This window comes from Adiantum capillus-veneris, chromosome 11, assembly GCF_014529385.1.
Source record: "Adiantum capillus-veneris isolate H3 chromosome 11, ASM1452938v2, whole genome shotgun sequence".
NCBI classification, from domain to species: domain Eukaryota; kingdom Viridiplantae; phylum Streptophyta; class Polypodiopsida; order Polypodiales; family Pteridaceae; genus Adiantum; species Adiantum capillus-veneris.
In genome coordinates, this window is record NC_140941.1 from 37,229,384 (window position 1) to 37,517,741 (window position 288,358).

At 41.3% G+C, this 288,358-nt stretch overlaps 1 long non-coding RNA gene across 1 annotated transcript; it reads right to left on the reverse strand.

Annotated features, from left to right (window-relative positions):
- Positions 1 to 111,469: 111,469 nt before the first annotated feature.
- LOC147447109 (uncharacterized) lies at positions 111,470 to 111,995 on the reverse strand. Its single transcript, XR_015189712.1, has 3 exons — positions 111,923 to 111,995; positions 111,728 to 111,829; positions 111,470 to 111,626 (listed from the first exon to the last, which is right to left on the reverse strand). It is a non-coding gene; the product is annotated as an uncharacterized LOC147447109 (long non-coding RNA).
- Positions 111,996 to 288,358: the final 176,363 nt, after the last annotated feature.

Genomic DNA, 288,358 nt, shown 5'->3' on the forward strand with positions numbered 1-288,358 from the left:
GCCTTGCTCTAATTCTTCTAGGATTGGGTTGAAGATTAGACTTCAGGGTATTGAAAGACAAAACTGGAACTAGAAATATGAAGACATCAAGAAAGAAAACTGGAATTGGAATTTTAGTATTGAGTATTGGAAAGTATACAAATGGAGTTATCACTGAAGAGCCTTCAACGTAATAATAGTAGGAAGTACAACAACCAGTGCTCAAGATATAAACATAAAGCTTAGGGTTGAGAATACAAGAGTAAGCTAGATTAGGATCATAACACCAATTAGATCAATAGCCCCGTTCAAAATGAATTAGTGGGTCCTATTTATAGCTTCCCTAAATGGGCTCTGACTGTCTATGAAATGTGTTAGTTATCGTGGTAATTGTCTCTGGTTTATTGCTTCTGGAAGCCGCTAGGCTAGCTTCTTGCAAAGGGCCGTTCCCACCTTCTACAAGTAGATAGCTCAACATCCATCACTTAAAATGGGCCTTTGAAGTCTTTCACTACTCTTGCTGCTTTGAAAGTACCACTGATAGTGCTCTCCCAAGCCTATTAAAAAAAATTCAGTCTTGCACTCATTCAAATGTGAAAGAGGCTGTTGAAATTCCAATGGTTGCACCTTATACACATAGAATCTTTTGAGACATCTCAATTCAAATTTAAGCATTCTCCATGCTAACTCTAAAAAAATCGAAGGGGAATTTTTTTTCTATTCATTCTTTTGTAGACCATGCGTTTTCAGCTTCCCATTTTTGAAGGTCAAGAAAACCTTCTGTTTTGATGGTAGCATCATCAATTTGTTTTGTCAATGGATAATTTTGTGAGGGTATATGATTTTCAAAGGGGAGGAAGGTGACCCCATCATGGGAGTCAACCCCCTTCATTTTTGAGTCTTACCTTGAGGGTCGACTGAAAATTTTCAAGCAAGGAAAAAATTGAGTGAGGACACACACGTGCACATGCTCGCACACACATCACAAAATCCAAAAATTCAGATCCAAAAACAAAGCTTCCTTCACTTTCTTGTTCTCTTTCTACTTGAAAGCATACATTTGGGATATATTGTTGTGCTTGATTTCCCTTTTAGACAATTCCTCAGCAAATTCTCATAGAAGTTGCTTTGTGGTCGATAAACCTTTACTATTCAGTTATTGGAACTATGTAAGAGTTGTTCCCTCCAATGTCATCCCAAATCCTTCAAATTGAATATGGAAAATCCACCACCTAGTCAACTCTCAAAACTTTATTCAAGAGTGAAACATGTGCATATGAATCTCCCAATGCATTGTATTCTTGGCCACACACTTCTCTACTGGTGATGGTGGAATTTGTCGTGTTTTGGAAACCATCCTCACAAATCCCAATTCTCTTACAAGGATATCTCTAGCCTTGTAACCCCACTAAAATCCCTCTCCTCATGTAACACATCTCTCACTTTTATCCAATTGTATGAAACTCTCATTGTATAGATCATGCTTGAAGATTCATTGCCCTTGTATGTCGTCATTGAAACCATTGAACCCAAGGATCTATTGGTCTAGGTATTGAAAATAAATTTAACTAAATGAGTCTTCAATTCTTGTTATATCAGTACTCGATCTTCCTATTTTTGGTCTTGTCTCTGATGCTATAGGTTTGATTGTGCTTGGAATGACCTTGGGGTGTTCACCTCCTAGACATGTAAGCTACCACATGATTTCAAATGAATGGGTTTTTTAATTGGCCAAAAAGTGGAAATATTTAATAGGATTATATTAACTAAAAGGGTTTTTAATTCATTACCTTAAGCATACAAGTAAAGGAGTTTTGTAAATACCCTTTGAACGCACGTTATATGAATAGTTTCTAAAAGGTGCACCCCGGGAGGGAATGACAAAATATTGATGGAGTGGGATTCCAAAGTATGTATATCTCTCAAGCTTTTTACTCTCTAGTATATAGTATTTTTGCCCATCCTTATCAAGCATGATTACATGGGTATTTCTGCCTTCTATGTACGTAAAAACATACAATCAATTTTTCTCTGACTACTCTTCAATGTAGGGCTCATCGCACTCATAATAGAGCATTTTCTCTCCATTATCACATTTGTACAATCCCACATGAGTATTGTCCATGTTGTTTTGTTTACTCGTATCAGTTTTGCATTTGAAATGTGCAACTTAGGTAGCTTATCCTCATGATCTACGTCAACTTTGTCATTTGCGCATGTCCCTCCCCATTTGTCCACAATATAGGGATTTTTCACAACTAGATACATTATTCCCTTGTCATCAAAGAATCGATCTCCACTGTAGTCTACAAAGACTAGGTCCTTGAACTCACTAGGTCGCTCTTCTAACTTAACATAGTAGTGATCCATACTATCTTTGTAAATTTATGCACTTTGGTCATTTTCAAATTGGTATTTTAATTGCAAAAATTTCATTGTTGGTGTGGGTTGGGATGGTCCTTCTCCCATGTTTGTTCCCTCTTTAAAACTCACATTTTTAAATCCCTTAGTCATGTAGATATAGGATATCTCAAATAAAGTATCCTATAAAATTTCCTTTGGGGTTAGCTCTAAGGGAGGCAATGGTTCTTGATTCACACTCTTTTCAATGGAAATATTGCTAGATTGGTCTCCTACAACAAGGTACTCTGGTATAGTCTACATGATCTCAAATACATAAATAAACAACACTCTTGTAGAACCTTGACATATTACTCTTTACTTGCTTCCAAATCCTTAAATTGGAATCCCTTCAGGCGGCAATGATCTAGGCATTGCAATATTTTCAACAAACATTTAGTGGCTATGAGTTTATAGCCTCTCTGTTAGTCAAAATTCTTTGAATTGACAAAAATAATCACGCTTTGGACACAAAACCTATTTCAACTTATAAAATCCTCAAATGAAGTTCAAATTCAATTTTGAAAAGACCACTATGCTTCTTATGACTAGATCTAGCTATGTTAGAATTCTGATCCCAGTCTGTAATAGGGAAACATGGATCGTGGTCCATGTATCTCAGTAACAAAATGTGATGAAACTTGACACACGACTTGTGTTAGTACCTTGATACTAGATATATGGTTTTTGTTTGGTTTGGACTTGATTAGGTATGTTAACACTAGAATGGTAACAAGAAACTTTTATGTCCTTGGACACTTTTGTGTCCTGTTAAGTGACCATTTTGCTTGAATTATTTGAAGAGTATGAAAATGAATTTCTAGGTGCTATATACCCACAAATTTGCCTTATGATCTGAAAAAAACTTGACATTTTTTTTGAGTATCAATCTCACCATTAACCTTACTCTTGCACAACATTTTTGAACCTAAACTGTGTGAAAAAACGGATCCTGTTTTTGGCTTTTTTTCTATTTTTGGCAACTATACCACTCTAAACTTCGTGTTTGTGAGGTTTAGATGGCTAGAGGTTAGGCCTTCATAGTTCTCAACATGTTTTGATGCTTGTAGGGAGAGCTAAGTGTTAAAATAGAAAGTTATGACCAACTTACAAGAATTGCATAATCCTGTTTTTTGACCAAAATTAGCACTTTTATGATTTGTTGTTGGCTTTCTTGATATCCAAATTCAATTTTGATTGTGTAAGTGTAATTTATAACATAAAGATAATATTCCTTGAGTTTTGGGGGACCTAATATTCTATATAGCATAGTATATGATGATGGTTGAGTTTTTTGATTGGTGAAGAATAAGATACATTTTAGAGTAGCAAGTACAACTTTCTCAATATTGCTAGTTTCTTAGGCCAATTGTGTGTATTTTGTAGGTAGTAACCATATCTAATCATAGACTACAAACTTGGCTAGATATTGAGTAGTTTCTATGGGTTCTAGAGGTCATAATGCTAAACCCAGTTTTTTCATGTTTGCTGTCTTTAGCACTTTATCATTGCCCCCAAGGTTCCACTTAGTAAGAGACCCATTATCCTTTTGACATGCTCCATGGCTCCTTTTGAATCCAAATGCCCAAAGGGAACTAAGAAAACATGTATATAGTATCTGTATTGAGTGTGACTATAGAAACTTTGATGATAGGTCCGTAGAATGGCAAAAATGCAACTTTTTGTACCTATTTTTTTTGCCCAAAAAAAATTTAGTGAGGTAAAAGCAACCATATGTTTTGATTACCAACCCATTGAAGTTAACGGGGCATTTTATCTCATGTCCTACAAAAATACCCACTCTTAATTATATGCAATCAACCATAAGAAATTGTTGTTTTGGGCAAAATGCACTGGTCCATCAACTTTGGAGGGTTCTTGAACTATAAGCTCATGCAAGGATTTTTCAAAATGAGTGGATCTACTATGGTTTTGGAATTTTTTTCCAAAACCCTGAAAGGACACTAAATTATGTCGTCTTAGGTTACCATTCTAGTGTTAAAAGCTAAACACTAGGTTTGACCTTGTGGTTTTCCACTTTGAAGTGTTTTTGGCCCTTTTAGTCTGATTTTTGGATACTTTTGACAACCTTGCTTTGGGAAGTATTGTTTCTAATGGTATCTGCTATCGGCTGGAAAAGTCTTTGCCCAAAATCTAAGATAGGAGACATGGATCACGATCCTTGTTTCATCACTTCTGGCCTTGAAATTTGGTGAGCTGATACCTTATGAAATTTGTAACCTATCCCCAAGTTTTATTTGGATTTGGATCAATTATTGTCAACCAAAGTTGAAATAACCCAAGCTTTGTTGACTAGGGTTAAGAGCTTTTGTTTCTAGTGTGTATGACGATCAAATGGATGCAAACATATGTCACACTAAAAATGTAATACATTTACAAACAAAATGCATGCAATGATATGAAGATACGTAAATAGATGGTAGCAAGGATAAATACAACAACAAGTTGAGCCTTATGGAGATTGCTCTCACCATCCGACTTGCATTTCAACTTGTAAACCCACTTTGTACCAATGGCCTTTTTGCTAGGGGGAAAATCACATAAATTCCATGTGTCATTTTCTATAAGTGCATCATATTCTGATTACATGGTAGCCATCCAATTTTTTCAACTCTGTGCTTCATCAAAAGATAGAGGTTCCTTAACATCATGTAAGATAGACATAGCCAAAGCATAACAATTTGATGCATAAGATGCATGGCGAGAACCTGAACGAGTACGACTAGACAAAGGTGCATCCAATTTACTGTCACACAAAGTATGCACTAGCCATTTAGGCATACCTCTAGGCTGCTCATTCTCAACCCTTTCCTCATTAAGTAAATCATGTACATTTACATCAATAATAGGCTGATCCGTAACATTTTCAGAAACCCCCATAGACTGTACATTTACCTCATTGGAATTTACATTCAAACTTCCGCCACTAAAAAGAGGCAACAAAGTGTCATAAATGTCTTGTGAGCTTACATTACTATCTCTAGTACATGAAAGCAAGGGCTGAACAAAATCTTCCACAAACACAACATCCCGTGAGACCAAGATACACTTTGTTTGCGGATAATACAACCTATAACCTTTGCTTTCAACACTATAACCAATAAAAATACATTTGATAGCCTTATCATCCAATTTCCCGCGCTGGGTTTGTGGCACCAAAGCATATGCCAAACAACCAAAAGCACGCATGTGCTCAATAGAAGGCTTTCTATCATTCCATGCTTCATATGGAGTCATAAATTGCAAAGCTTTTGTAGGACACCTATTTAGTACATAAGTGGCACACATGATGGCCTCAAGCCAAAACGAATGCGGCAAAGCTTGACTCTTGACTATACATCGTGCCATTTTTGTAAGTGACCTATTTTTGTGTCAACAACCCCATTTTACTGAGGCATTTAAGGCATTGTAAATTGGTGTTTTATCCCACAATTAGCCAGAAATGCACTAAATTCATGAGACATATACTCCCCCCCTCGATCAAAACGAAGGATGCACATAAAGACTTCGGCCTTTGCTTTAAGCGGATATACCCGTGCATGCCTGGAGTAATCATCAATGAAAGTCACAAAGTAAAGGTAATTGCCCAAGGATATTTTCAGCCATAGCCAAGAGTTATTTGAGGCACATAAAGACTTCGGCCTTTGCTTTAAGCGGATATACCCATGCATGCCTGGAGTAATCATCAATGAAAGTCACAAAGTAAAGGTAATTGCCCAAGGAAAGAGTTTGCATGGGTCCACAAACATCACTATGCACAAGCTGCAACTTGCATGTGGCCCTAGCCGAACAATCCTTTGAAAACTTTGGAAGATGCATCTTACCCAAAATACAACATTCACAAACATGTTTGATAGGTGCTTCAAGAGGCAACAAAGAAGCAACCATGTCATATTTCTACAAATGCAGCAAACTGGCAAAATTCAGATGTCCAAAACGTGCATGCCAAAATTTTGCATTTGAAATAGCCTTAGAGTCCACAATTGCATTTGCAAAATTTTTCCCACACTTGTCATATAAAGTGATCTTATACAGCCCATGGCTCAAAATGCTAGATGCAAAAATTTCATCATGGAAACTGAGATCATGTACGAAACATCTGTCATCCACAAATTGGACTACAAGACCAAGTCTAGAAAGTGTAGATATAGACAAAATATTCTTCTTTATCCTAAGTACTGAGGCGGTACGAGGCGGGCAACAAGAAGAGTGTCCTCTAAGCACCCTTCTAGGCTCCCGTGCTGCTCAATTGGGTCGGGGTTGGAAAAAACAACAAACACACACACAAACCCGCAACCTAACCCTACACAAATTTGGGGCACCACCTAGTTTTGGATGCGAACTAGGACGCGTAAAGAGAGAGAGAGAGAGAGAGAGAGAGAGAGAGAGAGAGAGAGAGAGAGAGAGAGAGAGAGAGAGAGAGAGAGAGAGAGAGAGAGAGAGAGAGAGAGAGAGAGAGAGATAGTGCTCGGGCTGCTTTGAAATGTATCGGCAGTGATTAAGAAAACACAATTATATACGTAAGAAAGAGAGAGAAGGGGGAGGGGGTGCTTGTTGCACTAATATCTTCTTACAAATCTATCATGACCAATCAAAGTGAGATTAGTATTTGTTCAACATAGCTTGAGTAAATTACACCACAACACATCACAAGAAAAGCCACCCCAGTCACTGTTTTAAGGCCAGGGGAGTCCTCTCCACCCTATTTCCCTCTTACACTATGTGGAATTTATGGCTGAATTGATTACAACACCCAGAGACAAGCTATCAAGAACTTAAAAAAACACCAAGACACTTACACATCATTGTTGTCGATTACTTTACGTTGGAAGAGAGACAAAGTATCCAAGCTTAGTCCAAATCCACCCTCCTTGATTCAGCAAATGTTGGGCTTACACTAGTAGGAGAAATTATAGATTTCCTACTCTCAATTGAATGATCACTCTCTCTTACAATGGCATAGAGTTCCCTTGCTAATCACCCCTAATACAACACATGCATATGCATAAGACAATGAGCTTCCACTCAAGAGCTCCTTCTAGGGAGGTTGAGCTTGGATTCTCAAGCTATACCATAGTGCTCTTGCTTATGGATACCCATGGTGCATGCATGCATACCACATACCCTTGACCTTATTTGGTAGGTCTATCATTGAAGATATTGTTGAGATCGTGATATAAGTGAATAGTACAACTAAGAAAATCAAATATTGAGGGGTCTAAATAAATATGTACATGTCAAATATAAATAATTTAGGTGGAAAAAATATAAAAGGGTCAAAATAAATCTCTCTCATTATAAGTCTACCATAAAAAGATGAATATTTTTGGTGGTCTAATTTATGAGAGTAATAGAGAATAGATGTAGGAAGGAAAAAATCACAATAGTGAAAAAATATACACATAAATAAAACTAGTTTTTTTGGATTTTTATTGGGATGGAGTTACACCAAAAATAAGAGAAGCTTGCATTAAATTATTTTAATATGGAATAAAGAGTATGCAAAATGGTAAGAAAAAATATGGTAATGGTGAGTCAATGTACATAGCATAAATAACACACCATGGGTAGAAATATTTAAATAAATACCAAAATAATTATGAAAAATCATTTTATTTAGGCCCTATATACAATGAAATATTTACACACAAATGGGCCATAATATACTTATTTTTTTAATTTTTTTTTTGGCTCAACTAGCCCAGTGAGTAGCTAATTAAGGGTTTTTAAGAAGATATGGGAAAAATCCCCTAACTCACACACACCTATATACAGTGAAATGGTAGGGATAGCCACAGTGTTTGGATGATTTTGGTAGGGTGGGTTAACTCACTATGGCAATTACGGAGAGTCGAAAAACGTCTATCATTAGCCCTTCCCCGGGATGATGGTATATTCATGTACCATCATAGATCATATTTTCAAAAGAGAGTGCTTCAGAGTCCTTGACGAGATCTTCATTGTTTGGCCCCTCAGAATTTTGGCTGGAGTAACACTCATGCTTCATGTAACAATACTTACATGAGACAGATGCCCTTTGACAGATCTTTGGTAGATCCTTTGGTATATTGCGACTCAAATAAGGCTTCAAGTGATACCCGTTTACCTTCTTGGAGTGCTCTTTCCCATTCAAGTCCATGAGTTGATAGTAACTTTAATTGAAAGCCTTCTTGACTATGTATGGCCCCTGCCATCTAGTTTCAAACTTGGCATCAAAACGATTATCGAGTCGATTGTCATACGTTAGCACAAGATCTCCTTCATTGATGCCTTTGTCCTTCAGTTTCTTGTCAAGCTTCTCCTTCGCCTGCGTAGCTTTCCTCTTGTAGCACTCGTATGCTGCTTCTCTTTTCCACTCAAGCTCAGCTAAGATAAGAAGTCAATCCATCCATGCTTCTTGATCATCTTGTGCTGCTTTGCCATGAAGTCGCATTGTTGGAATGTTGAGCTCAATTGGTTGTAAAGCCTCTTGACCATAGACCAAGTAAAATGGTGTAAACTCCGTGGCTTCCCTATATGTGGTTCGATACGCCCACAAGGCACCATCCAAGAAGTCATCTCACAACTTTTTCTTGTTTCTCACCATCTTTCTAATGATGCCTGCAATGAAACCATTAGCTTTTTCTACCAGACCATTGGATTGGGGATAGTAGGGTGTACTATAACGATGTAGAATGTGAAGTTCTTCACAAACTTCTATGAGCAAGCCCTTTCTAAACCCTGGACCATTATCAGAAACAATCTCTAAAGGTGTGCCAAATCTACAACAAATGTGAGTGTAGACAAATTTGCTCACTGTCTTCTCATTTACCTTTGCCACACTTTGTGCTTCCACCCACCTAGTCATATAGTCTACAGCCACTAGAATGTAGAGTTTACCATTTTTTTTCCTAGGGAGAGGACCCATAGCATCAATGTCCATTTGCAAGCACGATTTGCCTTGGACTATAAACCAATCTTCTATTCCCATTTACCTAACAATTGTGACAACTTTTACACCAATTTTGGACATCCACATGCAGACTTGGCCAAACATACTTTGCAAGAAAAATATTCTTCACAGTTAACTCTTGGGAAAAATGACCACCACATGCCTCTTCATGCAAACCTTTTAGAATGGTTGGAATTTCCTTGATAGTTGGTACTCTTTTGCACACTTGATCCTTCCCTCTTTGATAGAGGGATCCTTCTAGAAAGAGATACGCGCTTGCCTTTTTCATGAGTCTCCTCTTCTGAGCCTTCGTGAAGTCTTGTGGAAACTCGCCCTCCAAAGTGTAGCTAATAATGGGAGTCAATGACTCCAATCCCTGGTATCTCGGTTGCTTGACAGTTGCTGCCATCATGATGACCTGTACTTCTTTCTCAACACATGTAATTTCTTGTTGTGCAAGTAAATCGGCATCTTCATTTTGTTTCCTAGGAATATGATATAGTTGCACTTTTTCAAACTGATTAAACATCCTACGAATGGCATGAAATTTTGTCCTTAAGATTTCATTCTTGCATGCCCAAGTGCCTAAAATTTGCTTCACAATGAGAAGTGCATCCCCTTTTGTTGGGATTAAAGCCCAAGTGGCCTCTTATGCGGATATGGCCGGCCGCCCGCCTAACTCACTTACCTCTAACTCTTTGTATATACTAACTTATTCTTTGTGAATACTAAGGAATTGGGAGATAACCCTTCTAACAGATCTCTGCGTACTGTGTACTGTGTAAGCTCACTGTGTGTGTGTGTGTGAGAGAGAGAGTCGACCCACGCTCCGCTCCGCGACTTCAATTGGTATCAGAGCCTTGGTGCCTTGGTTCAGTGCGGATTTGCGCAATCGCGCGCGCGCGCACTTTTCCGGCAGATTCTGGATCCGGAGTTCGAAAATTCACACTCGGCGTTCCGGGAGCGTTTCCACCAGGCGACCTGGGGTTTTACCCCCCTTTCGAAGTGGCTAGAGAGGCAGAATCAGTTGTGGTGAGACGTTCTGAGCGTGTCTCCAAACCACCTGATCGTTATGTGCCATCTCTAAATTATGTCATGCTCACAGATTGCGGAGAACCATCTTGTTACAAGGAAGCATTACAAGTGGTTGACTCGAAAAAATGGCAGTTGGCCATGCAGTCAGAGATGACAGCTCTGCATAAAAACCAGACATGGAAGTTGGTTAAATTACCACAGGGCAAAAAGGCTCTACCTTGTAAATGGGTTTACAGGTATAAGATCACCGCTCATGATAGTCAGCCAAAGTACAAAGCAAGGCTTGTTGCCAAGGGCTTTAAGCAAGAACAAGGCATTGACTTTGATGAAGTCTTCTCTCCAGTGGTCAAGATGACTACATTGAGATGCTTTCTTGCATTGGTTGCTATATTGGATTTGGTGTTGCACCAAATGGATGTCAAGACAGCGTTCTTGCATGGTGATTTAGATGTGGAAATTTACATGCAGCAGCCAGAAGGGTTTGTTGAGAAAGGCATGGAACATTTGGTATGCCAGTTGTTAAAGAGTCTTTATGGCTTAAAACAATCACCGAGGGCATGGTACCATAAGTTTCACCAGTTTATGCTTTCTCAAGGCTACAAACGTAGTGAGTTCGATCACTGTCTATATACAAAGAAGGCTAAGGATGGCAGTTGGCTGATCCTTATTTTGTATGTGGATGACATGTTGATTGCTGGCAAACACTTGGAAGAAATTTCATCTTTGAAGTCAAAGATGGCAAAATCGTTTGACATGAAAGACATGGGTGAGGCAAGTCATATACTTGGTATGCGCATTGAGAGAGACAGATCAAAGAAGTTGATTTGGTTATCTCAAACAGAGTATATTGACAAGGTTTTGCAACGTTTCAATATGGAGAAGGGAAAGGCATTGAGTGTTCCATTGCCACCATATGTGAAACTTAGCAAACAAGATTGTCCTGTGTCTGAGGAAGAAAAGGCTGAAATGGATAAGATTCCATATGCGTCTGCAGTGGGTAGTTTGATGTATGCAATGATTGCTACACGTCCGGATATTGCATTTGCAGTGGGAGTGGTTAGCAGATATATGTCAAATCCCGGCAAGAAACATTGGGAGGCAGTGAAAGGTATCATGAGATACTTAAAACATACACAGAGTATGCGCATATGCTATGGTAGTCAGGATTTGAGTGTCAGAGGATACACTGACTCAGATTATGCAGGAGACTTGGATAAGAGGAGATCTACATCAGGCTATGTCTTTACATTGGCTGGAGGTGCCATATCATGGCGATCTCGATTACAAGATTGTGTTACGCAGTCTACTACAGAAGCTGAGTATGTTGCAGCAAATGAGGCATGCAAAGAAGCTATTTGGCTTGGTAGATTGGTTGCAGACTTGGGAATCAATGCAGATATGCCAGAGTTATATTGTGATAGTCAAAGTGCTATACAATTGGCAAAGAATCCAGTGTTCCATTCGAAGACTAAGCATATTGATGTGAAATATCACTTCATTAGGGAAGTACTTGAAGACAAGAAGATACAACTGCTGAAGATCCACACCAAGGACAATCCTGCTGATCTACTCACAAAGGGACTTCCAGGAGAGGGCTTTGTGCATTGTCGTGAGTTATTGGGCATTGGATAGATGGCAGCCATGTAAATCTTTGTACATTTATGTTCATAGATTTACAGTTACTTAAAGTGCCACATTGGACTTTAAGTGGGAGGTTGTTGGGATTAAAGCCCAAGTGGCCTCTTATGCGGATATGGCCGGCCGCCCGCCTAACTCACTTACCTCTAACTCTTTGTATATACTAACTTATTCTTTGTGAATACTAAGGAATTGGGAGATAACCCTTCTAACAGATCTCTGCGTACTGTGTACTGTGTAAGCTCACTGTGTGTGTGTGTGTGAGAGAGAGAGTCGACCCACGCTCCGCTCCGCGACTTCACCTTTTACCATGAGACATTGTATACCTTGGCCAATGCATATCTTTAAACCATGAAGTAGTGTGTTGTATTCTGCTTCATTGTTGCTAGTTGAACCTGGTAGATTGACCTTCTCTTTCATGACCACCTCTCCACTTGGGTTGAGCAATACTGGCCCTTCCCCTACTTTTCCTGTGACTCGTCAAAAAGCTCCATCAAAGAACAAGGTAAAAGCATTACGAATACTTTTAGGTGGTGAAAATGGTAGGGTCTTTACTTCAGGCACCTTAATCTCCTTCTCATGTACCCTATAAGTAAGGATCTCTGCCAATTGTGCACTCACACTATCTTCTACCTTGAAAGAGTATTGGAACTCTTGCAATTCCATAATCCACTTTGAGATCCTAGTGCTAAGATTCATTTGAGGTGACACCCAAGGAAACAAATTTTTTGCAATGAGAATTACAAAAGGTTTTGGTAGCAAGTAGGATCTAAACTTTCTCACCGCAAACATGAGAGACAACATCATGAGTTCTGCCTCCGTGTAGCCTCTCTCCAAAGCATTCATGACCCTACTAGCAAAGTAGATGGGTCGCATCCTGGTACTGTGGGGATCTTGTTGTAATAAAATTGCACCAATTGTTTCCTTCCCAACACTAGAGCTAACAAAGAATGTGTACTCCCAACAAGGAGGCATGAGAATTGGTAGCTCTGACAAAATGACTTTAATGTTACAAAAGTACTGTTCAAGCTCATAAGACCATGCAAATTCTACTTGTTGTGTCAACTTTTGCAAAGGATGAAGCAACTCCGAAGCTAAGTGAATAAAGCGTGATATATACTTCACCTTTTGAATGAATGAGATGACCTCTTTGAGATTCTTGGGTGATGGGAGCTCAATAAGAGCCTTTGCCTTTGAAGGATCCACCTCAATGCCTTTATAGGAAACCTTGTGACCAAGCAATATCACTTTATCCTGACCTATGTGACACTTGTCGGGGGTTGAGTTGACCTCCCATCTCGTAGAGCTTCTTTAAACCTTCTTCTACCCTTTGTAGATGCAATGATTTTGAGCTATAAATGCAAAAATCATCAATAAAAACCCTAATGGACTTTCCAAAGAATTCTTGAAACACCATGTTCATGAAGTGTTGGAAAGTTGTTGGAGCATTTGTCAGGTCAAATGGCATAACTCTAAAAGCATAACAACCCCAAGGAGTGATGAAGTTTGTTTTCAACTGATCTTCCAATGCGATACCTATTTGAAAGTAACCCGAGTAGCCATCACACACAGTGTACTTCTCATGACCAACTACCTCATTTAGTATCTCATCTTGAAATGGGAGGGGAAAGTGATCTCTTTTTGTTGCCTCATTGAGTGGACGGTAATCCACACACACCCTCCACTTGCCATTTTTCTCAGGAGTGACAACGGAAGAGACCCACTCTGAATTCTCCACTGGATAAATGAAACCTGCTGCTAGAAGATTTCTTACCTCCTTGAGTAAATCCTGCTCCTTGATGACTCCTAGCCTTTGTAGCTTCTGAGCCTTAGGTGTGGCCTCTTGCTTCAACTCAATTTTGTATTGAACAGCATCTACTCCACGCACATCGGTGTAGTCTTTAGCAAAAAGCCTAGGAAATTTCCTTAGCACACATTTGAACTCCTCTCTTTCTTCCTTTGTAAGTGTTGTAGACAACATTCCTTCATCTTGCACATTTTGGTTCTCTTGGGAACCTACCTCTTCCAAACCTGGACAACAGGTCTCTTGGTTGTTTGGATTAAACCTTACCCCCATGACTTCGATGGAAGAATCCTCTTCAATAATGCTGTCGCTACTTTCTCCTTCTAAAGTGCTATCGGTCCAGCCTTCCTCCGTCTCACTTTGAGATGATTCTTCATGGAGCTCCTCTTGGCGTTGCTCCTTCATGTCAAAGACAACCTTCTTATGATTGTCATTCCTGCAAATTAGCTTTCCACTCTCCCAATCCTGCAAATCTCGCATTTTCATTAGCCACGGTCTTCCTAGGATAAATGGGTAACCATTTCCTTTGGTAGACATAACATAAAAATCCACCGCCTTCTTAATGCCAAAGGCCTCTACAAAAACATTTTTACAAATGCCTACACACCTAGCTTTGCTATTGTTTGCCATCTTGACTTTAATTTCAGGTGTCTCATGGATGTGCATGTCTAGTTTTTGCATGAGTCCCTCTGTCATGATGCAAATTTGTGCACCCCCATCCACTAGACCTTTCCTAACCAATCTTCCTTTGATGTAACAATCTAGCACAGGTGTAATATCCTCATTCATTTCAGCATGTGCAATTTTTACAACAAGCACACTCTCGTTTACCTTTCTCCTAGTGCTAACTGCCTTTGTTAAATCCCTCCTAACTTGTGGGCATAATGCAAGAAACTGAGGCCATGAGATATCAGGACCCTTACCTCTCATGTCTTCCAATAGGTTGTATGGAGCCATACCATGTCCAAGAGGGAAGTCTTGGAGATTTATACGATGTCGAGTCCTCTTAGCTTCCTTGGTCTCCTTTGCCTTCTTGCCTCGTCCATGGTCACTCTGTGATGTGACACCTTCTTTCTCTTTACCTTTTCCTCGGCCACGCTTAATGCCATTTGCTTCCATGTCAACCTCATTTGAATTCATCACCTCTACCACATGCACATTTGGATCTGGCAAAGGTGGAACTCCTTCTACCCCTTGTGGAGGTGGTCTTGGCCCATTTGGACTTTGTAGAAGCCGTGGTTGCTGATTAGTTCCTTCACCTGCATTCATCATTGGGTAATTCAAGTTAGGTCTCCCTGGCTCCCCACGGGGCCAAGGACAATTATACATCCCATGTCCAGACTCTCCGCAATTCCAACATTGTAAGACTCTCCTAGGTCATGGATCTTGCTCTTCAGACTTCCTTGCTTGTCCTTTTGGACCTACAGCTTGTGCAAGGTGAATTGACAAACTGCTTAAAGATTCATTTAACTTCTCGATCACTTCTGCCGTTACCTCAGGAAGCTCCCTAGATGTTGATGTTTGTGACTTACCTTTGGGTCTAAGACCTTCTATTGGAACCTCCCCCCTTAAGCACTTGCGTTTCTTATATTTCTCAACAGCCCTAGTTTCAGCTGCATCAAAGGTAGCCGGACTCAACTTTTACCTTAAGGTTAGGAAAGAGTCCCGATATGAACCTCTCCTTTAGAAATTTTGCACCATCACCAGGGTTAGAAACATTTCGTATCCATAGAGCCCAAAGACGTAGAAACTCTTGCTTGTACAAGTAGTAGTCATCTAAGTCTTTTTGCCTATGAGAAACAATGTCTTGCCATAGTTTTTGAGTGTTTTGGGAATCAAAGTATTTCTTGAAATGATTCAAAACTTCTGTGTAATTCCCCTTAACTTCCTCAGGCAAAGAATCAAACCAAGTGCTAGCATCTTTCCTAAGGACCACCTCAAACATTTCTACACGTTCTTGATCAGTTACTATCCTCTTGATACGACAAGACATCTTGAAATTCGCTAAAAATAATTCTGCATCCTCTCCAGGCTCTCCAAAGAAAAGGGGATATCCAGACATTTGGAGTTGGCTCTCCATTGAATTGATTTCAAAGTGATGTGTTTTTGTTTTTTCTTTCTTTAAAAGATTTACACAATAATATTTTCTAACTTGCAATCTATTCTACAACAAAATAAAAATATTCACATCAAATGACCTATGATAATCAATAAGAGGTAGAATGACAGGGTTTGGTGACGCGAGAATTTCTCCTACTCTTTGGGCACCAAACATGAACACCATACGTTGTTGAAAATGGATTTTTCTACTAATTGCAATGTTTACTCTAATGTGTGGAGTGAAATGAAAGGGGAAAACCTGTATTCATGGGCCATTATCCATGGTCTATGCATGACCTAATTTTTAAAACAAAACAAAAATATAGACGTCCAAACTAAGGTTGTACCTAATGAGAGGCAAAATAAAAGGATTTACTGGTGCGTTTATCTCTGCCAACATAAGAGGACCTAAAATTCTACGAATTACACATTGAAATTGCAACTTAGTACTAACAATTATGTGTACCTTTTGCCTTGCAATGGGAATGAAGGGATCATACAAATTCTTGTGATTCATGCAAGCTACTTGATTATGCTAAAGGTTGAGCCTTCACAAAACATACACAAGCCGTCCTTCGTGGGGCCACCAATTTGAGGCGGTCCGAGGCAGGCAACAAGAAGAGTGGACTCTAAGCACCCTTCTAGGCTCGCGTGCTGATCAATTGGGTTGGGGTTGGAAAAAGCAGCAAACACACACACAAACCCGCAACCTAACCCTACACAAATTTGGGGCACCACCTAGTTTTGGATGCGAACTAGGATGCGTAAAGAGAGAGAGAGAGAGATAGTGCTTGGGCTGCTTTGAAATGTATCGGCAGTGATTAAGCAAACACAATTATATACGTAAGAAAGAGAGAGAAGGGGGAGGGGTGCTTGTTGCACTAATATCTTCTTACAAATCTGTCATGACCAATCAAAGTGAGATTAGTATTTGTTCAACATAGATTGAGTAAATTACACCACAACACATCACAAGAAAAGCCACCCCAATCACTGTTTTAAGGCCAGGGGAGTCCTCTCCACCCTGTTGCCCTCTTACAGTATGTGGAATTTATGGTTGAATTGATGAAAACACCCAGAGACAAGCTATCAAGAACTTAAAAAAACACCAAGACACTTACACATCATTGTTGTCCATTACTGTACGTTGGAAGAGAGACAAAGTATCCAAGCTTAGTCCAAATCCACCCTCCTTGATTTAGCAAATGTTTGGCTTACACTAGTAGGAGAAATGATAGATTTCCTACTCTCAATTGAATGATCACTCTCTCTTACAATGGCATAGAGTTCCCTTGCTAATCACCCCTAATACAACACATGCATATGCATAAGACAATGAGCTTCCACTCAAGAGCTCCTTCTAGAGAGGTTGAGCTTGGATTCTCAAGCTATAGCATAGTGCTCTTGCTTATGGCTCCCCATGGTGCATGCATGCATGCCACATACCCTTGACCTTATTTGGTAGGTCTATCATTGAAGATATTGTTGAGATCATGATATAAGTGAATAGTACAACTAAGAAAATCAAATATTGAGGGGTCTAAAAATATATGTACATGTCAAATATAAATAATATAGGTGGAAAAAATATAAAGGGGTCAAAATAAATCTCTCTCATTATAAGTCTACCATAAAATAGTTTTGGTGGTCTAATTTATGAGAGTAATAGAGAATAGATGTAGGAAGGAAAAAATCACAATAGTGAAAAAATATACACATAAATAAAACTAGTTTTTTTGGATTTTTATTGGGATGGAGTTACACCAAAAATAAGAGAAGCTTGCATGAGATTATTTTTATATGGAATAAAGAGTATGCAAAATGGTAAGAAAAAATATGGTAATGGTGAGTCAATGTACATAGCATAAATAACACACCATAGGTAGAAATATTTAAATAAATACAAAATAATTATGAAAAATCCTTTTATTTAGGCCCTATATACAATGAAATATTTACACACAAATGGGCCATAATATACTTATATATTTTTTTTATTTTTTTTATTTTTGGCTCAACTAGCCCAATGACTAGCTAATTAAGGGTGTTTAAGAAGATATGGGAAAAGTCCCCTAACACACAGACACCTATATATAGTGAAATGGTAGGGATAGCCGCAGTGTTTGGATGATTTTGGTAGGGTGGGTTAACTCACTATGGCAATTACGGAGAGCCGAAAAACGGCTATCAATACATACAATGCATCCACAAGTGCGAAAGAACTACCATTGGAAATAGTATTCACAATCTTTCCAACTCCCTTAATAGGATAATAGTCATTGTTTGCACAAGTAGCTCAATGCCCATGAGGGACAGACTCAAGAGAGGAAAACAAATCACGATATGAGGTAATGTGCTTTGTAGCACAACTGCCAAAATACCGCACATGTGAATCTATAGCAATTGACATGCATGCATCATGGACATTAGGATTATAGGGAGACTCTACACTAAAAGCCCATTGTGCATCAACATCAGCATCACAGTCTCCTTTCACAGAAGACTCAGGAATAGTTGCATTTGTAGTGGAGCCAACCTTTTTTTTCTTAGCCTCTTTGGCCTTCAAGTTAGGACACTGCTTGATCAAATGATCATTAGCTTTACAAATTGTGGCAACAAATCTTCTTTTTGCTCTTTTCACCAGAATTCCTAGAATATTTGTTTCTAGTAGAATATTTGAAAAAGCCACGACTCGTTATATGTATCTTTACATTGCCAAAATTTCATAAAAGTCAAATTCAATCTCTCTCTCCTCTGACTCGACGCGCAAGAGCTAAATGATATTCTGCCGCTTCTTGCAAATCTTCTATGACGATACCTTGAACTCGAAACGCCCTTCGATAACTTTGCACGATCTCTTTTACCAAATGTGCGAATGGTGCCTTGCGGATGAGAAGGTCTGAAGTTTTTTGATAGTGAGGAATCTCTTGCAACGCCTTTGGAATGCGTCGCTTCACAGTAGGAGCCCGTTGTTGAGGGATGGTAGGATCTAGGACATGGGCCTTGCGAGGGCGAACCTTGAAAAACTTTTTATTTCTACGAGAGGGCTTGCGAGGAGGAGCTTGCACATCTTCAAGGCCACCATGTGCTCCAACTGGTTCTTCAACTCCACCCTGCGCTCCAACTGGTTCGTCTTCTACATCCTCAAAATCCTCTTCATTTAGTAACCCATGATCACCTCTAGGTTGATCTGACGGCAAAGCACTGAAGCCACGTGGCAATGTCTTCCCAGCCGAAACTTGATGATTGCTTGGGATCTCCTGTCTGCTCCATGGTGGGCTTTGTGCTTCGTTGTCCGTTTCGGTTTCTGTGTTTGATGTCACTACCCGTTTCTTCTTGCGTGAAGGTTGTCCACCTTGTTGCTCTTCACCTGAACATTCCCTCTCCATCTCTTCTAAGAGCTCTTGTTCGTGTATCCAAGGTGGTTTTTGAGCACCTTGGACGGTTGAGTGAGGGTGAGCAAAAAAAGGTTGATCTTTTCTTGCTGTTTGCTTTGTACGTGCCATGGTGTAAGAAGGTGCAAGATTGAAAATGAGACTCCCTCTTCTCTAAAAGCCCTCTATTTTTTTAAAAAAATGTCTCTTCACACTTGACCAGGCCACTTAAAAAAACTCTTAATATCATCAAAATATAAAAAACAAAAAATGGATAAATGGAGAAGTATTATATGCAACTCAACAAAGACATCTACAAACATAAACATTACATTGCATAGCATCATTTGCTTTACATGTTGGGTAACCAACGTTTTCCCACTCTAGGGTGATTTTCACGCCACCTAGCATGATTAAGGGGTCCAGTGGAGTTTCTCCATTTCTCTTTAGCAGTAAGTGGAGATTGTCTCCTAACCTCCTTGGCAGGACTTGACTTTCGTGCTCGCTCTATGGCATGACATCTCCCCAAAGAACAACAAAAGAACCAATCAAACATCTCCTTCATGTAGTTGGATCTCGTAGTTCCACCACCGTGACGTGTATTTTTAAAGTAAACACCTTTGGCTCGATAATGTGATTTTTCCATTCCTTGAGTGCTCCACATGTCTAATGAACCATATTTTGACATAAAGAATGCTCCATGCGCATACTAAATATGCTGCATCCAGAAAAAATGCTTAGATCAAATAAACATTTATGTATAGCATCAAAATTTGAACTGAACAAAGTAACTTACCATGTAGTGTGTGATATTGCTCTCTCCCCACGCTTTAGTGAAATTCGAAATGTGATCTTTGAACAAATTTTGTTGCTCGCTCGTGGTTTGGGGTTTCCACATGATTTGAAGCACTAACTCCAAGTGGTGCCACACTTGCCTACGCAAATTTACAAGCACGGGATTTGAATCTTGATCGGTCGTACACTTGCAAAGCGCTTTCCATAGCTCCCATGGAGCATCCTCCTCACCCCTCTCCTTTCGCATCTCTGGTTTCTTGAAAAACCTACGTGCTTTCACACCATTCATAGATACTTTTTGTGGCACTTCATGCATATTTTCCACCTCACCGATGATAGAAACATTGCCACCATGACATCCAATCGAATTTATAATTGTTTCAACTATTCCAATGGCTTCCACGGATTTGGAAAGTGGTTTCATTGTGAAAGCGTACTCTATGTGAAGCTTTAACAAGCGATCAAATATACGCATAAAGGCATGCAAAGTGCAAAAGTGTACATTTGTAAGTGGAAAATTGATAATGAGATCATGCCATGTTTTATCTTTTGTCGACCGATTGGGGACCTCCATGATAGGAAACTTCAACACTGAGCACACCCAATACCTTGCATCATCATCCATTGAACCTGTTGCCTGACTTCCCTTGACATTTTTCTTTGAAGACGTGGAGCCACGAGTACTCTCCTTGTATCCTCGTACACAATATGGACAAGGAATAAGTGATGAAGCACCTTGTTTACACCCAAGTATACATTTGATTGTTTTTAGATCACCTCCTACTCCATCTACTTCTAGCTTTTCTCCCTCTAGTTGTGCCTTAATAACCTCTGTGATCCACGGGATCATAGAGAAGACCCATGCCAACACCTCATGAGTCTCTTTCAGAACTTCAAAATCTCCTAACCACCATATTTCTTTTTCCGATTGTACACTAAATGATGGTTTCTGAGAATGATCACTGATAGCATCGACTTTTGCAAAAAACATTGCCTCATTCATGAGTGCCACACTCATACGTTCCAATCTCCGTCCTTTGACAATTTGACATTCATCTAGCTTAAGAATAAATATGAGCTTCTCTCCAAGTACTGAAACAATAGAGGAATTGAATGTTATACTAAATGATATTCAATACAAATAAAAAATGACATTACAATTTGTATTACCTTGTGGAGACAAAGCATAAAATTTAACCATTGCTCGTTGTAGTCGTTTCAAGTCAACAAAAATATTGTTGAATTGATGATAACTAAAAGACTTTGCCCCATTAGGAATAGTATTTCCTTCCTTTATATTACCAGGTGACTTGGCACTCGTGGAAGAGTACACCATGGATCCTTCAATGTGTTTGTATTCGCCAAGGGATTCCCGAACGAGATCAATGTTTGCTTTTTTTGCAAGTCGGACCCTATGTGGAATAGGAAATAAATTCTCGGTGATGCCTTGCTCTCGTAATGAATCTTTCATCAATCCATGAAGTGCATGGTATGCATTTGTGCTGATCCCAACCTCATCACAAGCTCTCTGGACATCATCCTCAGACACAAGGTTAGAGATCTTTTTTAGGATCTCTTTTGTGATGGCATCTTTCATGTGTTTGGCCTTTTCACAACCTATGATGTAAAGTATATCTTCCTTTGAGATGCATCCTGGGAGAAGATTGCAATGGTCCTCTTATCTAAAACTTCCACACACATCTTGTATATATGTCCTATTTTAAAAGGTGAACCGAGTTACAAATTGATGGAAATTATTTGAGAGTTATGAACACTGTGAATTAAAAAAAAAAACCTTGTTGCTGTGATCCGCTTCTTACGTACCCCTCCATTAGAGGCTAAGTTTTCAATGGAAGAGAACTCCCTCTTACGCTCACGCATGCCAAATGGAGTGGCTTTTAGGTGCATCATTGCAATCTGTAGCTTAGTTACCTCTGTTTCCGTAGATTTCATCTCCTCTTTAAGATCTTTGAGTTGTTTCTCTGCGGAATGTAGTTGTTGTTGGAGATTTGTGGAATGAATGTGTAACACTTGATATTGTTGTCGGAAACATGCCGATGCACCTGCGTGATTGGAGTCCAATCTCTTACAATACCCAAGAAGACCACGTTCTCCTTCTCCCACATATTTGATTAAGCTTGGGAGTGTACGTAATGTATGATGATAGCCCACGAGCGGATCTTTTGGATACAACCCTCCATCAAGCCACAAGTCAACATTGGTTTCTCCTCGAAACCGTCGTACGGATGCCAGTTGAGATGCTTTCTTGTCATTTTTTTTTGTGAGAGCAAATTCGATCGGTAGACGCAGACTGACATTAGTTGACCTAGTAGATGATGGCGTAGGTGATTCATTGGTTATGTCGTGAAGAGACATGGTGAAAAGTTATGATGGGGAAAAAATTTGATAAGATATACTTTTTGGGATAAAAAGACTTAAAAATATATTTTTTCATATATAGGTTCAATTTTTGAGCTCAAAGAAGGGAAATTTTTAAATTTTTAAATTTTTTAATTTTTAATTTTTAGGCTTTATTAGATGGACGTTTTGATGATGTGGCATTATCTATTTATTCTTGGAGTTAATGTAGAGAGGGACCCAAGGAGTTTTAGATTTGGACTTATAAAAGCTAGATTCTTCTAAAAAAATACTGTTTTATATATACATACATACATATATATATATATATATATATATATATATATATATATATATATATAGGGACCTTTTGAAAGCTTAAAAGATCCATTTTGAAGATTTTATTAAAAATTCATTTTTTTGGGGTGAATTGATGCACGAACTAAAAAGTGGATTTTGTCATAACTACTTACTCTCTTTGTTTGGTGATAGGTAGAGAGATAATGGTTCTTCTCTCTACTTTTACTCCTCTCTTTCTTTTTACTCCCCTCTCTCTCCTACTTTATCCCCCCTCTTCCTCCTACTTTACCACCCTCATTCCCTACTTTCCCCCCCTCTCCTATCTAGAGAGAAGTTAGAGAGAGAGCTACAAAAGTAGCCCTATTTATTGTCTTTGTTCCCTCCATCCCCTACAAAATTATCTTTAATCCCTTAAAATTAGGAATCCTTACATGGCCCAAAGGGGGTCCAATTTTTTCCTAATGACATACAAAAGTCAATCTGAACTTGCATTTAACAATTAGAAGGTAGCCATTCATCTTGCATAAAATAAAGTTTATCCAATCTATACCAAGATTATATGTGCGATTTAGAATGAAAAGTGAACCCATTTGAGTTAAACCCATTTAACCAGGCATCTGACATTTGATGTAGGGATTCCAGGTCATCCCAACAAGCAGCTTCCTCTTTGACATAATAGTGGCCATGGATGTAGTATCCACCATTTTAGTAACCATATTGAAATCACCGCCAAGAATACCCTTGCCTACAATCATCAATTTCAACCAAGACCAAGTTTCCATTCTGTGATTCCATTTATTATTAGCATACACATTGACAATATGTAGACCTGGTCCCCATGTCGAATCTACTATAAAGATAGAACAACGACCCGAGGGATGATCCAGCACCCATTGAGGGTTAAGAGAATTCTTAATAAAAGTCAGCACCTCAGAATACTCCCCTTTTCTCCCCCCATAAAAGCACGAGTATCCTTTGAAGTGGTAATTTTCTCCTACTCTTTTATGCCATTTATTCTCTTGTATAAGCACAACATCAAGATCTTTTTGCAGAATCCATTTATTAAGCATGGCCAACCTATTGGGGTCATTAAGACCTTTCACATTAAAGGTTTCCAATTTCATGAGGGAGTGTTCATAACAACCTGGGTGTTACCGCCTTCATTTGAACTATCATCACTGTCCACCATGTTGACCTCAAGGTTAAGCGCAGGTTCCTCTCGAATAAGAGGTAGTGTTTCAGCGGTATTGCATGCTGCCTCAATAGCAGCCAAGGTGTCAGGTGAAAGCATGTCTTGTAGGATGTCAAATACATTGGGACTAATGTAACCTGAGGAAGGCTATCGGGGTTTGAAGGATTTCCTAGCGGAGACAGTTTGAAACCCATCCGCATCAATGGGTCTTTTCCCCTTATCAGTGGTTTTGTTAATACCATGAGGATTATTAGAGGAGGCTGGGCCTTGATGCCCATTACCCGATTTAGCCTGGTTCCCTCCATGACTAGGGTTGAATAGAGGTCTCGATACCCCTTTCACTTGAGAATGTATGGTTCCAGGTGCATGTGCATATGCAGGGGAGACATTTACCGAGGTCTTCTGCACCCCATGACTATTAACATTACCTGGATGAAATGTACTAGGAGATTTCCCAAAAATTTGTTCCTGTGGAACCAAATTTTTACTGCCTAGATATGAAGGGATGAGATCTCTTGAGGATTGAGTTACCGTGGGGCAGTTTCTAGAGAAATGCCCTAGCTTGTTATAGTGAAAACATGCTTTTGCTAAAGAACCCCATTTTAAGTACAGCACCATCCTTCCTACAGACGGGATGTTAATTTCTATAGTTTGTGGAAAGGGGTTTCTGGTATTCCACAAAAGACAAGCTTTGTTACGGTTAGGAGAGTTAATGGTGGGGGCATACAATCCTTGCCCTAATGTGGCTATAATATCTTCAATGCATGGCCACATGAAGGATGGCAGGTCTATGTACTCAACCCACACGGGGCACTGATATAGCTAGGCATCTTTAATCATTTTAATGGGCTTCCAATCAAACCCATGCACGACCGCTCCAAACAGTATAACAGTGGGTTTCAACAAAAATGCAGCCTGATCTTGAGGCTTGAGAAACAGGACTCGAAAATTCCTTGCCCCGCATATAAGATTTTATCTATTACCTGTGCTCCAAAACCTTTATCAATGGCCTATCCGATATCGTTAATTTGGGGCAATCGACCTGTGAAGAACAGAACAACCGCATGAGCTTTGACAACAGAGATTTGTTGCCGAATCATTTGAGAATCCAAAGAGACTTGGTGATCCCCTTTAATTTGGGGGTCATTGGTAATGGAGTCTTGTAAAATGTCAGACAGGGCCGACGCATCATAAAAGGGGTATTATCCAACTTCTCATGCATTAGGCTCTGAACTTCTTCCCTAGCGTCTACTCTAAATGCATAAGGTAATATAGAGGAGGCCATAGCAAGAGAAGCAAATGAAGGACCTGAATGTGCCAAGTGTTGAAGATGCATAGAAGCTGCAGTAGGAGTGAAGGATGCCCCGTGCAGAGTAAACGAAGACGAGCGCGAGCATGAGCAAGAGTGCCACCGAAGCCCTAGGGAGGGAGTGCTTGCTGCAGATCCATTCTTCTCTTCTTCTCTCTCTCTCTCTCTCTCTCTCTCTCTCTCTCTCTATATATATATATATATATATATATATATATATATATATATATATATATATATATATATATAATGCCATTAGTTGACGTCTCACATTTTTTCTCCCGTAGCTTCTTCCTTGGAAACGCCGGTCTCTGTGGAGGGCCTTCAATCAACAAACCAACATGCCCACTACAAACCCCAAGATGCCCATCCTAATGGGCGTGTAGCTATATATTATTGTAGCTTGCACTTCTTGATGTTAACCTTTTTCTTTCTTGTAGCCGCTTAAACAACCATACTCATTTCTTGAGTCTCTCCATCTTCTATTCTTACTTTTAAATGTGAATTTGCACATTACTTGTAAGCAACAATGGTGTCAATCCACTAGCTTTTCGAAACTGCAAAATACCCTATCCATACATGGATTATGTTTTCTACAAACAAAAATCTCTAAATATATTCTTTAATATGGGAATCTATCGCACCTTTGGGTGCACTCAACATTAGATACAAAGTATTCATGTGGTTTGCTGGTAAATATTGAATGCATTATCAAGTTTGCATTTACAACAATATGTGTATGCATAACTCTCTCTTGCGTATTCTATTTTATCGTTTACAAGGAAATAGCTACAAGTAATACAACACTTGAAAACTCTTGCACTTGACAATCCTATTGGTTTTATGTAGACCTGTGATATATATTGCTAGAAACAACATGGCTAGCAGGTGTAGAGAGCGAGAGAGAGAGAGAGAGAGAGAGAGAGAGAGAGAGAGAGAGAGGGAGAATCCACCCAAAGGAGAGAAACGTGGGCTTCCTTGAAGGGAAAGGAGAGAGGATGAGGACTAGAGGTCTGTATGGCTATTGAAAGGGGTAGAGAGGGAAAGAGAGAGAACTCTCTGCAATTGTGATAGAAAGAGAGAGAGTTTTACCCTCTAATAAAGAGAGGGAATCAAGGATAGAGAGAGAGAGCCCTTGCTACAGATCAAGAGAGAGGGAAGGGCCATCCTTGTTGTAGAACGACAACAAAATGAGGATAGTTTTTTTCTATTAAATGAACATGCTTGTTCTCTGATTGACAAACTAGAGGATGCTCCCATAGACGGGCGGAGTCGAATTGATAGGAGCGGAGAAAGAGAGAGATAGTCTCTGTAAGAGAATTGGAGAGAGAAGAGAGAGGGAGGGCTCAGTGGTTGCTGCCAAAAAGAGAAAAAGAGAGAGTCAATTGTGTCTCTCTAAAAATAGGAGATAGATATTTTGAGGCAATTGTGTGTGAGAGAGATTCTCTCTCGTCGTTTGGGTGTGCATAGCCAAGGAAGGCCAAAAGAGAGAGAATGTGGGCACTCACTTGGGATGTTGAATGAGAGAGAGAGAGAGAGAGTGCTTGAGCATATTGCCGGGAGAGAGATGTTTTGAGGCTATTGTGTGTGTGAGAGAGATTCTCTCTCCTCGTTTGGGTGTGCATAGCCAAGGAAGGCCGAAAGAGAGAGAATGTGGGTTTGCAAGAATGACCAAAGTAGGCCCAAAAAGAGGGATGGCGAGCACTGTGGAGATTGATCATGGGAGAGACCGCGGATTTGGCTGGCGAGTCTGAGCATAACATGGAGAGAGGGAGCCGGGGATCTCTCCCCTGTATGAGAATTAGAGAGAGAGAGAGAGAGAGAGTGCCTGAGCGGACTGCCAAGAGAGAGAGAGAGAGGATGATAGCATGGAGAGAGGGAGAATCCACCCAAAGGAGAGGAGGGTGGGCTCCATGAAGGAAAATGAGAGAGAAGGAGGACCGACGACGGGCTGTATGGCTATCGAAAGGGGTAGAGAGGGAAAGAGAGATAACTCTATGTAGTTGTGATAGAAAGAGAGGGAATCAAGGATCAAGAGAGAGAGAGCCCTTGTTGTAGATCGAGAGAGGGAAGAGCCATATATCCTCGTTGTAGAACAATAGAGAAAGGAGGAGAGTTTTTTCCTTTTAAATGAGGGTGCTTGTTCTCTAATTGACACACTAGAGGATGCTCCCATATGACAGGCGTCTGTGCCTTGCCCGATCTGCCAGGCTATGGGCGCCCACCCACTGACACCATATTCTTGTGTACATATACAAAGAATAAGGGGAAGCTCATAGTAGAGTCTTGCTCCACCCACACACTGTGTACTCTCTCCTTCTCTCCTTTCCACACACACATCGCATCGTGCCCGCCCGCATCCGTACACATCCTTACACACACACACACACACACACACACACACCGTGCATGGATGCATCCATACACACACACTCTTGAACTGGTATCAGAGCTTTGGCGACGGAATGCACGATGACTTTCCAGTGAGATGAAAGCGACGAAGCTCGGCTATGGTGGGTTGAGCTTGGCGGCGATGGAGAGATCAAGAAAGCTTGAAAGCTTTGTGAGAATGCAATGGGAGCTTGTGGGCTCAATTGAGAGTGATATATGCTCTTGTGGAAGCTAAGAAGACAGTGTGAAAAATTGTGTGTAAGTGTAGGTGCTACCCTAAAAATTGTGTGCACAGTAGCACTGTTTTTCGATCCGTTTTTACGTGGTCTATAACTTTGCACGAAAAAAGTTTTTGCAAATTCCTCACAGTTTTGCTGATATTCAGCTCAAACTGATTGTATACGAAAATTGAAAGTATTTTGTTTTTGGAAGCACGGTAGATACTCCAAGTGGGTGAATAAATTCTGAGCTGAAGATGCAATTCAAGCTCGTACAAAGCTTGTGGTTAAAGAGTTTTTGGTAGAGTAGGGCAAAGAGTCACGGAGGCATTTGCAGACCATCGAAGCGGTCTCTTGAGAGGCACAATTTTTGGAGCACATAGGTGGGGCTTCTTTCACAGGTTTTCACAGGATACTTTGGCAGTGATTTTTGTGTTTGGATTCATGGTCTTTGCGGATGGTTTTCATATGGTGATGTCACATGGTTGATGCCCATTGTACATACATTTTGGCCAGCACTTTCAAGTGCCGATGAGCTCTCTTGAGAGCATTGTTTTCACATTGATCAATTTTCCAAATTGGAGATCCTTTGGTGCTTGCTTATGCGCGATCACTCCGTTGATGTACGTTGAGTGCGGATTGCCATTGAATGTGAAAAGTGGAGCCATTTTGGCATCTCTACTGATTGGCATTGAGTAGTGTTATGGTTTATGGTTTAGAGTTCTCTTTCGGAGACTTTAATGATCAAGTTAGACTCCCACTTTGACAGGTTTTGTCATCTTGGACACAGTTTAGTGTTCTTGTACCCACTCTCGCAGGAGTGAGGATTACGTATGCTTGTCTGGCTACAGAATTTTCTAGTCATAGGTTTTTGGAAATTTTTGCAAGCAGTTTGTGGGATACATTTTGAAATAGTTTTCTCTCTACTTATGTATATGGTTATGCGCTTTACGCTCGGTTGAGTAGTTTGTCCCAGTTTATGCTTGCAGAGTTTTGAGATTGTGGAGTTGCTCTTAGACGTATGTGAGCGTCAGTTCTGATGTGTTTGATCATGCTTTTGATGATTGTGTATTGGTCGAGTCACTTCCCACTTTGTTGCCAGCCTTTGGCATGGTATATGGTTGAGATTTTACTTCAGGTTTTGCTCATTTTACAGGGGAGATTCTGCCAAATTTTTCCCTGGGTTCTCACCTTACTTTGGTTCTTATCCATTCACTTATGGTTGCACATATATGTGTGACAGTGCGAGACGATAGTCTCGTTCTTTCCGATACTTGCGTTGTTGGCATTGTGGTCACACACGGCACATTAGGCGTCGTTGTTTTAGACATATGACACAACAACGGAGATGTATGCATGATGAAGATATGGTTTTGACACACGTTACAGAGGCAATTATAGTCGCAGTGGATTCCAATGATGGTGATTTCATGCTTGCCTCGAGTGTACCTCTTGCAAATATGCCTATGGGTAGCACACTTTCTCCATAGTGGCTAGTAGTTAGCAATGCTGATTTCCATGTCACACCATGTCGTGAGTGGTTTAGCACTTTTTATAGTAGGAGAATTGATTGTGTGCAACTTGCCAATGGTTCAGCATGTGACATAGAGGGTGCAGGACATGTTTGTTTGTCTTTGCCAAGTGGTACATCTTACACGCTATGGCATGTGTGCTATGTTCCTCAGCTAGGACAAAGCTTGATCTCAGTGAGATGGTTAGTAGATTTTGGTTGTTAGACACTTCTTCAAGAGGAGTCTTTCCAGATGCATTATGGTTCACTAGTGATTTCCAGAGAGGAGCCCGCTATCAAAGAGTTGGTGCTCTTGCCAGGAAGGCATCGGGCCTCTAGCTGTGAGGGTTTGTGGGGAGATTGTGCAGCTTTTCACTTAAGCAAGCTTAGTGTTTGTACCAAATTCATTGTGTGTAGCCATTGGAATCTTACACGCAGACACACACATACGCACACGCGAAACCCTCAAAACAAAACAAAGATGAAAACATCAAGGCTTTGATCGTATCTAATCAAAGATAATATGAAAGGGTTCACTGATGCATTTATAACAGCAAGCGTTGTGCTCCAAATAGATTGCAAATGGTTCTTTGAAACTGTACATAGTGCTTACAAAGATATATGTAGATATTTTGCCTAGCGATAGTAGTGAACCGTGTGTAGAAGTCTTCTTGGTTCATAGTAATATTAAGAAAGCAAGACTCAACCCCTAGAAGAGAATAATTATGTGCATATCGAAAGAATTATAGTAGACTAGTAGTGGCAAAATAAGAGGACGTGAAGAAAGAAGAATTTCTTGCAGTCTTTCAGGCTCAAAGAGTAACATAATTCTCTGTTGAAAGTGGATTTTACGGCTAATACAAACGTTAATTCTAATATGTTGCATGAAGTGAAAGGGTTGAAAAGTTACACCATCGGGGTTATTCATCTAAGAAAGCTAAGAAAGCAGTCAAACAATGGAGGAAAGAGATAAGAGAGACAATCAACACACAAAGACCCACACAAGCTTAATCCAAAGAAGTGAAGCACACCTCAAGACTTGTGGTATTGTAGCCAACTTAATGAAGAAGATGATGCGTACTAGTCCCCAACACCGTTTGCAAGCCACCAACAGTGCGTCTTTATTGATGAAACAAGGTTACATAGAGTGTATGAGTATTATAGGTGAGGAGATAGAAGGCTTGAGCCATGAAGTAGCAAGCTCAAGATGTGTTGGGCTGAAATTGAGAGAAAGTTTTCCTCAAGGAGATGGCTAGGAGGTTGGGTGATGGCTTGATAGAGTGGCTTGATTATGGGGTTTGCTTGAGCGCTTGATTGCTTGATGGTTTGCTTGGGTGCTTGATTGCTTGATGGCTTGCTTGATGCCCGGGTGAGGAGCAAGAGGCTCTATTTATAGGTGAGGTTTCCTCTGGAAGAAGATATTTGCTTAGAAATATCCAAGGGATTTGTGTGACAAGTGTCTCCGTTTTCAAAAATATCTTGAAATTATCTTCAAAGTTTCTAGATGTTTCTCTTCAAGAAATATCAAGAGTTTCTTCTAGATCTTTCTCTTCAAGAAATATCTAGAGGTTCTTCTACATTTTTCTCCAAATATCTTCTCCTTTCTGCCATAAGCCCTCAAGAGTAGCTTTATAAAAAATTGAGGGACACTTTTATGTCCAGGGACACTTTTATGTCCTGTTAAGTGACCATTTTCCTTGAATTATGTCAAGAGTTTCAAAATGGATTTTGAGGTGCTATCTATCTAGAAAGTTGTCTCATGAGCTGAAAAAAACTCGACCTTTTTTTGGAAAAAACGGGTGAAAAAATGGGTCCTGTTTTTGCCTTTTTTCAAAATTTTTCAACTATACCACTCTAGAATTCATGTTTGTGAGGTCTATAATGCTAGAGAACTATCTTTAGTAGTCCTCAACATGTCCTGATGCTTCTAGGGAGAAATAAATATTAAAGTTGTAAGTTATGACCAAATTACAAAAATTGTCAAATCTTGTTTTTTAGCCAATTTTAGCTCTTCTATGATTTTTTTGGTGGATTTCATGATATCCAAATGCATTTTTTATTTTCTATGTCGTATATTGTAACATAAAGCTAATATTCCTTGAGTTTTGGGGCACCTAATACCCTATTTTGCATAGTACACAATGATGGTTGATTTTTTCAAATATAGAAGAAAACGAAACATTCTAGTATATCAAGTATAGCTTTTTCAATATTGTTAGTTTCTTGTGACAACTACATGCATTTTGTAGGTAGGAACCATATCTAGTCATAAGGATCAAATTTGGCTAGATATTGAATAGTTTCTATGGGATTCTACAACTCATAATGTTGAACCCAGTTTTTTCATGTTTGCTGTATTTAGCACTTCATCTTTGTCCCCAAGATTCCCCTTGGTAAGAGATGTATTATTCTTTTGACATGCTCCATGGCTCCTTATGAATATAAAGGACAATAGGGAACTAAGAAAAAAATGCATATATTATTTTTATTTAGCGTGGCTATAGAAACTTTCATGATAGGTTTGCAGAATGGTAAAAATTCAACATTTTTGTACCTATTTATTTTTGCAAAACAAAAAATACTGAGTGAGAAGCAATCATACATTCTGATCACCAACCCATTTAAGTTAACTAGGGAATTTATATCAAGTCCTACAAAAATCCCTAATCTTATTTTTATGCAACAAAACGTAAGAAATGACTGTTTTGATGAAAATGCACTGGTCCATCAACTTTGGAGGCTTGGTGTGACCAAAAGATGAGAAATTTTACAAGTTTCTCATTTGTTCCATGTGTAGTAGGCCTTGAACTATAACCTCATCAAAGGATTTTACAAAATGAGTGGATCTACTATGGTTTTGTAGGTTTTTTTCAAAACCCTGAAAGGACACTTTTATGTCCTGTTAGGTTACCAACCTAGTGTTAAAGCTCGCCCTTGAACCTGATTAGTCAAGTCTTCTCTTGCAAGAACCAAGTACCTCATCTGCTAGAGTCCTAAAGGCATGGTGACTAGATCCACAACCCATTTGTAATGCATGGCTAATGGATAAGTAGGATGTAACCCATCACGATGTCGCACATTTGAATATATTTGACATGTTACACACGATTCCTTAAAGTGGGATACATCCTTGTACATACCTTTCCACCAATACCTTTCCTTTAGCTTTGAAAAGGTTGCCCACTCACCATGGTGTCCAGCCCATAGGTTCTCATGAAACTCCTGCATGAGCTTTGCTTGACTCTGTTTGTTACATACTACCCTTTGTGGTATAGCACCCCTCTCTTTTGGATGTTTCCATAAGTAACCATCCTGCAGAAAGTACCCATATGCTTTTCTGCGTATCCTCTTAAACTCATGCTTAGACCAATCACCCTGTTTTGTTAAAGTACTCAAATAACGACCAATAAGCAACCAATCTCCTTCATACCCATCTTCTAAAAACAACCCAAGTGTACTAGGTGTGCCTACATCATTATGCTCAACATGATTAATGGAGTAGAACTTTGTGTCTACATCTGCAGTATCATCTACCATGTCTTGCTCATCCTCATACCTTTCCCTTGACAGCATATCCGCTACCGGATTGTCTTTTCCTACTGATAGCCGTTTTTCGGCTCTCCATAATTGCCATAGTGAGTTATACCACCCTACCAAAATCACCTAAACACTATGTCTATTCTTACTTTTCATTGTACATAGGCGTGTGTGAGTTAGGGGGCTTTTCCCATATCTTCTTAAAACCCTGAGCTAGCTAGTCACTGGGCTAGTTGAGCCAAAAGTAAATAAAAAAAATAAAATATATTATGGCCCATTTGTGTGTAAATATTGCATCGTATATATGGCCTAAATTTAAGGGTTTTGATAATTATTTTTGTATTTTATTTAAATATTTATACTTAGGTGTGTGTTTTATTAAACTTGTGTATGCCTTCTTTCATCCTCTTACACCATAAGCATATTTTTTGCCAATGTGTACATACTCTAACCTCATATTTTTCTTTTATAAAAATCACCCCCACATTTTCACCCTCACTCTCGTGGAAACAAAAATTGATTTCTACTCTCTTAGTCACGTTTATTATATTATTTACTTGCATACCTTTTTCTCTTTCACCCAAAATAATACAAAGAGAGATCTTATCATATGATTCCAATATCTTTCCATATCCATAATTTCTCCACATTTATTTTATTTTATTTTATTCTCATTATTCTAAAACCATGTGCTCATTGAGCTAAAATCCATGAATAGTCCATACACTAGTCCTACCATGTATATATTGCTTTATTCACCAATAATCCTCCTCCATGCATGTCTAAAGGGAAACTTGGATGCTTTGTATTATGATATGACAAAGGAGGGGCTCACTCTTGGATGCATTGTACAAATTCAACAAAGGAGGGGGCCACTAAAAGACTTTTGCAGGGATAAAAAACAGGCTTTTTGGTGAGATTTTTGGCACCCATCTCCACTCCGAATTTGGAGCGGTGGTCAAAAAAGAAAATGTGGAAAAAAATCTGAATAATCACCTCAAAAATTTTGGTGATTTTTGAAGCAACCACCGGTGATCTATGATTTTTTGAGTGGACCCCAGTCTGCCCACTTTTTCTCACAAAGTAACCCATAGTCTTCTCTCACCTCCTTTCCCACTTCCACACACATACACTCATTCCTCTCCATCCCTCACTCAAACCTGAAACTTTCATGGCTTACTTCATCTTCTTCACCATTTTCATCTCTCCTTACTCCATAGCTCAAAAGATTATCATCTCTACACACATATAGCTCAATTTCTCTCTCTAGAATCAAATTCATATTACCATAACCTCTTCATCCTTTCATAAAAGAGAAAAAAATCAGCAAATAACCAATCTCAAGCCCTGCAAAAGGAGGATTTTGATCATGGAGAATTCAACTTCCCCATGGTCACAAGAACTGCACCGACAAAGTTCTACAACCGCTTCATTCACTGGAGGAGAAGGTGGAAAATTTCATTTACATCTTGTGGTTTCTACCAAATTGTGTATATTCTCATTCTTCTCTTACTTTTTATCATTTTATAAATCATATAATGCACCTTGAGTGCATATGCCATGTAATTTTACCCCATCCTACTAACTTCAAACTACTAACACTAACTGCTAACCCTTTTTTTGTAAATTGCACCCACTCTACTCCACTGTGGAGTAGGCAACCTTACACAAAAAATCACTCACCTCTCTAGAATCTTCTCTCTTTCACCTCAATAATTCTCTCGTCTTGAGTCCACATCCATGTGACTCAAGAGACAAGAGAGCCCCACTCTCATAAGAACATATAAAAAATTTCATAAACATGATTTTCTATGAAATTGTTGATTAGGTATAATCCTAATTAGGGCTCTCCTCACCTATAAATAGAGCCCTTCTCCCTTTGTAAATAGCAGGATCCCTACACTATTGCTCATTACTTTGAGCGTGCCATTCACCATCTTAGTTTTAGGGAGTGAGAGTGAGCTCTCTATGCACCATTACATGTGGTGTATAGGAAAGCTTCTTTGAGCTAGTTGTAACATTGCAAGGGAGTGAGTGATTCATAACTTCCAATCAAAGTTGTACCTACTCTTGCACATCAATTTAATCAATAAGTTGGGTGCAAATCGCGGGTCAAAACTCTCTTGAGTCTCTCCAATTCACGCTTGGCAACCTCATCTCGTTTGGTTTAAGGTGACGCGTTTTCATTTTGAGATTCTTTTGTAGTATCTGCTTGTATGTGACTCAAGAGCTCTTGTGTTTGTTTTCGTTGCTTGGGAAAACATTATAAGAGGGTTGTATGGTGAGAGGTCTCCCATAACCCTAAGATAATGTGTAGATTGCAACATCATCAAACTTAATCGTGTCTCTTGACTCTCCTCCAAGCTGTTCATACACCCACGTCAATCATTAAAATTGAAGCTAAATTCTTGCACAAAGATCTCTCTCTTTCTTTTGTGTGTGCGTATGTGTATGTGTGTATGTTTGGTGTGTGTATTTGTAGCATTTAAATTAGTGATAGTGTACCCTTCCTTCTCGCTTGTATTGCTAAGGGATTCTCCTCGTTTGCGTCCTAGTTCGCTCTCTAACTAGGTGGTGCCCCTATCTTGTTTGGGTTTGGCTGTGGGTTGGTTGTTGTGTTGTGCTTGTGGTTGCCCCCAACCCCAATTGAGCAGCACGGGAGCCTTGAGGGGTGTTTAGAGGTCGCCTCTCTTGTTGCCCGCCCTGGACCGCCTCACTGCAATATGCTTGAATTCAAGATTAAAGGACTTAATGTAGGAAATCCATCTTAGCATGGCAATGTCTCGTGTTGAGAAGCTTGTAATCATTCCAAGGAGTGGCCGACAATCTGTTTCCACAACCACATATGCTCCAATCAAGTACTCCTTTTCATACCTTAGTGCTATAACCATGCCCCACAACTCACGTTTTACCTGTGGGTAGTTCCTTTGTCGAGTACTTAGAACCTTGGCTGCAAACCATACCACATACCTATGTCCCTCTTCGTCATCCTGCCCTGTTGCCCATCGAATTATTGTCGGACACTGTCACTATTACTGGCTTTCCACACTCATAGTTTACCTTTCTTAAAGTTGGTGTTCGTTGTCACAAATCCTTTAGCTTTCTTATAGCCCTTTCTTGTGCGTCTCCCCAATGAAACTTTTGGTTTTTCCTTAACAACTGATACAAAGGATCTGCTACATGTGCATAATGTGGAATCCATATAACATAAAACACACATGCACCAAGAAATCTGCGAACTTCACTCACACATGCACCAAGAAATCTGTGAACTTCACTCACAGATATGCATACCTCCTTCATCTTTTGAATTGCATCAATTTTTGCTGGACAAGTTCGTCTCCCATTGGGGCCACACATGTGCCCAACAATCAACACCTCCTTCACTCCAAACACAGACTTTTGTCCTGAGAGGGTAAGGTTCACATCTTCCAGTTTGGATAGGATCTTGTCACAATCATCTATGTGTTGTGCCACAAAGTTGCGGCACCCCTTGGAATCCAAAGTTTCATCTTTTTTAGTTTCTTCACATCCTTTGGTAGGAACATCATCAAGAAAGGGTAGAGTTACTTGGGGAATAAAGTCACGTAAGACCTTACTCATACCATTCATCATATGTGCAACCGAATTGGTTGTTTGCTACCCGTGGTAAGGTACACATCCTCACCAAACCCAAAGGTGTCCTCATGGTAGTCAGATCCCTGCTTTCCATTGCTAGTTGGAATTGATCATACCCTGAGTACAAATCTCCCATAGAATATATTGACCTTCTTGCAAATGCTTCTGCAAACTCATTCACAATTGGCCCTATACCCATATTCCTGATTGTGACTTTATTGACCGGATGCATATCTTGGATGAAGCGCAAAGCTCCATTCTTCTTTGGTACTGTGAACCACCTATTTGAGTATGGAGCGCTTGAAGGCTCCAAAATACCCATCTTGATCTTCTCATTTAGCAGCTCAATTAACTTTGGTAAGTGAGCCTTTGAAACTCGTATTGGCCGTAAGTTCCAAGGTACATGAGGGATGGTAAAGATCACCATAGGAGCAATAATGGTAGGATCTACACATCCTATCTCATGTGGCTCAAATGCAAATGCTTTTCCATGTTTAGAGAGCATCTCTTCAAAACATTACCTTTCAACCTGTCTCAAGGAGTCCTCATTCCCAGTCTTCAATTTCTTTAGAGACTCCTTTGTAAACCTGTGTCCAATCCCTTTTGGATCTCTCAGACTAGGTTGCAAAGAAGCTTGTTCTAGCTTTCCTTGCAGTCCTTTGGCAAAGGAAGTGCCACTGGTTTTACCTTCTTTGCCATAGTCTTGTACTTAGTGTCTACTTTTACTTCATGTTTTTTCTTTCTATCCTCCTGTTCCTTTTGAAATGCCTCAACCACATTGTACATTTCAAGTGAGCACACTTTCACTATCTCATTTTGGTCATGTGAAGGATAATCTACTATAGACTGCAGATCGTGTAATGTATCCACAAAAGAAAACTCCTCAAACATACCTGCTATGTTTTCATTGTTACCTAGCAGACCATGCTCTTTCCACTCCTTTTGTAGACTATGTATATGTTTGCGGGAACCTCGACTCAAGTTGTCACATTTTAGAAAAGAGTCATTCCCATATTCTATTAGACCTGTAAAACCTATACATAAATCCCCCTTATGTGAGAACCTTTCCCTTTCTGTACCATCGTAATCCCGCTCTACAATGATACCTGGCCAAAACCCATTCTCTCTCGATGATCATAAAACTCTTTACTCAATCTGGGCAATGGGCGCTCTCAGAGACTCTCACGATTTCTTTCATGATTCACACAGATAGTGAGAAATTGAAAATCACATTTTCCATCTTTTACTTCTTATCCTAGCATAAGCAGAACCATTGTCCATAACCTTTGTTTCCATTCTAACCCCTACAATGTAGGGTTGTCCAAGGATGAGATCATAAGAAGATGTGTCTTGTACAAAGAAATTCTGCTCTTCCTTTACATCTCCAATAGTTACTTTCACACTTGGACAAGCTGCATATAACTCACCTGATCAATTATTTTCTACCTTAACTATTCATCCATGATTTGTGTCCATTGGTAATTTTTCACTTGTTGAATAAGCTCTTTGAAATTATGTTTATTTCTGAACCATGGTCAATTAAGGCAACAAATGGCTCTTCAAGATCACCCACCCTGACCATTGTCTCTGTCGTAGCTCTTACCTAATGATTCCTGAAAAAGTGACTTCTTGGAATGGCTTCTTACTCCTCATCTCCATTTGAAAATTGTACTTGCTTTGTTCTTCCAGAAGAATGGTAGCACCCTACGACATCCTCATCATGCTCTCTGCCTTCCACTTGTATTACCTGTGTCTTTAATTAGCTTTCTCCTTCAGATTGCAGGCGAATGGTGTCAATAAGAGTTTGCCTCTTTCTCTTGATGATATCAATGATCTCCTCGTGAAACTCGCGCTTGGCTATGCCAAGGACCTCTCCCAAGGTAAACTCTATTTTGCTATTCAAAATTATTTCTTCTAGAACTTTCTTTAAGTCTATAGCAGCCTCAATATCAGAGTGTAACTTATAAGTTGGAGTTTTAGGCTTACCTTTTGATGACTCCTTTTTCCTCCTGGTTGTACTTTCTTCCATAGTCACTTAAGTGGGGGTGCTTCCTGTGTTGGAGGCGCTCGAGGAGGTATTGTATCGCTTCTTCTAGTAATTCTTTTTTATGGTCCTTCGTCACCACTCTCTCGCTTGCACTTTTCTTCCACAAAAACTTCGTTGTTTTGACATTTTGCAATATAGACATGCATTGACAAGGAGTCCACATGATCATTGCATCCTGTTTCTAGACGAATACAGTCACCTGCTTCATGTAGGACTTCTATTGAAAGCTTTCCTTTCCTTGCTAGCTCCATAGCACTTGGCCACAGCTTACCATTTTCTTCAAAAATCCTCAATGATTCAATCTTGACTGTATAAGTAGATGCCTCCGATGCAGAGATGGCATGGGTAGTGGCCGTATCCTCTACCAGACTCTACATTCCTCCTTTCCCAAAGTTAGTCCTTAAGGGTAAACCTGTCTCCCTTAAGTGAATCTTCCCATCCTTGAAGAAGACAAGATCTTTTCTCAAAGCTTCACTGAAGCTATCACACTCTCTCCTAGCATGCTCTGTGTTGTCACACCATATGCATCTATGAACAAAACCTTCTTTAGGTTGTTGTTTTTGCCTTGAAGATGGTGCCAATGGTTGCCCCTTCTCTTCAAGCTTTGTTATGACCATGCAAAGACATATTTATATTGTCTGAGTGTATCGACTAGAAGTTGCTCTTCCTTTCAGTAAGGTCCGTGGCAATGTATGCTGGTTTTGGCTCCTCGCTTGGTTCTGCTAAGTTGATGCACTTGGCGTTTTTAGGCCCATCATATGAAATTCCTAGTTCCTTGGGATCTCGTTTGGGTTTTTGCACCACGGTTTTCCTCTTGAAGGGTATACTTCTTATAGTGGAAGGTGCATCGAGTTTATCATCATTTGATTCCTCATCAATTTCCATTTCTGTTGTCCAAACTTCCTTCAAGGCTCGCTTCAATTCATTGTATTTGACTTTGCGCTCCATTTTGGACAACTTAATCAAATTTTCGGTAGTTTTCTCTTTTTTTTGGTTTTTGTGTGTTTACCTTTTTTGATTTGGTTTTGGTTGAGTCAGGTTTCATGTATTTCTTTGATCTCGTGTCCTTGAGGCAGTCAGTTGCTTCTACATATCTTAAGTACTGTGTTTTTCTAGTTAATAGAGGTATTGAGTCCTCGTTGTGATTGTCTCGATTGTTTCTGTGTTTAGTTTTACTTTTAAATCCCTCATACCTTTCACAATCTCATCTACTACTGTCATAAACTTTTGGGAGTATAAAGGAAGAATCTTTACCATCTTTTCAGAAGTTGGGGAGGTAGATGGTGCACTACCAACAATCATCTTATCCCGTCTCCTTTGGCGCTTGACAAGTAATGAAAAACCAGCTTCAACTTCATTCCAATCTGTCTTCAGTCCCTGCTCAGCATCTTTGTCCTCAAGAAGTAACTCCAACTACTCTTGGAGCTCCTTTCCTATTGCTTGTAAGAAGAGCTATGTCTTTTTTGAGTCGAGTGTGGCCTTCTCTGTCCTTGTGAGTTGAGCATATCGTCACTCAAACTCCCTGAGTAGCTCTGTTGGAGAGAGCCCCTCCTTCGTCTTGGCTACCCACTCAAGGAAAGTTCTCTTTGTTACTCTCTCAGAGTCCTCCATGAAATACTCCTCCTTCATCGCTAGCTTAAACTCCTCCCAATTTCTTTCATCTCATTCCTGATTCCTCTCACATGCTCTCTAATCTCAGGTGTCACAACAAGATCAAATCTTTGGAGCATCTCATCTTCTGGCACATGATGCAACTCCATATCCTTTATATAGCCACGAAGATACTTTGTCACACCTTTCCCATTAAATTGATCCATTTTGTGCACCACTGCTTGAATAGCTTTGGTTGCTGATACTTCTCATCTTTTTGTAGCATGCTATTGTTGCATAAACAAGGCAAATTCTTGAAACATTTTCATTGTAGCGGGATCAAAAGTCATACCTTGCTGCTGCGGATGATGATCACGCATGGTTGAGTAGCTTGCAGATCCCCACTAACTCACCCTGACAAACTTCGCGTCCCGTTCACCAAAAAGTGTGTCAAAGAGTTGGCGGTCTTGCCAGGAAGGCGCCAGGCCTATAGCTGTGAGGGTTTGTGGGGAGACTGTGAAGCTTTTCACTTAAGCAAGCTTAGTTCTTATAGCAAATTCATTGTGTGTAGCCATTGGAATCTTACACGCAGACACACACATATGCACACATGAAACCCTCAAAACAAAACAAAGATGAAAACATCAAGGCTTTGATCGTATCTAATCAAAGGTAAGATGAAAGGGTTCACTGATGCATTTATAACAGCAAGTCATTGTGCTCCAAATAGACTGCGAATGGTTCTTTGAGACTATAACTTAGTGCTTACAAAGATGAACATATTTTGCGTAGCGATAGGAGTGAGCCGTGTGTACAAGTCTTCTTGGTTCATAGTAATATTAAGAAAGCAAGACTCAACCCCTAGAGCAGAATAAATATGTGCACATCAAAAGAATTAGAGTAGTCTAGTAGTGGCAAAATAAGAAGATGTGGAGAAAGAAGAATTTCTTGCAGTCTTTCCGGCCCAAAGAGTAATAGAATTCTCTGTTGAAAGTGGATTTTACGGCTAATACAAACGTTAATTCTAATATGTTGCACGAAATGAAAGGGTTGAAAAGTTACACCATCGAGGTTATTCATCTGAGAAAGCTCAGAAAGCAGTCAAACAATGGAGGAAAGAGATAAGAGAGACAATCAACACACAAAGACCCACACGAGCTTAATCCAAAGAAGTGAAGCACACCTCAAGACTTGTGGTATTGTAGCCAACTTGATGAAGTAGATTATGCGTAGTAGTCCCCAACACAGTTTGCAAGCCACCAACAATGCGTCTTTATTGATGAAAGAAGGTTACATAGAGTTTATGAGTATTACAAGTGAGGAGATAGAAGGCTTGAGGCATGAAGTAGCAAGCTCAAGATGTGTTGGACTGAAATTGAGAGAAAGTTTTCCTCAAGGAGATGGCTAGGAGGTTAGTGATGGCTTGATAGAGTGGCTTGATTATGGGGTTTGCTTGAGCGCTTGATTGCTTGATGGTTTGCTTGGGTGCTTGATTGCTTGATGGCTTGCTTGATGCCCGGGTGAGGAGCAAGAGGCTCTATTTATAGGTGAGGTTTCCTCTGGAAGAAGATATTTGCTTAGAAATATCCAAGGGATTTGTGTGACAAGTGTCTCCGTTTTCAAAAATATCTTGAAATTATCTTCAAAGTTTCTAGATGTTTCTCTTCAAGAAATATCAAGAGTTTCTTCTAGATCTTTCTCTTCAAGAAATATCTAGAGGTTCTTCTACATTTTTCTCCAAATATCTTCTCCTTTCTGCCATAAGCCCTCAAGAGTAGCTTTATAAAAAATTGAGAGACAGCTTGGCATACATCATAGATGACATCAAACAAACTCATAACCACTTTTCTAAGGGATTTTTCTAGGTCCATAATCACTCCAAAGTGCACCTATTATGTGTAGAATGACACTTCATGGGGTATACTATGACTAAGTCCACTTTTGGCCATGCTATATATGTCATATGCCACCTAGGATTCCTAGTAGATAGGAGTATATTTTATAGGCTCATTTCATCATCGCTCCGAGAAGAGGTTGACAAAGAAGCCCGGGATCAAAGCCCATTCTCAACAAGAGTGACACATCAAACTTCGATTAGCTTTTTTCATGCTAAATGGAAAATGCATATACTTATGCACACTTAAGGTATACACATAAAATCCATAATATTATAGGGCTTAGGTTTCGTTCCCACCATGCACGTGCCACGACATGACACCGCAGAGGCCTGGTATATCCTATGCATGTGTCTGAGGTTTGAGACGGCGTAGTATTGGTTGCTGGCATGCTTTAAGCGAGAGACGAGACGTGTCTCTTTCACAGGTGAGATTCACCATGCTCATGAGATAGAGCATTTAGCTGTGCAGGACATGCTAGTAGACTCAGTTAGAGGTAGAGTGACAGTGCTCTAGTGAAGCACAACTGGTGTTGTCAGACTTTGTGTAGGAAGAGATAGAGCAGGTTTGCTCCGTAGAGACAGAGACAAAGCTGATAGATATGGAGTTCTTTGATATTCTCATGTTAGAGGATGATGAGTTGATGCTAGGACGCACAATTTTTCCCATAGGTGAGAGGGACGTAGGTTTCCCAGTGTCGAAGTTGACACATCCATACATGATGGGTAGTCCTGATGATGCAGTGATTATAGATAGCACAAGAGAGGCAAGTAAAACTAGCTTTGCACAAATTTCATCAGCAATTGCGCGTCTCATGTTTGAGTTGTTAGTGTCGAAGCCCGATCTAGCAGCTGCAATGGAAGCATTTGCAGTAGGGGTTGTCATTCATGCGATGCCTGACACTAGCATGATGCATAGTGGCGTTTTATAGACCATATAGAGTAGTTTGAGAGATTTACTTGCAGGCTCTAGCGTGGGTACACACGCTCGCCTATCGTGCAAGATGATACAACTGCATGTAGATCGATTGAGCAAGTCGATGGGTGTAGGTTGAGAGAGTCTCTCACCCGTTTTCTTGTACATACTAGTACTTTAGATAGTAGGACCCACTTATCGGTACATTCACCTTTGAGTGGGAGTTTTTTGGGGTATAGGCATCTGTGCCTTGCTCGGTCGCCCAGGCTGTGGGCGCCCTCCCACACTGACACCTTATTCTTGTGTATATATACAAAGAGTAAGGGGTAGCTCATAGTAGAGTGTTGCTCCACCCACACACTGTGTACTCTCTTCTTCTCTCCTTCCCACACGCACACCGCACCATGCATGCGCGCATGCGTGCACACACACTCTTCACCATAGATGGGCGGAGTTGAATTGACATGAGCGGAGAAAGAGAGAGATAGTCTCTGTAAGAGAACTGGAGAGAGAAGAGAGAGGGAGGGCTTGGTGGTTGCTACCGAAAAGAGAAAAAGAGAGAGTTTTTCTCTAATGAAGAGAGAGAACTGAGAAAGAGAGAGAAAGAGATGGGCCTGGTGGGTTGGCTTGAGAATTAGTGAGTGAGTTCAAGCCTTTGTCTATAAGGCAGGCTAAGATGGATAGCCGCCTTTATAGCATAATAGAGAGGATAGAATGTCGTAAGCCAGTTGCCTTTATAGCATAATAGAGAGGATAGAATGTCGTAAGCCAATTGTGTGTGCGAGAGAGATTCTCTCTCGTTGTTTGGGTGTGCATAGCCAAGGAAGGCCGAAAGAGACAGAAAGTGGGCACTCACTTGGGATGTTGAATGAGAGAGATAGAGAGAGTAAAATTTCCATGAGTCTATTGAGTGAGAGAGAGAGAAAAGAAAGACGTAAACACGCTGCCCTATAGGGTGTAATCCAAATCTGTGTGCTGCCCTACTGGGTGTAAACCTTGAGTCACTACCATTAAAAGCTTGGAGCATGCAAAGGTGCCTCGACAAAAGGTTTTGAAGCCAAAGATAAGTTTTTGTAAAGCTATTGTAAAAACAATATTTTCAATATTCATAATTACACAATAATCTCTCACAATGTCTCGTGATCTTCTCGTCTTTCTATCTGTTTTGAAATAAAGACAACATTGGATTCTTCTCTCTGTCTTGATGAATGGTGAAGTGATCATCTTTGTGGATAATCATTGATACGACTTGACACCGAGACTGCATTGCACGTGCATGGTTAACAGATTTTTGTAACGCTTTCTAGCCTTATCCTTGCTTGGTTTGAGTATTATCCTTGCTTGGTTTTTCTTGTCTTGGTCTTCTCCATGCTCCATGCCTAGAAAAATATCCATCAGTTAGGTTACCCATATGTTCATCTAAGGCAATATCTTGATGAGGAATTTTCAACCCCATCTTCTCCAAAATTTTATCCACTTCTCTCCATATATGTGGTATGATTAGTAGAATCTCTGAGATAGTTATCATGCATTGTAAATAAGTCAACATTACTTCATGGAGGATCTTGATGTACATCATCTTTAGAATTGGATTCCATTGAGAAGGCACTACATTGACCTCCAATTTTGTTTCATGCTCCCATAAGAAAGATGACAAAGTCTTCACTATCTTAGGTTTCCTCTCCACCACATATGCTTCTATTCCTGCATCACTATATAGATATTGTATATCTCTAGCATGGTAGAACTCGTGATCGATATTCATCTCAGTGATAGGTGTAGACTTGAAAGCCACAATACCATATTTTTTGTTTCTTATTTTTTTCTATAAGGCTTGTGTCCATGGCTCTTCCACTTCTAGAATTGGCATCATCACTTGTGACTTAGTGTCATCATGGGTATTAGCCAGTAGCCTTGTGTCATCTCTTTGCTTTCATTTTGTCTTTCCATGATTTTCTTTGAGTACTTACTGACAAAATCTCAACTTCTATTTGAGCTGGCAGTTTTTTTTAATATTCGATTGGTGTTTTTTTGCAACTTCTTGAGCTTGAGCTCTAGTCACCACATTTATGAGAATTGTTGGCTTGGTTTTTGATCCACTTGAACACGACAAATTCCCAATGATCTTCATCATCTCTTTTCCCTTATTTTAAGGATTCTTTGGACAATTTGGAAGAACATGATCAATTTGACATCCATCATAAAATCCAAAAATCCTAGATCTGAAAACAAAGCTTCCTTCACTTTCTCGTTCTCTTTTTACTTAAAAGCATGATTTGGGATATATTGTTGTGCTTGATTTCCTTTTTAGAGGATTCCTCAACAAATTCTCATAGAAGTTGCTCTGTGGTTGATAAATCTTTTCTATTCAATGATTGGAACCATGTAAGAGTTGTTCACTCCAATGTCATCCCAAATCCTTCAAATTGAATATGGAAAATCCACCACATATTCAACTCTCAAAACTTTATTCAAAGAGTGAAACATCTGTATATGAATCTCCCAATCCATTGTATTCTTGGCCACACACTTCTCTACTTGTGATCGTGGAATTTGTCATGTTTTGGAAACCATCCTCACAACTCCCAATTCTGTTACAAGGATATCTTTAGCCTTGTAGCTCCACTAAAATCTCTAGTTGGATTTCTCTCGGTGGCTCCCCCCTCAAGTCACATATCTCTCACTTTTATCTAATTGTATGAAACTCTCATTGTATAGATCATGCTTGAAGATTCATTGCCCTTGTATGTGGTCATTGAAACCATTGAACCCAAGGATCCCATTGGTCTAGGTATTGAAAATAGAGTTCCACTAAATGAGTCTTCAATTCTTGTTATATGAGTACTCGGTCTTCCTATTTTTGGTCTTGCCTTTGATGCAATAGGTTTGAATGTGCTTGGAATGATCTTGGGGTGTTCACTTCATAGACATGTAGTTACCACATGAGTTCAAATGAACGGGTTTTTTAATTGGCCAAAAAGTGTAAAATTTAGTAGGATTATATTAACTAAAGGGTTTTTTTTAATGATTTTAGAGAAAAATGTGTAATTGATTGAAGAAAAAGGGTTAATCTTATTACCTTAAGCATACAAGTAAACGGGTTTTCTAAATGTCCTTTGAACTCACGTTATATAAATAGTTTCTAAAAGGTGCACACCGGGAAGGAATGACATAATATTGATGCACTGGGCTTCCGAAGTATGTATATCTCTCAAGCTCTTTACCGTCTGCTATAGAGTATTTTTGCCCATACTTATCAAGCATGATTACATGGGTATTTCTGCCTTCAATGTATGTAAAACCATACAATTGATTTCTCTTTGACAACTCTCCAATGTAGGGATCATCGCACTTGTAATAGAGCATTTGCTCTCCATTATTGCATTTGTACAATCCCACATGAGTATTCTCGATGTTCTTTTGTTTACTGGCCTCAGTTTTGCATTTGAAATGTCCAACTTAGATCACTTATTCTCACGCTCTACATCAACTTTATCATTTGTGCCTGTCCCTCCCCATTTGTCCACAATATAGGGATTTTTCACAACTAGATACATTATTCCCTTGTCATCAAAGTATCGATCTCCACTGTAGTCTACAAAGACTAGGTCCTTGAAATCACTAGGTCTCTCTTCTAACTTAACATAGTAGTGATCCATACTATCTTTGTAAATTTTTAAACTTGGGTCATTTTCAAATTGGTATTTTAATTGCAACAATTTCATTGTTGGTGTGGGTTGGGATGGTGTTGGTCCCATGTTTGTTCCCACTTTAAAACTCACAGTTTCAAATCCCTTAGTCATGTAGATATAGGATATCTCTAATAAAGTATCAAATAGAATTTCCTCTAGGTTAGCTCTAAGGGAGTCAATGGTTCTTGATTCATACTCTCTTCAATGAAAATATTGTTAGCTTGGTCTCCTACAACAAGGTTTCTATTCTGGTATAGTCTACATGTCTCAAATACATAAAGAAACAACACTCTTGTAGAACCTTGACATGTTACCTCTTTACTTGCTTCCAAATCCTTAAATTGGTATCACTTCAAGCTGCAATGCTCTAGGCATTGCAATGTTTTCAACAAACACTTAGTGGCTATGAGTTTATAGCCACTCTGTTAGTCAAAAATATTTGAATTGACAAAATAACCACGCTTTGGGCACAAAACCTATTTGAACTTGGAAAATCATCAAATAACACCATATTAGAGAGTTTGAGACTTTAGACCCAATTTGGGAATTGCCAATGCCTTAAAGATTTCGCCATATGGATGAATCTCAAACTAGTTTTTTAGGCCAAATCTTTTCATAAGGTAGGACTTGAAAAGATCTTTTGAGCCATGCTCTCAAAAAATTGGCTAAGATTTTGCCATGTGGTCAAATCTTAAGGTTGTTTTGAAAGTGGGAATTGGGAAATTCCCAAATTCACTAATATGGTGTTAAATGAAGTCCAAATTCAATTTTGAAAAGACCAGTATGCTCCTTGTGACTACATCTAGCCCTATTACAGTTCTGATCCCAATCTGTGATGATAGGGAAACATGGATCATGATCCATGTATCTCAGTAACAAAATGTGATGAAACTTGACACACGACTTATCTTTAGTACCTTGACACTAGATATATGCTTTTTGTGTGGTTTGGACTTGGTTAGGTATGCTAAAATCCAAACCCTAGGTTTGACGTTGTGGTTTTTCACTTTGAAGTGTTTTTGACCCTTTGAGTGTGCTTTTTGGATGTTTTTGACAACCTTGCTTTGGGAAGTATTGTTTCTAATGGTCTCTGCTATAGGTTGGAAAAGTCTTTGCCCAAATCTAAGATAGGAGACATGGATGACGATCCTTGTTTCACCACTTCTCGTCTTGAAATTTGGTGAGCTGATACCTTATGAAATTTGTAGCCTATCCCCAAGTTTTATTTGGATTTGAATCAATTTTTGTCCACCAAAGTTGAAATCTTGGGCCTGATTTGGCAGACTATCTTTTGTTTTTGGCTCTTTTGCTAAATTTTTTTAAACTTTTGCTGGTGTCTCTTCTAGTAAAGTGTTTGTCTAAGTCTCAACTACTTAATGTTCAATTTTTAGCTAATATCTATGATGAGGTACATGGATTGTGATCCATGTTTGACCTCCTTTTGACATGGAAACTTGGTCAGCTAGAAGTCTAGGCTATTTTGAAGCTATTCCCCAATTTTTTTGGTAATTTATCAAAAAAAGTTGAAAAATCCTAAATTTTGGTCGATTTGACTACCTTTTGTTAGTTTTTTCAGTTTCCTTGTTTTGAGTGTGATTTTGGTTTCAACTTGACCCTAAATTTTTGTTTCTTTTGCTTGAAATTAGCATCTATGAAATGTCTCTGTTTGTCTATGGGAGACATGGATCAAGATCCATGTTTCACCACAAATCTGGATGAAACTTATCAGATTACTTCCTGTCAGTTTTGTGATACCCTTGGGCACCAACTTTTTCAGTTTATATCAGCTTTCAGGTCTCTACCGTGAAATTTTCTAATTTTTAGAGTTATGGTCTTTTTTCCCCAAATCTAGTTTATAGTCCTTTTTTCCTTTATCGTTTCAATCCAATTTAAACGTGGTAGTGTCTACTTACCCTACTCCTATATGTTGAAAAGAAACTAGGAACAAAAACAAACAAAACGATGCAAATTAAAATCACAATGGAGAATGGAGAACTACTTTTAAAGCATCAAGAAATTTGAAGAATAAAATGCTTTTGGTATCTTGGGTATGTCTTGGGAGTTTGTGGTACTTTGTTGTACCAATTTAGTAATGTATGGAACTATATTTTTAGTGAAATTTGACCTACTATTTCGGTACTGCTTTGAGGCCTATTTGATACTATTTTGATTCTATTTTGATACTATTTTAATAATGTTTTGTTACTACTTGTGTTCCTCCTTGCTAATTGTTCGTTTAGGTAGATAACAGAGTATGCCTATTTTGCAGATGGAGTATGCTAAGCTCCGCAATGAGTGCCTAGAGACCCAAGACCATTAAAAATTTGTAAGCAACAACATGCACCAAGACATCTTTAGAAATGGCCAATAAGACCCAAATACTTGTAACAAAAAATGTCCCAATGCAGTACCAAAATACTTCCAAATAGCACCAAATGAAGCAAAGAAGAACCAAAAGTACCGAAGATAGTAACAACATAGAAACCAAGACATACCCAATAGTACCCTATAAAACCAAAAAAATTGTAACTAGAAAGTACCAAATCAATACTGAAAGAGGTCAAAAGAGCACCAAATGAACAAAAAAGAACCTGGCAGAGTACCAAGGATTTTGCCAACATAGCACCCATGAGAAAACAAAATGTACCCTATATGAGTACCAAAATAGTACCAAACTAGTACCAAAATAATCCAAGGGAGTACCAAATGTAATGAAGAAGCACCAAAAAGCTCTAAGGAAAGTATCAACTTAGCACCTAGTGTCCAAAACTGTACCCAAACAATCAAATAAAGTACCAAAACACTATATAAATATTTCAAGAAAGTACCAAAACAATTCAAGAAAGTACTAAAGCTCTAAACTACAAAGTACCAAAGCAGTTTCAAAATAGGTCTTAAGAGTACCAAATGAAGAAAAAAGCATCAAAAGTACCATGAATTTTGCCAACATAGAACCCAACCAAAGCCAAAAAGTACTGTAAAAGACTCAAAATTTAGTAACAAGAAAGTACCAAAATAGTTCAAGAGAGTACCAAATGAAATAAAGAAGCACCATAAAGTATCGCGAAAAGTACCTAGACGGTATCTAGTGTTAAGGAAAGTACAAAACTTCTTAGGGAAAGAACCAAAACTTTCAAAAAATTAGAGAAAATTACTGAGACATAGATTAAATGTGGGTATCTTTTAAGTTTTTTCATTTGAGCTTGTTTGAGAAAGTGATTAGTTTTCATTGCCAAGTTTTTGCTCATTGTAAGAGAGTATGGTGGTGAGAGGTGTCCACAACCCTAAGACAATGTGTGTGTGATGGCGATGTTTAGCATTCAGTAAGCATTTGGCTTAGTTTTGTGTAAGCTCCACGATAGCGTTGGTACAGCCAAAGTGTGTCGACCATAGAAGATGGCATGGGTAGGTATGTGCAAGCTAGCAGAAGCATGGCAAAGGGCTGGAGTAGCTAGAAAGATCATGGGATGGCAGGTAGCAGTGGATATGTATGATTGATGCGGTTTATACGCCAAGAAAGGCTCTAGAAGGGGATAATTTGGGGAGCAAGTGAAGGAGATTCAAGGTGCAATCTTTGGGTCTGAAATGTGGAGCTTGAGTTGCCGAAGAAACAGGTCTAGACGGTCATAAAACCGAGCTATAGAGCCCAAAATATTGAAGTTTGAAGGTTCAGTGTGTTGCAGATTCTTACCGAATAGGGCATCTAGGGACAGGTGGCCCAAGTTGATGTCAGTGTATAGGCACGTACTATGTGATTTATGAAGCCTACTCTTCTTTTCAAATTGCAGATCAGAGATACGGATTGAAATTTAATGACGAGCTGAAGTTTTGTCGGGGGCTAGGTTGGTTCCCACTGACCACATGGGAAGTCGTGCCATCTAGTTCTTTTTGGACCACGATAGAGTTTGAAGAGGTGCTATGTAATGTGTGGAGCTAGCAGAAGTTGACTGCAAGTCAAATGGAGCTTGGAGGAGGAAGTTATAGCAGTCGAAAAGTTGGGTGCATTTGCCCGAAGTTGGCTTCAGATGATGTTTTTTGCGGCCTTAGTTCCGGGTCTTGGGGAATCTTGAGGTGCAGAAAATTTGGATGAGTTTGGAGCCAATCATGTGAGTTTGTGACCGGGTTTTACGGCTTGGTAATCGGATCGGCGGGTGGCAACTGGCAGGCAGTGCAAATTGCGGAAGCAGAGATGGATTTTTTAAAAAGGTTTTAGGGGGTTTTCTATAAAAGTTAAAATTTTTCAAGGCTTGGTGGGTCAAATGGCTGCCACATGGCAGGGGAATAATCCCCTATGGAATGGATTTGCGGCCAGGTGGAAGGGTATATGACCCGAGTCATAAAGCCATTGTAGAGTATGGAGGCAAGTGGGAGCTCTCGTGATGCCTAGCTATGGAGCACACCCTCTAGGCGATGTGTGGGCGGTGCCGGTGGCGCACCATGGCGGTTTTGGGTGGAACAATGAGTGCGCCCCACTGGGCAGTGCTGGTTGACGACGCTGTTGGCAAGCGGAAATGGATGATGATGTGGAAGACCATTAGGGGTTCGATCCCACGCCCAATGGGGCCAAGTCTTTTTGAAGGCAAGGGTGCCCCCCCCAATAGTGATGTCGCTAATGCCTAGGTGAGGGGTCCCACACCAGTGGCCGTAGAAAGGGAAATGGAGGGAAAACCTGAGGCCGGTCAAAAAACAATCAAGGACAAAGCAAGGGGCCTATTCCGCAGAGGTGCCAATGGAGCGAGAGAGAGAGAGAGAGAGAGAGAGAGAGAGAGAGAGAGAGAGAGAGAGAGAGAGAGAGAGAGAGAGAGAGAGAGAGAGAGAGAGAGAGAGAGAGAGAGAGAGAGAGAGAGAGAGAGAGAAGTCACAAAGCCGATCAAAGGGGCATCACCATGGTGGAAAGAGAGGTAGAGAGAGAGAGAGAGAGAGAGAGAGAAAGAGGCCGGATAATGCAAGGGTAAATCCGGGCAGCAGAATTGGACGGACAAAGGACGAAGGGGTGTGCATCATGTAATGGTTGCCAAATGTGGACAATGCCAAGTGTTAGCAATGCAAGAGAATTCTAAAAAGAGCTCAAAGAGAACTGCACGAGCTAGAGAGCTCAGGCTTTTTTCTTTGTTGGGTTTAGTTCCCCCTATAAAAGAATGTATACGTGAATATTTTGTGGCTTTTTTCCATAGGAGATTTTTCCCAGAGGTCTTTTTGGGAAGCAAGTGGGGCTCTTTGCTTGTCAAAGTTTTTACCGAGGTTTGTGCCAGTAGAGTGCTAGTTGTACATGTTGTATATCCAAGAAGACCATTCATTGTTGTGTCCTTGGCGTCAATCCCCCTTCCACCTTCTCTTATTTGCTTGTGTGCGTGTGGTTCCGGGCGTGTGTGCCACCCTGAGGTTTTTCGTGCAAAGAGAGAAAGAGAGAGGCTATGTGCGTGTGGAAGGATGTGAATTGAGCACAGCGGAGTGATTGGGTCTCTCTGGTGCATTGCAAGGCGTGTGTGTGGATGGCTGTGTGCAAGCGGTGGTTTTCTTGCGGGTAGTATCGAGTTTTGAAGGTGAACTCAAGTGGATTGGGGTGTTATGTATACCTTAGGCTATAGTGAGGCATTGTGTTGTGTGCTGGGTGTGTCCCCTTTCCCCCTCTCTAGCGTCATAACAAACCATCTCCATTTGCAAATCACAAAGAAGGTATCACACAAGTTCCATTCCTCTCTCTTTCCATTTTCTCTAGATCTCTCTTGCTCCGTTTGGTGTTGGTCTTGGTGTGAGATTGTTTGAGTGTGTTTTTATCTTTCCTCTTCTTGGTCATGACAAAATCTCTCTTATGTCCTAGAGTTCGCATACCATAACTAGGTAGGGACCCTTTGTGGGAACTAGGGTTGTATGAAAACACACACAACTTAGAGAAGATGAAGGAAGCTGAAGGCACACAAAATAGAGTGTATTACTTAGCGTGCATGGAAATATAAGATAGCCCTATAGTGATGGGCGTATATACAATGCACAAGGAAAAAAAACCTCCTAGCAAGGGAAAAAATGCCCTGGCGTTCCTAAGTGTGTTCACACACATCACTACCATATGTATATGGTAACAAATCCCCCCTAAGAGTGATGTGGTGAATGAGAGATGGCACAATCAGTCCACAAAGGGGATTTAGCCCAAAGCTTTGCGGAAAGCTTTGAAATTCTCATGAGACAATGCCTTTGTACAAAGATATGCAAGGTTGTCCTGTGTTGGCACATAAGCCAAGCCGATCGCTCCTGCTGAGAGCCTCTCTCTAACATAGTGGTAATGCACCTCAATGTGCTTTTTGCGAGCATGAAAAACTCAATTTATTGTAACTACCTATGCGCTCTGATTGTCAGTGTAGATAGTGTTGGCAGTGTCCTGTCCAACACCCAAATAAGCCATAAGGCTTCTCGACTATACACAGTCAACCGTAGCTGTGAAGACAGCCATGTTCTCAGAATCACAACTGGAAGCGGCCAGAGAAGGATGCTTCTTTCTCAACCATGATATGCATGAACTATGAAGCATGAAACAAAAACCACTCATGGACACCCGTGTGTCAAAATAACCAGCCCAATATGAGTCCGAAAAAGCATGTAAATCTGATCACCCCTTGGTAGAAAAATGTGAAAATATTTATTTACATATATGGTAAACCTAATAACAAGAGCAGATCAAGACGTGGGCTCACTTATATATAAGGCATGCTACACTTTAGGGCTTGGCATTTCTACGATGGCCAAGCGGAAGTGCATTTCTAGCGCTGGCCTTCTTCTGACTGTGGTGTTGCTACTGTCTGCCGGGACGTATAGCTCTGATCATGTGGTGTGAGCTGATGATAGTAAGTATAGTTAAGCGTTGTGTCTGGATTAAGTGTTGATGAGTGAATTTTGATTACTGCTCATCGGCCTGCGCATGGGCAGTGGCCGCACTGTTGGGATTCATGCAGCGCATTGACAGCGATCCCAATGGTGCACTGTCGACTTGGGATCCAAACCCCCTGTTGGGCGGTCCTTGCGGCGACGCCTAGGCTCACATCACCTGCGATGGCAACAATCGTGTTGATGGGGGCTTTTCACAAGCCAAGCTCCCATACCCCTCTTCTCTCGTCCCCAGCCCATGAAAACCTCCTCTTAGGGAGGGAGTGATAAAAGGCATTGGAAAAAGTAAGAAAAAAACAAAGTATGATTATGTAAATATATAAGAAAGGTAAAATAGGCCACCTCATGCCTGCGGGGTAGCCCATCCCCACCTTGCCTCCTTTTTCTTCACTGTTGCCCCGCCGTGTGTCCCTTTTCCTCTCCTCCACTCAAAACGTCAATCCCCTCTCTCTTCCCTTTTTCCTTTCTCCTTTCTCTCTCCCCTCAACCTACCCCACCTCTCACCAATAATGCACCCTAACGCACATGCACCTTACCCTATGTTCCAAAATAGTATACCCCACCCCCCCTTTCTCTCTCCTATCATATCCCATGACCCAAATACCCCTCTCTCTCTCTAAAGGGCGCCATGTCTCTTGTCTTGTAGCTAAATAACCTCCCCCACACTCACACACACTCAGTTTCACTGAAAAAGGTGCCCACAGACCCATCCCCACCCGGTGGTTACCTGATTTTTCTTGTGTTCACACACATCTGCACACAGATTCACCTCTGAACACACTCCCCTCTCTCCCCTCTTGTAATTACTTTATTCTCCATGTCACCTCTCACTTTTTTTCATCAACCCATCTCTCTCTCTTAGTTTCTCTCTCATGAGACTGCTGTTCTGGCACATATACACACAGCCAGACAAGTGGGGCCCACAGTCACATGGCCTATGTAGATAATGATTTCTTCATTTCTAAATTCTAGAATTTCTCCCCCCTCCTCCCCTATATAAAGAGGGGTCACCATCACACTAAAGACACACACAACATCACCAAAGAACACACTATGCACTGTGTGTGCCTAGTGCACACACACCCACCCACACCATCACCATCACCGCAATCACCATGCTTGTCTTGAGCATGACCTCTACACCCTTGGCTATGGAAGATGAAGGGCAACTAAATGAAGGATGATGGCCATAATCCTCGTGCGAGTCTTCGCCATCAACTCCCACCTATACACCATGTGCTCTACCACTCTCTCCCTTCTCATTCCCCTACCCTATGCTCCCCATTTCATCGCCTAATTCTCTAAATAAAGCTTGAGGTTTTGTGAGTATGTTTTCTTGCAATGTTTTGCCCATGTGAGGTGTGCGGAACCGCCACCTAGTCTTGTGTTTTGGAGTGAGCTTGTGTATGTGTGAAGGGTGTGCGGATTCGCCATCCTTTTGTGATGCCTAAGTACTAAGCCGCTATACCCCCTCCCTCACTCTCTCTCTCTCTCTCTCTCTCTCTCTCTCTCTCTCTCTCACTTGATCTCATTCCCTTTCCTTTTCATCATTACTCCCAAGCATCCATCTCTCTTGGATGAAAACTTTGTTATGGTGGTGTGTTGTTTGCGTCCTAGCCGCTGAAGCTAGGTGGTGTCCCCTGTTTGCTTAACCATGACAGGCTCGAGGCGCGCCATTCGGTCCTCGGTGTTTTAGAGGCCGTCGGGGTTCGGGGTTCATTTTTCTCCCGTCATTTGGTGCCCCCACGGAGGAGGGCTTTCTAAGACCCTTCAGTTTACAATGCTGAAAGTGACGCCCACTATCAATCATGGACGAATGGCTGAAGGAATTTTTTAACTCGAGGACGGAAGAAGAAGAGAAGAAGGAGGCACTAGCCGCCTTCATTGAGGTGCTACTGCCAGGCTGCAGTGTCATCAGCATTCAAGAGGTAAATTCTCCATCTCGTGTCGCTCGTTCTAACTATAAATTGAGAGCATCAGGTGGGAGGTCGGTGAAGTGCCATCACTGTTGTCAACCAAGGCACACTGTCAATGAGTGCCACCAATGAAGGCAGCGAAAGGGCTGAAGTCATCTACATCGACATTCATCGCAAAGAAGTCATTCACATCAAGGAAGGGAAGCAAATGGTGAGACCTCTTTTCCCTAAAGAAACTATAGTCAAAGTTATAACTCCAAAGTGGCCTAAAGGGGCTGCTTGAGCCAAAGGCAAGGAGAAGATAAGCAAGTCTGGAAACACATGACCCCGAAGGGAGAAGCATCTGGCCAAGCAAGTGCTTCAAGCTCAGGAAGCTGGGTTGTACCCAGTATACCAAAGAGAAAGTCATCCGAAGCTAAGCGGCGAAAGGTCGCCTACCGATTTGCACGACGCATGCGAGTGCTACCAATCCACTTCGACAATCCGGAAGAAGAAGTGGTAAGAAGATTCCCATGTACTAGAGAAGAGTGGTTCAGCTACTGCTCTCGCTGTTTTGGAAAGAGAGTGGAGGATCTTCCTCCTCTCCCTGTACAACTTATCCTGAAGAAGCTCTCTACCACGGGAGAAACCCAGTGGGCTGGGGACGAGTTGCAACTAAATGGAGTAGAATTCATGCAACACGCCGACTACAGAAATTACCTGCAATTGTTGTTAGCCAAGAGGCTGGGAGTGGTCAGACGTGTCGCCATCACCCCGTACGTGCTGAGCAACGAAGGAAAGGTAGAGCCCATGAAAGGCGACGACATCTTGTGGATGTGCCGACTCATCAACACTGGCACGATAAGAGTATAAGTAAGTATTTCATCCACTGTGCATGATGGAAAATGGACCAACGGCATTCCCATTCAGATTCTTGCAGCATATGCATGTGAATATCTATGTAGATAGGAAAGTCTTCTACCAACAGAAGATCGTACACCTATTCGGTGCGGCGGTACTAGGAGAAATCCTCAATTCCCCGAACCCTATCATTCTCCCCATATCAGATTACCATCATTCCTTTAATGTTTCTATCTTTATCTTGTTTTAACCTATCCACCCACCCTTGTAAAAAAAGCTGCTATGAGCCGCTACTGTTAATGTAATGTTAAAAAAAAAAGAAAAAAGAAAAAGAGGTTTGTAATTTCCTGAGTCACTACCATGGCAAGTGTTTCTTTCCCCACATTCAGTGGAAAGAAGGGAGAGGATCTCACCACCGACTTTTTGGATGATTTCGACATTGCTTGTATCGTCTCCAACAAAGATGACGACGCTTCACGACTTAGAATTTTTCCTCTACTGATGAAAGTAGAGGCCAAGTCCTGGTATAATGCATTGCCCCAGGCCACCAAGAATGCATGGGATGTGTTAATGGCTGCTTTTGTAAAGAGGTTTGGTGGAGGCACAACCTCGGAGAGGCTATGGCAGTTACTGACAGAATTAAAGCAGGGAGGCCTGCTGGAGTATGCCACCTACGAGTCTAAATTTGTGGACTTATGGGAGAGATGGGTTGCCTCGCTGGAGGAAGGTGAAGGAGCGCCTAGTTTCCTAAAGAAGGATCGTTTCATTGTTGGTCTATGGTTGCCGCTTAGAGAGAAGGTGAAGGGAAGGTTTCCTGCAACATATGAGTTGGCAGTCGAAGTAGCCTGCCTTAAAGACAAGAAGCTACGCATTCAAGCAAGAGTAAACGAGTCAGCGGAAACAAGCTCGGCCCAACCAACCCCAGTGACTGCAACAGCCAATCATAGAGTCCAACCACATGAGGCATCAGAAGAGCAAGACCTGCTGAGTCGCATCACCACCCAACTAGAGAGTTTATCTGTGCATCTGGTGCAGCAAGGGCATACACCTGGAGGGAACCCAAAACAAGGAAGAGGACAACGAAGGCAGAACCCAGAGTACCATTGTTACAACTACGGGGAAGATGGCCATGGAATTTACTATTGCCCACACCCGAGGAGGCAGAATTTCAATAGAGGGGGGAGACAGAATCATATCTCTCCACCAAGAACACCACCGCCACTCAGGAAACCAATCCCACCTGTTCAAATCCCACCACCAGCGGTGCAACCACAGCTAGCCACACCAGTTCAACGCCAGTCACCAATGCAACCACCGCCACAATCACGACTTACAATCATCCTACGCCCACCATCAATTGGTACCCGCACACCAAGTATCATTGGTCTTGTAGAAGAGGTCAAGATGAAGGTAACCGAAGAAGGATCAAGCGAGAAGTTTATTCAAAGAACTGAAGCAGTGGAACAAGAGGTTAAAGAATCAAAAGATGCTACCCAAGTGGGGGAGGTAAGTCAAGAAAATTGTGTTACAAATGTGAGTACATCTTTAACCTTGAATGAAATAGGCACCAAAGCGATCAATTGACAGCATTGGGCAGTAAGCGTAAGAAGTTGTAAAGTGTTGATTAGGCCTCGTCAGAGTAAGAGGAATGCAAAGGGCATGAAAGATACAAGAGAAGAGGAAAACCAGCCTGCTAGCAAGGCTTTGCAGAAGGTGGGCAACATATCAAGCAAAGGGGAGGTCTTTGAAAATGGAAGCCTGTGCACCAGCATGGACCCAGGACAGTGTAGCAAGCTAAAGGAATCTTGCATCAAGGCAGTTTCACTTAAGGACCATAACGAAGAGGTAAGTATGACTGAAGGTTTGGAGTTGGATATTTCTCCAGAGGCTTGGCAGCCGAGCAAGACTTTATTGTGTAGTGTTATAGACTTAGAGATGGGTAATGCCTCTAGTCTACTGAAGGGTGTTATAAACTTGGAGATGGGTAATGCCTCCAGTTTATGTGAGAGTGTTCAGAGTAAGTTTGATGATCAATATGCTGCCAACATTTTAAGGATGTTCCAAACTCCTCCACAACACAGCATTGTGTTTGCATGGGATGTATCAGACTTATGGCTATGGCTAGCCGCTATAACATATAGAGAGAAGATCAGCATGGAGATAAGAGCAAAGGAGCCTTGGATAGACAAAAGCCTGATAGAATGCAAGAATAAAGACCTCATTCACAATTTGGTACAATTTTTTACAAATAGTGCATCCTCTCTTTGGAGAAAGGTAAGTGGATTACGCTTGTATTTAAGCCGCAAGGTAGGTGGCTTGCTATTAGCATCAGTAAAGGAAGCTGACATGTTTCAGCACACCCAAAAGAAGCATGATATGCTCGCAGTTTTTCCTAGTCATGGCAGTAAGCAGGATTCTGAAGACAACTTGAGCTCACCACACCAACAAGGCGGCCATATATGGTGGATTCTTGGTACACTCTTGGGAATCATAATTTTCAGTTCTGTCTTTGCAGGAGCCAAGATGCTCATTTCCCCTCTCGCTACTGGTGGTTACAAATTTGATCCAATTTGGCATGCAAATTTTATTGTTCGGACACTACAGACAATGATCCTATTTTTCACTTGGGATCCAGGAGGACACTGGCACAAATTTCTGGAAGCCATGGGCTTCCCCTTTAATCAACCGACACTATTCCAAGGAACAAGCTATCACCCGGACCTGTTACAGATTCATGAATATCCCAGAAATCTCACCAATGGCCAAATGGAATGGCTAATTCAGAAGGAAACTCGATATCGGATCCTATAGCTAAGCGCAAGAAGAAACACAGCTAGAGACATGAATGCCTCTAGCCAAAAGGGGAGGGCTAATGATGGGGGCTTTTCACAAGCCAAGCTCCCATACCCCTCTTCTCTCGTCCCCAGCCCATGAAAACCTCCTCTTAGGGAGGGAGTGATAAAAGGCATTGGAAAAAGTAAGAAAAAAATAAAGTATGATTATGTAAATATATAAGAAAGGTAAAATAGGCCACCTCATGCCTGCGGGGTAGCCCATCCCCACCTTGCCTCCTTTTTCTTCACTGTTGCCCCGCCGTGTGTCCCTTTTCCTCTCCTCCACTCAAAAGGTCAACCCCCTCTCTCTTCCTGTTTTCCTTTCTCCTTTCTCTCTCCCCTCAAGCTACCCCACCTCTCACCAATAATGCATTATAACTCACCAATAATGCACCCTAACTCACATGCACCTTACCCTATGTTCCAAAATAGTATACCCCACCCCCCCTTTCTCTCTCCTATCATATCCCATGACCCAAATACTCCCCTCTCTCTCTAAAGGGCGCCATGTCTCTTGTCTTGTAGCTAAATAACCTCCCCCACACTCACACACACTCAGTTTCACTGAAAAAGGTGCCCACAGACCCATCCCCACCCGGTGGTTACCTGATTTTTCTTGTGTTCACACACATCTGCACACAGATTCACCTTTGAACACACTCCCCGCTCTCCCCTCTTGTAATTAATTTATTCTCCATGTCACCTCTCACTTTTTTTCATCAACCCATCTCTCTCTCTTAGTCTCTCTCTCATGAGACCGCTGTTCTGGCACATATACACACAGCCAGACAAGTGGGGCCCACAGTCACATGGCCTATGTAGATAATGATTTCTTCATTTCTAAATTCTAGAATTTCTCCCCCCTCCTCCCCTATATAAAGAGGGGTCACCATCACACTAAAGACACACACAACATCACCAAAGAACACACTATGCACTGTGTGTGCCTAGTGCACACACACACACACACACACACCCACACCATCACCATCACTGCAATCACCATGCTTGACTTGAGCATGACCTCTACACCCTTGGCTATGGAAGATGAAGGGCAACTAAATGAAGGATGAAGGCCATAATCCTCGTGCGAGTCTTCGCCATCAACTCCCACCTATCCGCCATGTGCTCTACCACTCTCTCCCTTCTCATTCCCCTACCCTATGCTCCCCATTTCATCGCCTAATTCTCTAAATAAAGCTTGAGGTTTTGTGAGTATGTTTTCTTGCAATGTTTTGCCCATGTGAGGTGTGCAGAACCGCCACCTAGTCTTGTGTTTTGGAGTGAGCTTGTGTATGTGTGAAGGGTGTGCGGATTCGCCATCCTTTTGTGATGCCTAAGTACTAAGCCGCTATACCCCCTCCCTCACTCTCTCTCTCTCTCTCTCTCTCTCTCTCTCTCTCTCTCACTTGATCTCATTCCCTTTCCTTTTCATCATTACTCCCAAGCATCCATCTCTCTTGGATGAAAACTTTGTTATGGTGGTGTGTTGTTTGCGTCCTAGCTGCTGAAGCTAGGTGGTGCCCCCTGTTTGCTTTACCATGACAGGCTCGAGGCACGCCATTCGGTCCTCGGTGTTTTAGAGGCCGTCGGGGTTCGGGGTTCGTTTTGCTCCCGTCAGCATTATCACCCTGTAATTAAGCGATCATGATCATGTTTTTACAAGCTATATGGAAAGGACGTACCGCAGAGTGCATAATATTGATGCAGTCGACCGGAATTGATGTGGTCTACAACTTTGCAGAAGAAACTTTTTTCAAATTCTGCATCAATTTTGAGTTATCGTTCGCAGACTGCGTACATGCCTGAAAAGCAACTTTCGCTTTTTGTTTTTGATTTTTTTTGCTAATTGAAAACAATTTTGCAAAAACTACTTGCATAAGAGACTAGAATCGATGTGGTCTACAACTTTGTAGAAGCAAGTGTTTTCAAATTCTACACCGATTTTGAGTTATCGTTGACGGACTGCGTACATGTCCGAAAAGGAAGTTTCGTTTTATGTTTTTGATGGTTATGCTAATTGAAAACGATTTTGCAGAAACAATCCATGAGAGGGATCGGAATCGATATCGTCTACAACTTTGCAGAAGGAAGTTTTTTCAAATTGTGCATCAATTTTAAGTTATCATTCACGGACTGCGCACATGTCCGAAAAGCAAGTTTCATTTTATGTTTTTGATTTTTCTGCTAATTAAAAACAATTTTACAGATACTACCTGCACGAAGGTTCGGAATCGATGTGGTCTACAACTTTGCAGAAGGAAGTTTTTTCAAAATCTGCACCGATTTTGAGTTATCGTTCGCGGACTGCGTACATACGTGAAAAGCAAGTTTCGTTTTATGTTTTGATTTTTCTGCTAATTGAAAACGATTTGCAGAAACTACCCGCGTGAGGGATCAGAATCGATGTGGTCTACAGCTTTGCAGAAGATATTAGCCATTGCAGGCATCGAAATCGATGAGAAACTATTTGCTTGAGCCATTGGAATCGATGCGGTCTATAACTTTGCAGAAGAAAGTTTCTCTAAATTCTGCATCGATTTTGGGTTATCGTTTGCAGACTGTGAATATGTTTGAAAAGAAAAATTTTACTTTTTGCTTTTGATTTTTCTCATAATTGAAAACTTCTCAATTATATTTTTTCTTCATCAATCATATATTTGTTACTGTCGTAACTTTGCTGCAGAAGCCAGTTACATATCATTCCGATTCAGTCGAGCCGTTGATGATCGTCCAAATTCTATCGAGCTACTATTGGTACATGATCTTTTGTTATATGATATACTCGTTCATTGATTCTCGTATAATTATTCTTTTAGAGATATAGTTTACGTCATTTTATTGATGATTTCTCGTTGATACCATAGTAATTTTGATGGTACCATGATGATGTTTTGTTATTCCTTTGGTCATGGTGATTTTCGTTGATAGCATGATGATATTTCGTTGATACCATGGTTATTCTCGGTGATTCCATGATGATATTTTGTTGATTTCATGGTGATTTTTGTTGATACCATGATGATTTTTCGTTGATACCATGGTTATTCTCGGTGATACCATGATGTTGTTTCGTTGATACCATGGTTATTCTCGGTGATACCATGATGTTGTTTCGTTGATACCATGGTTATTCTCGGTGATGCCATGATGTTGTTTTGTTGATACAATGATTATTCTCGGTGATATCATGATGCTTTTCATTGATGCCATGATGATTTATTCATTTTTATTGATACAAGGATGATGTTTTGTTAATACTTTGATGATATTCATTCATCACTACGTTGATAAATGTTGTTTTATGTAGTATATACACATATCATTTGCATCACGTAATCACACATCTTGTACTTTTAGGTTCATATTTATGTACCATATGTTTTCGTGCGTATACATGTCGTCAAAAGAGTGGCGTCTCGAACCATCTCTTATGGCATTGTGAATGTAATTATTTCACTAACGATGCTAATAATTTCATGACTATGTTTGTTTGAGTCTATGATCTATGTAGGATTGATCAAAGAATTGATTTTATGAAGAAAAACTTGGTGACAATAAAAGATTTATGAAGATATGTTTGGTGATGCTATATTGAAGACAACATGAAGACATGTTTGGTGATGCAATATTGATGACAAGCTACACAGCAGATTCACGGAGACACTTTTGATTACAAGCTAATCGATAGTCTTTATATCTCTTTATTGAACCTTTGTATTCATTATTGTATTTGATAGGATAGGAGTAATGTAACTCCTTGTAAAACATTCATTGTAAAAGAAGTGATGTAGCTCCTCATAAAATATTCATTGTAAAAGAAGTGATGTAGCTCCTCATAAAATATTCATTGTAAAAGGAGTGATGCAGCTCCTCGTGAACATTTGTATATTCAATGATTTTTATAATATAACGGTGGGTGTATATAGAGCTGTGGGTTTTTCCCTTGATCCCCCAAGGGTTTTTTCATCCACAGTTAGGGACCCTTATTTGAGCGGGGGTGTTGAGCTTATATGTGAAGCTACTCAATATATGGCTTCTCTATATATGGCACCCAGGTCCCCTCTATATATACATCATCTCATGTGTGTATTCTACACACTTTGGGGTTCTATTCCTGTGCTCTCTCTTTCTCTCTCAACATGTCCTTCTTCTTCTTTGCACATTGTTTTGCTCTTTGAGGATTTTTTGAAGGCTTGGAGCTCCCACTCGTTGATTGTTGAGTGGCTTGAGCTCTATCCTCTATTGTTTTCCTCTCTGCCTCTGCCCGTTCTTGTAAATTAGCCAAGTGAGCTCTCTCAACCTTAGCTCTCTGCCACTCCTCTTGCTCCCTATGTCTTTTCTGTTTGTCTTGCATTCTTTTTGCTTCTCCCTCAACTACCTCTTTCTTATATATCTCTTCATTTCTCTTCCTTCTCTTGGCTTCTCATGCTTTAGAAAGTGGAGTCACCTGGTATTACTTTGATCAACCTTTGTTTGAACTGTTGGGAAAATTTTTGTGGTGTAGTTGCCACGGTTTCTTGAGCATCGGGAGCTGTGACAGTAGGCGAGCGGTCCTCATTTAGTAGCAGACCCTGGTATTCTTCTTCACTTGCTCTTGTTCTTGTGGTGGTCTATTTAGAGATGAGATTGGTGGGGGATCTGCTAGAGGTGTGTTTTTGGCATGGTGTAGTGGTGAGAGATCACCAAAAATTTTCCGCATGGTGGGTTGATCATCTCATATCTGGATTGAAAGGTTGGGGAGGTTGTTGGGAATGTTGAGAGGGTTGTAGTGTTGGGTTATCCACATGTGATTGAGGATGTGAATTTTAAGCCGTAGATTTTTCATGAGTTGTTGGCTATGGATTTTCAATGTTGTGAGTGATGGTGGTGACATTGATGTGCATAGTGGTCTGCTCTTGTGTATCGTCCATGCGGTGCAAGATATGAGTGGGTGCTCGTTTAGGCTTGAGAAGATCTTGTAGAATGTGCAAACAAGAAATGAACTTCAAGTTGTGAGTTTTGACTTAAATAGTACTTAAAATTTTAAAGAATTTAAAAACTCAATTAAACTAATAAAAATAAAAATACTAAAAAATAGACGAAACTTGGGGCATCAAAAATCACTTGGAATTAGAATACATGTTTACAATAGAAATGGTTAGTGTCAAAAATTTATTAGTTTTTCTCCCAACACCTGCCATTGCATCACCTTGTCTCCAACCATCACCAAAATCCATCTTTTGCACTTGAAGCATGATATGATTGTGATTGCCTCATGCTAATAAATTTCCTTGTTATGCATTACAAAATTCTTTGCACTCTAGTCTTCTTCCTCTCTCTCCTCGCTAGAACTCTGTAGAAGCAGTTGAACATTTTGTGTAGGGCATTGCTCTTTTTCCTTCCACCTCTGTGCCACGTATTTTTTAAATACACTGATTTTGCTTGATAAAGTGAGCACTCCATTCCTTGGCAGGCTCCAATTACCCAGAGGTGTTGAGAAAAAATGCATTATGTGTAAAAATAATTTAATGAAGAACAAACAAACTTTTGTTCAAACACAGATGCATTTTGACTTTAGAGACCAAGTGTTCAACCCACCGTGTAATGTGTTATGTGTGTCTCCGATTACAAACTTTAAGGTGGATATCTCATCACATGTTTTCTTTGGCTTTTCAAGCAGACAAAACATATCATCGCACCGCCACACACACGTCCATGCTTAATCCCTAGCGCTACTTTGTTAACTCTGTAGGTGGTAATGTCACACACCCTTTTCCACAACTGAAACTCATTAAGACTTTGAGAGTCTGAATAGAATGCATAAATTTACTTCCACACATACATATTTTATTAGGACCATCTTGTGTACTTCTAGATGCCTTCTTGTCCTTTGATAGCTCAACTACCCCACCATGTAGACCAACACTCGATAGAATAGCCTCTAGTTCTCTTATAAACTCTTCCCTTATTTTTGTAGGGTCCATATTCCAAGCATAATTAATATGGAGCATTAGCAACTTGTCAAGAATATGTAAACGGGCATAAAGGGTGCACACGTGCACATTCATTAGTGGAATTGATAGAATAGGATGCCAATTTGGATCGTCCATGTCTCAATTAGGTGGTACACTTTGGTCCAATTGAGGATACTTTGAAACCATTGTTGTAGTGCTTTACCCACTATTTGTGTAGTGGGCACACCTTCACAAAATTGACTGCAACTTTGCCACCCTTACCCTTCCACCCTTTGACTTGTTGGCATTTGCACCCTTGCCCTCAATTCCATTGATACTTTACTGTGGAAACAATAAATGCATGGGAAGAGGGTTAGTGCACCTTGATTTCACCCTAACACACACTTGAGAGTGTCAAGTCTCCTGCCAAATGCCACTCAACTTGGAACATACTCCTACTCCAAAGTAGCGTTTATTGGATATCAGTTTCGCTTATTAGTAATGTCTTGTAGTGGTAGGGGATTGAATGACATTTGTGTTAGTTTATCAAGTAAATTAGAGAGTGAATGTGTAATGGTGACTGCTACAAGTAGGGGAACCTAGTTGTGAAGTAAGAGGGTATGAACATGAGGCGTGCAAAGAATCCATGTATAATTCTTTCATCTGGCTACATACCAAGGTCTTAGACTAAGCCCCCATTTCCTTCCAAAAAGGATATTAATGGAGTTTCTAAAATCCACGGCTTGTGATACATGGTAATGCATGCAACCATCATTCCGCATATTGTCTACTGCATCTGAAAGACATATTAGAAAGCCCCTCATATTGTTTGACTACTTCATGGAGAGTGTTAAGCATGTACTTTTCATCAGATATTTCTTTTTTTCTAGATCTTGGTAGTGATGGAAATTTCAGCCAATTGTGATGTATCATGCTATATCCATCTGCGCACTGGACAAAAAGTAGCATCACTTTCAATAGCATTGGGCCCTCTCATCATATGAATTTTCCATTTTGAATGCTTCTCTAGCCATGCCATTCACTACTTAGGTTGTCCCTCTTGTGGTTGAGTTTCTAGCGTTTCCTATTCAATGGTTGCTTTCCTATGTATACGTTCATATTTTAATAGGGTCAAAGATGGAGAGAGTGGGTGTACTAGTCTTCATTTATGGTCATTGTCTTGAGAAGCTACAACAATTACAGAATGGAGAAGTTGGAATTCCCATTCCATTCCCTTCTTCTAGGGCTCTTCCTTTGTTTCTATAATTGTTTCTTTCATCTCAGCTATAGACCCTTTTGTTAGGAAATGTTCTCTTTGAATCTTTTCTTTTGAGCTTTACTTGGTCTTGGGGATATCTTGTGTAGCCTAATGCTTCCCTTTCCGTTGACCCTTACTTGATATCAAATGAGTAGTTTTAGAGGATAACCTTGGTTGTTGGGTCTATTGTGGTTCTTTTTGAGTATTCTTCTCTGGATGTGATTCATCTTGCTCATCCTGGTCATCGTCTCCATGATTGCCCATGTCAATAAAACTCGATTTCTTACAATCAAGCTTAGATAGTAAGGTAGCTACTAGGGTTTTCAAATCTTTGTTTTCCTTCTTGATAACTGCATTTTCTGCCTCGAGCCTCTCCTTGTGATCCATTGCAATGGCATCATGTCACATTCTCTCTTGCACTTTGAGTAGCCTTTCTAGTTTAGAAATTCAAGAACTTGCATCATAACGTGTTGTATTGGTTTTTACTAGTTGTGTCAATCAAGGGCTGGCCTTCATTTTGTCGATTATGCGGTGTTGGGCCATTAACTCTGTTACCATATACATGTGGTAGTGTTGCGTGTGAACACACTAGGACCACCGGGGCATTTTTCCCCTTTTTAGGAGGGTTTTTCCCTCAAGCATTGTGTATAGGCCCACACTCTAGGGCTATCCGTCTTTCCAATGCACACTAAGTAACACACTCTCATTTGTGTGCCTTGAGCTTCGTCTTCTCCAATTTGTGTGCGTTTCTTTGCAACCCTAATTCCAACAATTGGTATCAAATCAGGTTACATCCTCCCGGTCTTAGCCACCAGGAGCTCGAGCACACGCCTGCTCACTTTCTCCGATTTTTTATTCGGGCTCATTTCGGCCTCCATTTCCACTACAGGCAGGTTTGGACATGCAATTTTGTCATTTTGTGCACGATTTCTATCAGTGCCATTTTCTGCATAATAGGTCCTATACAATCTATTGAGGGTTGTTCTATATAGCACGTGCAGGTCTCACTCAATGTCTCCTCATTTTGGGCAATTTTCACATCAGGTGCAGACATGTACCATGGCTTACAACAACATAGATGTGTTCAAGATGTTTGCTACTGAGGAAAGATTGGATGGGGACAATTACCCTTTGTGGGCTTACATGATGCAACATGTTCTTATGTCAAAGGGCGTATGGAATATTGTGCAGGGAATTGATGTACGTCCTGGTTCTGAGGATGCAGGCAATGTTGAGGATGTTGCAGGTCTTTTTGTAAGAATTGCTGGTATTAGAGTTGTTTTGGCTATGGTAGAACAATCTTGTTGGGATGTAAAGGATTCCCAGGCTCATGCATAGATTGTGTTTTCTATGAAGCGCACCATTGTTCCTTCAACAAAATCTGCAAAACATGCTTGGGATATTCTAGCAGGTCTTTATGCAAGCCGCAATGAGACTAAAATTTATTTGTTGCGTAAAGAGCTGGAATCAAAATACTATGCATGAGGAAGATGATATGGACACTTTCCTTGCTGGTGTGAAGAATATCAATGAGAAACTTATTTCTACAGGTAAAGTCATTTCAGACAGCTCCCTTGTGCAGACTGTTCTTGATGCCTTACTAGATTCATACCAGAATTTTGCTAGTGCTTGGAGACTAATGACCCAACGAAATCATGAAGTTGTCAAGTTTGATGCATTATGCACATTGGTATTGCAAAAGTCACTTTCCAAAAAAAACAGGACTAGGCAGCGTGCAGTTGAACATGCTTTTCTTGCTTCTCAAAGAAAGGGTGGTAACAACAATGCAGCCACTTCTTATGGTTCTGCTGTGAGTGGCAAAACTTTTGTTCCTACTGCTTCTGCTGGCAACAATGTGTCTGGAAATTTTGGTGTTAAGGGAAAAAAGAAGATGTGTTACCATTATTGTAGAGCTAATGATCATTTGATCAAGAAGTGTCCTAAGTTGAAGTCCAAAGAGGCTAAGAAGAAAGAGGGTGGTTCCACAGCAAATGCTGGTTCCACTACAAATGAAGCCATTGTTGAGTCTTCTGTAAAAGAAGATTGTGATGCTGATGTTGATGCAGACTGGGATTTTAGTGCAGAGTGCACTTACAATCTTGCTGTCCATGATGCATGCTTGTCAGTTGTTGCAGATTCACATGTGTGATATTTCGACATTAGTGCTACAAGGCACATTACCTCACATTGTGAATTGTTCATCTCTCTTGAGTCTGTCCCTTATGGGAATTCAGTCACCTATGCCAACAATGCCTCTTATCCGGTTCAAGGAGTTGGAAATATTGTGCTTACTGCTATAAATGGCAGTTCCTTCACACTTGTTGATGCACTTTATGTACCTAGGATCAAGAAGAATCTCTTGTCTGTATCTGCACTTGCTAGACTTGGACTTGTAGTCAAATTTATGGATGACAGATGTACAATTCATGATCTCAGTTTTGGTGATAAAATTGTTGCATCTGGCCTTTTGTGTTGTGGGCTGTATAAGCTCACTTTGTATGACAAGTGTGGCCAAAATTTTGCAAATGAAATTGCAGATTCAAGGGCTATTTCAGATGCAAAACTTTGGCATGCACATTTGGGGCATTTGAATTTTGCCAGTTTGCTGCGTTTGCAGAAATATGATATGGTTGCTTCTTTGCCGCCTCTTGAAGCACCTGTCAAACATGTTTGTGAAGGCTGTATTTTGTATAAAATGCAGCATTCTAACTTTTCAAAGGATGGTTCATTTAGGGCCACATGCAGGTTGCAACTTGCGCATAGTGATGTTTATGGGCCCATGCAAACTCGACCCTTGGGCAATTACTTGTACTTTGTGAATTTCATTGATGATTACTCCAATCATGCATGGCTATTTCTGCTTAAAGAGAAGTCCAAAGTTTTTATGTGCTTCAAATAATTTTTGGCTATGGCTGAAAATGTATCGAAATGTACTATGGGCACCCTTTCATTCCGATCGAGGGGGGGAGTATATGTCTCATGAATTTAATGCATTTATGGCTAGTCATGGGATAAAACACCAATGTACAGTGCCTTATACACCTTAGCAAATGGTGTTGCTGAGAGAAAAAACAGGTCTCTTACGAAAATGGCAAGATATATGGTCAAGAGTCAAGTTTTACCACATTCATTTTGGCTCGAGGTTGTCGTGTGTGCCACTTATGAACTCAACAGGTGTCCTACAAAAGCATTGCAGTGTATGACTCCATCTGAAGCATGGCATGATAGAAAGACATCTATTGAGCACATGCGTGTTTTTGGTTGTTTGGCTTATGGTTTAGTGCCACAAGTGTAGCACAGAAAACTGGATGATAAGACTGTCAACTGTATTTGAAAGCAAATTTTACAGGTTGTATCATCCACAAACAAAGCGTATTCTAGTTTCATGAGATCTAGTGTTTGTGGAAGATTTTGTTCAGCCCTTGCTGTCATGTAGTAGAGACAGTAGTGTAAGCTCAGAGGACATTTATGACACTTTGTTGCCTCTTTTTAGTGATGGAAGTTCGAATGCAAATTCCAGTGAGGCAAATGTACAACATATGGGGGTTCAAAAAATGTTATAGATCAGCCTATTACTAATGCAGATGTACATATGTACTTAATGAGGAAAGGGCTGAAAATGAGCAGGCTAGAGGTATGCCAAAATGGCTGGTGCATACATTGCATGACAATTAATTGGATTCACCTTTGTCTAGTCGTACTCGTTCAGGCTCTCACCATGCATCTTATGCGTCATATTGTTATGGTTTGGTTGTGTCTATCTTACATGATGTTGAGGAACCTCTGTCTTTTGATGAAGCACAGAATTCAAAAAATTGGATGGCTGCCATGCAATCAGAATATGATGCACTTATGGAAAATGACACATGGACTTTATGTGATTTGCCTCCTGGAAAAAATGCCACTATTACGAAGTGGGTTTACAAGTTGAAACGCAAGCTGAATGGTGAGTTTGTTTTCTATGTGCATTGGCAGCTAATTTTGGTTGGGATGTACATCAATCAGACATTGTTACTGCTTTCTTGAATGGAGAAATATTTGAGGAAGTTTATGTAACGCAGCCTCGCGTTTTGTCAAGAAAGGACAAGAGGAAAAATTGTGCAAATGTAACAAGGCTTTGTATGGGTTCAAACAATCTCCTTGGGCTTGGTATGAGAAAGCTGACACTCATTTGGTCAAACAAGGCTTTCATAACAGTCCAACAGAAAGCACATTGTGTATGTAAATCGTGAGGGTGATGTATTTCTCATTGTGGTTCTTTATGTAGATGATTGGTTGATCACTGGACCAAATGAGAGACATATTTCTGAATTTAAGGTTGATTTGAATGCTACGTTCAAGATGAAAGATTTGGGGTTGATGGTGGTATTGATTTGTGTCAGAAAAGTTACACAGAAACATTCCTATGTAAGTTTTGACTTGAGGATTGCAAACCTATTGCCACTCCCATGGAAAAATGTTTGAAATTGAGTCTACATGATGCTCGTGATTCTGTAGATGTCACTTTTTACCAAAATGTTGTTGGATGCCTCATTTATGTATGCAACATGAGGCCAGATATTCAGTTTGCAGTCTCACAGGTGAGTAGATTTATGCATAGCCCAGGGTCTAAGCATTGGCACACTGTGAAGAGGATTTTTCACTACCTTAGTGGCACTTTACATCTTGTCTTGTTTTATCAAAAGGAGGGATCATTGCCGCCACACTTACATGCTTTTTTAGACCTATATTGGGCTGGTTGTTTTGACACGCGAGTGTCCACAAGTGGTTTTTGTTTCATGATTGGCAGTTCATGTATATCATGGTTAAGCAAGAAGCAACCTACTGTGGCCACTTCGAGGTTTGAGGCTGAGTAGAGGAAAATATTCACACTTACGATTGAGTGTGTATGGCTCAGATGCCTTATGGCTGATTTGGGTGTTGGATAGGACACTGCCAACACTATCTACACTGACAATCAGTGCATTGCCAGTTGCGAGGATCCTTCATGCTCGTACAAAGAACATTGAGGTGCATTACCACTATGTCAGGGAGAGGCTTTCAACAGGAGAGATCAGCTTGGTTTATGTGCCAACACAGGACAACTTGCAGAATTTTCACAAAGGCATTGTCTCGTGAGAAGCTTGAAGCTTTTCACAAAGATTTGGGCTTACTCCCCTTTGTGGACTGATCATGTCCTCAAGGCATGGAACTTCCCTTTACTCATGTGCCAGCTATCGTTCATTGCATCACTCTAGGGGGGATTTGTTACCATATACATGTGGTAGTGATGTGTGTGAACACACTAGGACCGCCGGGGCATTTTTTCCCCCTTTAGGAGGTTTTTTCCCCGAGAATTGTATATACACCCATCACTCTAGGGCTATCCATCTTTCCATTTCACACTAAGTAACACACTCTCAGTTGTGTGCCTTGAGCTTCCTTTTTCTTCTCCAAGCTGTGTGCGTTTCTCTGCAACCCTAATTCCAACAAACTCCTCTTCAACACTTACTAATTTAATCTCAACTAGTACGAGCTGATTTTCTAGTGTGTTGGCTTGGTTGAGGACATCAGTGAAAACCACCTACATATCTTCAATTACTTCTCTTCTCACAAGCTTTAGCTAGTTTCTGTTGTTGGGAAAGTAGCTGGCTCTTTGATTCCTAAGCTTCCTACCTTGCAATCCCAGCTCCTGTGTGACCAAATCTTCTTGTTCATTTTTTAGCGTATGTAGCTCAACATAAGATTCATTAAGCTCACCTTGTATTGTTGAGATCTTGTTTGTGCTTTTGCAAAGCAACATGAGTGACATGTTAGCATCTACCCTTTGGAGTTCTTGGTAATAAGGGTCGATCATAATCTATTGCCAAGAAGAGGTACTAGGTATGGCCTTAAAGCTCTACTAAGCAAACCTGATCATTAACCTTGTCATGCCAAAATTTGTTCTTGCCCCAAGAGAATGATAATTTGATTCTTGTGAAAGATCCATTGTTGGGTAGCATAATAACCTAAGGAAGTGGTGAAATGATATTGTAGAGATAAAAAATCAAAGTCGAAACAAAACAAAGGATCCACATTGACCTCTTTAAATTTTTGTGGCTATGTTGCTTGATTGCATATACATGGACGACCCATTTGAAGTGTTTTTAGCCTTGCAGTTTAAGAAATTTAGTCTTTTGGAACTTAGGTGTATGTAAGAAAATTTAAAATAAAACGTAGAAGATTTGAGTATCTCCATTGGTGCTTTGTAGCACTCCTTATAAGCACGTGTCGTGGTTGAGTGCACACTTGAGTATTTTTTCAGAGAGAAGGAAGGGATTTTCTCCTTGGAAGGCTGAAACTACCTTATCAAATAGTCCGAGAAAAGAGAAACATTCAAATCCAAAGTAAATTTATGAGACTTACAAATAATTTTGAGGTGGATTTAATTTCAAGCGTTTTTTTAGTGACCTTGACGCTCTCATTTTTGGAAGAAATTGCATATTGTAGAATAAAAGGGGTTGATGATGTGTTAAAGGCAGCTAATCTTTTTGGCCCAAACATACTACAAGTTGTCCTTTGAAATTTCAATTTAGTGCTCAAAATGATATATGTATTATGCCTAGCAATTGGGAAAAGTTGTATAAAAGTCTTCTTGGTTCATAGCAAGACTAGGAAGAGGCTCAAGTCTTAGAGGAAGAAGAGTTTCCCACAATTTTTTGGTCTCGATAAGAAACACTAATAATTGTCGGAAGTGAGTTAACCCAGAGAAGCCAGATGAGAGACTTCTAAGTACTAGGCGCAAAGAAAAATCAAGAATGGAAGGAAAAAGAAGAAAGTTTTTTTATACAATTCCCATACAAACTTGATTGTGATGAGGAATGTGACACAATTTTTATTACTCAAGTTACGCAAGCTTGAACTTGATTTGAAGAAGGAGAAATAACATATCCCCTTGAACACATAGCTTAATTCACCGGCAATAAGGCTTTATTGGTTAGATAAGATTATATAGAGCGCATGAGAGTTTACAGTTCTAGTTGTGAGGGAAACAGTAGCATACTAGTATGAGATTGTCTTGTTAGAGTCAAAGAGATTTTCTTGAGGGAGTTCTTGGTCCTCTTCTTTGGAAGAATCTTCTATTTGGAACATCTCAAGATGCAAGCTAGGCTTTCCAGCTGTGACATGTATACTAGCCACAACTGCATGCATGTTGAAGATGGCATCTACTTCCCTATATTCTCGGTATAATGGATTTAATATGCATATGTGATAACAAAATATTGGAGTTCATTTGGCACCCCCGCTAAATAGGCATCATCAGATTTAGGATCAACCAACCACTTTGTGAGCTTTACAGTATAGAACCTTGCTAAATTAGGAGTCTACACACCCTCTAATTTGTCACCTTGCAGATTTTCAAATCCATATTCTTGCGCATCCAAGCCCTGTAAATCTAGTATACCCAAGCCTTGTAAATGCTCATATGTATCTAGGCCTTGTGAATCCTCATGTGTATATACACCCTATAAATTTTCATGCCTTTCCCAAACCTGTAAGTTCTCATCACTACAAGAGGCTATTCATATTAGCGACGCTCACACAGCGACGCTCAAAACAAAAATTTCCCGGCGTCGCTATGAGCGTCGCAAATTTACAAGTAAATTTGCGACGCTCATAGCGACGCCGGCTAGGCTAAAAACAATAACAGAGAGCGCCCAAAAACTCAGATCTCAGATCTGAGTTTTTCGGCGCCCTCAAGCAAGGAGTAGGTAACGCTCTCCCTCTCCCTCTCTCTCTCTCTCTCTCTCTCTCTCTCTCTCTCTCTTTCTTCTCCACACACACACACACACACACGAGGAGAGGAAGGAGAGCCAGGTATGCTCTTTCCCTCTCCTCACTCTCATGTTCCCTTCCCCTCTTTCTCTCTCCCTCTCTCTCTCTCTCTCTCTCTCTCACACACACACACACACACACATAGTGTTTTTGTGTGTGTGTGTGTGTGTGTGTGTGAGAGAGACAGAGAGAGAGAGAGAGAGAGAGAGAGAGAGAGAGAAAGAGTACAAACATAAACAAAAACGCACACACACATACATAAACAAAGAATGCACACACACATTGAGAGAGGAAAAGAGAGAGAGAGAGCATGCATAAACAAAAAACGCACACATTGAGAGAGGAAAAGAGAGAGAGAACATGCATAAACAAAAAACGCACACATTGAGAGAGTAAAAGAGAGAGAAAGCATGCATAAACAAAAAAACGCACACACATTGAGAGAGAAAGAGAGAGAAACTAATTAAAATTAAAAGACCTAAAGATCTAGCCGACGAGGAGTTGAACTCAAGACCTATTATTCAAGAGGGAAATGGCATAACCAATCTATCATACTTGGCATGGGTGATAGAAAGGTTATACCATTTATCTCTTTTTATTGGCACACACATCCACACACGCGCACACACACAAGAAGAAGAGAGTTATAACGTCGTAGGAAACTACCCTAAAAGACGTTAAAGAGTAGGTTAGATGTAGACTTACATTAAATTAGATTTAGGTTTATTTAAGTTAAATTAGATTAGATTTAGGTTTATTTTTAGTTATATTTACGTTTATTTACGCTAGATTTAGATTTACGTTATATTAGATTAGATTTAGGTCTCCATAGACTACGATGCCTGCATGAAGCGGGTGAAGAAAGCCCTCAATGGAATATAGGGTATTGCTGCCTTCACTCATGGCGGGCTCCGTCGATCCAAAAGTACTAGTGAAATGTCTTCAGAAGATAGGGAAGAAGGTGGATCTTCAGGGCGGCAAGAGTCACAACATCCCCGACAATGACCATCTAGACAACCTCTAGTCATTCAACAACAACTTCAAAGTTTGTAACAAGAGAAAGAACGGTCCAAAGGGCCAATTGCTGTCCTCAGATGTGGATGGAGATGAGGCAGCATCACCGCCGGAAGTTAACTCTCACATCTTTAGTGATGAGAATGCCAACTCTTGCCGAGTTATGTGAAAAATTATGTGTTAAATCAGTTTTAAGGTTCTTATAATCCCTGTTAGTTTAGTTCTTTGTTTTTAATATAACATAATTTACGTTAGATTTAGATTTATGTTATATTAGATTAGACTTAGGTTTATTTAGGTTTACCCACACACACACACACACACACACACACACAAGAAGAAGAGAGTTTTAACGTCGTAGGAAACTATCCCAAAAGACGTTAAAGATTAGGTTAGATGTAGACTTACGTTAAATTAGATTTAGGTTTATTTTTAGTTAGATTTATGTTTATTTAGATTTACTCTTATTTACGTTAGATCGAGTCCACGCAAGAATTACTTACGGTTTAGGGTTTAGAGTTAGACGAACAGTGAAAAGATCTACTGTGAAAAGATGTTAAGATGCTGTGAAGTGCTACAGCTAGAGAAGAGGCAAAGGGGTTTTGTCCACTACATGCAGTATCATGTAGACGTGGGTATGTAGATTTCTTGTACCCACAAATATAGGTATTGACCAATAAAGACGAGATTATAACCCGGTGGTTCTGATCTCCATGCACCTCTAGACCGAGGTGTGCGGGGATTGGACATGACTAGAGAATGTGAGGTAGAGAGAGAGAGAGAGAGAGAGAGAGAGAGAGAGAGAGAGAGAGAGAGAGAGAGAGAGAGAGAGAGAGAGAGAGATAAGACAAATAATGCCAATAGAATATTAAATTTGTTGTCCAGGTTATAAGATTTTTATCCTCATTATGAGTAGTGACGAGGATGTGGGACCGTCCAACCGAAACACCTATCTCTCAACGAGGGTCTTATGTCCTTGTAAGCAATGCAAGCATGCTGTGCGACGGACAAGACGTGTTTCTTTGCAGCAGGTTCACGAATTTGGCGAGTTCAATCTATCTATTATAGATCGAGTTGCTGCCAATTATAACTCGTCAAACTCTGACGCTGGCCAACAAGCAGAAATCTTGCAACCCAATAGACGTGTTCGCAGGCGCTTTGGTCAAGCATCATATGTGAGGCCACAAGATGTAGCCTCTGACATCTCGGGGGATGATCATGCAGAGCACATTCCCAACGAGGCAATGTTTGAGCCCGAGATTGATGAAATGATCGAGACGATCATGGATTCAGAAAGGCTTATCTATGATGATATGAAAAGTGAAGCCGATACGCCATTGTATAATGGAGCACGTATGTCTAGATTGAAAGCACTCCTGGTTCTTCTCAACATGTAGGCAAAGTTTGGATGGAGTGACACTAGCATCACAGCGCTTTTCAGGTGATCTATTACAATTAGTTTACTTTAATAAAACTCTAAATGTATAATGATCTGATAGATTTTTACATGACTGTATCATATTTTTATGTTGTGTAGATTGCTTAAAGAGCACATACTACCAGCTGACAATGTGATGCCAGATTCCCGAGATGAAAAAAGAAAGATTTTGCAAAACTTGGGGATGGATTACAATTCTATCCACGCTTGTCCTAATGACTGCATTCTTTTCAGAGGGGAATACATAGACATGGAGAAGTGTCCGAAATGTGATTCCGAAAGATATCGAGTAGATCTCCACGGGACAAAAATGCCACAAAAGGTTTTCGACATTTTCCTCTGCTTCCTCGCATCAAGCATTTCTTCGAATGTAAGTCCATGGATGCCCTAGTATCATGGCATGAGGAGAATAAATCTTCGGATGGTGTGCTACGAATTCCTACAGATTGCACAGCGTGGAAACATATAGATGGAACATGGTCGGATTTTTCCAGGGAAGCTCGAAATTTGCGCTTAGGCCTGGCTATGGATGGCGTAAATCCATTTGGTCAAAGATCAACATCTTACAATGTATGGCCCGTTGTCATCGTCAACTACAACATTCCCCCGTGGTTGACTACGAAGAAGGGGCACTTATGACTAAGCTTGATTGTGCAAGGGCGATATAAAGTGGATAATATGTATGTGTATCTTCGTCCACTATTGGAAGAGCTACAACAATTGTGGATTGGCATAGAGGTGGTGGATATGAGCCGACACACAAGACGACGGAATGCTTTGATCAGAGGCATTCTAATGTGGACCATGCATGGCTATCCCGGGCTAACAGAATGCTCAGGTGATCTATTGACACTCCTCACTCAGACACTGTAAATCTTGTTTTTTCCCATAGTTGATCTATTATCATGTGGATACATGCAAGGCTTCAAACAAGCGGATATAGAGCATGTGTCACATGTGGACCTAGACTGAATTCACGTAGGGCACCCTCACTGAAGAAGAAAATCTACGAAGGTCATCAAGCGTATCTTCCAGAGAATAATGTGTTACGCGACGGCTTTTTGGGAAGAGAGCCACCAAGGATGTCTGCACAAGCATGGTTAGAGCAGAAGGAGATGTGTGATGAAGGATTGCCTCCAGGGATGAAGAGACTATCTCTATGGTACGAGTTACCATACTGGCCCCGACTCATGATCAATCACTTGCTCGATCCAATGCACATATTCAAGAATGTGGGTAATCTACTATGGGACCATCTGACCGGCAAGAAAGATACTTTGGGAGCCAGAGTTGACCTTAGAAATGTGGATCGTATGGAGCAATATTGGACGCAAACAGCGTCTGATGGATCGATAAAACTCCCTAAAGCACCATGGATTTTCACAGGAGCCCAAGAACGCAAAGTAAAAGAGACCATTCGATCTTTGCGGACCCCCACTGGCGTAGTGCACTCGCTCCGAACGTGTTTTACTAAAGAAGGAAAGCTTACCGGTTTGAAGTCACACAATTGGCATAAAATGTGTCAGGTACGTTCATAGTGTACTTTAATATCATTGCATAAAATGTGGACTTTAATATCATTACTACTCATACTTTACAGTTTATTTTACCGGTTGCCATTGAGGGATGTTTGTCTCTCGACATCCGGTAATAACACAATCTATAAACTTGCAAAGCTGGTGCAATGGATCTCACAAAAGGAGATCAACGTAGACTCCATACCATTCTCCAAACTAAATGTTGCGGAGCTTGTGTGCATGCTTGAGAAACATTTTCCTACTACCATCCTAACCATTTAGGTGCATCTTCTTGTTCACATAGTTGATGAGGTGGAAATAGCTGGCACAGTTCATTCCAGATGGATGTTCTTCTTAGAACGTTTCATGAAAACGCTTAAGGGATATGTGTGTCAAAAGGCACGTCCGGAGGGTAGCATGGCAGAAGGTTGGTTGGTATCAGAGTCCCTAGTGTACATTGGAGAGTGGCTAGACGGATTTGATAAAGCCCGGGACACGCTATGGCGAACCATAGATGATGAGCGCATATCTCGGATTTTCATGTGCAATCTCGGTGTTGAGAAGAAGATGACGGAAGATCTAGAGGCTAAAATCAACCGATTTTTCATGCTTCACAATCCAGTGATGCAAAAGTGGATTTCACAATATGAGGATGCAAACCAAGAGCGACAAAGGGCACGAATCGAGTGGAGATAGGGAAGACGACCACCGATGCACTATCCGACGGTTCTGGAGAGCCTACCAACATTCATGAGCTTAAGATGGTTGCAAAACCAATTGAAAAGCGCACAACAATGCGGTGACGAAGTGACTGAGGAAGAGTGGGAGTACTCTCGGGGTTGCGCCACCAAGGTAAGTTTGCAATGTACGACTAGCTAGTGACTTTATTTCTAAACGTTTGAACGGCCACTCATAATCTTTGTTCCTTGTAGTATAAGTCATACACAGCAGCATGGTGTAAAGGTCGACATTTTAGGGTGGAACTGATCGACAAAAAGCGTTTTACTCAAGATTGTGGAATCATGGAAAAATTTGAACAGTCTAGTCGACGACGTTCCTCTGATGCAGATCCTGTGGTGGCGGAACTCACTTACTTCGGCACGCTACAAGAGATTTTGAGGATCGATTACAGAGGATTTTTTGTCGACTTGTTTGACGTGCAATGGTTCAAGATAATCATGGAGGGTCGCAATGCTACTGTGCGTAGAGGAGAGTGTGGTTTTCTTGAGGTGGATTCTACTAAGAAATGGACTGACCTAAGAGACACTTTCGTACTACCCGAGCATTGTGAACAAGTATGTAGATAGTTAACATCCCCCTTTTACAAGTCATGTGCTTGAAAGCTCTCATGTAAGTTATGTGGCTCTGGCACGTAATATTTCATCCTACAAAGTCTACATCAAACTGGTGGTACGTCATAGAGGTAGCCCCTCGTAGTGCAAGGACGTATGAAGGCTACCATGTGCCAATCACAACGGCATCAATGGAGGAGATCAGAGAAGATGCTCAATCAGAAGCCGCTGCGGTGGTGCCAGACGAGCATCAAGATGCTACTACTCTATATGGGGTGCATGCAGAGGAGCTACAAAATGAAACAGAGGATATGTGTTTAAACGGAGAGCTCTATATAGATATAGGAAGTTATGCTGAGTTATGCAAGGATGAGAGAGAGATCTCTTAAAGCCACAAATATTGTATTTGAACAATTTTGCTCCATGTTGTAAAAGCTCTGGCTCTCTAAGTACCTTCCATGGTGTATAACGCTCTTTTCTACTCGCGCTCACATCTTTTGATTGAAAATTCTGAGTTTTCGACTTGCCTCTTCTATCATTCAATTCATTGCGTCATTGTATTTATATGCGTCATTACGTCATTGTACTTAATGGTCTTTGCGTCATTGTCTACTCTATTCATTCAATATTAAGTTTAAATATTCGTGTGTTTAATGCAGGTATCGATGATGAGGAGTTTCTTTCTTCTTTGTCACCGCAGCAGAGACAGTGGTACGTGGAGCATCATCGCTCTGGCGCATCATCGCGCGTTCCTACTCCATCCTCATCTCCCTCTCTTTCGGAGCATTCGGCGCGCTCCGAAGCTTTGGCGTCGACGAGACGATCTTCACACTCGTCTAGACACCGGCGCTCTAGTGGTGGCGGTGGCGGTTGTTGTGGGGATTCCGCCGCTGATGCCTCCACACCGCCTCGTGTTCGACGAGGCTCTTTACCCTCCCCTTCTTTGCCCACCCCCACACCAGCCACAGCATCGCCATCTACGCCAGGTTTTGTGTGGCTGACTGTTCCTAGCAGCTACACACCTCTACCTACTCCGCCAGGAGCCACCCCACTCGACACTCCTCGCTTCGGGGCCCAGACGCCGGTGGAGACACGTGACGTCCGTACCCCCATCGACACGCTGCTAGAGATCCCTGCCGGGACACCCAGGTTCACACGTCACCGGCCATAGGGCTTGCCTTACTCCGTCGACTTCAGCGGTGGCATCATCATGCATGATGACGGCAAGAAGGTGATCTCGCACATGCGTGGTCTTTGCTCTCAGCTGTTTAGACACTACATACTAAACAAATGGAGTGAAGTACCAAGTGATTTAAAAAACAGAGTCATTAGCATACTTCATGATGAGTTTCCCATTCCAACATGGGATCAGCGCTTCAATGAAGACCTGATGAAGATTCGAATGCACGAATACTGCAAACACAAGCGTTCCGAAGTGGAAAAAGCAATCAAGCATGGGTGGAAGAGGCCAGATTGGCTGGCCAAAGAAGATTGGAAGAATGCGAAGAAAGCAGCGCGCGAGAATCCCTACAAGTGGAAGCAACAAAAGGATGCAGCCAGAGTGCGAGTAGAAGCAGGGAGCTCGCACCACTTGGGGAGCGGTGGATGGGCATCATTTGAGGCCGATTTTGTAAGTGTTTTTGCATTTCTCTTTATGTTCAATAGTTTAGGGTTTATGAGTTTTTTAATTCTAACATAATGAAATCTTTGTATGTTTTGACAGTGGTCGATGACAGGACGTGATCCCACACCGTACGAGCGCGAGTACGCAGGCAGGAAGGGCTTAAACGCCCTGATGGACATTCTCAGTTCTCGCGGCGGCATGGTTAGTATTAGGGTTTACTCTTTTCTATTTTTTGTATTGTTTTATAAATGTCGTTATATGTTTATACTTACTGAAAGCTGTCTTATTGTCTTTTTTTGCAGAATCCGACAGATACGCCGCTTGGACGCGATGAGACGTCTGACTAGACGACGTCAGTTTAGCCGTAGCTAGATAGCATTAGTTTAGGGTTTCTCATAGCTTATGTATCATGAGATGGATTTTATACGTCTTTTTGAACCATGTATATTATTACATTTGTCACCGCAGTTCATTTTGCCAATCAATTCTTTATGCCTATGATGTTGTACAATTGTCATTATTACATTTGCCAATCAATTCATTTTGCCTATGATGTGTACAATTGTCAATTTTACGCTTGTCAATTTTGCAAACAATGCGTCTTGTGGGTGACTATTTTGGGTCTATTATCTACCCTTGCACTTTTTTTAAAAAGTGAATCAAGTACAATATGGTTGATGGGTGGCAGGGCATTCAATGTCCTGTCACCAAAAAAAAATTATCTCAGGCGTCGCTATAACCGTCGCTATTTATGGCTCTGTAGCGTCGCTATGAGCGTCGCTATAGACTTCTGTGTAAAGTTGCTATGATCGTCGCTATGAGCGTCTCTATATAGCGACGCCTATAGCGACGCTATTAGCGACGCCGGGGGTTATAAAAACCCAGTGTATTTCCATCGCTAACAGCATCACAAGAGCACACAACCTCTTGTAGTGCATGTGCGTCCAAACTCTTCAAGTCTTCATGTATTCCTACCTTATAAGTCTTTAGCTTCAGCCATTGGCAATGGATCTACAATTCCAAGCTTTTCATAGACAACTCCGACAACTTCTTCACCATCTTTAACATGTAATAGCCTATTATTCTCAAGAAAGAACTCATCGACAACATTTTGAAGATTAGCTTGATTTTTCTTGCAAATTTTGACATGGGTAGGCACATTAAGACAATTAGTTGATTCATCTTCGTACATGCTTGGATCCCAATGTTCTCGGATAACGATGTTAGGAGTTATTTCGAAGAAGTGATTGTACATATGTAGATACACATGCATGCTGCATTGATTAAAGGATTGTCCATTTTCCAGAGGCAGGTGGTTACGTGGGGCCCACATGTGTACAGGTAGGATAGCATGTACATAGTGCATCGACTTTCATCATCACCAGTACCAATGTGTTTTTCTATAGTAATGAGGATTTGGTAGCACGTATAACTTCTCGTGAAAGCTATTTGTGGGCCGACGACATGAGGTAAGCAGGTGTGTCAAATGGCATCTAGTGGCGTCAGGAGGTCGAATGGGGTCAATACTTGCACGTGGGTAAAGCGAGGACACAACATGGGTTTTTTCTTGTGATGATTATGCAGAAAGTTCATCATGAGGACTATATTTTGGGGGCACTTCATGTGATTGCGGGATGCATTATTGGAAAAAGCTGAGTGCCAGGTGTGCGGATGATGCAAAAAGGGTAACAAAAATGCACTGCGTTGCCAGTTTTTGACCTGTTTGGGGTCCCTTTGAGGTCAACTAAAAGGCCAAAGGTGCCCAAGGGATAAAGTGAAGTGTGGACACTGATAAACCTAAGAAAAATACTAGAAAAATATGGAGAGAAGAGGAGGAACATCCGTAACTCAGCTTTTGCTGTGTTGGAGCCTATTTTGGCCATAAACTGCTCATCCGAGGTCGGATTTGAGCGCTTTGATATTGTAAATTGGGGTTTTTTGGCCGCTCCGGACGCAATGGTTCTATACATTTTTCCAAATTCTTTACTTTTTTCTACTATTTTTCTTCACTATACAATGTTTCTCCTGTGAAGCGAAGCCTCTGTTCAAATTTGTGATTGTATCTGCCATATTTCATCCATATTGTGTGAGCTATTTGCCCCGTTGGTGTTGGCCCAAGCTCAATTGTATGTAAACATAAAGAATCTTTCTCTTTTGAGCTGAGTTTTTTTTGTGTGTATGTATCTGTGTTGAGTGGACAAATGGTATATCCTATGCATGTGTCTAAGGTTTGAGACGGCGTAGTCTTGGTTGCTTGCTTGCTTTAAGTGAGAGACGAGACATGTCTCTTTCACAGGTGAGATCCACCATGCTCATGAGACAGAGCATTTAGCTGTGCAGGACATGCCAGTAGACTCTGTAGAGATAGAGGTAGAGCGACAGTGCTCTAGTGAAGCATAACAGGTGTTGTCACACTTTGTGCTGGCAGAGATAGAGCAGGTCTGCTCCCTAGAGACAGAGACAGAGATGATAGATATGGAGTTCTTTGATAATCTCATATTATAGGATGATGAATTTTTCCCATAGGTGAGAGGGACGTAGGTTTCCTAGTGTCGGAGTTGACACATCCATACACGATGGGTAGTCCTGATGATGAAGTGATTATAGATTGCATAGTAGAGGCAAGTACAACTATCTTTGCACAGATTTCATCACCAATTGCGCGTCTCATGTTCGACTTGTTAGTGTCGAGGCCCGATCTAGCAGCTACAGTGGAAGCATTTGCAGTAGGGGTTGTCAGTCGTGCGATTGCTAACACTAGAATGATGCATAGTGGAGCTCTGTAGACCAAATAGAGTAGTCTGAGAGATTTACTTGCCGGATCTAGCGTGGGTACACATGCTCGGCTATTGTGCAAGACGATACAAGTGCTTGTAGATTGATTGAGCAAGTCGGTGGGTGTAGGTTGAGAGAGTGTCTCACCCATTTTCTCGTACATACTAGCACTTTAGCTAGTAGGACCCACTTATTGGTACATTCACCTTTAAGTGGGAGGTTGTTGGGGTATAGGCATCTGTGCCTTGCCCGATCTCCCAGGCTGTGGGTGCCCGCCCACACTGACACCTTATTCTTGTGTACATATACAAAGAATAAGGGGCAGCTCATAGTAGAGTCTTGCTCCACCCACACACTGTGTACTCTCTTCTTCTCTCCTTCCCACACGCACACCACACCTTGCACGCACGCATGCGTGCACACACACTCTTCACCATAGATGGGCGGAGTAAGAAAGAGAGAGATAGTATTTGTAAGAGAATTGGAGAGAGAAGAGAGAGGGAGGGCTTGGTGGTTGCTACCGAAAAGAGAAAAAGAGAGAGTTTTTCTCTAACGAAGAGAGAGAACCGAGAAAGAGATAGGCCTAGTGGGTTGGCTTGAGAATGAGTGAGTGAGTTCAAGCCTTTGTCTGTAAGGCAGGCTAAGATGGATAGCCACCTTTATAGCATAATAGAGAGGAGAGAATGTCGTAAGCCAGCTGCCTCTCTCTAAAAATAGGAGAAAGAGATCTTTTGTGGCAATTGTATGTGCGAGAGAGATTCTCTCTCGTTGTTTGGGTGTGCATAGCCAAGGAAGTCCGAAAGAGAGATAAAGTGGGCTCTCACTTGGGATGTTGAATGAGAGAGATAGAGAGAGTAAATTTTCCATGAGGCTATTGAGTGAGAGAGAGAGAGAGAGAAAAGAAAGACGTAAACACGTTGGCCTATAGGGTGTAAGCCAAATCTGTGTGCTGCCCTACTCGGTGTAAGCCTTGAGTCACTATCATTAAAAGCTTGGAGACTGCAAAGGTGCCTCGACAAAAGGTTTTGAAGCCAAGTATAAGCTTTTGTTAAGATGTTGTAAAATTATTATGTTCAATATTCATAATTACACAATAATCTCTCACAATGTCTCGTGATCTTCTCGTCTTTCTATCTCTTTTGAAATAAAGACAACATTGAATTCTTCTCTCTCTCTTGATGGAATGGTGAAGTGATCATCTTTGTGGATAATCATTGATACCTGACACCGAGACTGCATTGCAAGTGCATGGGTAGCAGATTTTAGTAGCACTTTCTAGCCTTATCCTTGCTTGGTTTGAGTATGCTCCTTGCTTGGTTTTTCTTGTCTAGGTCTTCTCCATGGCCCATGCCTCTAAAAATATCCATCAGTTAGGTTACCCATACGTTCATCTAAGGAAATATCTTGATGAGGAATTTTCAACCCCATCTTCTCCAAAATTTTATCCACTTCTCTCTGTATATGTGGTTTAATTAGTAGAATCTTTGAGATAGTTATCATGCATTGTAAAGGAATCAACATAACTTGATGGAGGCTCTTGATGTCCATCATCTTTGAAATTGGATTCCATTGAGAAGGCACTACGTTGACCTCCAATTTTGCTTCATGCTCCCGTCAAAAAGATGACAAAGTATTCATTGACTTAGGTTTCCTCTCCACCACATATGCTTCTATTCTTGCATCACTATATAGAAATTGTATATCTCTAGCCTGGTAGAACTCGTGATTCATTTTCATCTTAGTGATAGGTGTAGACTTGAAAGCCACAATACCATCTTTTTTGTTCCTTATTTTTTTCTATAAGGCTTCTATTTGAGCTGGCAGTTGTTTTTAATACTCGATTGGTGTGTGTTTTGCAAATTCTTGAGCTTGAGCTCTAGTCATCACATTTATGAGAATTGTTGGCTTGGTTTTTGATCCACTTGAACACGACAAAATGCCAATGATCTTCATCATCTCTTTCCCCTTATTTTAAGGATTCTTTGGACAATTTGGAAGAACAAGATCAATTTGACATGCATCAGAAAATCCAAAAATCTTAGATCTGAAAACAAAGGTTCCTTCACTTTCTCGTTCCCTTCTTACTTGAAAGCATAGATTTGGGATATATTGTTGTGCTTGATTTCCTTTTAGAGAATTCCTCAACAAATTCTCATAGAAGTTGCTCTCTAGTTGATAAACCTTTGCTATTCAATGATTGGAACCATGTAAGAGTTGTTCCCTCCAATGTCATCCCATATCCTTCAAATTGAAAATGGAAAATCCACCACCTATTCAACTCTCAAAACTTTATTCAAGAGTGAAACATGTGCATATGAATCTCCCAATCCATTGTATTCTTGGCCACACACTTCTCTACTTGTGATGGTGAAATTTGTTGTGTTTTGGAAACCATCCTCACAACTCCCAATTATGTTACAAGGATATCTCTAGCCTTGTAGACCCACTAAAAGCTCTAGCTGGATTTCTCTCGGTGGCTCCCTCCTCAAGTCACATATCTCTCACTTTTGTCCAATTGTATGAAACTCTCGTTGTATAGATCATGCTTGAAGATTCATTGCCCTTGTATGTGGTCATTGAAATCGTTGAGCCCAAGGATCCCATTGGTCTAGGTATTGAAAATAGAGTTCCACTAAATGAGTCTTCAATTCTTGTTATATGAGTACTCGATCTTCCTATTTTTGGTCTTGTCTTTGATGCAATAGATTTGAATGTGCTTGGAATGATCTTGGGGTGTTCACCTCATAGACATGTAAGTTACCACGTGAGTTCAAATGAACGGGTTTTTTAATTGGCCAAAAAGTGTTAAATTTTAATAGGATTATATTAACTAAAGGGGTATTTTTAATGATGTTAGACAAAAATTTGTAATTGATTGAAGAAAAAGTGGTCATCTAATTACCTTAAGCATACAAGTAAAGGGGTTTTCTAACTCTCCTTTGAACGCACGTTATATAAACAGTTTCTAAAAGGTGCACCCTGGGAGGGACATAATATTGATGGAGTGGGCTCCAAAGTATGTATATCTCTCAAGCTCTTTACCGTCTACTGTTGAGTATTTTTGCCCATCCTTATCAAGCACGATTACATGGGTATTTCTGCCTTCTATGTATGTAAAAACTTACAATTGATTTTTCTCTGACCACTCTCCAATGTAGGGCATATCGCACTTGTAATAGAGCATTTTCTCTCCATTATCGCATTTGTACAATCCCACCTGAGTATTCTCCATGTCCTTTTGTTTATTGGCCTCAATTTTGCATTTGAAATGTCCAACTTAGGTAGCTTATCCTCATGCTCTACGTCAAATTTATCATTTGTGCGTGTCCCTCCCCATTTGTCCACAATATAGGGATTTTTCACAACTAGATACATTATTCCCTTGTCATCAAAGTATCGATCTCCACTGTAGGCTACAAAGACTAGGTCCTTGAACTCACTAGGTCTCTCTTCTAACTTAACGTAGTAGTGATCCATACTATCTTTGTAAATTTTTGCACTTTGGTCATTTTCAAATTGGTACTTAAATTGCAAAAATTTAATTGTTGGTGTGGGTTGGGATGGTGTTGCTCCCACTTTAAAACTCACAGTTTTAAATCCCTTAGTCATGTAGATATAGGATATCTCTAATAAAGTATCAAATAGAATTTCCTCTAGGGTTAGCTCTAAGGGAGGCAATGGTTCTTGATTCATACTCTCTTCAATGGAAATATTGCTAGCTTGGTCTCGTACAACAAGGTCTCTACTCTCATATAGTCTACATGATCTGAAATACGTAAAGAACCAACACTCTTGTAGAACCTTGACATGTTACCTCTTTACTTGCGCCCAAATCTTTAAATTGGAATCACTTCAGGCTACAATGCTCTAGACATTGCAATGTTTTCAACCAACACTTAGTGGCTATGAGTTTATAGCCGCTTTGTTAGTCAAAAATTGCTGAATTGACAAAATAATCAGGCTTTCGGCACAAAACCTATTTCAACTTGCAAAATCCTCAAATGAAGTCCAAATTCAAATTTGAAGAGACCAGGATGCTCCTTGTGACTAGATCTAGCTATGTTACAATTCTGATCCCAATATGTGATAGGGAAACGTGGATCGTGATCCATGTATCTCAGTAACAAAATGTGATGAAACTTGACACACGACTTGTCTTTAGTACCTTGACACTAGATATATGCTTTCTGTTTGGTTTGGACTTGATTAGGTATGCTAAAAGCCAAACCCTAAGTTTGACCTTGTGGTTTTTCACTTTGAAGTGTTTCTGACCCTTTTAGTGTGCTTTTTGGATATTTTTGACAACCTTGCTTTGGGAAGTATTGTTTCTAATGGTCTTTGCTATAGGTTGGAAAAGTCTTTGCCCAAAATCTAAGATAGGAGACATGGATCACGATCCTTGTTTCACCACTTCTTGTCTTGAAATTTGGTGAGCTGATACCTTATGAAATTTGTAGCCTATCCCCAAGTTTTATTTGGATTTGGATCAATGTTTGTCAACCAAAGTTGAATCTTGGGCCTGCCTTGACAGACTATCTTTTGTTTTTGGCTCTTTTGCTCACTTTTTTTAAACTTTCACTGGTGTCTCTTCTAGAAAAAGTGTTTGTCTAAGTCTCAACTACTTAATGCTCAATTTTTAGCTAATATCTATGATGAGGTACATGGATTGTGATCCATGTTTGGCCTCCTTTTGACATGGAAACTTGGTCAGCTAGAGGTCTAGGCTATTTTGAAGCGATTCCCCAAATTTTTTGGTAATTTTTTTAAAAAAGTTGAAAAAATCCTAAATTTTGGTCGATTTGACTAGCTTTTGTTAATTTTTTCACTTTCCTTGTTTTGAGTGTGATTTTGGTTTCAACTTGACCCTAAATTTTTGTCTCTATTGCTTGAAATTAGCATCTATGAAATGGTCTCAGTTTGTCTATGGGAGACATGGATCAAGATCCATGTTTCACCACAAATTTGGATGAAACTTAATCAGATTACTTCCTGTCAGTTTTGTGATACCCTTCGGCACCAAATTTTTGAGTTTATATCAGCTTTTAGGTCTCTACCGGCAAATTTTCTAATTTTTAGAGTTATGATCTTTTTCCCAAAATCTAGTTTATAGTCCTTTTTACCTTGATCGTTTCAGTCCAATTTAAAGGTGGTAGTTTCTACTTAACCTACTCCTATGTGCTGAAAAGAAACTTGGAAAAAAAACAAACAAAACGATGCAAATTAAAATCAAAATAAAGAATGGAGAACTACTTTTTAAGCATCAAGAAATTTGAAGAATAAAATGCTTTTGGTATCTCACTCACAACCCTCTTTGCCCATCAAGGGTAGATCTAGCCGGTCTCTCAACTCTCGACTATATCAAGCACTAAAAAACATATAGCTATTTTACTGCTAAAGTTTAAATAGAGTGTATATTGTTACCTATTTAGTACTACTTTGGTACTACTTGGTGTTTACCTAAAAGTTTTTGGTACTTTGTTGTACCAATTAAGTGTTGTTTAGAACTGTTTTGGTACAATTTGACATAATTTGATTCTGTCTTGCTCCCTATTTGATACTACTTTGGATTTCTTTTGGTAATGTTTTGGTGCTTTTGTGGTACTATTTTAGTTCCTATTCAATATTATTTTGGTACTACTTGGGCATGTCTTGGGAGTTTGTGGTACTTTGTTGTACCAATTTAGTAATGTATGGAATCATATTTTTAGTGCAATTTGACCTACTATTTCGGTACTATTTTGAGGCCTATTTGATACTATTTTGATTCTATTTTGGTACTATTTTAATAATTTTTTGGTACTACTTGTATTCCTCCTTGCTAATTGTTCGCGTTTTAGATAACAGAGTATGCCTATTTTGCAGATGGAGTATGCCAAGCTCCGCAAAGAGTGCCTGGAGACCCAAGACCATTACAAATTTGTAAGCAACAACATAGCACCAAGGCATCTTTAGAAATGGCCAATAAGACCCAAACACTTGTAACAAAAAATTTACCAATGCAGTACCAAAATACTTCCAAATAGCACCAAATGAAGCAAAGAAGAACCAAAAGTACCGAAGATAGTAACAACATAGAAACCAAGACATGCCCAATAGTACCCTATAATACCAAAAACATTGTAACTAGAAAGTACCAAAGCAATACTAAAAGAGGTCAAAAGAGCACCAAATGAACAAAAAAGCACCTGGCAGAGTACCAAGGATTATGCCAACATAGCAGCCAAGGTGTTTCAAAAAAGGTCTTAAGAGGACCAAATGAAGAAGAAAGCATCAAAAGTACCATGGATTTTGACAACATAGAACCCAAGAAAAAGCCTAAAAGTACCGTATAAGACTCAAAATTTAGTAACAAGAAAGTACCAAAATAGTTCAAGAGAGTACCAAATGAAATAAAGAAGCACCATAAAGTATCGCGAAAAGTACCTAGACAATATCTAGTGTTAAGGAAAGTACAAAACTTCTTAGGGAAAGAACCAAAACTTTTTAAAAGTTATGGAAAATTGTTGAGACATAGATTAAATGTGGGTATCTTTTAAGTTTTTTCATTTGAGCTTGTTTGAGAAAGTGATTAGTTTTCATTGCCAAGTTTTTGCGCATTGTAAGAGAGTATGGGGGCGAGAGGTGTCCACATCCCTAAGACAATGTGTGTGTGATGGCGATGTTTAGTATTCACTAAGCATTTGGCTTAGTTTTGTGTAAGCTCCGCGATAGCGTTGGTACAGCTAAAGTGTGTCGACCATAGAAGATGGCATGGGCAGGTATGTGCAGCCTAGCAGAAGAATGGCAAAGGGCTGGAACAGCTAGAAAGATCATGGGCTCTCAGGTAGCAGCAGATATGTATGACTCATGTGGTTTATAGACCAAGAAAGGCTCTAGAAGGGGCTAATTTGGGTAGCAAGTGAAGGAGATTCAAGGTGCAATCTTTGGGTCTTAAATGTGGAGCTTGAGTTGCTAAAGAAGCAGGTCTAGACGGCTTATAAAATCGATCTATGGAGCCCAAGATATTGAACTTTAAAGGTTCTGTGTGTCGGAAAGTTGGGTGCATTTGCCCAGAGTTGGCTACAGATGATGTTTTTTGCGGCCTCGGTTCGGGGTCTTGGGGAATCTTGAGGTGCAGAAAAGTTGGATGAATTTGGAGCCAATCATGTGAGTTTGTGACCGGGTTTTACGGCGTGGTAATCTGATCGACGGGTGGCAATTGGCAGGCAGTACAAATTGGGGAAGCAGTGATGGATTTTTTTAAAGCTTTTAGGGGGTTTTCTAAAAAAGTTAAAATTTTTCAAGGCTTTGTGGGCCACTGGCTACCACGTGGCACGGGAATAATCCCCTATGCAATGGATTATGGCCAGATGGCAGGGTATATGACCCGATTCATGAGGCCATTGTAGAGTATGGAGGTAAATGGGAGCTCTTGTGATGCCTAGCTATGGCGCACACCCTCTAGGCGATGTGTGGGCGGTGCCGATGGCGCACCATGGCAGTTTTGGGTGGCACAGTGAGTGTGCCCCACTGGGCGCTGCTAGTTGATGGCGGTGTTGGCAAGCGGGAATGCATGATGATGTGGCAGCCCGTTAGGGGTTCGATCCCACGCCCAATGGGGCCAAGTATTTTTGAAGGCAAGGGTGCCCCCCCAAATAGTGATGTCGCTAATGCCTAGGTGAGGGGTCCCGCACCTATGACAGTAGAAAGGGGAATGAAGGGAAAGCCTGAGGCCGATCAAAGAGCAATCAAGGATGAAGCAAGGGGCCTATCCCGCAGCGTTGCTAGTGGAGCAGGAGGGAGAGAGAGAGAAGTCACAAAGCCGATCAAAGGGGCATTACCATGGTGGAAAGAGAGGTAGAGAGAGAGAGAGAGAGAAAGAGGCCGGATAATGCTAGGGTAAATCCGGGTAGCCGAATAGGACGGACAAAGGAACAAGGGGTGTGCATCATGTAATGGTTGCCAAAAGTGGACAATGCCAAGTGCTAGCAATGCAGGAGAATTCTAAAAAGAGCTCAAAGAGAACTCTAAAATTTTTTTTAGGCTTTTTGCCATAGGAGATTTTTCCCAGAGGTCTTTTTGGGAAGCCAATGGGGCTCTTTGCTTGTTGAAGTTTTTACCGAGGTTTGTGCCGGCAGAGTGCTAGTTATACATGATTGTATATCCAAGAAGACCATTCACTGTTTTGTCCTTGGCGTCATTCCCCCTTCCACCTTCTCTTATCTGCTTGTGTGTGTGTAGTTCCGGGCATGTGTCGGCGTGTGTGCCACCCTGAGGTTTGTTGTGCAAAGAGAGAAAGAGAGAGGCTATGTGCGTGTGGAAGGATGTGAATTGAGCAAAGCGGAGTGATTGGGTCTGTCTGGTGCATTGCAAGGCATGTGTGTGGATGGTTGTGTGCAAGCGGTCGTTTGCTTGCGGGTAGTGTCGAGTTTTGAACATGAACTCAAGTGGATTGGGGTGTTGTGTATACCCTAGGCTATAGTGAGGCATTTTGTTGTGTGCTGGGTGTGTCCCCCTTCCTCCTCTCCAGCGTCATAACAAACCATCTCCATTTGAAAGTCACAAAGAAGGTATCACACAAGTTCCGTTCCTCTCTCTTTCCATTTTCTCTAGCTCTCTCTTGCTCCGTTTGGTGTTGGTCTTGGTGTGAGATTGTTTGATTGTGTTTTTATCGTTCCTCTTCTTGGTTGTGACAAAATATCTCTTATGTCCTAGTTCGCATCCCATAACTAGGTGGTGCCCCTTTGTTGGAACTAGGGTTGTATGAAAACACACACAACTTAGAGAAGATGAAGGAATCTGAAGGCACACAAAAGAGAGTGTATTACTTAGTGTGCAATGGAAATATAAGATATCCCTAGAGTGATGGGCGTATATACAGTGCACAAGAGAAAAAACCTCCTAGCAAGGGAAAAAATACCATGGCTGTCCTAAGTGTGTTCACACACATCACTACCATATGTATATGGTAACAAATACCCCTTAGGAGTGATGTGGTGAATGAGAGCTGGCAGAATCATTCTACAAAGGGGAGTAAGCCCAAAGATTTGAGGAATGCTTTTAAATTCATTTGAGACAATACCTTTGTAAAAAGATATGCAAGGTTTTCCTGTGTTGGCACATAAGCCAAGCCGATCTCTACTGCTAAGAGCCTCTCTTTGACATAGTGGTAATGCACCTCAATGTGCTTTTTGCGAGCATGAAAATCTCAACTTCTTGTAAGTACCTATGGGGTCTGATTGTCAGTGTAGATAGTGTTGGCAGTGTTGTGTCCAACACCCAAATAATCCATAAGGCTTCTCGGCTATACACTGTCAACCATAGCTGTGAAGACTGCCATGTACTCAGCCTCACAACTGGAAGTGGCCACAAAAGGATGCTTCTTGCTCAACCATGATATGCATGAGCTACCAAGCATGAAACAAAAACCAATTATGGACACTCATGTGTCAAAATAACCAGCCCAATATGATTCCGAAAAAGCATGTAAATCTGGCGGCAATCATCACCTCCTGGGATAAAACAAGCCAAGATGTAAAGTGCCACTCAAGTAGCGAACAATCCTCTTGACAACCTACCAATGCTTAGACCTTGGGCTATGTATGAATCGGATGACTTGTGAGATTGCAAACTGAATATCCGGTCTCGTGTTGCATACATAAATGAGACAGCCGACAACAATTTGGTAAAGAGTGACATCGGGAGGATCACCAAAATCATGAAGACTCAATTTCAAACCTGTTTGCATGGGATTGGCAATAGGTTTGTAATCTTCAAGTCCAAACTTACATAACAATGTCTCTATGTAACTGTTTTGTTACAAGGCAATACCACCATCACATGCAACAACCCCAAATCTTTCATCTTGAAAGTAGCATTCAAATCAGCCTTAAATTTAGCAATATGTCTCTCATTTGGTCCTGTGATCAGCAAGTCATCTACATAGAGAACCACAATGAGAAGTACATCACCCTCACGCTTTACATACAATGTGCTTTTTGTTGGTGGACTGTTCCAAATGCCTCGTTTGACCAAATGAGAATCATATTTCTCATGCCAAGCACGAAGAGAATGCTTCAACCCATACAAAGCTTTCCTACATCTGCACACTTTATTCTCTTGTCCTTTCTTGACAAAACCACAAGGCTGCGTTACATAAATTTCCTCAAATATGTCACCATTCAAGAAAGCAGTAACAATGTCTGTCTGATGTACATCCCAACCAAAATGAGATGCCAATGCACATAGAAAACGTGTTGTAGTCATTAAGAAGTGGGAGAAAAAGTCTCTTGTTAATCTATGCCTTTCTGCTGTGCATAACCTTTTGCAACAAGTGTCTGGTAAATATTTGGGCGAGCAAGGCAAAGAGGACCAAGACCCAAAGACCCCCCCACATACCCAGCAATAATAGTATAGAAAGTAAAAAAGTAACCCCAAAGCCCAAGGAGGTAGGTAGACAAGACCTAGAGAAAAGATAGTGCACTAGATGTCTATTGTCAAGGAGCGCTGGAGTGGCTGCACTATAGAAAAACTCCCACAAATGACAAACATGATATGTGAACGAATATGATGATGATTGATAACAAAATGATGTAGAGAATGATTACACGAGCCGATACAATGGGAATAGGCACAAATTGTGTTTGTATTATAATGTCTAAGTGTAAGCTGCTTTTACAAATAATTACTTTAGATTTAAACCATAATGGAGCAAGAGAGAGAAAATTTAGCTCAAAATTGCTGCATCCAAAGTCAAAATTTGATGGCGAGGCTGTGAGGGATCCTAACGACCCTCAAATGCTGAATTTTACTAAGCTTCAATATTTATAATAAATTTACAAACTTTCATGGAAGTTGCTATGAGTGGCTATATGGAAGCGAAAGTGTGTGAAGTGTGCAAATAGCTAGAGGTTGAGCGATATCCGCTTTGGTATTGTCATTGTGTCGTCGCTTCTGAGGTTTGACGGTAGTCTCAACTTTGGTATCTTCCTTTGTAGTGGCACTTGAAATCTGCAACCAAAATTAAATCGATCATGAGAGCACCTCTCACCATCCGATGATGAGCCACTCTCTCCCTTCCCGTTTGAATGCAGCCTCACTCTCTCTCTCTCTCTCTCTCTCTCTCTCTCTAACTCACCCAGAGAGGTTCCCACTCTCTCTCTTGCCTATGGGGATCCTCCCTTAGAGAAATTTAATGTATTAGGTTGATTATGTTTAAAGCAAAGGGAGATCTATAGAAACAAGTGAATTCTCTCTCTCTCTATCTCTGTGTCTCTCTCTCTCCCTCTCCCCCTCTCTCTCTCTCTCTCCCTCCCTCCCTCTCAGCCGTTTTTGACCTAGTAGACAGTAGTTCACTCTTTTGACCATAACTTGCTCATTCAAACTCCGATTTAGGTGATCTATAGCCTCAATCGAAGAGCACGAAGCCCTCTATGCATTGATGTAAAGACTGAATTTTTTTGTGTAATGGAAGGATTTGCTGTAACAGCATCTCAGAAATGAAAAAACTATCAAATTTTTTCGTTTTTGTTGTCGACGTGAAGGCAATGTCAGACAAAACTCACAAGGGTGGAAAATCCACACTCGCCATGGAGAATGATGCAAAATCTACAAGGAGTTTGGATGCTAATCCAACCACATCGTCTACAACAACGGAAGCAATGATCATGGCTTACTTGATCTCATTACAAGAAATCGTCACCAAGCAAGGTGAAGAGTTGCGCGCACTTGCAATGGAGAATGGCACTTTAAGATTTCTCATTATGGATAATGAGCACCTCAAGAAGGTTCTTGAAATGCAAACAACACGCTTAATGCAACTTGAGAATGAAGTTCAAGAATGTAAACGCTCTCTTGTTGACATGAATGTATTGAAAGAGTGCTTCAGCAAAGTTGAGAGTGATCATGTATTGAAAGAGGAAACAATGGATACAATACGACATGATGTATGTGAGATGAGAAATGCATCCAAATCATGGGCTGATATATGTAAGGATAATGTGGTTGCTACAGCTCCTATCACGCAAGCCGTTGTCCAAGCAAAGAATGTAGAGAATGTGGATGCTCAAGAATTGCAAGAACAACAAAAACGCTCAAAGAATATCGTCATTCGTGGAATCAAGGAAAAAAGCATGGAAACACCCCAATCTCTTGCGGTTGCTATTGAATAGTTTTTTGCTACACACTTTGGCATGTCGGGAATCATGGCTTATGGTGCACATCGAGTTGGAAAACAAGGAGTCTCTTGCTCAGGAGAAAGACCTATTGCATGTACCATGGCTGATGAGGTGAAGAGGAAGATCATCCTTGAAAATGGTTGGATCTACCTCAAACGAACGGGTTGTCATGTATACGAGGATCGCACTCTTATGCGACAAGATGTACGCCACAAAGAATATGAGGAAAGAAGCAAGAAAGTTAGGGTATCATCTCAAGAAGAAAAGCCACTTGAGGAGGATGCAAGTCCACCCAATAAATAGGGACACATGATCTATGAGACCAACTCACGCTTGCGAATAAGCTTTTGGAATTGTAATGGGTATCCATGGAATGCGGGAATTGGCATTGATGAGCTTACCAATGACTCCGATGTGATACTTCTTGTCGAAACACGGGAGCATGATGCGCAATGAATTTTTGGATTTGACAAATACGATATGCATTCTTTGATGTGGGCCAAAAATTCAAAGCAACGAAGAGGCCAAGGAGGCATACCATGTATGGCCAAAAAGGGTTTAAAAGATGTTTCCGGTGTCAAAGAAGATAAGTATAAACGCTACTTATGGTTGAAAATCAGCCCACCAAATGGTCAAGTCATGTTTGTGGCTGGTTGCTACATTCCTCACTATGACTCCAACTTCTATGCTCGCTTGAATCTCGGGGCGGTCACTTATCAAAAGCTTCATATATCACGTGCGTTCAAGAGGTTATTAATAATACCTCAATATACATACTATATTTACACTACGTGCCTATTTAAAAAACCCCCACCCCCCTCTGTATGTATACATTTTGATACATTTTGATCTTTTAATAATCCTCTCCGGTTAACTCACGTGATAGCATACAAATTCTAAAAAGTGACCGCCCCGGAGTTTGAATAGGGATAGAGATCAGCCCTTTGAACTAGAGGAAGACATTGCTCATTACAAGGATCAAGGTGAAGTCATTGTTTTTGGAGACATGAATGCTCGTACAAATATGTTACAACGCGACACACAACAAGTCGACATGCCGCATGTCTCAAGAAGAATGGATGATTCATACATGTATAATTGAAGTTCTAGTAATGCAAAGGAATTGGATCACTATGGAAAATCGCTTCTACATATGTGCAATAGTACCGGAATGCTCATTGCAAATGGTGTATCTCTATGGAAAGGCACCAGTGACTTTACATGTAGAAAGCACAATGGTGATAGCGTAATTGACTATATGTTGTTCTCGGAAGCCACTCTAGAATGCATACAAAGATTTACACTTGGTGAATGGAATCCGGAATCAGATCATAGGATGTTATGTATTGACCTCAAGTGTGGGAAACGTCCTGAGCATGTAGCCTCCAATCATGATGTGAATCATTTGTACCTACGTTGAGACTTCAAACGAGCACTTATATATGCTGATGTGGTGGACCAAATGTTAAGTATGATAGAGAATCAAGAGAGCCCAAGATTAGAATTCAAGTGGAAAGTTTTCAAAGAAGTAATTTGCTCTTCTGTGAAGGAATGCTTTTCGGTAAAACACATGTCTTGCAAAAGGTCTAAGAAGGGTAGCACCAAGAAAAAATGGTTTGATATGGAATGTAGTCAAGCCTGAGAACACTTGCTAAGATTGGATGCAATCAAAGACAAGGAAGTTTACTTGGAATGTTCACACACATACAAAGTACTTGTTCAAACGAAGAGGAGAAGGTGGGAAGTCAAAAAACAACTTCTTTTAGCGCAAGAGAAAGCACATGCATGTGACAAGTTTTGGCAAAATCTAAAAGGCGAGCGCGTTGAGAACTTTGGCGATTTGAATCTTGAGGATATGTATATTCATTGCAAGAACCTCTATGAGCAACCCAATGTTGATAAGATGGAGTGCTATAGCTCCCTTTCTTTTATGTCTCCCTTCTTTACCATTGAAGATGTATGCCGCGTGCTTGAGAAACTTGCTACTCACAAGGCAAGTTAACTTCAAGGTATCAAGGCTAAAATGATTAAATGGACAAGCAAGAAAACACGATATTGGATATGCGATATGTTTAACCTTTCACTTCAGTATGGCATGCCTCATGATTGGCGTGCAAATTGGATCAAACCTTTGCACAAAGGAGGAGATGTAAACAATGTGAACAACTATCACACTATAATGGTTGGTTTTTTGATGGCAAAGTTATTTGGATGTATCATGGAGATGAAGATAAGTGAATGGGCTAAAAGAATGGCGAACGTGCGCTTGGCCAAGCAGGTTTTCAAAAGCATCATAGCACTATTGATCACCTTGACACTCTTCGAGTACTTATGAAAGCGTCTCGATTGAAAGGAAAAAAGTTGGATTGTTGCTTTGTGGATTTCAAGAAATCTTTTGACATGGTACCGCAAGGAAATATTTGGATACGTTGTGAGCGGGATGGAAACACACAAAACGCCTCTATAACGACCCGACACACACTCTTGGAAAGATACACACACACACTATGGGGAACCACTCAGCTTACACAACCCACCTGGCCGAGACAGGAAACACACCTATGGAGTAGAGGAGAGAGACTATCCACTTGCCCACTCCACACAGAGACACACACACACACACACCCAAAAAAACTCAGCTCAAAAGGGGAGAACTTCTAATATTTAGATACAAATGAGCTTGGGCCAACACCAATGGAGCAAATAGCTCACACAATATGGGTAAAATGCACAAGATACAATCACAAATTGGAGCAGAAGCTTCGCTCATAGGAGAAACTTACACAGCAAAAAAAGCAGAAAAAGAGTGAGTAATTTGGCAAAATGGACAGCGCCATCGCGTCTGGAATGGCCCAAAACCCCAATCTACAATGTCAAAGTGCTAAAATGCGACCTCGGATGAGCAGTTTACGGCCAAAACAGGCTCCAAAAATCCCAAAAACACACATGCGGCTGTTCCTCCTCTTCTCTCCACGTTTTTTTTTGTCTTCTCTCTGTTTTTTCAGTTCCCACACTTAGCTTTATTATTTGGGCACCCTTGGCCTTTTAGATGACCTCAAACGGACCCCGAACAGGCCAAAAACTGACCTCGCACTGTATAGTTGTCACCTTTCTGCATCATCCGCACACCTGGCACTCAGCTTTTTCTAATAATGCGTCTTGAAAGAACGTAAAGTGGCCCCAAAATATGGTCCTCATGATTACCTTTCTGCATAATTATCACAAGAAAACATCCACGTTGTGTCCGTACTCATCCACGTGCAAATATTGACCCCATTCGACCTCCTGACGCCACTAGATGCCATTTGACGCACCTGCTTACCTCATGTCGTCGGCCCACAGATAGCTTCCTCCAGAAGTTTTACGCGCTACAAACTCCTCATTATTGTAGAAAAAATACATTGGTACTTGTGATAGTGAAAATCGATGCACTATGTACATGTTGTCCTACCTGTACACATGTGGGCCCCATGTAACCACCTGGCTCTGGCAAATGGGCAATCCTTTATTCGATGCACCATGCATGGGTATGAACATATGCACAATCCCTTGCTCCAAAAACCTCCTGACATAATTTTCCCACCCCCTAGCCTGCTAGAGCATTCATGCTCAGCAGCAGCACTAGTAGATGCTCATTCCACTTGGATCAAAAGGCCAAAGGCATATCGCCTGATTTACAAGAAGCATCAGAACACCACACCTATATTTGTCAATAATCAACCAAAATGCACCATAGGCATATCCAAATAACACATCCGCCCTGTCTCGAGTTCCAAAAGCATAAATATTGCATGCCACATCAACCCAACCGATAGAGACAACTCAAGTGACTTATCACCTATCATCTTGGCTTCACCAGCCATAGCAAAAACCTGCAAATCATGCACCCAAGTAGCTAAAATCATTGCGTGAAGGTAAAGTTGTTGATATCCAAAGCACAAAAGTATCCCCGGAGCACACATATCCCTATCATAGGAATCCACATAGCTGAGATTGGACTCATATATGCCAAACCCCTTCTCATCATCATAAGCATACTCATCATCACACATAACTTTATCCACATCATAATCATGGCTAGCACCACTATCCATAGCTTCTAGCATGGGTTCATCAGTCTCCAAGAATACAGATCCCTGCTCACAAATCGGTTCAATCACTGCACATACATCAAAATATGGCTTCAAAACAGGCTCCACATCCAACAAATCCACAAAATGGCTCTCAACCTTGCCCTCTTCCCTAATTTCCAAGGAACTAGTATCCAAAGATACGTGCTCATCATCAATAGCCTCAACCTCACACTCACACCCAGAATCACAAGGTACACAAGTAGCCAATGCATCCTCTTCAAGACTTTTCAATCCTGTATCCAAAGCATTGCTTACCTCTTTAGGGTCTTCCATAAACCTGTCAACCTGCAAGACCTCTTTACGCTTCACAATAGACCTTGGGAGGAAACGAGAAACATCATAGGATAGGCTACTTTTCACCTGCTTAGGCTTAACTTCATCTTCCATCTCAAATCCATCTTGCACATGCATACCTGTACTGATACCATGTTCCTCAAGACGCTTAAACTTCCATTCCTTGTCCTTTGCAATGCATACCGCATCTTCAAAAGACTCGGCCGTCTTCAACTCAACCTCGAACCGCAACGAAGGTGACAAACCATCATCAAAAGAACTTTTCTTCAATGAACAAGGGGGGGTCTCATACTTAAGAGCAACACACCAATGAGTCCATAAATCTGTAAAACCTTGTACATAGGCATCAACACCTTGACAAGAACCTTTCTTAAGAGCATCGAGCTCATTCCATATTGCACTTGCATCTTCAAAAACCTGGAAACGCTCTAAAAAAGCTTCTATAAACTTGTCAGGACTCAAACCATAAGAAGAAGCCATTGCTTCTTTACCTTCCAAATCCATGAACCAAACACGAGCCTCATCTTTCAAAAGCAATCCAAATAGACTCAAAATCTTCTCCTCATTACACATATTGTTGCTTATGCATGCCACCTCGACTTGCTCGAGAAAGTCTTCGGCATCTTCACCACTTCTTCCATGAAATTCCGGATAAGAGAAAGCCATCGCTACCCAAGTTTAATGCTTTAAGAACCTCTTCGAACACACGTGCAAGAACCCACAACTTTTCACTACCCAATCCCCAGAAACTTCAATGGAGCTCAGCTTTAGATAAGGACAAACACATGCACATCAAATGAGTTTTCATAGTTGATCATCGGAATTACAACAGGAAAAGGACATTCCAATATCTCCCTTAATCTTCTTGGCCCGAACATAAAGACTATGCGCTGCTGGAAAAAAATATTCCTGGACACATGAACATTTATCTGGATTCTTTGTGTTAAATGAAAAGGAGTGAACTGAGGTCCGTTGTGATTATCCATTAAAAGCCATCCATGTAGCTTCCAAGAAAGCACACTTGACTAATCCTTTGATTTTGCCAAAATTTCAGCAGCATAACAGCATAAATGGCTCAAAAGACCAAAAAACCAGCCATCATAACTTGGAAAACTTTTGGTAGAGTTTCCCCAGAAGTAGAGCAGTGTGAACCCAAAATATAGACTGTATATATATGCATAAACTACCAACAATAGAACCCGAGCATCAAATAGGAATCACTAATACATAGCCTATGGTGAGGTCACGAAAAGGGTGCTCTAGCTATCTGTATCACCGAAAGGATCTCGACATTTGAGAATCCCCCAGCTCAATAAAACGTCACGCTATCGACCCTCACACGAAGGTTAATGCAAATCGCGTATAGTCAAGTCTCACAAATGACTATCTTCCAGACCAAGTCTCAGAAATGGCTGGGACTGCCAAATAAAACCAAGTATGGCTCCACAAATGCGTACAATGACAGTTTCCACAAGTAACGTACAATCCAGCAGACAATGCGCTCAAACACGCGCCAAAGGATGCATACCCACAACTGCAAGTGACACCACTGCTAGTATATCACTGTACTCCAACTACCTGTACACCTGTGTGAATAACCTGTACCTGTACCTGTCCTGTAACCTGTAACCTGTACTCTCCAACCTGTAATCCGGAATCTCAAAGCTTGAAGCTCGAAGCAGAAGGTACTCGAAGAAGATCCTCCGTGGGGGCGCCAACAGAATGTGAGCGGGATGGAAACACACATAACATCTCTATAAAGACCCGACACACACTCTTGGGAAGATACACACACAAACTATGGGGCACCACTCGGCTTACAAAACCCACCTGGCCGAGACAGGAAACACACCTATGGAGTGAGAGGAGAGAGACTATCCACTTGCCCACTCCACACAGAGACACACACACACACACATCCAAAAAAACTCAGCTCAAAAGAGGAGAACTTTTGATATTTAGATACAAATGATCTTGGGCCAACACCAATGGAGCAAATAGCTCACACAATATGGGTAAAATGTACCAGATACAATCAGAAATTGGAGAAGAAGCTTCGCTCATAGGAGAAACATACACAGCAAAAATAGCAGAAAACGAGTGAAGAATTTGGCAAAATGGACAGCGCCATCGCATCCGGAACGGCCCAAAACCGGAGTCTACAATGTGAAAGTGCTCAAATCCGACCTCGGATGAGCAGTTTACGACCAAAACAGGCTCCAAAAATCCCAAAAACACACATGCGGCTGTTCCTCCTCTTCTCTGCACGTTTTTTTTGGTCTTCTCTCTGTTTTTTCAGTTCCCACACTTAGCTTTATTAGTTGGGCACCCTTGGCCTTTTAGACGACCTCAAACGGACCCCGGACAGGCCAAAAACTGACCTCGCAGTGCATAGTTGTCACCTTTTTGCATCATCCGCACACCTGGTACTCAGCTTTTTCCAATAATGTGTCTCGCAACCACGTAAAGTGGACCAAAACGATGGTCCTCATGATGACCTTTGTGCATAATTATCACAAGAAAACATCCACGTTGTGTCCGTACTCATCCACGTGCAAATATTGACCCCATTCGACCTCCTGAAGCCACTAGATGCCATCTGACGCACCTGCTTACCTCATGTCGTCGTCCCGCGGATATCTTCCTCCAGAATTTTTACGCGCTACCAACTCCTCATTATTGTAGAAAAAACACATTGGTACTTGTGATAGTGAAAATCGATGCACTATGTACATGTCCTACCTATACACATGTGGGCTCCACGTAACCTCCTGGCTCTGGCAAATGGGCAATCCTTTATTTGATGCACCATGCATGGGTATGAACATATGCGCAATCCCTTGCTCCAAAAAACTCTTGACAACGTATGCAAAGCCTTCAAGTGCCGAGAGAATTTATGCATGCAGTCTTTGCATCTATCAAAAAGTGATATGTTGATTACGTATGGGAGATGGAATTTCAGAATTTTTTGCAAGCACCATTGGTGTCAAACAAGGATGCCCACTTTCCCCAACCCTCTTTGGTCTACTCATTGATGAATTGGAATGCATGGTTCTTGATTTTATGCAGCAAGAAGGCATAGAAGAGGTTAAGATCGGAAATGCGGTGATCATGCTTTTGCTTTATGCCGATGATGTAGTGCTCTTGGCACATACCTTAGAAGATGCACAAAAGCTTATGAGTGTCTTGGAATGCTTTTGCCTACCTAGCGGGTTGATCGTGAATGGATCCAAAACCAAGGTTATGCTTGTAAATACCCTCAATGACGAAAATCCATGCATTGTATACAACAATGAGCAACTTGAAGTGGCATATTACTTAAAGTACCTTGGCCTTGAGATTCCATCCAATCATAAGTGGTAGGATTGTGCAATGCATCGCTTGGAAGCCGCAAGAGGGCTTATTATGCATTTGACAACATGCGCAATGCTGGAGGGATCAAGTGTTGGGCTCTCAAAAACTACCTCTTTGACACATTGGTGACACCGATGCTTCTTTATGGAGTGGAGGTGTGGGGTGGAAGCATCAGAAAGTCTACTTGGAAAGAGTTTAGAATGTCCAAAAGCGTTTTTTCACCAACATTCTCCAAGTCAAGACACAAACACCCTACATGCTCTTACTACTTGAGTCCGGATCACTTCCCATTGAGGTCTTGGGCATGCAAAGGGTTGTGGAGTACATACATAAGACACAGCGTAGCGCTTTGTATTGACTTCCTAGAATCGCATATGAAGCAAGTCAAAAAGTTAAAAAGACATGCAAGAGCAAAATACCAAGTTTGGGGTGGATGCTTGACATCAAGAAATGGTTTGGAAGATGGGATGCATGTCACTTGGTCAGCGATGCATCGATCGACTCCCAAGTTAATGAGGCCTTCTTACAACGCCAATGTATCACAGCTTGGGAAAAATCTAGAGGTTCTTGCGTCAACCATTACACCACACACGTTACCCCAAACTACAAATCTCTCTTCTTCTCCGCACGAGGTAACCGAGACCATCCCTACATCCTTGATCCCATCCTATTGAGTGCGATCCGCACCATTGCCTCCATTCCTTTTAGCTCCCATTCTCTACGCTGCGAGATAGGACGTTGTGGCACTAGCAGGAAGTGTCATCAACTTTGCCCCTTATGCCCTCGTCAAGTGCGAGAGAGTGAGTACCACACACTACTTGAGTGCTCATCTTTTGACCACATTAGGTCCTCTTTTCCCCATATATGCAGCCATGAGCTCTCCCTACATACCTTCCTCTCCCAACCACGATGTGGACTCTCTATTGCGATGCTCATTTCAGCCATTTTTGAGCATCAAGAGTCACTTATGACCTCCACTCACACCACATGACATGTTCATTTGGTCCCATAGGTCATATTTGACCTCCAAGGACGATAATAGAACTATCTATCTATCTATCTATCTCTCTCTCCCCCCCCCCCTCTCTCTCTATTCTCAATTTGCAATAGGGCCAAACCCTCTCTCTCTTTTGTGCTCAATTCATAGGGCAAAGCCCTCTCACTCTCGTGCTCGTCACGGAGAGAAACTCTTTCTCTCTCTGAGGATATCTGCCTAAACCGAGAGCTCTATATAGATATAGGGAGTTATGCCGAGCTATGCAAGGATGAGAGAGAGACCTCTTAAAGCCATAAACATTGTATTTGAACAATTTTGTTCCATTTTATAATATATATTGTATTCACGTGGCTATACTTGAATTCCATTAAATTGTCATTACGTCCACTCCAGGTACGTATGCTCCAGGTATGTTCTCACAAGCAGGGACACTCCTCGGTGTGTCGTGAAAGTTTGATATGCTGACAAGTACTACACTCCAACTGCGATGGAAACTGAGGCTGTAATCGCGAAGGAGGTGATCCGTCTCTGCTCATAGATGCTGCTTGTCCCTCCACTAGATCTAGTTGATCGAATGAAAGAGATGCTAAGAAGCACTACTACTCTTTAGCGTCTATTTCACTCGATCAACTAGATCTATTGGAGCGGAGAGTAGCATCTATGAGGAGAGATGGATCACCTCCTTTGCAATTGCAGCCTCAGCCTCCATCGCACTCAGAGCGCAATGCTTTTACAAGATACGTAGAATGCACATGCTAGACAAATTCACAAGAACTTCATAGGAATCTCTCTACACAGGATTCCCTCCCACTTTATGAGTTCTCTCTCTCCCCCCTCCTCTCTCTCTCTCTCTCTCTCTCTCTCTCTCTCTCTCTCTCTCTCTCTCTACTTGTCCCTATTTTCTTCTCCATTCAATATTAAGATTAAATGTTCGTGTGTTTTATGCAGGTATGGATGATGATGAGTTTCTTTCTTCTTTGTCACCCCAGCAGAGGCAATGGTACGAGGATCATCATCACTCTAGAGCACCATTACGTCATTCTAGTCCTTCAGTGTCTCCCTTTGTTTTGGAGCATTCAGCACGCTTTGAAGCTTCGGTGTCAACGAGACGATCTTCACAATCATCTAGGCCCCGACGCTCTAGTGGTGGCGGTGGGGGTTGTTGTGGGGATGCTGCCGCTTCGACAGTGTCTCAGGTTCGCTGAGGCTCTTTACCTTCCCCTTCTTTGCCTGCCCCCACACTAGCCACGGCATCGCCATCTATGCCATGTTTTGTGTGGCTACCGGCCGTACCTGGCTACACATCACTACCTAATCCTCCACGAGTCACCCGAGTCGACACTCCTCTCTTGGGGGCCCAGACTCCAGTGGAGATACCTGACGTCTGTACCCCCATCGACACGCCACTAGAGACCCGTGCCGAGACACCTAGGTTCATGCGTCACAGGCGAGAGGGCTTGCCATGCTCTGTCGACATCAGCGGCGGCATCACCTTGGATGATGAAGGCAAGAAGGTGATATTGCACATGCACGGTCTTTTCTCTGAGGTGTTTAGACACTACATACTAAACACTTGGAGTGAAGTGCCAAGTGAATTAAAAGACAGAGTCATCAGCATGCTTCGTGACGAGTTTCTCGTGTCAACACGGGATGAGTGCTTCAATGAAGACCCGATGAAGGTTCGAATGCGCAAATACTGCAAGCACAAGCATTCTGAAGTGCAAAAAGCAATAAAGCATGGGTGTAACAAACCATATTGGCTAGCGAAAGAAGATTGGAAGAATGCAAAGCGAGTAGCGCACGAGAATCGTGACAAGCAGAATCAACAAAAGGAGGTAGCCAAAGCGCGAGTAGAGGCAGGAAGCTCGCACCACTTAGGGAGTGGCGGGTGTTTTTGCATTGCTCTTTAGGTTTGGTAGTTACGTCTATTTGTACTTTTAAATTCTACCATAATGGATTCTTTGTATGTTTTGAACAGTGGTCGATGATAGAACGTGATCCCACACCGTACGAGCGCAAGTACGTAGACAAAAAGGGCTTAAACACCCGGATGGACATTCTGAGTTCTCATGGTAGCCTGGTTAGTATTAGAATTTACTATTTTCTATTTGTTGTATTGTTTTGTAAATTATATGTTTATACTTACAAAACGATGTCTTATTGTTTTTTTCTGCAAAATCCGACAGATACGCCGCTTGACACGATCAGGCGTCTGATTAGACGATGTCAGTCTAGCCATAGCTAGATAGCATTAGTTTCCTTTTGTCATAGCATGTATAATGAGATGATGTGTATACGTCTTTTTGTAACTATTGGAAAACCATGTATATTTTCTATAATGACAATGGGGTTTTAACTATTACATTTGCAAAGCTTCACAATCAAGTGATTTTTACTATGATGTGTACAATTGTCATTGACTTACTTTCATCAATTTACTTTTGTCAGTTTTGTATCTTTATTCTCCAAACAATACTATGGATGATGGCGTTAATGGTTATATTGTCTTGTGGGTGACTACTTTGGGTCTACACCTTGCATTTTCTTTCAAAAGGTGAATCTGGGCTTATCCTGGATTCATTTAGGCTTACTCTATTATTGAAACATTCAATATGGTTGATGGGTGATGCCCTGCCACCCAAATTTTTTACTCTCGGGCGTCGCTATATAAGGCTCTGCAACGTCGCTATGAACGTCGTTATAAGTAGTCTGTAACCGTCACTATATGCGTTGCTATATAGAGACAAGTATAGAGATGCATATAGCAACGCTCATAGTGAAGTTCCCGTAGTGACGCTGTTAGAGAATTGTAAGAGGATTCGAGAGAGAAGAGAAAGGGAGGGCTTGGTAGTTGCTACCGAAAAGAGAAAAAGAGAGTTTTTCTCTAATGAAGAGAGATAACCAAGAAAGAGAGAGAAAGAGATAGGCCTAGTGGGTTGGCTTGAGAATGAGTGAGTGAGTTCAAGCCTTTGTCTATAAGGCAGGCTAAGATGGATAGCCGCCTTTATAGCATAACAGAGAGGAGACAACGTCGTAAGACAGTTGCCTCTCTCTAAAAATAGGAGAAAGAGATATTTTGAGGCAATTGTATGTGCGAGAGAGATTCTCTCTCATTGTTTGGGTGTGCATAGCCAAGGAAGGCCAAAAGAGGGAGAAAGTGGGCACTCACTTGTGATGTTGAATGAGAGAGATATATATAGAGAGTAAATTTTCCAAGAGGCTATTGAGTGAGAGAGAGATAGAGAAAAGAAAGACGTAAACACGCTGCCCTATAGGGTGTAATCCAAATCTGTGTGCTGCCCTGCTGGGTGTTAGCCTTGAGTCACTATCATTAAAAGGTGGAGCCTGCAAAGGTGCCTCGACAAAAGCTTTTGAAGCCAAAGATAAGTTTTTGTTAAGCTATTGTAAAAACAATATTTTCAATATTCATAATTACACAATAATCTCTCACAATGTCTCGTGCTCTTCTCGTCTTTCTATCTCTTTTGAAATAAAGACAACATTGAATTCTTCTCTCTATCTTGATGAATGGTGAAGTGATCATCTTTGTGGATAATCATTGATACGACCTGACACCGAGACTACAATGCACCTGCATGGGTAGCAAATTTTAGTAGCATTTTCTAGCCTTATCCTTGCTTGGATTTTTTTGTCTGGGTCTGCTCCATGGCCCATGCCTAGAAAAATATCCATCAGTTAGGTTACCCATATGTTCATCTAAGGGAATATCTTGATGAGGAATTTTCAACCCCATCTCCAAAATTTTATCCAGTTCTCTCTGTATATGTGGTCTAATTAGTAGAATATCTGAGATAGTTATCATGCATTGCAAAGCAGTCAGCACTACTTCATGGAGGCTCTTGATGTCCATCATCTTTGGAATTGGATTCCATTGATAAGGCACTACATTGACCTCCAATTTTGTTTCATGCTCCCGTAAGAAAGATGAAAAAGTCTTCATTGTCTTAGGTTTCCTCTCCACCACATACGCTTCTATTCCTGCATCACTATATAGAAATTGTATATCTCTAGCCTGGTAGAACTCGTGATCCATATTCATCTTAGTGATAGGTGTAGACTTGAAAGCCACAATACCATTTTTTTTGTTCCTTATTTTTTTCTATAAGGCTTGTGTCCATGGCTATTCCACTTCTAGAATTGGCATCATTACTTGTGACTTAGTGTCATCAATGGTATTAGCCAGTAGCCTTGTGTCATCTCTTTGTTTTCATTTTGTCTTTCCATGATTTTCTTTGATTCCTTACTAATAAAATCTGAGCTTCTATTTGAGCTCACAGTTTTTTTCAATACTTGATTGGTGTGTTTTTTGCAACTTCTTGAGCTTGAGCTCTAGTCACCCCATTTATGAGAATTGGTAGCTTGGTTTTTGATCCACTAGAACATGAAGAAATCCCAATGATGTTCATCTTCTCTTTCCCCTTATTTTAAGGATTCTTTGGAAAATTTGGAAGAACATGATCAATTTGACATCCATCATAAAATCCAAAAATCTTAGATCCGAAAACAAAGCTTCCTTCACTTTCTCGTTCTCTTTTTACTTGAAAGCATAGATTTGGGATATATTGTTGTGCTTGATTTCCCTTTTAGAGAATTCATCAACAAAATCTCATAGAAGTTTCTCTGTGGTTGATAAACCATTGCTATTCAATGATTGGAACACTGTAAGAGTTGTTCCCTCCAATGTCATCCCAAATCCTTCAAATTGAATATGGAAAATCCACCACCTATTCAACTCTCAAAACTTTATTCAAGAATGAAACATGTGCATATGAATCTCCCAATCCATTGTATTCTTGGTCACACACTTCTCTACTTGTGATGGTGGAATTTGTCGTGTTTTGGAAACCATTCTCACAACTCCCGATTATGTTACAAGGATATCTCTAGCCTTGTAGCCCCACTAAAAGCTCTAGTTGGATTTCTCTCGGTGGATCCCTCCTCAAGTCACATGTCTCTCACTTTTATCCAATTGTATGAAACTCTCATTGTATAGAACATGCTTGAAGATTCATTGCCCTTGTATGTGGTCATTGAAACCGTTGAACCCAAGGATCCCATTGGTCTAGGTATTGAAAATAGATTTCCACTAAATGAGTCTTCAATTCTTGTTATATGAGTACTTGATCTTCCTATTTTTGGTCTTGTCTTTGATGCAATAGATTTGAATGTGCTTGGAATGATCTTGGGGTGTTCACCTCATAGACATGTAAGTTACCACATGAGTTCAAATGAACGGGTTTTTTAATTGGCCAAAAAGTGTTAAATTTTAATAGGATTATATTAACTAAAGGGGTTTTTTTTTATGATTTTAGAGTAAAATGTGTACTTGATTGACATAATATTGATGGAGTGGGCTTCCCAAGTATGTATATCTCTCAAGCTCTTTATCGTCTATTGTAGAGTATTTTTGCCCATCCTTATCAAGGATGATTACATGGGTATTTCTACCTTCTATGTATGTAAAAGCATACAATTGATTTTTCTCTGACAACTCTCCAATGTAGGGCTCATTGCACTTGTAATAGAGCATTTTCTCTCCATTATCGCATTTGTACAATCCCGCATGAGTATTCTCCATGTGCTTTTGTTTATTGGCCTCAGTTTTGCATTTGAAATGTCCAACTTAGGTAACTTATCCTCATGCTCTACGTCAACTTTATCATTTGTGCCTATCCCTCCCCATTTGTCCACAATATAGGGATTTTTCACAACTAGATACATTATTCCCTTGTCATCAAAGTATCGATCTCCACTGTAGTCTACAAAGACTAGGTCCTTGAACTCACTAGGTCTCTCTTCTAACTTAACGTAGTAGTGATCCATACTATCGTTGTAAATTTTTTCACTTTGGTCATTTTCAAATTGGTATTTTAATTGCAACAATTTCATTGTTGGTGTGGGTTGGGATGGTGTTGCTCCCATGTTTGTTCCCACTTTAAAACTCACAGTTTTAATTCCCTTAGTCATGTAGAAATAGGATATCTCTAATAAAGTATCAAATAGAATTTCCTCTAGGGTTAGCTCTAAGGGAGGCAATGGTTCTTGATTCATACTCTCTTCAATGGAAATATTGCTAGCTTGGTCTCCTACAACAAGGTTTCTACTCTGTATAGTCCACATGATCTCAAATACATAAAGAAACAACACTCTTGTAGAACCTTGACATGTTACCTCTTCACTTGCTTCCCAATCCTTAAATTGGAATCACTTCAGGCTGCAATGCTATAGGCATTCACTACAAGAGGTTGTGTGCTCTTGTGACGCTGTTAGCGACGGAAATACACTGGGTGTTTATAACCCCCAGCGTCGCTAAAACTGTCGCTATGAGAGCGTCGCTATAACCGTCACTATGACCGTCGCTATATGCGTCGCTATATAGAGACGCTCATAGCAACGGTCATAGCGACGGTTATAGCGATGTTTACACAGAATTCTATAGCGACGCTACAGAGCCATAAATAGCGACGTTTATAGCGACGCCCGAGAGAAATTTTTTTTTGCTGACAAGACATTGAATGCCCTGCCACACATCAACCATATTGTACTTGATTCACTTTTTAAAAAAAGTACAAGGGTAGATAATAGACCCAAAACAGTCACCCACAAGACGCATTGTTTGCAAAATTGACAAGCATAAAATTGACAATTGTACACATCATAGGCAAAATGAATTGATTGGCAAATGTAATAATGACAATTGTACAACATTATAGGCATAAAGAATTGATTGGCAAAATGAACTGCGGTGACAAATGTAATAATATACATGGTTCAAAAAGACGTATAAAATCCGTCTCATGATACATAAGCTATGAGAAACCCTAAACTAATGCTATCTAGCTACGGCTAAACTGACGTCGTCTAGTCAGACGTCTCATCGCGTCCAAGCGGCGTATCTGTCGGATTCTACAAAAAAAGACAATAAGACAGCTTTCAGTAAGTATAAACATATAACGACATTTATTAAAAAATACAAAAAATAGAAAAGAGTAAACCCTAATACTAACCATGCCGCCGCGAGAACTGAGAATGTCCATCAGGGCGTTTAAGCCCTTCCTTCCTGCGTACTCGCGCTCGTACGGTGTGGGATCACGTCCTGTCATCGACCACTGTCAAAACATACAAAGAATTCATTATGTTAGAATTAAAAAACTCATAAACCCTAAACTATCGAACATAAAGAGCAATGCGAAAACACTTACAAAATCGGCCTCAAATGATGCCCATCCACCGCTCCCCAAGTGGTGCGAGCTCCCTGCCTCTACTCGCGCTCTGGTTGCATCCTTTTGTTGCTTCCACTTGTCGAGATTCTCGCGCGCTGCTTTCTTCGCATTCTTCCAATCTTCTTTGGCCAGCCAATCTGGCCTGTTCCACCCATGCTTGATTGCTTTTTGCATTTCGGAACGCTTTTGTTTGCAGTATTCGCGCATTCGAATCTTCATCAGGTCTTCATTGAAGCGCTGATCCCATGTTGGAACGGGAAACTCATCATGAAGTATACTGATGACTCTGTTTTTTAAATCACTTGGTACTTCACTCCATTTGTTTAGTATGTAGTGTCTAAACAGCTGAGAGCAAAGACCACGCATGCGCAAGATCACCTTCTTGCCGTCATCATCCATGATGATGCCGCCGATGAAGTCGACGGAGTAAGGCAAGCCCTCTGGCCGGTGACGCGTGAACCTGGGTGTCCCGACAGGGGTCTCTAGCGGCGTGTCGATGGGGATACGGACGTCAGATGTCTCCACCGAGGTCTGGGCCCCGAAGCGAGGAGTGTTGAGTGGGGTGGCCCCTGGCGGAGTAGGTAGAGGTGTATAGCTGCTGGGAACAGTCAGCCGTGAAAAACCTGGCATAGATGGCGATGCTGTGGTTGGTGTGGGGGCAGGCAAAGAAGGGGAGGGTAAAGAGCCTCATCGAACACGAGGCGGTGTGGAGGCATCGGTGGTGGAATCCCCACAACAACCGCCACCGCCACCACTAGAGCGCCGGTGTCTAGACGAGTGTGAAGCTCGTCTCGTCGACGCCAAAGATTTGGAGCGCGTCAAATGCTCCGAAATAGAGGGAGATGCGGATGGAGTAGGAACGCGCGATGATGCGCTAGAGCGATGACGCTCCACGTACCACTGTCTCTGCTGCGGTGACAAAGAAGAAAGAAACTCCTCATCATCCATACCTGCATTAAACACAGGAATATTTAAACTTAATATTGAATGAATAGAGTAGACAATGATGCAAAGACCATTAAATACAATGACGTAATCACGCATATAAATACAATGATGCAATGAATTGAGTGATAGAAGAGGCAAGTCGAAAACTCAAAATTTTCAATCAAAAGATGTGAGCGCGAGTAGAAAAGAGCGTTATACACCATGGAAGGTACTTAGAGAGCCAGAGCTTTTACAACACGGAGCAAAATTGTTCAAATACAATATTTGTGGCTTTAAGAGATCTCTCTCTCATCCTCGCATAACTCAGCATAACTTCCTATATCTATATAGAGCTCTCCGTTTAAACACATATCCTCTGTTTCATTTTGTAGCTCCTCTGCATGCACCCCATATAGAGTAGTAGCGTCTTGATGGTCGTCTGGCACCACCGTAGCTGCTTCTGGTTGAGCATCTTCTCTGATCTCCTCCATTGATGCCGTTGTGATTGGCACATGGTAGCCTTCATACGTCCTTGCACTACGAGGGGCTACCTCTATGACATACCACCAGTTTGATGTAGACTTTGTAGGATGAAATATTACCTGCCAGAGCCACATAACTTACATGAGAGCTTTCAAGCACATAACTTGTAAAAGGGGGATGTTAACTATTTACATACTTACTTGTTCACAATGCTCGGGTAGTACAAAAGTGTCTCTTAGGTCAGTCCATTTCTTAGTAGAATCCACCTCAAGAACACCAGACTCTCCTCTACGCACAGTAGCGTGCCGAAGTAAGTGAGTTTCGCCACCACAAGATCTGCATCAGAGGAACGTCGTCGACTAGATTGTTCAAATTTTGCCATGATTCCACAATCTTGAGTAAAACGCTTTTTGTCGATTCTTGAGTAAAACCCTAAAATGTTGACCTTTACACCATGCTGCTGTGTATGACTTATACTACAACGAACAAAGATTATGAGTGGCCCTTCAAACGTTTAGAAATAAAGTCACTAGCTAGTCGTACATTGCAAACTTACCTTGGTCGCGCAACCCCGAGAGTACTCCCACTCTTCCTCAGTCACTTGTCACCGCATTGTAGTGCGCTTTTCAATTGGTTGTGCAACCATCTTAAGCTCATGAAGGTTGGTAGGCTCTCCGGAACCGTCGGATAGTGCATCGGTGGTCGTCTTCCCCGTCTCCACTCGATTCATGCCCTTTGTCGCTCTTGGTTTGCATCCTCATATTGTGAAATCCACTTTTTCATCACTAGATTGTGAAGCATGCAAAATCGGTTGATTTTAGCCTCTAGATCTTCCGTCATCTTCTTCTCAACACCGAGATTGCACATGACAATCCCAGATATGCGCTCATCATCTATGGTTCTCCATAGCGTGTCCCGGGCTTTATCAAATCCGTCTAGCCACTCTCCAATGTACACTACGGACTCTGATACCAACCAACCTTCTGCCATGCTACCCTCCGGACGTGCCTTTTGACGCACATATCCCTTAAGAGTTTTCATGAAACGTTCAAAGAAGAACATCCATTTGGAATGAACTGTGCCAGCTATTTCCACCTCATCAACTATGTGAACAAGAAGATGCACCTGAATGGTTAGCATGGTAGTAGGAAAATGTTTCTCAAACATGCACACAAGCTCCACAGCATTTAGTTTGGCGAATGGTATGGAGTCTACGTTGATCTCCTTTTGTGAGATCCATTGCACCAGCTTTGCAAGTTTGTAGATTGTGTTACGGATGTCGAGAGACAAACATCCCTCAATGGCAACCGGTAAAATAAATTGTAAAGTATGTGCAACAATGATATTAAAGTCCACATTTTATGCAATGATATTAAAGTCCACTATGAACGTACCTGACACATTTTATGCCAATCGTGTGACTTCAAACCGGTAAGCTTTCCTTCTTTAGTAAAACACATTCGGAGCGAGTGCATTACGCCAGTGGGGGTCCGCAAAGATCGAATGGTCTCTTTTACTTTGCGTTCTTTGGCTCCTGTGAAAATCCATGGTGCTTTGGGAGTTTTATCGATCCATCAGACGCTGTTTGCGGCCAATATTGCTCCATACGATCCACATTTCTAAGGTCAACTCTGGATCCCAAAGTATCTTTCTTACCGGTCAGATGGTCCCATAGTAGATTACACACATTCTTGAATATGTGCATTGGATCGAGCAAGTGATTGATCATGAGTCGGGGCCAGTATGGTAACTCGTACCATAGAGATAGTCTCTTCATCCCTAGAGGTAATCCGTCATCGCACATCTCCTTCTACTCTAACCATGCTTGTGCAGACATCCTTGGTGGCTCTCTTCCCAAAAAGCCGTCGCTTAACACATGATTCTCTGGAAGATACGCTTGATGACCTTCGTAGATTTGATTCTTCAGTGAGGGCGCCCTACGTGCATTCAGTCTAGGTCCACATGTGACACATGCTCTGTATCCGCTTGTTTTAAGCCCTACATGTATACACATGATAATAGATCAACTATGGGAAAAAACAAGATTTACAGTGTCTGAGTGAGGAGTGTCAATAGATAACCTGAGCATTCTGTTAGCCCGGGATAGTCATGCATGGTCCACATTAGAATGCCTCTGATCAAAGCATTCCGTCGTCCTGTGTGTCGGCTCATATCCACCACCTCTATGCCAATCCACAATTGTTGTAGCTCTTCCAATAGTGGACGAAGATACACATCCATATTCCCCGCTTTATATCGCTCTGGCACAATCACGCTTAGCCATAGGTGCCCCTTCTTCGTAGTCAACCACGCGGGAATGTTGTAGTTGACGATGACAACGGGCCATACACTGTAAGATGTTGATCTTTGACCAAATGGATTTACGCCATCCATAGCCAGGCCTAAGCGCAAATTTTGAGCTTCCCTGGCAAAATCCGACCATGTTCCATCTATATGTTTCCAGTCTGCGCAATCTGTAGGAATTCGTAGCACACCATCCGAAGATTTATTCTCCTCATGCCATGATGCTAGGGCGGCCATGGACTTACATTCGAAGAAATGCTTGATGCGAGGAAGTAGAGGAAAATGTCGTAAAACCTTTTGTGGAATTTTTGTCTCGTGGAGATCTACTCGATATCTTTCGGAATCACATTTCGGACAGTTCTCCATGTCTATGTATTCCCCTCTGAAAAGAATGTAGTCATTAGGACAAGCGTGGATAGAATTGTAATCCATCCCCAAGTTTCGCAAAATGTTTCTTGCTTCATCTCGGGAATCTGGCATCACATTGTCAATTGGTAGTATGTGCTCTTTAAGCAATCTACACAACATAAAAATACGATACAGTCGTGTAAAAATCTATCAGATCATTATACATTTAGAGTTTTATTAAAGTAAACTAATTGTAATAGATCACCTGAAAAGCGCTGTGACGCTAGTGTCACTCCATCCAAACTTTGCGTGCATGTTGAGAAGAACCAGGAGTGCTTTCAATCTAGACATACGTGCTCCATTATACAATGTCGTATCGGCTTCACTTTTCATATCATCATAGATAAGCCTTTCTGAATCCATGATCGTCTCGATCATTTCATCAATCTCGGGCTCAAACATTGCCTCGTTGGGAATGTGCTCTGCATGATCATCCCCCGAGCTGTCAGAGGCTACATCTTGTGGCCTCACATATGTTGCTTGACCAAAGCGCCTGCGAACACGTCTATTGGGTTGCAAGATTGCTGCTTGTTGGCCAGCGTCAGAGTCCGATGAGGTATAATTGGCAACAACTCGATCTATAATAGATGGATCGAACTCACCAAATTGGTGAACGTGTTGCAAAGAAACACGTCTTGTCCGTCGCACAGCATGCTTGCATTGATTACAAGGACATAAGACCCTCGTTGAGAGATAGGTGTTTCGGTTGGACGGTACCATATCCTCGTCACTACTCATAATGAGGATAAAAATCTTATAACATGGACAACAAATTTAATATTCTATTGGCATTCTTCGTCTTATCTCTCTCTCTCTCTCTCTCTCTCTCTCTCTCTCTCTCTCTCTCTCTCTCTCTCTCTCTTTACCTCACATTCTCTAGTCATGTCCAATCCCCGCACACCTCGGTCTAGAGGTGCACGGAGATTAGAACCACCGGGTTATAATCTCCTCTTTATTGGTCAATACCTATATTTGTGGGTACAAGAAATCTACAGACCCACGTCTACATGATACTGCATGTAGTGGACAAAACCCCTTTGCCTCTTCTCTAGCTGTAGCACTTCACAACATCTTAACATCTTTTCACAGTAGATCTTTTCACTGTTCGTCTAACTCTAAACCCTAAACCGTAAGTAATTCTTGCGTGGACTCGATCTAACGTAAATAAGCGTAAATCTAAATAAACGTAAATCTAACTAAAAATAAACCTAAATCTAATTTAACGTAAGTCTACATCTAACCTAATCTTTAACGTCTTTTGGGATAGTTTCCTATGACGTTAAAACTCTCTTCTTCTTGTGTGTGTGTGTGTGTGTGTGTGTGTGTGTGTGTGTGGGTAAACCTAAATAAACCTAAGTCTAATCTAATATAACATAAATCTAAATCTAACGTAAATTATGTTATATTAAAAACAAAGAACTAAACTAACAGGGATTATAAGAACCTTAAAACTGATTTAACACATAATTTTTCACATAACTCGGCAAGACTTGGCATTCTCATCACTAAAGATGTGAGAGTTAACTTCCGGCGGTGACGCTGCCTCATCTCCATCCACATCTGACGACAGCAATTGGCCCTTTAGACCGTTCTTGCTCTTGTTACTAACTTTGAAGTTGCTGTTGAATGACTAGAGGTTGTCTAGATGGTCATTGTGTCGGGGATGTAGTGACTCTTGCCGCCCTGAAGATCCACCTTCTTCCCTATCTTCTGAAGACATTTCACCAGTACTTTTGGATCGACGGAGCCCACCATGAGTGAAGGCAGCAATACCCTATATTCCATTGAGGGCTTTCTTCACCCGCTTCATGCAGGCATCGCAGTCTATGGAGACCTAAATCTAATCTAATATAATGTAAATCTAAATCTAGCATAAATAAACGTAAATCTAATTAAAAATAAACCTAAATCTAATCTAATTTAACTTAAATAAACCTAAATCTAATTTAACGTAAGTCTACATCTAACCTAATCTTTAACGTCTTTTAGGATAGTTTCCTACGACGTTATACCTCTCTTCTTCTTGTGTTTGTGCGCGTGTGTGGATGTGTGTGCCAATAAAAAGAGATAAATGGTATAACCTTTCTATCACCCATGCCAAGTATGATAGATTGGTTATGCCATGTCTTTTAATTTTAATTAGTTTCCTACGACGTTAAATTAGTTTCTCTCTCTTTCTCTCTCAATGTGTGTGCGTTTTTTTGTTTATGAATGTTTTCTCTCTCTTTTCCTGTCTCAATGTGTGCTTTTTTTGTTTATGCATGTTCTCTCTCTCTTTTCCTCTCTCAATGTGTGCGTTTTTTGTTTATGCATGCTCTGTCTCTCTTTTCCTCTCTCAATGTGTGTGTGCATTCTTTGTTGATGTATGTGTGTGTGCGTTTTTGTTTATGTTTGTACTCTCTCTCTCTCTCTCTCTCTCTCTCTCTCTCTCAAAAACACTATGTGTGTGTGTATGTGTGTGTGTGTGAGAGAGAGAGAGAGGGAGAGAGAAAGAGGGGAAGGGAACATGAGAGTGAGGAGAGGGAAGGAGCATACCTGTCTCTCCTTCCTCTCCTCGTGTGTGTGTGTGTGGAGAAGAAAGAGAGAGAGAGAGAGAGAGAGAGAGAGAGGGAGAGCGTTACCTGCTCCTTGCTTGAGGGTGCCGAAAAACTCTGATCTGAGATCTGAGTTTTTGGGCGCTCTCTGTTATTTTTTTAGCCCAGTCGGCGTCGCTATGAGCGTCGCAAATTTACAAAGAAATTTGCGACGCTTATAGCGACGTCGGGATTTTTTTTTTTGAGCGTCGCTGTGTGAGCGTTGCTAATATGAATAGCCTCTTGTAGTGATTGCAATTTTTTCAACAAACACTTAGTGGCTATGAGTTTATAGCCGCTTTGTTAGTCAAAAATCGTTGAATTGACAAAATAAGCACGCTTTGGGCACAAAACCTATTTCATCTTGCAAAATCCTCAAATGAAGTCCAAATTCAAATTTGAAAAGACCACTATGCTCCTTGTGACTAGATCTAGCTATGTTACAATTCTGATTCTAATCTGTGATAGGGAAACATGGATCGTGATTCATGTATCTTAGTTAAAAACTGTGATGAAACTTGACACACAACATGTCTTTAGTACCTTGACACTAGATATCTTCTTTTTGTGTGGTTTGGACTTGATTAGGTATGCTAAAAGCCAAACCCTAGGTTTGACCTTGTGGTTTTTCACTTTGAAGTGTTTTTGACCCTTTTAGTGTGCTTTTTGGATGTTTTTGACAACCTTGCTTTGGGAAGTATTGTTTCTAATGGTCTCTGCTATAGGTTGGAAAAGTCTTTGCCCAAAATCTAAGATAGGAGACATGGATCACGATCCTTGTTTCACCACTTCTCGTCTTGAAATTTGGTGAGCTGATACCTTATGAAATTTGTAGCCTATCCCCAGGTTTTATTTGGATTTGGATCAATTTTTGTTAACCAAAGTTGCATCTTGGGCCTGCTTTGGCAGACTATCTTTTTTTTTTGGCTCTTCTGCTCACTTTTTAAAAACTTTTCTTGGTGTCTCTTCTAGAAAAAGTGTTTGTTTAAGTCTCAACTATGATGAGGTACATGGATTGTGGTCCATGTTTGACGTCCTTTTGACATGGAAACTTGGTCAACTAGAAGTCTAGGCTATTTTGAAGCTATTCCCCAATTTTTTTGTTAATTTATTAAAAAAAATGAAAATTCCTAAATTTTGGTCGATTTGACTAGCGTTTGTTAATTTTTTCAGTTTCCTTGTTTTGAGTGTGATTTTGCTTTCAATTTGACCCTCAATTTTTGTGTCTATTGCTTGAAATTAGCATCTATGAAATGGTCTAAGTTTGTCTGTGGGAGACATGGATCAAGATCCTTGTTTCACCACAAATTTGGATGGAACTTATCAGATTACTTCCTGTCAGTTTTGTGATACCCTTGGGCACCAACTTTTTGTGTTTATATCATCTTTCACGTCTCTACCGTAAAATTTTCTAATTTTTAGAGTTATGGTCTTTTTTCCCCAAATCTAGTTTATAGTCCTTTTTTCCTTGATCGTTTTAGTCCAATTTAAAGGTGGTAGTTTCTACTTACCCTACTCCTATGTGCTGAAAAGAAACTACGAACAAAAACAAACAAAACAATGAAAATTAAAATCAAAATGGATAATGGAGAATTTCTTTTAAAGCATCAAGAAATTTGAAGAATTAAATGATTTTTGTATCTCACTCACAACCCTCTTTGCCCATCAAGGGTAGATCTAGCCGGTCTCTCAACTCTGGACTCTATCAAGCACTAGAAAACATATAGCTATTTTACTGCTAAGGTGTAAATAGAGTGTATATTACCAATTTAGTAATGTATGGAACTATATTTTTAGTCCAATTTGACCTACTATTTTGGTAGTGCTTTGAGGCCTATTTGATATTGTTTTGATTCTATTTTGGTACTATTTTAATAATGTTTTGGTACTACTTGTGTTCCTCCTTGCTAATTGTTCGTTTAGGTAGATAACAGAGTATGCCTATTTTGCAGATGGATTATGCCAAGATCCTCAATGAGTGCCTACAGACCCAAGACCATTATAAATTTGTCAACAACAACATAGCACCAAGACATCTTTAGAAATGGCCAATAAGACCCAAACACTTGTAACAAAAAATGCACCAATGCAGTACCAAAATACTTCCAAATAGCACCAAATGAAGCAAAGAAGAACCAAAAGTACCAAAGATATTAACAACATAGAAACCAAGACATACCCACTAGTACCCTATAAAAACAAAAAAATTGTAACTAGAAATTACCAAAGCAATACTAAAAGAGGTCAAAAGAGCACCAAATAAACAAAAAAGCACCTGGTAGAGTACCAATGATTTTGCCAACATAGCACCCATGAGAAAACAAAATGTATCCTATCTGAGTTCCAAAAAAGTACCAAGGCTAGTACCAAAATAGTCCAAGGGAGTACCAAATGTAAAGAAGAAGCACCAAAAAGCTCTAAGTACCAACTTAGCACCTAGTGTCCAAAAGTGTACCCAAACAATCAAATAAAGTACCAAAACACTATATAAATATTTCAAGAAAGTACCAAAACAATTCAAGAAAGTACTAAAGCTCTAAACTACAAAGTACCAAAGCAGTTTCAAAATAGGTCTTAAGAGTACCAAATGAAGAAAAAAGAATCAAAAGTACCATGGATTTTGCCAACATAGAACCCAAGAAAAATCCAAAAAGTACCGTATAAGACTCAAAATTTAGTAACAAGAAAGTACCAAAATAGTTCAAGAGAGTACCAAATGAAATAAAGAAGCACCATAAAGTATCATGAAAAGTAACTAGACAGTATCTTGTGTTAAGGAAAGTACAAAACTACTTAGGGAAAGAGCCAAAACTTTTAAGAAATTAGAGAAAATTAATGAGACATAGATTAAATGTGGGTATCTTTTCAGTTTTTTCATTTGAGCTTGTTTGAGAAAGTGGTTAGTGTGTTTTTGTTGCCAAGTTTTTGCTCATTGTAAGAGAGTATGGTGGTGAGAGGTGTCCACAACCCTAAGACAATGTGTGTGTGATGCCCATGTTTAGCTTTCACTAAGCATTTGGCTTAGTTTTGTGTAAGCTCCACGATAGCGTTGGTACAGCCAAAGTGTGTCGACCATAGAAGATGGCATGGGCAGGTATGTGCAGGCTAGTAGAAGCATGGCAAAGGGCTGGAGCAGCTAGAAAGATCATGCGATGGCACGTAGGAGCAGATATGTATGACTGATGCGGTTTATAGGCCAAGAAAGGCTCCAAAAGGGGCTAATTTGGGGAGCAAGTGAAGAAGATTCAAGTTGCAATCTTTGGGTCTGAAATGTGGAGCTCCAGTTGCTGAAGAAGCAAGTCTAGACGGCTCATAAAACCGAGCTATAGAGCCCAAGATATTGAAGTTTGAAGGGTGAGAGTGTTGCAGATTCTTGCCGGCGGATAGGCATTTGGGGACACGTGGCCCAAGTAAATGTTAGTGTATAGGCACGTACTATGTGATTTATGGAGTCTACTTGTCCTTTCAAATTGCAAATCAGAGATACAGATTGAAATTTAATGACCAGCTGAAGTTTTGCTGGTGTCTAGGTTGGTGGCCACCTGACCACACGGTAAATCATGCCATCTAGAGTTTTTTGGACCACGATGGAGTTTGAAGAGGTGCTATGTAATGTGTGGAGCTAGCAAAAGTTCACTGCACGTCAAACGGAGCTTGGAGAAGGAAGTTATAGCAGTCAGAAAGTTGAGTGCATTTGCCCGAAGTTGGCTACAAATGATGTTTTTTGCGGCCTCAGTTCGGGGTCTTGGGGAATCTTGAGGTGCAAAAAAGTTGGATGAGTGAGTTTGAAGCCAATCATGTGAGTTTGTGACCGGGTTTTACGGCTTGGTAATTGGATCGGCGGGTGGAAACTGGCCAGCAGTGCAAATTGGGGAAGCAGAGATGGATTTTTTTAAAGCTTTTAGGGGGTTTTTTATAAAAGTTAAAATTTTTCAAAGCTTGGTGGGTTAGTGGCTGCCATGTGGCAGGGGAATAATCCCCTATGCAATGGATTGTGGCCAGATGGTAGGCTATATGACCCGAGTCATGAGGCCATTGTAGAGTACGGAGGCAAGTGGGAGCTTTCGCGATGCCTAGCTATGGCACACACCTCTAGGCGATGTGTGGGCGGTGCCGGTGGCGTACCATGGCGATTTTAGGTGGCGCAGTGAGTGTGCCCCACTGGGCGGTGCTGGTTGATGGCGCTATTGGCAAGCTAGAATGGATGATGATGTGGTAGCCCATTAGGGGTTCGGTTCATGTTTTGAAGGCAAGGGTTCCCCCCCCAATAGCGATGTCACTAATGCCTAGGTGGGGGGTCCCGCACCAGTGGCAGTAGAAAGGGAAATGGAGGGAAAGCCCGAGTCCGGTCAAAGAGCAATCAGGGACAAAACAAGGGGCCTATCCCACAGTGGTGCCAGTGGAGCAAAAGGGAGAGAGAGAGAAGTCACAAAGCCGATCAAAGGGGCATTACCATGGTGGAAAGAGAGGTAGAGAGAGAGAGAGAGAGAGAGAAAGAGGCCAGATAATGCAAGGGTAAAGTCGGGCAGCCGAATCAGACGGACAAAGGACCAAGGGGTGTGCATCATGTAATGGTTGCCAAAAGTGGACAATGCCAAGTGCTAGCAATGCAAGAGAATTCTAAAAAGAGGTCAAAGAGAATTGCACAAGCTAGAGAGCTCAACCGTTTTTGTTTTTTGGGTTAAGTTCCCCCTATGAAAGAATGTATATGTGAATTTTTTTGGGCTTTTTTCCATAGGAGATTTTTCCCAGAGGTCTTTTTGGGAAGCCAATGGGGCTCTTTGCTTGTCGAAGTTTTTACCGAGGTTTGTGCCGGCAGAGTGCTAGTTGTACATGATTGTATATCCAAGAAGACCATTCATTGTTCCCTCCTTGGCATCATTCCCCCTTCGACCGTCTCTTATCTTCTTGTGTGCATGTGGTTCCGGGCGTGTGTCGGCGTGTGTGCCACCCCGAGGTTTGTCGTGTGGAAGGATGTGAATTGAGCACGGCGGAGTGATTGAGTCTGTCTCGTGCATTGCAAGGCATGTGTTTGGCTGGTTGTGTGCAAGTGGTGGTTTGCTTGCGGGTAGTGTTCAGTTTTGAAGGTGAACTCAAGTGGATTGGGGTGTTGTGTATACCCTAGGCTATAGTGTGGCATTGTGTTGAATGCTAGATGTGTTCCCTTTTCCCCCTCTCCAGCGTCATAACAAACCATCTCCATTTCCAAGTCACAAAGAAGGTATCACACAAGTTCCATTCCTCTCTCTTTCCATTTTCTCTAGCTCTCTCTTGCTCTGTTTGGTGTTGGTCTTGGTGTGATATTGTTTCAGTGTGTTTTTGTCGTTCCTCTTCTTGGTCGTGACAAAATCTCTCTTACGTCCTAGTTCGCATCCCATAACTAGGTGGTGCCCCTTTGTTGGAACTAGGGTGGTATGAAAACACACACAACTTAGAGAAGAAGAAGCAAGCTGAAGGCACACAAAAGAGAATGGAAATATAAGATAGCCCTAGAGTGATGGGCATATATACAATGCACAAGGGAAAAAAACCTCCTAGCAAGGGAAAAAATGCCCAGGCGGTCCTAAGTGTGTTCACACACATCACTACCATATGTATATGGTAAAAAACTCCCCCTAGGAGTGATGTGGTGAATGAGAGCTGGCACAATCAGTCCACAATGGAGAGTAATCCCAAAGCTTTGCGGAAAGCTTTGAAATTCTCATAAGACAATGCCTTTGTAAAAAGATATGCAAGGTTGTCCTGTGTTGGCACATAAGCCAAGGCGATCTCTCCTGCTGAGAGACTCTCTCAGACATAGTGGTAATGCACCTCAATGTGCGTTTTGCAAGCATGAAAAGCTCAATTTCTTGTAACTACCTATGCACTCAGATTGTTAGTGTTGGCATTGTCATGTCCAACACACAAATAAGCCATAAGGCTTCTCGGCTATACACAGTCAACCATAGCTGTGAAGATTTCCATGTCCTCAGCCTCACAACTGGAAGTGGCCACAAAAGGATGCTTGTTTCTCAACCATGATATGCATGAGCTACCAAGCATGAAACAAAAACCACTTATGGACACTCGTGTGTCAAAATAACCAGCCCAATATGAGTCCAAAAAAGCATGTAAATCTGGCGCCAATCATCACCCCTTGGGATAAAACACCCAAGATGTAAAGTGCCACTCAAGTAGCAAACAGTCCTCTTGACAACCTGCCAATGCTTAGACCTTGGGCTATGTATGAATCTCCTGACTTGTGAGATTGCAAAGTGAATATCCGGTCTCGTGTTGCATACATAAATGAGGCAGCCAACAACAATTTGGTAAAGAGTGACATTGGGAGGATCACCAAAATCACGAAGACTCAATTTCAAACATGTTTCTATGGGATTGGCAATAGGTTTGTAATCTTCAAGTCCAAACGTACATAACAATGTCTCTATGTAACTTTTTTGTCACAAGGCAATACCACCATCACATGCAACAACCCCAAATCTACATAGAAAAGCACAATGAGAAGTACATCACCCTCACGCTTTACATACAATGTGCTTTTTGTTGGTGGACCGTTCCAAAAGCCTAGTTTGACCAAATGAGCATCATATTTCTCATGCCAAGCACGAAGTCAGTTTGATGTGCATTGGGAGTAGTATATACTCCCATCTTATCATCTTAAAATCCCCCCATTGCCATGGAGTTGTGTCTTTTGTGTTATTTCTCCATTGTAACCATGTGATGGGCTTCAAAAAATCCTTTTCAGTTGGCCATTTTTAAGATAGGCACAACAAAGGATATATATGGGATCATGAAGGAGTTAATAATAGTCACTTTGATGTGGAATGGAAGTAGAGTATAGTCCCATCTTCTCAACTTTCTATTAATTTTTTGCAGGACCCACTCAAATATTTGCCTACCTGAAATGTCCACCCCTTAGTGGTGCACTGAGGTATTTGAACAGTTTGCCTTTGAAATAATCTTCCCAACCATCTAGAGAGGTCAACTTAACTATTTTTAGTGAGTGAAGCCAATATTAAATTTTTGATGTTACACTTAGAGCATGCTTTAGTGGAAAATATTTGGAGCATCTAGGAGTTGGCTTTTATGAGGAATAGAGAATCATCATCAAATAATAGTAGAAAAAATTTGGAGCATCTAGAAATTGACTTTCATGAAGAATAGAGAATCATCATCAAATAATTTTTCAAAAATTGTTTGTCCCCTAGTCCTGGGGAGGTCACCTAAGAAAAATGTAACCTATCACGTGAGTTGAACAAAAAGGTATTTAAAGTTCTTGAAACTTACAGAAACATATGTACAAAAGGATGTTATTTTTTCAAATTTTAAAAAACTTACAGATCTTAAAAGAAAAGGGTACATAATATTCCTAACAAAATTTACAGATAAGGGGTTTTATAAACATGTCTTGAATGCATGTGATACCTAACAAAATTTATAGATAAGGGGTTTTATAAACATATCCTGAATGCACGAGACATAGTGCCCGAGCCCCTAGTAGAGAGAGTCCTTGAATCTCCCCCTTTTGCAACATTGTCCTTGAGCGTAGACACAAATGGATGTGAGCCAATTGAAAAGAGTAGTATGGCAAGGTGGAAACCTTGCTTGATTGATCTTTTTACTTCAAAAATTTATTCTCTCTATTGTTAAAGAGAAGGTCAAAACAACTACACACGCCTAGGGATCACAAACCATCTGGGTCCAAATCCTGTTTCTTTTACGATACCTTTGATGTATGACAATGAGATTCTATGATAGGACTTGTCTAGGTCAAGTTGAAGGAGAATGCATTCTTGTTTGGCGAATATTCATACTTGATGCCAATCATTGTTGCCAGGATGTTGCCATAATTTGATCTTCCTTTGATGAGTCCACATCGATGGTGGGTGATCACTTTGTCTAGGATTGAAGCAAGCCGAAGGATTATAACCTTGACAATAATCTTGTAAGCTACAATCATTAATGAAGTTTTCCACTAGTCCTTGAAGGGAGAGTCGTAGACAAATTTGGGAATAGGCTTGATCAACCCTTTTTTTATGCTAGCATTCATCTATCCTACTAGCAAAGCCTTGTTTGCCACCTAAGTAATCTAGATTTTGACATCCTCCAAAACGTTTTAAAATATTTAGTTGTTAGTCCATCCCACCTAGGGGACTCCCCATTGCCTTCTTGTAGTGGAATGAGCTGAATGCGTTCAGACAACTATTCATGGTTGGTAGTTAGAGTTAGTTCATATTAGACAAAGACTTCATATTAGACATCAGTGTACTGAAAGACAAAACTAGAACTAGAAAAATGAAGACATTGAAAAGAAAACTGGAACTGGATTTGTATTATTTAGTATCCAAAAGCATACAATTTGAGTTAGCTCTCAAGAGCTTTTAGTTTAATGAAAGTATGAAGTACAACAAACAGTGCTCTAGATAAAAACATAAAGCTTAGAGTTGGGATTGTTAAGTATGGAGCCTGATTTACACCTTGTAACTTTTTGTGGTAAAAATGCACATTTGTAAGGCCCCCATTATGAGGAGAAGCCATCGTGAGTGAGAAAAATCACTCACCAGAAACCAAAATTTTCACGCCCACTCTTGAGCCCAAGAAACAAGAATATTCCTTTTCACTAGAATATATCGCCAGAATATTCCTTTTCGCTGGAATATTATGGCTGGACGGCGGCCAAAAAGTGGTCGAAAAACGATTGGTCAGTTGGCCAGTTGGTCGGTGGTCGGTAGTCAATGACCCGTGGCCGATGGTCAAAAGTCAATGGCTGGTGGCCGAATTCAAAAGCGGGCTTGTCTTCTCAAGGGCAGCCAGAGATGGGCGGATTGGAGGGTGCGATTTGGACTTATCTACACAAGGATGGAGCAAGTTACACACAAAGTCAGTTCTTGAATGTTGGAACTGCGGCAAGAAGGGCCACGTCAAGAAGGATTGCTGGTCCAAGAAGAAGAAGGAAAACGAGTCTCAAGACAACAAGCCAACGTCGGAGGCCAATGAGGCAGGTAAAGTAGAGCAAGATGCTCTAATTCTCTCGTTAGACAATGTGTCTAATTCCTAGATAGTAGATTCCGGGGCTTCATTCCATGCGACACCACACATGCAACATTTCCAAGATTACACCAAAGGTAATTTTTTAGTATGTATACTTAGGAGATGATGAAGCTTGTGAAATTGTCAGCAAAGGTATAGTTTACGTCAAAACTGCTAACGAAAATGAATGGAAGCTTAAAGATGTGAAGCATGTTCATTCTCTTCGCAAAAATTTGATCTCTATACGCCAATTGGACGATGAAGGCCACAACATTGCATTTAGAAGGAAATGGTGAAAGATCTCAAAGGGATCTTTGGTGGTTGCCAAGGGAGAAAAGGTCAGTACACTTTACTTGTGTACTATTAACATGCAATCTTCAACTTGTGCAATCGTTACGGAAGTTGACAGTGCGGTGTGGCACTATCGGCTTGGGCATATGAGTGCCAAATGAATGTAAATCCTTCAAACAAAGAAGCTTCTATGAAGATTTTGTTTATAATAAACAAAAGAGGATAAAATTTCAAACATTAGGAAATGAAAGAAAAAATAAACAAATTGAGTTGGTTCATTCTGATGTTTGGGGTCCTGTAAGTATACCATCACTTGGTGGCTCATTGTATTATGTAACATTCATAGATGATGTGACTAGAAAAACATGGGGTTATGTCATGAAGAATAAAAATCTGATGTGTTTTCTATATTTCAAAGGTGGAAAGCATTTGTGGAGAATGAAACAAATACCAAGGTTAAATGCCGCAAATCCGATAATGGAGGTGAATATTGTAGCCAAGCTTTTGAAAGCTTTTGTGCTAGCAATGGCATTTGGAGGCAAAGGACAACCCCAAGGACACCTCAACAAAATGGGATTCTGGAAAGGATGGCCAGGACAATCATGGAGCGAGCAAAATCATGCAGGCTTACCGCTTGAGGTTTGAGCGGAAGCAGTAAGTACGCTTGTGTATTTAATCAATCAGTCACAGTCAACGGCATTGGATGGGGGAGTTCTAGAGGAGGCATGGACACGTAAACCGGTGAATTATTCATTTCTCAAAGTGTTTGGGTGTGAGGCTTTCTTGCACATAGATAGAAGCCTAAGATCAAAGCTAGATGCAAAGTCTAAAAAGTGTTTCTTCATTGGCTATGGAGACGGTCACTTTGGGTATTACCTATGGGATCCTGAAGATGGTAAAATCTTTCGTAGTAGGGATGTAATTTTTAAAACAACAAAATATGTACAAAGATTACTTGGAAAGAAAACAAACAAAAGAAACAGGTAATGAGTACATGGAGCTTGAGGACGGTGAAGACTCAAGGATAAAAACAGTGACAATGTGCAACAATGTCAACCAAATGAGGAGCCTCAACCTATGTCCCGAAGATCTACAAAAGCAAGTAGACCTCCAGAAAGGTTTGTTCCTTCCTTCAACCATCTCTTGATTTCAGATTCTGGAGAGCCAGAATCATACGCAGAAGCTATACATCACGAATCCAAAGAAGAATGGATGAAGAGCATGCAAGTGGAAATGGACTCACTACATCGACCAAACACGGGAGTTGGTTGAGTTGCCTAAATGTAAGCGGGCACTTCAAAACAAATGGGTGTATAGACTGAAGGAGGAAAAAGGTGGTAAGAAAAGGTACAAGTCTAGGCTTGTGGTAAAAGGGTTTTCTTAAAAGAAAGGTATTGACTTCAATGAAATATTTTCTCTTGTTATACAAATGAACTCAATTAGGCTTATCTTAAGCCTTGTGGCTACTCATGATCTAAATCTTAAGCAAATGGATATAAATACAGCATTCCCTCACGGTGACTTAGAGGAGGAAATTTACATGCTTCAACCAAAGGGCTATGAAGTAAAAGGTAAGGAGAAAATGGTTTGCTGATTAAAGAAGAGCTCGTATGGTTTAAAGCAAGCATCAAGAAAATGGTACCTAAAGCTGGATCATGGATTCACAAGATGCAACTCGGATCACTGCGTCTACACGAAGAATTTGGGAGATGGGAAGTTCATCATCCTAATGTTGTATGTTGATGACATGTTGATTGCAAGTCCTAACATGCAGGACATCAAAGACCTAAAAGAGGAGATATCTAAATCTTTGTCAATGAAATATTTAGGTGCTGCAAAGAGGATACATGGTCTGAAAATATCAAGGGACGGGACAAAGAAGACAATAAAGCTATCTCAAAAGGATTACATCAAGAAGGTACTAGAAAGGTTTGCAATGAAAAATGCAAAAATGGTTTCTACACCTTTGGATGGTCACTTTAAACTAACCAAGGATATGTGTCCAAAGACACAAGAGGAGAGAGCCTATATGTCTAAAGTTCCATATACTGTAGCGGTAGGTTCTCTTATGTTTGCTATGGTTTGGACAAGGCCAGACATTGCACATGCAGTGGGAGTTGTAAGTAGATTCAGTGACAACCCAGGTAAAAAGCACTGGCAAACTGTGAAGTGGATACTTAGGTATCTAAAAGGGACAACAACAAATGCTTTGTATTTCGGAGGAACTCATATTTTTCTAGAAGAATATGCTGATGCAGATATGGCAGGTGACAAAGATACTCGAAGGAGCACTACTGGCTATGTCTTCACGGTTCGAGGCACAACAGTAAGGTGGGCTTCAAAGCTGCAGAAAGTGGTCTCACTTTCTATGATGGAAGCAGAGTATGTAAAAATGACGGAGGCAAGCAAAGAAATTCTGTGGCTTTACACATTCTTAGAAGAGCTTGGATTCAAACGAGACAATTGTGTCTTGTACAGTGATAGCCAAAGCGTTATCCATCTTGCAAAGAACTCAGCCTTTCATTCAAGGACAAAGAACACTGAGGTGAAATATCATTTCATACGCACTCTTTTGGAAGAGGGACAGCTAAAGCCAGGAAAGGTGCATACAAGTGAAAATGGGAACCAAACGCATGTCTCGTGAACGCAAGGATCATGGGGGTGGAATAAAGCTAAGAGTTGGTAGCAAGTAACCTCTGAGAGATGGCAAGCACAAGAAAGGATTGTACCGAAAATTGTTGCAGGGAAACTATTATGGCTCGTAGTGCCTAGTTTCCAGCAGGCTAGCGATAAACGTCACAGTAGGTCAATGTTCTTCCACAAGCACAACCTTTTGAGTCTTCCTTAGTCATCGAGACTCAGATCTTCCTCAATCACCGAGACTTAGACCTAGACTAAAAATAGTATAGGTCATGTGTATTACTTTTCACTATAATAGCATTAAAAAAGAATTAAAATGAATAGAACTCTATTTTGAACGTAGCAATTAATAAAAGCACTACTACAAACGCTGCTACAAGGAGGTGATGTGCAGGAAAAACGATGTGGTTGGTCTGCCTATCTTGCAGTGCTAGACTACAGGTAATCGAAAAGGTCAACATGGTATCATAGCAAAACCGACAGTCATCAGCTTTTGTGGCTTGAACGCGGACTTCCTTGGCTTCTCTGGTTATATCTTGCCCTTAATGGCGGCAGATGGTGACTCTCTAGCGGAGCGATATAGTAGCACCCACAACCCTACGAGTCCCCAAGGAGTGAAGGGCCTGCTTTGATCAAGCCTTTGGCAATTCATATTTTTTTATTTAGAGGTTTTCTGAACATTGGTGGTTACCATCGCCTGCAGTTCTGCTGTGGCTTTGACTAATTGTTGACTTGCGGCTATGGCGGCTATTCCATGCTTGCTATAATAGCTCTTGGTCATCAGCAAGCGATTGCAAGCCGAACATTAGCAGAGGTACCTTCTCTGGATTTCTCTCATCCATCCTACGTAAGTCCATAGGACTGCAAGAGAAAGGCCTTCCCTAGCATGTCTCGGTAGTACTCTTAAGCAAGTTGCAAAAAAAGAACCCTGTCTATAATAAGGCTATGTCTAATTATAGACACTATTTTACCTGGCTAATGACAGCTGAAATGATTCATAGAGTGCCAACGAAGTTTCTCTGCTATGTCTAATTATGGCGCAATGTTACACGGATTTTCTTTTGCCTTTTCCAGGTCCAAACTTCAAAGGTAATCTCACTAGGATACTGTATTTGTTTTGGTGGGCAGTTGTTTGGATGAAAAACGGTTGCTTCTTATTCTAATTGCATAGATAGCTCACTGCGTCGAATGGGTCGTGCATGCGTCTTAAAGGAGAGCTCTTCCATGTTGCCATGCTGATAATTTCATCTAAATACATTAAAAACAACATTCATTTATTTTGTTTACTTTATTTATTTTTGGATGGGACATATTATCTACTTTTATTAGAATACTGTCAATCATCCTATCAATATAATCGAGATACAACATTATATAGTGTATTGTTCGTCCATTTGTCAATACCATTTATGATAACTCATTCTGTTAACAGTTGTATGAATACCACCACAATCAATTGTGGGGGAATTTTTTATCTTTAAAGTGAAGTTTAAATAGAACTAAATGGTTTGATTGCATAGTAGCATCATCACCGCATGACCTTATGCTATCCGACCACTTCGCTACCTCTTCATTGGTGGAGTTTGTCACTTATTCTTGGTCAATTGATAATTCCAAATTATGACTTTACTAATGCTTCTCAGAATTCTACATCATGACTTACTAATACTTTTCTTGATGATGTGATAGATTACCTCTCATTATTGACAAAGTTTATGTGTTCTTGGGAGCTTGGTGTTGAGCTCAGTGCTATGCTTGTTATCGTCATATTGCACCCTTTGTCAGTATTAGTGCCTCCGTATTTCATGGCACTATGGTTGTTATCGTCCTATTGCACCCTCGTCATCATTGGTGCTATGGTTGTTATTATCTCATTGTACCCTCGTCCTCAATGGTGCTATGATTGTTATCATCTTATTGCACTCTCATCCTCACTGGTGCTATGTTTGTTATTGTCTCGTTGAACCCTCGTTATCTTCTTGTTGTATGTACCTGTGGCATCATTATTTGTTTTTCTAACATCTTTAGAGTGGTGTCCGAGAACCATCTCTAAGGAAAATGTGATGTGATTATTTCTAACCTTCACATCTCGATATATTTCTTGAGTTGATATTGTTTACAGGATGAAATTTACGTGAAGCAGTGTATACAAGGGCTCAAAGATATTCAAGTTGCCGATGTGATGTGGGGCTCAAAGATATTGAAGCTTTTCAAAACTATTAAAGAATTTGTATCAATTCAATTGTATATATAGGGTTGTTAAAGACCTTTGAAAGGGCACATTGTAAAATACGAGTGATGTAGCTCCTTTGAACATTGTAAATATATATTTAAAATATTCTAATATAACAGTGGGTATATATAGAGCTGTGTGTTTTTCCCTTCAGCCCCCAAGGGTTTTTTCATCCATAGTTAGGAACCTTCATTTGAGTGGGGCTGTTGAGCTATATATAGTATCTCTATATATAGCACCCTCCTCCCCTCTATATAAACTCACCTCGTGTGATTAGTTGACACACTTTGGGGTTTGCAGATCTGGAGTCATCTCTCTCTTTGCTCATTTTCATGCATTCTCTTCCTCCAGTTTAGCAAAAGTTAGAGGCACCTTGTGGAGGATTGAGTAGAAAGGCATATTGGCATATGAGCCAATTGGAAGTAGAACTATGTGTGCAAAAGAATATAGGTGCAAGAGGAAAGAGACGGCCAAAAAATTTAGGTTCTTGCCGCGGCATTGACTCTGTCCTTTACAAATCAGGTTGTAGTCAAAGAGCAGGTCATCGATATTGTGCTCTTCTCTCTCTCTCTCTCTCTCTCTCTCTCTCTCTCTCTCTCTCTCTCTCTCTCTCTCTCTCTCTCTCTCTCTCTCTCTCTCTATATATCTCTAATTACATCAACTTATTGACATAGTCCCTGTGTTGGAAATAATTCTAGATTATTGGGAGGGGCCCAAAAAGTTTGAAAATCAATATCCCAATCCTATTTGAACATGTGATATAGACTATCAATACATGAATAGTGTAAAGAAATACTATGAAAATCTGTATATATATTATTTGTATAAGTTGTCTCACCATGGGTTATATGAAGTGTAGATTGAAGATAGGCATGCTAGTTTAGATGCAATGAAAAATTAAATTAAAAGGATATAAATATGTATGTCTTTGATTGATTAAATGCATTCACAAGTTTGTGTCCCAAACATTCATGTGTATTATAGTTTTCTACATATCATATTTTATTTTGTACCTTAAAAAGTTGAAGGTAATGAGCTTTAGGCGTCGCACACTTGAAAAGCTTATTGGTTTTCTTTCTATGATAAAGACAACGTTGTGGATAGCTATGAGATAACAAAGGATTAGGCATGGCATACACACCCTCTCCTACTTTCTTTACTTAGCATGGATGTTTGAATGAGTGTTTTGTGAAATGTTGAGAGAGGAAAATATCTTCATACATGCTACTCTTGTAGTCTAGCACACACATATGCAAAGGATAAATCTAACCACAACAATGAATTTCAAAATCAAGACCTTGTCAATCTAAAGACCACTTCTTTGAGCATGTCCTCTCCCTTGCCACATGCCGCACCCAACACACAGTCACCAAGCCTACTATAGGATGTAATCACAGTACACTTCTTGGAATTCATGAGGTCCTTTAGATGGAGAAAGGGACCTTATTGCCTCTAGAGACATGATTAATTGGGTTGTGTATCTAGAGGTCTAGTGTAGGGAGATATGCTCCACAAGCTCACTACAATTCTCTACCTTGACCTCAAAATCATGATCACCTGTATCATCTCTAGCTTGGAGGTATTTTGGTATGGTGTACAGGGGGTAGGTACCCAAATCTTTCGAGAAAGAGTCGTTTTCTTTCTTCATAACAAACAATGTTTGTGTCATTGCAACATGGTATAAAATGTACTTAGGTTAGTTGGAGTTTTGTTGTTAATGGATTTGGTTGGAATTAGGGTTGCAGAGAAACGCACACAGCTTGGAGGAGACGAAGGAAGCTCAAGGCACACAGTAGAGAGTGTGTTACTTAGTGTGCAATGGAAAGATAGACAGCCCTAGAGTGATGGGCGTATATATAATTCTCGAGGGAAAAAACCTCCTAAAGAGGGAAAAAATACCCCTGCGGTCCTAGTGTGTTCAGACACATCACTACCACATGTATATGGTAGCAAATCCCCCCTGGAGTGATGTAGTGAACGAGAGCTAGCACATGAGTAAAGGGAAGTGCCATGCCCTAAGGACATGATCAGTCCACAAAGGGGAGTAAGCCCAAAGCTTTGCGGAAAGCTTCAAGCTTCTCACGAGACAATGCCTTTGTGAAAATATCTACAAGGTTGTCTTGTGTTGGCACATAAGCCAAGATGATCTCTCCTACTGAGAGCCTCTCCCTGACATAGTGGTAATGCACCTCAATGTGCTTTGTGCGAGCATGAAAAACTGGGTTCCTCGCAACTACCAATGCGCTCTGACTGTCAGTGTAGATAGTGTTGGCAGTGTCCTGTCCAACACCTAAATCAGCCATCAGGCGTATGAGCCATACACACTCAACCGTAGCTGTGAAGACTACCTTGTACTCAGTCTCACAACTTGAAGTGGCCACGGTAGTTTTCTTCTTTCTCAACCATGATATACATGAACTGCCAAGCATGAAACAAAAACCACTTGTGGAAACAACCAGCCCAATCTGAGTCCAAAAAAGCATGTAAGTCTGGCGGCAATGATCCCCCCTTGGGATAGAACAAGCCAAGATGTAAAGTGCCCCTAAGGTAGCGGAAAATTCTCTTGACAGCCTGTGAATTCTTAGACCCTGGGCTATGCATAAATCTGCTGACCTGTGAGACTGCAAACTGAATATCTGGCCTCGTGTTGCATACATAAATGAGGCAGCCAACAACAGTTTGGTAAAGAGTGACATCAGAAGGATCGCCAGCATCATGTAGACTCAACTTCAAACCTGTTTCCATGGGAGTGGCAATAGGTTTGCAATCCTCAAGTCCAAACTTACATAGCAATGTTTCTATGTAACTTTTCTGACACAAGGCAATACCACCATCACACTGCTTAAACTGTATACCCAAGCAATGATGCAATAGCCCCAAATCTTTCATCTTGAAAATAGCATTCAAATCAGCCTTAAATTCAGCAATATGTCTCTCATTTGGTCCAGTGATCAGCAAATCATCGACATAAAGAACCACATCCTCACGCTTTACATACAATGTGCTTTCTGTTGGACTGTTACGAAAGCCTTGTTTCACCAAATGAGTGTCGTCTTTCTCATTCCAAGCATGAGGAGATTGCTTCAACCCATACAAATCCTTCTTACATCTGCACACTTTGTCCTCTTGTCCTTTTATGACAAAACCACGAGGCTGCGTTACATAAACTTCCTCAAATATGTCACCATTCAAGAAAGCAGTAACAATGTCTGATTGATGTACATCCCAACCAAAATGAGGTGCCAATGCACATAGAAAACGCACAGTAGTCATACGACAAGTGGGAGCAAAAGTCTCTTCATAATCTATGCCTTTTTGTTGGGCATAACCCTTTGCAACAAGTCGAGGCTTATGGTGATCGATATCACCAATCGTCTTGCATTTCAACTTGTAAACCCATTTTGTACCAATGGACTTTTTGCTAGGACGAAAATCACATAAAGTCCATGTGTTATTTTCTATAAGTGCATCATATTCTGATTGCATGGCAACCATCCAATTTTTTGAATTCTGTGCTTCATGAAAAGACAGAGGCTCCTCAACATCATGTAAACTAGACACAGCCAAAGCATAAAAATCTGATGCATAAGATGCATGGTGAGAGCCGGAACGAGTACGACTAGACAAAGGTGCATCCAATTTACTTTCATGCAAAGTGCGCACCAGCCATTTTGGCATACCTCTAGCTTGCTCATTTTCCGCCCTTTCCTCATCAAGTACATCATGTACATCTGCATCAGTAATAGGCTAATCTAAAACATTTTCACAAACCCCCATAGGCTGTACATTTGCCTCATTGGAACTTACATTCGTATTCCCAGCACTAAAAAGAGGCAACAAAGTGTCATAAATGTCCTGTGAGCTTACATTACTGTCTCTAGTACATGACAGCAAGGGCTGAACAGAATCTTCCACAAACACTACATCCCGTGAAACCTTAATACGTTTAGATTGCGGATGATACAACATGTAACCTTTTCTTTCACTATAACCAACAAAAATACATTTGACAGCCTTATCATCCAATTTTCTGTGCTGCACTTGTGGCACCAAAGCATATGCCAAACAACCAAAAACACACATGTGCTCAATAGAAGGCTTTCTATCATGCCATGCTTCATATGGAGTAATAGACTGCAAAGCTTTCGTGGGACACCTGTTTAGTACATAAGTGGCACACATGATGGCCTCAAGCCAAAAAGAATGCGGCAAAGCTTGACTTTGACCATACATCGTGCCATTTCCGTCAGTGACCTATTTTTTCTCGTAGCAACACCATTTTGCAGAGGTGTATAAGGCGCTGTACATTGGTGTTTTATCCCACGACTAGCTAGAAATGCATTAAATTCATGAGACATATATTCCCCCCCTCGATTGGAACGGAGGGTGTCAATAGTACATTTTCAGACATTTTCAGCCATAGCCATAAATTGTTTGAAGCACATAAAAACTTCGGACTTCACTTTAAGCGGAAATACCCATTCATGCCTGGAGTAATCATCATGGGCCCACAAACATCACTATGCACAAGCTGCAACCTGCATGTGGCCGGAACTGAACCATGCTTTGGAAACTTAGAACGCTCCATCTTACCCAAAATACAGCCTTCACAAACATGTTTGACAGGTGCTCCAAGAGGCGGAAAAGAAGCAACCATATCAGATTTCTGCAAACGCAGCAAACTGAAAAAATTCAGATGACCAGAACGTGCATGCCAAAGTTTTGCATCTAAAATAGCCCTTGAATCTGCAAAACAACATTTGCAAAATTTTGTCCACACTTGTCATACAAAGTGAGCTTATACAGCCCACGGCACAAAAGGCCAGATACAACAATTTCATCACCAAAACTGAGATCATGAAATGTACATCTGTCATCCACAAATTTGACTAGAAGTCTAAGTCTATCAAGTGTGGATATAGACAAGAGATTCTTCTTGATCCCAGGTACATAAAGTGAATGAACAAGTGTGAAGGAACTGCAATTTGCAGCATTAAGTACAATCTTTCCAACTCCTTGAACCGGATAAGAGGCATTTTTGGCACAAATGATAGAATTCCCACGAGGGACAGACTCGAGAGAGGTAAAGAATTCATGATGTGAGGTAATGTGCTTTGCATGTACCACCACTATCAAAACACCACACATGTGAATATGCAGCAGTTGACAAGCATGCATCATGGATAGCAGGATTGTAAGTGCACTCTGTGCTAAAAGCCCATTCTGCATCAACATCAGCATCAAAGTCTCCTTTCACAGAAGACTCAACAATGGCGTGGAACCACCCTCTTTCTTCTTAGCCTCTTCAACTTAGGACACAACTTGATCAAGTGATCATTAGCTTTACAATAATGGCAACACATATTCTTTTTGCCTTATCACCGGAATTTCCAGACGAATTTTTGTCAGCACGAGCATTAGGAATAGAATTTTTGCCACTCACAGCAGAACCATAATAAGTGGCTACATTACTGTTACCACCCTTTCTTTGAGAAGCAATAAAAGCCTGTTCAACTGCACACTGCCTAGTCTTGTTTTTTGTAGAAAGTGACTCTTGCAGCAACAATGTGCATAATACATCAAACTTGACAACTTGAGGATTTCCTTGGGTCATTAGTCTCCAAGTACTAGCAAAAGTCTGATAGGAATCTGGTAAGCATCAAGAACAGTCTGCACAAGGGAGCTGTCTGAAATGACTTCACCTGCAGAAATAAGTTTCTCATTGATATCCTTGACACTAGCAAGGAAAGTGTCCATATCATCTTCCTCATGCATAATCTTCGACTCCAGCTCTTTTTGCACAATTTTAGCCTCATTGCAACTTGCATAAGACCAGCCAAATTATCCCAAGCCTGTTTTGCAGATTTTGCTGAACGGATGTGAGGAAAAATGACCAATGTGCTTCATAGACAACACAATCAATGCATGAGCCTGCGCATCCTTCACATCCCAACGAGCTTGTTTTACCGTAGGCAAAAAAACTCTAACAACAGCAATCCTTGCAGCAAGACCTGCAACATCCTCAACATCGCCTACATCCTCAGTACCAGGACATACATCAATGGCCTGCACAATATTCTAGACGTCCTTTGACACAAGAACGTGTTGCATCATATAAGCCTACATAGGGTAATTGTCCCCATCCAACCTGTCCCTAGCAGCAAACATCCTGAACACATCTGTGTTGTTGTTGTCAGCCATGTTAAATTTTGACTTGCTGTGAAAACTGCCTGAAAATAGGAGAAACGGAGCGAGAACAACACGTGCTATATAACACAAACCGTACAAGACTATAAGGAACTTATTATGCAGAAAATGGCATTGAGAGAAATTCCGCACAAAATGACGAAATTGCATGTGCAGACCTGCCTGTAGTGGAAACGGAGGCCGAAATGAGCCCAAATCGAAAATGTGAGCAGACCAAGCTCTGCGAGCTTGCTCGAAGTATTTTTTGACCCCCGGACGCTCGCCAAAGCTCACTGAAATCAGAGAAAGTGAGAAGGCGTGTAATGGAGCAGCTGGCGACTAAGACCGGGAGGACGAAACCTGCTCTGATACCAATTGTTGGAATTAGGCTTGCAGAGAAACACACACATCTTGGAGGAGATGAAGGAAGCTGAAGGCACACATTAGAGAGTGTGTTACTTAGTGTGAAATGGAAAGATAGATATCCCTAGAGTGATGGGCATATATACAATGGTCGGGGGAAAAAACCTCCTAAAGATTGAAAAATTGCCCCGGCGGTCCTACTGTGTTCAAACACATCATTACCACATGTATATGGTAACAACTTTGGCTAGTAAAACATTAAAAATCTTTTTAGATAAATAACTTGGATTATTCTTCAGATTAATTGCCTCAATCATGCAAAATTGTACACCGCCTTCTACTATAGTGTTGATACTAGAGTTCCCTATCCACCCAACTTCCTCTTATTTCTAGATTCAAGGCTTTCATTCAAGAAGCTATTGTTGATGTTGTGAGCGGGATGAAAACACACACAATGCCTCTATAATGACCCGACACACACTCTTGGAATAATACACACACACACACTATGGGGCACCACTCGGCTTACACAACCCACCTGGCCGAGACAGGGAACACACCGATGGAGTGAGAGGAGAGAGACTATCGACTTGCCCACTCCACACAAAGACACACACATACACACACACACCCAAAAAACTCATCTCAAAAGAAGAGAACTTCTGATGTTTAGATACAATTGAGCTTGGGCCAAAACCAATGAGGTAAATAGCTCACACAATATGGGTCAAATATGCCAGATACAATCACAAACTGGAGTAGAAGATTCGCTCATAGGAGAAACTTACACAGCCAAAACAGTAGAAAAACAGTGAGGAATTTGGCAAAATGGACAGTGCCATCGTGTCCAGAACGGCCAAAAACCCCAGTCTGCAATGTCAAAGTGCTCAAATCCGACCTCGGATGAGCAGTTTACGACCAAAACAGGCTCCAAAATGGGCAAAAACACTCAAACGCCATAATGGTTTTTCGTAGCTCTAGCTTCAACACTCTCTTCCCAAATGCTTTACGCCTATTGCAAGACCTACACCAATGGTGAACATCCTTGTGAAAACTAGGCCATACATACCCCTCTTGCAAGATCTTGTGCAAGGTGATCTTTAAAGAAAAATCTCCTCCCTCCAAGGTACACGTCTCAACACAAGATCATCCCCTTTCATGTATAAGACATCACCAATCAATTTGTACCTGTATGCTCTACGAACAAAACCATACTTCTTAGACTTCTGAATGTCCTTTGGAATGATTCCTGTTAACAAAAACTCCTCTTATTGAGCCAAACTTTCCCGGCCATGATAAAGAGGTAAATCGGTCCTCAACACAAATAGCTCCCCAATCATGCTTTTAGCTGCTTCATGTGCCTCTCCATTTAGAGAACGTTCAATGTGTCTGATGCTCCATGCTTTGAAATTTTTTAACAGGCCTTTAATTCTGAAACACCATTTCCTTCAATGAGGTGTTCTTGCTCTTCCACACACCGAGCACTTGCTTCACAACTAACAAGGCATCACCTTTTATGCTCAACCTTCTAATCCCATGCTTCAAACAAATGTGTAATCCGGCTTCCAAAGTAGCATATTCAGCCTCATTGTTACTATGTGCATCCAATTTGAACCCTCTCTTACATACTAGCTTCCCCTCTGGATCGTAGAGTGCTATACCCCTTGAAGCGGCATCATGGCTCTTTCTGTATGAGCCATCAAAGAACAACACATGTGCATTGCTGATGTGTGGCACTTCTTCAACTACCTTTCTTACCACTTCTTCCTTAACAAGAAGGGGATTCTCCTTGTAGGTCAACAAATCGGCTAGAGTAGCTCTTGTGTTGTCTTCCACTAGAAAAGAGAACTCAAACTCTTGCAGATCAATTACCCATTTCTTCACCACATTAGACATGTTAGTGCCATTATTTAACTGTGGCAAAAAGGCGTAACTCGTCAAGAAAACAAAAGGTCGTGGTAGCAAGTAATGATGAAATCGTCGACAAGCAAATATTACGCTGGCCATCACTAGCTCTACTTTCGAGAATTTTCTCTCTGCTACCAACTTCACTCGGCTTGCACAATACACTGGCCTCATATAATGGCTTCCCTTCCCCTTTTGCAATAGCATAGCTCCAATGGTATCATCCCCTACTGATGGATTTACATAAAATCCTTGCTCCCAATCAGGAGCCTGCATGGCTGACAACCCCCCTAACACCTCTTTCGCCTCTTGAAACACCTTTTCACACTTGTCATCCCATTGCAATGGATCATGCTTTGCCACTTTTTGTAATGGATAAAGGAGTTGAGAAGAAAATGGAATAAGCCGTGCCATGTACTTCACTTTGTGTATAAAGGTTGCCAATTGCTTCGTACTCATAGGTGATGGAAGAAGAATAATAGACTTAACCTTGTCTGGATCAGCCTCAATGCCATTCTCTGACACCATATGGCCCAATAACTTCACCCTTGGCTGTGCTACATGACATTTCTTTGGATTTAGTTGTCCTCCACATTCATCATATCAAGCCAATACCATCTGCAGCTTCTCATGGTGTTCAACTCTACTACTGTAGAGACAGAAGTCATCCATAAAAGCTTTAACACAACTACCAATGAAAGGTTCCAATACCCAATTTGCTCTCTCTCGATAGAAAGATGGTACATTTGACAACCCAAATGGCAATACTGTGTAGCAATAGTAGCCCCATGGCGTAATAAAAGCTGTCTTTGTTCAGTCCTTAAGAGCAATCTTCAATTGAAAATAGCTTGAAAAACCATCACACACTGTACCTCTCATAACCTGCCCACTGAATCCAAGATTGATCGATGAATGGGAGAGGATATGGGTTCTTCTTAGTGGCTGGATTTAAGGGCTTAAAATCTACACAAATCCTCCACTTCCCATCCTTCTTTGGACTGACTACTATTGGACTCACCCATTCTGTGGTCTCTACTGGGACTATGAACCCTGCCTTCAATAACTTGTCCACCTCTTCCCGCAAGGCTTCCATCTGCTCTTGACCCATCCTTATTAGTCTTTTCCGCACTGGCTTAGCACCTTCTTTCAGCTCTATATGCATCTCTTCACCCTTGAACCCTCTAATCTCTTTATATGAAGTAATGAACAAATCAGGAAAACTAGCCAACATGTGCAAATATATCTCCTTCTCCATAGCTAAGAGGTCTCCACTGATCATTTGTGTCATCAATTCCTGCTTCTTTGACAATTCAACCTTGGTTTGCATCAGCCCTTCAATCACTTCATAAGGCCCTTCACTTTCACCTTCAACTTCATTCGCAAATGAAACTAAACCAAACTCCTGGATTTCTTTATCCATCGAAAGAGATGCAACATCAACATCCTCATCACTGCTGGTAGTGCTATCACTGCCCTCATCAATCACTGTGGAATATTATTCATCACTAGACTCGTCCTCATCTTCATAAAGCTCCTCCAACCGTTTCCTTGTTTCCATATTATAAAGTTTCTTGGCACCTGTCTTTCCATAGAGGCTAATCGTATCACGTCGCCAATCTTGAACAGCTCCCACTACACATAACCATGGTCTGCCCAATATGATAGGATATGATCCCAACCCTGCTGGCATCACATGAAAATCAACCACCGTCTTTGCATCATATGCATCCACTTCTAAGATCTTTACAACACCCAAACATTTTACTTTTTGATGGTTTGCCAATCTAATCCGGAATCGTGACACCCCAGTCACTGTAAGACCCATCTTCTCAACAAATGAGTGTGTTATGACACATAATTGGGCTCCGCCATTAACATAACCTTGTCCCAGATTTTTTCTTTTGTGCCACACGTCTACTATTGGACAAATGTCTGGTAGCTCATCCATCGCCAACACCTTCACTGAACCTCTCTCTGGCTCTTTCGCCATTGGGTTAACCATCCTCTTCCACTGTCGCTTTAGCTTAGGCACCATCTCTATAAGCTTCCCAAAAGTAACATCGGCTTTCCTACTCGTCAGATCCTCCTTCAAGTCATAGCTTAATTGCCCATCCCCTAGTGGAAAATATGAAACATGAAACTTGCGACAAGCTCTCCTTTTCCTCTTGACCTTGACATCCTCACCTTCATGGCTCTTTCCCTTTTTCTTACTAGGACCTGGGGCACTTCTTCCTTCCTTTTCCTCTGTGGTCCTCTTCCCAATAGGCATCACTAATGTATCCTCTAGCTTTGATGCCTTCTCCAAGGTGACTACACTTATCACTTTTGTCTTTCCCTTTTTCTCCTGGGTTAATCCACTGGTTCCTTCATCTCCCTTAATTTCGATGCCATAATCATTTGACCTAGTTAGCACCTGTCTTGGCAATGAATACATGTCTCCACCCATCCTTGGTGGCTTATCACATTGCGGGCTGATGTGGCCATAATCATTTGACCTAGTTAGCACCTGTCTTGGCAATGGATACATGTCTCCACCCATCCTTCGTGGATTATCACATTGCGGGTTGATGTGGCCCAACTCTCCGCAGTTATAACATGTGGGCGTCTACCTCCAGAACCTACCATTTCTTTGTCCAACACCATTCCTAGGTCTTTCTTCACCTCCTGGCTGATTTACATACCTCCCTCGACCTCGATTATTTCCCACTTGAGCTAGCATGTTTAGGCTAAGATTGTTCATTAAATCTACCACTTGCCTCATGTCTTGCCTTAGCCCATCATCTTGCACTACTGTAGTGACCACTAGTGGCATAACCTGAGGAGTAACAAGAACCACTGGTTCATGATGAACCCCTGGAATGTGACCTTGCAAAGAATCCATAGGTTGAAACTCAAGCCTCCTGGGCAAATACTCCACCCCTAACTGGCTCATTTTCCTCAGCTTTCACTCTTTGTTCCTAGTGCATCTTCATATGTCCTAGGCTTCTTTAGCTCCACTTTCCAACGTATATTCTCCCAAAGACTAGCCAAGAACTTGTCCTTCTTCATCATGTCAGGCGGGGGTACTTGTGGTGCTAAGGCCTTGCACATCCTCTCCCATGCCAATGAGAACTTACGTATGTACACATCTACTAGCTCACCTTCCTTCTGAACCAAACCTTGTCCTTCTTGCCACACTTTGTCAGGATCTTCTATCTTCACAAACTCCACTTCTAATCCGTGTCTTAGATTGTCCCAACTCAATCTTACAGTTGGATCAACTGCAAGGAACTCCTCTTCAAATGCTTTGGACCAAACTCGTGCATCACTCTTAAAACAAATTTGGAGAAGACGTAACATCTACGCCGGGTCATGAATCTGGTTGCTAATGCAGGCAACCTCCATCTTTTCCAAAAAGTCTTCCACATCTTCATCACTTCTTCCATGGAATTCTGGATAAGAGAAAGCCATGGCTACCCAAGTTATGATGCTTTTGAGAACCCCTTCGAACACACGTACAAGAACCCAAACTTTTTACTGACCCCAATTCCCAGAAAATTCAATGGAGCTTGACTTTAGATAAGGAAAAACACATGCACATCAAATGAGTTTTCATAGTTAATCATCGGAATTACAACAGGCAAAGGACATTCTAGTATCTCTCTTAATCTTCTTGGCCAGAATATAAAGACTATGCGCTGCTGGAAAAAGATCTTCCTGGACACATGAACATTTATCTGGATTCTTTGCGTTAAATGAAAAGGATTGAATTGAGGTCCGTTTTGATCATCCATTAAAGCCAACCATGAAGCTCCCAAGAAGGCACACCTGACTTATCCTCTGATTTTGCCATAATTTCAGCAGCATAATAGTATAAATGGCTCAAAAGACCAAAAAACCAGCCATCATAACCTGGAAAAATTTTGACAGAGTTTCCCCAGAAGTAGAGCAGTAAGAACCCAAAATATAGACTGTATGTGTATGCATAAACTGCCAACAATAGAACCTGAGCATCAAGAAGGAATCATTAGTACATAGCCTATGGTGAGGTCACAGAAAGGGTGCTCTAGCTACCTGTATTACCGAAAGGATCTCCACATTTGAGAATCCCCCAGCTCAATAAAACCTCACGCTATCGACCCTCTCACGAAGGGTAATGCAAATCGCGTATAGTCAAGTCTCAAAAATGACTATCTTCCAGACCAAGCCTCAGAAATGGCAGAGACTGCCAAATAAAACCAAATATGGCTCCACAAAGGCGTACAATGGCAATTTTCACAAGTAACGTACAATACCAACAGACAATGCGCTCAAACAGGCACCGAATGATGCATACCCACGGCACCTGCAAGTGACTCCCACTTGCTAGTGTATCACTCTACTCCAGCTACCTGTACCTGTGTGAATCACCTGTACCTATACCTGTCCCAATAAACTGTAACCTGTAGTCTGCAACCTGTAATCCCGAATCTCGAAGCTCGAAGCTCGAAGCAGAAGGTACTCAAAGAAGATCCTCCATGGGGGTGCCAAACGAATGTGAGCAGGATGAAAACACACACAACGCCTCTATAATGACCCGACACACACTCTTGGAATAATACACACACACACACACACACACACACACACACACACACACTATGGGGCACCACTCGGCTTACACAACCCACCTGGCCGAAACAGGGAACACACCGAAACAAGGCACTCAGCTTTTTTCCAATAATGCATCACGCAACCACGTGAAGTGGCCTCAAAATATGGTCCTCATGATGACCTTTCTGCATAATTATCACAAGAAAACACCCACGTTGTGTCCATACTTCTCCACGTGCAAGTATTGACCCCATTCGACCTCCTCACTCCACTAGATTCCATCTGACGCACCTGCTTACCTCATGTCATCAACCCGCGGATAGCTTCCTGGAGAAGTTTTACACGCTACCCACTCCTCATTATTATAGAAAAAACACACTAGTACTGGTAATAGTGAGAATCGATGCACTATGTACATGTTGTCCTACCTGTACACATGTGGGCCCCATGTAACCACCTGGCTCTGGAAAATGGGCAATTCCTTATTTGATGCACCATGCATGTGTATGTACATATGCGCAATCCCTTGCTCCAAAAAAATCCTGACACTGTCAGTAGTCTAGGGTTGGGATTTCTGGTCAAATGGTAATGTGAAAATTTTGGGAAATGGAAGCAGCAGATTACTACATGTTTTGACCATTGATGACTATTGTGGCTGTGTCAGCATTAAAAGTTTTGACCACTAGTTCTATGATAGTCAAGTCAATTACGATTTTTTTGTGCTTTATAATTGACAGTCATACCATGGTTGTGGAGTAATTACCTCTCTCTGTCTTGGAAGATGTACTTGCCTATGGTCTAGTATGGAATGATGTTCTTCCTCTCCTAAAATCTGCTTAATTTCTTCTATCACATGTTGTTGTTCATCTAATACTACTTGCATAACGTTGGAAGAGATAGAACATGCTTGACTATTTCAGAATAGTAGGAAAGAGGTTTTGTTGAAAAGAAGAATCAAACTCACTTGATGAGGCCATATACGAAATTTAAGCATGCACAAAGGGGTTTGCGTACACAATATTTGGAGGTGAAGGTATTGTAGTAGGAAACTTTGTGGTGGAAAGATCCGTGGGTGCTAGAGGTGAAGAAATGGTTGAAAGATCACACACTTATATCACATTGACTCTAATTTGATTCATGAATGCTCCACTCTTGGGGTGCCTTGGGAAGACAACCATAGTTATTGACTTGGAAATCATACATTGTCTCTTACTTATAATGATTATTGGTGGGATACCCAAGATAATGTCGGTGGATATGTGTTTGAAACGTGAGCCGGGCAGGCGTCGGGCCTCTGGTTGTGGGAGGTGTGAGAGAGAACAAGAACAACAGATGCAAATGGCTCTAGCAACCCCCGTAGTATTCAGTTAATCAATTCAATCTCTGAATACAATGTAATCGATAGCCAAGGTGGGCTGTTACAACACCAACACTTGGATCAATTGGCAAATAGAAGTTTAAGCTCCATTTATAGATTAACCAGGCCATTAAGGACACCGGGGCTTAATTAAACAAAAAATTAATCTTCAAACTGATGATGGTGATTGGAACTTTTGATTGTCACTTTACCTGCTTCAATTGCACTTGGATTTTGCAAATTTAAATCGGCTCACTGCCTCAATCATCATGCTTCCATTATTGCCAAATATTCTGCAGCTTCCTGCTCTATTTGCTTTGCACTGTCTTCATTGCCGCACACAAGCTTTGACTTCCTCCTCTAAGCGAAATGCCTTCAAGGTCTGTATGCTGGTGATTCCTTTTACGAGCCCGAGAGAGAGAAAGCATCCTCTTCTTCTAGCTTTCATGCTTGATCCCAATCTCGACTTCCTTCACTTCAATTGTTTGCTTATCCTCGCACCTCCTCTTCTTCAAGGTCACAAGACAGAGAGAGAAGCTTCCCCCGTTAACACTTCATAATTTCCTATGCTACCTTGATTGCTTCCTAGCTCTATGGAGAGGGATATCCAAGAGAGAGAGAAACATCCTCTTTGCTTTGATTCTCCAACCCGAGAGAGAGAGATGTGATGATGCGGCAAGCAGCAGATGAAGGTTCACCAAATATGGCATGGATGGAGCCAAATCTGAGCGTCTCGGTCTTCTGAGCACTTTCTTCTTCACTATCAAACCCATCCGAGCTACGTTGTGGCCTCTATGAGATTATCTTCCCTCTCCTGCATTCATCTTCTCTACCTGTATCACGCCGTGGATTTCTTTTTATTTCCTTGCTTACACACTAAAGCCCCTCTTTTTTATCAAGTGGGCTGTCCTTAGTGGGTGGTCACCATAGTGGGCGGTGAGTTCCCCCAAGGTCAACCCCTTTAGCATACATATTGATCCAAGGCAATGCTTTGCAAGTAGAACGGATCACATTTGCCATGCATTGTTGGGCAAGGTATTGTCTACTGCAAGTGAATATCAAAAAATTGTCAAGCGCGACATCTTCCTCCAACAATCCTTGACTAACAATATCTTCGTGAATTTTACTGCCCATAGTGTCTCAAATAATGCCACATGCTTCTAAGATACACATATAGGTGATTGCACTTGCCGGAAGGAATTCCCTTTGCACTCGGTGGTTAATTGCTTGTATCAGCTTCTCAGATAATGCCAAAATTATCCAACTCAGTAGTGCCGGCAACTGTCCTCAAGCCGTATTATCTGATCAAGCTAGACTCTGCTTGACGAGCCATAAAACCCTATAGACCTCTCAAGCCGCATAGAATGCATACAAACCCTGCTAAGGAGGCCAAAATTCCCAGATGGCACACCGACTGAGCGGACCATATTGGTACAAAACCAACCCCCGGTAAAATATAATCTGGCAATATATTGGTAAACCTATCTTCGATCACTGATCTGAAAAGACCGACATGCTCCACAAAATGAACACTTCAGGCCGGTGCATTCACTTCATTTTTGTCCCCTCATCTGCAGTTGCCCAATCTAGTACGGATATGCATCATGTTAAACTTCAACATGCCATAACGTTTGCACCGTAGCTCCAATCGACGAGCCGTAAAGACAGGTCGATAGAGCACTTCAAGCACTACAATTCTAGATCATGAACTCCCACATGTACTCACTTCAAGGAAACTCTTCTTTAGCATCATCAAGGCATTTGTTGGCCCTTTAAAGCCACATCTGGCATACATGAATCATTAAACTTGGCATTTTAACAAGCCTTGATCACTGCTCAATAAATGTGAAGGATTCAAAAAAGTGTAGCTTTCATTTCTTTGCTCTTTTTCCCATCATGGAAGCGGAGCTGCACGGAATCCACCCCTCTTGAACCTGCACTGCCTCTGGTTTGTGCTAGCTACACTTCAATCTGCACCTGCTATTCATAAAAATCACGTAACTAGTAAACATATGAAAAATAAAATAAGGCTTATATCCTATCATCAATGTTCTAGATTAATCATTAGGTAGTTGCCCATCAAAAATCTTTGAACCGTATCTATCGTATCTTCAAAGCATGCATTTATGGAAAACCTGTTTAGTGAGCCCCGTCATACTCAAGTGCTCCAGTTAATGATGCACACGGCTTAACAATTAAGTTTTCTTTAGTGAACCCTGTCAAGCTCAAGTATGCCTTACTCTCTCTTCACACGGAAATGGCCGTGAAGTCCTTTACCTCATGTTCTGGTAGCAAAACCAACTCAAAAGATGTGAATATACTTCATCAATTGTCCAAAGAAGTCAACTAAAAGCCAACCATGTAAGCTTATTGACCGCATAACCGAAACTCTTCTAGAAACCAAAACCTTGTATCATGTAGCGTGCTACAAGAAACAACTCGTATCCGCCGAATCTGCAACTTGCACTTCAGTAGTCACTACAAGAGGTACTTAATAGTAGTGACGCTTGTAGTGCAACGCTCAAACATGAAAAACCACGGCGTCGCTATAAGCGACGCCGCCAAGGCTAAAAAAAATCACCGAGAGCGTCCGAAAACTCATATCTTAGATCTGAGTTTTCGGCGCGCGCTCAAGCAAGCAAGGTAACGCGTGCTATCCATCTCTCTCTTTCTTCTCCACACACACACACACACACACACACAACACACATGAGGAGAGGAAGGAGAGCCAGGTATGCTCCTTCCCTCTCCTCACTCTCATGTTCCCTTCCCCTCTTCCTCTCTCCCTCGCTCTCTCTCTCTCTTTCTCTCTCTCTCACACACACACACACATTGTGTTTTTGAGAGAGAGAGATAGATAGATAGATAGATAGAGAGAGAGAACAAGCATAAACAAAAAACGCACACACACATTGAGAGAGGAAAAGAGAGAGAGTATGCATAAACCAAAAACGCACACACACATGCATAAACAAAATATGCACACACACATTCAGAGAGGAAAAGAGAGAGAGAGTATGCATAAACCAAAAATGCACACACACATGCATAAACCAAAAATGCACATACACATGCATAAACAAAGAATGAACACACACATTGAGAGAGGAAAAGAGAGAGAGAGAGAGAGAGAGAGAGAGAGAGAGAGAGAAAGAGAAAGATATAAAACAAAGAGAGAGAGAGAGAGAGAGAGAGAGAGAAGAAGAAGAAGAAGAGAGTCTTAACATCGTAGGAAACTATCCCAAGAGACCTTAAAGATCTAGTCGATAGGAGTTGAACTCAAGACCTATTATTCATGAGGGAAACGGCATAACCAATCTATCACACTTCAGTGATAGAAAAGTTATACCATTTTTCTCCTTTTTTTATTGGCGTCCACACACACACACACACACCCGAGAAGAAGAGAGTTTAATTTAACGACGTAGGAAACTAATTAAAGAGACCTAAAGATCTAGCCGATAAGGAGTTGAACTCAAGACCTGTTATTCAAGAGGAAAATGGCATAACCAATCTACCACACTTGGGTGATAGAAAGGTTATACCATTTTTCTCTTTTTATTGGCACACACACACTCACACACACACATACACACACACACACAAGAAGAAGAGAGTTTCAACGTCGTAGAAAACTATCCCAAAAGACGTTAAAGATTACGTTAGATGTAGACTTACGTTAAATTAGATTTAGGTTTATTTTTAGTTAGATTTACGTTTGATTAGATTTACGTTTATTTTTAGTTATATTTACGTTTGATTAGATTTAGGTTTATTTACGTTAGATTTAGATTTACGTTTATTTACGTTAGATTTAGATTTACGTTATATTATATTAGATTTAGGTTTATTTACGTTAGATTTAGATTTACGTTATATTAGATTAGATTTAGGTTTATTTACGTTATTTACCTACTATTGAAGAGGGAATGGGCATAACCAATCTACCACACTTGGGTGATAGAAAGGTTATACCATTTTCTTCTTTTTATCGTTTAAGATAAGGTTAGATTTAGATTTTCATGTAGGCGCAACTTAGAGAGCCGCCGACGCTTGTCAGAAATGGCGAGAAAAATTCTTGCGCTCACAGCCTCAACAGTCCATGCGGACCAGCAATTCCACCTACATGTTTGACTGCTGCTACCATATAATAAGCCGTCATGATCAGCTAATGGAAGAGAAAATTGAGCCTACACAAAAATTAGTGATGCAAGATGAAGATTCAAAGGGTCACACACACACACACACCACATCCCATCAAATCTAGAGTAAGAATTAAATGCCTTGAGCAGACATTAGCTACATTGAAAGAATGGTGTACCTGCATGCTACAAACAAAGATCTACTGTGAAAAGATGTTGTGAAATGCTACAGCTAGAGAAGAGGCAAAGGGGTTTTGTCCACTACATGTAGTATCATGTGGACGTGGGTGTGTAGATTTCTTGTACCCACAAATATAGGCATTGACCAATAAAGACAAGATTATAACCCGGTGGTTCTGATCTCCGTGCACCTCAAGACTGAGGTGTGCGGGGATTGGACATGACTAGAGAATGTGAGGTAGTTTACAGTATGAACAAAGAGAGAGAGAGAGAGAGAGAGAGAGAGAGAGAGAGAGAGAGAGAGAGAGAGAGAGAGAGAGAGGTATGATGAAGAATTCTAATAGAATATTAAATTTTTTGCCCAGGTTATAAGGTTTTGACCCTCATTATGAGTAGTGACGAGGATGTGGGGCCGTCCAACCGAAACACCAATCTCTCAACGAGGATCTTATGTCCTTCTAATCATTGCAAGCATGTTGTGCGACGGACAAGACGCGTTTCTTTGCAGCACGTTTGCGAATTTGGCGAGTTCGATCCATCTATTATAGATCGAGTTGTTTCCAATTATAACTCATCGAACTCTGACGTTGGCCAACAGGCAGCAATCTTGCAACCAATAGACGTGTTCGCAGGCGCTTTGGTCAAGCAGTATATGTGAGGCCACAAGATGTATCCTCTGACAACTCGAGGGATGATCATGCTGACCACATTCCCAGCGAGGCAATGTTTGAGCCCGAGATTGATGAAATGATCGAGACAATCATGGATTCAGAAAGGCTTATCTATGATGATATGAAAAGTGAAGCCGATACGCCATTGTTTAATGGAGCACGTGTGTCTAGATTGAAAGCGCTCCCGATTCTTCTCAACATGCAGGCAAAGTTTGGATGGAGTGACACTAGCGTCACAACGCTTTTTAGGTGATCTATTACAATTAGTTTACTTTAATAAAACTCTAAATGTATAATGATCTGATAGATTTTTACACAATTGTACCGTATTTTTATGTTGTGTAGATTGCTCAAAGAGCACATACTACCACTTGATAATGTGATGCCAGATTCCCGAGAGGAAGCAAGAAAGATTTTTCGAAACTTGGGGATGGATTACAATTCGATCCACGCTTGTCCTAATGATTGTATTCTTTTCAGAGGGGAATACATACACATGGAGAAGTGTCCAAAATGTGATTCCGAAAGATATCGAGTAGATCTCCACGGAACAAAAATTCTGCAAAAGGTTTTGCGACATTTTCCTCTACTTCCTCGCATCAAGCATTTCTTCGAATGTAAGTCCATGACCGCCCTAGCATCATGGCATGAGGAGAATAAATCTTCGGATGGTGTGCTACGGATTCCTGCAGATTGTGCAGCCTGGAGACATATAGATGGAACATGGTCGGATTTTGCCAGGGAAGCTCGAAATTTGCGCTTAGGCCTGGCTATGGATGGCGTAAATCCATTTGGTCAAAAATCAACATCTTACAGTGTATGGCCCGTTGTCATCGTCAACTACAATATTCCCCCGTGGTTGACTACGAATAAGGGGCACCTATGGCTAAGATTGATTGTGCCGGGGCAATATAAAGTGAAGAATATGGATGTGTATCTTCCTCCACTATTGGAAGAGCTACAACAATTGTGGATTGGCATAGAAGTGGTGGATATGAGCCGACACACAGGTCGACGGAATGCTTTGATCAGAGGCATTCTAATGTGGACCATGCATGACTATCTCGGACTAACAGAATGCTCGGGTGATGTGTTTACACTCCTCACTCAGACACTGTAAATCTTGGTTTTTCTCAAGCTATCTATTATCATGTATATACATGCAGGGATTCAAACAAGTGGATACAGAGCATGTGTCACATGTGGACCTAGACTGAATGCACGTAGGGCGCCCTCATTGAAGAAGAAAATCTACGAAGGTCATCAAGCGTATCTTCCAGAGAATCATGTGTTACGGTATGGATTTTTGGAAGAGAGCCACCGTGGATGTCTGCACAAGCATGGTTAGAGCAGAAGGAGATGCGTGATGACGGATTTCCCCCAGGGATGAAGTGACTTTTGAGGATCGATTATAGATGATTTTTTGTCGACTTGTTCGACGTGCAATGGTTCAAGATAATCATGGAGGGTCGCAATGCTACTGTGCGTAGAGGAGAGTCTGGTTTTCTTGAGGTGGATTTAACTAAGAAATGGACTGACCTAAGAGACACTTTCGTACTACCCGAGCATTGTGAACAAGTAATTATGTAAAATAGTTAACATCCTATTTTAGAATTTATGTGCTTGGAAGCTCTCATGTAAGTTATGTGGCTCTGGCAGGTGATATTTCATCCTACAAAGTCTGCATCAAACTGGTGGTACGTCATAGAGGTAGCCCCTTGTAGTCCACGGACGTATGAAGGCTACCATGTGCCAATCACAAGGGCATCAATGGAGGAGATCGGAGAAGATTCTCATTCAAAATCCGTGGAGGTGGTGCCAGACGAACATCGAGCTGCTCCTCTCTATGGGGTGCATACAAAGGATTTACAAAATGAAACAGAGGACATTTTTTTAAACGGAGGGCTCTATATAGATATAGGAAGTTATGTTGAGCTATGCGAGGATGAGAGAGAGATCTCTTAAATCCATAAATATTGTATTTGAACAATTTTGCTCCGTTTTGTAAATTCAAAGTTATGCACTTGCCTCTTCCATCACTCAAGTTGAATAGAAGAAGAACGCTTTCTGTTGCTGCTAGCCTTTGAACATTCCAAAGCTACAAGAACCTTCAAGTTCTTGTACGATTCTCCGTTTTGAACAATTTGGCTCTCTAAGTACCTTCCATGTTGTATAACGCTCTTTTGATTTTGCTCTCACATGTTGGGCAATCCATGCCCACATCCAGCTCCACCACCTGGGTTTTCGACAGCAAGATTTGATTGTGTGCGCTTTCTCTCTCTTTTGATTGTGTGCGCTCTCTCTCTCTCTCTCTCTTTTGATTGAAAATTCAGAGTTATGCACTTGCCTTTTCCATCACTCAAGTTGAATAGAAAAAGAACGCTTTCTATTGTTGCTAGCCTTTGAACATTCCAAAGCTACAAGCACCTTTAAGTTCTTGTACGATTCTCCCTTTTGAACAATTTTGCTCTGTTTTGTAAAAACTCTGGCTCTATAAGTATTTGTGTCATTACGTCATTGTATTTATATGCGTTATTGCATCATTGTATTTAATGGTCTTTGCGTCTATTCCAGGTACGTATGCTCTAAGGTATGTTCTCACAAGAAGAGACGACGAGTACCTCTCTCTCTCTCTCTCTCTCTCTCTCTCTCTCTCTCTCTCTCTCTCTCTCTCTCTCTCTCTCTCTCTCTCTCTCTCTCTCTCTCTCTCTCTCTCTACTTGTCCATGTTTTCTACTCCATTCATTCAATATTAAGTTTAAATGTCCGTGTGTTTAATGCAGGTAGGGATGATAAGGAGTTTCTTTCTTCTTTGTCACCCCAGTAGAGACAGTGGTATGTGGAGCGTCATCACTTTGGCACACCATCGTGCGTTCCTACTCCATCCGCATCTCCCTCTGTTTTGAAGCATTCACAGCGCTCCGAAGCTTCGGTGTCGACGAGACGATCTTCACACTCGTCTAGGCGCCAACGCTCTACTGGTGGCGGTGGCGGTTGTTGTGGGGATTCCGCCACCGATGCTTCGACACGGCCTCATGTTCGATGAGGCTCTTTACCCTTCCCTTCTTTGCCCGTCTCGACACCAGCCACGGAATCGCCATCGACACCACGTTTTGCACGGCTGACTACCGTTCCCCGGAGCTACACACCACTAGCTACTCCTCCAGGAGTCACTCCAGTGGACACTCCTCACTTAGGGGCTCAGACTCCAGTGGAGACACCTGGCGTCCGTACCCCATTGACACGCCGCTAGAGACCCCTGCCGGGACACCCAAGTTCACGCGTCAGCGGCGAGAAGGCTTGCCTTACTCCGTGGACTTCAGCAGCTGCATCATCTTGGATGATGAAGGCAAGAAGGTGATTTCGTGCATGCGCGGTCTTTACTCTCAGGTGTTTAGACACTACATACTAAACACCTGGAGTGAAGTACCCAATGAATTGAAAGACAGAGTCATCAGCATGGTTCATGACGAGTTTCCCGTTCCAACACGGGATGACCGCTTCAATGAAGATGTGATGAAGGTTCGAATGCGCGAATACTGCAAGCATAAGCATTCCGAAGTGCAAAAAGCAATCAAGCATGGGTGGAGCAGACTAGATTGGCTGGCCAAAGAAGATTGGAATATTGCGAAGAAGGAAGCACGCGAGAATCCCGACAAGTGGAAGCAACAAAAAGAGGCAGCCAGAGCACAAGTAGAGGGAGGGAGCTCGCACCACTTGGGGAGCGGCGGCGGGTGGGCATCATTTGAGGCCGATTTTGTAAGTGTTTTCGCATCTATGTTTGATAGTTTAGGGTTTATGGGATTTTAAATTCTAACATAATGGATTCTTTGTATGTTTTGACAGTGGTCGTTTACAGGACGTGATCCCACACCGTACGAGCATGAGTACGCAGTCAGGAAGGGCTTACACGTCCTTATAGACATCGTGAGTTCTTGCGGCGGCATGGTTATTATTAGGGTTTATTCTTTTCTATTTATTGTATTGTTTTATAAACGTCGCTATATGTTTATACTTACAAAAAGCTATCTTATTGTTTTTTTTTGCAGAATCCGACAACGCTTGGATGCAATGAGACGTCAATTTAGCCATAGCTAGATAGCATTAGAATCTTTTTGTCATAGCTTATGTATCATGAGACTACTTTTATACGTCTTTTTGAAAACCATGTATATTTTTTAAATAATGACAATGGTTTGTAACTATTACATTTGCAAATACTAACAATCAAGTGATTTTTCCTATGTGTACAATTGTCATTGATTTACTTTCATCAATTCACGCTTGTCAGTTTTGTATCTTTATTTTGCAAACAATATGTACTATGGATGATAGAGCCAATGATTATATTGTCTTCTGGGTGTCTATTTTCGGTCTATATTTACCTTTGCACTTTTTTTCAAAGGTAAATAGACAAATGAAACATTCAATATGGTTGATGGGTGGCAGGGCATTCAATGCCATGCCACCAAAAAAATTTCCTCTCGGGCATCGCTATGACCGTCGCTATATAAGGCTCTGCAGCATCACTATAAGTGTCGCTATTGATGGCTCTGCAGCGTCGCTATAGGCGTCGCTATATAGCGACGTTTATAGCGACGCTTATAGCGACTGCCATAGCGATACGTATAGCGATGTTCTCGTACCGGCGCTCTAATTGACGCCGGGAGTTATAAAAACCCATTGTGTTTTCATCGCTAAAAGCGTCACAAGAGCATACAACCTCTTGTAGTGAGTCCCCCAAGATCAAATGGGATAATAAGGAATTGCCCACACACTTGAGCATCATAATATCCACATGAGCATACATTTCCTGTATCAATAAACATCAAGGATTTTTGATTCAAATATGCTATCCCTGGTTCAAATAGCATGCAATTACTATGCATACTTCACAATATACATCCATATTAAATCTTCTTGTGAATATCATGGATCAAACACCATTGACGTAACATAGCATTGATGGGCTTCGCAATATACTAGAGCTTCACCTGAAGCATAGTGCAACACCCACATACTGTAAACTATTGGCAACTTAAGCTCAGTACCAGAAAGCATAAAGAAATTTGACTTCCTTTTACTGACAACCAAGACATCACTGAAATAAGCATCATTAGGAATAACATCCAAATCCATCCACATTTGGCACATTATCCAAGCAAATGAAAAACCTTGTGCACTTTATGTAGTATTTAGCATCATCACCCCCTCTAGATTCATAGCCATCATGAAAACCATTGGGACTCTCTAGACCTGTATCATCAAAGGAATTACTACATGTTTGGGATTTCAGCTTGATCATGAAAACAACTTTATCCTGCAGATCTTCATCCATAGTATTTTTAGGAAAATCACCCTTGGAAGTCTCAACATTAATCAAAATTGTAGGAGTTATCTCCTCATACAGCCCACGTACAAACATATATGTAAAATCCTTGTCAATAATTTGTTCACAATCAACATGATCTGAGCAATCTTCATACTCATCCATATCATCCTCTACTTACTCATTTGCATCCATGTTACTTAGCAATACATCATAGCACTGTAAATGCTCATCTGGCACCCCCTCTAAAGAGGTACACATATCAGAAATCTCTTCTATATTGTCATGATCATTAGATCTAGCCAAGAAATCATCGATTATGTCATCTTCTTCTATGATAACAACATCTGCAAACATATTGTTAGTAGCAATTATAGGTTCATTGGCATTCTTAGGCTCATCCTGTGTTGGGTCCACAATATTGGTCACTTCATCAGCTACTGTGTATATAATAGCTTTATTTATGCAATCATTTGCAGCAAACATGTTATCCTGCTCAGCTATGGTGCTGATAGATTTAGAAATTTCCTGTAGAGGCTCATCTGCTAAAGTGCGCGAGCGGGAGCGTGTGTGAGTGTGTGTAGAGATGGAGAAGAGAGGAGAAGAGGAGACCTTGTGTTTCTAGGGGCTAAAACTCAGTCTCTAGATGTGAGCCCCCTTATTCTATTCTATACATAATGAATAAATATAGTGGGCGGGCACCTAGCCTAACCAGCCACATGGGGCTTTAACCCAACAACCTCCCACGTAAAGGCCAATGTGGCCGTGAGAGAGAAAAGAAAGATGTACAAAACTTGTACAAGGCCATCACAAGTATGACCTCATCCAACACCTACTGGCTCATTGAATCTGTGTGAATCCAGCTCTAATCGTAGAGAAATTATAGAGCGATCGACACCATACTCCTCACCAAAGCCGGACACATCCTACAGGTATCTCACCATACGTTGCAAAGTGCCCCTATGCTCAAGCCCAACGTCATTCACTGCACGACTAACTGCTCCCACTGCAAATGCACCTACTGCAAATGCAATCTCAGGTCACGAGATGAGTATCTCGTACATGGGACTCCTGAATGTTGATGCAATCCTAGCAATATCTGCCAATCTGACCATCTGAGTCAAATCTGGCTCAGAACTCCACTCTTTGAAATCACTCTAACACCCGAACTCCGATCCCTAGAATCCATCCTTGTGTCCATCGCATGTCACATGCGCACCAAGAGCAGCTGTCTGTGCTGAACCCTGTGTGGTAAGAGCCGTACCTAGGTCTAGCTCACATGCATCACCCTCTTGCCTAAGCATATACATGAATGATTGAATCACGGCTGAATTCTCAAAACTCAAGCCGTACATATTCGTCATCGTATCCACAAATGACATGCCCTGCTGCACAACTATCTGCAAAACTGGCTCAACATGCTCAGAAACTGGAGCATCATGCAACCTATCCGCAAAGGAGACATGCCTCGTCTCTTAGCATGGCTGCGTACTCACGAAGACTGTGTTGTCTTGTATGTGACGTTCTTCCATCACATGAATCATACTAACACTAGCACCTCTCACTATGACTAGCTGTCCACAATGCAATCTCAAATTGTGCTCATTCAGCACTACCTGGTATCGGTTGTCTCGTAACTGACTCATAGAGATCAAGCTCTGCGTCAAACCTGGCACATGGCATACATCTTGCAACACGTATGATGCACCACTTGGCAACGATAGTCTGACATCTCCTGCACCAACTATGTCATGCATTGAACCATCAGCTAGACACACACGTCCAACCATACCACTAGCATATGTGCTAAACCACTCACGACTCGGCGTGACATGAAATCTAGCACTCACACCTAGTATCCAATGCGAAGGTAATGTGAGTGGTTTCGCACATACATAAGAAAGTCAAGAGTAAACATCGAAGCAAAGGCAACATCTTTGTCATGCGTAGCCACATATGCTACATCTCCTCCCACATCATCCAAAGTGATAGCATCCCTCCTGTCCTGTCTCTTGCGTTGTTTGATACATCAAAAACAACGCCTACGTACATGCCCTGTATGACCACAATGCCAACACACAACATATCTATGTCTGTGAGATCGTCCTTTGGCTGTAGGCATCTCTCTGGACTCATTTGTGCCAAACGCATTACAGAATCTTTGCCATAACTCTCTAGTTGTACATGCATCCAAACCAATGCTATAGACATACGTGCCAAGGTGTAACATGATCGTCGAACGTGCAAGCTCGAACGTTCTATTGAGAAGAACATGACAGAAGATCTAGAGGCTAAAATGAATCAATTTTGCATGCTTCACAATCCAGTGATGCAAAAGTGGATTTCACAATACGAGGATGCAAAGCAAGAGCGACAAAGGGCACGATCGAGTGGAGATAGGGAAGACGACCATTGATGCTTATCTGGCGGGTCTGGAGAGCCTACCAACATTCATGAGCTTAAGATGGTTGCACAACCAATTGAAAAGTACACAATAGTACGGTGAAGAAGTGACTGAGGAGGAGTGGGAGTACTCTCAGGGTTGCGTGACCAAGGTAAGTTTGCAATGTACGACTAGTGACTTTCTAAATGTTTGAACAGCCACTCACAATCTTTGTTGGTTGTAGTATGAGTCATACACAACAGCATGGTGTAAAGGTCGATATTTTAGGGTGGAACAGATTGACAAAATGCGTTTTACTCAAGATTGTGGAATCATGGCAAAATTTGAACAGTCTAGTCGATGACGGTTCTCTGATGCAGATCCTGTGGTGGCGGAACTCACTTACTTCGGCACGCTACAAGAAATTTTGAGGATCAGTTATAGAGGATTTTTTGTCGGCTTGTTCAACGTGCAATGGTTAGATAAACATGGAGAATCGCAACGCTACTGTGCAAAGAGGAGAGTGTGGTTTCCTTGAGGTGGATTCATCTAAAAAATGGACCGACCTAAGAGACACTTTCGTACTACCCGAGCACTGTGAACAAGTAAGCATGTAAATAGTTAACATCCAATTTTAGAAGTTATGTGATTTGAAGTTGTCGTGTAAGTTATGTGGCTCTGGCAGGTGATATTTCATCCTACAAAGTCTGCATCAAACAGATGGTACGTCAAAGAGGTAGCCCTCGTAGTGCATGGATGTATGAGGCCTACCATGTGCCAATCATAGCGGCATCAATGGAGGATATTGGAGAAGATGCTCAGTCAGAAGTCACTGAGGTGGTGCCAGACGAGCATCGAGCTGCTTCTCTCTATGGGGTGCATGCAAACGATCTACAAAATGAAACAGAGGATATCTGCCTAAATCGAGAGCTCTATATAGATATAGGGAGTTATGCTGAGCTATGCAAGGATGAGAGAGAGACCTCTTAAAGCCATAAACATTGTATTTGAACAATTTTGCTCCATTGTATAATATATATTGTATTCACGTGGCCATACTTGAATTCTATTAAATATCCATTGTGTCCACTCCAGGTACGTATGCTCCAGGTATGTTCTCACAAGCAGGGACACTCCTTGGTGTGTCGTGACAGTCTGATATGCCGACGAGCACTGCACTCCGAGTGCGATGGAGACTAAGGCTACAAATCGCGAAGGAGGTGATCTTTCTCTGCTCATAGATGCTGCTTGTCCCTCCACGAGATCTAGTTGATCGGATGAAAGAGAGCTAAGAAGCACTACTACTACTTCTTAGCGTCTCTTTCACTCGATCAAGTAGACCTAGTGGAGGGGCGAGCAGCATCTATGAGCAAAGATGGATCACCTCCTTCGCGATTGTAGCCTCAGCCTCCATTGTACTCAAAGCGCGGTGCTTTTACAAGATACGTAGAATGCACATGGGAGACAAGTTCACAAGAACTTTATAGGAATCTCTCTACATAGGAATCCCTCCCACTTTATGAGTTCTCTCTCTCTCTCTCCCTCTCTCTCTCTCTCTCTCTCTCTCTCTCTCTCTCTCTCTCTCTCTCTCTCTCTCTCTCTCTCTCTCTCTCTCTCTACTTGTCCATGTTTTCTTCTCCATTCAATATTAAGATTAAATGTTCGTGTGTTTTATGCAGGTATGGCCGATGATGAGTTTCTTTCTTCTTTGTCACCCCCGCAGAGGCAATGGTACGAGGATTATCATCGCTCTAGAGCACCATCACGTCGTTCTACTACTTCAGCGTCTCCCTCTATTTTGAAGCATTCAGCACCCTCTGAAGCTTCGGTGTCGACGAGACGATCTTCACAATCGTCTAGGCACCTACGCTCTAGTGGTGGCAGCGGGGGTTGTTGTGGGGATGCCACCGCTGATGCCTCGACACCGCCTCATGTTCGACGAGGCTCTTTACCTTCCCCTTCTTTGCCCGCCCCTACACCAGCCACCACATTTCCATCTATGCCATGTTTTGCGTGGCTACTGGCCGTACCTGGCTACACATCACTACCTACTCCTCCAGGAGTCATCCGAGTCGACACTCCTCGCTTTGGGGCCCAGACTCCAGTGGAGACACCTGACGTTCGTACTCCCATCGACACGCCGCTAGAGACCCTTGCTGAGACACCCAGGTTTACGCGTCATAGGCGAGAGGGCTTGCCGTACTTCGTCGACATCAACAGCGGCATCACCTTGGATGATGAAGGCAAGAAGGTATATCGCACATGTGCGGTCTTTTCTCTCAGGTATTTAGACACTTCATATTAAACACATGGAGTTGAGTGCCAAGTGAAGTAAAAGAAAGAGTCATCGGCATGCTGCATGATGAGTTTCTCATGTGAACACGGGATGAGTGCTTCAATGAAGACCCGATGAAGGTTCGAATGCGCGAATACTGCAAGCACAAGTGTTTTGAAGTGCAAAAAGCAATAAAGCATGGGTGGAACAAAGCAGATTGGCTGGCCAAAGAAGATTGGAAGAATGTGAAGCGAGTAGTACACGAGAAACCTGACAAGCGAAAGCAACAAAAGGAGGTAGCCAAAGCACGAGGAGAGGCACGGCGATTGCACCACTTGGGGAGCAGCGGATGGGCATCATTTCAGGCCGATTTTGTAAGTGTTTTTGCATTGCACTTTAGGTTTGGTAGTTACGTCTATTTGTAGTTTTAAATTCTAAGATAATGGATTCTTTGTATGTTTTGAACAGTGGTCGATGATAGAACGTGATCCCACACCATACGAGCGCAAGTAGCAGGCAGAAAGGGCTTAAACGCCCTGATGGACATTCTGAGTTCTCGTGGCAGCATGGTTAGTATTAGGGTTTACTATTTTTTATTTGTTGTATTGTTTTGTAAATTATATGTTTATATTTACGAAAAGATGTCTTATTGTTTTTTTCTGCAGAATCCGACAAATACGCCGCTTGGACGCGATGAGACGTCTGATTAGACGATGTCAGTCTAGCCGTAGCTAGATAGCATTAGTTTCCTTTTGTCATAGAATGTCTAATGAGATGACGTGTATATGTCTTTATGTAACTATTGGAAAACCATGTATATTATCTATAATGACAATGGGGTTGTAACTATTACATTTGCAAAGCTTAACAATCAAGTGATTTTACCTGTGATGTGTAGAATTGTCATTGACTTACTTTCATCAATTTACTTTTGTCAGTTTTGTATCTTTATACTGCAAACAATACTATGGATGATGGCATTAATGGTTATATTGTCTTGTGGGTGACTACTTTGGGTCTATACGTTGCATTTTCTTTCAAAAGGTGAATTTGGGCTTATCTTGGATTCATTTAGGATTACTCTATTATTAAAGCATTCAATATGGTTGATGGGTGATGCCCTACCACCCAAATGTTTTTACTCTCGGACGTCCCTATATAAGGCTCTGCAACGTCGCTATGAGCGTCGCTATAAGTAGTTTGTAACAGTCACTATATGCATTGCTATATAGCGACAAGTATGGTTATGCATATAGCGATGCTCATAGCGACGTTCCCGTAGCGACGCTGTTAGCGACGGTCTTAGCGACGCCAGGGAGTATAAAACACCCAATGTATTTTCGTCACTAAAAACGTCACAAGTGCACACAACCTCTTGTAGTGGCTTGCATTTCTTTGCTCTTTTTTCCATCATGGAAGCAGAGCTCCACGAGAATGATAGGTGATTTAATACCTTGCCAGTGACCGTTATTGACTTCAAGCTTTATCTAGTCAATTGGTATTTGGGACTAGACTCCGGAAACCTTTCTACCATTCTTTGGTTGAATGTGCTTGTTAACTTTGACTCCCTCATATCTGACAGGAGCTCATGTACATGGTATATCTACATACCTAAGGTGAAGTCCTCAGGCTCCTTACCTTAAGGTTTAGGATTCATCCCTATAAGTGTTTTAAACCTAATTATGTGCCCAAGGAAAGTCTGCATGCACTACAAGAGGTTGTGTGCTCTTGTGATGCTGTTAGCGACGGAAATACACTGGGTTTTTATAACCCCCGGCGTTGCTAAAACCGTCGCTACGAGAGCGTCTCTATATGCATCGCTATAGGCGTCGCTAAATGCGTCGCTATATAGCGACGCTCATAGCGACGGTCATAGTGACGGTTATAGCGAAATTTACACAGAAGACTATAGCGACGCTACAGAGCCATAAATAGCGACGGTTATAGCCACACCCGAGAGAAATTTTTTTTGGTGACCGGGCATTGAATGCTCTGCCACCCATCAACCATATTGTACTTGATTCACTTTTTAAAAAAAGTGCAAGGGTAGATAATAGACCCAAATTAGTCACCCACAAGACGCATTGTTTGCAAAATTGACAAGCGTAAAATTGACAATTGTACACATCATAGGCAAAATGAGTTGATTGGCAAATGTAATAATGACAATTGTACAACATCATAGGCATAAAGAATTGATTGGCAAAAGGAACTACGGTGATAAATGTAATAATATACATGGTTCAAAAAGACGTATAAAATCCATCTCATGATACATAAGCTATGAGAAACCCTAAACTAATGCTATCTAGCTACGGCTAAACTGACGTTGTCTAGTCAGACGTCTCATCGCGTCCAAGCGGCGTATCTGTCGGATTCTGCAAAAAAAGACAATAAGACAGCTTTCAGTAAGTATAAACATATAACGACATTTATAAAACAATACAAAAAATAGAAAAGAGTAAACCCTAACACTAACCATGCCGCCGCGAGAACTGAGAATGTCCATCAGGGCGTTTAAGCCCTTCCTGCCTACGTACTCGCACTCGTACAGTGTGGGATCACGTCCTCTCATCGACCACTGTCAAAACATACAAAGATTTCATTATGTTAGAATTAAAAAACTCATAAACCCTAAACTATCGAACATAAAGAGCAATGCAAAAACACTTACAAAATCGGCCTCAAATGATGCCCATCCACCGCTCCCCAAGTGGTGCGAGGTCCCTGCCTCTACTCGCGCTCTGGCTGCATCCTTTTGTTGCTTCCACTTGTCGAGATCCTCGCGCGCTGCTTTCTTCACATTCTTCCAATCTTCTTTGGCCAGCCAATCTGGCCTGTTCCACCCATTCTTGATTGCTTTTTGCACTTCGGAACGCTTGTGTTTGCAGTATTCGCGCATTCGAATCTTCATCAGGTCTTCATTGAAGCGTTGATCCCGTGTTGGAACGGGAAACTCATCATGAAGTATGCTGATGACTCTGTTTTTTAAATCACTTGGTACTTCACTCCATTTGTTTAGTAGGTAGTGTCTAAACAGCTAAGAGCAAAGACCACGCATGCGCGAGATCACCTTCTTGCCGTCATCATCCATGATGATGCCGCCGCTGAAGTCGACAGAGTAAGGCAAGCCCTCTGGCCGGTGACGCGTGAACCTGGGTGTCCCAGCAGGGGTCTCTAGCTGCGTGTCGATGGGGGTACGGACGTCAGGTGTCTCCACCGGCGTCTCGGCCCCGAAGCGAGGAGTGTCCAGTGGGGTGGCTCCTCGCGGAGTAGGTAGAGGTAGTAGGTAAAGAGCCTTGTCGAACACGAGGCGGTGTGGAGGCATCGGTGGCGGAATCCCCACAACAACCGCCACCGCCACCACTAGAGCGCCGGTGTCTAGACGAGTGTGAAGCTCGTCTCGTCGACGCCGAAGCTTCGGAGCGCGCCGAATGCTCCGAAAGAGAGGGAGATGCGGATGGAGTAGGAACGCGCGATGATGCGCCAGAGCGATGACGCTCCAGGTACCACTGTCTCTGCTGCGGTGACAAAGAAGAAAGAAACTCCTCATCATCCATACCTGCATTAAACACACGAATATTTAAACTTAATATTGAATGAATAGAGTAGACAATGACGCAAAGATCATTAAATACAATAAGGTAATGACGCATATAAATACAATCACGCAATGAATTGAGTGATAGAAGAGGCAAGTCGAAAACTCAGAATTTTCAATCAAAAGATGTGAGCGCGAGTAGAAAAGAGCGTTATACACCATGGAAGGTACTTAGAGAGCCAGAGCTTTTACAACACGGAGCAAAATTGTTCAAATACAATATTTGTGGCTTTAAGAGATCTCTCTCTCATCCTCACATAACTTAGCATAACTTCCTATATCTATATAGAGCTCTCCGTTTAAACACATATCGTCTGTTTCATTTTGCAGCTCCTCTGCATGCACCCCATATAGAGTAGTAGCATCTTGATGCTCGTCTGGAACCACCACAGCGGCTTCTGATTGAGCATCTTCTCTGATCTCCTCCATTGATGCCGTTGTGATTGGCACATGGTAGCCTTTATACGTCCTTGCACTACGAGGGGCTACCTCTATGACGTACCACCAGTTTGATGTAGACTTCGTAGGATGAAATATTACCTGCCAGAGCCAAATAACTTACATGAGAGCTTTCAAGCACATAACTTGTAAAAGGGGGATGTTAACTATTTACATACTTACTTGTTCACAATGCTCTGGTAGTACGAAAGTGTCTCTTAGGTCAGTCCATTTCTTAGTAGAATCCACCTCAAGAAAACCAGACTCTCCTCTACGCACAGTAGCGTTGCGACCCTCCATGATTATCTTGAACCATTGCACGTCGAACAAGTCGACAAAAAATCCTCTGTAATCGATCCTCAAAATCTCTTGCAGTGTGCCGAAGTAAGTGAGTTCCGCGACCACAGGATCTGCATCAAAGGAACGTCGTCGACTAGACTGTTCAAATTTTGCCATGATTCCACAATCTTGAGTAAAAAGCTTTTTGTCAATCCGTTCCACCCTAAAATGTCGACCTTTACACCATGCTGCTGTGTATGACTTATACTACAATGAACAAAGATTATGAGTGGCCGTTCAAACGTTTAGAAATAAAGTCACTAGCATGTCGTACATTGCAAACTTACCTTCGTCGCGCAACCCCGAGAGTACTCGCACTCTTCCTCAGTCACTTCGTCACCGCATTGTTGTGCGCTTTTCAATTGGTTGTGCAACCATCTTAAGCTCATGAAGGTTGGTAGGCTCTCTAGACCAGTCGGATAGTGCATCGGTGGTCGTCTTCCCTGTCTCCACTCAATTCGTGCCCTTTGTCACTCTTGCTTTGCATCCTTATATTGTGAAATCCACTTTTGCATCACTGGATTGTGAAGCATGCAAAATCGGTTGATTTTAGCCTCTAGATCTTCCGTCATCTTCTTCTCAACACCGAGATTGCACATGACAATCCCAGATGTGCGCTCATCATCTATGGTTCACCATAGCGTGTCCCGGGCTTTATCAAATCCGTCTAGCCACTCTCCAATGTACACTAAGGACTCTGATACCAACCAACCTTCTGCCATGCTACCCTCCAGACGTGCCTTTTGACGCACATATCCCTTAAGCATTTTCATGAAACGTTCTAAGAAGAACATCCATCTGGAATGAACTGTGCCAGCTATTTCCACCTCATCAACTATGTGAGCAAGAAGATGCACATGAATGGTTAGCATGGTAGTAGGAAAATGTTTCTCAAACATGCACACAAGCTCCGCAGCATTTAGTTTGGCGAATGGTATGGAGTCTATGTTGATCTCCTTTTGTGAGATCCATTGCACCAGCTTTGCAAGTTTGTAGATTGTGTTACGGATGTCGAGAGACAAACATCCCTCAATGGCAGCCGGTAAAATAAACTGTAAAGTATGTGCAGCAATGATATTAAAGTCCACATTTTATGCAATGATATTAAAGTCCACTATGAACGTACCTGACACATTGTATGCCAATCGTGTGACTTCAAACCGGTAAGCTTTTCGTCTTTAATAAAACACGTTCGGAGCGAGTGCATTACGCTAGTGGGGGTCCGCAAAGATCGAATGGTCTCTTTTACTTTGCGTTCTTGGACTCCTGTGAAAATCCATGGTGCTTTAGGGAGTTTTATCGATCCATCAGACGCTGTTTGCGGCCAATATTGCTCCATACGATCCACATTTCTAAGTTCAACTCTGGCTCCCAAAGTATCTTTCTTGCCGGTCAGATGGTCCCATAGTAGATTACCCACATTCTTGAATATGTGCATTGGATCGAGCAAGTGATTGATCATGAGTCGGGGCCAGTATGGTAACTCATACCATAGAGCTAGTCTCCTCATCCCTGGAGGCAATCCGTCATCGCACATCTCCTTCTGCTCTAACCATGCTTGTGCAAATATCCTTGGTGGCTCTCTTCCCAAAAAGCCGTCGCGTAACACATGATTCTCTGGAAGATACGCTTGATGACCTTCGTAGATTTGCTTCTTCAGTGAGGGCGCCCTACGTGCATTCAGTCTAGGTCCACATGTGACACATGCTCTGTATCCGCTTGTTTGAAGCCCTGCATGTATACACATGATAATAGATCAACTATGGGAAAAAACAAGATTTACAGTGTCTGAGTGAGGAGTGTCAATATATCACCTGAGCATTCTGTTAGCCCGGGATAGTCATGCATGGTCCACATTAGAATGCCTCTGATTCAAAGCATTCCGTCGTCCTGTGTGTCGGCTCATATCTTGTTGAGCGTATATGTGAAGCTACTCAATATATGGTACATAAAGTATAAACATAAAAGTACAAAATGTTTACCGGAATCGATGTAGTCTACAACTTTGCAGAAGGAAGTTTTTTCAAATTTTGCACCGATTTTGAGTTATCGTTCGCGGACTGCAAACTACCCGTGAAGAAGATCGGAATCGATGTGGTCTACAACTTTGCAGAAGAAAGTGTTTTCAAATTCTGCACCGATTTTGAGTTATCGTTCGCGGACTGCGTACATACCTGAAAAGCAATTTTTGCTTTTTGTTTTTGATTTTTGTGCTTATTGAAAACGATTTTGCAGAAACTACTCATGAAAAAGACCGGAATCGATGTGGTCTACAACTTTGCAGAAGAAAGTGTTTTCAAATTCTGCACGGATTTTGAGTTATCGTTCGCGGACTGCGTACATACCTAAAAAGCAATTTCCGTTTTTTGTTTTTTATTTTTCTGCTTATTGAAAACGATTTTGCAGAAACTACCCGCGTGAGAGACCGGAATCGATGTGTTCTACAACTTTGCAAAAGAAACTACCCGCGATGGGGATTGGAATCGATGTGGTCTATAACTTTGCATAAGAAAGTTTCTCTAAATTCTGCACCAATTTTGGGTTATCGTCTCAGACTGCGAATATGTTTGAAAATCAAAATTTTACTTTTTGCTTTTGATTTTTCTCATAATTGAAAACTTCTCAATTATATTTTTCTTCATCAATCATATATTTGTTACTGACGTAACTTTGCTGCAGAAGCCAGTTACACATCGTTCCGATTCAGTCGAGCCGTTGATGATCGTCCAAATTCTATCGAGCTACTGTTGGTACATGATCTTTTGTTATATGATATACTCGTTCATTGATTCTCGTATAATTATTCTTTTAGAGATATAGTTTACGTCGTTTTATTGATAATTTCTCATTGATACCATAGTGATTTTGATGGTACCATGATAATGTTTTGTTAATACTTTGGTCATGGTGATTTTCGTTGATACCATGATGATATGTCATTGATACCATGGTTATTCTCGGTGGTGCCATGATGATATTTCGTTGATACCATGGTTATTCTCGGTGATTCCATGATGATATTTCGTTGATTCCATGGTGATTTTTATTGATACCATGATGATGATGATGATGTTGTTTCGTTGATACCATGGTTATTCTTGGTGATGCTATGATGATGTTTCGTTGATACCATGGTTATTCTCGGTGATGTCATGATGTTGTTTCGTTGATACAATGATTATTCTCGGTGATATCATGATGCTTTTCGTTGATACTATGATCATTTATTCATTTTTATTGATATAATGATGATATTTTGTTAATACTTTGATGGTATTCATTGATCACTACATTGATAAATGTTGTTTTATGTAGTATATACACATATCATTTGTATCACGTAATCACACATTTTGTACTTTTACGTTTATACTTTATGTACCATATGTTGTGGTGCGTATATATGTCGTCAAAAGAGTGGCGTCGTGAACCATCTCTTATGGCATTGTGAACGTAATTATTTCATTAACGATGCTAATAATTCTCATGACATGTTTTTTTTTGGAGTCTATGATCTATGTAGGATTGATCAAAGAATTGATTTTATGAAGACAAACTTGGTGACAATAAAAGATTTATGAAGATATGTTTGGTGATGCCATATTGATGACAACATGAAGACATGTTTGGTGATGCAATATTGATGACAAGCTACACAGCAGATTCATGGAGACACTTTTGATTACAAGCTAATCGATAGCTTTTACACCTCTTTATTGAACCTTTGTATTCATTATTGTATTTGATAGGATAGGAGTAATGTAACTCCTCATAAAACATTCATTGTAAAAGGAGTGATGTAGCTCCTCGTAAACATTTGTATATTCAATGATTTTTATAATATAACGGTGGGTGTATATAGAGCTGTGGGTTTTTCCCTTGATCCCCTAAGGGTTTTTTCATCCACAGTTAGGGACCCTTATTTGAGCGGGGGTGTTGAGCGTATATGTGAAGCTACTCAATATATGGCTTCTCTATATATGGCACCCAGGTCCCCTCTATATATACATCATCTCATGTGTGTATTCTACACACTTTGGGGTTCTACTTCTGTGCTCTCTCCTTCTCTCTCAACAGATTAAAGAAATTCAAGTGTCTCAAGGGCCGAACTGGCAAGATTTTAAGAAGGCGCTGCAAGAGGAATATTTTTTGGAGGATTCTCAACGGGTGACCAGACAGAGTTTTACGAAGTGGGTGCAGAAGAAGGGTAAAAATTTATCTGCACGAGAACTGTAGCGAGAGTTTGGAAAGAAGTTTGATCAGTTATCGTCAGCAGAACAACGTTCCTTGAAGGATCAAAATGTGGAATTGTTTAATTAAGCTGCTGATCCGTGACTACAAAAGAATTTGGTGCAATTATTGGAGGACCCGGCAGGAGAATTGGGGTTGACATCGGATTCAAAAATAGTCTGTGAAGCGGTGAATATGATTGTTAAACGATAGAAGCGAGCTGACAAGCAGATCGTGGTTGAGGTTGTAGATGATGATGAAGAAGAGATTAAAGAGAAGCCGCCCTCTGCAATACCCAAAGTGCAGGGCCCTGTTCTTGACGACCTGGTTAAAGGTATTCAAGAACTAAATTTGAATTTTAAAACTGTTAAATTTGAAGGGTTAGCTGCAAAGGCGTCTACTTCTGAACCTAAGCAGCAGCAGCCACCACGTAAAAATTGGGATCGATGCATGTGGTGCGATAGTGAAGACCACAGGTTTGTGAGAGAGTGTCATGAGTTTGATGAAGCTTATAAGAAGAATGTGGTTTTATGGAAAGACAAGAAGATTCATCTCAGGGCGACAGGGGAACTACTGCGCTTGAACTTTGGCAGAGGCGGAATGAAGAAGATAGTGGACGAAATAATAAGGCATCTGTTATGCAGAAAACGACACTGACAAAAAATCTGCACAAAATGAAAAAATAGCCTGTGCAGTACTGCTTGTAGTGGAAACGGAGGCCGAAATGATCCCAAATGAAAAATCTTAGCACACCTAGCTCTATGACCTATCCCAAAATATTTGTCGACTTGCGAACGCTTGCCAAAGCTCACTGAAATCAGAGAAAGTGAGCACGCGTGTGCTGGAGCAGCTGGCGACTAAGCCCGGGAGGACGTGACCTGCTTTGATACCAATTGTTGGAATTAGGGTTGCAAAGAAACACACACAGCTTGGAGAAGATGAAGGAAGCTCAAGGCACACAATAGAGAGTGTGTTACTTAGTGTGCCCCGGCGGTCCTAGTGTGTTCACACACATCACTACCACATGTATATGGTAACAATCATCACACCTTGGGAGTGGAGGATACGACACGCTTCGCTACGAGTTTGTAAGTATCATAAAAACGCTTTGATTAACTAAATGTATATGTGTTATTTTCATATTTATTTATTGTTAAGTGTTTGGTTTTGTAGGAACTTGCAATGAAGCTTCCTCCTACACGTGGAGAGGAGAAGTATGGCTACAAGCATGGGCTTGTAGCTCTTTTGACACAGCTAGTGGAGGAGGGAGATGCCGTCGACTGGGAGGCCTTGCCTTGAGGGATAGAGTTCATAGATTTGTATTGGTAGCTAGTTTTGTGTATATTCATGATTGTATATATATCGACATTTACACTTATAGTTACATGTTTTTACATTTTGTTATATGTTCATGGTTGGTTAGCAGATAGATGGATTTATGTTGTGATTATATATGGATTGAGTTATGTAATGAAGTCATGAAAATTCTTCTTGCTCAAGTGTTTGTAATCAATTTATGATATGGTTTTGGATTGGTAAATGAAGTTATGGTATGACTTGTTGTAGACGGACTTCCCCCATTGTTGGTGCAATTCAGTTTTGTTATGCTTATTGTTTAGGATTGACAAAGATTTGGTTATGGTTATGGTTATGATTATGCTTATGCTTATGGTTATGTTTATGGTTATGCTTATTGTTTTATGCTTATGGTTAACAAAGATTTGGTTGTGCTTATTGTTTTATGCTTATGGTTGACAAAGATTTGGTTATGCTTATTGTTTTATGCTTATGGTTGACAAAGACTTGGTTATGCTTATTGTTGAATAAGTACTTGATCAAAAATTCTTGAATTTGCTCTTTAGCGAGAAATAGAGTGGTGGATTGTCGTATCTTTTGCACTCCTCTTTTGAGTAGTGAGAGTTGGTTTATGTTGCTTCAGTACATGTAGTAGTAGCAACTAACTCTTTCTGCACATAAGTGGAGTGCAATTGCTTTTGCACTTCTCCTTTGGATAGAGAGTGCTGCTTTTTGCTGCTGCAGCACATGCGGTAGCATTCAGTACTTCTCTTTGTCCAAAAATCGAAAAGGTGGAGTGCAGTTGCTTTTGCACTCTTCCTTTGGGCAGAGAGGGTTGGTTTCTGTTGCTGCAGTATATGCAGCAGCAATAGCCAGCCCTCTCTGTCCACAAAAAATTTGTAGGTTTTGGCATTGGTATAGGCGCTGCTATATGCGTCTGTATATGCATCGGTATAGGTACTGCTATATACGTCGGTACAAGCACTGCTATATGCGTCGGTATATGCGTCGGAAACGACCTATAATTTCCAGCGCGTATTTAGACGAACATACCGACACGTATATAATCGTGAACTCAAAGGGTTATACCGACGCATATATAATAGCTTATTTGGGCGCGTATTTTAGCGCTTATATCGACGTGTATGCAAGCGTTTATACTGACGCATAATATACCGATGCGTATATAAGCGTGTTGATTCCGAGACGGATACCGACGCGTATACCGACTTAGTTCATTTTAAAAATAAACTGAATCCCGTCGGTACACGCACCGGTATTTGCGCGACGTGTTGTAGTGATATAGCAATGTCTCTATGTAACTTTTCTGACACAAGGCAACAGCCCCAAATCTTTCATCTTGAAAGTAGCATTCAAATCAACCTTAAATTCAACAATATGTCTCTCATTTGGTTCAGTGATCAGCAAATCATCGACATAAAGAAACACAATGAGAAGTACATTATCCTCACGCTTTACATACAATAAGCTTTCTGTTGGACTGTTACGAAAGCCTCGTTTAACCAAATGAGTGTCAGCTTTCTCATACCAAGCACGAGGAGATTGCTTCAACCCATACAAAGCCTTCTTACATCTGCACACTTTGTCCTCTTGTCCTTTTATGACAAAACCGCGAGGTTGCGTTACATAAACTTCCTCAAATATGTCACGATTCAAGAAAGCAGTAATGTCTGATTGATGTACATCCCAACCAAAATGAGCTGCCAATGCACATATATAATGCATAGTAGTCATATGACAAGTGGGAGCAAAAGTCTCTTCATAATCTATGCCTTTTTGTTGTGCATAACCCTTTGCAACAAGTCGAGCCTTATGACAATCGATCTCACCATCCGGCTTGCCTTTCAACTTGTAAACCCACTTCCTACCAATGGCCTTTTTGCCAGGAGGCAAATCACATAAAGTCCATGTGTCATTTTCTATAAGTACATCATATTCTGATTGCATGGCAGCCATCCAATTTTTTGAATTCTGTGCTTCATCAAAATACAGAGGCTCCTCAACATCATGTAAAATAGACACAGCCAAAGCATAACAATCTGATGCATAAGATGCATCTCGAGAGCCTGAAGGAGTACGACTAGACAAAGGTGCATCCAATTTACTATCACGCAAAGTGTGCAACAACCATTTTGGCATACCTCTAGCCTGCTCATTTTTAGCCCTTTCGTCATCAAGTACATCATGTACATCTGCATCAGTAATAGGCTCATCTGTAACATTTTCATAAACCCCCATAGGCTGTACATTTGCCTCATTGGAACTTATATTCGTATTTCCACCACTGAAAAGAGGCAACAAAGTGTCATAAATGTCCTGTGAGCTTACATTGTTGTCTCTAGTACATGATAGCAAGGGCTGAACAGAAGCTTCCACAAACACTACATCCCGTGAAACCAGAATACGTTTTGTTTGTGGATGATACAACCTGTAACCTTTGCTTTCAGCACTATAACCAACAAAAATACATTTGACAGCCTTATCATCCAATTTTTTGCACTGCACTTGTGGCACCAAAGCATATGCCAAAGAGCCGAAAACACGCATGTGCTCAATAGAAGCCTTTCTATCACGCCATGCTTCATATGGAGTAATAGACTGCAAAGCTTTTGTAGGACACCTGTAAAGTACATAAGTGGCACACATGATGGCCTCAAGCCAAAAAGAATGCGGCAAAGCTTGACTTTTGACCATACCTCGTGCCATTTCCGTTGGTGACCTGTTTTTCCTCGCAACAACACCATTTTGCTGAGGTGTATAACGCACTGTACATTGGTGTTTTATCCCACGACTAGCCAGAAATGCATTAAATTCATGAGACATATACTCCCCCCCTCGATCGGAACGGAGGGTGTCCATAGTACATTTCGAGACATTTTCAGCCATAGCCAGAAATTGTCTGAAGCACATAAAAACTTCGGACTTCGCTTTAAGCGGAAATACCCATGCATGCCTGGAGTAATCATCAATGAAAGTCACGAAGTACAGGTAGTTGCCCAAGGACGGAGTTTGCATGGGCCCACAAACATCACTATGCACAACCTGCAACCTGCATGTGGCCCGAACTGAACCATCCTTTGGAAATTTAGAATGCTGCATCTTACCCAAAATACAGCCTTCACAAACATGTTTGACAGGTGCTTCAAGAGACGGCAAAGAAGCAACCATATCAGATTTCTACAAACGCAGAAAACTGACAAAATTCAGATGACAAAAATGTGCATGCCAAAGTTTTGCATCTGAAATAGCCCTTGAATCTGCAATAGCATTTGCAAAATTTTGTCCACACTTGTCATATAAAGTGAGCTTATACAGCCCACGGCACAAAAGCCTAGATGAAACAATTTCATCACCAAAACTGAGATCATGAATTGTACATCTGTCATCCACAAATTTGACTACAAGTCCAAGTCTAGCAAGTGCGGATACAGACAAGAGATTCTTCTTGATCCCAGGTACATAAAGTGAATCAACAAGTGTGAAGGAACTGCCATTAGCAACACTGAGCACAATCTTTCCAACTCCCTGAACTGGATAAGAGGCGTTGTTGGCACAAGTGACTGAATTCCCATGAGGGACAGACTCGAGAGAGGTAAACAATTCACGATGTGAGGTAATGTGCTTTGTAGCACCATTGTCAAAATACCACACATGTGAATCTGCAACAACTGACAAGCATGCATCATGGACAATAGGATTCTAAGTGCACTCTATGCTAAAAGCCCATTCTGCATCAACATCAGCAACACAGTAAGTCTCCTTTCACAGAAGACTCAACAATGGCTGCATTTGTAGTGGAACCAACATTTGCAGTGGAACCACCATCTTTCTTCTTAGCCTCTTTGGCCTTCAACTTAGGACACGACTTGATCAAGTGATCATTGGCTTTACAATAATGGCAACGCGTCTTCTTTTTGCCCTTATCACTAGGATTTCCAGACGAATTGCTGCCAGCAGAAGCATTAGGAACATAATTTTTTCCACTCGCAGCAGAACCATAAGAAGTGGCTGCATTGCTGTTACCACCCTTTCTTTGAGAAGCAATAAAAGCCTGTTCAACTGCACGTTGTCTAGTCCTGTTTTTTCTGAAAAGTGACTCTTGCAACAGCAATGTGCATAGTGCATCAAACTTGACAACTTCAAGATTTCCTTGGGTCATAAGTCTCCAAGTACTAGCAAAAGTCTGGTAAGAATCTGGTAAGACATCAAGAACAGTCTGCACAAGGGAACTGTCTTAAATAACTTCACCTGCAGAAATAAGTTGCTCATTGATATCCTTGACACTAGCAAGGAAAGTGTCCATATCATCTTCCTCATGCATAATCTTCGACTCCAGCTCTTTACGCAGCAAAGAAATTTTAGCCTCATTGCGGCTTGCATAAAGACCTGCTAGAATATCCCAAGCCTGTTTTATAGATTTTGTTGAACGGATGTGAGGAACAATGGTGCGCTTCACAGACAACGCAATCAATGCATGAGCCGGTGCATCCTTAACATCCCAAGAGCTTCTTTTGCCGTAGGCAAAACAACTCTAACAACTGCAATCCTTGCAGCAAGACCTGCAACATCCTCAACATCGCCTACATCCTCAGAACTAGGACATACATCAATGCCCTGCACAATGTTCCAGACACCCTTTGATACAAGAACATGTTGCATCATATAAGCCCACATAGGGTAGTTGTCCCCATCCAACCTGTCCTTAGAAGCAAACATCTTGAACACATCTGTGTTGTTGTTGTCAGCCATGGTAAATGCTGCACCTGATGTGAAAACTACTTGAAAATAGGAGAAATGGAGCGGGAACAACCTGTGTTATATAGCACAAACCGTAGAAGACTATAAGGCACCTGTTATCAAAAAACGGCATTGACAGAAGTTCTGCACAAAATGAGGAAATAGCCTGTGCAGTACTACCTGTAGTGGAAACGGAGGCCGAAATGAGCCCAAATCAAAAATCTGAGCAGACCTAGCTCTTATACGAGCTATCCAGAAATATTTGTCGACTTGCGAATGCTTTCCAAAGCTCATTGAAATCGGAGAAAGTGAGCAGACGTGTGCTGGAGCAGTTGGCGACTAAGCCCGGGAGGACGTGACTTGCTGTGATACCAATTGTTGGAATTAGGGTTGCAGAGAAACACACACAGCTTAGAGAAGACGAAGGAAGCTCAAGGCACACAATAGAGAGTGTGTTACTTAGTGTGCAATGGAAAGATAGATAGCCCTAGAGTGATGGGAATATATACAATGCACGGGGGAAAAAACCTCCTCAAGAGGGAAAAAAAGCCCCGGCGGTCCTAGTGTGTTCACACACATCACTACCACATGTATATGGTAACATTTTTGGATTTGAAAACGGATTACCAAATCATTAGTTGCGTCGTTAACAAGTTTGGAGCAGCTCGTGGCTTGAGCGTACGTTTTTTGAGCTCTCACCTCTTCTAAAAATAAGCCTTCTTTTCACGTTAAGGTTATTGATATTTATACCTAGGGCAATCTAAGTGGCCAGTGGCCGGCTCACACAGACCTTTACAAATAACATGACAAAATTACAACTCAAGGACTGACTGCTACTTTGGAATTGGGATTTTCACAGAGTATTACTACACTAGCTCGGAAAACTAATAGCGGACAAATGTAGTATCCGGCTTCGTGTCCGACTAGTTGGGCGCCTGTTTGATCTATCATCAAACAACCTACATGACCACACACCACATGTGTTGTGTGGTCATGTAGGTAGAGTCCGACCACCTCGTGTGGTCGTGTAGGTAGAGTCCGGGGCTGGACTCTACCTACATGACCACACAAGGTGGTCGGACTCTACCTACATGATTACACACCACAATATTCTTTTTTATTTTTTAAAGGACCTCAAGCATTATCGCAAATTTTAATGCTTCATTTACATAAATTCTCCGTAAAAAAGAATTTGCACACAATTTGCATGTTAAATATTCTTTTGTATCTTAAAGAGCATCAATTATCATCGCTTTTTTGATTGCTACATTTACATAATTTCTATGTAAAAAAGTGTGTGAACACAATTTGCTAGTCCAATTTGTATACTTCCAATGTTTTAAATGTTTTTGAAAGTTTTTAACTCGGTGTGTTCTTTGTTTGAAGTAATATGTGCTCACGGAGAAAAATATAAGTTAAAAATTCAATATATGTTGAAATGTGATAGACTGTTAACATGTATTGTTTGATTTAAATTAAGTTCTTATAGACCACTTGTTTGATCTGCATTTTACACGTGTAACAAATTGCAATTTTAAGGAAGATTGTTTTTAATTTTTATCAATATTTTCTTGCATATTTCTTAAAGTCTTCTAGTGGTGGTTAAGGGTTTTCTTGAAATAGTGTGAGAGTGTTAGTGTCATTCGTAACCATGAATTTGTATTTGATATGTTGTTTTTTATTTTCGAGTGCAAATATGATGCCAAGATCAAAAGAAAAGTATTATGCGTGCCATTCGTAAAGAATGTATTTTGGCAATCTCATCATGTGTAGATGATCGCATACAGCAGATTAGTGAAAGCGATGTCTTCATCAAAGACCTACTAGCGCTATATGGGAGAACACATAACGCAGGCTGTGAGTTGAAGGCCAATACGAGTTGTTCATTCCAGCAGGGATTCGGGAATCTGACCCCCACCACAAGGTTAGGATAGTGTTGGACAATATGAAAGTATGTTGCAGAGACTTAAAGAAAGATATCCCACCTGCCTAGGGATGTCAAAATTAGAGCTCTGGGATAAATTGTGGGAAGAACAGAAGGTAAAGATGAAGTGTGTGAAAGTGTAGGACCAAGCGGCCTTACCCAAGAGATTGAATATGGCCCAAGATGTGCAAGCAGGTTTGGGAGGTCGATCCGATGCGAGTGGCACCGGCACAATCATGTGCACGGCTTTGAATGCAAAGTGCGCTCATCTTGTTGGCATCCCTCACAAAGCCTTGGTAGAAGGTATGAGGATTGGAGAAGGCTCCTTTGGTGTGTGCACATTGTACACCATCAAAGGAATCTCTTTTTTTCTAGACCACATTACATATGTGGAAAAATGTTACAAGGGAGGGAGTCAGGAAAAATTTGACAGCTTTCAGACAGAGCAAGCGATGCAAATGCTTCACCCCTCCATTGTAAGGTGCATTGGTTTTACTACCGCAGCTCCTTGGATCACCCTATTTCCATACTACAATGGGGGTACCGTGGGCGACATGATGTGCCGCTTACCCTTCACTCACAAATTGTTCAGATGACACATGCACAGGCTACAACAAGGCTGGAGTTCATTGCTTGTAGCAAATCTTCTTGTACAAGAGATATACACGGGGCAGATCAAAGCAGTGATCGAGAAAATGCCAGCCATTTGTCACTTCTTAATGAAGGGAGTTGTGGTTGCCCACTCAGCAGGTAAAGTGCACAGTGACCTGTACCCGTTCAACATAATGTTGGACTTTATTTGTGGCAATAAACCCCGTGTCGGGATCATTGATTGGAGTACCATGCTTAGAACACCAGCTAAGTGTGCAATAATTAATTATCTGCATCCAAGCGCACAGTCAAACTCTACAGTTTTGGAGGCACAGAGAGCCGGGAATGCCGAGATGGCTAAGCGACCGTGAATTGCTCCCGAACTATACGATCCATGGTACACAAAAAGCTAGCAACATTTATGCATTGGGCTACCTGTTCGACATGCTGGCATATTTTTTGGAGTGCAGCAAGAAAAGCTTATTTTCCAGAAGAAGTTTCTCACCACCCGGATGAAGATGTTATGAGGACTATTTGGATTAAAGTAGATTGTTGGATGAAGTTAAAAGAGCGGGAACAAAGAAGAAATGATTCTGACGTGTTGATATTTTTCAAAGAACACTTAAAAACAAACCCTAACCCTACCCAACATCCCTTTGTTGAACCTGCACCATCATTTTATTTGATTTAAACATTTCTATGATATACATATAACTTGTCCAAGGTATTCTATTTTTTATTGAAGTATATTATCTTGCTCGATGTGGTTTACCTAATTGAGGCAATTATCTTTAGTCATTTCAAATTTGTCATGTTGAGTGTCAGTATTTCAAATTTGCATTGTGGTTCAATTAGTCGCATTTGTTGTGGTTTGATTTAGTAGATTTTGACGTCTTTTGAAGTGAATGAGAAGTTTCTATCTTGTGCATCTGTGAGACTGTTGAATCATGAGAATATATATTTGCCAATGATATTGAATATTTGTCTATTTGTTGATTGCAACTCTAAGAGAAAATGGCCGATGAAGAACAAGATATTGGTACCCAATCACTGCCCAATGATCAACAACGAGCGGCTATTAATGGATTTCAGTGCATGAAGTCTCTAGCACACGGTATGTCGGCACAACAAGCGACGCATACTGCTCGACGACTCTCAAAATGGGCAAATCCAAACCACATGCAATGGAAAGAGATCAATAAAGAAGTGACAAAGGACATGATCAAGACAATATGGCCATGTGAGGATGCAAAGATCAGAAAAGGAAGGTGGAAGGTTTTGAAGTGCAACCATGATGCGAAAAAAAAAAATACTGAGAGGATTAATTTGGAAGTTTATGGCCATCCCATGCACAATGCAGATTGTGTGCTATATTTTGCAAAAATTGTTATATGTTCACTTTGTGCAACAGCGACCAGTAGACTTCTTGTCAAAGGAGACACCTGTTGCCACTCATGATTTAAGGGAGAGTTGTTTCACTTTCACCCGAGATGAGCTGGCATTGATAGTGAAAGGCGCTGACCTACAGTTAAAGAGAGATAAGGGTATTCACACGACACAATTGGCAGAGAAAGATTCAAAAATAACACGGCTTTCTATAGCCATCGAGACACCCCAACCCTTACAAGTCCGGATGGAGAAAAGCATTCATTGCTTAAGCCAGGACTTTCAAAATCTAACAGAGAGAGTGAATCCAATACCTGTACAAGGGACACACATCATCCACCTTGTCATGCAACCATATTTGGTCCCCTCGTCTACTTCAGATACATCTTTATCTTCCCAATGTCTAGTTTGCTACAAGAATTTTGATGGATGGGGTGGATATTATACATTGATATGTGGTCATTATTATCATTTAGTTTGTCTTATTCATTTAATGCAAAATAGTAGTCGATGCGCAATCTATTCACAAGATATTCCACAGGATATATATACTATGTTTGGAATGGCAAATGAGTATAAATTCAAGCAAGCCCACTATGATGCCCTTAGCACAATTAGAAATCTGTTTGATGAGCAAGATGCTACTTCAGAGCAACACAATTGAGATCGACAAACTATGTATAATCGTGAATATGAACCATTGTAATTACTCAAAACACATTTGAATACAAGGTCTTTTAAAATGGTTTTTGACATTTACTCGTTCTATTCTCAAGCTATATTGAATTTGTTGAGTTGTTATCTGGTTCTAAGTCCGAGTGTTTTGGTTCTCCTTGTAATTCAACCTTCACATCTAATCAAATTCTCTTCTATTTTGTCTATACTGCATTGAGTACATAAGGTAGAGTAATGCTCTCCACCATTCATCATCCACCACTTCCATGTAGGTTTCTCTTTTATCATTACTTGTACAAAATCATTCACAAAAGAACCTTCTTGTAATCTAAATACACTCATTTCTTTGATGCAATCAATTCGATCCTGAACATTGGAGTAGAACGTGTTGACCACGTGATAGAAATCGCTTGCCACCTCTGTATTGGACATCCGATCTAAATTCCAATACTCTAGATCGAGCATGTAAGCAACACTATGGAGAGGACTATGAGCGTTCTTCCACCTTGCATGAAAATACTTGGCCAAAATTTTTTGCGGTTTGCCAAAGAATGGTAATAGCCACTCCTTCTCTACTACAGACTCTTTCAGCTCTTCGGAATTTTCAAGACTCTGTTGGACTGACCACCATGTCATCCACACTTTGCCCAACTTTGGCACCCTTTGATCAAGATTGCAGATCGCGAACATAACGGGCATCATTACATGGTATGCATCCACTACACTCCTCCATCAAGCAGCCTTGTTTACATTGCTACATAGACATGTAATTTTATCTTTCACTTTTTCTTTCTGCTCAAGCTACCATTCATCAAAGGCCGCGCAATTGAATGTGTCAATCACCACGCACTTATTCTAGAGAAGTGATTCCAAGGTATAAAAGTGTGTGTAGAACTGAGTTTCAGAAAGAAGTTTCAACATCACTGACATGCACATCCTATACAAATCGAGCACTCTTTGTCATTTCAAGATAATTTCATAACCTGACGTGCTGTATCAACTATTTTGGCGAACCATGTGGTTTCTTCGCTAGTGTACCAATCTTTCAGCAGCAAGTTTGAGTTGTGCATATTACAAGCATTGGGAGAAATGTGTGGAAAGAACTTCTTTATTAATTTACTGGCGTTTTTACAATTCTTTGCATTGTCCATGACTACTTGAACAACATGTTCAACACCAATTTCTTTAATTACATCAATCAAGACCTTAAAAATGTATTTGCCACTTTGAATTGCACGAGAACTATCAATTGCCTTTTTAAACGTTTCTCCCCTTGGACAAACCAGCATTACATTGATCAGCGGTCTTCTTGGAACATTTGACCAGCCATCACTCAAAATCGTACATCCTGAAAGCAAAATATTCCCAAGTATCATTTTGCCAACACGCTCTTTGACTTCGATGTAACATTTGTCCAAGAAACATTTCTTATCGTGTGATAAGAAGGAGCTAAAAATCCTGGACCAAACTCGCTGATTTTCTTCCAAGCAGCCTTCCAATGATTGCTATCTACCATGACCAAAGCACTTCTAGTAAAGAATATTGCTTTGGCGAGTGTAGTTTGTGCTTCTTCTAGAGACTGCACTCGAAAGCTTTGATGTAATGATTTTTGATGCATTTGACTAAGCCTACCTTCATTGTGACACTTAAAAGAAACAATACCTAGAATTTCCTCTCCTTGCACAGGTTGTTCTCCAAGGTTAGTTGGCGTCACTATAGGATCTGTGGAGTTAATATTTGGCTCTAAGAACTCTTGACCAGCTAACCGACTCTATAGGTTTTTGCAGGTCATAATCAAAGTCACGTTAACAATTAACGTGATTACGTGATTTTTTTGTGTAAATACTAGAGTTATTGACGTAATCACCCGATCGTGATTACGTTAATGAAATCCTTGGCAAAGACTCTGCTCCTAGCTGACTCATTCTTCTTAGCTTCTGCTCTTTGTTCCTTGCTACCTCTAGTGCATCTTCATATGTCCTAGGCTTCTTTAGCTCTAGTCTCCAACGTATATTCTCCCAAAGACCAACCAAGAACTTGTCCTTCTTCATCACGTCAGGCGGGGGTACTTGTGGTACTAAGGCCTTGCACATCCGCTCGCATGCCATTGAAAACTTACGTATGTATGCATCTACTGGCTCACCTTCCCTTTCCACCAAACCCTGTACTTCTTGCCACACTTTGTCAGGATCTTCTGTCTTCACAAAATCCACTTCTAATCCATGCCTTACATTGTCCCAACTTAATCTCACAGGTGGATCAGGCGCACACAAATCCTCTTCAAATGATTTGGACCAAGCTCATTCATCACTCTTCAAACAAATTTGGAGAAGACGTAACATCTGTTACCATATACATGTGGTAGTGATGTGTGTGAACACACTAGGACCGCCGGGGCATTTTTTCCCTCTTTAGGAGGTTTTTCCCCCCGTGCATAGTATAGACGCCCATCACTCTAGGGCTATCTATCTTTCCATTTCACACTAAGAAACACACTCTCTATTGTGTGCCTTGAGCTTCCTTTTGTCTTCTCCAAGATGTGTGTGTGTCTCTCTGCAACCCTAATTCCAACAATTGGTATCAGAGCAGGTTGCGTCCTCCCGGGCTTAGTCGCCAGCTGCTCCAGTACACGCCTGCTCACTTTCTCTGATTTCAGTGAGCTTTCGCGAGCGTTCGCAGGTCTGCTCAGATTTTTCATTTGGGCTAATTTCGGCCTCCGTTTCCACTACAGGCAGTACTACACAGGCTATTTCGTTATTTTGTGTAGAATTTCTGTCAGTGCCGTTTTTTGCATAACAGGTGCCTTATAGTCTTCTACGGTTTTTGCTTTATAGCACGTGTTGTTCCCGCTCCATTTCTCCTATTTTTCAGCAGTTTTCACATCAGGTGCAACATTTATCATGGCTGACAACAACAACAGAGATGTGTTCAAGATGTTTGTTGCTAAGGGCAGGTTAGATGGGGACAACTACCCTATGTGGGCTTATATGATGCAACATGTTCTTGTGTCAAAGGGCGTCTGGAACATTGTGCAAGGCATTGATGTATGTCCTGGTTCTGAGGATGTAGGCGATGTTGAGGATGTTGCAGGTCTTGCTGCAAGGATTTTTGTTGTTAGAGTTGTTTTGCCTATGGCTGAACAAGCTCGTTGGGATGTAAAGGATGCGTAGGCTCATGCATTGATTGTGTTGTCTGTGAAGCGCACCATTGTTCCTCACATCCGTTCAGCAAAATCTGCAAAATAGGCTTGGGATATTTTGGCTGGTCTTTATGCAAGCCGCAATGGGGCTAAAATTGCTTTGCTGCGTAAAGAGATGGAGTCGAAGATTTTGCATGAGGAAGATGATATGGACACTTTCCTTGCTAGTGTCAAGGATATCAATTAGAAACTTATTTCTGCAGGTGAAGTCATTTCAGACAGTTTCCTTGTGCAGGGAGAGGCTCTCAGCAGGAGAGATCATCTTGGCCTATGTGCCAACAGGACAACCTTGCAGATCTTTTCACAAAGGCATTGTCGGGGTGAGAAGCTTGAAGCTTTCCGCAAAGATTTGGGCTTACTCCCCTTTGTGGACTGATCATGTCCTCAGGGCATGGCCCTTCCATTTACTCATGTGCCAGTTCTCATTCACCGCATCAGTCCAGGGGGGATTTGTTACCATATACATGTGGTAGTGATGTGTGTGAACATACTAGGACCGCCGGGGCATTTTTTCCCTCTTTAGGATGTTTTTTCCCCAGTGCGTTGTATATACACCCATCACTCTAGGGCTATCTATCTTTCCATGCACACTAAGAAACACACTATCTATTGTGTGCCTTGAGCTTCCTTCGTCTTCTCCAAGCTGTGTGTCTCTCTGCAACCCTAATTCCAACAACATCTCTGCAGGATCATGAATCTAATTGTTAATGCAGGCAACCTCCATCTTCATCACTTCTTTCATGAAATTCTAGATAATAGAAAGCCATGGCTACCCAAGTTTCAATGCATTGAGAACCCCTTCTAACACATGTGCAAGAACCCAAACTTTTTACTGACTCAATCCCCAGAAACTTCAATGGAGCTCGTCTTTAGATAAGGAAAAACACATGCACATCAAATGAGCTTTCCTAGTTAATCATCGAAATTATAACAGGCAAAGGGGATTCTAGTATCTCTGTTAATCTTCTTGGCCGGAACATAAAGACTATGCGCTGTTGGAAAAAAAATACATGGATTAACATTTATCTGGATTCTTTGTGCAAAATGAAAAGGAGTGAATGGCGGTCCATTTTGATCATCTATTAAAGCCAACCATGCAGGTCCCAATAAGGCACACCTGACTTATCCTTTGATTTTGCGAGAATTTCAGTAGCATAACAACATAACTGGATAAAAAAACCAAAAAACCAACCTTCACAACTTGGAAGCATTTTGGCAGAGTTTCTCCAGAAGTAGAGCAGTAAGAACCCAAAATATAGACTGTATATGTATGCATAACGTGCCAACAATAGAACCCGAGTATCAAGTAGGAATCACTACTACATAGCCTATGGCAAGGTCGCAAAAAGGGTGTTATAGCCACCTGTATCGTCAAAAGGATCTCACATTTGAGAATCCCCCAGCTCAAAACATCATGCTATTGACCCTCTCACAAAAGCTTATGCAAATCTCATATAATCAAGTCTCAGAAATGACTATCTTCTAGAACAAGTCTCAAAAATGGTTGCAACTGCCAAATAAAACCAAGTATGGCTCCACAAAGACGTACAATGGCAGTATCCATAAGTAATGTACAATACCAGACAATGCGCTCAAACAGGCGCCAACTGATGCATACGCAAGGCAACTGCAAGTGACTCCCACTTGCAAGTGTATCACTCGACTCCAGCTACTTGTACCTATGTGAATCACATGTACCTGTAACTGTACTTGTACCTGTAACCTGTAACCTGTAACTTGTAATCTGCAATCTATACTCCTGAAGTTGAAGGTACTTGAAGAAGATCCTCCGTGGGGGCGTCAAAAGAATGTGAGCGGGATGGAAATACACACAACACCTCTATAATGACCCGTCACACACTCTTGGGATGATACACACACACACACACGATGGGGCACCACTCGGCTTATACAACCCACCTGGCCGAGACATGGAACACACCGATGGAGTGAGAGGAGAGAAACTATCCATTTGTCCACTCAACAAAGAGACACACACAAAAAAAACTCATCTCAAAAGAGAAATATTTTTTATGTTTACATACAATTGATCTTGGGCCAACACCAATGGGGCAAATAGCTCACACAATATGGATGAAATATGCTAGATACAATCACAAATTTCAAGAGAGGCTTCACTCACAGGATAAACTTACACAGCCAAAATAGTAGGAAAAAGTGAAGAATTTGGAAAAATTGACAGAACCATTCCGTCTGGAGCGGCCAAAAAACCCCAGTCTACAATATAAAAGCGCTCAAATCTCACCTCGGATGAGCAGTTTATGGCCAAAACAGGCTGCAACACAGCACAAATTGAGTTACAGTTCTTCCTCCTCTTCTCTCCACATTTCTCTAGTCTTTTTCTCAGCTTTTTTAGTGTCCACACTCACTTTATCCCTTCAGCACCTTTGCATTTTTAGTTGACCTCAAACGGACCCCGAACATGCCAAAAACTGGCCACACAGTGCATTTTTGTTACCTTTTTGCATCATTTAGCGCATCCCGTAATCACGTGAAGTGCCCCCCAAATACAATCCCCATGATGACCTTTTTGCATAATCATCACAAGTAAACACCCACGTTGTGTCCTCACTTTATCCACGTGCAAGTATTGACCCCATTCGACCTCTTGACGCCACTAGATGCCATTTGACGCACCTGCTTACCTCATGTCATCGGCCCACAAATAGCTTCCTCGAGATGTTTTACACGCTACCAACTCCTCATTATCATAGAAAAAACACATTGGTACTGGTGATAATGAAAGTTGATGCATTATGTACATGCTATCCTACCTATACACATGTGGGCCCCACGTAACCACTTAGCTCTGGAAAATGGACAATCCTTTATTCAATGCAGCATGCATGTGTATGTACATATGTACAATCACTTCTCCCAAAGAACTCCTAACATCATTATCCGAGAACATTGGGATCCAAGCATGTATGAAGATGAATCAACCGATTGTCTTAATGTGCCTACCCGTGTCAAAATTTGCAAGAAAAAACAAGCTTATCTTGAAAATCTTATCGATGAGTTCTTTCTTGAGAATAATAGGCTATTACATGTTAAAGATGATGAAGAAGTTGGAGTTGTCTATGAAAAGCTTGGAATTGTAGATCCCTTGCCAATGGCTGAAGCTAAAGACTTATAAGGTAGGAATACACGAAGACTTGAAGAGTTTGGACACACATGAGAACTTACAGGTTTGGGAAAGGCATGAAAATTTATAGGGTGTATATACACATGAGGATTCACAAGGCCTAGATACATATGAGCATTTACAAGGCTTGGGTATACTATATTTACAGGGCTTGGATGCGCAACAGTATGGATCTGAAAATCTGCAAGGTGACAAATTAGAGGGTGTGTAGACTCCTAATTTAGCAAGGTTTTATACGATAAAGCTCACAAAGTGGTTGGTTGATCCTAAATCTGATGATGCCTATTTAGCAAGGGTGCCAAATGAACTCCAATATTTTGTTATCACATATGATTAAATCCATTATACCGAGGATATAGGGAAGTAGATGCCATCTTCAACATGCATGCAGATGTGGCTAGTATACATGTCACAGGTGGAAAGCCTAGCTTGCATCTTGAGATGTTGCAAATAGAAAATTCTTCCAAACAAGAGGACCAAGATCTCTCTCAAGAAAATATCTTTCACTCTAACAAGACAAGCTCATACTAGTATTCTGATATGCTATTGTTTCCCTCACAACTAGAACTGTAAACTCTCATGCGCTCTATATAATCTTATCTAACCAATAAAGACTTATTGTTGGTGAATTAATCTATGTATTCAAGGGAATATCTTATTTCTCCTTCTTCAAATCAAGGTCAAGCTTGCATAACTTGAGTAATAAAAACTGTCACATTCCTCATCACGATCAAGTTTGTATGGGAATTGTATTGTAAGACTTTCTTCTTTTTCCTTCCAATGTTGATTTTTCTTTGCACGTAGTACTTAGAATTCTCTCATCTGGCTTCTCTGGGTTGACTCACTTCTGAAAATTATTAGTGATTCTTATTGAGCCCAAAAAATTGTGGGAAACTCTTCTTTCTCTAAGACTTGAGCCTCTTCCTTGTCTTGCTATGAACCAAGAAGACTTTTATACAACTTTTCCCAATTGCTAGGCATAATACATATATCATTTTGAGCACTAAATTGAAATTTCAAAGGACAACTTGTAGTATGTTTGGGCCAAAAAGACTAGCTGCCATTAACACATCATCAACCACTTTTATTCTACAATATGCAATTTCTTCCAAAAATGAGAGAGTCAAGGTCACTAAAAATATTGTTTGAAAATAAATCCACCTCAAAATTAGTTGTAAGTCTCATAAATCCCTTCCTTCTCTCTGAAAAAATACTCAAGTGTGCACTCAACCACGACACGTGCTTATAAGGAGTTCTACAAAGCACCAATGGAGATACTCAAATCTTCTATGTTGTGCTTTAAATTTTCTTACATACACCTAAGTTCCAAAAGACTAAATTTCTTAAACTGCAAGGCTAAAAACACTCCAAATGGGTCGTCCATGTATATGCAATCAAGCAACATAGCTCCTAGGTATAAGTTGGGGCATCCACAAAAATCTAAAGATGTCAATGTGGATCCTTTGTTTTGTTTCTACTTTGATTTTTATCTCTGCAATATCATTTGACCACTTCCTTAAGTTATTATACTACCCAACAATGGATCTTTCACAAGAATAAAATTATCATTCTCTTGCCAGAGCAAGAAGAATTTTTGGCATGACAAGGTTCTTGATCAGGTTTGCTTAGTAGAGTTGTAAGGCCATACCTAGTACCTCTGCTTGGCAATAGAGTATGATCGACCCTTATTACCAAGCACTCCAAAGGGTAGATGCTAACATGTATCATGTTGCTATGCAAGAGCACAAACAAGATCTCAACAATACAAGGTGAGCTTAATGAAGCTTATGTTGAGCTACATACGCTAAAAAATGAGCAAGAAGATTTGGTCACAGGAGCTAGGATTGCAAGGTAGGAAGCCTAGGAATCAAAGAGCCAGCTACTTTCCCAACAACAGAAACTAGCTAAAGCTTGTGAGAAGATAGCAACCACCCATCAAGCTATTGCCAAACATAGAGAAGTAATTAAAGATATGTAGGTGGTTTTCACGGATGTCCTCAACCAAGCCAACACACTAGAAAATCAACTCGTACTAGTTGAGATTCAATTAGTAAGTGTTGAAGAGGAGTTTGTTGGAATTAGGGTTGCAGAGAAACGCATACAGCTTGGAGAAGAAAAAGGAAGCTCAAGGCACACAAGTGGGAGTGTGTTACTTAGTGTGCAATGGAAATATGGATAGCCCTAGGGTGATGGGCGTTTATACAGTGCTCGGGGAAAAAACATCCTAAAGAGGGAAAAAATGCCCCGGTGGTCCTAGTGTGTTCACACACATCACTACCGCATGTATATGGTAACAAATCCCCCCTGGAGTGATGCCGTGCACGAGAGCTGGGACATGAGTAAAGGGAAGTTCCATGCCCCGAGGACATGATCAGTCCACAAAGGGGAGTAAGCCCAAATCTTTGTGAAAAGCTTCAAGCTTCTCACGAGACAATGCCTTTGTGAAAAGATCTGCAAGGTTTTCCTATGTTGGCACATAAGCCAAGCTGATCTCTCCTATTGAGAGCCTCTTCCTGACATAGTGGTAATGCACCTCAATGTGCTTTGTGCGAGCATGACAAACTGGGCTCCTCGCAACTGGCAATGCGCTCTGTCTGTCAGTGTAGATAGTGTTGGCAGTGTCCTATCCAACACCCAAATCATCCATAAGGCGTCTGAGCCATAAATACTCAATCGTAGCTATGAATATTTCCTTGTACTCAGCCTCACAACTAGAAGTGGCCAAAGTAGGTTGCTTCTTGCTCAACCGTGATATACATGAACTACCAAGCATGAAACAAAAACCACTTATGGACAGTGGCGTGTCAAAACAACCAGCCCAATCTGAGTCCAAAAAAAATGTAAGTCTGGCGGCAATGATCCCTCCTTGGGATAAAACAAGCCAAGATGTAAAGTGCCACTATTAAGGTAGTGAAAAATCCTCTTCATAGCCTGCCAATGCTTAGACCTTGGTCTATGCATAAATCTACTGACCTGTGAGAATGCAAACTAGATATCTGGCCTCATGTTGCATACATAAATTAGGCATCCAACCACAGTTTGGTAAAGAGTGACATCTGCAAGATCACAAGCATCATGTAGACTCAATTTCAAACATGTTTCCATGGGAGTGGCAATAGGTTTGCAATCCTCAAGTCCAAACTTACACAGGAATGTTTCTATGTAACTTTTCTAACACAAAGAAATACCACCATCACATTGCTTAAACTGTATACCCAAGTAATGATGCAACAGCCCCAAATCTTTCATCTTGAAAGTAGCATTCAAATCAACCTTAAATTGAGCAATATGTGTCTCATTTGGTCCAGTGGTCAACAAATCATCTACATGAAGAACCACAATGAGAAGTACATCACCCTCAGGTTTTATATACACAATGTGCTTTCTGTTGGATTGTTATGAAAGCTTTGTTTGACCAAATGAGTGTCAACTTTCTCATACTAAGCACAAGGAGATTGCTTCAACCCATACAAAGCCTTGTTACATTTGCACACTTTGTCCTCTTGTCCTTTCTTGACAAAACGCGAGGCTCCATTACATAAACTTCCTCAAATATTTCACCATTCAAGAAAGCAATAACATTTTCTGATTGATGTACATCCCAACCAAAATGAGCTGCCAATGCACATAGAAAACGAACAGTTCCTTTTTGCTGTGCATAACCCTTTGAAACAAGTCGAGCCTTATGGCGATCAATCTCACCATCCAGCTTGCGTTTCAACTTGTAAACCCACTTCGTACCTATGGCCTTTTTGCCAGGAGGAAAATCACATAAAGTCCATGTGTCATTTTCCATAAGTGCATCATATTCTTATTGCATGGCAGCCATCCAATTTTCTGAATTCTGTGCTTCATCAAAAGAAAGAGGCTCCAGTTTACTGTCACGCAAAGTGTGCACCAGCCATTTTGGCATACCTCTAGCCTGCTCATTTTCAGCCCTTTCGTCATCAAGTACATCATGTAGATCTGCATCAATAATAGGCTGATCTGTAACATTTTCATAAACCCCCATAGGCTGTACATTTGCCTCATTGGAACTTACATTCGTATTTCCACCACTGAAAAGAGGCAACAAAGTGTCATAAATGTCCTATGAGCTTACATTACTGTCTCTAGTACATTGCACAAAATCTTCCACAAACACTACATCCCGTGAAATCTTGTTGACACTTGTCATACAAAGTCAGCTTTTGCCCTTATCACCAAAATTTCCAGACGCATTGTTGCCAGCAGAAGCATTAGGAACAAAAGTTTTGCCACTCGCAACATAATAATAAGAAGTGGTTGCATTGATGTTACACCCCTTTCTTTGAGAAGCAATAAAAGCATGTTCAACTGCACGCTGCCTAGTCCTGTTTTTTTTGGAAAGTGACTTTTGCAACAACATCCTCATTATGAGTAGTGACGAGGATGTCGGACCATCCAACCGAAACACCTATCTCTCAACGAGGGTCTTATGTCCTTGTAATCAATGCAAGCATGCTGTGCGACGGACAAGACGTGTTTCTTTGCAGCACGTTCGCGAATTTGGCGAGTTCGATCCATCTATTATAGATCGAGTTGTTCCCAATTATAACTCGTCGGAGTCTGACGCTGGCCAACAAGCAGCAATCTTGCAACCCAATAGATGTGTTCGCAGGCGCTTTGGTCAAGCAGCATATGTGAGGCCACAAGATGTAGCCTCTGATAGCTCGGGGGATGATCATGCAGAGCACATTCCCAACGAGGCAATGTTTGAGCCCGGGATTGATGAAATGATCGAGACGATCATGGATTCAGAAAGCCTTATCTATGATGATATGAAAAGTGAAGCCGATACGCCATTGTATAATGGAGCACGTATGTCTAGATTGAAAGCACTCCTGGTTCTTCTCAACATGCATGCAAAGTTTGGATGGAGTGACACTAGTGTCACAGCGCTTTTCAGGTGATCTATTACAATTAGTTTACTTTAATAAAACTCTAAATGTATAATGATCTGATAGATTTTTACACGACTGTTAACCCTCACGGCTCACGGACACCCATCACCTACGATGGACGCGTATTATGTATTTGGTAGAGTCAGGTACCGGGCTTGTCGGACCAATAGGAAAAGGGTAAGAGTGATCGCCGATGAGAGGCGCACTTTAACTTAGACATTCAAGGGATTAGTTGGTTAAGCATGGGCGCCCAAGTGTGAATGGGGTGAGCTCCTATAAAAGCCAACTAAACCTAATTTTTACTCATTCTCTCATTTGTGCAATTGAAGAGTGCTCTTGCTCCATCTCCATCTTCTTCTTCTTCACCACCTTGTGTGTGTGTGTGTGTGAGAGCGAGAGAGAGGGAGAGTGTGTGTGCGATCGAGCATTACGAAGGCACGACGGCGGCGAAGCGGTTGAGCGCGGCACGACTGCAGCTTCTTCTTCATCGTGGCGAGGAATCCACCACGAAGGCGATCGTAGAGCGGTGAGTGACACACCCTTTGTTTTCTTGAGCCTGCTAGTTTAGGCTTGTTGTGTGCTTGGAGCCGTTTGTGGCTCGCACACGGTGTATTGGCAAGTCCCTTGCTTCGACAGTGCGGCAAGGAGCGCACATTTTTGGCGCCGCTGCCGGGGATATGCCCTACACTAAGCTCGGTTAGCAGTTTACGCTTCCTTGTGGTGCAATTTCTATCATAGGAAAGGCAGGGAAGGAGAATGTGGAAGGTTTCTGTTTTTTGCGTTTTCTGCAATTGCTGTCAAGTTTCAATTTCTGCTGTTGTCTGCGTTTTTTCAATTTCTGTAATTTCTGCATTTTCAAGTTCGGCGTTTTCAATTTCTGCAATTTTTTGCATTTCTGCGTTTTTTCAATTTTCTGCAGTTTCTGCGTTTTTTCTGCATTTTCTGCAATTTCTGCAATTTCTGCATTTTCTGCATTTCTGCATTTCTGCGTTTTTTTCAATTTCTGTATTTTCTGCATCAACAAAAAAAAATTTTAAAAAAATTTTTGGGAAAAAAAAAGTTTTTTGAGAAAAAAAAAATAATTTTGAAAAAAAAAAGGAAAAAAAAAACGCGAGCAAGCGGGCGGCTAAATTTTTCGAAAATAAAAAACGTGACTCTTAAAACGGACGGGTTGGTTTGTATAAAAGATATATCGGGATCGGGATCATTTGCCCAAGCCCAAGCCCAAGCCCAGGCCCAGGCCCCAGGCCTCAGTCTTATGATATATACTAGACTCACTCTTATATATATACCCTACTCCCTCAAGAGAGAATGAGAGCATGTGGGACAAGTCCCCCACTCTCCTCCTTTCTCTTCCCACTTGCACCCTTAGACTTTCTAGTTTGGGCCTAGTTTCCTACTGAAAATTGACAGTTTTAGGGATTCCGAGGACATAGAGTGACCAAACGGAGGGCTGTAAAGCACAGCACGACCCTCTGACCGATACGCTCGTTTCGAGCTATCACACGGCCCATTCCACGACACGCTCTAAAAAATCTAGCAAAAAAACAAACAAAAAACACGCAAAAAACTAGTCACAAGGCCTCCTAGAACAGCTTTTTGACACCTTAGGGTATCAAAAGCACATGCACTTACGCTCTGGGCGGGTGCTAGAACACGAGTATATTGAGAGTGCCTCTGTTCATACGGACACCCATTACCCATCCACGATAAGCTCTAGACCCTCAGCGGGGACACAAGGTAGCACCACCCAAGACCCTAAAATAGCCGCTAGTGATTCCTCCTCCGACTCAGAAATCATGGAAGCATACCCTACCCAAAACACTGAGAGAGAAGGCCATGCACCTCCCGAAGCTCCACAGCCTAGTACTAGTATGTTTAGCCGTTTCATGGAAACATTAGGTAGAGCTACTCGCTCGGAACCTGATGCAAATGAAGCACACGAAGGGGGTGGGGAAGTGGACTCTCCTTTCACATCGCACGTGGACCCCACACCCCCAAAGAGTGTCCATGTGGATATCCTGCCAACTTCTTACCAAGAAGGCCCTGTTGAGCTGCCTCCTTCATAAGTTCCCTCTAGAGTACCGTTGGTGACAAGTAAAACCACGGGGAGCAACATTGCTTCTACCTCACAAGAAACCATTAACACGTCGACTCTAGAAGGATTGTTCATTAATGATCATTGGACATATGACCTCCACACTGAGGTGTTGACGGATCTACACTCTGGCCACGCCTACCATGTAGGATGGATAGAGATTGTACAATCCACCTCTAGTGCCACGAGCATCGAAGATCAACAGAAAATGATCTGTAATGTTATCCATGGCATTATTCAATCCGAAAGGCAAAACCGAGGGGTAAATATACTCTCAACTGGCCCCATGAGATTTCTGGATACGAGCAAGGCTCAACAGCCTACTCTATCACAAATGGAGACTCCTCTAATGAGCCCCATGGATCCATCTTACGTCATTTCACCTGGGGTCTCTATGCAATCTGAGCCTCCGAGCAAAAACTTTAGCTTCCCTAACTTGGCTCAACCCTCTATCAAGGAAAACACAGTGCTCACTCCAGGGATAAGCCTAACAGAGAATGTACCGATGACATCTACGGTTAGCGCAGTGCCACTACCTAGTGTCGTAGTACCTAATATGGGGCCTCGACCGTATGTGCCTCTAGCCCCTTATGCACACATGGCCCCCACACCTCCAATTGTACCACTTGCTTATGCTCCTCGAGTGCCGCTCCCTAGCTCTTATCCGAGTGGACCTATGCCCGGTTATGTTCCATATCCTGCATCATCTACACATATGCCAATACCGGTACCCGTTCCTCTCCCACATATGATTCCAAGAGTACCTCCACCGGCCCTGCCTCCTCACATAGGTGACTTGGCAGCGTTTGCTCAAACCATAGGTTGATCTATCGCGGAAAATATGCGTCACGCATCTGATAGAGAGCCTAGAAGTAAGGCAGTACAAATTGCCAAACTCACGCAAAAATTCAATGGGGACAAAGATGCTAGAAAACACATTGAAGTGTTTGAACAAGTATGTGATTCCTTAGGGGAACGCAACGAACTACATAAGTGCAATGCCTTAAGCTTGACATTAAGTGGGAAGGCTGGAGATTGGTATAGGACCCTAAGGGTGGACGAGAAAACAATCTACCCTACCCTTCGAAGGTTGTTTCTAAAGGAGTACATACGAGAAGGTGTGCTTTGGGGTGTAGCATCTCAGCTACAGAAGGCCGAACGTAAGGAAGGAGAGTCAGTAAGGGACTTCATTAGTCGTCTAAAGCACTTAAACTCTCGCTGCCCTGTAAATGAGCGCTTCAACAATAACCAACTGCTTGATCGATTCATTCGAGGGTTGAGGAATGAAGGAATCTATAATGGACTAGTGATTAGAGGTATCACAACCTGGGAAGATGTCACTGCCAATGCAATCCAATTAGAGGATAACTTGATGATAGCAGGCATGAGGGTGTCTACTGACACGAGATCCACTAGCTCACAAGCCATTGAGTATGAACCCATGACTGCAAAGCCCATTGCCAATGAGCCAAAGGTATTTGAGACATTCTTGACAGACCTCACCAAGGCAATCCAAGAGTCTCTTAAGGATAATCGACCCCCTCAAAATAGTCACATGTATCCAAGAAGGGAGCAACAATGGTGTTCCATTTGCTTAGGTCCACATAGCACTAGTGAGTGCCCTACGTTTAGAGTAAAATTTAATGGAACTTGCAACACATGTGGTAGGTATGGTCACCAAGCTAAGGATTTTTTAATGATCAAACGTATGATGGCAAATAGACCACCTGTAGCCTACACGGATGCGCCTCGAGCTCCTGTATTGATGCCTACTCCACCTGTTGAGCAACTACCGCAACACATGCTCCCTAGATCTCAAAATGTTGTACAAGCTACACCGCTACCACCTCCTGTGCTAGGACCGCAGCCCCCGCATCCAAGAGTCGCCCCTATGAACCAAGTGGGTTGCGAGCCATCTAATGCTTATGCAGATGGTGGTGAGGAGGAAATAGACACTAGTATTGCCTACGGACTTGATACATTGGAAGAGTGTCCTATATACTACATGGAAGATTGTTGGGGACAAGTCAAGCCAGTTTATCAAGCTGCTGCTCTCGCATCCAGAGGTCAAAATATCAACACCCAGGCTAGGAGGCCACCTCTTCAATGCTACGAGTGTGGTGGACCACATCGAGTAGCGGAGTGCCCTATTAGGCTGCAAAAGAATGCTGCACAGATGCAAATGAATCAAGGGAGCACGTCTGCAATGCCAATACTCACATGTAATCGTTGTGGCATAGATCACTTGATTGCCCAATGTCCCTATAACCCAAATGCGCCTAAAATCACACCCTTGAATTTGGTCGAAATTGCTAGTGTGACATCGCCAATACCACCCGTCGCACCCGCTTATGCGATTACACGGTCCATGCTTCAAGGGCCAGGCCATATCCTCGAAGAGAGAGATACCGCGTCAGTTATCCAAGCAAAGAAAAAGAAGACACGAAGGAAGAAGTCGCAGAATACGGAAAATTCAAAGCCAAGTTCCAAAACAAACATAGGAACAGGAGATGACCCCGTGTATATGAATGACCTCGAGGATGATTCAGATTCAGTCGAGACAATGGAGACTAGAACCAATACCACAAAAGGAAAGACCGACAAAGAAAACCGTAACATGGAACCAAATGAAAACCGAATGAGAGAAAACCATAAGGAGCCTCTGAAAACACCACAAGTGTTTCCAAATCCAATCCAAGACCCCCAAGATAAACCGCAGGGGCAAAAAGGGAAGAATCGTAAAAAGAAGATTGGGACGTACCCAAACCCAGTAGACGAGATCAAGCAGGTGAAACATCTAAGAGGTTTAGTGGAGGAGACTCAAAGGAAACTAGAACCAAAACCCATGCAGGTCAAAATTCATGACACAGTGTTTCCCACGCAAGTTCATCCACCCCACATGAACCATAGACCGTTAGCCATTTCTAGTATCATCCAAGAAGGGAGTGAGGACAGGACATCAGAAAGTGAGCATACACCCTTCTTGTTGGAAAGGATGTTTAACGAAGGAATACCTGATCCCATTGAGGAATATGAGATTCCATCCTCACCACTTCCTAGTCAAGGACCTACACCCTGCAAAACGCCAATGAATGTTGCCAAACTAGTGGACTTCATGTCTTCTGAGGTCCGAACCACGATCATAGCAAAGCTGTATGGAGATCCTGAGTTATTCCTTGCACTTCGAGCATTCCTTAACGGAGAGCTACGAACGGGATTACCGCAGTTTGCGCAACCAAATAGGCCTGACTCGATTATGATTGATGAGGAAAATCATGTGCAATCACTTGACTTAGATGGACACGAGTCTGTGATCGAGGTACCCATTAACGAATTAGGGCAGTATTTTGAAGGCGACGAGTCTAATGCGACCCTACCCATCACTACCAAGGGATTAACTATAAAGGGAATTCTTGATGGTGGTGCGGGAGTTAGCATCGTTACAAAAGATTGTTGGGAATCCATGGGAAAACCCCGCCTCAGTGTTACTAACATTGAGGTAAAGATGGCAAATGGTACCATAGCCAAACGTATGGGGATGCTCAAGGATCTTAAGATCAAAGTTCTAGGACACAAGGTACGACATACGTTCATTGTAATGGATTTCTCTAAACACCTTATGTCATATGAAATGATTTTAGGACGACCATTCATGAGGGAAGCACAAATGGTTCACGATTGGTCTAAAAATCATGTCTATTTGCAATTCCAAGACTCTGTCCTTAGAGTGGATTTGGTGACTGGTAAGGTACACCCCTTAGGGAGTAAAACCATTATTGATCATCGCTCTGACACCACAGTTCACTCGGCCCCACTACAATATTGTTACACTTGTAAGAAGGATACAGACATTGGCCAAGATTCTCCTTACATGGATGTGTTACCGGGTATGACGGAATCAGACAATGTAGACTGGGTCCACCTAGCATCAACCATAGACACTTGGGGAAATAGGGGGACGACCTGGGTAACACCTGAGGGGGATGAAATTCCTGTACCCTTAAATATGCTACAAGCAATGCGTATCGCTTCCGACAAGACTCATCCTAATGTCACGAAGAAAACATACAAGTGGGTCCCTAAAGCTTCTTTAGTGACCATAGCTAGTGCTAAAAAACAGAAGCCTTGTAAGAAATGTACCACTCGCTCCAAGAAAAGTAAGAAAATGTTGCGATGGATCCCTAAACGACTATTGGAAGCCCAAGGCTACTATCAAGGAAATGATCAAATCTGGGTGCCAAAACGTAGATTGTGCTCTTACCTATCACCTAACCCAAGTGAGCCCAATGCCGTAGCTCCAAAACGAATCAATGATAGTGGAAAGAAAAAAATCACAGAATGCTACACACCTGCTCCCGAGCTAGTTTGGGTACCAAAGAAAGAACGATTTGTTCCACCTAGCTCAGGAAGGGGGGAGTCCCATGAAGCTTCTAGCTCATCATGTAATACATCCATAGAGGTAAAAGCTTCTACACAGCCTCCATCTATAGTAGTGGACCTCAATGAAGCTACAAAGGAATCCACCCCTCCCAGTGTTCAAGAATCACCTGATGAACCACTTCAAGTTCGATCCTGGGAGAGTACCTTACCACCGTTGCAACTTGACAAGGCACCTAGGGTAATAGCAAACTACTGGCAAAAATCCTCACCTATTACCAACTGGAACAATTGGTTTCAAAGGGTGACAAGCTCATTTCAAACGGTATGATCTACCCAAGGAAGGGGGGAGTGTTTGCTGACAGTCATCATTCACTTGTTTCCCTCTCAACCTTTTTCCCTGACCTCTTAATCTCCGATCTTAGGGAATGTATATATATAGCCTTATACTCACAAAAAAACAAAAATAGTAAAGAGCAAGAGCGCCTAGCAATGAGAGAGCACCCTATCAAATCTTACATATAAGTCCAAATTCACCGTGTCAATTCAAGCAACACACAAAAACAACTCTTATGTTTTAAAGGCCTAACCAAATCTATCTGTCTTGTCAGAAATGGCTACTTCACCAGAGGCATGCACTTCTATTTTTGATGAAAGGTACCCCTTGTCTTTTCAACAAGTGTTCTACGTATGCTACCCTATACTTTCTTGCGAATGGGATTTGATAGAGAGCCTTGCATGTGAGAGAAATTTTGAGGAGTTAGAATGGCTGATACGTCTATGGCTAACTAGTGATCCCTACCCAGTAGCGAATGTGTCTCCAATGGCACATGCTTATTCTTTTGCACAAGATGAGTATCCACGCATCACGAGGTTCTTGATTAGCATGCTTGCACAAGAGGATGATGAAGAGGAGCTAATAGAGACCGAGGAAGACTATGGCCTCACGGACAACGATTTTATTTATCTAGATGATGAGGATAGAGGCCTAGCCTTAGGGTGGCCACCCGGTTTATATAATATCCTCTTTCCTTGATTCTAAAAGGGGTGACAGATAGGTAGGTTAGGGGTCTAGATGGTGTTTTGAGTTTGTTTTTTAGGAGTTTTAATTTTTCCCACTGATGTGCCTCCTGGAGGTATTCCTTTTGTTTCCTAGTGTGTACAGGAGCGTGTTGCTATTGATAGGATTTGGATCTTCATGGAACCTTCAAATCAAGCGCGACCATCAACACAAACAGGTGTTTCTTGTCCATTAGCATTGCCGTTATCTTTTTGCATCTATGATTGTCTGCTTTGATTGTGACTGGTAGCATAATATTCAGCGCATTGGCTTAGTATCAAACATTTAATTCAATGTAATCTTTTGTCATAGTCACTTGTCTAGGTTTAAAAATCAAGCAGTCCGACTAAGCTAGTTTGACCAAGTTAGGTGTTAGAGATTTTCTCTTAATACCATGGGGAATGCCTTCCTAATAAACAATGGTTACTTAGGTTCTTAATCCGATTTAGGCAGCATTGTGTGAAATGTACTAGGGCTTTCTAGTGGGCTTAACCCTAGTGACCTTTAGCTTAAGTATTATAAAGGGAGTTTACTAATGTGATGAGCCTGGGGAGTGTAACAATGTTATATGAAAAGTGCCACAATGTAAAATTTTAAGCTGGAAGAGAAATCTCAGCTTGATTTGGTACTTCACTCACATGTATTGCCTATGGTACTAGAGCCCTAGAGGTTCCCAGTGTGGACGCTTTTCCTTGAAAAGCAAAAAACCCAAGGCATACAAAATAAGCACACACATCATAATTGAATCACTGTGAAAAGACTTTGGGGGGTCAAAGAAAAAGTAATCAGTCAGGCGATGATTTCATGAGAAATTCCTTTTATGGTAGCTTAACTACAAAGTTTTCTAGATATAGCCTCTAGTCAGCCCTTGAACATGAATACTTGGCTCTCGCGATTAAACAACTTAATTGACCACAGAAAATTAAGAAGCTTACCCATGGTATTAATATTCGATCTCTAGTGCTTTTCGACCGTCAAATTAGCGACCCCAGACTTGTTTAATTTTTTACCTTTACATCTGTTTATGCATTTGATTACATTGCAATTTAATGTTCATTGCTAACAAATTGTTTGAAATTCTTTTACCAATCAATTTGTCTACCTAAAACTGCATATGCTTTTTAAGAGAATGCAATTACTGTGCCAATGCTGTTTGATTTTGCAGTGACTGAAGAAGGCTAAGGACATTCATCTCAAATGCTCTTCCACCTCGACGACCCAGCTTCAACTCAATAGCTTCCGAGGACGGAATCTACATCAGGAAGGGGGGCATGTTAACCCTCACGGCTCACGGACACCCATCACCTACGATGGACGCGTATTATGTATTTGGTAGAGTCAGGTACCGGGCTTGTCGGACCAATAGGAAAAGGGTAAGAGTGATCGCCGATGAGAGGCGCACTTTAACTTGGACATTCAAGGGATTAGTTGGTTAAGCATGGGCGCCCAAGTGTGAATGGGGTGAGCTCCTATAAAAGCCAACTAAACCTAATTTTTACTCATTCTCTCATTTGTGCAATTGAAGAGTGCTCTTGCTCCATCTCCATCTTCTTCTTCTTCACCTCCTTGTGTGTGTGTGTGAGAGAGAGAGAGAGAGAGAGGGAGAGTGTGTGTGCGATCGAGCATTACGAAGGCACGAGGCGGCGAAGCGGTTGAGCGCGGCACGACTGCAACTTCTTCTTCATCGCGGCGAGGAATCCACCACGAAGGCGAGCGTAGAGCGGTGAGTGACACACCCTTTGTTTTCTTGAGCTTGCTAGTTTAGGCTTGTTGTGTGCTTGGAGCCGTTTGTGGCTCGCACACGGTGTATTGGCAAGTCCCTTGCTTCGACAGTGCGGCAAGGAGCGCACAACGACTGTATCGTATTTTTATGTTGTGTAGATTTCTTAAAGAGCACATACTACCAGCTGACAATGTGATGCCAGATTCCCGAGATGAAGCAAGAAAGATTTTGCGAAACTTGGGGATGGATTACAATTCTATCCACGCTTGTCCTAATGACTGCATTCTTTTCAGAGGGGAATACGTAGACATGGAGAAGTGTCCAAAATGTGATTTCGAAAGATATCGAGTAGATCTCCACGGGACAAAAATTCCACAAAAGGTTTTGCGACATTTTCCTCTGCTTCCTCACATCAAGCATTTCTTCGAATGTAAGTCCATGGCCACCCTAGCATCATGGCATGAGGAAAATAAATCTTCGGATGGTGTGCTACGAATTCCTGCAGATTGCGCAGCCTTGAAACATATAGATGGAACATGGTCGGATTTTGCCAGGGAAGCTCGAAATTTGCGCTTAGGCCTGGCTATGGATGGCGTAAATCCATTTGGTCAAAGATCAACATCTTACAGTGTATGGCCCGTTGTCATCGTCAACTACAACATTCCCCCGTGGTTGACTACGAAGAAGGGGCACCTATGGCTAAGCTTGATTGTGCCAGGGCGATATAAAGTGGGGAATATGGATGTGTATCTTCGTCCACTATTGGAAGAGCTACAACAATTGTGGATTGGCATAGAGGTGGTGGATATGAGCCGACACACAGGACGACAGAATGCTTTGATCAGAGGCATTCTAATGTGGACCATGCATGACTATCCCGGGCTAACAGAATGCTCAGGTGATCTATTGACATTCCTCAGTCAGACACTGTAAATCTTGTTTTTTCCCATAGTTGATCTATTATCATGTGTATACATGCAGGGCTTCAAACAAGCGGATATAGAGCATGTGTCACATGTGGACCTAGACCGAATGCACGTAGGGCGCCCTCACTGAAGAAGCAAATCTACGAAGGTCATCAAGCGTATCTTCCAGAGAATCATGTGTTACGCGACGGCTTTTTGGGAAGAGAGCCACCAAGGATATCTGCACAAGCATGGTTAGAGCAGAAGGAGATGTGCGATGACGGATTGCCTCCAGAGATGAGGAGACTAGCTCTATGGTACGAGTTACCATACTGGCCCCGACTCATGATCAATCACTTGCTCGATCCAATGCACATATTCAAGAATGTGGGTAATCTACTATGGGACCATCTGACCGGCAAGAAAGATACTTTGGGAGCCAGAGTTGACCTTAGAAATGTGGATCGTATGGAGCAATATTGGCCGCAAACAGCGTCTGATGGATCGATAAAACTCCCTAAAGCACCATGGATTTTCACAGGAGCCCAAGAACGCAACGTAAAAGAGACCATTCGATCTTTGCGGACCCCCACTGGCGTAATGCACTCGCTCCGAACGTGTTTTACTAAAGAAGGAAAGCTTACCGGTTTGAAGTCACACGATTGGCATAAAATGTGTAAGGTACGTTCATAGTGGACTTTAATATCATTGCATAAAATGTGGACTTTAATATCATTGCTGCACATACTTTACAGTTTATTTTACCGGTTGCCATTGAGGGATGTTTGTCTCTCGACATCCGTAACACAATCTACAAACTTGCAAAGCTGGTGCAATGGATCTCACAAAAGGAGATCAACATAGACTCCATACCATTCGCCAAACTATATGCTGCGGAGCTTCTGTGCATGTTTGAGAAACATTTTCCTACTACCATGCTAACCATTCAGGTGCATCTTCTTGTTCACATAGTTGATGAGGTGGAAATAGCTGGCACAGTTCATTCCAGATGGATGTTCTTCTTAGAACGTTTCATGAAAACGCTTAAGGGATATGTGCGTCAAAAGGCACGTCCGTAGGGTAGCATGGCAGAAGGTTGGTTGGTATTAGAGTCCCTAGTGTACATTGGAGAGTGGCTAGATGGATTTGATAAAGCCCGGGACACGCTATGGCGAACCATAGATGATGAGCGCATATCTGGGATTATCATGTGCAATCTCGGTGTTGAGAAGAAGATGACGAAAGATCTAGAGGATAAAATCAACCGATTTTGCATGCTTCACAATCCACTTTCGTACTACCCGAGCATTGTGAACAAGTAAGTATGTAAATAGTTAACATCCCCCTTTTACAAGTTATGTGCTTGAAAGCTCTCATGTAAGTTATGTGGCTCTGGCAGGTAATATTTCATCCTACAAAGTCTACATCAAACTGGTGGTACGTCATAGGGGTAGCCCCTCGTAGTGCAAGGACGTATGAAGGCTACCATGTGCCAATCACAAGGGCATCAATGGAGTAGATCAGAGAAGATGCTCAAAGCGGGCATAAGTAGGCGGCACAAGGCCACTTAGGTCATTGCTAGAGAGATTCCTGCTCAGAAACAAACATGGAATGAGTCACTTATAATTGAAGGAGCGAGATTGGATCGGCAGAGGCCGGCGCTTACAGAATGTGGAGGGAGATCAAGCCCATGCGTGCTGTTAGGCTGCCCGTAAGGCCGTTGTTATTGAGGCGCCTGCATACAGAGACAAATGAGGAAATTACGATGCGTGGCCTGCTGCAATATATTGGCATGACATGGAAACTAAAATGGGCCGTCAGAAAGTCGTCGAACTCGCACGGGATCTCTCCGGAGAGCTGGTTGCCACTGAGATCGAGGGTTGCAAGAGTCCCGATCCTGGAGATCTGTCTGGGAATAAGCCCGATGAACTGGTTTTGGGACAAATCACTGAAGGCGACAGCACAGATTAATTAACGCATTCACAGACTGCGCGCGCCAATTGCAATTAATGCACAAATGCTTACAGAGTTTGCAAGCGGTCGAGATCGCCGAGCTCAGCCGCCAAAGTGCCGCCGAGGCTCAGCTTTGGAAGCTCCCTGCATTCATCAATAAACGGTATGATTAATTATATATTACGCAGTCTGCAGTACGTCCTCGCCATATAGCTTGTAAAAACATGATCATGATGGCTTAATTACAGCCTGATAACGCGATTGTTGCTATCTCAGGTGACGTGAGCCCAGGCGCCGCCGCAAGGACCGCCCAACAGGAGGTTTGGATCCAAGTCGACAGTGCGCCATTGGGATCGCGCTGCATGAAGCCCAGCAGTGCGGCCACTGCCCATGCGCAGGCCGATGAGCAGTAATCAAAACTCACTCATCAACACTTAATCCAGACACAACTCTTAACTATACTTACTATCATCAGCTGACACCACATGATCAGAGCTATACGTCCCGGCCAACAGCAGCACCACCACAGTCACAAGAAGACCAACGCTGGAAACGCACTGACGCTTGGCCATCGTAGAAATGCCAAGTGCTAAAGAGTAGCATGCCTTATATATAACTGAGCCCACGTCCTGATCTGCTCTTGTTATTAGGTTTAGCATATATGTAAATAAATATTCCCACATTTTGAAACCCACCTCTTCTCAATATGTATTACATTCAAAAGTAATTATTGTAACTATAAATAACGAAATCAGTTGGAGAACTCTTTCTGTCATCAATTCTTGCCTCTCAAAGATTCCTATCCTTGTTAATTTCCAACCGAAGCTCATGAAGAAAATAAATCGGCCTTTTTCAGGGCTGCTAATTTTACCAATGTTTGGCCTAACCTACAACTATCGGCATGACCGTCCTCACTCACTCATGCGATGTCCACATTTATTTCACTCCCAATCTAAAACAGGTACATAACGCTAGTTCAACTTACCTAGTGCAACCACTATATCAGTATGCAGTGAAGTAAAAGAGACATTTTCAATAAAAAAGGAGAATAGAGACCTTACAATCATCCCAACCTAGGTACCATCTTCTACACCCTCCTTTCAAGATACAATATACTTCTCAACAAAAGTTCTATATCCAAGCTTTCCTTCTTGGGTTTCTAGGATAGAATCAAGTTGATGTTGAGGAAACTTCATGAACGAGCAGGATGATTCTCTCGTTGTCAAGGCTATGTGACATCACTATAAGAGGCTATTCATATTAGCGACGCTCACACAGCGACTTTCAAAAAAAAAAATCCCGGCGTCGCTATGAGCATCGTAAATTTTCAAAGAAATTTGCGACGCTCATAGCGACACTCATAGCGACGCCGACTGGGCTAAAAAAATAATAGAGCGCGCCCAAAAACTCAGATCTCAGATCTGAGTTTTTCGGCGCCCTCAAGCAAGGAGCAGGTAACGCTCTCTCTCTCTCTCTCTCTCTCTCTCTCTCTTTTTCTTCTCCACACACACACACACACACACAATCACACACACACACACGAGGAGAGGAAGGAGAGCCAGGTATGCTCCTTCCCTCTCCTCACTCTCATGTTCCCTTCCCCTCTTTCTCTCTCCCTCTCTCTCTCTCTCACACACAGTGAAAAGATCTACTGTGAAAAGATGTTAAGATGCTGTGAAGTGCTACAGCTAGAGAAGAGGCAAAGGGGTTTTGTCCACTACATGCAGTATCATGTAGACGTGGGTCTGTAGATTTCTTGTACCCACAAATATAGGTATTGAACAATAAAGACGAGATTATAACCCGGTGGTTCTGATCTCCGTGCACCTCTAGACCGAGGTGTGCGGGGATTGGACATGACTAGAGAATGTGAGGTAAAGAGAGAGAGAGAGAGAGAGAGAGAGAGAGAGAGATAAGACGAAGAATGCCAATAGAATATTAAATTTGTTGTCCAAGTTATAAGATTTTTATCCTCATTATGAGTAGTGACCAGGATGTGGGACCGTCCAACTGAAACACCTATCTCTCAACGAGGGTCTTATGTCTTTGTAATCAATGCAAGCATGATGTGCGACGGACAAGACATGTTTCTTTACAGCACGTTCGCGAATTTGGCGAGTTTGATCCATCTATTATAGATCGAGTTGTTCCCAATTATAACTCGTCGGACTCTGACGCTGGCCAACAAGCAGCAATCTTGCAACCCAATAGACGTGTTCGCAGGCGCTTTGGTCAAGCAGCATATGTGAGGCCACAACATGTATCCTCTGACAGCTCGGGGGATGATCATGCAGAGCACATTCCCAACGAGGCAATGTTTGAGTCCGAGATTGATGAAATGATCGAGACGATCATGGATTCAGAAAGGCTTATCTATGATGATATGAAAAGTGAAGCCGATACGCCATTGTATAATGGAGCACGTATGTCTAGATTGAAAGCACTCCTGGTTCTTCTCAACATGCAGACAAAGTTTGGATGGAGTGACACTAGCGTCACAGCGCTTTTCAGGCGATCTATTACAATTAGTTTACTTTAATAAAACTCTAAATGTATAATGATCTGATAGATTTTTACACGACTGTATCGTATTTTTATGTTGTGTAGATTGCTTAAAGAGCACATACTACTAGCTGACAATGTGATGCCAGATTCTCGAGATGAAGCAAGAAAGATTTTGCGAAACTTGGGGATGGATTACAATTCTATCCACGCTTGTCCTAATGACTGCATTCTTTTCAGAGGGGAATACATAGGCATGGAGAAGTGTCCGAAATGTGATTCCGAAAGATATTGAGTAGATCTCCACGGGACAAAAATTCCACAAAAGGTTTTGCAACATTTTCCTCTGCTTCCTCGCGTCAAGCATTTCTTCGAATGTAAGTCCATGGCCGCCCTAGCATCATGGCATGAGGAGAATAAATCTTCGGATGGTGTGCTACGAATTCCTGCAGATTGCGTAGCCTGGAAACATATAGATGGAACATGGTCGGATTTTCCCAGGGAAGCTCAAAATTTGCGCTTAGGCCTGGCTGTGGATGGCGTCAATCCATTTGGTCAAAGATCAACATCTTACAGTGTATGGCCCGTTGTCATCGTCAACTACAACATTCCCCCGTGGTTGACTACGAAGAAGGGGCACCTATGGCTAAGCTTGATTTTGCCAGGGCGATATAAAGTGGAGAATATGGATGTGTATCTTCGTCCACTTTTGGAAGAGCTACAACAATTGTGGATTGGCATAGAGGTGGTGGATATGTTGAGCGTATATGTGAAGCTACTCAATATATGGTACATAAAGTATAAACATAAAAGTAAAAAATGTGTGATTACGTGATACAAATGATATGTGTATATACTACATAAAACAACATTTATCAATGTAGTGATCAATGAATACCATCAAAGTATTAGCAAAATATCATCATTATGTCAATAAAAATGAATAAATGATCATGGTATCAACGAAAAGCATCATGATATCACCGAGAATAATCATTGTATCAACGAAACAACATCATGGCATCACCGAGAATAACCATGGTATCAACGTTTATGTACCATATATTGAGTAGCTTCACATATACGCTCAACATAATCCAGGCCCTAAGTTCTGGCACTGCAATCAGATGAAATCCTTCCACTGGATCCTGGTCTTCAATACCATCATCTTCCATAGACTGCTCATACAGATTGCAAAATTTTGAAGTATCTCTACCCTCAAACCGTTGCAGCTTTTCTGTAACACTTTGCCGAGCTTTGCGAATCCGCTCTTGCAAATTATGTTGCTGATGGGCAGCCTGTTGCTGTTGCATGTATGCTGCAAACTGCTGCATCATCTGCTCCATGGTTGCTTCTTGTTGAGCTTATATATGAAGCTACTCAATATATGGCTTCTCTATATATGGCACCCAGGTCCCCTCTATATATACATCATCTTATGTGTGTATTCTACACACTTTGGGGTTCTACTTCTGTGCTCTCTCCTTCTCTCTCAACATGGTATCAGAGCAGTACGTTTTTGTTTTCGATTTTTCTCCTGATCAAAATCGATTTTGCAGAAATTACCGACCTTAGAAGACCGGAATCAATGTGGTCTACAACTTTGCAGAAGGAAGTTTTTTCCAATTCTGCACCGATTTTAAGTTATCGTTCGCGGACTACGTACATACCTCAAAAACAGCTTCCGCATTTTGTTTTTGATTTTTCTGCTAATTGAAAACGATTTTGCAGAAACTACACGCGAAAGAGACCGAAATCGATGTGGTCTACAACTTTGCATGAGGAAGTTTTTTCAAATTCTGCACCGATTTTGAGTTATCGTTCGCGGACTGCGTACATACTTGAAAAGCAGCTTTCGCTTTTTGTTTTTGATTTTTCTGCTATTGAAAACGATTTTGCAGAAACTACCCGCTAGAGAGATCAGAATCGATGTGGTCTACAACTTTGCAGAAGGAAGTGTTTTCAAATTCTGCACTGATTTTCAGTTATTGTTCGCGGACTGCGTACATACCTAAAAAGCAATTTTTGCTTTTTGTTTTTTATTTTGCTGCTTATTCAAAACGATTTTGCAGAAACTACTCGCTTAGGAGACCGGAATCGGTGTGGTCTACAACTTTGCAGAAGGAAGTGTTCTCAAATTCTGCACCGATTTTGAGTTATCATTCGCGGACTGCGTACATACCTGAAAAGCAACTTTTGTTTTTTGTTTTTGATTTTTCCGCTAATTGAAAACGATTTTGCAAAAACTACCCGTCAAAGATAACGGAAACGATGTGGTCTACAACTTTGCAGAAGGAAGTGTTCTCAAATTCTGCACCGATTTTGAGTTATCGTTCGCGGACTGCGTACATACCTAAAAAGCAATTTTCGTTTTTTTGTTTTTTATTTTTCTGCTTATTGAAAACGATTTTGCAGAAACTACCCGCGTGAGAGACCGGAATTGATGTGTTCTACAAATTTACAGAAGAAACTACCCGCGATGGGGATTGGAATCGATGTGGTCTATAACTTTGAAGAAGAAAGTTTCTCTAAATTCTGCACCGATTTTGGGTTATCGTCTCGGACTGCGAATATATTTCAAAATCAAAATTTTACTTTTTGCTTTTGATTTTTCTCATAATTGAAAACTTCTCGATTATATTTTTCTTCATCAATCATATATTTGTTACTGACGTAACTTTGCTGCAGAAGCCAGTTACACATCGTTCCGATTCAGTCGAGCCGTTGATGATCGTCCAAATTCTATCGAGCTACTGTTGGTACATGATCTTTTGTTATATGATATACTCGTTCATTGATTCTCGTATAATTATTCTTTTAGCGATATAGTTTATGTCGTTTTATTGATAATTTCTCATTGATACCATAGTGATTTTGATGGTACCATGATGATGTTTTGTTAATACTTTGGTCATGGTGATTTTCGTTGATACCATGATGATATGTCATTGATACCATGGTTATTCTCGGTGGTGCCATGATGATATTTCGTTAATACCATGGTTATTCTCGGTGATTCCATGATGATATTTCGTTGATTCCATGGTGATTTTTGTTGATACCATGATGATGTTTTGTTGATACCATGGTTATTCTCGGTGATACCTGTTGAGATGTAGAGAGAAAGAGAGAGAGACGAGACAAGAGACACACCATATACGCTCCCAAAGACTGATTCATATTGAGAACAAGATACAAATATATAGGTGAGACCAAGTTCAGTAGAGTGAGCCATATATAGCTTCAACACCCCCACTCAAACGAAGGTCTCTAGCTTTGGATGAAAAAACCCTTGGGGAGTTCAAGGGAAAAACCCAAGCCCCTATACAATGTGAGACTAAACCAAAATCTGTAGTGCCTTTCAAGTATTTCAATACACGCTTTGCAGCAGACCAATGCTTAAGAGAAGGACATGCAAGATGTTGTCCAAGATAGTTAGCAGCAAACAGAATATCAAGACGAGTGTTCATGCCAACAAACTGAAGACATCCAATCAAGTTAGCATAAGGTTGATTTGTGACAAGTCGACCGCCATTGTCAGAAGTATTCTTCGTAGAGCTCGCAAGACAAGGTGTGTTGGCTGAATGTGCAGATTCCATACCAAATTTTTGAATAGTATCTGCAATAAACTTTGACTGTCGAAGGAATAAAATACCTTTTGTACGGTTCCGTTGGATTTGAATGCCAAGACAAGAGTGAATCTCTCCAAGATCCACCATATCGAATGCAGAAGACAATAAATTTTTCACTTGCTGAAGAAATCCCAAATCATTGGAAACAAGGATGGTATCATCCACATAAAGAGCAAGAATCACAAAACTGCTACCTTGGCGTTTTATGTATAAGTTGGGGTCTGACGAGCAAGAGATGAATCCTTTAGAGGTGAGAAAAAGATCAAATTTTGTATACCAGGCTCGCGAAGCTTGTTTGAGACCATATAGTGCCTTATGGAGTTGAGCAACAAGGTCTTCTTTACCTGGAATAACAAACCCTTCTGGTTGTTCCATATAAATTTCCTCTTCCAAGTCACCATTAAGAAAAGCAGTTCGCACATCCATTTGATGAGCTTCTAAATCAAATTGAACAGCAAATGCCAATAAAACTCGAACACTTGTAATGCGAACAACTGGTGAAAAAGTCTCTTGATAATCAACACCAGCTACTTGGGAGTAACCTTTTGCAACTAAACGTGCCTTGAACTTGTCAAAAGATCCATCTGCTTTTACTTTTGTTTTATACACCCACTTACATTTAATAGCTGTACGGCCAGGAGGTAATTCAGTTAGTATCCATGTACCTTTAGAGATAAGAGAATCGTACTCTGCTTCCATAGCCTCTTGCCATTGATCCTTTTGTGGTGAAGAGATAGCTTCATCATAAGTAACGGGATCTTCAGAAGTAGAAAAGGCATTATCAGCAATATCGTCATCATAAACATGACATGAGCCATGTTCAAAATCAATAGGTAGATCAACAAAAATATCAATATCATCATTGGCAACATTTGGAATGGATGGTTGTGAGGAGGAAAGTTGCTCTATAGGAAGAGTTTCATCTTCTGAAAGAAATGGAAAAGCCTGAAGCAATGATTTAGTATCATCAGAATCATCCATGGACCATGAGCCTCCCATAAGCTGTTCGTTAAAAGTAGCATCACGATTCACAATTACTTTCTTGGAGGAAGGGTCATAGAATTTGTAGCCTTTGGAAGTGTCAAAATATCCAATAAAAATAACTTTAAGACCAAGAGCATCAAGCTTTGTTCGTGTTTCTTTGGGAACATGAATATAAGCAATACATCCAAAGGTTCGAAAATGAGATACAGAAGGAATGTCACCTGTCCATGCTGTGATGGGTATCTTACCAGAGGGTGCAGTAGTAGGAAGATGATTCTGAATAAATGTTGCTGTCAAAGTAGCTTCAGCCCAGAAAACACGAGATAAGCCAGAATGAATCAGCATACATCTTACAGCATTGAGAATAGTGCGATTCTTTCGTTCAGCAACACCATTCTGTTGAGGCGAATATGGAATAGTGTGTTCATGATGAATTCCTGTGTCAGCACAGTAACTCACAAACTCTCGAGAAACATATTCGCCTCCATTGTCAGTACGAAGCTTCTTAAGGCGACGACCAGTTTGAAGTTCCGCAACCTTGTGGAATTGTTTGAAAACAGATAAGGCTTCAGATTGTTGTCTAAGTAGAAATACAGTCATATACCTTGAGAAATCATCAATGAAAGTAATGAAGTAGCGATATTGTGATCTCGAAGAAGGTAGAGGTCCACATATATCAGTATGAACAAGATCCAAGATGTCATGAGAATGAGTTGTATTTGAAAGAGGAAAGGGTTTACGATTGTGTTTCCCAAGAGCACAAAATTCACAAATTCCCATATGGGGATGGGCTTTAAGATCCATGCCATGAACAAGATCACGACGTTGAAGATCAAGGAGTTTTGAGAAATCAGCATGAACAAAACGGTGATGCCATACTTTGCAATCATGATCACCTGGAGCAGTGACAATATTTGCTACAGCATCGTTGAGAGAGAGTTCAAATAAATTACCGTTTTGAGGAGCAGTAGCTATAGTCTGTCCATCTTTCTCAATTCGGCATTTGGTATAATCAAATTCAACAAACAGACCAAGATCAACAAGTCTAGCAACTGAAAGAAGATTACGTTGAAGATCTGGTACATGTAATACTCCTCGCAAAATTCGAGTGGAAGAAGATAAGGTACCAAGATATAAGTCTCCAATACCCTTTACTTGACAAGTAGTATCATCAGCAAGATAAACAACACGTTGAACTGGCAGTGGATGATAGTTATGGAGCCACTTAGACTGATATGTCATATTTTCTGTAGCACCAGAATCAACAATAAAAAGTGATCCATCACGTACATGAAGTATTCTGTCTAGAGCAACTGAACATAGGACGCAGCTTGTTTCTGGTACAATGTTGTTTCGATGTTCAGTAGCATATGCTCTATTCCGATCTGTGTCGAATCGACGCTTATAGCACATATGAGTGGGATGATCAGATCGTCCACAATATTCACAAGAAGAAGAAGAAGAGTCTCTAGATAAACGTGGTTGTTTTGTGGTAATATTGTGTTCTTCATCATATTGACGTGCCCAACAATCATCTTCAGTATGGCCATTTCTGTTGCAGTAAGAACATTGCTTATTAGGAAATTTGAGACAAGAGAAAATATTACCGCGACGGCCACCTCTGCGGTTTCCTCGTTGAAATGGACGCCTTCGAGCATAAAAAGCACGTTCCATCTGTTGTGACTCAGTCTCCTCTTGTGAAATCATAGCTGTATCGTGACCAGCATTCCGACGTTCTTGACGTTGAGAGTATTCAATTAAAGACATGCAAGCTTGGTCGAAATCAAGACCATCTTTATTAGAGAGAATAGTAACAATGTTATCATAAGAAGAGTCCTTCACGATATCAAGGAGAAGTGTAATCAGTTGCTTTTGTGGAACAGGATCACCGGCAGCAGCAAGTTGATTAATAATAGATTTGAAAGACTCAATATGTCCCGTCATGGCAGTACCAACTTCATATTGTAACTTGTTAAGCAACCCTCTCAAATAAAGTATTTCTATAACAGATTTCTTCTGAATGTTTGCAATAAGGTACTTCCATACGTCATGGGAAGTAGGCAGTTCATACATATCAAGCAAAAGGGAATCAGTAAGAGCAGAAAGAATATACCGACGAGCTGTTTTATCACGTCGTTGCCAATCCGTATAGGCAACATTCCAATTTTCAAATATAGGTCCTTCAGTGATAAGCACGTTATCATTATCCGTATCAACAGGCTGAGGCGGACAAACACAATTTCCAAGAATAACATCGGAGAGTTCATCGCCTTCAAGAATTAACAACATCTTTTCTTTCCAGCCTGGAAATCCTTGACCTTGGAAAGGAGGAACAGAACGTTGGCCAAAAGGAAAGCCGTTGACGAGAATATTCATAGCCATATCTTGTTGCGAGAAGACGTATAAGATAAGATCGCAGAATCTACACACCATATATAGTGAAGGCCGCAATTGAGAATGAGAGAGATATGAGTACTGCGTTCTGTCAACGATAAACGTAAGAAGGATGCTCAAGGACCGTCCAAAGATGTGAGAGACGTCACCCAAAAAAGACAGGATAAAGGAGACGTTAATAATAAACGAGTCCTCAAAATAGAGTGGCGTGAGACGCAAGATTGACGGCCACACTACGAATAGCAAAAAGCTAAATCTTCTCGAAAAACTTAACGCCAAAATAAGAAAAACGATCGCGGATGCTTCACGAAGAAGTAGGACGAAGAAAGCTGCGTCAAGCTCTATTGCAATAAAAACAGCATAACTTTCTGCTGCGAACTCCGATTGACGCAAACCTAGAACTCAAATCGAAGAGCTCGAGGAGACGAACAAGTTTTGGATGAAAAGTGCCATTGCGCTACGCTCTATTGCGCTTTTCCCTTTTCTCCAAATTTTGAGCAGAACAACAAGAAAAATTGAGATGAAGTTCAGGGTGTCATTAACAAGAAAACGTAATCAACAATTAAATTGATTATAAATAAACGCCATATAAAACACTAATCCTATTCTTCTTAACACAAAACAACCACAGTTAACAAGAATCAACGCTCAAAAATAAAATTTGTAACAATTTTGAATCTTACATGCGAATCGCATACACATACTGTTGTCACCATGAATTGAATCTGCGCGTGATCGTTACTGCTCTGATACCATGTTGAGATGTAGAGAGAAAGAGAGAGAGACAAGACAAGAGACACACCATATACGCTCCCAAAGATTGATTCATATTGAGGACAAAATACAAATATATAGGTGAGACCATGTTGTCGTGCGTATATATGTCGTCAAAAGAGTGGCGTCGCGAACCATCTCTTATGGCATTGTGAACGTAATTATTTCATTCACGATGCTAATAATTTTCATGACATGTTTTTTGGGAGTCTATGATCTATGTAGGATTGATCAAAGAATTGATTTTATGAAGACAAACTTGGTGACAATAAAAGATTTATGAAGATATGTTTGGTGATGCCATATTGATGACAACATGAAGACATGTTTGGTGATGTGATATTGATGACAAGCTACACAGCAGATTCACGCAGACACTTTTGATTACAAGCTAATCGATAGCTTTTACACCTCTTTATTGAACCTTTGTATTCATTATTGTATTTGATAGGATAGGAGTAATGTAACTCCTCATAAAACATTCATTGTAAAAGGAGTGATGTAGCTCCTCGTAAACATTTGTATATTCAATGATTTTTATAATATAACGGTGGGTGTATATAGAGCTGTGGGTTTTTCCCTTGATCCCCCAAGGGTTTTTTCATCCACAGTTAGGGACCCTTATTTGAGCGGGGGTGTTGACCGTATATGTGAAGCTACTCAATATATGGCTTCTCTATATATGGCACCCAGGTCCCCTCTATATATACATCATCTCATGTGTGTATTCTACACACTTTGGGGTTCTACTTCTGTGCTCTCTCCTTCTCTCTCAACAGATTAAAGAAATTCAAGTGTCTCAAGGGCCGAACTGGCAAGATTTTAAGAAGGCGCTGCAAGAGGAATATTTTTTGGAGGATTCTCAACGGGTGACCAGACAGAGTTTTACAAAGTGGGTGCAGAAGAAGGGTAAAAATTTATCTGCACGAGAACTGTAGCGAGAGTTTGGAAAGAAGTTTGATCAGTTATCGTCAGCAGAACAACGTTCCTTGAAGGATCAAAATGTGGAATTGTTTAATTAAGCTGTTGATCCGTGACTACAAAAGAATTTGGTGCAATTATTGGAGGACCCGGCAGGAGAATTGGGGTTGACATCGGATTCGAAAATAGTCTGTGAAGCGGTGAATATGATTGTTAAACGACAGAAGCGAGCTGACAAGCAGATCGTGGTTGAGGTTGTAGATGATGATGAAGAAGAGATTAAAGAGAAGCCGCCCTCTGCAATACCCAAAGTGGAGGGCCCTGTTCTTGACGACCTGGTTAAAGGTATTCAAGAACTAAATTTGAATTTTAAAACTGTTAAATTTGAAGGGTTAGCTGCAAAGGTGTCTACTTCTGAACCTAAGCAGCAGCAGCCACCACGTAAAAATTGGGATCGATGCATGTGGTGCGATAGTGAAGACCACAGGTTTGTGAGAGAGTGTCATGAGTTTGATGAAGCTTATAAGAAGAATGTGGTTTTATGGAAAGACAAGAAGATTCATCTCAGGGCGACAGGGGAACTGCTCTGCTTGAACTTTGGCAGAGGCGGAATGAAGAAGATAGTGGACGAAATAATAAGGCATCTGTTATGCAGAAAACGACACTGACAAAAAATCTGCACAAAATGAAAAAATAGCCTGTGCAGTACTGCTTGTAGTGGAAACGGAGGCCGAAATGATCCCAAATGAAAAATCTTAGCACACCTAGCTCTATGACCTATCCCAAAATATATTGTCGACTTGCGAACGCTTGCCAAAGCTCACTGAAATCGGAGAAAGTGAGCACACGTGTGCTGGAGCAGCTGGCGACTAAGCCAGGGAGGACGTGACCTGCTTTGATACCAATTGTTGGAATTAGGGTTGCAAAGAAACACTCACAGCTTGGAGAAGATGAAGGAAGCTCAAGGCACACAATAGAGAGTGTGTTACTTAGTGTGCCCCGGTGTTCCTAGTGTGTTCACACACATCACTACCACATGTATATGGTAACAATCATCACACCTTGGGAGTGGAGGATACGACACGCTTCGCTACGAGTTTGTAAGTATCATAAAAACGCTTTGATTAACTAAATGTATATGTGTTATTTTCATATTTATTTATTGTTAAGTGTTTGGTTTTGTAGGAACTTGCAATGAAGCTTCCTCCTACACGTGGAGAGGAGAAGTATGGCTACAAGCATGGGCTTGTAGCTCTTTTGACACAGCTAGTGGAGGAGGGAGATGCCGTCGATTGGGAGGCCTTGCCTTGAGGGATAGAGTTCATAGATTTGTATTGGTAGCTAGTTTTGTGTATATTCATGATTGTATATATATCGACATTTACACTTATAGTTACATGTTTTTACATTTTGTTATATGTTCATGGTTGGTTAGCAGATAGATGGATCTATGTTGTGATTATATATGGATTGAGTTATGTAATGAAGTCATGAAAATTCTTCTTGCTCAAGTGTTTGTAATCAATTTATGATATGGTTTTGGATTGGTAAATGAAGTTATGGTATGACTTGTTGTAGACGGACTTCCCCGATTGTTGGTGCAATTCAGTTTTGTTATGCTTATTGTTTAGGATTGACAAAGATTTGGTTATGGTTATGGTTATGATTATGCTTATGCTTATGGTTATGTTTATGGTTATGCTTATTGTTTTATGCTTATGGTTAACAAAGATTTGGTTGTGCTTATTGTTTTATGCTTATGGTTGACAAAGACTTGGTTATGCTTATTGTTGAATAAGTACTTGATAAAAAATTCTTGAATTTGCTCTTTAGCGAGAAATAGAGTGGTGGATTGTCGTATCTTTTGCACTCCTCTTTTGAGTAGTGAGAGTTGGTTTATGTTGCTTCAGTACATGTAGTAGTAGCAACTAACTCTTTCTGCACATAAGTGGAGTGCAATTGCTTTTGCACTTCTCCTTTGGATAGAGAGTGCTGCTTTTTGCTGCTGCAGCACATGCGGCAACATTCAGTACTTCTCTTTGTCCAAAAATCGAAAAGGTGGAGTGCAGTTGCTTTTGCACTCTTCCTTTGGGCAGAGAGGGTTGGTTTCTGTTGCTGCAGTATATGCAGCAGCAATAGTCAGCCCTCTCTGTCCACAAAAAATTTGTAGGTTTTGGCATTGGTATAGGCGCTGCTATATGCGTCTGTATATGCATCGCTATAGGTACTGCTATATGCGTCGGAAACGACCTATAATTTCCAGCGCGTATTTAGACGAACATACCGACACGTATATAATCGTGAACTCAAAGGGTTATACCGACGCATATATAATAGCTTATTTGGGCGCGTATTTCAGCGCTTATATCGACGTGTATGCAAGCGTTTATACTGACGCATAATATACCGATGCGTATATAAGCGTGTTGATTCCGAGACGGATACCGACGCGTATACCGACTTAGTTCATTTTAAAAATAAACTGAATCCCGTCGGTACACGCACCGGTATTTGCGCAACGTGTTGTAGTGATATAGCAATGTCTCTATGTAACTTTTCTGACACAAGGCAACAACCCCAAATCTTTCATCTTGAAAGTAGCATTCAAATCAACCTTAAATTCAACAATATGTCTCTCATTTGGTCCAGTGATCAGCAAATCATCGACATAAAGAAACACAATGAGAAGTACATTATCCTCACGCTTTACATACAATGTGCTTTCTGTTGGACTGTTACGAAAGCCTCGTTTAACCAAATGAGTGTCATCTTTCTCATACCAAGCACGAGGAGATTGCTTCAACCCATACAAAGCCTTCTTACATCTGCACACTTTGTCCTCTTGTCCTTTTATGACAAAACCGCGAGGTTGCGTTACATAAACTTCCTCAAATATGTCACCATTCAAGAAAGCAGTAATGTCTGATTGATGTACATCCCAACCAAAATGAGCTGCCAATGCACATAGATAATGCACAGTAGTCATATGACAAGTGGGAGCAAAAGTCTCTTCATAATCTATGCCTTTTTGTTGTGCATAACCCTTTGCAACAAGTCGAGCCTTATGACAATCGATCTCACCATCCGGCTTGCGTTTCAACTTGTAAACCCACTTCCTACCAATGGCCTTGTTGCCAGGAGGCAAATCACATAAAGTCCATGTGTCATTTTCTATAAGTACATCATATTCTGATTGCATGGCAGCCATCCAATTTTCTGAATTCTGTGCTTCATCAAAATACAGAGGCTCCTCAACATCATGTAAAATAGACACAGCCAAAGCATAACAATCTGATGCATAAGATGCATCGCGAGAGCCTGAACGAGTACGACTAGACAAAGGTGCATCCAATTTACTGTCACACAAAGTGTGCAACAACCATTTCGGCATACCTCTAGCCTGCTCACTTTTAGCCCTTTCGTCATCAAGTACATCATGTACATCTGCATCAGTAATAGGCTGATCTGTAACATTTTCATAAACCCCCATAGGCTATACATTTGCCTCATTGGAACTTACATTCGTATTTCCACCACTGAAAAGAGGCAACAAAGTGTCATAAATGTCCTGTGAGCTTACATTGTTGTCTCTAGTACATGATAGCAAGGGCTGAACAGAAGCTTCCACAAACACTACATCCCGTGAAACCAGAATACGTTTTGTTTGTGGATGATACAACCTGTAACTTTTGCTTTGAGCACTATAACCAACAAAAATACATTTGACAGCCTTATCATCCAATTTTTTGCACTGCACTTGTGGCACCAAAGCATATGCCAAAGAGCCGAAAACATGCATGTGCTCAATAGAAGCCTTTCTATCACGCCATGCTTCATATGGAGTAATAGACTGCAAAGCTTTTGTAGGACACCTGTTAAGTACATAAGTGGCACACATGATGGCCTTAAGCCAAAAAGAATGCGGCAAAGCTTGACTTTTGACCATACCTCGTGCCATTTCCGTTGGTGACCTGTTTTTCCTCGCAACAACACCATTTTGTTGAGGTGTATAACGCACTGTACATTGGTGTTTTATCCCACGACTAGCCAGAAATGCATTAAATTCATGAGACATATACTCCCCCCCTCGATCGGAACGGAGGGTGTCCATAGTACATTTCGAGACATTTTCAGCCATAGCCAGAAATTGTCTGAAGCACATAAAAACTTCGGACTTCGCTTTAAGCGGAAATACCCATGCACGCCTGGAGTAATCATCAATGAAAGTCACGAAGTACAGGTAGTTGCCCAAGGACGGAGTTTGCATGGGCCCACAAACATCACTATGCACAACCTGCAACCTGCATGTGGCCCGAACTGAACCATCCTTTGGAAATTTAGAATGCTGCATCTTACCCAAAATACAGCCTTCACAAACATGTTTGACAGGTGCTTCAAGAGACGGCAAAGAAGCAACCATATCAGATTTCTACAAACGCAGAAAACTGACAAAATTCAGATGACAAAAATGTGCATGCCAAAGTTTTGCATCTGAAATAGCCCTTGAATCTGCAATAGCATTTGCAAAACTTTGTCCACACTTGTCATATAAAGTGAGCTTATACAGCCCACGGCACAAAAGCCTAGATGAAACAATTTCATCACCAAAACTGAGATCATGAATTGTACATCTGTCATCCACAAATTTGACTACAAGTCCAAGTCTAGCAAGTGCGGATACAGACAAGAGATTCTTCTTGATCCCAGGTACATAAAGTGAATCAACAAGTGTGAAGGAACTGCCATTAGCAACAGTGAGCACAATCTTTCCAACTCCCTGAACTGGATAAGAGGCGTTGTTGGCACAAGTGACTGAATTCCCATGAGGGACAGACTCGAGAGAGGTAAACAATTCACGATGTGAGGTAATGTGCTTTGTAGCACCATTGTCAAAATACCACACATGTGAATCTGCAACAACTGACAAGCATGCATCATGGACAACAGGATTCTAAGTGCACTCTGCGCTAAAAGCCCATTCTGCATCAACATCAGCAACACTGTAAGTCTCCTTTCACAGAAGACTTAACAATGGCTGCATTTGTAGTGGAACCAACATTTGCAGTGGAACCACCATCTTTCTTCTTAGCCTCTTTGGCCTTCAACTTAGGACACGACTTGATCAAGTGATCATTGGCTTTACAATAATGGCAACGCGTCTTCTTTTTGCCCTTATCACTAGGATTTCCAGACGAATTGCTGCCAGCAGAAGCATTAGGAACATAATTTTTTCCACTCGCAGTAGAACCATAAGAAGTGGCTGCATTGCTGTTACCACCCTTTCTTTGAGAAGCAATAAAAGCCTGTTCAACTGCACGTTGTCTAGTCCTGTTTTTTCTGAAAAGTGACTCTTGCAACAGCAATGTGCATAGTGCATCAAACTTGACAACTTCAAGATTTCCTTGGGTCATAAGTCTCCAAGTACTAGCAAAAGTCTGGTAAGAATCTGGTAAGACATCAAGAACAGTCTGCACAAGGGAACTGTCTTAAATAACTTCACCTGCAGAAATAAGTTGCTCATTGATATCCTTGACACTAGCAAGGAAAGTGTCCATATCATCTTCCTCGTGCATAATCTTCGACTCCAGCTCTTTACGCAGCAAAGAAATTTTAGCCTCATTGCGGCTTGCATAAAGACCTGCTAGAATATCCCAAGCCTGTTTTATAGATTTTGTTGAACGGATGTGAGGAACAATGGTGCGCTTCACAGACAATGCAATCAATGCATGAGCCGGTGCATCCTTAACATCCCAAGAGCTTCTTTTGCCGTAGGCAAAACAACTCTAACAACTGCAATCCTTGCAGCAAGACCTGCAACATCCTCAACATCGCCTACATCCTCAGAACCAGGACATACATCAATGCCCTGCACAATGTTCCAGACACCCTTTGATACAAGAACATGTTGCATCATATAAGCCCACATAGGGTAGTTGTCCCCATCCAACCTGTCCTTAGAAGCAAACATCTTGAACACATCTGTGTTGTTGTTGTCAGCCATGGTAAATGCTGCACCTGATGTGAAAACTACTCGAAAATAGGAGAAATGGAGATGGAACAACCTGTGTTATATAGCACAAACCGTAGAAGACTATAAGGCACCTGTTATCAAAAAACGGCACTGACAGAAGTTCTGCAGAAAATGAGGAAATAGCCTGTGTAGTACTACCTGTAGTGGAAACGGAGGCCGAAATGAGCCCAAATCAAAAATCTGAGCAGACCTAGCTCTTATACGAGCTATCCAGAAATATTTGTCGACTTGCGAACGCTTGCCAAAGCTCACTGAAATCGGAGAAAGTGAGCAGACGTGTGCTGGAGCAGTTGGCGACTAAGCCCGGGAGGACGTGACTTGCTGTGATACCAATTGTTGGAATTAGGGTTGCAGAGAAACACACACAGCTTAGAGAAGACGAAGGAAGCTCAAGGCACACAATAGAGAGTGTGTTACTTAGTGTGCAATGGAAAGATAGATAGCCCTAGAGTGATGGGAATATATACAATGCACGGGGGAAAAAACCTCCTCAAGAGGGAAAAAAAGCCCCGGCGGTCCTAGTGTGTTCACACACAACACTACCACATGTATATGGTAACATTTTTGGATTTGAAAACGGATTATCAAATCATTAGTTGCGTCGTTAACAAGTTTGGAGCAGCTCGTGGCTTGAGCGTACGTTTTTTGAGCTCTCACCTCTTCTAAAAATAAGCCTTCTTTTCACGTTGTCAGGAGTTTTTTGGAGCAAGGGATTGCGCATATGTACATACCCATGCATGGTGCATCAAATAAAGAATTGCCCATTTTTCAGAGCCAGGTGGTTACGTGGGGCCCACATGTGTACAGGTAGGACAGCATGTACATAGTGCATCGATTTTCACTATCACCAGTACCAGTATGTTTTTTCTACAATAATGAGGAGTTTATAGCGCGTAAAACTTCTCGAGGAAGCTATCCGCAGGCCGACGACATGAGGTAAGCAGGTGTGTCAGATGGCATCGAGTGGCGTCAGGAGGTCGAACGGGGTCAATACTTGCACGCGGAGAAGTATGGACACGACATGGGTGTTTTCTTGTGATACTTATGCAGAAAGGTCATCATGAGGACCAATTTTTGGGGCCACTTCACGTGGTTGCGGGATGCATTATTTGGAAAAACTGAGTGCCAGGTGTGCGGATGATGCAAAAAGGGTGACAACTATCCACTGCGAGGTCAGTTTTTGGCCTGTTCGGGGTCCGTTTGAGGTCATCTAAAAGGCCAAGGGTGCCCAACTAAAAAATCTAAGTGTGGGAACTGAAAAAACAGAGAGAAGACCAGAAAAAACGTGGAGAAGAGAGGAGGAACAGCCGCAGGTGTGTTTTTGCCCATTTTGGAGACTGTTTTGGCCCTAAACTGCTCATCCGAGGTCGGATTTGAGCACTTTGACATTGTAGACTGGGGTTTTGGGCCGTTCCGGACGCGATGGCGCTGTCCATTTTGCCAAATTCCTCACTCTTTTCCTGCTATTTTTCTGTGTAAGTTTCTCCTATGAGCGAAGTTTCTGCTCTAGTTTGTGATTGTATCTGGTATCTTTTACCCATATTGTGTGAGTTGTTTGCCCCATTGGTGTTGGCCCAAGCTCATTTGTATCTAAACATCAGAAATTCTCCTCTTTTGAGCTGAGTTTTTTGGGTGTGTGTGTGTGTATGTGTGTGTCTGTGTGGAGTGGGCAAGTGGATAGTCTCTCTCCTCTCACTCCAGAGGTGTGTTCCCTGTCTCGGCCAGGTGTGTTGTGTAAGCCGAGTGGTGCCCCATAGTGTGTGTGTGTATCTTCCCAAGAGTGTGTGTCGGGTTGTTATAGAGGCGCTGTGTGTGTTTTCATCCCGCTCACATTCTTTTGGTGCCCCCACTGAGGATCTTCTTCGAGTACCTTCTGCTTCGAGCTTCAAGCTTCGAGATTCGGGATTACAGGTTGTAGGTTGCAGATTACAGGTTACAGGTTACAGGGACAGGTACAGGTGATTCACACAGGTACAGGTAGCTGGAGTACAGTGATATACTAGCATTGGTGTCACTTGCAGTTGTTGTGTGTATGCATCACTTGGCGCCTGTTTGAGCGCATTGTCTGCTGGATTGTACGTTACTTGTGGAAACTGCCATTGTACGCGTTTGTGGAGCCATATTTGGTTTTATTTGGCAGTCCCAGCCATTTCTGAGACTTGGTCTGGAAGATAGTCATTTCTGAGACTTGACTATATGCGATTTGCATTAGCCTTCGTGTGAGGGTCGATAGCGTGAGGTTTTTATTGAGCTGGGGGATTCTCAAATGTAGAGATCCTTTCGGTGATACAGGTAGCTGGAGCACCCTTTTTGTGACCTCGCCATAGGCTATGTACTAGTGACTCCTATTTGATGCTCGGGTTCTATTGTTGACAGTTTATGCATACATATACAATCTATATTTTGGGTTCCTACTGCTCTACTTCTGGGGAAACTCTGCCAAAATTTTTCCAAGTTAGGATGGCTGGTTTTTTGGTCTTGTGAGCCATTTATGTTGTTATGCTGCTGAAATTTTGGCAAAATCAGAGGATAAGATAGGTGTGCTTTCTTGGGAGCTTCATGGTTGGCTTTAATGGATGATCAAAACGGACCTCAATTCACTCCTTTTCATTTAACTCAAAGAATCCAGATAAATGTTCATGTGTCTAGGAAGATTTTTTTCCAACAGCGCATAGTCTTTATGTTCGGGCCAAGAAGATTAAGGGAGATACTGGAATGTCCTTTACCTGTTGTAATTCCAATGATCAACTACGAAAACTCATTTGATGTGCATGTGTTTGTCCTTATCTAAAGTTGAGCTCCATTGAAGTTTCTGGGAATTGAGTCAGTCAAAAGTTGTGGGTTCTTGCACGTGTGTTCAAAGGGGTTCTCAAAGCATTAAACTTGGGTAGCCATGGCTTTCTCTTATCCGGAATTTCATGGAAGAAGTGGTGAAGATGCGGAAGACTTTCTGGAGCAAGTCGAGGTGGCATGCATAAGCAACAATATGTGTGATGAGGAGAATATTTTGAGGCTATTTGGATTGCTTTTGAAAGATGAGGCCCGTGTTTGGTTCATGGATTTGGAAGCTCAAGAGGCAGTGGATTCTTCTTATGGTTTGAGTCTTGACAAGTTTATAGAAGCTTTTTTAGAGCGTTTCCAAGTTTTTGAAGATGCAAATGCAGTATGGAATGAGCTCAATGCTCTTAAGCAAGGTTCTTGTCAAGGTGTTGATGCCTATGTACACGGTTTTACAGATTTATGGACTCGTTGGTGTGTTGCTCTTAAGGATGAGACCCCCCCTTGTTCATTGAAGAAAAGTTTTTTCGTTGATGGTTTGTCACCTTGGTTGCAGTTCGAGGTTGAGTTGAAGAGGCCCGAGTCTTTTGAAGATGCAGTATGCATTGCAAAGCACAAGGAATGGAAGTTTCAGCGTCTTGAGGAACATGGTATCAGTACAGGTATGCATGTGCAAGATGGATTTGACATGGAAGATGAAGTTAAGCCTAAGCAGGTGAAAAGTAGCCTATCCTATGATGTTTCTCATTTCTTCCCAAGGTCTATTGTGAAGCGTAAAGAGGTCTTGCAGGTTGACAGGTTTATGGAAGAGCCTAAAGAGGTGAGTAATGCTTTGGATACAGGATTGAAAAGTCTTGAAGAGGATGCATTGGCTACTTGTGTACCTTGTGATTCTGGGTGTGAGTGTGAGGTCAAGGTTATTGATGATGAGCACATATCTTTAGATACTAGTTCCTTGGAAATTAGGGAAGAGGGCAAGGTTGAGAGCCATTTTGTGGATTTGTTGGATGTGGAGCCTGTTTTGAAGCCATATTTTGATGTATGTGCAGTGATTGAACCAATTTATGAGCATGATTGTGGTTTAGAGCAGGGATCTGTATTCTTGGAGACTGATGAACCCATGCTAGAAGCTATGGATAGTGGTGCTAGCCATGATTATGATGTGGATAAAGTTATGTGTGATGATGCGTATGCTTATGATGATGAGAAGGAGTTTGGCATATATGAGTCCAATCTCAGCTATGTGGATGCCTATGCTAGGGATATGTGTGCTGGGGGGATACTTTTGTGCTTTGGATATCAACAACTTTATCTTCACACAATGCTTTTAGCTACTTGGGTGCATGATTTGCAGGTTGTTGCTATGGCTGGTGAAGCCAAGATGCCAGGTGATGAGTCACTTGAGTTGTCTCTATCGGCGGTTGGGTTGAATGTGGCATGCAATATTTATGCTTTTGGAACGCCAGACAGGGCGGATGTGTTAGTTGGATATGCCTTAGGTGCATTTTGGTTGATTGGTGACAAATATATGTGTGGTGTTATGAAGCTTCTTGTGAATCAGGCGATATGTCTCTGGCCTTTTGATCCAGGTGGAATGAGCATCTACTAGTGCTGCTGCTGAGCATGAATGCTCTAGCAGGCTAGGGGGTGGGCAATTTATGTCAGGAGTTTTTTGGAGCAAGGGATTGCGCATATGTACATACCCATGCATGGTGCATCAAATAAAGAATTGCCCATTTTTCAGAGCCAGGTGGTTACGTGGGGCCCACATGTGTACAGGTAGGACAGCATGTACATAGTGCATCGATTTTCACTATCACCAGTACCAGTATGTTTTTTCTACAATAATGAGGAGTTTATAGCGCGTAAAACTTCTCGAGGAAGCTATCCGCAGGCCGACGACATGAGGTAAGCAGGTGTGTCAGATGGCATCGAGTGGCGTCAGGAGGTCGAACGGGGTCAATACTTGCACGCGGAGAAGTATGGACACGACATGGGTGTTTTCTTGTGATACTTATGCAGAAAGGTCATCATGAGGAACAATTTTTGGGGCCACTTCACGTGGTTGCGGGATGCATTATTTGGAAAAACTGAGTGCCAGGTGTGCGGATGATGCAAAAAGGGTGACAACTATCCACTGCGAGGTCTGTTTTTGGCCTGTTCGGGGTCCGTTTGAGGTCATCTAAAAGGCCAAGGGTGCCCAACTAAAAAATCTAAGTGTGGGAACTGAAAAAACAGAGAGAAGACCAGAAAAAACGTGGAGAAGAGAGGAGGAACAGCCGCAGGTGTGTTTTTGCCCATTTTGGAGCCTGTTTTGGCCCTAAACTGCTCATCCGAGGTCGGATTTGAGCACTTTGACATTGTAGACTGGGGTTTTGGGCCGTTCCGGACGCGATGGCGCTGTCCATTTTGCCAAATTCCTCACTCTTTTCCTGCTATTTTTCTGTGTAAGTTTCTCCTATGAGCGAAGTTTCTGCTCTAGTTTGTGATTGTATCTGGTATCTTTTACCCATATTGTGTGAGTTGTTTGCCCCATTGGTGTTGGCCCAAGCTCATTTGTATCTAAACATCAGAAATTCTCCTCTTTTGAGCTGAGTTTTTTGGGTGTGTGTGTGTGTATGTGTGTGTCTGTGTGGAGTGGGCAAGTGGATAGTCTCTCTCCTCTCACTCCAGAGGTGTGTTCCCTGTCTCGGCCAGGTGTGTTGTGTAAGCCGAGTGGTGCCCCATAGTGTGTGTGTGTATCTTCCCAAGAGTGTGTGTCGGGTCGTTATAGAGGCGCTGTGTGTGTTTTCATCCCGCTCACAACGTTAAGGTTATTGATATTTATACCTAGGGCAATCTAAGTGGCCAGTGGCCGGCTCACACAAACCTTTACAAATAACATGACAAAATTACAACTCAAGGACTGACTGCTACTTTGGAATTGGGATTTTCACAGAGTATTACTACACTAGCTCGGAAAACTAATAGCGGACAAATGTAGTATCCGGCTTCGTGTCCGACTAGTTGGGCGCCTGTTTGATCTATCATCAAACAACCTACATGACCACACACCACATGTGGTGTGTGATCGTGTAGGTAGAGTCCAACCACCTAGGTGGCCAGACTCTACCTACACGACCACACACCACATGTGTTGTGTGGTCATGTAGGTAGAGTCTGACCACCTCGTGTCGTTGTGTAGGTAGAGTCCGGGGCTGGACTCTACCTACATGACCACACAAGGTAGTCGGACTCTACCTACATGATTACACACCACAATATTCTTTTTTATTTTTTAAAGGACCTCAAGCATTATCGCAAATTTTAATGCTTCATTTACATAAATTCTCCGTAAAAAAGAATTTTTTATTTTTTAAAGGACCTCAAGCATTATCGCAAATTATCATCGCTTTTTTGATTGCTACATTTACATAATTTCTATGTAAAAAAGTGTGTGAACACAATTTGCTAGTCCAATTTGTATACTTCCAATGTTTTAAATGTTTTTGAAAGTTTTTAACTCGGTGTGTTCTTTGTTTGAAGTAATATGTGCTCACGGAGAAAAATATAAGTTAAAAATTCAATATATGTTGAAATGTGATAGACTGTTAACATGTATTGTTTGATCTAAATTAAGTTCTTATAGACCACGTGTTTGATCTGCATTTTACACGTGTAACAAATTGCAATTTTAAGGAAGATTGTTTTTAATTTTTATCAATATTTTCTTGCATATTTCTTAAAGTCTTCCAGTGGTGGTTAAGGGTTTTCTTGAAATAGTGTGAGAGTGTTAGTGTCATTCGTAACCATGAATTTATATTTGATATGTTGTTTTTTATTTTCGAGTGCAAATATGATTCCAAGATCAAAAGAAAAGTATTATGCGTGCCATTCGTAAAGAATGTATTTTGGCAATCTCATCATGTGTAGATGATCGCATACAGCAGATTAGTGAAAGCGATGTCTTCATCAAAGACCTACTAGCGCTATATGGGAGAACACATAGCGCAGGCTGTGAGTTGAAGGCCAATACGAGTTGTTCATTCCAGCAGGGATTCGGGAATCTGACCCCCACCACAAGGTTAGGATAGTGTTGGACAATATGAAAGTATGTTGCAGAGACTTAAAGAAAGATATCCCACCTGCCTAGGGATGTCAAAATTAGAGCTCTGGGATAAATTGTGGGAAGAACAGAAGGTAAAGATGAAGTGTGTGAAAGTGTAGGACCAAGCGGCCTTACCCAAGAGATTGAATATGGCCCAAGATGTGCAAGCAGGTTTGGGAGGTCGATCCGATGCGAGTGGCACCGGCACAATCATGTGCACGGCTTTGAATGCAAAGTGCGCTCATCTTGTTGGCATCCCTCACAAAGCCTTGGTAGAAGGTATGAGGATTGGAGAAGGCTCCTTTGGTGTGTGCACATTGTACACCATCAAAGGCATCTCTTTTTTTCTAGACCACATTACATATGTGGAAAAATGTTACAAGGGAGGGAGTCAGGAAAAATTTGACAGCTTTCAGACAGAGCAAGCGATGCAAATGCTTCACCCCTCCATTGTAAGGTGCATTGGTTTTACTACCGCAGCTCCTTGGATCACCCTATTTCTATACTACAATGGGGGTACCGTGGGCGACATGATGTGCCGCTTACCCTTCACTCACAAATTGTTCAGATGACACATGCACAGGCTACAACACGGCTGGAGTTCATTGCTTGTAGCAAATCTTCTTGTACAAGAGATATACACGGGGCAGATCAAAGCAGTGATCGAGAAAATGCCAGCCATTTGTCACTTCTTAATGAAGGGCGTTGTGGTTGCCCACTCAGCCGGTAAAGTGCACAGTGACCTGTACCCGTTCAACATAATGTTGGACTTTATTTGTGCCAATAAACCCCGTGTCGGGATCAGTGATTGGAGTACCATGCTTAGAACACCAGCTAAGTGTGCAATAATTAATTATCTGCATCCAAGCGCACAGTCAGACTCTACAGTTTTGGAGGCACAGAGAGCCGGGAATGCCGAGATGGCTAAGTGACCGTGAATTGCTCCCGAACTATACGATCCATGGTACACAAAAAGCTAGCAACATTTATGCATTGGGCTACCTGTTCGACATGCTGGCATATTTTTTGGAGTGCAGCAAGAAAAGCTTATTTTCCAGAAGAAGTTTCTCACCACCCGGATGAAGATGTTATGAGGACTATTTGTATTAAAGTAGATTGTTGGATGAAGTTAAAAGAGCGGGAGCAAAGAAGAAATGATTCTGACGTGTTGATATTTTTCAAAGAACACTTAAAAACAAACCCTAACCCTACCCAACAACCCTTTGTTGAACCTGCACCATCATTTTATTTGATTTAAACATTTCTATGATATACATATGTCTTGTCCAAGGTATTCTATTTTTTATTGAAGTATATTATCTTGCTCGATGTGGTTTACCTAATTGAGGCAATTATCTTTAGTCATTTCAAATTTGTCATGTTGAGTGTCAGTATTTCAAATTTGCATTGTGGTTCAATTAGTCGCATTTGTTGTGGTTTGATTTAGTAGATTTTGACGTCTTTTGAAGTGAATGAGAAGTTGCTATCTTGTGCATCTGTGAGACTGTTAAATCATGAGAATATATATTTGCCAATGATATTGAATATTTGTCTATTTGTTGATTGCAACTCTAAGAGAAAATGGCCGATGAAGAACAAGATATTGGTACCCAATCACTGCCCAATGATCAACAACGAGCGGCTATTAATGGATTTCAGTGCATGAAGTCTCTAGCACACGGTATGTCGGCACAACAAGCGACGCATACTGCTCGACGACTCTCAAAATGGGCAAATCCAAACCACATGCAATGGAAAGAGATCAATAAAGAAGTGACAAAGGACATGATCAAGACAATATGGCCATGTGAGTATGCAAAGATCAGAAAAGGAAGGTGGAAGGTTTTGAAGTGCAACCATGATGCGAAAAAAAAAAATACTGAGAGGATTAATTTGGAAGTTTATGGCCATCCCATGCACAATGCAGATTGTGTGCTATATTTTGCAAAAATTGTTATATGTTCACTTTGTGCAACAGCGACCAGTAGACTTCTTGTCAAAGGAGACACCTGTTGCCACTCATGATTTAAGGGAGATTTGTTTCACTTTCACCCAAGATGAGCTGGCATTGATAGTGAAAGGCACTGACCTACAGTTAAAGAGAGATAAGGGTATTCACACGACACAATTGGCAGAGAAAGATTCAAAAATAACACGGCTTTCTATAGCCATCGAGACACCCCAACCCTTACAAGTCCGGATGGAGAAAAGCATTCATTACTTAAGCCAGGACTTTCAAAATCTAACAGAGAGAGTGAATCCAATATCTGTACAAGGGACACACATCATCCACCTTGTCATCCATCCATATTTGGTCCCCTCGTCTACTTCAGATACATCTTTATCTTCCCAATGTCTAGTTTGCTACAAGAATTTTGATGGATGGGGTGGATATTATACATTGACATGTGGTCATTATTATCATTTAGTTTGTCTTATTCATTTAATGCAAAATAGTAGTCGATGCGCAATCTATTCACAAGATATTCCACAGGATATATATACTATGTTTGGAATGGCAAATGAGTATAAATTCAAGCAAGCCCGCTATGATGCCCTTAGCACAATTAGAAATCTGTTTGATGAGCAAGATGCTGCTTCAGAGCAACACAATTGAGATCGACAAACTATGTATAATCGTGAATATGAACCATTGTAATTACTCAAAACACATTTGAATACAAGGTCTTTTAAAATGTTTTTTGACATTTACTCGTTCTATTCTCAAGCTATATTGAATTTGTTGAGTTGTTATCTGGTTCTAAGTCCGAGTGTTTTGGTTCTCCTTGTAATTCAACCTTCACATCTAATCAAATTCTCTTCTATTTTGTCTATACTGCATTGAGATACACCAACGTTGAACTCTTCTTCGTCTTTGTTTTGACAATCATACAACCAGGTTGGCATTTCCTCTTTGTAGCCAACACTTTCAATGTGATTCAATATCTTTTTGTTGCAAAACATATACACTAATTTTTCTACTATGTCTGCTAATAGTCTGTTGCGAATAGTGTTGTGAACATGCTTGTAGATACTCTAGTTTCTCTCTGAACTTGAGTTTGTTGCACATTGTGCCAGTACTTTCATTGCAAGGGGACATAAGGTAGAGTAATGCTCTCCACCATTCATCATCCACCACTTCCATGTAGGTTTCTCTTTTATCATTACTTGTACAAAATCATTCACAAAAGAACCTTCTTGTAATCTAAATACACTCATTTATTTGATGCAATCAATTCGATCCTGAACATTGGAGTAGAACGTGTTGACCACGTGATAGAAATCGCTTGCCACCTCTGTATTGGACATCCGATCTAAATTCCAATACTCTAGATCGAGCATGTAAGCAACACTATGGAGAGGACTATGAGCGTTCTTCCACCTTGCATGAAAATACTTGGCCAAAATTTTTTGCGGTTTGCCAAAGAATGGTAATAGCCACTCCTTCTCTACTACAGACTCTTTCAGCTCTTCGGAATTTTCAAGACTCTGTTGGACTGACCACCATGTCATCCACACTTTGCCCAAGTTTGGCACCCTTTGATTAAGATTGCAGATCGCGAACATAACGGGCATCATTACATGGTATGCATCCACTACACTCCTCCATCAAGCAGCCTTGTTTACATTGCTACACAGACATGTAATTTTATCTTTCACTTTTTCTTTCTGCTCAAGCTACCATTCATCAAAGGCCGAGCAATTGAATGTGTCAATCACCACGCACTTATTGTAGAGAAGTGATTCCAAGGTATAAAAGTGTGTGTAGAACTGAGTTTCAGCAAGAAGTTTCAGCATCACTGACATGCACATCCTATACAAATCGAGCACTCTTTGTCATTTCAAGATAATTTCATAACCTGACGTGCTGTATCAACTATTTTGGCGAACCATGTGGTTTCTTCGCTAGTGTACCAATCTTCAGCAGCAAGTTTGAGTTGTGCGTATTACAAGCATTGGCAGAAATGTGTGGAAAGAATTTCTTTATTAATTTACTGGCGTTTTTACAATTCTTTGCATTGTCCATGACTACTTGAACAACATGTTCAACACCAATTTCTTTAATTACATCAATCAAGACCTTAAAAATGTATTTGCCACTTTGAATTGCACGAGAACTATCAATTGCCTTTTTAAACGTTTCTCCCCTTGGACAAACCAGCATTACATTGATCAGCGGTCTTCTTGGAACATTTGACCAGCCATCACTCCAAATCGTACATCCTGAAAGCAAAATATTCCCAAGTATCATTTTGCCAACACGCTCTTTGACATCGATGTAACATTTGTCCAAGAAACATTTCTTATCGTGTGATAAGAAGGAGCTAAAAATCCTGGACCAAACTCGCTGATTTTCTTCCAAGCAGCCTTCCAATGATTGCTATCTACCATGACCAAAGCACTTCCAGTAAAGAATATTGCTTTGGCGAGTGTAGTTTGTGCTTCTTCTAGAGACTGCACTCGAAAGCTTTGATGTAATGATTTTTGATGCATTTGACTAAGCCTACCTTCATTGTGACACTTAAAAGAAACAATACCTAGAATTTCCTCTCCTTGCGCAGGTTGTTCTCCAAGGTTAGTTGGCGTCACTATAGGATCTGTGGAGTTAATATTTGGCTCTAAGAACTCTTGACCAGCTAACTGACTCTATAGGTTTTTGCAGGTCATAATCAAAGTCACATTAACAATTAACGTGATTACGTGATTTTTTTGTGTAAATACTAGAGTTATTGACGTAATCACCCGATCGTGATTACGTTAATGAAATCCTTGGCAAAGACTCTGCTCCTAGCTGACTCATTCTTCTTAGCTTCTGCTCTTTGTTCCTTGCTACCTCTAGTGCATCTTCATATGTCCTAGGCTTCTTTAGCTCCAGTCTCCAACGTATATTTTCCCAAAGACCAACCAAGAACTTGTCCTTCTTCATCACGTCAGGCGGGGGTACTTGTGGTGCTAAGGCCTTGCACATCCGCTCGCATGCCATTGAAAACTTACGTATGTACGCATCTACTGGCTCACCTTCCCTTTCCACCAAACCCTATACTTCTTGCCACACTTTGTCAGGATCTTCTGTCTTCACAAAATCCACTTCTAATCCATGCCTTACATTGTCCCAACTTAATCTCACAGGTGGATCAGGCGCACACAAATCCTCTTCAAATGATTTGGACCAAGCTCATTCATCACTCTTGAAACAAATTTGGAGAAGACGTAACATCTGTTACCATATACATGTGGTAGTGATGTGTGTGAACACACTAGGACCGTCGGGGCATTTTTTCCCTCTTTAGGAGGTTTTTCCCCCCGTGCATAGTATATACGCCCATCACTCTAGGGCTATCTATCTTTCCATTTCACACTAAGAAACACACTCTCTATTGTGTGCCTTGAGCTTCCTTTTGTCTTCTCCAAGATGTGTGTGTGTCTCTCTGCAACCCTAATTCCAACAATTGGTATCAGAGCAGGTTGCGTCCTCCCGGGCTTAGTCGCCAGCTGCTCCAGTACACACCTGCTCACTTTCTCTGATTTCAGTGAGCTTTCGCGAGCGTTCGCAGGTCTGCTCATATTTTTTATTTGGGCTAATTTCGGCCTCCGTTTCCACTACAGGCTGTACTGCACAGGCTATTTCGTTATTTTGTGTAGAATTTCTGTCAGTGCCGTTTTTTTCATAACAGGTGCCTTATAGTCTTCTACGGTTTTTGCTATATAGCACGTGTTGTTCCCGCTCCATTTCTCCTATTTTTCAGCAGTTTTCACATCAGGTGCAGCATTTACCATGGCTGACAACAACAACAGAGATGTGTTCAAGATGTTTGTTGCTAAGGACAGGTTAGATGGGGACAACTACCCTATGTGGGCTTATATGATGCAACATGTTCTTGTGTCAAAGGGCGTCTGGAACATTGTGCAAGGCATTGATGTATGTCCTAGTTCTGAGGATGTAGGCGATGTTGAGGATGTTGCAGGTCTTGCTGCAAGGATTTCTGTTGTTAGAGTTGTTTTGCCTATGGCTGAACAAGCTCGTTGGGATGTAAAGGATGCGCAGGCTCATGCATTGATTGTGTTGTCTGTGAAGCGCACCATTGTTCCTCACATCCGTTCAGCAAAATCTGCAAAATAGGCTTGGGGTATTTTGGCTGGTCTTTATGCAAGCCGCAATGGGGCTAAAATTGCTTTGCTGCGTAAAGAGATGGAGTCGAAGATTTTGCATGAGGAAGATGATATGGACACTTTCCTTGCTAGTGTCAAGGATATCAATTAGCAACTTATTTCTGCAAGTGAAGTCATTTCAGACAGTTTCCTTGTGCAGGGAGAGGCTCTCTGCAGGAGAGATCATCTTGGCCTATGTGCCAACAGAACAACCTTACAGATCTTTTCACAAAGGCATTGTCGCGTGAGAAGCTTGAAGCTTTCCGCAAAGATTTGGGCTTACTCCCCTTTGTGGACTGATCATGTCCTCAAGGCATGGCCCTTCCATTTACTCATGTGCCAGCTCTCATTCACCGCATCAGTCCAGGGGGGATTTGTTACCATATACATGTGGTAGTGATGTGTGTGAACATACTAGGACCGCCGGGGCATTTTTTCCCTCTTTAGGATGTTTTTTCCCCAGTGCATTGTATATACACCCATCACTCTAGGGCTATCTATCTTTCCATGCACACTAAGAAACACACTATCTATTGTGTGCCTTGAGCTTCCTTCGTCTTCTTCAAGCTGTGTGTCTCTCTGCAACCCTAATTCCAACAACATCTGTGCAGGATCATGAATCTAATTGTTAATGCAGGCAACCTCCATCTTCATCACTTCTTTCATGAAATTCTAGATAATAGAAAGCCATGGCTACCCAAGTTTCAATGCATTGAGAACCCCTTCTAACACATGTGCAAGAACCCAAACTTTTTACTGACTCAATCTTCAGAAACTTCAATGGAGCTCGTCTTTAGATAAGGACAAACACATGCACATCAAATGAGCTTTCCTAGTTAATCATCGAAATTATAACAGGCAAAGGGGATTCTAGTATCTCTCTTAATCTTCTTGGCCGGAACATAAAGACTATGCGCTGTTGGAAAAAAAATACCTGGATTAACATTTATCTGGATTCTTTGTGCAAAATGAAAAGGAGTGAATGGCGGTCCATTTTGATCATCTATTAAAGCCAACCATGCAGGTCCCAATAAGGCACACCTGACTTATCCTCTGATTTTGCGAGAATTTCAGTAGCATAACAACATAAATGGATAAAAAAACCAAAAAACCAACCTTCACAACTTGGAAGCATTTTGGCAGAGTTTCTCCAGAAGTAGAGCAGTAAGAACCCAAAATATAGACTGTATATGTATGCATAACGTGCCGACAATAGAACCCGAGTATCAAGTAGGAATCACTACTACATAGCCTATGGCAAGGTCACAAAAAGGGTGTTATAGCCACCTGTATCGTCAAAAGGATCTCACATTTGAGAATCCCCCAACTCAAAACATTATGCTATTGACCCTCTCACAAAAGCTTATGCAAATCTCATATAATCAAGTCTCAGAAATGACTATCTTCTAGAACAAGTCTCAAAAATGGTTGCAACTGCCAAATAAAACCAAGTATGGCTCCACAAAGACGTACAATGCCAGTATCCATAAGTAATGTACAATACCAGACAATGCGCTCAAACAGGCGCCAACTGATGCATACGCAAGGCAACTGCAAGTGACTCCCACTTGCAAGTGTATCACTCGACTCCAGCTACTTGTACCTATGTGAATCACATGTACCTGTAACTGTACTTGTACCTGTAACCTGTAACCTGTAACTTGTAATCTGCAATCTATACTCCTGAAGTTGAAGGTACTTGAAGAAGATCCTCCGTGGGGGCGTCAAAAGAATGTGAGCGGGATGGAAATACACACAACACCTCTATAATGACCATCACACACTCTTGGGATGATACACACACACACACACACACACGATGGGGCACCACTCGGCTTATACAACCCACCTGGCCGAGACATGGAACACACCGATGGAGTGAGAGGAGAGAGACTATCCATTTGTCCACTCAACACAGAGACACACACAAAAAAAACTCATCTCAAAAGAGAAATATTTTTTATGTTTACATACAATTGATCTTGGGCCAACACCAATGGGGCAAATAGCTCACACAATATGGATGAAATATGCTAGATACAATCACAAATTTGAAGAGAGGCTTCACTCACAGGATAAACTTACACAGCCAAAACAGTAGGAAAAAGTGAAGAATTTGGAAAAATTGACAGAACCATTCCGTCTGGAGCGGCCAAAAAACCCCAGTCTACAATATAAAAGCGCTCAAATCTCACCTCGCATGAGCAGTTTATGGCCAAAACAGGCTGCAACACAGCACAAATTGAGTTACAGTTCTTCCTCCTCTTCTCTCCACATTTCTCTAGTCTTTTTCTCAGCTTTTTTAGTGTCCACACTCACTTTATCCCTTCAGCGCCTTTGCATTTTTAGTTGACCTCAAACGGACCCCGAACATGCCAAAAACTGGCCACACAGTGCATTTTTGTTACCTTTTTGCATCATTTAGCGCATCCCTTAATCACGTGAAGTGCCCCCCAAATACAATCCCCATGATGACCTTTTTGCATAATCATCACAAGTAAACACCCACGTTGTGTCCTCACTTTATCCACGTGCAAGTATTGACCCCATTCGACCTCTTGACGCCACTAGATGCCATTTGACGCACCTGCTTACCTCATGTCATCGGCCCACAAATAGCTTCCTCAAGATGTTTTACACGCTACCAGCTCCTCATTATCATAGAAAAAACACATTGGTACTGGTGATAATGAAAGTTGATGCATTATGTACATGCTATCCTACCTATACACATGTGGGCCCCACGTAACCACTTAGCTCTGGAAAATGGACAATCCTTTATTCAATGCAGCATGCATGTGTATGTACATATGTACAATCACTTCTCCCAAAGAACTCCTAACATCATTATCCGAGAACATTGGGATCCAAGCATGTATGAAGATGAATCAACCGATTGTCTTAATGTGCCTACCCGTGTCAAAATTTGCAAGAAAAAACAAGCTTATCTTGAAAATCTTATCGATGAGTTCTTTCTTGAGAATAATAGGCTATTACATGTTAAAGATGATGAAGAAGTTGGAGTTGTCTATGAAAAGCTTGGAATTGTAGATCCCTTGCCAATGGCTGAAGCTAAAGACTTATAAGGTAGGAATACACGAAGACTTGAAGAGTTTGGACACACATGAGAACTTACAAGTTTGGGAAAGGCATGAAAATTTATAGGGTGTATATACACATGAGGATTCACAAGGCCTAGATACATATGAGCATTTACAAGGCTTGGGTATACTATATTTACAGGGCTTGGATGCGCAACAGTATGGATCTGAAAATCTGCAAGGTGACAAATTAGAGGGTGTGTAGACTCCTAATTTAGCAAGGTTTTATACGATAAAGCTCACAAAGTGGTTGGTTGATCCTAAATCTGATGATGCCTATTTAGCAGGGGTGCCAAATGAACTCCAATATTTTGTTATCACATATGATTAAATCCATTATACCGAGGATATAGGGAAGTAGATGCCATCTTCAACATGCATGCAGATGTGGCTAGTATACATGTCACAGGTGGAAAGCCTAGCTTGCATCTTGAGATGTTGCAAATAGAAAATTCTTCCAAAGAAGAGGACCAAGATCTCTCTCAAGAAAATATCTTTCACTCTAACAAGACAAGCTCATACTAGTATTCTGATATGCTATTGTTTCCCTCACAACTAGAACTGTAAACTCTCATGCGCTCTATATAATCTTATCTAACCAATAAAGACTTATTGTTGGTGAATTAATCTATGTATTCAAGGGAATATCTTATTTCTCCTTCTTCAAATCAAGGTCAAGCTTGCGTAACTTGAGTAACAAAAACTGTCACATTCCTCATCACGATCAAGTTTGTATGGGAATTGTATTGTAAGACTTTCTTCTTTTTCCTTCCAATGTTGATTTTTCTTTGCACGTAGTACTTAGAATTCTCTCATCTGGCTTCTCTGGGTTGACTCACTTCTGAAAATTATTAGTGTTTCTTATTGAGCCCAAAAAATTGTGGGAAACTCTTCTTTCTCTAAGACTTGAGCCTATTCCTGGTCTTGCTATGAACCAAGAAGACTTTTATACAACTTTTCCCAATTGCTAGGCATAATACATATATCATTTTGAGCACTAAATTGAAATTTCAAAGGACAACTTGTAGTATGTTTGGGCCAAAAAGACTAGCTGCCATTAACACATCATCAACCACTTTTATTCTACAATATGCAATTTCTTCCAAAAATGAGAGAGTCAAGGTCACTCAAAATATTGTTTGAAAATAAATCCACCTCAAAATTAGTTGTAAGTCTCATAAATCCCTTCCTTCTCTCTGAAAAATAACTCAAGTGTGCACTCAACCACAACACGTGCTTATAAGGAGTTCTACAAAGCACCAATGGAGATACTCAAATCTTCTATGTTGTGCTTTAAATTTTCTTACATACACCTAAGTTCCAAAAGACTAAATTTCTTAAACTGCAAGGCTAAAAACACTCCAAATGGGTCGTCCATGTATATGCAATCAAGCAACATAGCTCCTAGGTATAAGTTGGGGCATCCACAAAAATCTAAAGATGTCAATGTGGATCCTTTGTTTTGTTTCTACTTTGATTTTTATCTCTGCAATATCATTTGACCACTTCCTTAAGTTATTATACTACCCAACAATGGATCTTTCACAAGAATAAAATTATCATTCTCTTGCCAGAGCAAGAGGAATTTTTGGCATGACAAGGTTCTTGATCAGGTTTGCTTAGTAGAGTTGTAAGGCCATACCTAGTACCTCTGCTTGGCAATAGAGTATGATCGACCCTTATTACCAAGCACTCCAAAGGGTAGATGCTAACATGTATCATGTTGCTATGCAAGAGCACAAACAAGATCTCAACAATACAAGGTGAGCTTAATGAAGCTTATGTTGAGCTACATACGCTAAAAAATGAACAAGAAGATTTGGTCACAAGAGCTAGGATTGCAAGGTAGGAAGCCTAGGAATCAAAGAGCCAGCTACTTTCCCAACAACAGAAACTAGCTAAAGCTTGTGAGAAGATAGCAACCACCCATCAAGCTATTTCCAAACATAGAGAAGTAATTAAAGATATGTAGGTGGTTTTCACGGATGTCCTCAACCAAGCCAACACACTAGAAAATCAACTCGTACTAGTTGAGATTCAATTAGTAAGTGTTGAAGAGGAGTTTGTTGGAATTAGGGTTGCAGAGAAACGCATACAGCTTGGAGAAGAAAAAGGAAGCTCAAGGCACACAAGTGGGAGTGTGTTACTTAGTGTGCAATGGAAATATGGATAGCCCTAGGGTGATGGGCGTTTATACAGTGCTCGGGGAAAAAACATCCTAAAGAGGGAAAAAATGCCCCGGTGGTCCTAGTGTGTTCACACACATCACTACCGCATGTATATGGTAACAAATCCCCCCTGGAGTGATGCCGTGCAGGAGAGCTGGCACATGAGTAAAGGGAAGTTCCATGCCCTGAGGACATGATCAGTCCACAAAGGGGAGTAAGCCCAAATCTTTGTGAAAAGCTTCAAGCTTCTCACGAGACAATGCCTTTGTGAAAAGATCTGCAAGGTTGTCCTATGTTGGCACATAAGCCAAGCTGATCCCTCCTATTGAGAGCCTCTTCCTGACATAGTGGTAATGCACCTCAATGTGCTTTGTGCGAGCATGAAAAACTGGGCTCCTCGCAACTGGCAATGCGCTCTGTCTGTCAGTGTAGATAGTGTTGGCAGTGTCCTATCCAACACCCAAATCATCCATAAGGCGTCTGAGCCATAAATACTCAATCGTAGCTGTGAATATTTCCTTGTACTCAGCCTCACAACTAGAAGTGGCCAAAGTAGGTTGCTTCTTGCTCAACCATGATATACATGAACTACCAAGCATGAAACAAAAACCACTTATGGACACTGGCGTGTCAAAACAACCAGCCCAATCTGAGTCCAAAAAAAATGTAAGTCTGGCGGCAATGATCCCTCCTTGGGATAAAACAAGCCAAGATGTAAAGTGCCACTATTAAGGTAGTGAAAAATCCTCTTCATAGCCTGCCAATGCTTAGACCTTGGTCTATGCATAAATCTACTGACCTGTGAGAATGCAAACTAGATATCTGGCCTCATGTTGCATACATAAATTAGGCATCCAACCACAGTTTGGTAAAGAGTGACATCTGCAAGATCACCAGCATCATGTAGACTCAATTTCAAACATGTTTCCATGGGAGTGGCAATAGGTTTGCAATCCTCAAGTCCAAACTTACACAGGAATGTTTCTATGTAACTTTTCTAACACAAAGAAATACCACCATCACACTGCTTAAACTGTATACCCAAGTAATGATGCAACAGCCCCAAATCTTTCATCTTGAAAGTAGCATTCAAATCAACCTTAAATTGAGCAATATGTGTCTCATTTGGTCCAGTGGTCAACAAATCATCTACATGAAGAACCACAATGAGAAGTACATCACCCTCAGGTTTTATATACACAATGTGCTTTCTGTTGGATTGTTATGAAAGCTTTGTTTGACCAAATGAGTGTCAACTTTCTCATACTAAGCACAAGGAGATTGCTTCAACCCATACAAAGCCTTGTTACATTTGCACACTTTGTCCTCTTGTCCTTTCTTGACAAAACGCGAGGCTCCATTACATAAACTTCCTCAAATATTTCACCATTCAAGAAAGCAATAACATTTTCTGATTGATGTACATCCCAACCAAAATGAGCTGCCAATGCACATAGAAAACGAACAGTTCCTTTTTGCTGTGCATAACCCTTTGAAACAAGTCGAGCCTTATGGCGATCAATCTCACCATCCAGCTTGCGTTTCAACTTGTAAACCCACTTCGTACCAATGGCCTTTTTGCCAGGAGGAAAATCACATAAAGTCCATGTGTCATTTTCCATAAGTGCATCATATTCTTATTGCATGGCAGCCATCCAATTTTCTGAATTCTGTGCTTCATCAAAAGAAAGAGGCTCCAGTTTACTGTCACGCAAAGTGTGCACCAGCCATTTTGGCATACCTCTAGCCTGCTCATTTTCAGCCCTTTCGTCATCAAGTACATCATGTAGATCTGCATCAGTAATAGGCTGATCTGTAACATTTTCATAAACCCCCATAGGCTGTACATTTGCCTCATTGGAACTTACATTCGTATTTCCACCACTGAAAAGAGGCAACAAAGTGTCATAAATGTCCTATGAGCTTACATTACTGTCTCTAGTACATTGCACACAATCTTCCACAAACACTACATCCCGTGAAATCTTGTTGACACTTGTCATACAAAGTCAGCTTTTGCCCTTATCACCAAAATTTCCAGACGCATTGTTGCCAGCAGAAGCATTAGGAACAAAAGTTTTGCCACTCGCAACATAATAATAAGAAGTGGCTGCATTGATGTTACACCCCTTTCTTTGAGAAGCAATAAAAGCATGTTCAACTGCACGCTGCCTAGTCCTGTTTTTTTTGGAAAGTGACTTTTGCAACAACATCCTCATTATGAGTAGTGACGAGGATGTGGGACCATCCAACCGAAACACCTATCTCTCAACGAGGGTCTTATGTCCTTGTAATCAATGCAAGCATGCTGTGCGACGGACAAGACGTGTTTCTTTGCAGCACGTTCGCGAATTTCGCGAGTTCGATCCATCTATTATAGATCGAGTTGTTCCCAATTATAACTCGTCGGACTCTGACGCTGGCCAACAAGCAGCAATCTTGCAACCCAATAGACGTGTTCGCAGGCGCTTTGGTCAAGCAGCATATGTGAGGCCACAAGATGTAGCCTCTGATAGCTCGGGGGATGATCATGCAGAGCACATTCCCAACGAGGCAATGTTTGAGCCCGGGATTGATGAAATGATCGAGACGATCATGGATTCAGAAAGCCTTATCTATGATGATATGAAAAGTGAAGCCGATACGCCATTGTATAATGGAGCACGTATGTCTAGATTGAAAGCACTCCTGGTTCTTCTCAACATGCAGGCAAAGTTTGGATGGAGTGACACTAGCGTCACAGCGCTTTTTAGGTGATCTATTACAATTAGTTTACTTTAATAAAACTCTAAATGTATAATGATCTGATAGATTTTTACACGACTGTATCGTATTTTTATGTTGTGTAGATTGCTTAAAGAGCACATACTACCAGCTGACAATGTGATGCCAGATTCCCGAGATGAAGCAAGAAAGATTTTGCGAAACTTGGGGATGGATTACAATTCTATCCACGCTTGTCCTAATGACTGCATTCTTTTCAGAGGGGAATACATAGACATGGAGAAGTGTCCAAAATGTGATTCCGAAAGATATCGAGTAGATCTCCACGGGACAAAAATTGCACAAAAGGTTTTGCGACATTTTCCTCTGCTTCCTCGCATCAAGAATTTCTTCGAATGTAAGTCCATGGCCACCCTAGCATCATGGCATGAGGAAAATAAATCTTCGGATGGTGTGCTACGAATTCCTGCAGATTGCGCAGCCTTGAAACATATATATGGAACATGGTCGGATTTTGCCAGGGAAGCTCGAAATTTGCGCTTAGGCCTGGCTATGGATGGTGTAAATCCATTTGGTCAAAGATCAACATCTTACAGTGTATGGCCCGTTGTCATCGTCAACTACAACATTCCCCCGTGGTTGACTACGAAGAAGGGGCACCTATGGCTAAGCTTGATTGTGCCAGGGCGATATAAAGTGGGGAATATGGATGTGTATCTTCGTCCACTATTGGAAGAGCTACAACAATTGTGGATTGGCATAGAGGTGGTGGATATGAGCCGACACACAGGACGACGGAATGCTTTGATCAGAGGCATTCTAATGTGGACCATGCATGACTATCCCGGGCTAACAGAATGCTCAGGTGATCTATTGACATTCCTCACTCAGACACTGTAAATCTTGTTTTTTCCCATAGTTGATCTATTATCATGTGTATACATGCAGGGCTTCAAACAAGCGGATATAGAGCATGTGTCACATGTGGACCTAGACCGAATGCACGTAGGGCGCCCTCACTGAAGAAGCAAATCTACGAAGGTCATCAAGCGTATCTTCCAGAGAATCATGTGTTACGCGACGGCTTTTTGGGAAGAGAGCCACCAAGGATATCTGCACAAGCATGGTTAGAGCAGAAGGAGATGTGCGATGACGGATTGCCTCCAGGGATGAGGAGACTAGCTCTATGGTACGAGTTACCATACTGGCCCCGACTCATGATCAATCACTTGCTCGATCCAATGCACATATTCAAGAATGTGGGTAATCTACTATGGGACCATCTGACCGGCAAGAAAGATACTTTGGGAGCCAGAGTTGACCTTAGAAATGTGGATCGTATGGAGCAATATTGGCCGCAAACAGCGTCTGATGGATCGATAAAACTCCCTAAAGCACCATGGATTTTCACAGGAGCCCAAGAACGCAAAGTAAAAGAGACCATTCGATCTTTGCGGACCCCCACTGGCGTAATGCACTCGCTCCGAACGTGTTTTACTAAAGAAGGAAAGCTTACGGGTTTGAAGTCACACGATTGGCATAAAATGTGTAAGGTACGTTCATAGTGGACTTTAATATCATTGCATAAAATGTGGACTTTAATATCATTGCTGCACATACTTTACAGTTTATTTTACCGGTTGCCATTGAGGGATGTTTGTCTCTCGACATCCGTAACACAATCTACAAACTTGCAAAGCTGGTGCAATGGATCTCACAAAAGGAGATCAACATAGACTCCATACCATTCGCCAAACTATATGCTGCGGAGCTTCTGTGCATGTTCGAGAAACATTTTCCTACTACCATGCTAACCATTCAGGTGCATCTTCTTGTTCACATAGTTGATGAGGTGGAAATAGCTGGCACAGTTCATTCCAGATGGATGTTCTTCTTAGAACGTTTCATGAAAACGCTTAAGGGATATGTGTGTCAAAAGGCACGTCCGTAGGGTAGCATGGCAGAAGGTTGGTTGGTATTAGAGTCCCTAGTGTACATTGGAGAGTGGCTAGACGGATTTGATAAAGCCCGGGACACGCTATGGCGAACCATAGATGATGAGCGCATATCTGGGATTATCATGTGCAATCTCGGTGTTGAGAAGAAGATGACGAAAGATCTAGAGGATAAAATCAACCGATTTTTCATGCTTCACAATCCACTTTCGTACTACCCGAGCATTGTGAACAAGTAAGTATGTAAATAGTTAACATCCCCCTTTTACAAGTTATGTGCTTGAAAGCTCTCATGTAAGTTATGTGGCTCTGGCAGGTAATATTTCATCCTACAAAGTCTACATCAAACTGGTGGTACGTCATAGGGGTAGCCCCTCGTAGTGCAAGGACGTATGAAGGCTACCATGTGCCAATCACAAGGGCATCAATGGAGTAGATCAGAGAAGATGCTCAATCAGAAGCCGCTGCGGTGGTGCCAGACGAGCATCAAGATGCTACTACTCTATATGGGGTGCATGCAGAGGAGCTACAAAATGAAACAGAGGATATGTGTTTAAACGGAGAGCTCGATATAGATATAGGAAGTTATGTTGAGTTATGCGAGGATGAGAGAGAGATCTCTTAAAGCCACAAATATTGTATTTGAACAATTTTGCTCCGTGTTGTAAAAGCTCTGGCTCTCTAAGTACCTTCCATGGTGTATAACGCTCTTTTCTACTCGCGCTCACATCTTTTGATTGAAAATTCTGAGTTTTTGACTTGCCTCTTCTATCACTCAATTCATTGCGTCATTGTATTTATATGCGTCATTACGTCATTGTATTTAATGGTCTTTGCGTCATTGTCTACTCTATTCATTCAATATTAAGTTTAAATATTCGTGTGTTTAATGCAGGTATGGATGATGAGGAGTTTCTTTCTTCTTTGTCACCGCAGCAGAGACAGTGGTACGTGGAGCGTCATCGCTTTGGCGCATCATCGCGCGTTCCTACTCCATCCGCATCTCCCTCTCTTTCGGAGCATTCGGCGCGCTCCGAAGCTTCGGCGTCGACGAGACGAGCTTCACACTCGTCTAGACACCGGCGCTCTAGTGGTGGCGGTGGCGGTTGTTGTGGGGATTCCGCCACCGATGCCTCCACACCGCCTCGTGTTCGACAAGGCTCTTTACCCTCCCCTTCTTTGCCCACCCCCACACCAGCCACAGCATCGCCATCTACGCCAGGTTTTGCACGGCTGACTGTTCCTAGCAGCTACACACCTCTACCTACTCTGCCAGGAGCCACCCCGCTCGACACTCCTCGCTTCGGGGCCCAGACACCGGTGGAGACACCTGACGTCCGTACCCCCATCGACACGCTGCTAGAGACCCTTGCCGAGACACCCAGGTTCACGCGTGACCGGCCAGAGGGCTTGCCTTACTCCGTCGAATTCAGCGGCGGCATCATCATGGATGATGACGGCAAGAAGGTGATCTCGCGCATGCGTGGTCTTTGCTCTCAGCTGTTGAGACACTACATACTAAACAAATGGGGTGAAGTACCAAGTGATTTAAAAAACAGAGTCATCAGGATACTTCATGATGAGTTTCCCGTTCCAACATGGGATCAGCGCTTCAATAAAGACCTGATGAAGATTCGAATGCGCGAATACTGCAAACACAAGCGTTCCGAAGTGCAAAAAGCAATCAAGCATGGGTAAAACAGGCCAGATTGGCTGGCTGAAGAAGATTGGAAGAATGCGAAGAAAGCAGCGGGCGAGAATCCCGACAAGTGGAAGCAACAAAAGGATGCAGCCAGAGCGCGAGTAGAGGCAGGGAGCTCGCACCACTTGGGGAGCGGTGGATGGGCATCATTTGAGGCCAATTTTGTAAGTGTTTTCGCATTGCTCTTTATGTTCGATAGTTTAGGGTTTATGAGTTTTTTAATTCTAACATAATGAAATCTTTGTATGTTTTGACAGTGGTCGATGACAGGACGTGATCCCACACCGTACGAGCGCGAGTACGCAGGCAGGAAGGGCTTAAACGCCCTGATGGACGTTCTCAGTTCTCGCGGCGGCATGGTTAGTATTAGGGTTTACTCTTTTCTATTTTTTGTATTGTTTTATAAATGTCGTTATATGTTTATACTTACTGAAAGCTGTCTTATTGTCTTTTTTTGCAGAATCCGACAGATACGCCGCTTGGACGCGATGAGATGTCCGACTAGACGACGTCAGTTTAGCCGTAGCTAGATAGCATTAGTTTAGGGTTTCTCATAGCTTATGTATCATGAGACGGATTTTATACGTCTTTTTGAACCATGTATATTATTACATTTGTCACCGCAGTTCATTTTGCCAATCAATTCTTTATGCCTATGATGTTGTACAATTGTCATTATTACATTTTCCAATCAATTCATTTTGCCTATGATGTGTACAATTGTCAATTTTACGCTTGTCAATTTTGCAAACAATGCGTCTTGTGGGTAACTATTTTGGGTCTATTATCTACCCTTGCACTTTTTTTAAAAAGTGAATCAAGTACAATATGGTTGATGGGTGGCAGGGCATTCAATGCTCTGTCATGAAAAAGAAATTCTCTCGGGCGTCGCTATAACCGTTGCTATTTATGGCTCTGTAGCGTCGCTATAGACTTCTGTTTAAACGTTGCTATAATCGTCGCTATATGCGTCGCTATATAGCGACGCTTATGGCGACGCATATAGCGATGGTTATAGCGACGCTATTAGCGACGGTTTTAGCGACGCCAGGGGTTATAAAAACCCAGTGTATTTCCGTCGCTAATAGCGTCACAAGAGCACACAACCTCTTGTAGTGATAGTGATTCTATGACCCTCATACAACACGCAGCTTTATTGTCCCTATAGGATGTTGCCAATGACATTTTGGTACAGGTGCTCTAAGATGGAATTTTGTGTATTGTGCATGCTAAGTGAGTTACCCTAAAATATACGGGTGAAAGCATGTTAACCTGTCGCGCTTTTTGTGCTAGTTAGCAGTTTCAAGTTAGCACATCTTCAAAAAGTTGGGCGTCCGGTAAATTTTTTACAAATAATATCAAAATTTGTCGGAGGTTGTACATTTGGATTCCTTGTTTCAAGTGCTTTCTATTGATATATCATATGTCATAGATCTTGGAGATCTAGCTCAAGTTATTGTACTAGTTAGCATATGTCAAAATTGTGCTAGTTAGCATTGTCCGGGACATGAAAAAGAATGACATGCTTTCACCCATACGGATTTAGCTCTAGCAATCAATTTGCAAAATAAAGGGTTCTTGCATAAGAATTAGTTTATCCCATGAAACCTCTCTTTATGAGATTTTTATCATTCGGCTAAATTGTAACAATTGATCATGTATATTGTGTTCTTAGTATTTGAATTGATCAAGTTGTTAAATTTAAACTCACCTCCACCATTCAAGCACCCGATGGCTAGGAGGCATTGGCCGGTGAATTTTTTACAAGATCGAGCGGGGCGGGGGGGGGGAGAGGGGACCTATAGAGGTGGTGGAAAGTCCACCATGCACAGCGGTGTCCAACGGGGTTTGACCATGCAAAACAAAACCCTATGCGCCATGACGTGCAGAGGATAGTTTTGACTTGGTCAAAATTGCCCCCTGCACATCGTAGCGATAGGGTTTTTAAAGGTCAAAATTGCCCCTTGTGCGCCATTGCGTACAAGGATTTTTTTCGTACCATCGGACCTGTCGGGCACCAACATTCAAGATGGGTGTACTTCCACATTTGTATACCCCTCTCATTGGCCGATTTTGTAAGAAATTCACCGGAGATGCCCCTTGGTCATCAAGTGCTTGAATGGTGAAGGTTTTGTGCACTCGTCGCCAAAATGAAATTTAATAGTTGGACAATATGAATCCAAAAAAAACAAGTATAGAAAGTTGAAAAAAAATATATAAAATACAAAATTATTATGTATTGCTTTGGATATTACATCATGACTGATTAATGTTTTTGTGAATTACATATGTGGGTATGGGGAGAATGGATGACCTGACGATAAGGGTTTTTACAATTTCTTCTGGGTTTGTCAGACACTCAGACACTGTAAATCTTGTTTTTTCCCATAGTTGATCTATTATCATGTGTATACATGCAGGGCTTCAATCAAGCGGATATAGAGCATGTGTCACATGTGGACCTAGACCGAATGCACGTAGGGCGCCCTCACTGAAGAAGCAAATCTACGAAGGTCATCAAGCGTATCTTCCAGAGAATCATGTGTTACGCGACGGCTTTTTGGGAAGAGAGCCACCAAGGATATCTGCACAAGCATGGTTAGAGCAGAAGGAGATGTGCGATGACGGATTGCCTCCAGGGATGAGGAGACTAGCTCTATGGTACGAGTTACCATACTGGCCCCGACTCATGATCAATCACTTGCTCGATCCAATGCACATATTCAAGAATGTGGGTAATCTACTATGGGACCATCTGACCGGCAAGAAAGATACTTTGGGAGCCAGAGTTGACCTTAGAAATGTGGATCGTATGGAGCAATATTGGCCGCAAACAGCGTCTGATGGATCGATAAAACTCCCTAAAGCACCATGGATTTTCACAGGAGCCCAAGAACGCAAAGTAAAAGAGACCATTCGATCTTTGCGGACCCCCACTGGCGTAATGCACTCGCTCCGAACGTGTTTTACTAAAGAAGGAAAGCTTACGGGTTTGAAGTCACACGATTGGCATAAAATGTGTAAGGTACGTTCATAGTGGACTTTAATATCATTGCATAAAATGTGGACTTTAATATCATTGCTGCACATACTTTACAGTTTATTTTACCGGTTGCCATTGAGGGATGTTTGTCTCTCGACATCCGTAACACAATCTACAAACTTGCAAAGCTGGTGCAATGGATCTCACAAAAGGAGATCAACATAGACTCCATACCATTCGCCAAACTATATGCTGCGGAGCTTCTGTGCATGTTCGAGAAACATTTTCCTACTACCATGCTAACCATTCAGGTGCATCTTCTTGTTCACATAGTTGATGAGGTGGAAATAGCTGGCACAGTTCATTCCAGATGGATGTTCTTCTTAGAACGTTTCATGAAAACGCTTAAGGGATATGTGCGTCAAAAGGCACGTCCGTAGGGTAGCATGGCAGAAGGTTGGTTGGTATTAGAGTCCCTAGTGTACATTGGAGAGTGGCTAGACGGATTTGATAAAGCCCGGGACACGCTATGGCGAACCATAGATGATGAGCGCATATCTGGGATTATCATGTGCAATCTCGGTGTTGAGAAGAAGATGACGAAAGATCTAGAGGATAAAATCAACCGATTTTTCATGCTTCACAATCCACTTTCGTACTACCCGAGCATTGTGAACAAGTAAGTATGTAAATAGTTAACATCCCCCTTTTACAAGTTATGTGCTTGAAAGCTCTCATGTAAGTTATGTGGCTCTGGCAGGTAATATTTCATCCTACAAAGTCTACATCAAACTGGTGGTACGTCATAGGGGTAGCCCCTCGTAGTGCAAGGACGTATGAAGGCTACCATGTGCCAATCACAAGGGCATCAATGGAGTAGATCAGAGAAGATGCTCAATCAGAAGCCGCTGCGGTGGTGCCAGACGAGCATCAAGATGCTACTACTCTATATGGGGTGCATGCAGAGGAGCTACAAAATGAAACAGAGGATATGTGTTTAAACGGAGAGCTCGATATAGATATAGGAAGTTATGTTGAGTTATGCGAGGATGAGAGAGAGATCTCTTAAAGCCACAAATATTGTATTTGAACAATTTTGCTCCGTGTTGTAAAAGCTCTGGCTCTCTAAGTACCTTCCATGGTGTATAACGCTCTTTTCTACTCGCGCTCACATCTTTTGATTGAAAATTCTGAGTTTTTGACTTGCCTCTTCTATCACTCAATTCATTGCGTCATTGTATTTATATGCGTCATTACGTCATTGTATTTAATGGTCTTTGCGTCATTGTCTACTCTATTCATTCAATATTAAGTTTAAATATTCGTGTGTTTAATGCAGGTATGGATGATGAGGAGTTTCTTTCTTCTTTGTCACCGCAGCAGAGACAGTGGTACGTGGAGCGTCATCGCTCTAGCGCATCATCGCGCGTTCCTACTCCATCCGCATCTCCCTCTCTTTTGGAGCATTCGGCGCGCTCCGAAGCTTCGGCGTCGACGAGACGAGCTTCACACTCGTCTAGACACCGGCGCTCTAGCGGTGGCGGTGGCGGTTGTTGTGGGGATTCCGCCACCGATGCCTCCACACCGCCTCGTGTTCGACAAGGCTCTTTACCCTCCCCTTCTTTTCCTGCCCCCACACCAGCCACAGCATCGCCATCTACGCCAGGTTTTACACGGCTGACTGTTCCTAGCAGCTACACACCTCTACCTACTCTGCCAGGAGCCACCCCGCTCGACACTCCTCGCTTCGGGGCCCAGACGCCGGTGGAGACACCTGACGTCCGTACCCCCATCGACACGCCGCTAGAGACCCTTGCCGAGACACCCAGGTTCACGCGTGACCGGCCAGAGGGCTTGCCTTACTCCGTCGAATTCAGCGGCGGCATCATCATGGATGATGACGGCAAGAAGGTGATCTCACGCATGCGTGGTCTTTGCTCTCAGCTGTTGAGACACTACATACTAAACAAATGGGGTGAAGTACCAAGTGATTTAAAAAACAGAGTCATTAGGATACTTCATGATGAGTTTCCCGTTCCAACACGGGATCAGCGCTTCAATGAAGACCTGATGAAGATTCGAATGCGCGAATACTGCAAACACAAGCGTTCCGAAGTGCAAAAAGCAATCAAGCATGGGTAAAACAGGCCAGATTGGCTGGCTGAAGAAGATTGGAAGAATGCGAAGAAAGCAGCGGGCGAGAATCCCGACAAGTGGAAGCAACAAAAGGCTGCAGCCAGAGCGCGAGTAGAGGCAGGGAGCTCGCACCACTTGGGGAGCGGTGGATGGGCATCATTTGAGGCCGATTTTGTAAGTGTTTTCGCATTGCTCTTTATGTTCGATAGTTTAGGGTTTATGAGTTTTTTAATTCTAACATAATGAAATCTTTGTATGTTTTGACAGTGGTCGATGACAGGACGTGATCCCACACCGTACGAGCGTGAGTACGCAGGCAGGAAGGGCTTAAACGCCCTGATGGACATTCTCAGTTCTCGCGGCGGCATGGTTAGTATTAGGGTTTACTCTTTTCTATTTTTTGTATTGTTTTATAAATGTCGTTATATGTTTATACTTACTGAAAGCTGTCTTATTGTCTTTTTTTGCAGAATCCGACAGATACGCCACTTGGACGCGATGAGACGTCTGACTAGATGACGTCAGTTTAGCCGTAGCTAGATAGCATTAGTTTAGGGTTTCTCATAGCTTATGTATCATGAGACGGATTTTATACGTCTTTTTGAACCATGTATATTATTACATTTGTCACCGCAGTTCATTTTGCCAATCAATTCTTTATGCCTATGATGTTGTACAATTGTCATTATTACATTTGCCAATCAATTCATTTTGCCTATGATGTGTACAATTGTCAATTTTACGCTTGTCAATTTTGCAAACAATGCGTCTTGTGGGTAACTATTTTGGGTCTATTATCTACCCTTGCACTTTTTTTAAAAAGTGAATCAAGTACAGTATGGTTGATGGGTGGCAGGGCATTCAATGCCCTGTCACAAAAAAGAAATTCTCTCGGGCGTCGCTATAACTGTTGCTATTTATGGCTCTGTAGCGTCGCTATGAGCGTCGCTATAGACTTCTGTTTAAACGTCGCTATAACCGTCGCTATATAGCAACGCTTATGGCGACGCATATAGCGATGGTTATAGTGACACTCTCGTAGCGACGCTATTAGCGACGGTTTTAGCGACGCCGGGGGTTATAAAAACCCAGTGTATTTCCGTCGCTAATAGCGTCACAAGAGCACACAACCTCTTGTAGTGATAGTGATTCTATGACCCTCATACAACACGCAGCTTTATTGTCCCTATAGGATGTTGCCAATGACATTTTGGTACAGGTGCTCTAAGATGGAATTTTGTGTATTGTGCATGCTAAGTGAGTTACCCTAAAATATACGGGTGAAAGCATGTTAACCTGTCGCGCTTTTTGTGCTAGTTAGCAGTTTCAAGTTAGCACATCTTCAAAAAGTTGGGCGTCCGGTAAATTTTTTACAAATAATATCAAAATTTGTCGGAGGTTGTACATTTGGATTCCTTGTTTCAAGTGCTTTCTATTGATATATCATATGTCATAGATCTTGGAGATCTAGCTCAAGTTATTGTACTAGTTAGCATATGTCAAAATTGTGCTAGTTAGCATTGTCCGGGACATGAAAAAGAATGACATGCTTTCACCCATACGGATTTAGCTCTAGCAATCAATTTGCAAAATAAAGGGTTCTTGCATAAGAATTAGTTTATCCCATGAAACCTCTCTTTATGAGATTTTTATCATTCGGCTAAATTGTAACAATTGATCATGTATATTGTGTTCTTAGTATTTGAATTGATCAAGTTGTTAAATTTAAACTCACCTCCACCATTCAAGCACCCGATGGCTAGGAGGCATTGGCCGGTGAATTTTTTACAAGATCGAGCGGGGCGGGGGGGGGGAGAGGGGACCTATAGAGGTGGTGGAAAGTCCACCATGCACAGCGGTGTCCAACGGGGTTTGACCATGCAAAACAAAACCCTATGCGCCATGACGTGCAGAGGATAGTTTTGACTTGGTCAAAATTGCCCCCTGCACATCGTAGCGATAGGGTTTTTAAAGGTCAAAATTGCCCCTTGTGCGCCATTGCGTACAAGGATTTTTTTCGTACCATCGGACCTGTCGGGCACCAACATTCAAGATGGGTGTACTTCCACATTTGTATACCCCTCTCATTGGCCGATTTTGTAAGAAATTCACCGGAGATGCCCCTTGGTCATCAAGTGCTTGAATGGTGAAGGTTTTGTGCACTCGTCGCCAAAATGAAATTTAATAGTTGGACAATATGAATCCAAAAAAAACAAGTATAGAAAGTTGAAAAAAAATATATAAAATACAAAATTATTATGTATTGCTTTGGATATTACATCATGACTGATTAATGTTTTTGCGAATTACATATGTGGGTATGGGGCGAATGGATGACCTGACGATAAGGGTTTTTACAATTTCTTCTGGGTTTGTCACCCCTTGATCTAGGCTTAAGGCACAGTGGGAGAGGACTAACCCATGGTGCTTGCCTATAAAGGCATATAATATCGCCTCCTGGTCCACCAATATACATTTGTGAGCATTAAGGGGGGAGGGAATCTTCAACGAGGATGTCACTTAATGATTTGTACTTAAGCAGCTCTACACTACCATGCTTGGAGAACTCTATGTGAGCAACTCAAATAATCGATGGCCCTAGGTGGCGCAAGTAGTGCCACAGGGAGCTATCTCTACCCATTGGCACGTTGCGAGAACCTCCTATTCGCATTGCGAACTTATCAACATGGTCTGTAGTCTGCAAAATATTTTAAACAACTTTAACAATTTTTGTAAGGAACAATAGACGGTCGGTTAGGTTAAAAAATATTTACCTCATTTCTTCATCCATCTCTTCAAGAGTTTTCCTTGTAAGGTCACCATTTGCACCAGCTTCTGTTCATTTTCATTGGGTTGGGAGACCTTGTTCCTTTCCATTGGGATCCTTCATGCCCGCATAGATAGCAAGCACTAAGAGCGACTTATCTTCTTTGAGTCCTAGTGTTTTGGACATGTTGTCAAGGAACAAAAAGTGATGACCATAAACCACACCTACATGCAGAGTGAGAATTTGGAGGTTAGGGACTTCCTCGAATAGCTCATCTCAATCTATCATCTGATCTTCCTCCTTAGTGGAACTGGCTCTTACAAGAGGACGAGTTCCATAAATGCTTCACTCTGCTCATCAACCTCTTTGAGAACTTCATTTGATTCCTCCAGAATGGTCACAGACAGTTTTTGGCTGGCCTTTTTTCTTCGATTTTCCCTTCTTCATGCACTCAAGCACAAGTAAGACCAAAACCATGTCCGAAGAAATGAATTGGGTGCCTATGCACCCCATGCCCAAGTCTGAATGAGGTCATCCGCATCCTTTGTCGTAAAATCTTGTTTAGTGAGCCCTTTGATAAACCTCATGTGGGCTCTAAACAACTTATTGGGCAGGGATTTGCTGATGAAACCATCATTTTTTTGAAGGCTACAATGTCAACATTACAAGATGCACATCCTTCTTATCTACCTATGCACTTGCAACAGGTTTGTAGATTAATTTGGTTAAATCCACATTGATAGATATAATTGTTGGGGACTTTGATGGGATGGTATGGAATGTGAAGAGTCTCCATAAAGTTCATGTATTCTGAAAACACTTGGGATATCCAGTTTATGTGAATGTAGCTATGACAAGTCTCTCCGCTTGGATAATGGATAGAGTTCTAACAAAGGTGGCCAAATGGAACTGTGATGAGTGGCCTTTGCATGTTTGGATTCAAATTGCTCAATCTATACTTCTCCCCTATCTCTCATACTACCGTCCCTTATTCCAATCAACAAATAAAACTCTTGCACCGTTCAAGTTGGCTATAGATAGATTTATATTGGAGACACACACTGCTGCTTATTTAGTATTGATTGAGACAATGTGGTCAAGGAGGATTGGGGTGGCTAAAACTTGAAGTTCACGCTGATGTCAAGCGCCGCCCCTTGCTCAAATATGCTTTGCTCAAAGACATAGACTGGGCTATATGATTACTGATATACTCCTTAGTGGTATACTTTCATGGAATCTAGAATCTATCAAGCTGAGATAAGGTGTTCTCTATTACCCCTCATAAAACTGGATATTCAAGATCTCCTAGATGTTGGTCTCCTCTAGGAAATTTGCATCTCGTTAGCTCATATGGAAGGGGATGGCTAGATATACTAAGCACTCTCTAGGTGTAGATCGAGTGCTTTTGGACCTCTATTTGCCAAAGAGCACATGCCATGATTAAATTAGGAGATTTCGAAGGTCATTTGAAGCACCTTCTAAGAAACTCTATTTCTCTCTCTAGAGAAACTTCTCAAAATATACCTGTTCTTATTGAGTACATCCAAAAGGATAAATAGACAGTTTGAAAAACGGACCTAACTTTTGGCAATACTAAAAAAAGTCACCTATTTATTAAATGCGAGTGTCCTTCTTATGAAGTAAGTGCCACTCATTCAATATGGCTTTTGTCATCATTGAAATGAAACAAATCATAAAAATTTTAATTAGTGTTAGAATTTGAAGCTTTTGACACCACCAGTGCATCCAAAATGCCGAAAAAATAAAAACGAATGTCTACTTGTCCTATTCTCACACCCAGAGAGGGAGAAAAACCAATAGGATTGTCAAGAGCAAGAGTGTTCAAGTACCGTATTACTTGTAGCTATTTGCTTGTAAATTGTAAAATACAATATACAAGAGGCAATTATGCATACACATATTGTTGCAAATGCAAACTCCATAGTGTATTCACTATTTACCAACAAACCACATGAATACTTTGTATCTAATGTTCAGTGCACCCGAAGGTGCATAGATTCCCATATTAAAGAATCTATTTAGAGTTTTTTGTTTGTAGAAAACATGATCCATGTATGGATAGGGTATTTTGCATTTTCAAGAAGCTAGTGGATTGACGCCATGGTTGCTTACAAGTAATGTGCAAATTCACATCTAAAAGTAAGAACAGAAGATGGAGAATGCAGGGAGAAAGTGACTCAAGAAATGAGTATGGTTGCTTAAGCGGCTACAAGAATGCAAAAGATTAACGTCAAGAAGTGAAAGCTACAATAATATATAGCTAGACACCCATCAGGATGGGCATCTTGGGGTTTGCGGTCGGCATGTTGGTTTGATTGGAGGCCCTCCGCAGAGACCGGCGTTTCCAGGGAAGAAGCTACAGGAGAAACAACGTGAGACGTCAACTTATGGCATAAGAGAGAGAGAGGCTCACTCGGTAGCGTCAAAGCGGGCATAAGTAGGCGGCACAAGGCCACTTAGGTCATTGCTAGAGAGATTCCTGCTCAGAAACAAACATGGAATGAGTCACTTATAATTGAAGGAGCGAGATTGGATCGGCAGAGGCCGGCGCTTACAGAATGTGGAGGGAGATCAAGCCCATGCGTGCTGTTAGGCTGCCCGTAAGGCCGTTGTTATTGAGGCGCCTGCATACAGAGACAAATGAGGAAATTACGATGCGTGGCCTGCTGCAATATATTGGCATGACATGGAAACTAAAATGGGCCGTCAGAAAGTCGTCGAACTCGCACGGGATCTCTCCGGAGAGCTGGTTGCCACTGAGATCGAGGGTTGCAAGAGTCCCGATCCTGGAGATCTGTCTGGGAATAAGCCCGATGAACTGGTTTTGTTACAAATCACTGAAGGCGACAGCACAGATTAATTAACGCATTCACAGACTGCGCGCGCCAATTGCAATTAATGCACAAATGCTTACAGAGTTTGCAAGCGGTCGAGATCGCCGAGCTCAGCCGCCAAAGTGCCGCCGAGGCTCAGCTTTGGAAGCTCCCTGCATTCATCAATAAACGGTATGATTAATTATATATTACGCAGTCTGCAGTACGTCCTCGCCATATAGCTTGTAAAAACATGATCATGATGGCTTAATTACAGCCTGATAACGCGATTGTTGCTATCTCAGGTGACGTGAGCCCAGGCGCCGCCGCAAGGACCGCCCAACGGGAGGTTTGGATCCAAGTCGACAGTGCGCCATTGGGATCGCGCTGCATGAAGCCCAACAGTGCGGCCACTGCCCATGCGCAGGCCGATGAGCAGTAATCAAAACTCACTCATCAACACTTAATCCAGACACAACTCTTAACTATACTTACTATCATCAGCTGACACCACATGATCAGAGCTATACGTCCCGGCCAACAGCAGCACCACCACAGTCACAAGAAGACCAACGCTGGAAACGCACTGACGCTTGGCCATCGTAGAAATGCCAAGTGCTAAAGAGTAGCATGCCTTATATATAACTGAGCCCACGTCCTGATCTGCTCTTGTTATTAGGTTTAGCATATATGTAAATAAATATTCCCACATTTTGAAACCCACCTCTTCTCAATATGTATTACATTCAAAAGTAATTATTGTAACTATAAATAACGAAATCAGTTGGAGAACTCTTTCTGTCATCAATTCTTGCCTCTCAAAGATTCCTATCCTTGTTAATTTCCAACCGAAGCTCATGAAGAAAATAAATCGGCCTTTTTCAGGGCTGCTAATTTTACCAATGTTTGGCCTAACCTACAACTATCGGCATGACCGTCCTCACTCACTCATGCGATGTCCACATTTATTTCACTCCCAATCTAAAACAGGTACATAACGCTAGTTCAACTTACCTAGTGCAACCACTATATCAGTATGCAGTGAAGTAAAAGAGACATTTTCAATAAAAAAGGAGAATAGAGACCTTACAATCATCCCAACCTAGGTACCATCTTCTACACCCTCCTTTCAAGATACAATATACTTCTCAACAAAAGTTCTATATCCAAGCTTTCCTTCTTGGGTTTCTAGGATAGAATCAAGTTGATGTTGAGGAAACTTCATGAACGAGCAGGATGATTCTCTCGTTGTCAAGGCTATGTGACATCACTATAAGAGGCTATTCATATTAGCGACGCTCACACAGCGACTTTCAAAAAAAAAAATCCCGGCGTCGCTATGAGCATCGTAAATTTTCAAAGAAATTTGCGGCGCTCATAGCGACACTCATAGCGACGCCGACTGGGCTAAAAAAATAATAGAGCGCGCCCAAAAACTCAGATCTCAGATCTGAGTTTTTCGGCGCCCTCAAGCAAGGAGCAGGTAACGCTCTCTCTCTCTCTCTCTCTCCCTCTCTCTCTCTTTTTCTTCTCCACACACACACACACACACAATCACACACACACACACGAGGAGAGGAAGGAGAGCCAGGTATGCTCCTTCCCTCTCCTCACTCTCATGTTCCCTTCCCCTCTTTCTCTCTCCCTCTCTCTCTCTCTCACACACAGTGAAAAGATCTACTGTGAAAAGATGTTAAGATGCTGTGAAGTGCTACAGCTAGAGAAGAGGCAAAGGGGTTTTGTCCACTACATGCAGTATCATGTAGACGTGGGTCTGTAGATTTCTTGTACCCACAAATATAGGTATTGAACAATAAAAACGAGATTATAACCCGGTGGTTCTGATCTCCGTGCACCTCTAGACCGAGGTGTGCGGGGATTGGACATGACTAGAGAATGTGAGGTAAAGAGAGAGAGAGAGAGAGAGAGAGAGAGAGAGAGAGAGAGAGAGAGAGAGATAAGACGAAGAATGCCAATAGAATATTAAATTTGTTGTCCAAGTTATAAGATTTTTATCCTCATTATGAGTAGTGACCAGGATGTGGGACCGTCCAACTGAAACACCTATCTCTCAACGAGGGTCTTATGTCTTTGTAATCAATGCAAGCCTGATGTGCGACGGACAAGACATGTTTCTTTACAGCACGTTCGCGAATTTGGCGAGTTTGATCCATCTATTATAGATCGAGTTGTTCCCAATTATAACTCGTCGGACTCTGACGCTGGCCAACAAGCAGCAATCTTGCAACCCAATAGACGTGTTCGCAGGCGCTTTGGTCAAGCAGCATATGTGAGGCCACAACATGTATCCTCTGACAGCTCGGGGGATGATCATGCAGAGCACATTCCCAACGAGGCAATGTTTGAGTCCGAGATTGATGAAATGATCGAGACGATCATGGATTCAGAAAGGCTTATCTATGATGATATGAAAAGTGAAGCCGATACGCCATTGTATAATGGAGCACGTATGTCTAGATTGAAAGCACTCCTGGTTCTTCTCAACATGCAGACAAAGTTTGGATGGAGTGACACTAGCATCACAGCGCTTTTCAGGCGATCTATTACAATTAGTTTACTTTAATAAAACACTAAATGTATAATGATCTGATAGATTTTTACACGACTGTATCGTATTTTTATGTTGTGTAGATTGCTTAAAGAGCACATACTACTAGCTGACAATGTGATGCCAGATTCTCGAGATGAAGCAAGAAAGATTTTGCGAAACTTGGGGATGGATTACAATTCTATCCACGCTTGTCCTAATGACTGCATTCTTTTCAGAGGGGAATACATAGGCATGGAGAAGTGTCCGAAATGTGATTCCGAAAGATATTGAGTAGATCTCCACGGGATAAAAATTCCACAAAAGGTTTTGCAACATTTTCCTCTACTTCCTCGCGTCAAGCATTTCTTCGAATGTAAGTCCATGGCCGCCCTAGCATCATGGCATGAGGAGAATAAATCTTCGGATGGTGTGCTACGAATTCCTGCAGATTGCATAGCCTGGAAACATATAGATGGAACATGGTCGGATTTTCCCAGGGAAGCTCAAAATTTGGGCTTAGGCCTGGCTGTGGATGGCGTCAATCCATTTGGTCAAAGGTCAACATCTTACAGTGTATGGCCCGTTGTCATCGTCAACTACAACATTCCCCCGTGGTTGACTACGAAGAAGGGGCACCTATGGCTAAGCTTGATTTTGCCAGGGCGATATAAAGTGGAGAATATGGATGTGTATCTTCGTCCACTTTTGGAAGAGCTACAACAATTGTGGATTGGCATAGAGGTGGTGGATATGTTGAGCGTATATGTGAAGCTACTCAATATATGGTACATAAAGTATAAACATAAAAGTACAAAATGTGTGATTACGTGATACAAATGATATGTGTATATACTACATAAAACAACATTTATCAATGTAGTGATCAATGAATACCATCAAAGTATTAGCAAAATATCATCATTATGTCAATAAAAATGAATAAATGATCATGGTATCAACGAAAAGCATCATGATATCACCGAGAATAATCATTGTATCAACGAAACAACATCATGGCATCACCGAGAATAACCATGGTATCAACGTTTATGTACCATATATTGAGTAGCTTCACATATACGCTCAACATAATCCAGGCCCTAAGTTCTGGCACTGCAATCAGATGAAATCCTTCCACTGGATCCTGGTCTTCAATACCATCATCTTCCATAGACTGCTCATACAGATTGCAAAATTTTGAAGTATCTCTACCCTCAAACCGTTGCAGCTTTTCTGTAACACTTTGCCGAGCTTTGCGAATCCGCTCTTGCAAATTATGTTGCTGATGGGCAGCCTGTTGCTGTTGCATGTATGCTGCAAACTGCTGCATCATCTGCTCCATGGTTGCTTCTTGTTGAGCTTATATATGAAGCTACTCAATATATGGCTTCTCTATATATGGCACCCAGGTCCCCTCTATATATACATCATCTTATGTGTGTATTCTACACACTTTGGGGTTCTACTTCTGTGCTCTCTCCTTCTCTTTCAACATGGTATCAGAGCAAAACGTTTTTGTTTTCGATTTTTCTCCTGATCAAAATCGATTTTGCAGAAACTACCGGATCAAGAGACCGAAATCAATGTGGTCTACAACTTTGCAGAAGGAAGTTTTTTCCAATTCTGCACCGATTTTGAGTTATCGTTCGCGGACTACGTACATACCTCAAAAACAGCTTCCGCATTTTGTTTTTGATTTTTCTGCTAATTGAAAACGATTTTGCAGAAACTACACGCGTAAGAGACCGAAATCGATGTGGTCTACAACTTTGCATGAGGAAGTTTTTTCAAATTCTGCACTGATTTTGAGTTATCGTTCGCGGACTGCGTACATACTTGAAAAGCAGCTTTCGCTTTTTGTTTTTGATTTTTCTGCTTATTGAAAACGATTTTGCAGAAACTACCCGCGTGAGAGACCGGAATTGATGTGTTCTACAAATTTACAGAAGAAACTACCCGCGATGGGGATTGGAATCGATGTGGTCTATAACTTTGAAGAAGAAAGTTTCTCTAAATTCTGCACCGATTTTGGGTTATCGTCTCGGACTGCGAATATATTTCAAAATCAAAATTTTACTTTTTGCTTTTGATTTTTCTCATAATTGAAAACTTCTCAATTATATTTTTCTTCATCAATCATATATTTGTTACTGACGTAACTTTGCTGCAGAAGCCAGTTACACATCGTTCCGATTCAGTCGAGCCGTTGATGATCGTCCAAATTCTATCGAGCTACTGTTGGTACATGATCTTTTGTTATATGATATACTCGTTCATTGATTCTCGTATAATTATTCTTTTAGCGATATAGTTTACGTCGTTTTATTGATAATTTCTCATTGATACCATAGTGATTTTGATGGTACCATGATGATGTTTTGTTAATACTTTGGTCATGGTGATTTTCGTTGATACCATGATGATATGTCATTGATACCATGGTTATTCTCGGTGGTGCCATGATGATATTTCGTTAATACCATGGTTATTCTCGGTGATTCCATGATGATATTTCGTTGATTCCATGGTGATTTTTGTTGATACCATGATGATGTTTTGTTGATACCATGGTTATTCTCGGTGATACCTGTTGAGATGTAGAGAGAAAGAGAGAGAGACGAGACAAGAGACACACCATATACGCTCCCAAAGACTGATTCATATTGAGAACAAGATACAAATATATAGGTGAGACCAAGTTCAGTAGAGTGAGCCATATATAGCTTCAACACCCCCACTCAAACGAAGGTCTCTAGCTTTGGATGAAAAAACCCTTGGGGAGTTCAAGGGAAAAACCCAAGCCCCTATACAATGTGAGACTAAACCAAAATCTGTAGTGCCTTTCAAGTATTTCAATACACGCTTTGCAGCAGACCAATGCTTAAGAGAAGGACATGCAAGATGTTGTCCAAGATAGTTAGCAGCAAACAGAATATCAGGACGAGTGTTCATGCCAACAAACTGAAGACATCCAATCAAGTTAGCATAAGGTTGATTTGTGACAAGTCGACCGCCATTGTCAGAAGTATTCTTCGTAGAGCTCGCAAGACAAGGTGTGTTGGTTGAATGTGCAGATTCCATACCAAATTTTTGAATAGTATCTGCAATAAACTTTGACTGTCGAAGGAATAAAATACCTTTTGTACGGTTCCGTTGGATTTGAATGCCAAGACAAGAGTGAATCTCTCCAAGATCCACCATATCGAATGCAGAAGACAATAAATTTTTCACTTGCTGAAGAAATCCCAAATCATTGGAAACAAGGATGGTATCATCCACATAAAGAGCAAGAATCACAAAACTGCTACCTTGGCGTTTTATGTATAAGTTGGGGTCTGAGGAGCAAGAGATGAATCCTTTAGAGGTGAGAAAAAGATCAAATTTTGTATACCAGGCTCGCGAAGCTTGTTTGAGACCATATAGTGCCTTATGGAGTTGAGCAACAAGGTCTTCTTTACCTCGAATAACAAACCCTTCTGGTTGTTCCATATAAATTTCCTCTTCCAAGTCACCATTAAGAAAAGCAGTTCGCACATCCATTTGATGAGCTTCTAAATCAAATTGAACAGCAAATGCCAATAAAACTCGAACACTTGTAATGCGAACAACTGGTGAAAAAGTCTCTTGATAATCAACACCAGCTACTTGGGAGTAACCTTTTGCAACTAAACGTGCCTTGAACTTGTCAAAAGATCCATCTGCTTTTACTTTTGTTTTATACACCCACTTACATTTAATAGCTGTACGGCCAGGAGGTAATTCAGTTAGTATCCATGTACCTTTAGAGATAAGAGAATCGTACTCTGCTTCCATAGCCTCTTGCCATTGATCCTTTTGTGGTGAAGAGATAGCTTCATCATAAGTAACGGGATCTTCAGAAGTAGAAAAGGCATTATCAGCAATATCGTCATCATAAACATGACATGAGCCATGTTCAAAATCAATAGGTAGATCAACAAAAATATCAATATCATCATTGGCAACATTTGGAATGGATGGTTGTGAGGAGGAAAGTTGCTCTATAGGAAGAGTTTCATCTTCTGAAAGAAATGGAAAATCCTGAAGCAATGATTTAGTATCATCAGAATCATCCATGGACCATGAGCCTCCCATAAGCTGTTCGTTAAAAGTAGCATCACGATTCACAATTACTTTCTTGGAGGAAGGGTCATAGAATTTTTAGCCTTTGGAAGTGTCAAAATATCCAATAAAAATAACTTTAAGACCAGGAGCATCAAGCTTTGTTCGTGTTTCTTTGGGAACATGAATATAAGCAATACATCCAAAGGTTCGAAAATGAGATACAGAAGGAATGTCACCTGTCCATGCTGTGATGGGTATCTTACCAGAGGGTGCAGTAGTAGGAAGATGATTCTGAATAAATGTTGCTGTCAAAGTAGCTTCAGCCCAGAAAACACGAGATAAGCCAGAATGAATCAGCATACATCTTACAGCATTGAGAATAGTGCGATTCTTTCGTTCAGCAACACCATTCTGTTGAGGCGAATATGGAATAGTGTGTTCATGATGAATTCCTGTGTCAGCACAGTAACTCACAAACTCTCGAGAAACATATTCGCCTCCATTGTCAGTACGAAGCTTCTTAAGGCGACGACCAGTTTGAAGTTCCGCAGCCTTGTGGAATTGTTTGAAAACAGATAAGGCTTCAGATTGTTGTCTAAGTAGAAATACAGTCATATACCTTGAGAAATCATCAATGAAAGTAATGAAGTAGCGATATTGTGATCTCGAAGAAGGTAGAGGTCCACATATATCAGTATGAACAAGATCCAAGATGTCATGAGAATGAGTTGTATTTGAAAGAGGAAAGGGTTTACGATTGTGTTTCCCAAGAGCACAAAATTCACAAATTCCCATATGGGGATGGGCTTTAAGATCCATGCCATGAACAAGATCACGACGTTGAAGATCAAGGAGTTTTGAGAAATCAGCATGAACAAAACGGTGATGCCATACTTTGCAATCATGATCACCTGGAGCAGTGATAATATTTGCTACAGCATCGTTGAGAGAGAGTTCAAATAAATTACCGTTTCGAGGAGCAGTAGCTATAGTCTGTCCATCTTTCTCAATTCGGCATTTGGTATAATCAAATTCAACAAACAGACCAAGATCAACAAGTCTAGCAACTGAAAGAAGATTACGTTGAAGATCTGGTACATGTAATACTCCTCGCAAAATTCGAGTGGAAGAAGATAAGGTACCAAGATATAAGTCTCCAATACCCTTTACTTGACAAGTAGTATCATCAGCAAGATAAACAACATGTTGAACTGGCAGTGGATGATAGTTATGGAGCCACTTAGACTGATATGTCATATTTTCTGTAGCACCAGAATCAACAATAAAAAGTGATCCATCACGTACATGAAGTATTCTGTCTAGAGCAACTGAACATAGGACGCAGCTTGTTTCTGGTACAATGTTGTTTCGATGTTCAGTAGCATATGCTCTATTCCGATCTGTGTCGAATCGACGCTTATAGCACATATGAGTCGGATGATCAGATCGTCCACAATATTCACAAGAAGAAGAAGAAGAGTCTCTAGATAAACGTGGTTGTTTTGTGGTAATATTGTGTTCTTCATCATATTGACGTGCCCAACAATCATCTTCAGTATGGCCATTTCTGTTGCAGTAAGAACATTGCTTATTAGGAAATTTGAGACAAGAGAAAATATTACCGCGACGGCCACCTCTGCGGTTTCCTCGTTGAAATGGACGCCTTCGAGCATAAAAAGCACGTTCCATCTGTTGTGACTCAGTCTCCTCTTGTGAAATCATAGCTGTATCGTGACCAGCATTCCGACGTTCTTGACGTTGAGAGTATTCAATTAAAGACATGCAAGCTTGGTCGAAATCAAGACCATCTTTATTAGAGAGAATAGTAACAATGTTATCATAAGAAGAGTCCTTCACGGTATCAAGGAGAAGTGTAATCAGTTGCTTTTGTGGAACAGGATCACCGGCAGCAGCAAATTGATTAATAATAGATTTGAAAGACTCAATATGTCCCGTCATGGCAGTACCAACTTCATATTGTAACTTGTTAAGCAACCCTCTCAAATAAAGTATTTCTATAACAGATTTCTTCTGAATGTTTGCAATAAGGTACTTCCATACGTCATGGGAAGTAGGCAGTTCATACATATCAAGCAAAAGGGAATCAGTAAGAGCAGAAAGAATATACCGACGAGCTGTTTTATCACGTCGTTGCCAATCCGTATAGGCAACATTCCAATCTTCAAATATAGGTCCTTCAATGATAAGCATGTTATCATTATCCGTATCAACAGGCTGAGGCGGACAAACACAATTTCCAAGAATAACATCGGAGAGTTCATCGCCTTCAAGAATTAACAACATCTTTTCTTTCCAGCCTGGAAATCCTTGACCTTGGAAAGGAGGAACAGAACGTTGGCCAGAAGGACAGCCGTTGACGAGAATATTCATAGCCATATCTTGTTGCGAGAAGACGTATAAGATAAGATCGCAGAATCTACACACCATATATAGTGAAGGCCGCAATTGAGAATGAGAGAGATATGAGTACTGCGTTCTGTCAACGATAAACGTAAGAAGGATGCTCAAGGAACGTCCAAAGATGTGAGAGACGTCACCCAAAAAAGACAGGATAAAGGAGACGTTAATAATAAACGAGTCCTCAAAATAGAGTGGCGTGAGACGCAAGATTGACGGCCACACTACGAATAGCAAAAAGCTAAATCTTCTCGAAAAACTTAACGCCAAAATAAGAAAAACGATCGCGGATGCTTCACGAAGAAGTAGGACGAAGAAAGCTGCGTCAAGCTCTATTGCAATAAAAACAGCATAACTTTCTGCTGCAAACTCCGATTGACGCAAACCTAGAACTCAAATCGAAGAGCTCGAGGAGACGAACAAGTTTTGGATGAAAAGTGCCATTGCGCTACGCTCTATTGCGCTTTTCCCTTTTCTCCAAATTTTGAGCAGAACAGCAAGAAAAATTGAGATGAAGTTCAGGGTGTCATTAACAAGAAAACGTAATCAACGATTAGATTGATTATAAATAAACGCCATATAAAACACTAATCCTATTCTTCTTAACACAAAACAACCACAGTTAACAAGAATCAACGCTCAAAAATAAAATTTGTAACAATTTTGAATCTTACATGCGAATCGCATACACATACTGTTGTCACCATGAATTGAATCTGCGCGTGATCGTTACTGCTCTGATACCATGTTGAGATGTAGAGAGAAAGAGAGAGAGACAAGACAAGAGACACACCATATACGCTCCCAAAGATTGATTCATATTGAGGACAAAATACAAATATATAGGTGAGACCATGTTGTCGTGCGTATATATGTCGTCAAAAGAGTGGCGTCGCGAACCATCTCTTATGGCATTGTGAACGTAATTATTTCATTCATGATGCTAATAATTTTCATGACATGTTTTTTGGGAGTCTATGATCTATGTAGGATTGATCAAAGAATTGATTTTATGAAGACAAACTTGGTGACAATAAAAGATTTATGAAGATATGTTTGGTGATGCCATATTGATGACAACATGAAGACATGTTTGGTGATGTGATATTGATGACAAGCTACACAGCAGATTCACGCAGACACTTTTGATTACAAGCTAATCGATAGCTTTTACACCTCTTTATTGAACCTTTGTATTCATTATTGTATTTGATAGGATAGGAGTAATGTAACTCCTCATAAAACATTCATTGTAAAAGGAGTGATGTAGCTCCTCGTAAACATTTGTATATTCAATGATTTTTATAATATAACGGTGGGTGTATATAGAGCTGTGGGTTTTTCCCTTGATCCCCCAAGGGTTTTTTCATCCACAGTTAGGGACCCTTATTTGAGCGGGGGTGTTGAGCGAATATGTGAAGCTACTCAATATATGGCTTCTCTATATATGGCACCCAGGTCCCCTCTATATATACATCATCTCATGTGTGTATTCTACACACTTTGGGGTTCTACTTCTGTGCTCTCTCCTTCTCTCTCAACAGATTAAAGAAATTCAAGTGTCTCAAGGGCCGAACTGGCAAGATTTTAAGAAGGCGCTGCAAGAGGAATATTTTTTGGAGGATTCTCAACGGGTGACCAGACAGAGTTTTACGAAGTGGGTGCAGAAGAAGGGTAAAAATTTATCTGCACGAGAACTGTAGCGAGAGTTTGGAAAGAAGTTTGATCAGTTATCGTCAGCAGAACAACGTTCCTTGAAGGATCAAAATGTGGAATTGTTTAATTAAGCTGCTGATCCGTGACTACAAAAGAATTTGGTGCAATTATTGGAGGACCCGGCAGGAGAATTGGGGTTGACATCGGATTCGAAAATAGTCTGTGAAGCGGTGAATATGATTGTTAAACGACAGAAGCGAGCTGACAAGCAGATCGTGGTTGAGGTTGTAGATGATGATGAAGAAGAGATTAAAGAGAAGCCGCCCTCTGCAATACCCAAAGTGGAGGGCCCTGTTCTTGACGACCTGGTTAAAGGTATTCAAGAACTAAATTTGAATTTTAAAACTGTTAAATTTGAAGGGTTAGCTGCAAAGGTGTCTACTTCTGAACCTAAGCAGCAGCAGCCACCACGTAAAAATTGGGATCGATGCATGTGGTGCGATAGTGAAGACCACAGGTTTGTGAGAGAGTGTCATGAGTTTGATGAAGCTTATAAGAAGAATGTGGTTTTATGGAAAGACAAGAAGATTCATCTCAGGGCGACAGGGGAACTGCTCCGCTTGAACTTTGGCAGAGGCGGAATGAAGAAGATAGTGGACGAAATAATAAGGCATCTATTATGCAGAAAACGACACTGACAAAAAATCTGCACAAAATGAAAAAATAGCCTGTGCAGTACTGCTTGTAGTGGAAACGGAGGCCGAAATGATCCCAAATGAAAAATCTTAGCACACCTAGCTCTATGACCTATCCCAAAATATATTGTCGACTTGCGAACGCTTGCCAAAGCTCACTGAAATCGGAGAAAGTGAGCACGCGTGTGCTGGAGCAGCTGGCGACTAAGCCAGGGAGGACGTGACCTGCTTTGATACCAATTGTTGGAATTAGGGTTGCAAAGAAACACTCACAGCTTGGAGAAGATGAAGGAAGCTCAAGGCACACAATAGAGAGTGTGTTACTTAGTGTGCCCCGGCGGTCCTAGTGTGTTCACACACATCACTACCACATGTATATGGTAACAATCATCACACCTTGGGAGTGGAGGATACGACACGCTTCGCTACGAGTTTGTAAGTATCATAAAAACGCTTTGATTAACTAAATGTATATGTGTTATTTTCATATTTATTTATTGTTAAGTGTTTGGTTTTGTAGGAACTTGCAATGAAGCTTCCTCCTACACGTGGAGAGGAGAAGTATGGCTACAAGCATGGGCTTGTAGCTCTTTTGACACAGCTAGTGGAGGAGGGAGATGCCGTCGATTGGGAGGCCTTGCCTTGAGGGATAGAGTTCATAGATTTGTATTGGTAGCTAGTTTTGTGTATATTCATGATTGTATATATATCGACATTTACACTTATAGTTACATGTTTTTACATTTTGTTATATGTTCATGGTTGGTTAGCAGATAGATGGATCTATGTTGTGATTATATATGGATTGAGTTATGTAATGAAGTCATGAAAATTCTTCTTGCTCAAGTGTTTGTAATCAATTTATGATATGGTTTTGGATTGGTAAATGAAGTTATGGTATGACTTGTTGTAGACGGACTTCCCCGATTGTTGGTGCAATTCAGTTTTGTTATGCTTATTGTTTAGGATTGACAAAGATTTGGTTATGGTTATGGTTATGATTATGCTTATGCTTATGGTTATGTTTATGGTTATGCTTATTGTTTTATGCTTATGGTTAACAAAGATTTGGTTGTGCTTATTGTTTTATGCTTATGGTTGACAAAGATTTGGTTATGCTTATTGTTTTATGCTTATGGTTGACAAAGACTTGGTTATGCTTATTGTTGAATAAGTACTTGATCAAAAATTCTTGAATTTGCTCTTTAGCGAGAAATAGAGTGGTGGATTGTCGTATCTTTTGCACTCCTCTTTTGAGTAGTGAGAGTTGGTTTATGTTGCTTCAGTACATGTAGTAGTAGCAACTAACTCTTTCTGCACATAAGTGGAGTGCAATTGCTTTTGCACTTCTCCTTTGGATAGAGAGTGCTGCTTTTTGCTGCTGCAGCACATGCGGCAACATTCAGTACTTCTCTTTGTCCAAAAATCGAAAAGGTGGAGTGCAGTTGCTTTTGCACTCTTCCTTTGGGCAGAGAGGGTTGGTTTCTGTTGCTGCAGTATATGCAGCAGCAATAGTCAGCCCTCTCTGTCCACAAAAAATTTGTAGGTTTTGGCATTGGTATAGGCGCTGCTATATGCGTCTGTATATGCATCGCTATAGGTACTGCTATATGCGTCGGAAACGACCTATAATTTCCAGCGCGTATTTAGACGAACATACCGACACGTATATAATCGTGAACTCAAAGGGTTATACCGACGCATATATAATAGCTTATTTGGGCGCGTATTTCAGCGCTTATATCGACGTGTATGCAAGCGTTTATACTGACGCATAATATACCGATGCGTATATAAGCGTGTTGATTCCGAGACGGATACCGACGCGTATACCGACTTAGTTCATTTTAAAAATAAACTGAATCCCGTCGGTACACACACCGGTATTTGCGCAACGTGTTGTAGTGATATAGCAATGTCTCTATGTAACTTTTCTGACACAAGGCAACAACCCCAAATCTTTCATCTTGAAAGTAGCATTCAAATCAACCTTAAATTCAACAATATGTCTCTCATTTGGTCCAGTGATCAGCAAATCATCGACATAAAGAAACACAATGAGAAGTACATTATCCTCACGCTTTACATACAATGTGCTTTCTGTTGGACTGTTACGAAAGCCTCGTTTAACCAAATGAGTGTCATCTTTCTCATACCAAGCACGAGGAGATTGCTTCAACCCATACAAAGCCTTCTTACATCTGCACACTTTGTCCTCTTGTCCTTTTATGACAAAACCGCGAGGTTGCGTTACATAAACTTCCTCAAATATGTCACCATTCAAGAAAGCAGTAATGTCTGATTGATGTACATCCCAACCAAAATGAGCTGCCAATGCACATAGATAATGCACAGTAGTCATATGACAAGTGGGAGCAAAAGTCTCTTCATAATCTATGCCTTTTTGCTGTGCATAACCCTTTGCAACAAGTCGAGCCTTATGACAATCGATCTCACCATCCAGCTTGCGTTCAACTTGTAAACCCACTTCCTACCAATGGCCTTGTTGCCAGGAGGCAAATCACATAAAGTCCATGTGTCATTTTCTATAAGTACATCATATTCTGATTGCATGGCAGCCATCCAATTTTCTGAATTTTGTGCTTCATCAAAATACAGAGGCTCCTCAACATCATGTAAAATAGACACAGCCAAAGCATAACAATCTGATGCATAAGATGCATCGCGAGAGCCTGAACGAGTACGACTAGACAAAGGTGCATCCAATTTACTGTCACACAAAGTGTGCAACAGCCATTTCGGCATACCTCTAGCCTGCTCATTTTTAGCCCTTTCGTCATCAAGTACATCATGTACATCTGCATCAGTAATAGGCTGATCTGTAACATTTTCATAAACCCCCATAGGCTGTACATTTGCCTCATTGGAACTTACATTCGTATTTCCACCACTGAAAAGAGGCAACAAAGTGTCATAAATGTCCTGTGAGCTTACATTGTTGTCTCTAGTACATGATAGCAAGGGCTGAGCAGAAGCTTCCACAAACACTACATCCCGTGAAACCAGAATACGTTTTGTTTGTGGATGATACAACCTGTAACTTTTGCTTTCAGCACTATAACCAACAAAAATACATTTGACAGCCTTATCATCCAATTTTTTGCACTGCACTTGTGGCACCAAAGCATATGCCAAAGAGCCGAAAACACGCATGTGCTCAATAGAAGCCTTTCTATCACGCCATGCTTCATATGGAGTAATAGACTGCAAAGCTTTTGTAGGACACCTGTTAAGTACATAAGTGGCACACATGATGGCCTTAAGCCAAAAAGAATGCGGCAAAGCTTGACTTTTGACCATACCTCGTGCCATTTCCGTTGGTGACCTGTTTTTCCTCGCAACAACACCATTTTGCTGAGGTGTATAACGCACTGTACATTGGTGTTTTATCCCACGACTAGCCAGAAATGCATTAAATTCATGAGACATATACTCCCCCCCTCGATCGGAACGGAGGGTGTCCATAGTACATTTCGAGACATTTTCAGCCATAGCCAGAAATTGTCTGAAGCACATAAAAACTTCGGACTTCGCTTTAAGCGGAAATACCCATGCACGCCTGGAGTAATCATCAATGAAAGTCACGAAGTACAGGTAGTTGCCCAAGGACGGAGTTTGCATGGGCCCACAAACATCACTATGCACAACCTGCAACCTGCATGTGGCCCGAACTGAACCATCCTTTGGAAATTTAGAATGCTGCATCTTACCCAAAATACAGCCTTCACAAACATGTTTGACAGGTGCTTCAAGAGACGGCAAAGAAGAAACCATATCAGATTTCTACAAACGCAGAAAACTGACAAAATTCAGATGACAAAAATGTGCATGCCAAAGTTTTGCATCTGAAATAGCCCTTGAATCTGCAATAGCATTTGCAAAATTTTGTCCACACTTGTCATATAAAGTGAGCTTATACAGCCCACGGCACAAAAGCCTAGATGAAACAATTTCATCACCAAAACTGAGATCATGAATTGTACATCTGTCATCCACAAATTTGACTACAAGTCCAAGTCTAGCAAGTGCGGATACAGACAAGAGATTCTTCTTGATCCCAGGTACATAAAGTGAATCAACAAGTGTGAAGGAACTGCCATTAGCAACACTGAGCACAATCTTTCCAACTCCCTGAACTGGATAAGAGGCGTTGTTGGCACAAGTGACTGAATTCCCATGAGGGACAGACTCGAGAGAGGTAAACAATTCACGATGTGAGGTAATGTGCTTTGTAGCACCATTGTCAAAATACCACACATGTGAATCTGCAACAACTGACAAGCATGCATCATGGACAACAAGATTCTAAGTGCACTCTGCGCTAAAAGCCCATTCTGCATCAACATCAGCAACACAGTAAGTCTCCTTTCACAGAAGACTCAACAATGGCTGCATTTGTAGTGGAACCAACATTTGCAGTGGAACCACCATCTTTCTTCTTAGCCTCTTTGGCCTTCAACTTAGGACACGACTTGATCAAGTGATCATTGGCTTTACAATAATGGCAACGCGTCTTCTTTTTGCCCTTATCACTAGGATTTCGAGACGAATTGCTGCCAGCAGAAGCATTAGGAACATAATTTTTTCCACTCGCAGCAGAACCATAAGAAGTGGCTGCATTGCTGTTACCACCCTTTCTTTGAGAAGCAATAAAAGCCTGTTCAACTGCACGTTGTCTAGTCCTGTTTTTTCTGAAAAGTGACTCTTGCAACAGCAATGTGCATAGTGCATCAAACTTGACAACTTCAAGATTTCCTTGGGTCATAAGTCTCCAAGTACTAGCAAAAGTCTGGTAAGAATCTGGTAAGACATCAAGAACAGTCTGCACAAGGGAACTGTCTTAAATAACTTCACCTGCAGAAATAAGTTGCTCATTGATATCCTTGACACTAGCAAGGAAAGTGTCCATATCATCTTCCTCGTGCATAATCTTCGACTCCAGCTCTTTACGCAGCAAAGAAATTTTAGCCTCATTGCGGCTTGCATAAAGACCTGCTAGAATATCCCAAGCCTATTTTATAGATTTTGTTGAACGGATGTGAGGAACAATGGTGCGCTTCACAGACAACGCAATCAATGCATGAGCCGGTGCATCCTTAACATCCCAAGAGCTTCTTTTGCCGTAGGCAAAACAACTCTAACAACTGCAATCCTTGCAGCAAGACGTGCAACATCCTCAACATCGCCTACATCCTCAGAACCAGGACATACATCAATGCCCTGCACAATGTTCCAGACACCCTTTGATACAAGAACATGTTGCATCATATAAGCCCACATAGGGTAGTTGTCCCCATCCAACCTGTCCTTAGAAGCAAACATCTTGAACACATCTGTGTTGTTGTTGTCAGCCATGGTAAATGCTGCACCTGATGTGAAAACTACTCGAAAATAGGAGAAATCGAGATGGAACAACCTGTGTTATATAGCACAAACCGTAGAAGACTATAAGGCACCTGTTATCAAAAAACGGCACTGACAGAAGTTCTGCACAAAATGAGGAAATAGCCTGTGCAGTACTACCTGTAGTGGAAACGGAGGCCGAAATGAGCCCAAATCAAAAATCTGAGCAGACCTAGCTCTTATACGAGCTATCCAGAAATATTTGTCGACTTGCGAACGCTTGCCAAAGCTCACTGAAATCGTAGAAAGTGAGCAGACGTGTGCTGGAGCAGTTGGCGACTAAGCCCGGGAGGACGTGACTTGCTGTGATACCAATTGTTGGAATTAGGGTTGCAGAGAAACACACACAGCTTAGAGAAGACGAAGGAAGCTCAAGGCACACAATAGAGAGTGTGTTACTTAGTGTGCAATGGAAAGATAGATAGCCCTAGAGTGATGGGAATATATACAATGCACGGGGGAAAAAACCTCCTCAAGAGGGAAAAAAAGCCCCGGCGGTCCTAGTGTGTTCACACACATCACTACCACATGTATATGGTAACATTTTTGGATTTGAAAACGGATTATCAAATCATTAGTTGCGTCGTTAACAAGTTTGGAGCAGCTCGTGGCTTGAGCGTACGTTTTTTGAGCTCTCACCTCTTCTAAAAATAAGCCTTCTTTTCACGTTAAGGTTATTGATATTTATACCTAGGGCAATCTAAGTGGCCAGTGGCCGGCTCACACAAACCTTTACAAATAACATGACAAAATTACAACTCAAGGACTGACTGCTACTTTGGAATTGGGATTTTCACAGAGTATTACTACACTAGCTCGGAAAACTAATAGCGGACAAATGTAGTATCCGGCTTCGTGTCCGACTAGTTGGGCGCCTGTTTGATCTATCATCAAACAACCTACATGACCACACACCACATGTGGTGTGTGATCGTGTAGGTAGAGTCCAACCACCTAGGTGGCCAGACTCTACCTACACGACCACACACCACATGTGTTGTGTGGTCATGTAGGTAGAGTCTGACCACCTCGTGTGGTCGTGTAGGTAGAGTCCGGGGCTGGACTCTACCTACATGACCACACAAGGTAGTTGGACTCTACCTACATGATTACACACCACAATATTCTTTTTTATTTTTTAAAGGACCTCAAGCATTATCGCAAATTTTAATGCTTCATTTACATAAATTCTCCGTAAAAAAGAATTTTTTATTTTTTAAAGGACCTCAAGCATTATCGCAAATTATCATCGCTTTTTTGATTGCTACATTTACATAATTTCTATGTAAAAAAGTGTGTGAACACAATTTGCTAGTCCAATTTGTATACTTCCAATGTTTTAAATGTTTTTGAAAGTTTTTAACTCGGTGTGTTCTTTGTTTGAAGTAATATGTGCTCACGGAGAAAAATATAAGTTAAAAATTCAATATATGTTGAAATGTGATAGACTGTTAACATGTATTGTTTGATCTAAATTAAGTTCTTATAGACCACGTGTTTGATCTGCATTTTACACGTGTAACAAATTGCAATTTTAAGGAAGATTGTTTTTAATTTTTATCAATATTTTCTTGCATATTTCTTAAAGTCTTCCAGTGGTGGTTAAGGGTTTTCTTGAAATAGTGTGAGAGTGTTAGTGTCATTCGTAACCATGAATTTGTATTTGATATGTTGTTTTTTATTTTCGAGTGCAAATATGATTCCAAGATCAAAAGAAAAGTATTATGCGTGCCATTCGTAAAGAATGTATTTTGGCAATCGCATCATGTGTAGATGATCGCATACAGTAGATTAGTGAAAGCGATGTCTTCATCAAAGACCTACTAGCGCTATATGGGAGAACACATAGCGCAGGCTGTGAGTTGAAGGCCAATACGAGTTGTTCATTCCAGCAGGGATTCGGGAATCTGACCCCCACCACAAGGTTAGGATAGTGTTGGACAATATGAAAGTATGTTGCAGAGACTTAAAGAAAGATATCCCACCTGCCTAGGGATGTCAAAATTAGAGCTCTGGGATAAATTGTGGGAAGAACAGAAGGTAAAGATGAAGTGTGTGAAAGTGTAGGACCAAGCGGCCTTACCCAAGAGATTGAATATGGCCCAAGATGTGCAAGCAGGTTTGGGAGGTCGATCCGATGCGAGTGGCACCGGCACAATCATGTGCACGGCTTTGAATGCAAAGTGCGCTCATCTTGTTGGCATCCCTCACAAAGCCTTGGTAGAAGGTATGAGGATTGGAGAAGGCTCCTTTGGTGTGTGCACATTGTACACCATCAAAGGCATCTCTTTTTTTCTAGAACACATTACATATGTGGAAAAATGTTACAAGGGAGGGAGTCAGGAAAAATTTGACAGCTTTCAGACAGAGCAAGCGATGCAAATGCTTCACCCCTCCATTGTAAGGTGCATTGGTTTTACTACCGCAGCTCCTTGGATCACCCTATTTCCATACTACAATGGGGGTACCGTGGGCGACATGATGTGCCGCTTACCCTTCACTCACAAATTGTTCAGATGACACATGCACAGGCTACAACACGGCTGGAGTTCATTGCTTGTAGCAAATCTTCTTGTACAAGAGATATACACGGGGCAGATCAAAGCAGTGATCGAGAAAATGCCAGCCATTTGTCACTTCTTAATGAAGGGCGTTGTGGTTGCCCACTCAGCCGGTAAAGTGCACAGTGACCTGTACCCGTTCAACATAATGTTGGACTTTATTTGTGCCAATAAACCCCGTGTCGGGATCATTGATTGGAGTACCATGCTTAGAACACCAGCTAAGTGTGCAATAATTAATTATCTGCATCCAAGCGCACAGTCAGACTCTACAGTTTTGGAGGCACAGAGAGCCGGGAATGCCGAGATGGCTAAGCGACCGTGAATTGCTCCCGAACTATACGATCCATGGTACACAAAAAGCTAGCAACATTTATGCATTGGGCTACCTGTTCGACATGCTGGCATATTTTTTGGAGTGCAGCAAGAAAAGCTTATTTTCCAGAAGAAGTTTCTCACCACCCGGATGAAGATGTTATGAGGACTATTTGGATTAAAGTAGATTGTTGGATGAAGTTAAAAGAGCGGGAGCAAAGAAGAAATGATTCTGACGTGTTGATATTTTTCAAAGAACACTTAAAAACAAACCCTAACCCTACCCAACAACCCTTTGTTGAACCTGCACCATCATTTTATTTGATTTAAACATTTCTATGATATACATATGTCTTGTCCAAGGTATTCTATTTTTTATTGAAGTATATTATCTTGCTCGATGTGGTTTACCTAATTGAGGCAATTATCTTTAGTCATTTCAAATTTGTCATGTTGAGTGTCAGTATTTCAAATTTGCATTGTGGTTCAATTAGTCGCATTTGTTGTGGTTTGATTTAGTAGATTTTGACGTCTTTTGAAGTGAATGAGAAGTTGCTATCTTGTGCATCTGTGAGACTGTTAAATCATGAGAATATATATTTGCCAATGATATTGAATATTTGTCTATTTGTTGATTGCAACTCTAAGAGAAAATGGCCGATGAAGAACAAGATATTGGTACCCAATCACTGCCCAATGATCAACAACGAGCGGCTATTAATGGATTTCAGTGCATGAAGTCTCTAGCACACGGTATGTCGGCACAACAAGCGATGCATACTGCTCGACGACTCTCAAAATGGGCAAATCCAAACCACATGCAATGGAAAGAGATCAATAAAGAAGTGACAAAGGACATGATCAAGACAATATGGCCATGTGAGTATGCAAAGATCAGAAAAGGAAGCTGGAAGGTTTTGAAGTGCAACCATGATGCGAAAAAAAAAAATACTGAGAGGATTAATTTGGAAGTTTATGGCCATCCCATGCACAATGCAGATTGTGTGCTATATTTTGCAAAAATTGTTATATGTTCACTTTGTGCAACAGCGACCAGTAGACTTCTTGTCAAAGGAGACACCTGTTGCCACTCATGATTTAAGGGAGATTTGTTTCACTTTCACCCAAGATGAGCTGGCATTGATAGTGAAAGGCGCTGACCTACAGTTAAAGAGAGATAAGGGTATTCACACGACACAATTGGCAGAGAAAGATTCAAAAATAACACGGCTTTCTATAGCCATCGAGACACCCCAACCCTTACAAGTCCGGATGGAGAAAAGCATTCATTACTTAAGCCAGGACTTTCAAAATCTAACAGAGAGAGTGAATCCAATATCTGTACAAGGGACACACATCATCCACCTTGTCATCCATCCATATTTGGTCCCCTCGTCTACTTCAGATACATCTTTATCTTCCCAATGTCTAGTTTGCTACAAGAATTTTGATGGATGGGGTGGATATTATACATTGACATGTGGTCATTATTATCATTTAGTTTGTCTTATTCATTTAATGCAAAATAGTAGTCGATGCGCAATCTATTCACAAGATATTCCACAGGATATATATACTATGTTTGGAATGGCAAATGAGTATAAATTCAAGCAAGCCCGCTATGATGCCCTTAGCACAATTAGAAATCTGTTTGATGAGCAAGATGCTGCTTCAGAGCAACACAATTGAGATCGACAAACTATGTATAATCGTGAATATGAACCATTGTAATTACTCAAAACACATTTGAATACAAGGTCTTTTAAAATGGTTTTTGACATTTACTCGTTCTATTCTCAAGCTATATTGAATTTGTTGAGTTGTTATCTGGTTCTAAGTCCGAGTGTTTTGGTTCTCCTTGTAATTCAACCTTCACATCTAATCAAATTCTCTTCTATTTTGTCTATACTGCATTGAGATACACCAACGTTGAACTCTTCTTCGTCTTTGTTTTGACAATCATACAACCAGGTTGGCATTTCCTCTTTGTAGCCAACACTTTCAATGTGATTCAATATCTTTTTGTTGCAAAACATATACACTAATTTTTCTACTATGTCTGCTAATAGTCTGTTGCGAATAGTGTTGTGAACATGCTTGTAGATACTCTAGTTTCTCTCTGAACTTGAGTTTGTTGCACATTGTGCCAGTACTTTCATTGCAAGGGGACATAAGGTAGAGTAATGCTCTCCACCATTCATCATCCACCACTTCCATGTAGGTTTCTCTTTTATCATTACTTGTACAAAATCATTCACAAAAGAACCTTCTTGTAATCTAAATACACTCATTTCTTTGATGCAATCAATTCGATCCTGAACATTGGAGTAGAACGTGTTGACCACGTGATAGAAATCTCTTGCCACCTCTGTATTGGACATCCGATCTAAATTCCAATACTCTAGATCGAGCATGTAAGCAACACTATGGAGAGGACTATGAGCGTTCTTCCACCTTGCATGAAAATACTTGGCCAAAATTTTTTGCGGTTTGCCAAAGAATGGTAATAGCCACTCCTTCTCTACTACAGACTCTTTCAGCTCTTCGGAATTTTCAAGACTCTGTTGGACTGACCACCATGTCATCCACACTTTGCCCAAGTTTGGCACCCTTTGATTAAGATTGCAGATCGCGAACATAACGGGCATCATTACATGGTATGCATCCACTACACTCCTCCATCAAGCAGCCTTGTTTACATTGCTACACAGACATGTAATTTTATCTTTCACTTTTTCTTTCTGCTCAAGCTACCATTCATCAAAGGCCGCGCAATTGAATGTGTCAATCACCACGCACTTATTGTAGAGAAGTGATTCCAAGGTATAAAAGTGTGTGTAGAACTGAGTTTCAGCAAGAAGTTTCAGCATCACTGACATGCACATCCTATACAAATCGAGCACTCTTTGTCATTTCAAGATAATTTCATAACCTGACGTGTTGTATCAACTATTTTGGCGAACCATGTGGTTTCTTTGCTAGTGTACCAATCTTCAGCAGCAAGTTTGAGTTGTGCGTATTACAAGCATTGGCAGAAATGTGTGGAAAGAATTTCTTTATTAATTTACTGGCGTTTTTACAATTCTTTGCATTGTCCATGACTACTTGAACAACATGTTCAACACCAATTTCTTTAATTACATCAATCAAGACCTTAAAAATGTATTTGCCACTTTGAATTGCACGAGAACTATCAATTGCCTTTTTAAACGTTTCTCCCCTTGGACAAACCAGCATTACATTGATCAGCGGTCTTCTTGGAACATTTGACCAGCCATCACTCCAAATCGTACATCCTGAAAGCAAAATATTCCCAAGTATCATTTTGCCAACACGCTCTTTGACTTCGATGTAACATTTGTCCAAGAAACATTTCTTATCGTGTGATAAGAAGGAGCTAAAAATCCTGGACCAAACTCGCTGATTTTCTTCCAAGCAGCCTTCCAATGATTGCTATCTACCATGACCAAAGCACTTCCAGTAAAGAATATTGCTTTGGCGAGTGTAGTTTGTGCTTCTTCTAGAGACTGCACTCGAAAGCTTTGATGTAATGATTTTTGATGCATTTGACTAAGCCTACCTTCATTGTGACACTTAAAAGAAACAATACCTAGAATTTCCTCTCTTTGCGCAGGTTGTTCTCTAAGGTTAGTTGGCGTCACTATAGGATCTGTGGAGTTAATATTTGGCTCTAAGAACTCTTGACCAGCTAACTGACTCTATAGGTTTTTGCAGGTCATAATCAAAGTCACATTAACAATTAACGTGATTACGTGATTTTTTTGTGCAAATACTAGAGTTATTGACGTAATCACCCGATCGTGATTACGTTAATGAAATCCTTGGCAAAGACTCTGCTCCTAGCTGACTCATTCTTCTTAGCTTCTGCTCTTTGTTCCTTGGTACCTCTAGTGCATCTTCATATGTCCTAGGCTTCTTTAGCTCCAGTCTCCAACGTATATTTTCCCAAAGACCAACCAAGAACTTGTCCTTCTTCATCACGTCAGGCGGGGGTACTTGTGGTGCTAAGGCCTTGCACATCCGCTCGCATGCCATTGAAAACTTACGTATGTACGCATCTACTGGCTCACCTTCCCTTTCCACCAAACCCTATACTTCTTGCCACACTTTGTCAGGATCTTCTGTCTTCACAAAATCCACTTCTAATCCATGCCTTACATTGTCCCAACTTAATCTCACAGGTGGATCAGGCGCACACAAATCCTCTTCAAATGATTTGGACCAAGCTCATTCATCACTCTTGAAACAAATTTGGAGAAGACGTAACATCTGTTACCATATACATGTGGTAGTGATGTGTGTGAACACACTAGGACCGTCGGGGCATTTTTTCCCTCTTTAGGAGGTTTTTCCCCCCGTGCATAGTATATACGCCCATCACTCTAGGGCTATCTATCTTTCCATTTCACACTAAGAAACACACTCTCTATTGTGTGCCTTGAGCTTCCTTTTGTCTTCTCCAAGATGTGTGTGTGTCTCTCTGCAACCCTAATTCCAACAATTGGTATCAGAGCAGGTTGCGTCCTCCCGGGCTTAGTCGCCAGCTGCTCCAGTACACACCTGCTCACTTTCTCTGATTTCAGTGAGCTTTCGCGAGCGTTCGCAGGTCTGCTCATATTTTTCATTTGGGCTAATTTCGGCCTCCGTTTCCACTACAGGCAGTACTGCACAGGCTATTTCGTTATTTTGTGTAGAATTTCTGTCAGTGCCGTTTTTTTCATAACAGGTGCCTTATAGTCTTCTACGGTTTTTGCTATATAGCACGTGTTGTTCCCGCTCCATTTCTCCTATTTTTCAGCAGTTTTCACATCAGGTGCAGCATTTACCATGGCTGACAACAACAACAGAGATGTGTTCAAGATGTTTGTTGCTAAGGACAGGTTAGATGGGGACAACTACCCTATGTGGGCTTATATGATGCAACATGTTCTTGTGTCAAAGGGCGTCTGGAACATTGTGCAAGGCATTGATGTATGTCCTGGTTCTGAGGATGTAGGCGATGTTGAGGATGTTGCAGGTCTTGCTGCAAGGATTTCTGTTGTTAGAGTTGTTTTGCCTATGGCTGAACAAGCTCGTTGGGATGTAAAGGATGCGCAGGCTCATGCATTGATTGTGTTGTCTGTGAAGCGCACCATTGTTCCTCACATCCGTTCAGCAAAATCTGCAAAATAGGCTTGGGGTATTTTGGCTGGTCTTTATGCAAGCCGCAATGGGGCTAAAATTGCTTTGCTGCGTAAAGAGATGGAGTCGAAGATTTTGCATGAGGAAGATGATATGGACACTTTCCTTGCTAGTGTCAAGGATATCAATTAGCAACTTATTTCTGCAGGTGAAGTCATTTCAGACAGTTTCCTTGTGCAGGGAGAGGCTCTCTGCAGGAGAGATCATCTTGGCCTATGTGCCAACAGAACAACCTTGCAGATCTTTTCACAAAGGCATTGTCGCGTGAGAAGCTTGAAGCTTTCCGCAAAGATTTGGGCTTACTCCCCTTTGTGGACTGATCATGTCCTCAGGGCATGGCCCTTCCATTTACTCATGTGCCAGCTCTCATTCACCGCATCAGTCCAGGGGGGATTTGTTACCATATACATGTGGTAGTGATGTGTGTGAACATACTAGGACCGCCGGGGCATTTTTTCCCTCTTTAGGATGTTTTTTCCCCAGTGCATTGTATATACACCCATCACTCTAGGGCTATCTATCTTTCCATGCACACTAAGAAACACACTATCTATTGTGTGCCTTGAGCTTCCTTCGTCTTCTCCAAGCTGTGTGTCTCTCTGCAACCCTAATTCCAACAACATCTGTGCAGGATCATGAATCTAATTGTTAATGCAGGCAACCTCCATCTTCATCACTTCTTTCATGAAATTCTAGATAATAGAAAGCCATGGCTACCCAAGTTTCAATGCATTGAGAACCCCTTCTAACACATGTGCAAGAACCCAAACTTTTTACTGACTCAATCTTCAGAAACTTCAATGGAGCTCGTCTTTAGATAAGGACAAACACATGCACATCAAATGAGCTTTCCTAGTTAATCATCGAAATTATAACAGGCAAAGGGGATTCTAGTATCTCTCTTAATCTTCTTGGCCGGAACATAAAGACTATGCGCTGTTGGAAAAAAAATACCTGGATTAACATTTATCTGGATTCTTTGTGCAAAATGAAAAGGAGTGAATGGCAGTTCATTTTGATCATCTATTAAAGCCAACCATGCAGGTCCCAATAAGGCACACCTGACTTATCCTCTGATTTTGCGAGAATTTCAGTAGCATAACAACATAAATGGATAAAAAAACCAAAAAACCAACCTTCACAACTTGGAAGCATTTTGGCAGAGTTTCTCCAGAAGTAGAGTAGTAAGAACCCAAAATATAGACTGTATATGTATGCATAACGTGCCGACAATAGAACCCGAGTATCAAGTAGGAATCACTACTACATAGCCTATGGCAAGGTCACAAAAAGGGTGTTATAGCCACCTGTATCGTCAAAAGGATCTCACATTTGAGAATCCCCCAACTCAAAACATCATGCTATTGACCCTCTCACAAAAGCTTATGCAAATCTCATATAATCAAGTCTCAGAAATGACTATCTTCTAGAACAAGTCTCAAAAATGGTTGCAACTGCCAAATAAAACCAAGTATGGCTCCACAAAGACGTACAATGGCAGTATCCATAAGTAATGTACAATACCAGACAATGCGCTCAAACAGGCGCCAACTGATGCATACGCAAGGCAACTGCAAGTGACTCCCACTTGCAAGTGTATCACTCGACTCCAGCTACTTGTACCTATGTGAATCACATGTACCTGTAACTGTACTTGTACCTGTAACCTGTAACCTGTAACTTGTAATCTGCAATCTATACTCCTGAAGTTGAAGGTACTTGAAGAAGATCCTCCGTGGGGGCGTCAAAAGAATGTGAGCGGGATGGAAATACACACAACACCTCTATAATGACCGTCACACACTCTTGGGATGATACACACACACACACACACACGATGGGGCCCCACTCGGCTTATACAACCCACCTGGCCGAGACATGGAACACACCGATGGAGTGAGAGGAGAGAGACTATCCATTTGTCCACTCAACACAGAGACACACACAAAAAAAACTCATCTCAAAAGAGAAATATTTTTTATGTTTACATACAATTGATCTTGGGCCAACACCAATGGGGCAAATAGCTCACACAATATGGATGAAATATGCTAGATACAATCACAAATTTGAAGAGAGGCTTCACTCACAGGATAAACTTACACAGCCAAAACAGTAGGAAAAAGTGAAGAATTTGGAAAAATTGACAGAACCATTCCGTCTGGAGCGGCCAAAAAACCCCAGTCTACAATATAAAAGCGCTCAAATCTCACCTCGCATGAGCAGTTTATGGCCAAAACAGGCTGCAACACAGCACAAATTGAGTTACAGTTCTTCCTCCTCTTCTCTCCACATTTCTCTAGTCTTTTTCTCAGCTTTTTTAGTGTCCACACTCACTTTATCCCTTCAGCACCTTTGCATTTTTAGTTGACCTCAAATGGACCCCGAACATGCCAAAAACTGGCCACACAGTGCATTTTTGTTACCTTTTTGCATCATTTAGCGCATCCCTTAATCACGTGAAGTGCCCCCCAAATACAATCCCCATGATGACCTTTTTGCATAATCATCACAAGTAAACACCCACGTTGTGTCCTCACTTTATCCACGTGCAAGTATTGACCCCATTCGACCTCTTGACGCCACTAGATGCCATTTGACGCACCTGCTTACCTCATGTCATCGGCCCACAAATAGCTTCCTCAAGATGTTTTACACGCTACCAGCTCCTCATTATCATAGAAAAAACACATTGGTACTGGTGATAATGAAAGTTGATGCATTATGTACATGCTATCCTACCTATACACATGTGGGCCCCACGTAACCACTTAGCTCTGGAAAATGGACAATCCTTTATTCAATGCAGCATGCATGTGTATGTACATATGTACAATCACTTCTCCCAAAGAACTCCTAACATCATTATCCGAGAACATTGGGATCCAAGCATGTATGAAGATGAATCAACCGATTGTCTTAATGTGCCTACCCGTGTCAAAATTTGCAAGAAAAAACAAGCTTATCTTGAAAATCTTATCGATGAGTTCTTTCTTGAGAATAATAGGCTATTACATGTTAAAGATGATGAAGAAGTTGGAGTTGTCTATGAAAAGCTTGGAATTGTAGATCCCTTGCCAATGGCTGAAGCTAAAGACTTATAAGGTAGGAATACACGAAGACTTGAAGAGTTTGGACACACATGAGAACTTACAAGTTTGGGAAAGGCATGAAAATTTATAGGGTGTATATACACATGAGGATTCACAAGGCCTAGATACATATGAGCATTTACAAGGCTTGGGTATACTATATTTACAGGGCTTGGATGCGCAACAGTATGGATCTGAAAATCTGCAAGGTGACAAATTAGAGGGTGTGTAGACTCCTAATTTAGCAAGGTTTTATACGATAAAGCTCACAAAGTGGTTGGTTGATCCTAAATCTGATGATGCCTATTTAGCAGGGGTGCCAAATGAACTCCAATATTTTGTTATCACATATGATTAAATCCATTATACCGAGGATATAGGGAAGTAGATGCCATCTTCAACATGCATGCAGATGTGGCTAGTATACATGTCACAGGTGGAAAGCCTAGCTTGCATCTTGAGATGTTGCAAATAGAAAATTCTTCCAAAGAAGAGGACCAAGATCTCTCTCAAGAAAATATCTTTCACTCTAACAAGACAAGCTCATACTAGTATTCTGATATGCTATTGTTTCCCTCACAACTAGAACTGTAAACTCTCATGCGCTCTATATAATCTTATCTAACCAATAAAGACTTATTGTTGGTGAATTAATCTATGTATTCAAGGGAATATCTTATTTCTCCTTCTTCAAATCAAGGTCAAGCTTGCGTAACTTGAGTAACAAAAACTGTCACATTCCTCATCACGATCAAGTTTGTATGGGAATTGTATTGTAAGACTTTCTTCTTTTTCCTTCCAATGTTGATTTTTCTTTGCACGTAGTACTTAGAATTCTCTCATCTGGCTTCTCTGGGTTGACTCACTTCTGAAAATTATTAGTGTTTCTTATTGAGCCCAAAAAATTGTGGGAAACTCTTCTTTCTCTAAGACTTGAGCCTCTTCCTGGTCTTGCTATGAACCAAGAAGACTTTTATACAACTTTTCCCAATTGCTAGGCATAATACATATATCATTTTGAGCACTAAATTGAAATTTCAAAGGACAACTTGTAGTATGTTTGGGCCAAAAAGACTAGCTGCCATTAACACATCATCAACCACTTTTATTCTACAATATGCAATTTCTTCCAAAAATGAGAGAGTCAAGGTCACTCAAAATATTGTTTGAAAATAAATCCACCTCAAAATTAGTTGTAAGTCTCATAAATCCCTTCCTTCTCTCTGAAAAATAACTCAAGTGTGCACTCAACCACAACACGTGCTTATAAGGAGTTCTACAAAGCACCAATGGAGATACTCAAATCTTCTATGTTGTGCTTTAAATTTTCTTACATACACCTAAGTTCCAAAAGACTAAATTTCTTAAACTGCAAGGCTAAAAACACTCCAAATGGGTCGTCCATGTATATGCAATCAAGCAACATAGCTCCTAGGTATAAGTTGGGGCATCCACAAAAATCTAAAGATGTCAATGTGGATCCTTTGTTTTGTTTCTACTTTGATTTTTATCTCTAATATCATTTGACCACTTCCTTAAGTTATTATACTACCCAACAATGGATCTTTCACAAGAATAAAATTATCATTCTCTTGCCAGAGCAAGAGGAATTTTTGGCATGACAAGGTTCTTGATCAGGTTTGCTTAGTAGAGTTGTAAGGCCATACCTAGTACCTCTGCTTGGCAATAGAGTATGATCGACCCTTATTACCAAGCACTCCAAAGGGTAGATGCTAACATGTATCATGTTGCTATGCAAGAGCACAAACAAGATCTCAACAATACAAGGTGAGCTTAATGAAGCTTATGTTGAGCTACATACGCTAAAAAATGAACAAGAAGATTTGGTCACAAGAGCTAGGATTGCAAGGTAGGAAGCCTAGGAATCAAAGAGCCAGCTACTTTCCCAACAACAGAAACTAGCTAAAGCTTGTGAGAAGATAGCAACCACCCATCAAGCTATTGCCAAACATAGAGAAGTAATTAAAGATATGTAGGTGGTTTTCACGGATGTCCTCAACCAAACCAACACACTAGAAAATCAACTCGTACTAGTTGAGATTCAATTAGTAAGTGTTGAAGAGGAGTTTGTTGGAATTAGGGTTGCAGAGAAACGCATACAGCTTGGAGAAGAAAAAGGAAGCTCAAGGCACACAAGTGGGAGTGTGTTACTTAGTGTGCAATGGAAATATGGATAGCCCTAGGGTGATGGGCGTTTATACAGTGCTCGGGGAAAAAACATCCTAAAGAGGGAAAAAATGCCCCGGTGGTCCTAGTGTGTTCACACACATCACTACCGCATGTATATGGTAACAAATCCCCCCTGGAGTGATGCCGTGCAGGAGAGCTGGCACATGAGTAAAGGGAAGTTCCATGCCCTGAGGACATGATCAGTCCACAAAGGGGAGTAAGCCCAAATCTTTGTGAAAAGCTTCAAGCTTCTCACGAGACAATGCCTTTGTGAAAAGATCTGCAAGGTTGTCCTATGTTGGCACATAAGCCAAGCTGATCCCTCCTATTGAGAGCCTCTTCCTGACATAGTGGTAATGCACCTCAATGTGCTTTGTGCGAGCATGAAAAACTGGGCTCCTCGCAACTGGCAATGCGCTCTGTCTGTCAGTGTAGATAGTGTTGGCAGTGTCCTATCCAACACCCAAATCATCCATAAGGCGTCTGAGCCATAAATACTCAATCGTAGCTGTGAATATTTCCTTGTACTCAGCCTCACAACTAGAAGTGGCCAAAGTAGGTTGCTTCTTGCTCAACCGTGATATACATGAACTACCAAGCATGAAACAAAAACCACTTATGGACACTGGCGTGTCAAAACAACCAGCCCAATCTGAGTCCAAAAAAAATGTAAGTCTGGCGGCAATGATCCCTCCTTGGGATAAAACAAGCCA